The sequence below is a fragment of the Callospermophilus lateralis genome, chromosome 15, assembly GCF_048772815.1.
Source record: "Callospermophilus lateralis isolate mCalLat2 chromosome 15, mCalLat2.hap1, whole genome shotgun sequence".
NCBI lineage: Eukaryota > Metazoa > Chordata > Mammalia > Rodentia > Sciuridae > Callospermophilus > Callospermophilus lateralis.
Window position 1 is genome coordinate 64,801,729 of NC_135319.1, and position 206,841 is coordinate 65,008,569.

General features: G+C 46.2%; 6 protein-coding genes, 1 non-coding gene and 1 pseudogene across 13 annotated transcripts; 5 read left to right on the top strand and 3 right to left on the bottom strand.

Moving 5' to 3' along the window:
• The first annotated feature begins 5,267 nt into the window (after positions 1-5,267).
• On the top strand, positions 5,268-33,715 carry Pi4k2a (phosphatidylinositol 4-kinase type 2 alpha). Its single transcript, XM_076835291.1, has 9 exons — positions 5,268-5,805; positions 13,172-13,372; positions 18,366-18,497; positions 18,885-19,038; positions 24,990-25,051; positions 26,927-27,026; positions 27,880-28,013; positions 28,490-28,549; positions 31,320-33,715. The coding sequence occupies exons 1-9, from the start codon at positions 5,371-5,373 to the stop codon at positions 31,479-31,481; spliced, it is 1,440 nt and encodes a 479-aa protein (XP_076691406.1). The 5' UTR covers positions 5,268-5,370; the 3' UTR covers positions 31,482-33,715.
• A 1,015-nt stretch (positions 33,716-34,730) lies between these two features.
• On the bottom strand, positions 34,731-42,318 carry Avpi1 (arginine vasopressin induced 1). Of its 2 annotated transcripts, none has more exons than XM_076835293.1 (3): positions 42,163-42,318; positions 35,933-36,229; positions 34,731-35,364 (listed from the first exon to the last, which is right to left on the bottom strand). In XM_076835293.1, exons 2-3 carry the CDS (start codon positions 36,217-36,219, stop codon positions 35,205-35,207), a joined length of 447 nt encoding a protein of 148 aa, XP_076691408.1. In that variant the 5' UTR covers positions 36,220-36,229; positions 42,163-42,318; the 3' UTR covers positions 34,731-35,204. The 2 variants fall into 2 exon arrangements, with proteins under 2 accessions (XP_076691408.1, XP_076691407.1); XM_076835292.1 differs by having other exon boundaries at positions 34,731-35,367.
• A 15,274-nt stretch (positions 42,319-57,592) lies between these two features.
• Positions 57,593-58,113, bottom strand: LOC143381073 (SUMO-conjugating enzyme UBC9-B pseudogene; annotated as a pseudogene).
• A 5,844-nt stretch (positions 58,114-63,957) lies between these two features.
• Marveld1 (MARVEL domain containing 1) lies at positions 63,958-68,510 on the top strand. The gene is made up of 2 exons (XM_076834391.1): positions 63,958-66,126; positions 67,570-68,510. The coding sequence occupies exon 1, from the start codon at positions 64,104-64,106 to the stop codon at positions 64,623-64,625; it is 522 nt and encodes a 173-aa protein (XP_076690506.1). The 5' UTR covers positions 63,958-64,103; the 3' UTR covers positions 64,626-66,126; positions 67,570-68,510.
• Positions 68,511-88,412: 19,902 nt separating this feature from the next.
• Positions 88,413-111,923, top strand: Zfyve27 (zinc finger FYVE-type containing 27). 6 transcript variants are annotated; one of them, XM_076834371.1, is made up of 13 exons: positions 88,413-88,584; positions 89,911-89,941; positions 90,041-90,102; positions 94,849-94,919; positions 96,757-96,943; positions 99,961-100,056; positions 101,785-101,897; positions 102,606-102,745; positions 103,955-104,026; positions 105,547-105,691; positions 108,834-108,880; positions 109,396-109,477; positions 110,434-111,923. In XM_076834371.1, exons 2-13 carry the CDS (start codon positions 89,912-89,914, stop codon positions 110,496-110,498), a joined length of 1,110 nt encoding a protein of 369 aa, XP_076690486.1. In that variant the 5' UTR covers positions 88,413-88,584; position 89,911; the 3' UTR covers positions 110,499-111,923. The 6 variants fall into 6 exon arrangements, 5 of the variants coding, with proteins under 5 accessions (XP_076690486.1, XP_076690483.1, XP_076690485.1 ...); XR_013088778.1 differs by lacking the exon at positions 110,434-111,923 and adding an exon at positions 106,061-108,487 and having other exon boundaries at positions 89,911-90,102; positions 109,396-109,426; XM_076834368.1 differs by having other exon boundaries at positions 89,911-90,102.
• Positions 111,924-117,304: 5,381 nt separating this feature from the next.
• On the bottom strand, positions 117,305-122,690 carry Sfrp5 (secreted frizzled related protein 5). The gene is made up of 3 exons (XM_076834689.1): positions 122,168-122,690; positions 120,402-120,479; positions 117,305-118,371 (listed from the first exon to the last, which is right to left on the bottom strand). Exons 1-3 carry the CDS (start codon positions 122,688-122,690, stop codon positions 118,025-118,027), a joined length of 948 nt encoding a protein of 315 aa, XP_076690804.1. The 3' UTR covers positions 117,305-118,024.
• Positions 119,705-119,778, top strand: Trnaa-ugc (transfer RNA alanine (anticodon UGC)). The gene has a single exon. It is a non-coding gene; the product is annotated as a tRNA-Ala (tRNA).
• On the top strand, positions 122,689-197,404 carry Golga7b (golgin A7 family member B). The gene is made up of 5 exons (XM_076834345.1): positions 122,689-122,763; positions 192,350-192,475; positions 195,753-195,905; positions 195,991-196,092; positions 197,291-197,404. The coding sequence occupies exons 1-5, from the start codon at positions 122,689-122,691 to the stop codon at positions 197,402-197,404; spliced, it is 570 nt and encodes a 189-aa protein (XP_076690460.1).
• Positions 197,405-206,841: the final 9,437 nt, after the last annotated feature.

Consider the following 206,841-nt stretch of genomic DNA (forward strand, 5'->3'; position numbering starts at 1 on the left):
GGCTACCCACTGACCGCGTGATGGGAATGTTAAGCCCAGAGAAAACCAAACTTGCGTCCGAAGCAACCGTGACCACTAACTTAAAAGGCTCGAATCCTCCTCCAATTCTTCAGATGTTTTAAGTAGAGAACCTAAATTCGACTTTAAAGGTGCAGCTTTGTAATTTATAACGCTCTGCTAGGACAATTGCCCTTTAATAACTCTGTGTCAGACACTGTGATATAAAGACATTTTTGCATTAATGATAGGGACTTATGTTGTCATTACCCAAGTCCTTTGCCAAAATTGGAGCAAATCTTCCTAAATTCTATGTGCAGCGATCAGTGTATCCATGTTTATTTACTGAACTATGTGAATGTAGCATGACGCTAGGTTCTGTCAGGCTTGAAAAGCCAAGGTTGCTGTCACACGATTTACTGTTTTACTACAGGCATGAGAAAAATCTAAGGTTCAATTATTAGTGTTATTGAAAGCGCGGTTCTTGTCCCCTATGCCAATCCAATAACGAGGACACTGTTGTGAGAAAAAAGAAAAAGAAGTTTTATTGCTTTACTAGGAAAGGAGAAATACAGGGGACTCACGTCCTAGAGGCTGTGACTCTGCCCATCAGGGAAAGGAAGGCTTTAAAAGAAGCTATTCAAAGGTGCCCTGGCAGAGGGGTCCCAGGTGCATCCTGATGGTGTGTTGAAATTCACTTTGTTAATTTGGGAAATAATCACTTCCTAGATCTTCCAATAACATCTCCTTCCTTTGGAGGTCAGATAACTCAAGGTAATCTTATTCCTCACCTCCAGGTTAGAAAGTGGAAGGGAGAAGAAGAAAAGAAAAACACAGCCCTTTTAAAATAAGATGCAAGGGCTATAGTCAAAAGGTGAAATGGATCACTATTACATTAGGAGAAAGCAAGTCCATGAGAGTAAGCCCATTGTTTTTCTGGATTGGGATTTCTTCACCTGTAGACTAGAAAATGATAATAATAGTAGTAAAGGCTCTTCAGGATTTGTATGAGAATACTCTGTAAAATAAATGGTAGTTTAAAATTATTTTTTAAACTTGGATTCTTTGCTCAAATCCCATCTTTGCCACTTATTGTGTGTAATTTGGAATAAGTTATTAATGTCTGTAGCTTATAAAATGAAATTGGACCAGTAAACCTATAAGATTAAATTCTATGCTAATACTCAACGGTACATATTGACTATAGACATAATTGAAGTCATTAAGAGAATGGTGTTAAGGAAATAGATCTTACTAAAATGGAGAATGCATATTAGAAAATATGAAGAAATAAGACTAAATAGATTGGTGAGGCCAAATTTAGAGAGACCTGAAAATTAGGGAGGAGATAATGGTTTGCAAAATGTAGTTATTTGAACAGACAAATTGGCAAAAAGTGGAAGAGAGGTTGCTATGTGTTGCGGGGAGGAAAGGAGGAAGGAATATTGTATAATGGAAGCAGAATTTCTGTTGTTTTGTTAGGGTGTACGGGGAGGAGATATTTGTTGTTAATGGGTGCAGATAAAAAAGTTTTTGGGTATAGATTGTGGTCATGGCTACATAACATTATGTATATATTTAATGTCACTGAATTGAACATGGTGAATGCTTACGATGGTAAGTAGTATATGTATTTTACAATAAAAATGTAGTTTCTTGGGGCTGGGGTTATGGCTCAGGGGTAGAGCGCTTGCCTAGCACAGGCGAGGCCCTGGGTTCGATCCCTAACACCACATAAAAATAAATAAATAAAGATATTGTGTCTAGCTACAACTAAAAATGAAATTTTTTAAAAAATGTAGTTTCTTGGCTAGAGGAGTAACATAATGAAAGTAGTATTTTAAGAAAATGAATCTGGCAGTGATAGCCAGAGATAAGCAGTAAGAGTGATTGGACAGAGAGACAAACTTAGGAGCAATTGTAATGTAACTAAGACATCCTAAAAGTCTCAAAACTAATGTGGCATCAGTGGAGATGGAAAGAAAGTGGGTAAATATGAGATATATCTCATAGGGATATTTAACAAGAAGAAATATACTGTAGTTTTAAAAACATGGAGCTAGGCCAGGTTTGTTGGCCCACCCCTGTAATCCCACGGATTTGGGAGGCTTAGGCAGCAAGATTACAAATTCAACGCCAGTCTCAGCAATTTAGTGAGGCCCTAAGTAACTAAGTGAGACCCTGTCTCAAAATAAAAATTAAAAAGGGCTGAGGATGTTGCTCAGTGGTTAGCACCCCTGGTTTCAATCCCCAGTTTAAAGAAAAACAAAGACAAAAACAAAACAAAACAAAAAACCATAGAGCCCATCTGTCTGGATTTGAGTCCAGGCTCTGCCAGTTACCGATGAGTGACCACAGGCAAATTATTTTACTCCCCTGGACCTCAGTTTTCAACATTATAAGAGCTATAATGCTACTCACATGAGTTAATCCATGTAATGTACTATGTACTTAAAACAATGGCATACACTTGGCTTTTGGTAAGTACTAGCTATTCATGTGCTGACAATATGTTGCCATTCATTTCAGTAAAAGGTAAATTAAGTTTTAAGAAATAGATGCAGAAATAAATTCTAAGGCAGTTTTCGCAGAGGGGGAAAAATAAAAACCAAAACAATTCTATGGAGAAGTTCAATTCTGGAATCTTTCATTGACCATTATTTGAAGCTCATGGGCTGAAGGAGATAGGTTAATGCTAAGAGATTATCTCTGTGGCTGTGGCCTCTGGGACACAAGAGGCAGGCATTACTTTGCTTGATGTCTAGACAGGAAAAAAATACATGAGTTCTAATTGAAAGAGGAAATTGCACTTTAAATGGACCTTTGCCTGAAAGGGTTTATTTGGCCAAAAAGTTTGACATTCCTGTATATACAACTAAATAACTGTTCTTTCATTTCAGTACTTCTGTTTAACTGCAGTAATTTGATTTGAGAACAATTATGAAATATTGGTGATCATGGAGCTGGTCATCTTTAGTGAAAATCCATACCCCTAGTCTGCTGGTTACTTTAAATAGAACAACAACAATATTAACAATAACCTCAGCAATGATGCTGGGTATGGTGGCATACACCTGTAATCCCAGATACTTGGCAGGCAGAGGCAGGAGAATCACCAGGCTGTCTCAAAATTCAAATAAAAATTTTTAAAGGGTTGGGGATGTAGCTCAGAGGTAAAGCACTTCTGTGAGGCCCTGAATTCAATCCCCAGTACCTCAAGAAAAATAGTAAAATAAAAATGAAAATAACCCAACAATGACAAAAGTCTAATATTTGTTAGTGCTTTTTATGTATTAAGCACTAGGCTAACTGCTTTACATATATCATAGATTTTATTTAATCAAATGAGATTTGAATGATTCTTCCCATTTTATAGATGAGGAGATTGAGACTTAGGGTAAATAATTTATCTAAAATAATCATTGTAGTGCCAGGATTGAAACTCAAATGTCTCTTGATTCCTAAGTCCAGGCTTCTACTCATTACACACTATACTTTACAATGTAGTGTTAGTTGGGGCTTTAGCTAAGTGATAGGGTGCCTGTGTAGCATATGTGAGGTCCTGAGTTTTATACTCATTTGATACTCAGCTACACATACAGAGAGAGAGAGAGAGAGAGAGAGAGAGAGGGCGAGAGAGAGAGAGCAGTAGTATAAATTTTAACTGAGCTGGGTGCAGTGGTGTACAACTATAATCACAGCAATTTTGAAAGCGAAGGCAGGAGGATCACAAATTTGAGACCAGCCTCAGCAATTTAGCAAGAACTTGTCTCAAAATAAAAAATATAAAGGATTTGGGATGTAGCTCAGTGGTAAAGTGTACTGGGTTCAGTCCCAGTACCAAAAAAGAAAAAAGGGAAAAAAAAAAAAAACAGAAATGTTAACTAAAACAGTATCCTATGGATTTAAAAATGTAATTATTCCAATCCTCTTCAGATGCCACTCTTACTTACTCCAGAGTTACTTCAGGGTACCTGGTTCTGGAGTTGGTCTGCTTTACATCACTTTCTTGCTCAAGATCTGTTCCATAAAGCTCCCTGTGCCTCTCTGCTTGGCTCTCCAGGTCATTGATAACCCAATTTGATCCTGTTTCCCCTCAGTCAAGTAGATTGCTGTCTGTTCTTGCAAGCTCTAACTTTTTCTTTCTTCCAGCAACTCCCTGTGCTTGGGGTACTATTCCCCCCCACACACCCACACACACAGCTTTTACCCAGTGAATTAATTACACACTTCTTTAAAACTTAGCTTACAGTACAGGCCCCACATACAGTCTTTGCTGACTCTCCAGCTTACCCCGCGGTGAACTGCTATTATGGAGTTTGCCGCTAGCATTTTTTGACTCCCCCCCACCATACTTTCTCAGAGAGCTGATTGTCTTCAGCTTGAAGTCAGTAACTGTGTCTTCCTTACCTTTTCCACTAATAAAAGTGTACCGAGCACCTACTGTGTTTAAACACAGAGGTTTTACAGTGATGAATAAGTTATGGAATCTTCCTTCAGGAAACTTTTTAGTCCCGTGGGAGACTACATCTTTCCTCAACAAATAAGCATTGGGTAATTGGGCCAACCACTATGTAAAATGCACGAAGATGGGGATTTTTAATTTTTTATTTGTTCTAATTAGTTATACATGATAGCAGACTGCATTACGACTCATTGTACACAAGTGGAGCACAGCTTTTCATTTCGCTGGTCGTACACGATGCAGAGTCACACCATTCGTGCAATCATACATGAACATAGGGTGATAATGTCCGTCTTATTCCACCATCCTTCCCACCTCCATACCCCCTCCCCACCCTTTGTCCAATCCAAAGTTGGATGGGGATTTTTAAAAAGCTTTTCATTGAGGTTGTACGGCGGTGGAGGGTTCCTTTGATTCATTGCTATCTCTCCCGCACTTAGAACACAGTAGGTACTCAATCAATGATACAAAAATAAAATTTCTTCCATACTCACAGCCACTTTATAGTAGGCACGCAATTAAAAAGTGACCAATACGAAAAGCTAATGTTTTGAAAGCGCCAAAGACTAGATAGCCAATTGGAAGCTAAGGGCGGGGCTGGGATGACAGTGGGCAGAGGGCGTGTCTGACCCGGAGTTGGCTCCTAGAGCATGCGCAGTCTTCACCGAAGGTGACGGGGAAAAGTGCGGAGGCCCGGATTGCGTAGGAGCAGGTTCTGATTGGCTACTGTTCGTGCGCGAGGGGCCGTGCCTACTCGTCGCCAAGTAAACAGGGCAGTCTAGAGGCGGGGCCACGGAGGCACCGCGACCTGATTGGCCTGGCATGAGGTGGGGGGTGCCACGGATTGGTCCCGGCCGCGAGCTCAGCTGTGTGGAGCGCGCCGGGTCCCGGAGCCGGCGGCCAGAGGGATGGACGAGACGAGCCCACTAGTGTCCCCCAAGCGGGCCCAACCCCCGGAGTACACCTTCCCATCGGGCTCGGGAACTCACTTTCCGCAGGTTCCAGGGGGCGCGGTTCGCGTGGCGGCGGCAGCCGGCTCGGGCCCCTCTCCGCCAGGCTCGCCGGGCCACGACCGGGAGCGGCAGCCACTGCTGGACCGGGCCCGGGGCGCGGCGGCCCAGGGCCAGACTCATACAGTGGCGGCGCAGGCCCAAGCTCTGGCTGCCCAGGCCGCGGTTGCGGCGCACGCAGCGCAGGCCCACCGAGAGCGGAACGAGTTCCCGGACGACCCCGAGTTCGAGGCGGTGGTGCGGCAGGCCGAGGTGGCCATCGAGCGGGGCATCTGCCCTGAGCGCATCTACCAGGGCTCCAGCGGAAGCTACTTCGTCAAGGACCCTCAGGGGGTGAGAGCTGGGTTGGGGATCGCGGTCGCCGGGCGGGTGGAGCATTGAGGGAGTTCTGGGTTTCGCACCTTCTGGGAAAGAAAAAAAGAAAAGCTGCAGGAGAGAAACTTCACAGTGCCAGCCCTTAGCAGGATTTTGGGATGCCACTGAGGACAGGAGATAGGGAAGCTCTGCAGGATGAAGAAATAAATCAGAACCTATTTGGTGGAGGAGGCGTGAAAATGAAAAGAGGAAATTGACCAGATTTCAGGCCGAGGGCTCGATGGTGTGGGGCAATTTGCCTCTAGACAGAGAAGCTTAAGCAGATGCTGTTTTGCAGTAGGTTCCTTAGCTTTTACTCTTTTTGCACCGAAGCAATGTGTTTCTGTTCTGAAGAACAGGTGAACCATCAGGGGCTCTGAGGATTCAGTCCCGGTCTTCTGTGTTGTGATGATATATATCTCCTGCCACAGTCCCTGGATTTTATTGACAGAAGTTTGTGATAGCGTGGGGGGACGCATCAGTTTCACCTGGCTTCGTTATTGTTCACTTCCTCTGGGAAAAGGTTCAAATCATTTCTGACAGTTCCTCAGTGTAGAACGTGGAGTTTTAGAAACTCTCTGCCATCTTTTACTTTCATTCTCTCCCAGGCCTATCAGCAGTTTGCTTTTCAATTAAGGTGGAGTTTTGCTGACCTTTATTTTGTCCCCTGCATGCATTTACAGGGGGATGGGCATGGGATAGGGCATGGAGCAACCAGGGCAGCTGAGAAGTGACTTTTTATCCTTTTGAGAACTACAGAAGAATTTAAGACATTTGACTTAGGTCAAGCCAGGGGTATTGAAGTCTTCAGATGTTCCATAATGGTTCATTGGGAAAATGTGTTATTGTTATACTTCTTAAATTAGTGGGTGTCAAAATTTTCTCACATTTTCCCAGCATCTCTCCTGCGTGGACTCTTTAGATGCACAGTATGTATGTGTATATATATATATATATATATTTTTTTTTTTTTTAAATTTTTTTTGGTACCAGGGATTGAACCCAGGGGTGCTTTACAAATTGTAAAACAGTACTTAAGTGCTTTACAAATTGCCCCACACCACTGAGCCACATCCCTAGTCTGTTTTTTAAAAAATTTTTATTTAGATACAGGGTCTTGCTGAGTTACTTAGGGTCTTGTTAAGTTGCTAAGGGTGGCTTTGAACTCATGATCCTTCAACTGCTGGGATTACAGGCTTGTGCCACCATGCCTGGCCAGTACACTGTTTTGATAGAGGAGTCATGAGTGACCAGGATGAGCTATCACTTGTAGCTCTTGGTCAGGTCCATTGAATGATTCATTTATTCATGAAAGTCATCCCTGAATTATTAAGAACCAGAAGACAATTCTGCCATCAACTCTGTGTACATAACCTGGGTTACGAAAGGCTTTGAGAGTAATAGTTCCTTTCCAATACCCTTAAATAAGGGAACTTGAAAACTCAAATGGGAACCATAATTTCTAGAAACAAGAAAAGTTGAGTGTCCTTAGATCTAAAAGTCAGCAAAGTGCTTTGTCTTTTTGAAAACAGAATGAGATTTAATGTGTGAGTTGTTTTGGTTTTTTTGGGTGGGGCGACCGGTAGGTTAGCTTGTTGACTGAGAATGTGCTAAGATTATCTTTGATAGGTTCAGGATGAAAAAGATTTTTTTTTCATGACACTTTACAATTCCCATGGCAGTATGTCAGATCCCACTGGTAGGAGTAATAGGATCTCTCAGTTATGCCTGGAAGATAAAGTACTATCACTTCATACATACACAGAGAAAGGCACACCACAGGTAAGTTTCTTGGTGATGTTTAGGATATCGGTCGCTAAAATTTCCTGGCCACTATTCTTTATTAGAGGGGAACTCAAAACAAGATGCTCTGATCGAACTTTTAATGTAACCATCCTGCTCCCTCTGAGGAAAATGTGATTTAGAACAGAAGACTACTTCCTAAATGCTTTGGGGGGGGTTACACTGGCCCCTCACTGTAGTTAGTATTGTCAATTTGACCTTACTCCAAATGTATTTTATTTAACAAATACTTACATAGCACTTACTATATGCCAGGTTGTGTTTTAAGTGTTTTACAAATAGTAGCTCATTTAATCCTTATAACCACCCTTCAAGATGAGTACTATAATTATCCCCACAGGTGACAACACTGAAGCACATAGTATAACTAATTTACCCAAGGTCTCACAGCAACCAAATCGTGGAGTTGGGCATATTGGCTCTAGAGGTCATGCTTCTAACCACAATGCTCTGCTGCCCTGGAGTTACTCATCTGAATTTCTGGTTTCTCTTTTTAGCCAATGTATTGCTTAGTATTGAATTTGGCAGTGTGTGACAGACATTTTAAAATAATAATGATTTGAAAAAAAGGTTCATTTATCTCTTGTGTAAAGGACTTCTGTAGGCTGCATGGCATTTTACTTTATCACGGTTCAGGTCCTTCTTCTATCCAAGATTCAGCCATCCTTAGTGTGTGGCTTCCACTTCATGTTCCAAGTGGCTGCTTGTGCTTCAGAGATCTTATCTGTTTTTCAGCTATTTGGAAGAAGGAAAAGGAGAGAAAGAATGTCGACACCCCTCAGGACCTTTCCTAGAGTTGCATCAGAGCCTTCTGCCTAAAAACATTGTTCATAATTTAGGGGCAGTAGTGGCTGGAACTATAGTCTTTATCTTGCCCAGCTAAACATCAGGAGTCCCATGACTAGGGAAGAACCTGGGAGCAGCAGTTTCTATAATGGCTACTTTTGAAACTTAGTCTGAAAAGATTCTTGAAGAATCTGATTCTAGTCCTAATTCCATTTCCCAACGTAGAATGGTTTCTGTCACAGGGTAAGTGGGGACCTGGAACTGTTAGAGAGAAAGTGCTAGATTAGGAGTCATGGTGGAGTGTGCTCACATTACCCCTCCTCACTTACATCCTTGTGCTTCAGGTCTCATGTTCACTCAGGAACAAACATATTTTTTGAACATTCTCTAGTTTGTGTGGTCAGTCCTACCAGATGTTCATATTATCAGGAATCACAGAATAGCATGTGATTTACTAGTTTAAGAGGATTAAATGAGATATTACACATGAAAGGCCCTGGCGTAGTTCCTGGTTTTTAGATGAAGCTTAGAGTTTTTTGTTTTGTTCTGTTGTACTTATTGATCCCTGGATTAGCTTTCTTGGATACACAACATTAAAAAAGGCAAAAGTAGTATAATTTTGAGAAGATACTTTTATAACCATTGAGAATAGCAGTTCATTAGATCATAGTAAGTTTGGTATTTTCATCAATGCCAACTACAGTATCTATAAAGACACTGCCCACATGTTCTAGGAACTTGGCCTCCTATCATTGATTTTCAATATTTATTTATTTATTTATTTATTTATTTTTGTGGTACTGGGGCATGAACCCAGTCTCCTGTGTGCTAAGCAAGCACTCTGCTACTGAGCTACATCCCTAGCCCAATTTTCAACCTTTAATAGACTTTATCCACCAACTGTTTGCCATGAAAGTGGCATCTTTTCCATTTTTAGTTCTTTTTTTTTTTTTTTTTTTTTTTTGCCTTAGTACTGGGGATTCAACCCAGGGCACTTAGCCACTGAGCTACATCCCCAGCACTTTTTAAAAAATATATATTTTATTTAGAGATAGAGTCTCACTGAGTTGCTTAGGGCCTCGGTAAATTGCTGAGGTTGACTTTGAACTTGTGATCCTCCTGCCTTAGCCTCCTGAGCCGCTGGGATTACAGGTATGTGCCACTGTGCCTGCTTCCATTTTTCAAATATAAAACTTAAAATATTGAATATGCTTCTTCCAACCATATGTGTCCTCTAAGAAAGTCTTGTTTCATTTACTTCAAACACAGTAAAATTCTTTTACTAAAATGTTAAAAAGTTGGGTTGGGGTTGTGGCTCAGTGGTAGAGTGCTTGCCTAGCATGTGTGAGGCACTGAGTTCGATCCTCAGCACCACATAAAAATAAATAAAATAAAAGTATTGTGTCTATCTACAACTAAAAAATATATTTTTAAAAAAATGTAAAGAGATGGTCAAATTTGTGCATCCTATACAGATCTTGAGATTTTAAACATCATCTACTATCAATACAAGCAGTTCTCCCAAGCCACAAGTTGTAATGGGTAAAGCAGTTTGGATCAGCAGTGTGGTGTGAAAATACACACAAGCTAAATCATTTTCACTACATTCTGTCTGTTTAAACTCATCTTCTTTCAGGGTTTAATATGTTTGGAATAGCCCTTTCTTCCCTTAAAAGGGAAGAATGTGTATGTGTCAGGTGTGGTGGTGCACATCTGTAATTCCAGCGGCTCTGGAGGCTAAGGCAGAAGGATCACAGGTTCAATTTAGCCTCAGCAACTTAACAAGGCCCTAAGCAACTTAGTGAGATCCTTAAAATAAAAAAAATAAAAAAAAATTTAAAAAAGGGCTGGGGATGTAACTCAGTGATTAAGCACCTCTGGGTTCACTCCCTGGTACCAAAAATCAAACAAACAAACAAGAGTTAATGTGTGGGCTGGAGTTGTCGCTCAGTGGTAGAGCGCCTGCCTAGCCTTGTGAGGCACTGGGTTCGATCCTCAGCACAACATAAAAAGAAATAAATAAAATAAAGGTATTGTGTTCATCTACAACCAAAAATATTTTTTTAAAAAAGAGTTAATATGTATGTAAACAAGACTTCTCTACCTAAATAAGTCAAAGACAGCTTTTTCTCTCCAACCTCTAATGCAGAATGCAGTAGTACTTAAAGTGTGGCCCAGGGGCTCCTATGAATTCCTTTTTGGGGTCCAAGGCTAAAAATTATTTTCCTAATAATTGTAAGACTTTATTTGCCTGTTTCACTCTCATTTCCTTATGAGTATAAAGTGGAATTTTCCAGAGATCACATGATGTGTGATATCGAAACAGATTGAATACTAAGGAAGATGTGAGAACCCAGTTGTCTTCTATTAAGCCAGATGTTAAAGAGATTTGAAAAATGTAAAACAATGCCAGTCTTCTTTCACCAAAGTATTTTTGAAAATGAAGGCTAGGAAAATACACCTTCATTTGTCATTAAAATATATCATGATTAATGTATAGTAGGTTTATGTTTATTATTAAGTGAATTAAACAGTTTTCTCAGTTTTAATTTTTAATACAACAGATAGAGCTTGAACAATAGCTTTTTGGGGTCCTTTATAATTTTAAGAATTTAAGAGAATCTTGAGACCGAAATATTTAAGAATCATCCATTTCATGTTTACGAAACTTTTAAAGAAACTGTTTCATTAAAGGTCACTTTTTTTTTAAATTAAAGATCACTTCTGTTTATTTCACTATGTGATATGAATGATGCACTTGAACTATCTTAAATTTTAGGTTCCCGGAGAAAAGGGTGGTGGCGGGCGACTATGACAATGACTGTTGCTGCTTTTCCTCCTCTCCATCTATCTTTCTTCTTCTTGTTTTTCTTTCCTTTCTTTCTTTTCTTCTTCTTTTTTTTTTTCTTAAGGGAGATTGCCCAGGCTGGTCTAGAACTCCTGGGCTCAGGTGATTCTCCTATGTCAGCCTCTCTGGTGGCTGGGGCTGCAGGTGTGCAACACTAGACCCTGCTCAAGGGCCTTTCTTTCACAGCATAATACTCTCTTTCTGTTGAGCTATTCGGAACTCTCTGGGTCCCAGGTTCCAATAACTGATTGTAGAGCCTGACACCAGCCAGTGGGTGACCTCTTGCTTCCTTGTGCAGTTCTGTTGTTATCCTCATCTTCATGGACTACTATTACTTTAGCTATCTGTATATCAACCTCTTCATTAAACAGGGACATTACTAAGTGGGTATTAAGGAAAGGTATTTTTAAAATATTGGCACTAAACTGAAAATTTCTCCTAGATGTAATAAAGGAATTGATAGTCTGTTAAAGGAGAGAGAGGATGGTGAGGAAAACTAGGCATTCATTTTCTTAATTGTATACTGGTGGGTAAGGAGGGTATTCTTGATTATTCAGTAATAGTCAATTATATGAAGTGAACATTAGCTTGAGTTGGCTGTGGAGTGTGGGGAGGAGGAGGGTCATATGATATGAAGATGAGTCACTTGGTTAGCATATTTGCTTTTCTTTCTTTGAATTACCAGTTTGGGGACTGGAGGGAATTAGATAAATGTAAAACAACTTCAGAGAGCTGACTGACCTGTGGAAGAAAATCTTCAGGAGGGAGAGCCAGAGTTTCTAGGTATCCCATATTTCCAATGACATTTGAAGAAGATGGATTTAATCTTTGTGGTCTCTTCTGTCCTGGTCCCTTGCCTATCAGAATTTACTTAAGAGAATTCTATTCTAACCAGGTAGCAGATTCTTTTTCTCTTTGTCTCTTAGGCTCCTTTTTTGGGGATTGAACCCAGGTACACTCTATTGCCTAAGCTGACATTGAACTTGATCCTTTCATCTCAGTCTCCTGAGTCACTGGGATTACAGGCATGTGTCACCATGCCTGGCTCTTTGGTTGCTTTCTTTGTTTGTCATTTCTAACTTTTTATTTCAAGATTTTGTTAATACCCAAGAGATGAGATAATAAGATTGACAGAGGAAATTAACCATTGATGAAGGAATTTTTAAACCTCATTCCATAATACTTTATTTCCTGTTAGTTGATAACTTTTTGAGTCTTTACATAATTGATGAAGAGAAATTGTGTTTATGTATATACCTTGGAAGTTGGAGATTTATGGTGTTAAAGTTCTGGCATGCCATATAAAGGAAAGGTCCTATTGGATAAATGGGGCAGGAATACATGCAAAAAAAAAAAAAAAAAAAAAAGATGATATATCATCCCTGACAAGTTATTTCCTCACTTTTGGAGGAGAAGATTACTTCGGAGCTCTTATTATATGCAGTGTGATGTTATATCCTTCTGGTATTGGTATACGATTGCAGTCTATGGCTCAAGATGAGCCACTGAGTTGGCTTCTGAATCTTGCTTCTAGAAATGTACAAGTCCATTCACCTTATTTCTTTGAAGCACAAAGTTAGAGATAAGTATGAGAGAAGAGTGATGGAGAGGAGTGAAGTAGCAAGAAGAATGGGGAGACTTGACACCTTTGGCCACAGCAGTTTTGATCAGTGGGTCTCAGTTGCACATACAAACTGGTGTCTTACCAGCTAGGGAGTAGCCTCTGTCTGACTAAACAGGATTGTCTTCTGTGTGCACTCATTTCCTTCTGGATTTCTGCTGACTTGGTCTGACTTTTTTTTGGTGGTGTTAGGGATTGAACCTAGGACCTGGTGCATGCAAAGTGTACAATCTACTACTGAGTTATAACCCATCCCCCCAACTCACCTTTTTCTTTTGTCTGTGTAGAGGATCATTGCTGTCTTCAAACCCAAGAATGAAGAGCCATATGGGCATCTTAATCCTAAGTGGACCAAGTGGCTGCAGAAGTTGTGCTGTCCCTGCTGCTTTGGCCGTGACTGCCTTGTCCTCAACCAGGGATATCTCTCAGAGGCAGGGGCCAGCCTGGTGGACCAAAAACTGGAACTCAACATTGTACCCCGTACAAAGGTCAGTGACCTTAGTGCTGGGCTAAAGTTTTGCTGAGGGTTAAACCTTGTTAGTGGGACTTTGGGTCCAGTGGAGGCTGTTTCAATCTTGGAAAGTCCTTTTTTGGAAGAAAGTAACAGGATTAGGCTCACAAATTATTCATCTGATGAAAGTTGTTCTTGAAGGACATACATACAGATTTTTATACACAATTTCAGGAATTTCACAGATGCCTAATGCACATTTATGGGCTCTCTTGGTCTTTATATCCCAGGGAACCCCAAGCTGGTTAGAAACCTAGCTACTTTTAAAACTCACTCTCTTAGACCTTAGAGCTATTCCAGGATTTCAGTTTTTTTTATTTTTATTTTTTAAAGACAGGAGCTTGCTATGTTGCCCAGACTGGCTCTTCTGGGCTCCAGTAATCCTCCTGCCTCAGCTTCAAAAGAAGTTGAGACTGCAGGAGCATGCCACCATATCTGGCTTTAGATATAATCTAGAATGGATGAGCTGTTTAAGAACCCCCGTACTTCATGAAACTCTCCAAGAGTTATGAGGGAAGGAATATGTTGGTCAGCATACAAGCAATTAAGGAAACATCATCACCCACTGAGTATGTGGCACCTGAGGTTTAGTAACAAGTGGCACTCTGATCTTATGCCCTGAGATTGCAGAGGGGGCTTCGTAGTTCTGGGTCATAACCCTCTCTGAGAATCTGATGACAGCTGAAGGTCCTATTCTTAGGAAAAAACACACATATTTGCAATTAGTATTTTGCGTATATTTTCAGGTGACTAGTTGAAATCCATCCATTGACCCCCCTCTAGACCATGCCTTGAGATCAAAAACCTCTGCTTGAGGTTTTCTTCATAGGTTTAGATGGCAAAGAAATTGATCAGCAGATAGGAACTGCCCTGCAAACTTGGTTTTACATTTTTTGGGGTTTTTTTCCCTTCAGTTCGGGGGATTGAAAACAAAGGTGCTCTACTGAGATACATCCCCAGTCCTTATTATTTTGAGACAAAAGCCTCCTTAAGTTGCCCAGCCTGGTGTTGAACTTGTGATCTTCCCGCCTTAGTCCTCTGAGTAGCTGGGATTATAGGTGTGCACCATTGTTTTAGGATTTTTTAAGAAGACAATGGGATTATTGTGAATGTTTTAACTATTTCTGCTTCTTTTCCACTGAACTCTAAACAATAGGCCAACTAGTTTGTGAATTTCTAGAAGTTAGAGATCACTTCTTGAGATATTCATTTCCCATTCTAAGCACCTAGCAAAGTACTATATAGTAAGTAAGTGTTCATTAAATATCTGAATCAGTGAATAAATGTCTAATCAAGGAAACAATTCCAAAGATTCCCCCAACTTCAGGCTGGAGAGAATGAATGTTTGACCAGGCTTATGGTTCCCATTTGATATCTAATTCACTGCCTGGATTTGTGCTCATCACTCTCCCTTTTATACGTTGATTTTATTTCTCTGTGAAGATAGTTAAACAACACACTTTCAGCATCTTGTATGATAATTAACACTCCCAGATCTCTTGCCTAACCTGGAATCCTCCTACTAAGCCTCTCCTAGGCTCTAGAAACTTTTGAAATACTCCTTGCTCATCACTGTATGATTTCCTTCCTGTTCTTGGCTCTATGCTTGCCTGCTAACTGGTGTTTTTGGAGAGCAGTGCTTAAGAATCAGAAGGCTCGATTTGAAATCTGACTCAAAAGCTTTTTATTTGTGTGACCCTTGTGCAAGTCAATTAATTCCCTGAGGCTGTTTCCTTACTGTAAAAATAGGGATATAAATAGTTCCTTTTAGAGTGACTATTAGGATTTCACAAAAGGGATTTCACAAAAAAATTTAAAGGTAGACTGCTTGCCTCACATGCATGAGGCCCTGGGTTTGATCCCCAGCACCACACACAAAAAAAGATTACACAAGATAATCCACATAAAGCACATAGCCCAGTACATGACACAGGCTATACTCCGGTTAGCCTGTGTTATTTTTGTAAGCTATTCTAATCATTAATGTTGCCTGCACAACCCTTTTCTTTCCCATGTCTGTTCTTCCTCTTTCCCTATTAATGATGCCTGAGGATTTTTTGCATCAGAAAGTTAGCAACAGCTAAAACTCTTGTCTTCCATGAGACTAAGATAAGATGGAACTTTGCAACTAAAGTTCAGCTGCTGAGAATAGTGAAAGGAATCATTCACTTCCTTACCTCCCCTGTTTGTGACCAGATTCTGTCCATCTGTCACTATGAAACTGGAGCTTACAATTGTTATGGAGCTCCAAATAGTAAGGTTCTAATTCTCACTCACTGGCTGTTTCTGTTCTCTGTTCCTGTGAGATTTCAGGTTATGATAGTTTCATTAATCATAGGAGAAAAGCAGTTTGTTAGGAAGCATGTTCAAAAATAAATGTGATAGGAGGCAAACGATGCTTTATGGCTTGAGAGCATCAGGGTTTTCATAGTGGAAACTGGCAAATTAGAAAGCACTTTTCACTAATTAGAACAAATAAAAATAAATGAATACCAAAAAAAAAAAAAAAAAAAGAAAGCCCTTTCTTTCATTCATATGCCTGAGTTTCCTGATTTGTAAGGTAGGGAGTGCTTGCTATAGTACCTTGCACATTCATTTCAGGGAACCCTGATAAAACGGATGAATGGAAGGAAGGAGGCTTGTATGGGAATAAATTATTTTGCTTTTAAGGTTCATGGGCAAATAAGGCATTATTTGTAATGAATTTTACAAGAATTTTCTTATAAATTTGATTTAAGGTATTTATATGCTAACTATTATATTTTAACTATATGCTAACTATTTATATTTTAACTATTTCTGCTTATTTTCCACTGAACTATGCTAAAACTCACTAGTTGCCTTCTCTAAAAGAATCTGTAACTCATTCATTCTTTCATTTGTTAGTTAGTACTTAATGAACATGCCAGGTACTGTGTTAGGTGCTGGGAATGCTAATATGAATAAGATGTTCTCTGCCTCCCAAAATGTCTAGGTTCCCCCCCCCGCCCCCGGTAATAAGGGATTGAACCCAGGAACACTTTACTAATGTGCTGTATCCCTATCACTTTTTATTTTTTATTTTGAGACAGTGTTTTGCTGAGTTGCTAAGGATTTCACTAAGTTGCTGAGGCTGTCCTTCAACTTGCTAGCCTCCTGCCTCAGCCTCTCAAGTTGCTAGGGGTACAGGTGTAATCCTGTGCCTGACCCCAGCCCTTTAAAAAAATTATTTTGAGGGGCTGGAAATGTGGCTCAAGCGGTAGCGTGCTCACCTGGCATGTGTGCGGCCCGGGTTCGATCCTCAGCACCACATACAAACAAAGATGTTGTGTCTGCCAAATATTAAAAAATAAATAAATAAAGTCAATTGTTTAAAAAAAAATTATTTTGAGACAGTCTCACTAAGTTGCCAAGGCTAGGCTCAAACTTGGCAATCCTCCTGCTTCAGTCTCCCAAGTCACTGAAATTATAGGCATGTGCCAAACTCTCCTTGCTAAATCTCATTAATTTTAAGAGAGAAGTTAGATATGTGCTTGGATAATCATAAGACATGTGGTAATGGACATACATATGGATTACAATGGTGTCACTGCATTTTGACAGCCAAGTGTGATGATATTGATGTCCCATCATAATTTATGTGTGTGTGTGTGTGTTTTGGGGGGGAGGTGGGTACTGGGGATTAAACCTAGGAGGAATCTTCCCAGCTTTTTAAAAATTTTATTTGAAGATGGGGTCTTGCTAAGTTGCTGAGGCTGGTCTTTTATTTATTTAGTTTTATATGGTGCTGAGGATTAAACCCAGTGCCTCACATGTACTAGGCGAGTACTCTACTACTGAGTCACAACCCCAGCTGGTCTTGAACTTGTGATCCTCCTGCCTTAGTCTCCTGAGTCATTGGGGTTTCAGATGTTTGCCATAAAGTCTGGGCCCATTACAATTTTTTTTTTTTTGAATTGGCAATGCATGCATATAGTGCAAAAATCAGAAGGCACAGAAGAGTCAAAAGAGAGAAGTACTTCAGCCTCCTCCCACTGCTGTCTCCTGGTGCTCAGTTTCCTTCCTCATACTATTCCAGATAAAATGTGTGCATAAATATAGACGTACATTAAAAGTGAAAAACAATTTTTGTATTTTTAAATTTTTAAGAATTTTTAATGTTTATATAAGTACTGGGGATTGAACCTAGGGGCACTTTTACTAGCTATATCCCTAGTCCTTTTTTTTTTTTTTTTAATTAAAAAAATTTTTTTGAAACAGGATCTCACTAAGTTACCCAGGCTGGCTTTAAACTTGTAATCCTCCTTCTGAGCCTCTGGAATTGCTGGAATTATCAGCATGCACCACTGTATTCAGCTTTCATGTTTCTTTTTAAAATATGAATAATCGCACAAAGCACAACATTTAAAAGGATACAAAAAGATACAGAGTAGAAATTGTAGTATGTTTGTATTTGGAAAGAAAGTAGACTTTGGGCCTCTTGAGCTTCTAATGCAGGAGGTAACTATTAGTTAAGGGTAATTCACATTAGTTGCATAACAATCCCTGAATCTCAGTGGTTTAATATATATAATAGGAATTAATTCTTGCTTATGTCTGTTAGGCAGCTCTCTCATATCCCCCCATGTCACTCATGTAGTGACAAGAGATATATTATCCTTCCATTGTGTGGTTGTACCATCTCAGAACCCTTCATTTCCAGCTACAGAGATGGGGAAATGTGAATTAAGGAGTGTGAGAGATTTTAGAGGCCAAGCCTGGAAGTGGTATGCCTACATCACTTTGTCAACATCCAGTTGGTCCAAACTAGCCATATTCCCTGTCCTAGTTGCTGGGTGGGCTAAAAAATGCATTTTACTTATTCATTTATTTATTTTTTGTGTGTCCTGGAAGAGAACCAGTATTGGTGAGCATCTTGCTATTCTCTCCCATGATGGTCTGGTTCCTTAAACTTGACTCTAACCTGGGTATCTCTTCTCTTTCCATTGTAGGTAGTATACCTGGCCAGTGAAACCTTCAATTATAGTGCCATTGACCGAGTGAAGTCCAGGGGCAAGCGACTTGCGCTACAGAAAGTGCCAAAAGTTGGACAGCGGTTTAACCGAATTGGGCTACCACCAAAGGTATAGATTACACTTGTTTGGCATATCTAATGTAGTGGTTTATGGTAGCACTCATTCAAGTGGGGAAGCAACATGCCCACCAACTTGAATATGGGCTTGTGAGTAGCCTGCCCTGAGGTTTCTATCTTCTTTGTTTCTGTTGAGAAACCTAACTTCTCACTTTAATCTCTGGACCATTTATAAAAGGCTTCTTTTACAAAGTGAATGGATGATCTCTGTCACAAACCTTATCTCCTGTACTTTCAAGGAAATGAAGATATGAGGATCTTGGAAATTTCCCAGTCTCTGATGTGAACACCACAGGAGCTTAGTGGGTCCCTGCATACCCTTAGGGTCTTTGGGCTTGGGCTGCAGGGACATGATTTTGTTCCTTCCTCTTGGTTGCAGGTAGGTTCATTCCAGCTCTTTGTTGAAGGCTACAAAGATGCAGACTACTGGCTGCGGCGTTTTGAAGCAGAACCTCTCCCTGAGAACACTAACCGGCAACTACTGCTGCAGTTTGAGCGCTTAGTGGTGCTGGATTACATTATCCGCAACACTGGTGAGCCCCTGTGGGGAAGGCCTGGTGATGTACAGGACTTGGGAGTCACAGTGCCTTGTCAGGATGAACTTGACCCTATGTTAGAAGGGTCATATGCATTTAGAGAGGATCTAAGAGAATACTTTTCCAAATTAAGCTTTGTCCAGACAAAGCATGTAGTTTTTAGAAATGGTAAGGCCTGGAGCCATTTTATCCTTGCCTCTTTCCAGGTGCCATACAGAAATACCTGGCTCTTCCAAAACGCTGAAGAGCATGCTTATCCTTTATCCCAATTCATTCTTAGAGCATCAAGATATTACCACAGGACACTTTTTGTCTTTCCTTTTCTTTTTGGTCCTAGGGATAGAACCCAGGGGCACTTTACCACGGAGCCATATCCACAGTCCTTTTTATTTTTCATTTTGAGACAGGGTCTTGCTAAGTTGCTGAGGCTGGTCTCGGACTTGCAATCCTCCTGTCTCAGCCTTCTGAGTTGCTGGGTTACATGCATAGGCCACAATGCCTGGCTAATTTTGTCTTTTTCTGACTTTTTGAGATGGCTGCATAATCATCAGTGATTTAAAAAAAAATTCTGGCGCAATTTTAATTTTAGTTCATTTAACCTGACCAAATTTATGCTTTTTTGAACTATATTTTTTCCAGTATTTTGCATGGTGGTAAGAAACTATCTTAACCATTTTTACGTGTACAATTCAGCAACGTTAAGCACATTCATATTATTGTGCAGCTACCACCATCATCCATTTCTAAAACAAACTCTTTCAGGAGAATTCAAATTGTAAAATGAAACTCTGTACCTATGAAATAATAATTCTCCATTCTCCCTCCCCACAAGCCCCATTGATTTTGACTGTTCTAAATACTTCATAAAAGTGGAATCATATAATATTTGCCTTTTTTATGATTTACTTATTTCACTTGGTATAATGTCCCCAGGGTTCATCCATGTTGCAGCATGTGTTGGAATGCCCTTCCTTTGAACAATGATTGTCCTTCTAGTGATTGAACAATGTTCCAGTTAATGCGAATACCACATTTTGCTTATCCATTTATCTATTAATGAGCACTTGGGTTGCTTCCACATTTTAGTTCTTGTGAATAACACTACTAAGAACATGAATTAACATGTATCTCTTCAAATACCTGCTTGCATTCCTTTTGAGCCTATACCAAAAGTGGAATGGCTGAATCATATATGGTCATTCTATTAGTAATTTTTGATGAACTACCATACTATTTTATATGGTGGCTATACCATTTTTCATTCTGATCAACAATGCACAAGAATTCCAATTTCTCTACATCTTGCCAACACTATTTTCTGGGTTTTTTTTTTTTTTTTTGTGGGGAGGGATAGATGCTAAGAATTGAATCCATGACCTCACACATACTAAACATGAATTCTACCACCAAGCCACACTTCAGCCCTACTATTTTCTGTTTTTTTTGTTTTTTTTTTTTAATAGTAACCATTCATTGTACTTTCTTTGTTTGCTTTTGGTACTGGGAATTAAGCCCAGGGGCACTTTACCACTGAGCTACATTCCTAGCCCTTTTTTATTTTTTTTATTTTTTATTTTTTTAAAGAGAGAGTGAGAGAGGGAGGGAGAGAGAGAGAATTTTTTAATATTTATTATTTTTTAGTTATCGGCGGACACAACATCTCTGTTGTATGTGGTGCTGAGGATCGAACCTGGGCCGCACGCATGCCAGGCGAGCGCGCTACCACTTGAGCCACATCCCCAGCCCAACCCTTTTTTATTTTTGAGACAGGGTCTCATTAAGTGGCTTTGGGTGTCACTAAATTTCTGAGGCTTGTCTTGAACTTGTGATCCTCCTGTCTCAGTCTCCTGAGCTGCTAAGATCACAGGTGGGCCCTACCTTGCCAAGCTCATTATAGTTTTGATTTTGCATTTCTCTGATGATTAGTGATATTTAACTTATTTTCATATCTTATTGGCTGGCCAGTTGTATATCCTCCTTGGACAAATGTCTATTCAAGTCCTATGCTTATTTATTTATTCACTTATTTTGTGGTATTAGAGGTGGAACCCAGGGCAAGCATTCTACCAATGAGCTAAATCCCCATCCCACTTTGAATTGGTTTGTTTATTTTATTACTGTTCAGTTTTTGAAGTTCCCTGTATATTCTGGATGTTAATCCCTTATCAGATGTATGATTTGCTATTAACTTCTTCAACTCCATTGGTTTTTCACTCTGTTGATAGTATCTTTTGATACACAGATTTTTCTTTTTTTTTTTTCCTGTATCTTTCATATTTAAGAGTCATTGCCAAATCCAGTGTCATGAAGCTTTTGCTCTGATTTTTTTTTTCCCCTAAGAATTTTATATTTTTAGGCCGTAACATTTAGATCATGGATCCATTTTGAGTTAAGTATATAGTACATGGTATTAAGGGTCCAATTTTATTCTTTTGCATATGGATATTGAGTTTTCTCAGCACTGTTTGTTGAAAAGACTGCCTTTTCTTCCATTGAATGATCTTGACACCCTTGTCAGTATTATTTGGCTGTATATATATCAGGGTTCATTTCTGGGCTCTTTTTTTGGGGGTGGTGGTGCTAGGGCTTGAACCCAGGAGCACTAAACCACTGAGCCACATCCCCTGCCCTTTTAGTGTTTTATTTAGAGACAGGGTCTCACTGAGTTGCTTAACGCCTAAGTTTCTGAGATTAGCTTTTTAAAAAATGTTTTGTTGTAGATGGACACAATACCTTTATTTTATTTATTTATTTTTATGTAGTGCTGGAGATCAAACCCAGTGCCCCACACATGGTAGGCTAGTGCTCCACCACTGAGCCACAAGCCTCTGGGATTACAGGCATGCACCACTGTACCCAGCTGAGTTCTTAATTCTGTTCCATTGGTCTGTATGTCTCTCTTTATACCATTACCATACTATTTTGATTACTATATAGTAAGTTTTTAAGTTAGAAAGGGTGGGTCTTCTAGTTTTATCATTTTCTAGGATTGTTTTGGCTATTTGGGGCTCCCTTGAAATTTCATAAATTTTAAGATGGGTTTTTTGTTTGTTTCTGCAAAAAATGTTTGAATCTTTTAGTGTTTCCTTTCTGATTTGGTTGCCTTTTCATTTCTTTTTCTTGCCTAATTCCGTTGTCTAAGACTTCCAGTACTGTATTAAATAGAAGTGGTAAAAGCAATTGCATCCTTATCTTTTTCTTGATCTTCGAGGAAAACCTTTCAGTCTTTTACCATCGAATATGGTGTTTGCTGTAGGTTGATTTACACATATTGAGGTAGTTCCCTATTCCTGGCTTGGTGAGTGTTTTTGTTGTAAAGGGTGTTAGATTTTGTCAAATGCTTTTTCTATATTGAGTATGAGGATCATGTATTTTTTTTGTGACTGATTTTTATATATTCAACTCTCTTTGAATTACATGAATAAATTTTATTTGTGCATTGTCTGTAAACCTTTTAATATGCTGCTTAATTCAGCTTGCTAGTATTTTGTTGAAGGTTTTTACATCAGTGTTCATGAAAGATATTGGTCTATAGTTTTCTTGTAGTGTCTCTTTCTGGCTTCATTTTGAGGGTAATGCTGGCCTCATGGAATGATTCGAAGTTCAAGAAGGATTGGTGTTACTTCTTTACTTCTCTGGTAAATTTTACAAGTATCACACCTGGGAATTTTTTGTTTGTTTGCTTTTGAAGATAGTCTTGCTACATTGCCCAGGCTGCTTTCCAATCCTGGTCTCAAGCAACACACTCACCTCAACCTCCCAAGTGCTGGGATGCAAATATACACCACTATGCCCAGTAGGAAATTTTTGATTACTAAATCAGTCTCCTTACAGGTGTAAGTCTATTGAGATTTTCTCTCTCTCTCTCTCTTTCTTTTTCTTCTTTCTTTCTTTTAGATGGGGGTCTTGCTATGTTGCCCAGGCTGGCCTTGAATTTGAGATTCTCTAACAGGCTCCTGAGTAGCTGGGATTATGGACATGCACTACCCACACCCAGTTTGAGATTTTCTAGTTCTTTGTGGTTTAATCTTGGTAGATTTCGTGTTTCTAGGAATTTACTTATTTTATCTAGGTTATCCAATTTGTTGGCATATGGTTGTTTATAGTGTTCTCATGTTATTTAAAAAAATTCTGTAGAATTGGTAGTAATATCTGTGCTTTTATTTCTGATTTTAGTAATTTGAGCCTTTAAATTTTTTTTCTTGGTCCATTTAGCTACAGGTTTGTCAATTTTGTTGATATTTTCAGAAACCAGCTATTAGTTTCAATATGTATCTCTAAAAGATAAAGTGATTCACTGGTAGAGTGCTTGCTTGGCACTGTGAGGCCCTGAGTTTGATTTCCCAGTATCACAAAACAAACAAACAAAACTCAAAAAAAAAAAAAAAAAAAAAAAGTATGCAAGCTGGGTGCAGTTGTGCATGCCTATAATCCTAGCAGCTCGGGAGGCTAAGCAGGAGGATCACAAGTTCAAAGCCAGCCTCAGCAAAAGTGAGGCACTAAGGAACTCAGTGAGAGACCCTGTCTCTTAATAAAAATACAAAATAGGGCTGGGGATGTGGCTCAGTGGTCAAGTGCCTCTGAGTTCAATCCCCGGTACCAAAAAAAAAGCATGCAAACTATCCTACCTAAATAAAATTGGCAATATTTATCTAGATCTCCTAACTTATTTACCTATTTTATTGCTCTTATTTCTTCCTGCATGTCTAAACTTCTATTTAGGTTCATCTTGTCCTGGAGATTTTTTTTCCCCCTGTACCAAGGATTAAACCCAGGGCCTTAGACATGCTAGGCAAGTGCTCTCCCACTATCTTTCGTTTTCAAAAGTTTTACTAGGATAGCCTATGTGTAGTTTTCTTTGTATTTCTCCTACTAAGGATTCACAGGGCATCTTGAATCTGTAGTTTTATTTGTCAGTTTAGGAAAGTCTCAGATATTATCTCTTAAAATATTAACTTTTGCCCTAGTTTTCTCTTCTCTCCTAGGACTCAATTACATGCTGTTAGATAAAACTATGCATGCGTTGTTTAATTCCTGTGTGCTTTTTTCTGGTTATTTTCTTATTTACTGTCTCCAAGTCACCATCTCCCTCTTCAACATAAATTCATATACCATACTGAAATTTTATTTTTGGTAATTTTTAGTTTTTTACTTCTAGAATTTTTGATTCCTTTTTTACATATTCTTGTTTTCTACTGAAACTCTTAATTTTGTTTTTTACCTTAAAACGTATTAAATATTTTACTTGAACATTTAAAAATCTATGTAAGATGTTTACATGGTTTGGAGACACTATAGACAGCTTTAATTTTCTCATGTTTCTCTGTTTTTATTGATTTCATTTTGTCTGTTTGTCTATCTGGTTATTTTTGGCGATCAGATACTCTTTATCAGAAATTATAGAAATATTCGCTGGCATAAATCCTGTGTGGACGAAGAAGTTTGCTTTTGGCAAGCAGCAAGCACACTAGCCACCAAGAATCACTTTAATTTCAGGTACTGAGAGGGTGCTAGCTTGCTTACATGGTATAGATAATTCTTTAGGTCTCAACCCACAGTATGGATGATTTACCAGTATGTCCCCTTCCCCTATCAGTGACTAGATTATAACTTTTGACTCACTAGCCATATAAGACTATTAGAACACTGTTCTACTTCTCAACCTTCTAGTCACATCTCTTCCCAAATCAGTAGGTTTGTAAGGGAAAAGAAGCCACAAATCCTGGGACCCTTCTTCTGGATTTTCTTTATCTCCTAGAACTTGATTTTTAAGTTCTTATAGTCTGGTTAAAACCAATGCCTTCCAGAGATTTTGAAATATTTTATCCATTTTCTGTAGTTGCTCTCAATAGAAGGGTTGGTCCAGGTGTTCAAAATACCTAGTCCACCTTAGTTAAATTAAAAAGTCACCCTGATTATTTCTGCTAACTTTTTATTTCTGTTTTCAGATCGAGGCAATGACAACTGGCTGATTAAATATGACTATCCAATGGATAGTTCTGGCTCTCGGGTAAGAGGTTGGTCTATATCTCAAAGAAGAGCATGAAAAGGAATATCTTTATAATACATAAACACACAGAATTGTCATATAATTTTAGAAGAATTGGGGAAGAACAAGGCTTTTAAATAATAGGTTAATATTTGGTATAGTTTTTCTCAGTGTGTTTTTTTTTTAATATTTTTTTTTAGTTGTCAATGGACCTTTATTTTATTTATTGATTTGGGGTGCTGAGAATCGAACTCAGTGCCTCACACATGCTAGGCAACCGTTCTGCCACTGAGTCCCACTCCCAGCCCTCTCAATGTGTTTTAAGGATCATCCTACTAATTTTAATAGGAATAGCATGAGAAAAGGACCAAGTAAGTTTGGAACATAGTTGGAACACATTCTGTTCCTTTGAGTTTTACATTGCATAGTAGCATAGAAAAGGTCTGAGAAATATTGTGTGAAACAAACCTGTTTAATTTTGTTTGGTCCTGTGATTACACCCTTTTCAAACCATGGAACATTTTTTCACAATTGACCATCATTCTACAGAACTAAGTTTAGAAACAGCTGCTTCTATACCTTTCTTTCTCTCCTGTTCCTTTCATCCTCTGTTACTCTTCTCCATCACTATTTTGTCTACATGTCTTTTAAAAGTAGCAGGAAATTTGGTTCTCTCTCTCTCTCTCTCTTTCTCTCTCTTACTATTGTTGGGGACTGAATACATGAATTTCCACATGCCAGGCAAAGTGCTTTACTACTGAACTAACCTCCAGCCCTGGTTTTCCTTTTTTTTTCTTTCTTTCTTTTTTTTTTTTTTTCCTATTTGCAATACTGGGACTTGAGCCCAGGGGCTTGCTACCTGGGATGAGCTACATCCCCAGTCCTTTTAAAATAATTTTTTATTTATTTTTTTTTATTTTGAGGCAGGATCTCATCTCAATAAGTTGTTGAAGCTAGCCTGTAACTTGTGATCCTCCTTTCTCCTCCTCCCAAGTAGCAGATGTGTACAATCACACCTGGCCCCAGTTTTTATTTCTCCTGGTGGTTTTATTTCTTTCTCTCACAGGCTCCAAAAGTTTATGCCTGAATTATTAGAAGAGTTGTAGTTCAGTGGTAGAGCACCTTTCTAGCTTATATAAGGCTCTGAATTTGATCCCCAGCACTGCAAAATAAAATAAAACAAAACAAACTAAAATAGTACATTCCTCAGGTTGTTACCTCAGAAATTGATTCATCAGGTGTAGGGCAAAACTTGGGATTCCCACTTAAAAATTAAGGGATTTGATGCAGTGTCTAGGAACCACAGTCCCTATTCCTGTGATGGCAATGGTGAACCTAAAGTATAGAGCCACATAGTGAGTATCCCTATCATGGGCTGTTCAGGTGGCCTGCCACTTTTTCCATTTAACTGTGGTCCTTTTCTTTTTTATGTATCATTGAAGCAGGAGAATAGAGTTCTTTGTGTAAGAAAAGCCAACTGTCATCTTCTATGGATCTGATTTTTCACTGGAAAATTTGGTCATCACCAGTAAAATGGCATTTGAGTCAAAGTCCACTAAAAAGGATCTGGCCACCTGAAGTGGACTTTTCTTCTTTTCCATTTAGTGGATTCTCAGTGTCTATCTTTAGGAGAATTATCATATGATTATCTTTGTTTTGGTCATTATCCTTTCCTATAATAAGAAGGGAACACAGAGAACTTGATCAAGCAGAGTCTGAGGTGCCATAAATGTACCAGGTACAGGTAACAGTACAGAAACCAGCTCTGAGAATGGCTCCAAATAATTTGAAGAAGGATTGGTGTCTGAGTTGGGAAAGATGGGTTGCTTTGCTACTACCCTACAGGGTCTGAGGCAGATGGGCTTTCTCACTAACTAGTCTTTCCTTGCTCTGCAGGATACAGACTGGGTGGTGGTGAAGGAACCTGTTATCAAGGTGGCGGCCATAGACAATGGGCTGGCTTTCCCACTGAAGCATCCTGATTCTTGGAGGGCATGTAAGTCTTAAGAACACTGGTCTGGCTTTTCCCTTGCTCAGTCTCAGTTTGCTTACTGTACAGTATAGATAATAATACCTCTATTATAGCACCATTCTAAGAATTAGTGAAATAATGCATCTCAGCCTTTAATACAATGGCAGCTGTTCCATAATATAAATTATTATTAATTTTTACTTATATTATTCTCACTGGAGGCATATGGGTGATTAAAAATTAGAAACAGAGAGAGTTAGGGGTATAGTTACATGGTAGAGTACTAGCACAAGGCCCTGGGTTCAATCTCCCACACCCCAAAAAAAGAAAGAAAAGAGAGAGAGAAGAAGAATTAGAAGCACAAAGATGAGTTTTTTCATGTCCACTTTGCAAGCTTCTCATTCTTTCGTAGAAATGAGAACTATCTTTTTATGTTTTATTTTATTTGGGTCACTACAGCAGCTGCCAGTGTCCAGTCTTACTTATTGATATCTTCCTTATTGATTATAAGTAAGAAGCTTTTGGAAAGGGGGAGAAAAAACAAGTTGAGAATCACTGTCCCCTTTGCAGCACTTGTATTCATTTTCAGACCATCTTAATCTCTCAGGGTGGGTAGTTGTTTCTCTACTGACTTTTATCATGTAAGGGCACAAAATGTCTGGGAAAGAGCTCCAGGATTAGGCAGATCTGGGTTTGAATCCTGGTTCCTCTACTTAGTGCCCATACAACCTTTATGGTTAATAGCATTTGTAAGTATTCTTTTTTGTTATGTATCAGGGAAGAGGGGTTCTGTCTTTGAAAGTGCCCTGATAGAAGACAGAAGATGAGCAGGGACTTCCCAGTCACCAGCTTTGGTTTTGGCCTTTCCTCTTTTCAGATCCCTTTTACTGGGCCTGGTTGCCCCAGGCAAAAGTCCCATTCTCTCAGGAGATCAAAGATCTGATTCTTCCAAAGATATCAGACCCGAACTTTGTCAAAGACTTGGAGGAGGACCTATATGAACTCTTCAAGGTAAGTCCTGGGAACCTCAACCTGGTTACATAAAGAAGATATTCCTGATGGTTTATCTGATTGGTCCTGACAAAGCCAAGAGGGAATGGCTAACTACCCTCTGACTTGAGTTAGCCAGCGAAAGCAAGTTCCCACATATGGATAGCAGAACCTGGTTTGAATGGGTTTGAAAGAAATGTACAGTGGTGGCAGATCACATTAGTGTGTATTATGTACATCATGTGGCTCCAACATATCCACAGAGCTCTTGTTTCCAAATGGAACACTGGAGCCCAGAGTTTGAGATGGAAAACTAGATGTTTTCTTGTTCTCTGTTTCTTATCTGTAAAAGCAGGAGTTCACAGGGTGCTAGTTGACTTTACCAAGCCCAGTAACCCTTATGTGGACTCACTTTATTAGAAAGTTTCTAACTGGGAAAGAAAATAGGTTCCTATGAGGCATTCACACATTTCCTATCTCTTTCCCTTCTTTTACAGAAAGATCCTGGTTTTGATAGGGGCCAGTTCCATAAGCAGATTGCTGTCATGCGGGGACAGGTAAGCTGCACCATCCTCCAGATTCTTATGTGCTTATGTGTTCATCTGAGCAAATGTGTAAAACTTGTGTTTTATATACTTTTCAGTCTGTGCCATACATGTTTGTGACTGTGTCCAAACACATGAGAGAAGAAAGGTAGTACTGCCCAATCTCCAACTTCTTCCATGGGATCCAGTGCTTGCTGAAGCACTCATTACAGGCATATCTCTGTGCCAGTTGCTGGATAAATTATTGGTAAATAAGCCAGTGCTCCCTGTCTTCAAGTTGCTCAAGACAGGCCATATACCTTGGTGGTTAAGAGCTGGTATGTGCAGTCAGATCACCTCACCACTTACAAGCTCTCAGATCTTGGGCAAGAGCCTCTGTTTTCTTGTTTATAAAGTAGGTTAGCAAGAATACTTTGCACAATTGGACAGAGGATTGCCTGAGATAATGCATATCAAGCAATAAGTAAAAATAACACTTGGCACATGGTAAGCACTCTCATGTTGACTGTAGTTATAACATTTTTGAGTTCAAGTTGTATTATGCCTTGCCTTCTACTTTCACCTTCAAAGGGAGCCACAGAAACTCAGGGCATTATTAATCTTCCAGAAGCATAGTAAAAAATATGTTTGAACAATGATTTGAAAGCTCTGTAGGGCACTGGCATCATGCATATCACTTTGAAGTCCTTAAAAGGACTTCTGGGATGGCCTAGGAGTTAAGGGCACAAACCAGTTAGACTGCTTGGGTTTGATGCCTTGCTGTGCCATTTACTACCTATGAGGCCAACCTGGGCACATTCCTTAATGTCTCCTTCACTTCATTTCTCCATTTGTGTCATGGAATTAATGAATAATTATTTCATTATGGTTATTATGAGATAAATTATTTGATATAGGTTTAGTAGTACTTGGAGTACTCAATACATGATAGCTATTATAATTATGATTTTATATATAGAAAGTTAGCTTTTCACATCTTTAAAGGATAGTATGGTTCTCCCAGACATAATCATACATTTACTTCTTCCTACCATTTAGCTAAGGGCTTTTGCTGAGAGCACCTCTTGGGCTCATTGAGTCCATTTTCCCTGAAAATGAAATTGTTGAAGAACTGTTATTATTAAAGTTGTCCGAAAACTGTAATGTGGTCTTCCTAGCTTTCCTAAGTAAAGTTAAGACCTAATTAGGCGGGCAGAATCAAAGTCACCTCCCTCAAAGTCACCTTAAAAAATCAGAATTCAACGTAAAAGAATAAGCTTGCTTCCCAAGCTTATGTAGGATGTGCCTCCATCCATATTGCACCAACTTCTCCAGTCCCTTCCCAACTCAGTCCCTTGCCAACAGCATAGCAACCCTCCTCCCATTATACCCAACTGGGGCCATTATTCAAGGTAGCAAAAGGTAGGGGAGATTGTGGGGGAGTGCAGTTTTATCTTTTTCTGTATCTTATGCTTTTAATGTCTTCAGAGGGGCTTTTGTCATAACTGTCAGCTGAAAAAGCACCAGGCTATAATATAAGCAAAGGAAGTACTTATTCAGGAATAGGAATCACAATTTGTACACACAACCAAGGGCAGACCTAAAGTGTGTTCCAGCAAGGGACAGAGGAGGGGAAACTTTTAAGGAATCAAGCAGAAAGGTAGTCAGATCTTTCATTACGTACTTTGAAACCTTGGTTTTGTTGACAGGAGACTGAAGGTAGAAGATTATAGGACCAGACTGTGTCACAGCCCTCAGGAGACTCTTATAGTAGGCTGACTCTTGGAAAATCAGGAATCTTGCTTAGTCTTGCATACGCAGCTAATTCACCTTTCAAAATGATAGTCAAGGACTGGAAATGTAACCCAGTGGTAAATCGTATGATTAGCTTGCAAAAGGCCCAGGGTTTGATCCCTAGTACCACATTTAAAAAAATGAGAGACAAGTTGAGTCTGGTTTAAGCAAGTTTCACATAACTAAGTACCTACTCCTTAACACTGTAAGGTTCTATAAGCATCTAGTTTCTCCCAACATGCAAGAAGTCATTCACACCTGTACTTGTCTGCTGTTCACATACCAAAGCAAAATGAACCTCTACCCCATAGAAATCTGAAATAGAACAGGCAAAAGAGGTCACAAACCTGTCTATTTAACTGAGCTCTCCCCACCTCTGAGTCATCATCACTATTTTTACTAAATGGAAGGGCAAAAAAATAGAGGAGGTATTTGTTTTCATTTTTTTTTTTTTTTTTTTTTTTAATTGGGATGGATCTCACTATACTGCCCAGGCTTAAACTACTGGACTCAGTAATCCTTCTGCCTCAGCTTCCTGAGTGCTGGGACTTTAGGCACCGGCCAATGTGTCTGACTTTTCATTTGTATTTTTAAAATAACTAGAGAGGTTACCATTTTCTGTTTGTTGTCCCTTTGTATTTCTATTTTTATAGTCTATTTGTATGATTTTCCATTGGTGTGTTTATTTTTTATTTTTATTATTTGGTATTGGGGATTGAACCCAATGGGAACTTTACCACTGAGCTAGATCTCAAATCTTTTTATTTTTTAGTTTGAAATAGGGTCTTGCTAAGTTGCTTAGGGCCTTGCTAAGTTGCTGAGACTGCCCTCAAACTTTGAATCCTCTTATCAGCCTCCCAAGTTGCTGGGATTACAGGTGTGAGCCAAGGCACCTACTGGTGTGTTTATTTTTTATTGATTTATAGGAGTGCTCTGTCTGCTGGCCTGTCTGCAGAGGAAGATCTGGAATCCCAGGCATCTCTCATCTGTCTCCTTTTTCCCACTGCAGATCCTAAATCTGACCCAGGCCCTGAAAGACAACAAGAGTCCTCTGCACCTCGTCCAGATGCCACCTGTGATTGTTGAGACTGCCCGGTCCCACCAGCGGTCTGCTAGCGAGTCCTACACACAGAGCTTTCAGAGTCGGAAGCCCTTCTTCTCATGGTGGTAGCCCTAGAGGCAGGCAGAGGAAATGCTGTGTGAGACACGGGCTGGGAGGAGGCCTGGGAGCTGGGTACAAGGAAGCCAGAGAAGCCTGTGGAGAGCAGCCTTTACCAGTCCTCCCTCTCTGCTCAAAGTCACCTCCCTCAGGGCTTTCTCACCCACAGGGAGAAGCACAATCAAGGACCAGAGTGATTTTGGGCCCTTCTGAGGGGAGGCTGGTGTTCCAGGCCAGAAGTCCAGGTGGCTAGAAGGAGCACCTCCCTTCCAGCATCTCCTGTGGCAGGCTGGGAAAGTCCATACCTCCCTGACACCCTGCTCCTTTGTAATTCCCTATTATATTCTGCATCAGAAAACAACAACAAAAACAAATTTAAATGCTTGTAGCAGAACCCAGATCCTCTCATGTCAGAAGCCTTTAATCCAGACCTAAATTTGCATAGACCCAGACATTCAGGTGTCTGGCAGTTGCTTACTCCAATGAACCAAGGCTGTGTTACAGGGCCACTGGGTGGCTCCTAGTTCTGGGACAGACAGAAGCCACAGCTTCCTTTTGGGTTTTTGCCAAATCTTTTCCTTCTCTTCCTATTGGCAGTAGGCTGGCTTCTTGTGGTGCGCAGGATTTTGCTCTGCAGCTCTTAGTGATTCTGCACATGACCTACAGAACCTCTCTGCTCTCTGCCCTGATGCAGCTTGCCTGTCACTCAAGCAGAGGCATGAGGGGCTACTCTTAGAATTTCTGTTTTAATAGAAAGTTGATGCCCAGCACGTGATTGTGATCCATATGGCCTAGGTACACACTGGGAGCTGTAAGTGGCCTATGGGTGAATTTTCCCCAGCCTTGCTTCCTGAATCCTTAGTGCCAGTCCTCCTCTAATTTGTTGTTTTAAATATTTCCCCCTAGCTTTTTTGACTTAGGAGTTCTGTTCAGGTTGTAGAATGGATCGCTCTGGGGTGGTCTCAGCTCATAAGAGGACAGGATATCATCAGGTCCTTGGACTTCTTTATGTGCTGCCACTGCTGCTTGTATTGGCAACCAGACTTGCATTCTGCCTCCTAATTGGCAGTTTCCCTTTTCTCCCTGGCTTATTATCCTGGATTTGTTTGTCCCTGGCTTCTTGAGAAAGGCAAGGCCCAAAGCAGAAAGGTCTTCAAACTGTCCCCCAGTGCCTGCCCAGCTCAGTGTGCATCTTCTTGCTTTTATGTGTCTTTTCCCCAGCTGCCCTGCTTGCCAGGTGTTCAAGCCCTTTCTACACCAAAGCAAAGAATGGCCTCAGGAGGGAGTAAAAAGGTGTCACCTGTGGTGAGGGGCAGCTGTGTTCATGTGCTATGGACACTTTGTGGTTCTAGCACCCTGCGATTGGTCAATCAGCCTTGGAAAGAAAGTATTTTGAAGGTTTGAAAAACAACCAAAGAAAGGGAGTGAGGACTATGGCTGTGTGCACTCTGCTTGAATAGCTCCTACTATCCAGGATGCAAAGCAAAGACATGCAGCCCTCCTGTCAGTTGGGCTAGGCCACTTCCCATCCCTTCCAGCCCCACAGGAGCCAGCTTGTCCTGGGCTTCCACCAGCTGACAGGAAGCATCTCAGTGCTAGATATGCATGCCCTGAGGACAAAGGCACCACTCCCCTGCCTGCCCTGCCCTGACAATCCCATCTAGCCCACCTGGACTCTGGCCTTGGGAACCAGGTTTGAGAGAATACCTGCCTCCTGACCACAGGAGCCAGCAGGGACCCAGTGTGGGTAGCCCTCCACAGAAAAGACGTCTTCATGCAAACATGCTGGCAAGACTCCTTACCTGGGTGCCTGGGAGAGACAGAGGCACCTGAAGAGGAGCCTGGTACTTTACCAGCTACATCTGTACTGTCCTGCTTCAGACCAGCTCTGCAGTCAGGAGGAAATTGGGTCCAATGTAAAAGGGAGCCAGTCCCAGGTCTGGAAGGCAAGAGTGCAGGGCATCCTTTCCTGGCCCGTCTCCTCTCTCCCTTGAAGCCTGTACTCAGGCTGCCTTGAATGTGGACTTTGGGAGAGCTAGGGGCCCTGAGTGCCAGGGCAGGCTTCTGGTGGCACTGTCAGAACGGCCTGTCTCTCTGCCAGCCATAAGCCTGTCCCCCCAGTCAGGGAGTGGAGGCTGGGCTGTGAGATGCTGTTGCCCCCATTATCATTCTTCTAATGCACTGTAGAAATTGTATGTAATGTATTTAAATCAATGCAAATGTATGAATAACAAATCCAATTCTGACCTTTTTTGTCCAGTTCTCTTTGGGGGAAGGAAGACAAAGAAGGTAGAATGCAGTTTTAAGGACAAAGAAACCTATGTTTCCATGGAGTTGCAGAGTCATGGCTGCTGGGGCTCTTTTCCCCTAGAAGAGCTTTCTTACAGGTCTTTCACTTCCACAGTTCCAGTGCTTGGAAAACCAAAAGTATTTTCATGACTCATTTCAAAACCTTACTTGAGTCTATATTGATATGATGCTATTATTATTCATATGTATCTCTTAGTGTGAATATTTGTTGCAGAAATGTTATTCCCTTTTATGAGATTTTATGGTCCTTACTAGGGACCATATTTTCCCTATTTCTGAAAAAACAAAAACATTTTGTATGTCAAAATCATCTAGCTCCAGGGCTTTGGAATAAGAAGTGGATTATGCTTAAATGAGAGTGGCTTTTCTTCTTGGCCACCAGAGGGCAAGCCTGCCCTGTGTACATACCATTGCCCCATTCAGCCCTGACTTGGAGTGATGGATGATCTAGCTTGTGGGATAGGGAAAGGGAGGAAGAAACTAATGAACACATAGTATGATTGTTCTGAAATGGAACCAGAATAGTAGGGGAAACCCTCACAAGTTTTCTAAGCCATTGGGAACGAAGGATAATGCTAACACTTATGAATGATTGGTCCAGCCATTATGGCACCTTGGGATGGTGGGCCCATAAGGGTGAAAAAGCCATCTAAAGAGCTGGTTTCACTGCTTTGGCTGAAGATTGAATCATGGGCCTAGTGCCCATTGTATTAGGCTGATCATAGCAGCCTTCCTATTCTTCCCTATGGATCAGGACTGCCTGCCAAAACCATCCTGTCCCTCTCGGGTCCCATGGCCTTGGAAGAACAAGTCATAGGAGCTCTAGGGAATGGGGTAAGAAGGCAGTAGAGGCCAACCCTGATTCCTCCTTCCTGGGGAATTTCTGCACCTCCTCCTCTGGCTCCAGAGTCCCATTTCAGGATTCTCCCCTTCCATAACAGACCCACACAGTTCTTGATGCAAGTGTTTTTATTTGCCACTTAAACCATGGTTTCCTCATGCTGGCCTGACAGCACCAGGGATGTAGTCAGGCTGCTGGACTATGGGTGACAGTAGTAGCCAGCAGATTAGGGCAGACATGGTGAGGTGCTGCATCTGAGTGCCTGTTTGATTTCCAGGAGAATATCATGCAGGCCAGGTTATAGTGTTAGATCAAGAAGGGCTGAGGCAGGAACAGTCTGTCTTCTCACTGTGGTAAGGGCTGAGGCAGGAACAGTCTTGTCTTCTCACTGTGGGTATCACATGGTGTAGAGTCCAGGGGAAACCTCCAGTCCTGTTCTGAGTTGAGCAGGCCAGTGCCAGTGGCCTCTTCCTTTCATTTATCTGTGCAGGGCTGCCTACCTCAGATCTTCCGTCTTCACCTCCCAGGCCTTTGGTAAAGTTCCCACGATTCCTGGGGAAGGTCTTGCCATTTCCAGCCTGGGATCAGTGTCTGATCTGGTGAAGGTAGCCTGTGGGGCTTGGTTTCCTCCAGTTCCGGCGGATCCTGGCACTTGTCCTCCTGGAGTTCCAATGCTGCTCACTGGAGGCTGTCTCGGGGGCACTGCTCTGTGCATTGGCCAGTGGAGAGCAGGGCTCTGGGATTCTGCTGGGAGCAAAGGTATGATAAGCCAAGGAGGACAAGATGCGGGCTTCAGGAGATGTTCGTCACAATGGACTATAAAACACTGTTTAGAGCAAAATGAGACCGGAGTTCTTGTCACCTAGGCAATGAGGTGGATGCCTAGAGAAATTGGGGAGATGCTATCTCAAGGTGAAGTTTCTACAACTTGTAACCCATGATGTCCTGTAGTATATCCCCAGAACATTCTCTACTCCCACAGCTAAGGTCTTAACCAGTCTTACTTTTGAATGTTACCTATTTTACTATAGGTAAAAAGAATTATGAACTGTAATAATACACCCTCCCACCTGGCCAAGAATCAAGGCAAATCAAGGAGGTGCTGATTGGACCCAGGAACCCTCAGGAGTTGACAGTAACAGAAGTGGTTAGTGCCTGTCAGGTGGTGGCACTGTGTAGACATTAAAACCACTTAACAGGACTCATGGTACAGTGAAGCCAAGCAACTGGTTCTAGGTCATGCATCCAGAACATAGTGAGGCTGGCATCATTAGCACCCCCTTCCCTCAGCCCTCCAGTCCCAGGTACCCACCTGAGCCGGCTGCAGTGGTGCAGTGAGTGAGCCAGGGGTTTCTGCCTTGGGGGTCTCTTCCTGCGCAGCCTCCTTAGGGCCTCCACCACTCGGTGGTCCCCTGCACACTCCCAGATGATTTGGGCCCGCTCCTCGGCCAGCTGGTCCCCACTGCGCTGAAACAGGCCCTGGATCTGCAGCAGGTCAGCATCCTGGAAGATGTTGGCTGAGGCCTGCTTACGACCCCGGGCCTCAATGGGGGCTTGCCAAGGGAGCGGCTCACTCACCACAGAGGCTGGGGTGCCCATTGTGGGCACTCTGAGGATGGAAATCAGAAACATCAGTGCTGAAGAGGCTTTTTCCAAAGCTGGGGGCCTGATTAATGCCAGGGCTTCCAGTATTTCTGGTCTCCAGGATTCAAACAAGTAAGTCTTGCTGTAAAAATCAGGGCGCCTTGGAGAAATGGTATTAAGGCTGACAGCCAAACTTATTAAGTGCTATATGACAAATACGATTATCATCTCATTTACTAGTGAGATAAGAATTACTTTTCATCCCCTTTAATGAAGTGTGTCTCAGGTTAGATGACTTGCTGTTAAGGCCATGGATAAGCACAGAGCCAGGAGCACTTGAAGAGTACTCTCAATCCAGGGAAACACCAGGATGTCCAGTAACAGCTCAAATTTGTTGAGCACTTACCATTGTAACAGGCCCTGCTATAGAAGCTTTATTCCTATAACATTAATTAAGTATAATAAACACAGCAGCCCTCATTTCATCGAGGGGGAAATCTGAGGAACAGAGAAGTTATGGCACCCGTGGTTGTGCAACTGGAACTAGATTTAGACATCTCTGATATGAAGGCCCAGGTTATCACTCAGAGATAAAGAGAGGATGTGGAGCCTACCCTGACTGGAAACACACTTTACTACTTGCAGGCTGGCCCTCCAAGTTTCAGCTGCTAGTACCAGTACTAACTTCGTAGGGATGATACAGAGACACAGCATTTAGAACAGTGCTCATGTTCTTCCACAGGTTGACTATTCTTTATTTGAAATGCTTGAGATTTTGAGTTTTTCAAATTTTGAAATAATTACAGCTAAATAATGAAGTATCTTAGGAACAGAACCCAAGTCTAAACACACAATTCATTTGTTTCATATGTCTTACACATAAAGACTGAAGGTAATTTTATACAATATTTTAAATGATTTTGTGCATGTAATGGTTTCATGGTATGAAAGTTTTTACTGTGGTATCATGTCAACACTCAAAATCTTTTGGATTTGGGGGCATTCAGACTTTCACATTGGGGTGTTCAACCTGGATTCTGCTTTTCAAATTTTACAAATTGAAAATAAACATTCCACATCCTATTTTCAAGACCTGGGCATGAACCAAGTCCATATAATTTAGCAAAAAGTATGTAACAGACCAATCAGATCTAACCATAGTACAAAGCACTCAGGGTGGGGGAAGATGGGAACAGAAGAGAAGGCTGGAAAGGTCAGAATATACTGTTAAGGACAGAGATTGACTTAAGAGTTCAACACAAGTCAGACTTTGTGTCAATGTCTCCCATCCAGGAAATGAAAATATCTTCTTAGATTCTGGATATTTGACTTTGAATAATAATGAGGACATAAGAAGCTCCCCACCTTATCCTGTCTCCAGTACAGCCTAGAAAGGCTATGGGATTGGAAAACAGCTTGGAGACAGGAAAGACCAAGAACTTTGGCATGACATAGGACTGGGTTTGAATCCCAGCCCTGCCACCTTCCTAGGTCTGTGACCTTAGGCAAGTTATTCAGTCTCTGAGCCTGTCCCTTAAATGTAAATACCCACTTCTCAGGATTGTAATAAGAATTAAATGAGTCTAGTATGGTATCAGGCACTCAATAAGAGCTAAATAAGTGGAAATTTCCTCTTTTTTGGCCTCCCTAATCTTTGTACCTGGGAGAGAGTTGTGATATGGATCCTCCATTTCCTCCAAGCCATGTGCCCAGAGCCAGCTAAGGACAGGTCTAGGTTCCCCTCCCAGCCCAGGCTTAACAGGGTAGGGAAGACCTCTTCCCCAGGGCCTGAGTGGCCCTCCTTCACAGCTGCCCACAGAAGAGGCTGTCAACCAGCAGCCAGCTGCAAAGGGGGAAAGTAAAGTAAAAATATATTCAAGTAAAGTTATTTACATACTCACTGTAAAAGAGGCACACAGTACAGAATCACATAAATAAAAGCAATTCTAGTTTCCTACTCTCGACCCATTTGCAGAAGCAACCCTCATCCTAACCAGCCTTTTGTTCTCTTTCTCTGGAGAGTTTGAGTCATCTCTCCACCCCATTCAAACTCCCAGAATCATTACACCCTCCCTCCCCTGGCCTTCTCTCCACCTCACCTCAATAACCACCCTCATGACTCCAGTCATTTCCACACTCGCCCAGTCCCAGTTTCTGTCTTAAGAACCCCACTCTCGTTTTGAAAAGATTTAATAACTAAAATAAACCCACAAAAGACATCCAGATAAATTAATTTCATAGAAATTATGTTTTTCCTAGAAAATGGGAACTGTAAAATCCTTAGACACTATTATGGAAATCCAGTTAACGTGTGTGAGAATTAAGTCCCCATAGCTGATGGTATTGAACACACTATGACAAGAAGACCAGAGTGACCAAGGAATACTTTCAGGTGATAGGAAAGCTAACAATGGGTGTATGTTCTGTATCAAGCAATGTGTACGTATCATTTAATCATCAACACAATCCTAGGAATTAGGCTAGACACTTATTTTCATCCCACTGCGCAGAGGAGCAAAAGGAAACAGAATTGTGAAGCATTGGTTGAGCCAAGGCCTGAAGCTATTCTGCGACTGCAACTCCTGATGTTAACCACCAGCTGCCATATAGCCAAGCAGCTCAGAGCAATTTCTCCACGTTTCCATGTGAAGCACTTCACCATTCCTATAGAATTCACAAAGGGGAAGCCCTGCCAATAGGAAGGGAAGAACAATGAATTATCCCACAGGGTGGAGTCATAAAATTCAGCCTATTCACTAGTGTAAAGGCTGTTTACTGGATGAATCCCCCAAGTGCCCCCAACCTTCAACCACAGCAGATGGCACTTTAGAGGAAATCCCCTGCTTCCACCAAAGAAATGTAGAACTGCAACCCAGATCAGCACACAAAGCACTGGCTCAGGAGTAAGAAGCCTGGGCGTCAGCCCTGGGTCTGTCTCACACCAGCTGAGGGACCTCAGGGAAATTAAGTCAGCTCTGAGGGCCTGCCCTGGTATTGAGAATCAATGCTCCATGCAAGGCTAGGTCTATATGGAAGCAGGATGACCCTGCTTGTCTGCCAGGGCCTAGGAGCAGAGGGAGTGGACAGGTCTGGCTAGTTAGGTGCCAGGAAATCCCCAACTAGTAGCTCCCCCTCTCCCTCCTCAATCTCCTCTGGAGGCCAGATATTGTCTTGCTACAGCGGATTATGGGGTCAAGGTCTGGTGGAAGTCAGAACACACTGCTCTAGAACACCCTAATGACCAAGCCTAGTTTGGACTACTAGGCTGGTCTGGGTGGTAGAAGAGGTGATGTCCTTCCTCTGACCCAGTCACACCCCCACCCCCACGCCCACCCTGGGAAAGAAGGCAACAGGATCAAGTAGCTGCAGCTGTTTGGGGGAGGAAATGGCTGGAGCCTGACTTCCCAGATAGTTCCAGCCAGGGGACTCCACAATTCTGTCAGGGCTGCAAGGCCTTGACTGGATGGCCTCCAGCCAGCTGAGTTACAAACCTACCAAGGAGAAACCATCTGGAGCCCGGTGTGGTGGCACATGTCTGTGATCCCAGCGGCTCCAGAGGCTGAGACAGGAGGATCGAGTTCTAAGCCAGCCTCAGCAATGACAAGAAGCTAAGCAACTCAGTGAGACTCTATCTCTAAATAAAACTCAAAATAGGGCTGGGAATGTGGCTCAGTGGTCGGGTGCCCCCGAGTTCAATCCCTAGTACCAAAACAAAACAAAAAAAGAAAGAAGAAACCATCTGGGAGAGTCAGAGTTTCTATCTTCAATACTCTCCATGAAACTTGGGAAGGGCTTGGCACCTCCAGATTTTGAAGCACCCTACTTTTGGCTCTGCCTCCCACCCAGGGATTCATACAGCAGAATGAGGCTGAGAATAAAAATAGGGGTATTCCAGGTAGGACTAGATGGTAAACTTTGGGAAAACTGATGAAGTAGTGAATCAGAACACTTTTATTATCAGAAGAACGTTTCCTATCTCATTCAATGTGTTCAATAGTTACTTTCCCCCCAATTTCCTGGACAAGACCTTAATCTAGGAAGGTCAGTGTATACTTGAACAATGGTACTTTTTTAAAACTGGAAAATGAAACCACAGGGCTATTAAAAGACTACAAATAGATCTCTCATTTCAGAACAGACGTAAGTGTGGGGGTCTGTGCACAAATGAGTAAAGACTAATTGCAAAACACTTCAATTTGACACAAACTGGGTTAAAAATGAACCCCCAAAGTAAGTATCAAAATGTTGAAAATCACAAAGTACTACTTGTTCTGAATCAGGCAATAAGAACTATAGAGCTCTAATAAAAATATATTTCACAAGTGACTCACCCAGCAATGAATTTGCAATATATAAATATGGTGCACAATTGAGCATTATTTGTTAACATATGAAGTTAGTTCCAACAGTTTTCCAGGTGAATATTTCTCTGGAGTCTCGGGGAGCTCACATGACCAAGAGAGGCAGAACACACTTGGGTAAACTGGGCAACTCCTGGTTCCTACTCAGTTTGTCTCTTTTGAATAACCCTGGTGATAGCAATAATCCCTGTAATCAGAGGCCAAAGGCCTCTTAGAAAAATAACTGGAGGCTCTGGCCCAATGCCAGAATCAACCCTTATGGCCCTTGCCTGGTACCCTGCACAGACATGCCACTGGACAGCAGCCAAAATCTGCTCTGTGAAGCTGAGTCAAATGGCTGTGTGGGCTCCAGACCCCACTGGGTCTCCAAATCTATTCCCCAGGAGATAGATGAAGAAACTGGCTCTTTCCTCAGACCAATTCTCAGACATGACCTGGAAATAAACTACTAGGTCTAGGAATAACTTTAAGAGTTCAGGAACTCTGAATTCTTGCTGTGACATGGATAACTGGATAACCTTGTATAAATCTCACTTTTCTCCTGTTTCAGTTTGCTCATCATCAAAATAGTGAGAAATAGAATCCTTAATGGGAAAAGGGAGATGAAGTATTCGAGAGCTTTCATTCTAGTACCTGCCATACAACAGGCATTCCATTCTGCATGTTGGTTGAATGAATGATGTAAGGGGAAGATTACAAACTGACCGCATTATAGAATCATGGTTATCTTTATCATCACCAACAACAAACTCCTAGAGAGGCCTCCACTCTTAGAAGAGAATGAAGGGAGACAAATTCTTCTGTGTATTTTTAAGTCATACTTTTTGATTAAATTCATAGAGGCAGTTTCATTTCAAGTGTAGAACAGAGCACTTTCAGAGGGACTTTCTAACCCTCACTGAGGTGGCATTATCACTGTCCTCCACTGTGGAGACACTATTGTCAAACCCATCTTGCAGGCGAGAAAATCGAGCTCATAAAGATTAAGTAACTTGCCCAAATTCACTGAGCTGGTTGGGATATGAACCCAGGTGGTCTAACCCACACTCTCAACCGTTGTTATTCTTGTTACTGCCAGACGGCCGAGAAGGTCTTCAGGGAAAGAAGGACCCAGAAAATTCTGAAATCTCTCAGAGCCTACTGTCTGCTTCTGCGGATTTTGCAAGTCGCGGCAATCCAAAATCAGGACTACCCAAGTAAAGCTCTTCCGCCCCATGGGGAGTTCGAGAGGTTACTCAGTACGCTGAAGGGCAATTCCGACGGATCTCAAATCGAGGTGGGGCAAACTAAGCTGCACCCACCCCAACCATTCCACGGCCTTTCGAAAGAGCGGGTGCAGCTCTAGATTTCCTGCCGAGGAGGTGCTTGCAAGGACCAGGCGACGTTCACAGGCAGGACAGAGCGTGGGAGAGAGTATTCTGGTTGAGATCACTCGGCGATATCCCCAGCATGGGTCGGTCCTCGAGGCTAAAGAGTGACTACTCCGCAAAACGACAGGGCCCTAAGTGCGTTTGGGGTGCGTGTCCCAGCGGTTCCCAGTCTCCGTCCACCCGCCCGTTCCCACCGCGGAGCCAAGTCGTACCGCCAACCTACGTACCTGGTTGCCAGAAGCGGGCCGCACGCAGCCCGGAGCTGGCCCGGGCCACCTCGGTCACGGTCAGGTTCCCCAGAGAAAGCGCTCCAGAGCCCCGGAACAGCCAATCCACGGCCCCAGCCTTGCAGTGAGCTCCAGGGCTAGCCTTCCAAAATCGAACGCGGAGACTCCACCGGCCAATCAACGGTGGCAGGGTGCAAGGGGCGTGGCCGGCTCTGCCCCCTTTCCTTCTCCGGTCTGGAGAATCGAGTGCGGAGATTCCTTGAGTCCAATCAGCGGCCGAGCAGCAGCGAGGGGGTGTGTCCGCGCGGGCCCTTCGCTCCTCCCTGGCCGCCCGCGCGCCTTGCCTGGAGGCGCCCCCTTCATTGACGTCAGTCCCCTGGGCCAGCGCGGTTGTGCTGGCGCGAGAGCCGGGCGGGGCCGCATTCCTGCCCCCGGGTGCGGCAGCGGCTGGCCCAGCCGGGTACACGTGACGGATGCCCCTTTTCTTGGGCCGAGGCCAATGCGCGCCGCGCCCAGTTCCTGGATGCGTGTGCCCCCTGCAGAACCTTTATATTCGGCAGCTCCTAAAACCTCCCGCCTCCCAGCCCACCTTTTGGCTCCAGCTTTGAGGTAGAGGAGGTGCAGTCCCTGCAGCAGTCAGAATGTCTTCAAACCAAGAACGTCAAGTGGGGCGTGAATGTTGGGTCAACCCTGAGACTTTGGGCCAGTTACCCAATCGAGACAGTACTTAAAAGTTTGTATTCGTTCGACTTCGTTCATTAGCGACAGATCCTGTCAGGGTTCCCTGACAGGAAGTAACAACTATATAGCCTTGGGGTGTTTACAGCCTAGTAGGGGAGACAAACACCTAAAGCATTTAACTGTGATTACGATTGTGATAAACGTTTATGCTGTGAGGGGCATAAAGGAGGTACCTAAGTTTCCTCTGGGAAGTCCTGGAAGGCAGAAGATGTAACTTTCAAGGGAGATAGGAAGGAGTTGAAATTGTTAGAATGACAAGGAATGGGTCTGGGGAGAGCGTTTAAGGAAGAGGCAAGGGCACTTGCGTGCTAGGGCCAAGACATACCTTTGCTGGGGAGAAATGAAAAGAGGCCCGAAGTATGAAACAAGGCCTGGGGTAGTGCCAGCAAGGCGATTCCCTTCCCTGTGGGAAGCAGATGGCAGAGGCAGGCAGTGAAGAAGTTTGCATCTGATCCTCAGGTCAGGGAATAGCATGAAGCGTATGTACTATGTGCAAGTAATGCGCTTTACAAATAATAACTCATTTTATCCTGGTGACAAATTTGTGTTTTTAGAAGGCGCAGCTTGGAACTTGGAAAGGGCAGGAGTGGGTGCAGAGTATCCATTAGGCTATTGGTAAATTGTTGTTTTCTTCCTTGGATGATGAGGGGTTGTTTGTGTACTTGTCCAGAAATGGTCAGGAAGGATGGCTGTGTATAGGCAGCGAGGTCTCCCTGACTTCTTTTTCACAACAAAGCTGACCTCATAAATTTAATCTCTTCTGTAAAAGTTCCAATTGGGGAGATTACAAGGCACCACACTGAAATTAGTGGGTTCCATTTTGAAAGGTAAGGGAGTGTTTTGAAGCTGTTCTTCCTCATCCCATGGTCTACAGTTCTTCATTCCATCCCTCTGCATAAAAGCAGTAACACCAAATGTTATGCTCTAGCTAAAAAGATACTTTTCCTTAAGCCCTGGGGAAATGATGAAAATAACAAAGAAATCATTAATGTTATCTTCAATGGAAAGATTGCTGCAAAACCTGCCGCCAACTGCCTGCCTAAAGATGGACTGTGCATGCTCTTAAACCAAAAATCAAGCATCTGAGCCAGGGACTCATCTAGCCCACTCCAAGCAATAGGAGAGCCAAGCTCAGCATAGCAGTGCTTGGAAAATCTAGGAACTCTACGAGCTATGAGCCAGATGAGCATACCTAGGTAGGAATCAGGAACTTGTGGTTTCTGGGTCAGATGTGACTAAGGCTGGGTGGATAATATCTAGTGTCTCCAAACATTTTGCAGCCATGTGACTGTGCTTAACACACAATGGAACCATTTCCATTGTTATAGTTTTATGATTCAATATTTCTGTTCAGAACATGGGGCCACTTCCATGGTTGAGTGGGTCACAGGAGACCTGATCAGGAGTGGGGTCATCTGGCACCCTTAGGAGAGTGCTGAAGACAAAAACCACCAATAAATAGGACCCTATTTTTAGAAGGTTGACTCTGGGGAATATTACCTGGTGTCATTCAGGCCAAGATCTGGTTTTACCTAGGACCCAGATTAAGTCGAGTAAGGAATTCTCTGCCACAAAATCTAAGAGGGCACCAAAAAAATCATAATAAGATATATAACATCTCAATGCAGTATTTTTAAAACTCAAAATTAATGCAAAATATCCATGATGAACAAAATATTGATATTTAAAATAAAGACAGGCTATTGTTTGTTTTATATCTCTGCACTATTTTGTAATGGGAATAGTCATTTCCTATCAGCCCACAGGTCCCAGGCAGACTGCCATCGCAGTGACTTTATGAGGACTGACAATAGCACATGAACAGATTGGGCAACATGGGGCTTTAAATGAAGTCATGTTTTTTGATTGCAGTGTTTTTATCCACTTTTTTTCCATTTGGTTCAAAATATGGAAGGGTATTTGGATAAGCACATATTTTTCCTTTTGTCTCAAGCTCCAAAATGGTTCAACTCAGAACTGTTTTTAACCTCAAGGAAATTAAAATCCAAAACACGGGTTCTGTCTGTTCAAGTGACTTAAACTTTCTGCCTTTCAACTTCTCATCTTTAAAATGAGAATAATCATGCTTACAGACATAGCTCAGTGGTAGAGTATATGGTTGGCATGGACAAGGCCCTGGATTCAATACCCAGCACTGCAAAAAAATATATAAATAAAATGGGAATAGTCATATCTACCTCTCAGTGTTACTGTGAGGACAAAGTAAGATATTAAATAAAGGCTGAGTGCTTCAACCAACAATGGATAGAAAATATTAGAAAAAAATTGTGTCAGACAATTTAGGAAAAAAAATGTATGGACTTTTTTCTTGTCATTATTCCCTAAAAAGTATAGTATAACATAATTCACAGAGCATTAGCTATTTTAGGTAGTCTAGAGATGATTTAAAGTATACAGGAGGCTGGGTTTGGTGGTCCATGCCTGTAATCCCAGTGACTCAGGAAGTTAAGGCTGAAAGATACCAAGTTTGAGGTCAGCCTTAGCAACTAAGCAAGGACCTAAGCAACTTAGCAAGACTGTCTCAAAATATAAAATAATCTCTAATACCAAAAAATAAATAAATGAATGAATAAAAATGAAGGATGTATGCAGGTTCTATGCCAATACTATGTGTGTTATTCAGCTTTTTGTCACTGTGACTAAAACACATAACAAGAACAACATAGAGAAGAAAAAGTTCATTTTGGCTCATGGTTTCAGAAATTCAGTCTATGATTGGCCAATTCCATTGCTGTGGGCCCAAGGCGAGGCAGAATATCCTGGTAGAAGGGCATGGTGAAGAAAAGCTGCTCACCTCATGGTGGCCAGGAAGCAGAGATAGATAGAGGCACCAGGGACAAATTATAAACTCCAAAGGCATGCCCTAGTCACCCACCTCCTCCATTCATGCCTCACTTGGTTACAGTTACTACCCAGTAATCCATTCATATTATTAACCCATCAAATGGAATAATTCACTGATTAGGCTTTAGCTCATAATCTAACATTTCAGTTTTAGCTCCTTCATTAATACAGGAGCTTTGGGGGGGATAATACCTCATATCCCAATCATAATGCTATACCATTTTATACAAGGGACTTTACCATCCACAGATTTTGATATCTGAGGGTGGGGCTTCCTAGAACCCATCCCCCTGTGGATGCTGGGGGATGGCTATACCTTCTATACTAAGTCAGTACTGGATTCTTTCCCTTTCCCTATCCTCCAGGAGCTGTTCACACAGCTAAACAGGTCTGGTCCCCCAGTGACTGAGACTGATTCACATGGGTTTCTTCTCCCCTACCCACTCTCTCTTCACCCTCTCTCTTTTATTGGTACTGGGAATTGAACTCAGGGGCCCTTAACCACTGGGCCATACCCAGTTGTATTTTATTTAGACATAGGGTCTCAGTTGCTAATACCTCACTAAGTTGCTGAGGCTGGCTTTGAACTCGAGATTCTCCCACCTCTGGAGCCACTGGAATTATAGGTATGCATCACCGTGCCCAACTTTGCATGGGTTTTTTGCCATATGTCCTGTTCTAGAGAGAGCAGGGAGAACTTTCACACTCAAGCAAATGGTGAGTTGACTTTGATTTTCCTTGATAAATGATTCTAGACATTCTAAATTTATATATATATATATATATATATATATGTTTAGAATATACATATACATATATACATATATTTGTAGTGGGACATAATACTTTTATTCTATTTATTTATTTTTCTGTGGTGCTAAGGATCGAACTCAGTGCCTCACACATGCTAGGTGAGTGCTCTACCACTGAGCCACAACCCCAGCCCCTCTAAGCTCTTTTTAAAAACACCCTTCTGTTTATGATATTACACAAGGCAACTTTGATGACAGTCCTTTTGTCTGAAAGCACAATCTGGACAAGCCAAAAAATAACAAAGCCCTATAAGCAAATGGTACATTATATATATGTCATTTAGTTGAGTGTGGTTGCACACACCTATAATCCCAGCTACATGAGAGGCTTAGGAAGGAGAACCTCAAATTTGAGGCCAGCCTGGGGAACTTAGTGAGACCCAGTCTCAAAATAAAAAATAAAAGAGGTGGGCTGGGGTTATGGCTCAGTGGTAGAGCACTCACCTAGCAAATGCAAGGCCCTGAGTTCGATCCTCAGCACCACATAAAAATAAACAAAGGTATTGTGTCCAACTATAACTAAAAAAATAAAATATTAAAAAAGTAAATAAAAAAAAAAATAAAAGAGCTGGGGCTGTAGCTCAGGGGTAGATCACTCCTGGGTTCAATCCCCAGTACCCAAAACACCATTCATATAGATTAGAATGAAAGGTGATATTGTATTAATATGCTTGGGCTGCTATAACAAAATGTCAAAGACCAAGCAGCCCGGATGAGAGAAATTTATTTTCTCACAGTTCTGTAGGCTGGAAAATCCAAGATCAAGATGCCAGGGAAAGTGGGTCAGGTGGCACATGCATGCACCCCTAGAGGCTGAGGCAGGAGGATTGCAAGTTTAAGGCTGGTATCAGCAATTTAATGAGACCCGCCCCAGCAATTTAGAAAGACCCTGTCTCAAAAAAAAAAGAAAATTAAAAGGGCTGGGGATGTAGCTCAGTGTCAGAACACTTGCCTAATATGAACATGGTCTGAGTTCAATCCCCAGGACTGCCAAAAAGAAAAGGAAAGAAAAGGGCAGCCAATTCCATTTCTGGTAAGGGCTCTTACCAGAAGGCTTATAGACGGCCTTCTTCTACTTCTTTTTTTTTTTTTTTTTTCAGAGAGAGAGAAAGAGAGAATTTTTTTTTTAATATTTATTTTTTAGTTTTCAGCAAACACAACATCTTTGTATGTGGTACTGAGGATCGAACCCAGGCCGCACACAAACCAGGCCAGCGCATTACCGCTTGAGCCACATCCCCAGCCCCTAGACGGCCTTCTTCTCATGTGGAGGGGACAGGTGGCAAGAGGGGGCTGAATGCACCCTCCTGATAACTGGATAACCAATCCTCTCCAGTGACATGGACAGGATAGCATCTGTGAAGGCAGAGCCCTCATGGCCTAACCACCTCATTAGACTTCATCTCTTAACACTGTTGCCTTGGGGATGAAGTTCCCAGCATATGAAGTTTGGGGAGAACATGCAAACCATAACAATTTATGAAGTATCAAAACAACACCATGTTATAGACCTTAAATATTAACATAAGTTTTATTAGTTAGGCTTCAATAAATCTGGGGAAAATAAATTAATAATAAGCAAATTGCCACCTAGAAGTTAGAGAACATATATATATTGTTAGGATACCTTTGACTGTTGGACAGAAGTCCCAGAATCCTCAGTCAAGAGCCTGGCAGGAAACAGTTCCTAATTCATTTCTCTCCCTCCCATTTCTTGTGGGTGGTTTTTCTTGGTCAGATCCAGTTGAAAGCCAGAGAGGAGGGAAACCCCCTGATGTTGAAACCGATCACCCTCCAGGGCAAGAACAGAGTGGAAAACGTGGAGAATGGATCAGGAGGTAAGTAGAAGGTGTTATACCAACTGAATTGGCTTAGTCAAGCAAGAGCTTGTTTTCTCACAAGAGGTCCAGAGGCAGGGGGATTCTCAGCACACTGGCAATATTTCTCCTAATGGCCCCACCCTGGTTGTAGCAGTTTTATAAACAAAATTCAACCAGTGTATGTCTTTCCATACATCAGGGTTTTTACATTTTTTTTTATTTTTTAGTATTTGGCGGACACAACATCTTTGTTTGTATGTGGTGCTGAGGATCGAACCCGGGCCGCACGCATGGCAGGCGAGCGCGCTACCACTTGAGCCACATCCCCAGCCCGGTTTTTACATTTTACCTATTTATTTATAGACAGGGTCTCACTGTGTTGCTCAGGCTGACCTTGAACTCATGATCCTCCAGCCTTAGTTTCCCAAATTGCTGAGATTACAGATATGCTACCAAGCCTGGGTAACTTTTTCTTTTTAATAGAGTATTTTTTTAGAACACAATAAAATTAAGCAAAAAGTATAGTGAGTTCCCATAATATACCCATTGTTATGTTTTTTTTTTTTTTAATATTTATTTTTTTAGTTTTCGGCGGACACAACATCTTTGTTTGTATGTGGTGCTGAGGATCGAACCTGGGCCGCACGCATGCCAGGCGAGCGTGCTACCGCTTGAGCCACATCCCCAGCCCCATTGTTATGGTTTGAATGTGTGGTGTCTCATGTGTGAGACAATGCAAGAATGGTTAGATTATGAGAGCTGTAATCTAACCTATACAGTGGATTAATCCACTTGAGTGGATTTCCTGAGTAGTAACTGTAGGCCAGCCAGGTATGGCTGGAGGAAGTAGCTAGTGGAGATGTGCCTTTGGAATTTATATTTTGTCTCTGGTGAGCAGAGTGCTCTTTCTCTCTCTCTCTCTCTCTCTCACTCTCTCTCCTTCCTGGATGTCATGAACTGAGCAGCTTTCTTCCGCCATGCCCTTCTGCCATGATGGTCTGTCTCACTTTGGTCCCAGAGCTAGGGAATTGGCTGATCATGGACTGAACCTCTGAAACTGAGCCAAAATAAGCTCTTCCTCCTCTGAGTTGTTCTTGTTGGGTATATTGATCATGATGACAAAGGTGACTAAAACAGAAATTGAAACCAAGAAATGGGGTCATTGCTGTGACTAATTTGATCAAGTGGTTTGGAAATATTTGGAACTGGTTTGTGGGAGGAGTTTGGAAAAATTTGGAAATGCAGGCTGGAGAAGTCTTAGAATGTTGTAAGCTGAGCTTAGTGGGCGATTCTGGTAGGAGATCAGAAGACCAGAATGCTGATAGGAGAGCAGAGAGAGTATAATGGGCTCATGAGGTTTGAGAGGGGAAGGAGAACTCGACTGTAAATTGGACTAGAGGCCATTTGTGTTACATTCTGGCAAAGAAGTTGTCTTACTTTTTACTCATGTCCTGAGACTTTTGGAGGTTGAATTTAAAGTTGATGGACTAATTAATTTGATAAAATTTCAAGGCAGCACAGCATTCAGGCAGTAGTATGGATATTGCTGGTAGTTTTTAGTCAAGTTTACTGTGATCATTAGAAGCAGAAAGCAGAACAGAAAGATTTGAAAAACTTGCAATCTGTCTAGAAAAGTGCATGTAAATCCGGGTCAAGGAAACTGTGATTGTTGAAAAGATTACAGCAAATTCAGAAATGTAAGCACTTTATACAGAAACATTAAGAAAACTGGCTTAAGTGTATGTCAGAAATTAGCAAAAATTAAAATTCCTTTGAGAAGAGACCATGGGGGCACCTGCTTGCCCAGGGGGTCTGGGAAGTTTGTTTCAGCCACCCAAGCACTCAGAGGCCACTGCAGCCATGGTCCCAGGAAACCTGGCTACTAATTGCAATGGTAGCAGAGCTTGGTGTCATCCACATGATGCTAGTTCTGCAGGAATGCAGGATGCTGGAGTTAGGGAGTTATGGAGGCTTCAAGATTTCAAAGGAAGGTCTGGGAGACCAGGCAAAGTGTGGCAGGATCAGAATCCCTGCATGCAGTCCCTAAGAGGGAAATAGATGGAGATGTGAGAGGAAAGCCAAAGCTGCATGGAGAACCCTGAGATTAAGAGAGGTCATGTTGGCTGTAACTAGGAAGGTCATAGGGGCAGAGCTAAATGAGCCCTTTGGAGAGAACTTTTTGCCCTGCTGGATTTTAGTTTTGCTTTGGTCCAATCCCTTCTAGCCATGCTCCTGTTGCTCCCTTTTGGAATAGAAATGTTTACTTTGTGCCATCATATATCGCATATAAGTAAGTAGTTTTGTTTGTTTGTTTGTTTTGGTACCAGGAATTGAACCCAGGGGCACTCAACCACTGAGCCACATCCCCAACCCTTTTGGTATTTTATTTAGAGACAGGGTCTCACTGAGTTGCTTAGCGCCTCTATTTTGCTGAGGCTGGCTTTGAACTCATAAACTTCCTGTGTCAGCCTCCCAAGCTGCTGGGATTACCGGCACATACCACCGTGCCTGGCACTGTAACTTGTTTTCCTTTTTCTTTTCTTTTCTTTTTTTTTTTTTTTTTTTGTACCAGGGAACCCAGGGGCATTCAGCCACCGAGCCACCTCCCAAGCCTTGTTTTGTATTTTATTTAGAGAGACAGGGTCTCACTAAGTTGCTTAGTGCCTTGCCATTGCTGAGGCTGGCTTTGAACTCTGATCTTCCTGCTTCAGCCTCCGGAGCCGCTGGGATTACAGGTGTGTGCTACTATGCCTGGCTTGCTTTTGATCTTTATAGAGGTCATAGCTAAAAGTTTGCCTTGAGACTCAGATGAAATTTTGGACTTGGACTTTTGGGAATGCTGGAACTGTTAAGTTTGTGGGGACCTTGAAAATGGACTAAATGTATTTTGTACTGAGGCGGGCATGAGATTTTGGGGACCAGGGACAGAATGTTATGATCTGGATATGTAGTGTTCCCCTAAAACTTTATACATGAGACTGCAAAAATGTTCAATGATGAAATAATCAGATTATGAGAGCTGTAACCTAATCAGTGGATTAATCTGCTTGAATGGATTTACTGAATGGCAACTATAGGCCAGCCAGGTCTAGCTAGAGGAAGTAGGTACTGGCGCCATGCCTTTGGGATTTGTATTTTGTCTCTGGTGAGCAGAGCTCTCTTTTTCTCTCTGTCTCTGTCTCTCTTTGATTCCTGGGATGGTATTAACTGAGCAGCTTTCCTCACCATGCCCTTTTGCCATGATGTTCTGCCTCATCTCTGGCCCAGAACTTTGAGGTTGACCAATTTTGTACTGAACCTCTGAAATTGTAAGGGGGATAAAAAGGGGCTAGGATCTCAGTATCCCCATCAAAGGCATGCCCCCAGTGACCTAAATTTCTTTCATTAGGCCCTACCTCCTAAAGGTTCCACCACCTCCTTCGTAGCATCATAGGCTGGGGACCAAGCCATTAGCATATGGGCCTTTTGGAAGGCATTTCAAATCCAAACTATAGCATGTACATTTGTTGCCATCAATTAATCTACATTGGCACATCATTATTAACTAAATTCCTTAGTTTATAGAGTTTGCTCTTGGTGTTGTACAATGTGTGAGTTTTGACAAATGTCTAGTGATATGTATCTAGCATTATAGTTTTTAAATTTTAAATATTTAAAAAAATTTTTTTAGTTGTAGATGGACACATACCTTTATTTATTTATTTATTTTTACGTGGTACTGAGAATAGAACCCAGTGCCTCACACATGCTAGGCAAGCGCTCCATAACTGAGCCACAACCCCAGCCCTCTACCATTTTACTATATATATATATATATATATATATATATATATATATATATATATATATTATATTTATAAAGAATTATACATATATATTTATACAGAATTATTTCACTGCTCTAAAATCCTCTGATGTGCTTATTCATCTCCTTCCCTCCTAACCCCTGGCAACCCATGAATTATTTTACTTTTGCTATAGTTTTGCCTTATTATGGTTTGCATCTGAAACATCTCCCAAAAACTCATCTGTTGGAGGATGTGGATCCCAGTACAGAGAGATGTGGATCTCAGAGGGGTCCTTTGGGAGGTTGTTGGATTTTGAGGGTTCTGATTTCATCAACGCATCAATCTGTTGGTGGATTCATAACTTTGTGGATTATTGGGTGGGTAGTAGAAACTTTAGGAGGTACAGCATGTTTTGAGGAAGTTGGTCACTGGGGCTGTCATGAGATGAGCAGCTTTGCTCCACCACGCGCTGCACACCGTGATAATCTGCCTCACCACAGGCCCAGAGATAATGGATCCAAGTTATCATAGACTGAAACCATGAGCCAAAATAAGTATTTTCTCCTCTGAGTTGACTTTATTAGATATTTTGTCACACAATGAAAAGCTGGCTAATAGCATATGCTTTTTCCAGAGTGTCATTTGGAATCATACAAAACAGCCTTTTCAGTTGGCTATGTTTTCACTAAGTAATATGCATTTAGAATTCTTCCATGTCTTGTTGTGATTTGATAGCTAATTTCCTTTTAGCACTGAATAATATTGCATGGGTATACCAATTTATTTACCCATTTATCCAGCCAAGGTCAATCAAGGACAAGTTTTAGTATGAAAAAAGCAAAAAGTTGCTCTAAACATCATTTGTGAGGAGTTTTTGTGGTCATAAGTTTTCAACTCATTTGGGTAACTATATGATGGAGCACAGTTATTGAATCATTGTATAGTAACAGTATGTTTATTTTATAAGAAAAATGCAAAACTGTCTTCTGAAGTGACTGTACAACTTTGCTTCCCTACCAGCTATGAATTAGAGTTCCTGTTGCTCTGTATCCTTGCAATTTGGTGTTGTGAATGTTTTGGATTTTTCCCATCCTAGTGAGTGAACAGTGGTATCACATCATTGCTTTAATTTGTAATTCTCTGATGACATTAAATATTGAGCATCTTTTTATATCCTTTATTTGCTATATGTGTATCTTTGGTTTATTAATTGGGTTTCTTATTTACTTATTGTTGAGTTTCTTTTTCTTTTTTTCTGTACCAGGGATTGGACCTAGGGCACTTAACCACTGAGCAGCATCCCCATCCCTTTTTATTTTTTTATTTTGAGGGCCTTGTTAAGTTGCTGAGGCTAGCTTTGAACTTGTGATTCTCCTGCTTCAGCTTCTGGAGCTGCTGGGATTACAGGCACCACCATGCCTGGTAAGTGTTCTTTATATATTTTGGATAACAGTGTTTTATTTTTTGCAAATCTTATCTCCTAGTCTGTGATTTGTATTCTCATTCTATTAAAAGGGTCCATGAGTCAGTTTTAAGCAATAAGGACATTTTTTCCCAAGGCTGCCCATCAATTTTATCTTCACATTTCATTGGCTGAAATGAGATCAGGGGAGTCAAAGTGCCATGATTATCTGAACCAATCATGATTCTTCTTTTCTGAGCACATTGTATCTTATACCTGAACAAACTTGGTTCTAATTGAAGGAGGGTGTGGCTTGTAGGTAAGCAATCCCTACTTGCCATAAACACTAAGTATCTTTGGATCTGCTGGATCATTAGGCTTCAGTTGAACAATGGCTTATACTGCAGTCTGAACTTATTGCAGAGTCTTGTCTTAATTTGGAACTGATTAAAAACTGACAGTCTTGGCAGAGCATGAGATGTAGGTCTCTTTCACCATTGAAGGCCTATCTGAATATGGTTCAAGTTAATTGAATGCTCCAGAACTTCACTAAAGCATCCAGTCCCTCAACGTTTTTTGATGGTGCTGGAGATTGAACCCAGGGCCTTGTGCCTGTGAGGCAAGCACTCTATCAACTGAGCTGTATCCCCAACCCACAGTCTCTCAATTTCTGTAGGGCTTATCTCCTACTCTCCAGATTATGTAAGTTTTACTAAGGCATCTAAAGTACTTGCTATTTCCTGATTATCAGACCAACTTAGCCTAATACTGTCAACGTAATAGACCAGTATGATGTTTTATGGAATGTCAAGATGGTAAAGATCTATATATGAAAGAAGGCAGAAGAACTGATGGCATTAACAGTCAGCCTCTTTCTCTATCCTCCCAAGATCTTGTTCAATGAGCCTGTGAACAAAGTGACTTATCATGGCAGACATGGAGGCTACACATGGGTTTAACTATTTGGAATTTTCCTCACTAAAACTGACCACTACTCTTGCCCACGTCCTGTGCAGGTGATGGAATTTGGGTTTCCTCTCTGTGGAGTGAGCTGGCTACAAAATAAAGCTAAGAAAAGAAGGTGGTGAAAAAACCACACTAACACAGAAAGTAATTTCAGAAAGTGGGGGGTAGGACGGCTCTTTGACCTTAGGGGTTTCACTGAGTTGTTTAGCCCCTTGGCATTGCTGATCGTCCTGCCTCAGCCTCCCAAGCCACTGGGATTACGGGCGTGTGCCACTGTGTACCCGGTCCAATATTCTTAAATGAGTAAAAATAAATATTATGTAGAGAACCTGCTTGAAAATGTTAAGTAACTTCTCATTGCTTTCTTTTTTTTTTTCTTTTTTTCTTTTTTTCATTCACAATCCTTCCATACTGGGAAGAGAGAGTGAGAGCCCAAGTTGTGTTTATTTATATGGGGGAAATATCAAAGGTTTTCTACATAATGTTCTTTTGCCAAATAAGGTAGGAGGTGGGCTGTCCAGGCCCAATGGGTTACTCCCAATTCTGGAGCTACAAGAGCAATCTCCCTAGCCTAGCGAAGACTGAGGTCATGGGCATTGCATAATCCGTTAAGTGGGAGGAGCCACAAAATAACTTGGAATGCCAAGCCTTGTCTCAAGGTTGAGTGAAGATGCTAAATAGCTCAGGGTTGGCTTCCCACACACTACTGAGTGGCAGATTGAGTACACCTAATCTGCCAAAAGCAGAGATCCACACAAGATTCTATTTGGCATTATTCACCAAGGAGACCAGAAAGCCATCTGTGGTAAATTTATTTCATTGCACCTCTTTTCCATGAGGCACAGATCTATCCTTCTTGTGGTAGGCACATGATCTGAAATTGGACTTGCTTTCCTTTCTGGTAATACTTCTGCTAGGACCACCATTCATGGGCTCACACAGTGTTTAGCCAGCTTCACGGGGTTGCTAATAGCATTACTTCTGGTCAAAGAACTCATTTCACAGCAATGGGCTCACAGTCATGCAATTAATATCCATCACCTAAAAGTAGCTAAACTAACTGAAAGGTGGAATGGCTTACTGAAGACTCAGTTGCAGTGCTGTTTGAGAGACAAGACCCTGAAAGGATGAGGTCCTTTCTTATAGATGCAGTATATGCTGGACACAGTGGCACAGACCTGTCATCCCAGTGATTCCGGAGGCTGAAACAAGTGAATTGCAAGTTCAAGGCCAGCCTGTGCAACTTAATAAGATCATCTCAAAATAAATAAATGTGTGTGTGTGTGTGTAGTTCAGTGGTAGAACACCCCTGTACTGCAAAAAAAAAAAAAAAAAAAAAAAAAAAAAAAATGGGAGTATATACTTTGTGTCTTTATTTGGTACTATTCCCCCAGTAGATCTGAAAATCAAGGGTAGAAGTAGAAGTGACTCTACTTCTTTTGTTTGTTTGTTTGTTTTTATTTGCTTGCTACTGGGGATTGAACCCAGGGCCTCACCTACACTAGACAAGCATTGAGCTACACCCCTAGCCCCCCCTTTTTTCTATCTTGAGCAGGTTTTTTATTTTATCTTTTTCCACCACTTACCCTGGCCCTTAGATCAATATACCTATAATTCCATGCTTTGCTTTTCAGTTACATATTGAAATGAAAAAGTAAATCAAACTAATGGGACAGACTACTGCTTTGTTTCCAAAAGACACTCTTCCTAAAAGTTACTGGCCAAACGTACAATAGTACTACCTCTGTTTGTTTAGTAAGAACCCTGGCAGCATGCTACTATACTTGTAAGATATTCAAGTGCTTTTCTTGCCTTTCATTTCAGAATACTTTTCTAATGTGAAGTTCTGAATTTTTAATTTTATGGCATGTGTGTGTCATTAGTGAAACTGGGAAAGCAAAATACAAAGCCTAAGATGAGAGTTCAAGTTGGGTCCAGAAACATCGGGAGTCCCATTGACATTGCCAGTAAAATCATCAAATGTTCTAGTTCTGTGGCCATCTGTTTAGTAAAGCTTTTTGCATGAACCTTCTATAAATTTTATCTGTTCAAAGGGAACTGATAGTCTCTAAGCCTATAGTGCAAATTAAAAGTTCAGGAATGCAGCAACTGACATTTCTAAAATACAAAACAGAAAAAATTCATAGAAAGTTCATGCAAAAAGCTTTACTGAACAGATGGCCACCCCCAGCCCTTTTAAAATTTTTATTTTGCCAGGCACAGTGGTATATGCCTGTAATCCTAGAGGCTTGGGAGGCTGAGGGAAGAGGATTACAAGTTTAAAGCCAGCCTCAGCAACTTAGCGAATCCCTGAATAACTTAGCAAGAACTTGTCTCAAAATAAAAAATTTTAAAAATGTGCTGGGGATGTGTCTCAGCAGTTAAGCACTGCTGGGTTAAATTCCTGGTACTAAAATAAATTAATAATAATAAATAAATAAATAAATAAATAAATAAATAAAATTTTATTTTTAGACAGGGTCTTGCTAAGGTGCCCAAACTGACCACAATCTTATACTCGTCCTGCTTCCACCTCCAGAGTGGCTGGCATTATAGGTATATACCACCATAACCACTTCTGCTTTCTATTATACCCAATAACATACTAGCAAAACTTTTTATAACTGCCCAAATAATCTTGAGTCCTGAAGGTTTTGTTAGGTAGGAGTTTAGGATGTCAAGATGGTGGAAGGTACAGAAAAAGGTACCAGATGGGAGTTGAGTCATCATGTCCCTGTTTACTGGTAAGTCCCATTACCATAACAACTCCCACCACTGAGGGCTTATAGTTTAAGACAACTCCTGCCACAGGTTTGGTATTTTAAGGAGGTACCATAAAGTGGCCAATGGAATAAATGATGCAGAGTCTTCAATCTGGTCTGTACAAGGAGGGGAACACCTCACACATAGCTCAATGTATAAGACAAGAATCCCCCGACATTCTCTCCCTCCCCCATCCCCCACTCCCTCCCTCTTTCCCTTTCTGTCCCTGTCTTCTCTCCTCTGCTTTATAGAGTATTTTCTCCTCCAATAAATCTATGCTTTGTCACTTCTGTGTGCCACTTTTGCAGTGCCACAGGGTTGCTGTCTACAAAGGTGCAAACTTCTTGCTTGAACACTTTTCTCATATTCCACTCTGTTTTTACACAGTAAATCATGTAGGCCTCTGCTTGAGTGGGGTCTTGCATATTTGGTTCATTTAGAGGTTCCTGTATTCCTAATACGATCTGCTTGATCGTGCTGGCTGGCCTCCAGTCCTTGTCCTCTTCCAGGATGGACAGACACACCGTACCAGAAGGACACACATTCAGGTGAAATTGTGGTGGCTCAAATTTACATTTCTGTGGTGAGGATGGATGATCATCTTTGAAGAGCATCCACAGCTTGAACAAGCCTCCTTCCCATGAGTCCCCTTCTTTCCTGGATGGCGCATTCCCAATTCATCAGGTTCATCGTGTTGTCTAGGTTCTTACTTGGGACAACCACAAGCAAAAGGGATGGTCCCTCCTCCAAGCTTTTCTCTTCTGGGCGAGTCTGCTGAGGGTGATCCCCGACATGTTCAAAGTCCCTGGGCAGCCACATCCTGGTGCGTCCCATCAGTGGCTTCTTGGTGTGACCTGGACCATGGTGGCCTCAGGGTAGTGAGACTTCTTCCATGATGGTTCAGAGCTAACATGTTTTTGTTTTTTTATTTTGAGACAAGGTCTTGCTAAATTGCAAACAAGGCAACTGCCTTGCCTTTTTGACATAGGTTGGAAGTCCTCAGTGTTGCTCCTGCTGTCCCACTGGTTAAAACTGAGTCATAAGCCCGCCCAGATTCACTGGAAGGGTACAAAGACCTAACATCTTGATGTGAGGAAAGCCAAAGAGCTTTGAGATTCAGAGCTAGGATTCAGGCCTACTTGCTTACCCACAGGATCGTCGTAAGGTATAGTAATGTGTAAGTTTGCTCAAGTACAAAAGTAGCCAGAGAGGATAGGTAAAGCTACCCTGTGCTCACAGAAATGAAGTCCAGCTCAGTGACCTACAGTAAATCATGGGTAACTGTCTGTCGTCCAACTCTTTGTCTGTGAAAGTTAATGTATTTGTGTTTGTGCATGTGTGTATGTGTGTGTATAATACTGAGGATCAAACCCAGGGGTGCTATACCACTGAGTTACATTCCTAGCCCTTTATGTGTGTGTGTGTGTGTGTGTGTGTGTGTGTGTGTGGTGTGTGTGTATGTGTGTATATATATATATATATATATTTTTTTTTTTTTTTTCACGTTCTGGGGATTGAACACAGGGGCAGTCAACCACTGAGCCACATCCCCAGCCCTATTTTGCATTTTATTTAGAGACAGGGTCTCACTGAATTGCTTAGCGCCTCACCATTGCTGAGACTGGCTTTCAACTCACGATCCTCCTATCTTAGCCTCCCGATCCGCTGGGATTACAGGCATGTGCCACTCTGTATTTTTTTGAGACTAAGTCACAGAGGCTGACTTCAAACTTGCAATCCTCCTGTCTCAGAGTCCCTGGATTACAGGCAGGCATCACTACATCTGGTGTCAGTTTGACCAAGCCACAGGTGCCCAGGTATTTGGCCTAACATTATCCTTGGTGCTGTGATTTGAATATGATCATTCTCCTTCGAAGCTGATGTTGTAATCACCACTGGGCACCATGATGTGGTGTTGAGAGATGTCCTCTGCTTGGTGATCTGGTCGCTAAGTGGGTTTTCTGCCTGTCCCACGGAGTGAGCTCTCATCCAAAATACGAGATTAGTTCCTGGGAGAGCGGGTTGTTATAAAGCAAGGGTGTCCCCTTGTTGCACCTCTTTCACATGCATCTGCTCCACTTCTGTTTTTCTTCCATGAATTGAAGCAGGAAAAGGCCTTCACCAGATGTAGTCACTCAATCTTGGACGTCCCAGCCTCCAGAACTGTGAACCAAAATAAATCTCCTTCCTTTATAAATTACCCATTCTCAAGACTTCTGTTATAGCAACAAAAAAATGGACTAAGATGGCAGACGTTGTTGGATGAGATGAACATATGAATTGGTAGCCTGAATTAAGCAAATGGCCCTCCCCAGTGTGGGTGGGTCTCAGACAATCTGCTGAAGTCCTGATAGATCAAAAGGGATGCTCTGCCTATGAGCAGGGGGGACTTCTCCTGCCTGACTGCCTTCAGGCTGGGATGAGGGGTTTTTCCCATCTTCAGACTCAAAGGAACTTTGGTGGTTCCTGGGTCTAGAGACAGCCAACCTTTGGACAGTAACTATATACTATTGGCTCTCCTGGGGCTCCAGCTTGCCCACTGCAGATCTTGGGGCTTGTCAGTCTCCATAATTGTGTGAGCTGATTTCTTATGATCTCTATCTTTTCCTCCTTCTCCCCTTCCCTCTCCCTCCATCCTCTGGCTCGGTTTCTCTAGAGAATACTGATGAATACATCGTTCTTTTCACACTAGCTTCCTATGTTCAGAACTTCTACTCCCCACAGATTTGCCTTATGCACTGGCTTTGGCTGCTTTAGCAAAACTAGTTCCTCTAGGGAACTAAATTCCAGGAAAAAGTTTCCAGGAAAAGGTTTAGCTAAATTCCTGGAAAAGGTTTCCAAAGGCCCAGCTTTGGTGGGAAGTGGAGTGAGGGACATGGCAGCTGGGCCTTAGAGTATAAACCTGTCCATCTAGAACTGCTTCTCCAACAGGGGCCAAGCAGTGCAGGGAGGGAGAAAGCCACCATAGGGAGGTGAGCCTGGCAAAGCAGTGCAGTTCCACTGAAGATTTCTGCTGCTTCTTCTGGTCCCTGAATGCCATGCTCTTGGCTACTTGGGCCAAGGTTCTCTTGAATCTCTAGTGGCTTCTGTGACCCTTGATCTATTTGAATCATGGCAACAATGTTCCACTCTATCTGTCTAGATTCAAGGGAGATTTCTTGGCAGCAGAAAAAGAAAATCAATGTTGGGAAAAAGTTCCATATCACATGTTTTTTTTTTTTTTTCCTACTACTGGGCATGGAACCCAAGGGTGCTCTACCATTGAGCTACATCCCCAGCCATTTTAAATTTTTATTTGAGATAGGGTCTCACTAAATTGCCCAGATTGATCTCAAACTCGCAAATCTCCTGCTTCAGCTCTCAAATCACTGGGATTACAGGTGTGCCTCAACACCTGTCCAGGGAATGTTTATCTGGTAATTAAGTTTTAAGAGTCAAGGCAGGATTCTGCAGGTGCCGGTACCCATCTGCTTTATTGGTACATATTTTGCCTCTACTATTAGCTGATTTGTGGCAAGTACCAGCCTGGGGCCTGACACATAATAAGTATTAAGCAAATGTGTGTTGAATCTATAAATGCAATACTTTTTACAGCAACCCAGAGACTAAAGACAGAACAGAATGTCACTCTGATTAGCAACACGCTCCTCCTTACTGTCAATTGCTTGCCTTCCTTTTTGGCCATATTAGAATCATTGCACCAGGGCTTTAGAGAATAAACTAAGCAATACTACATCTTGTCCCTTGAGCAGTCTGGGCTCTGCTTTTGTTTGCAAGGTTTCCTCTGCCTAGGACACTTGTCATGGTCTGCAATTTCACCCCACTGACAAATAAGCTGGTCTGGTGCTATTTCAGAGACATGAGACTCCTGACTCAGAGGCAAAACAACAAGAGCATCATAATTATGTCTTTTCCCCTTGTCCTCAGCCTTCACAAGGCAACATAGAGAGGCCCAGATGGACATCACACATGCATTGGGACTTGACTGAGAAGTACTGAATTTGGGGAACCCCCATGACTTCCAACATCACCATTCCTGATGTAAGCAAGCCTGCTCTTTGGGGGGAAGACACTCCCTCATCTCTCAAGGTTGCAAACACAACCCTAAGGAATGATTGAGCAGAAATCATGGCCTTGCATTCTTGGCATTCCCAGAACTAACAGAGGGAACTCAAGACCCATGGGGATTGCCACTTTCAACAATGCTATCTCCCACAAGTACTTGCCCACAACCTGTCTTACCTCCAATGACCTTATACTTGAAGAGTCCCCAGGCCTCCCCTTATAGTTCCCTCTCATTCCATTTTGTATTTTCCTTATAATCCTCATCTATGTCATTTTTGTGTCCACAACAGTCCCTCTGCTTCCAGCAAAGTACCAACACTTGCAGGCAGACGTAGTCAGTCCTCTTTGTTCCTGCATTCCACATCCAGGGGTCTGCATCTAGCAGGTGCTTAGACCAGATTTGTTAAGCTGGATGGAATCAAGATCCTTCTGCATGGTTATGCTTTTCCAGAGAGTCTGCTCCACTGCCTCTTGGAATGTTTTCAGGATTAGAAAGGCTAAAAATATCACCCTAAAGCCACTGCAGGGTTCTTCCTTGTAAGGAGCCGGATTTGACTCCTGAGGCTGAAAGTTTATGCCCACCAGGTGGCGCCCTGACTCCAACAGCTCCAGATGCCTTTTTTAGAAAGGTATTCCCTCTTCCCTCCTTTTTGGCCCCCTGTTCCTTTAGGTCGTTCTGCTCAGAGAAATCCAGCACCCAGATTCAGTTGCTAGTTGCCCATCTGAGCCTCATACTAGGTCAGGATGGGTGTTCAGAGAGCACTGAGGATGTCCTTCTTGTGGATGTTAAGGCATGCTGAGGGAGAAACCCTAAAATTGAGTTGAAAGACCTAGGTTTGAATTCCAACCCTGCCACTTACAAGTCACGTTCCTTTGGGCAAATCACTAAACATTCTCTGGGTCTCTGTGAGAATAGCTGAGAAAACAGTGTGGGAAGTATGTAAAAGTACTTGGAATGTGGACATGGAATCAGCCAGGCCAGAGGGCATTGGATTCATCTCAGGACCAGGATATAAAGGACTAGTTCTGCAGTATAGGATCAGCTGGATGTCTGATGTAGGCATGGTTCCCAGGGTAAGAGGGGGCTTCTCAGTTTCACTCTGTTCCTGCAGTCATTCAGCCATCGACTCCACATGTATTTACTGGAGTCTCTCCTCTGTGCTAGGACCAGGCAGAGATGAATAAGACATGATAACCAATGCTTATGATGTAGCAGTCTCAATACTACGGTGGAGGGATGGTCCAAAACGAGGTAGAAGAGCAAGTAATCAATAGCCTAGGAGGTTAAACCCAAAGCTGGCAGCATTTAACACGGGCATTGAAAGATAAGTAGGAGTTTTCCAAGTGAGCTCTGGGAATAAAGAACATTCAAAGTTTGTTTGGGGAATAAGAGGACTGGTGGGGTCAACATTCCAGGTGGGAGCATGGGTATGGGAAGGAAGAGAAAAATCAGGAAGTTGGAAGTTGACTGGGGACAGATTGTGAAATGTGCATAGAAAAGAGATACAACTCTATGCTGTGGTTAGTGTGGAAAGCAGTGCAATGAACAAGGTCTGTTTTAGAAAGTTGCTTAATAGCCCCAAGGTTGGTCTGAAGGGGGAGAAGAGAGACCAGCAGTAATTACCAATGTCCTGGTGTGAACCCCTCCTGGTTTCGTTTTGCTATCAGTAAACTGAGAGAAATAGTTGTTTATATCTCTTGGAGTGTTTCCAGGTTTAAATGAAAACGCAGGTAAAACATTAGCACAGCAGTAACAATAATGCACAGCCTTCTAGGACCCCATTACAGGCAGTTTGGAGGAGTAGTTACACACAAGGGCTGTGTTGTCTCTTAGACCTGAGTATATGTCTGGGTAATGCTGGGTGGTATATTTTGATTCCAGGCAAGGTGAGAAGATGGCCAAGGAACAGTTGGATGAAAGGGAGCAGGGTTACATGCTTTGTGCTTTGAGGGTGGTGTGTAATGGGGCATCTGGAGGAAGATGGTTCCCTTCTGTGAGGAACTCTATGGAGAAACAGCAGGAGCCCAGCTTTGGACAGGACGAGTTTGCAGTGGGCAGGGATAGGATACGTTCAGGTAAGAACGACCTTCAGTTAAGGACCAGCACGGCTCTTTGGCGCCTATGCAGGGCCAGGAGGCCTCAGTGGGGTCTACGACAGGAGAAAGGTGAAAGTGGCCTAGCCAGAGGCTGGGAGAATGCTTGCTAAACAGCCTTCCCCTTGGAGGCTGGGCCGGAGCCCCGAGGCAGACCGGGTAGGGGCGGCCCCAGATGTGGCGAACTTGGCCCAGTAGCGCCGGCAGGCAGGGCGGAAGGGCCATGGCGAGCTAGCGGGTGCCGGGCGCTCCGCCCGGTCCTGGGAATGCAGGAATCTGAGCCGGGAGACTGGCGCGGAGGGGAAAGGGGGGCACCAGGGTGGAGAGCCAGACGGAAAGAGAGATGGCAGGAAGCCGGGAGGAGCGAGTGGGGGTGGAGACCATCGAGGGGAAGGGAAAAGGGCGGGTAGGAGGTGGAGAGAAGGAGAGAGAAAGGAGGGCTGGAGGGAGAAGACCGGGGAGGAAGGGTGGGGTAAAGAGGAGAAGCAGAGAGGACTGGGAGAGGAGCCAGGCGCGGAGGTCGCGGCGGGCGCAGCGGCCACCTCGGCTGGGCCACCCCCGCGAGCAAGGCGCCGCCATTCCGCTGCTCGGAGCGCCGCCGCAGCCGCCGCCGCGACCGGGGGCCATGCTCCCGCCTCCCCCGCGCCAGCCGCCGCCCCAGGCGCGCGCTGCCCGCGGAGCGGTGAGCTTGCAGCGGCCTTTTTTGCGCGGCCCGCTAGGCGTGCTGCGGCTGCTGCAGCTGCTGGCCGGCGCCGCCTTCTGGATCACCATCGCCACCAGCAAGTACCAGGGCCCGGTGCACTTCGCGCTCTTCGTGTCGGTGCTCTTCTGGCTGCTGACCCTGGCCCTCTACTTCCTCACGCTTCTAGGCAAGCACGAGGTGGTGCCGGTGCTGGGCTCGCGCTGGCTGGTGGTCAACGTGGCTCACGATCTGCTGGCGGCCGCACTCTACGGCGCCGCGACGGGCATCATGATCGACCAGACGCAGCGCCACAGCTACTGCAACCTCAAAGATTACCCACTGCCCTGCGCATACCACGCCTTCCTGGCGGCCGCCGTCTGCGGCGGCCTCTGCTTGGGCCTCTACCTGCTCTCGGCTCTCTACGGCTGCTGCCGTCGCTACCAGGGCAAGCAGGAGGTGGTGTGAGGCTGCCCGCGCTCTCCGCGGCCGGGATTGGCGCGGGGGACCCTGCGGGGTCTTTTCCTTCGTCACCGTCGCTGCCCAGCGCGAATGCACCCTGGCAACCTCCCTTGCCCTGCATTTCCACCGCCGCCCGCGCCCCGGACCCCAGACATGCAGTTCCAGTTCGACAGCAGCGCCGCAGCCCAGAGTCCGGAAAGCAGTGCCAGACGCACCCTCGGACTCCAGGGACCAGCGCTGCGACACCAGGAGCGGATGCACACCCTCAAATGGGCTGCCCCGAGGCGAAACTTAGATGTTCCTCGTCCCCTTCCCTGCGGAGAGCAAGACGTGGACAGGCGCCGCGTAGATCCGGGGGAGGCTCCTAAATTGGAACCAGTCTTTGGCTGCACCACTGCCCCCTCCCTCCCGCCCAGTGGTCAGAAGAGCAGCCCCTTCCCAGGCCCTTCTTTCAGCCTTGGGTGTTGTAAAAGGCTTGCTAGCAGTGCGGGTGGAGCTGGGGACAGGCCTCAGCTGGTCCTGAGACGAGTTTGGTTTTCGTTTGGGATTGTGCGGGAATCTGCCCCAGCCCCTCCTTGCCCATCCCTCGGTGCTTCTATGTCCTGGGGCCAGTCTGAAGAGGCAGGGATGGATAGGAAAGGCCAGTGGACTGTACCCTTACACCTCTGAAGCTTCTCTCGGCTCTGCCTTCTTCTCTTTTGTGCTCCGGACTCAAGCAGGCCAGGCCCCAAGCACACTAACCTCCTTGGCCTCGCAGGGACACAGTTCTCTTGAGGCTTCTGCTCAGCCCACCGCTCAGTGTTTGCATTATGGATCCCACCAGACCATCGGGAATGGTGGAGTGAGGCCCACCCCTGCTTTTTACAGGTTGGGACCCAGAGCCAGCTCTTAGGAACAGCCAATTTAATATTAGAATCTGGTCTCCCTACAGGCGGCCCAGCGCTGTTCACACTGAAGCAGTAGGTGACCCGGGAAGCCTGGTTCAGGAGCTACCTCTTAAAGAGGGTTGTGAGGTCAAATGGGTTTGTTAGAGGTGTCCTCTCCCCTTGTTGGAGTTTTACAGTGTTTATTAACTTGTAGCAACGACTCTGAGAAGTCCCCTAGCACAAGAAGCCCCAGTACAGAAATTTAGTTCACTGTGTTAACGATTTCTGGGCTTGGGCCAGCATTGTCACCTTAAGGTTCCAGGCAGTCCTGTGCTGACCCAATTCTCATCTATTCCCATGGAAGATTTAGGAAGCCCCCTCCAGAGAATTTTGTTGGCAGGAGGATGCCCAGGGCAGGGAGGCAGGAGTTAGCTGCCTCTGACCAGCCAGAAACATGGGCACTGGTAAACTTGAACATTCCTTTACACTGTTGGAAAAATGAAGCCAAAGCTATCCAGATGGTTTCCCAGTCAAAAGGACCGTCACCTGTAAGATCCTGGCCTTGACTCAGCAGCTGGCAGGGTGGGCCCTGCTCACTGAAGAGAAGAAGTATCTCTGGAGCAGGGCAAACAGCTGGACAGGTAAGGTAGTTCTTGGTTTTCTGGAAGGGGTCATAGGGCTTTAAATAAAAAGCATAGAACTTTCTCCTTTTCCAAATGTTAAACGGTTTTTATTCCGAGCAAGTTGGAGGAGTGACAGTGATAACCACAATGTCCATGGAGTTGGGTAAAATTCAAACTTTTTACTAAATTCTTCAAAGGTCTGCTCTTTGAAAAAGTTCAACCTCCCCTGGATCAGAAACCAGAATAGGGTAGGCCATGGACTGGGAATGGAACCCAGGGCCTCCGGCATGCCAGACAAGCACTCCACATCACCATCCCCAGTGAGCTGTTCTTAAAGCTTAGGCATAGAGGTTTCTTTGCTGTGGTTAGGAAGTTAGTGGTTCAGATGGGGGTGTAGAGCAAGTATGTAAGTTTTACATATCACCTAATGTAGCCCTACTGTGTGGCTGGCACTGCTTGGGGTATTTTACATGTATTCATGTATTCTCTCAGTAATTCTATTGAAGTGGGTGCTAATATTCTTCTCACTTTTTTTTTTTTTTTTTTTTTTTTTTTTTGCATTAGGGATTGAACCCCAGGATGCTTAACCACTGAGCCACATCCCTGGCCCTTTTTATTTTTTATTTTGGGTCAGGGTCTTGCTAAATTGCTTAGGGCTTTGCTAAGTTGCTGAGGCTGGCCTCGAGTTTATGATCCTTCTGCCTCAGCCTCCTGAGTGGCCAGGATTATAGGCTGTGCACCATGCCCAGCCCTTCTCATTTTTGTGTGAGGAACACGAGCCCCAGAGAGGTTAAATAAGGTGTCCAAGATCTCCTCCCTGATCAGTGATTGAGCATACATTGGAACCCTGGCACTCTGGCCTCTTCAGCCATGCTGTATACTATACTAAGTAGCACCACTACATACTAAGTCTGATACTGTCAGTGTGGTTGTTTATTTACTTACCAGTAGTGGGAGTTGAAACCAGGGCTTTGCGCATGCTTAGCATTTCTTTATTTTTTTCTGGGGTTGGGGATGTGGCTCAGTGGTAGACCATGGATGGGCTTAGCATGAATGAGGCCCCTAGGTTCAATCTCCAGCATCAAAAAACTCCTTTTTTTCCTAAGTTGTGTTAAAATATTCATTACACGAAATTTACCATTTGAACCAATTTTAAGTGTACAGTTTAGTGGGTGGCATTTAGTACATTCACATTATTGTACAGCCATCCCTACCATCCATCCCCAGGACTTTTTTCATCTTGCAAAACTGAAAATCTTCATACCCATTACAATTGTGGTTATTTTGTTGTTGTTTTTCTCTCTGGGAAATCCCAGAACACTGAGCCCTATGGATCTGGAGTATTTAATATTATAGTGGGTTGAGTCTTATGGAAGGGTAACTGTTCCAGAGCCTGGAGTGGGTGCTGCTAGGTTGTCTGGAATGCCTTGGAAGCCCAGTGACTTTCTTCTTTTGCTGCAGGTTTCCATGTTGCTGAGGCTGGTGGAGATTGCCAGAGCCCGTCAGGCTGACCTCTCCTAAACCTGCTGCCGTGGTTGGCAGGGCCATGCTGGCCCTGACTGGCAGATGGATTCAGAGTCTTCTCTACGGAAGGGCCAGGTGGGAAAGGGAATGGCCTCTGCCCAGCAATTGCTTTCCCACCATCCAGTGGAAGAGCCGGGATGGTGAAGATTTATTTGTGCCTTACCCCAAGATAATTCCTGATTCTCCTTGTGCCATGATTTGGGCACAAGATTCCAGGCACTTGGAACTGAGCTCTGTACCCTGTACCCTAAAGAGTGGGTTTTAGTTCCTCCTTCAATTCTTTTTGCTTTGGCATTTTTTTTAAGATCACCATCTAAGCTGAATGCTAAGCTCAGGTCCAGCTCCCTCAGGATCTCCTTCTCGGGGCCCCCAGCCCTGGTGCCCTGCCTGTCGCCAAGTGTCCTCACTCAGGAGCAGACATCTTGGCCTTCATGATGCCTTGTCCACCCAGATGTGCCTATAACATTCTAGATGTGGCATGTGCCTTTCCACTTGGCTTCTAGTGGCTCTGTAGTCCCTGTGAGATGTGAGAAGGATCTACAGGACTACTGCCATATCTACCCTCCCATCTCCACGGCCTTAGTTATGGCCACCTGATTTTGCCTAGAATTTTGGATACTGAAGGTAGTAGCATAGGCCTCCCTCTTTGATTCTAAGACTCCAGAACCAGCCCAAGACCTTCCTGGCAGCTCACAGCCCAAAAGTCTGGGGCACTTGTGGACTTGAGAGATGATTTCCACAGTGTTCTACAAAGGCTAAGAGAGACAGAGTGGGTTTGGGAAGAGTGAAGGTGGTAAGAGAGGGGACCTGTGTGCCTCATTCAGTAGTTTAGCGGTGGGTACCAATATGCTTTTCTTAATAAAGTTTGTTTTGTCTGATCTTGGCATCTGTGTCTTCTATCTTGGTAATCTTCAGTAACCCTTGGTGTCTGGTCCTCCAAGCCTCCCTCCAGGTCCTCATGCCACATTGCCCTTCGGCTGCCTCCTCTCTGCCTCCCTGCCTTCCCCTTTCCTCTGGGAAGGAAGGGAAACCTAGTTCACAGATTTTCCATGCAGTTCAGAACAGGGCACAGGGGTTGCCCGAGGGCAGGAACCAGAGGGAAGAAAACTGTGTTTGTTTCTGGCTGAGACTGGAGGGAATTCCAAAGGTTCCTGGCTCAGCTCTCAGTGTATCTGTTTGTAAGCTCCATTGCCTGTCATGCCAGGCGCAGAATAAACGTTCCAGTCTAACCCCATCATCTTGGTGGGGTGGGGGGGACAAAGTTCAGGGTGTGGTGGCAACTCCTCACAGCTGATCTGGAGTACAGCTGGAGCACAAGCTCTGTTTTTGTCCTGTAGACCACTGTGCCTAACATGTGCCTGATTCCCCAGAAAATTTTCTGCCCAGCCAGTTGTTGACTGCTAACCAATATGCCCTGGGAAGGGCGCAAAGGCAGAGGTAAGAGGCTTCCTGACCTGCTCCTCCTTATGCCCTGAGCATGTGGTCTGCAGCCAAGAAATAGGATGCTATTGGCAGACCTCAAAACTTGCTGGGAATAGCTCCAAGTTCACAATGGAGCAGCTGACAGATCCGCTGCTGTGTGTGCTGCACACCCACTCTTCCAAAGAACCCTCTCCAACATGAATGTGTGTGTGTGTGTGCCTCATTCAGTAGTTTAGTGGATGTTATCTGGATGCAGTGATGCATGTCTGTAATTGCAGGGACTTGGGAGGGTGAGGAAAGATAATCACAAGTTTGAGGTCAGCCTCAGTAACTCAGTGAGACCCTGCCTCAAAATAAAAAATAAAAAGGGCTGGGGATGTGACTCAGAGGTAGAGTGTCCCTGGTTCAGTCCCCAGTGCCACATATTTTTAAAAAAGTGGCACAGTTTTGTGCAAAACCTGATAAGTCCTCTGCTTGTCTTGACTTCGCTTGCCGGGGTATTTTGTAATTGAAAAGTGCTTTTACCTGCATTGCCTTGTTTGACATTCCCAATAGTCTTAAGAGGTTGGTGTTGTTACTCAGCCCTCAACAAAGGAAATGGAGCTCTAGTGAAGGAAAAGAGTTTCTATCCAGAGTCACATACCTGGCTAGAAACAGGACATGGCTGTAAGAGGTTCTCTTAAACCCCCGTAGTCCTTGGCAGGCTCTGAAATTTAGGTGAAATTTGGTTTTTCCTCCTGGACACCAAATGTTTAGGAATGGTATAATCTGATTTTTTTTTTTTTTGGTTTGTTTATTTAATATTTATGTGCGAGAGGCACTTTGAAATAAGACACTGCTTCTCAGGGACATCATGAGCTCCTCTAATTTCTAGAAATTCCAAAGATTTCCTCATTTTTGACTATTACTTTTCCTGTTTTATTTATTTTTTATTTGGAGAGATGGTTGGGTGGGGATAGGGTGGCTGATGGTAAGGCAAATTAATAAATTAACGTACTGGCTTAAAGGAAAGAACAGGTATATGAGAGGTCTGGTTAGCATGATTTATTTATATATTATTTTGTTACAATAGATATTTGTAAAATAAAGTAGTAATATACAGGATGTTCATTAAAATATAATAGCAATATATATCCATTAAATATGTAAACAGAAGTACACAAAGTAAAAAGAGAATTCATTCAACCATCCTAATGTAATGTCCTAGAGATAAAATCCTTAACCACTTCTCCGACTCTTTCTCCTCTTCTTCCTCTTTCTTTGAAGTGGGGATTGGACACACGGGCACTTTTATCTCTGAGCTATATCCCCAGCCCTTTTTGTTTTCTATTTTGAGATAGGGTCTTGCTAAGTTGCTGAGCTGGCCTCAAACTTGTGATCCTCCTACCTTAACCTGGGATTATAGGCTTGCACCATCTTACCTGGCCTCCTTCCTCATTTTTTTTTTTTTAATAAGTAACCAGGCATATAAGGATGCATACACACTTTCAAACTCTTCTACAATTTGTGGGGTTTTGTTTGTTTTTGTTTTGGTGGTACTAGGGATTGAACCCAGGAGCACTCCAACTGAGCCACATCCCCAGTCATTTTTTATTTTGAGACAAATTCCTGCTAAATTGCCCAGGCTGCAAGTTAAAATGTACCCAAACACTTCATTTAAAAGTAGTGTGAGTATTTGCAACATTGTATTTTGAGTCAAGGCAGGAAGGAAAGACTATAAAGAAAGTGATACCATTATAAATTTGAATTACAGCATCTCTTCTTTTCCCAGTTCACAACAAAATTAGATAGTCCCCCTCAGGTTTAATTAGTGCACTGTGCGGAGAGCAGCTTTCTAGTTCTCTGGAGATGGTTCTTCTGCCAGATGTGAGGAGGATCTGCAGACAGCCCCTGCACCCAGCCCCTCTTCCTCTCCAGGCCCTGTGCCATGTATATGACCACCTGAACTTTTGGATACTGAGCCCTTCACTTTTCGCAATCCTGACTATTTACTATGTGCTCTGTTCTCTCTCTCTCTCTCTCTCTCTCTCTCTCTCTCTGTTTCCCCCAGGCAGTTGGCAGACTGGCTCAGATTCTTCCATGAGCTCAGCCTGTGACGGCAGAGGTGAGCCTGATCTCTTGTTAGTTGTCTGGTCTGAGGCAAATGACAAAATCTCTTTGCATCTTGGCCTCGTCACTTAGCAAATGAGGGTACTATTCGTGACAGCCTCCTTCGGCTATGGAAAGGGCACAGTGAGATGATGTCCGCAGAGCAGCGTGCCTGGTCACTCAGTGAGCAGAGTTCAGCTCTCAGCCGTGTACCAACGGCCTTGGGAGGATTCCTGAGTAACTGATAAAAACTGCTGAGCCCAGTCTGCCCCGTAGCCATAGGTAATGATCAGAAATGTGAGTTCCCTTTGTCCCACTTCTCCAGGCTCTCTCCCCAACCTGGGGAACGACAGTCTCAACACCCATAAATGGAGGCCTGGTTCTCTTCGGTGTCTGCTCTGCCTTATTGTGTCCTACTTACTTCCCTGTTGTGTTGAAATGATTGTTGTGTACCTTTTACTCTCTAGAGTCTGTCGTCCCTCTCTACCCTGCTTTTCCTTCCCTTTGGTGTCCCCTACCTGTCTCTGGGCTCCAAGCACTGCCCTCTTCTGCCTTCCTTTCAGCCAGGAAAGAGGACTCTTTCCATTGAGTTTCTGGGGTTCCAGCTTATCTGGACAGGTGAACTGGCCTCAGGTCAGTAGTGGAAATCTCGCAAACCCCCCTCCTTATGTGTTTGCAAGGTCTCCCATGATTGCATTCAAACCAAATTTAATCTAGGTAAAGGAAGCGTTTCCCGGGAACCTAGCTTCCTTAGCTGGTGAGTTTCTGGACATCTCACAACAAGGCTTTCCTCACTTCTCTGGTATCCTTGGTTGTATTTACAGCTTGTCCCGGTCTCCTCCCAGCCATCTCTAGGAATTAATGAACTTGGCTGGGTTTGCTTATTTCTAGGCTAAATGAATGAACTACCTCAGAGATCTCAACATAGAGTGTACGGATTTGTCTTGACGTGACAGCAGCCATCTTGAGTCATAATTGCATGACTGCCCCTGGGTAACCGGAGCTGGGTTTCCTTACAAACCAGAGACAAAACCATTCCAGTCACATGTGGGGTTTTACAGTCAGACCTGATTGCAGAGATGCGCCTGACTCTTTGATATTATCTAAAGATACACCAGGTACATTCCAGCCAGGATGAAGTAACTTTTGTCCTAATGCATAAATATTCATCCTTTTCTGGTGCATATTGAGGGGATCAACTGGTCTGACTGCCACCAGGGCTGCACTTGTGTCAGTACATCCCCCAGTAAATTGCACTCTATGCAATCCTGGGTTTGTCTGCTTCTTGTTATTTTTCTTTTACTTTTTTATTTTTTCTTGATACTGGGGATTGAATCCAGGGTGCTTGACCACTGAGCCACATCCCCAGCACTTTTGATTTTTTTTGAGACAAGGTCTTGCTAAGATGCTTATGGCCTTACTAAGTTGTTGAGGCTGGCCTCGAAGTTGCGATCCTCCTGCCTTAACCTTCAGAGTTCCTGGGATTATAGGCATGCTCCACCATGCCTGATTGCTTCTCTTTCTTGGGTCTCATGTCACTTTGGGGCTGGCACCTATACACTAGGACTAAGATGTCCTGCAGTAGTGTGCCAGAAGACTAAGATGAAGAAGTATTTTTGCAGTGACAATGATAATATAGTGACATGACAATGATGATAATTACATTATTGTTAATAATGACATTAATAGTAATACAATTATACAACATCTCCATTCTTGTATTCAGAATTTGCGAATCTATTCATAAACGTAGTTTTTTTGGTGCTAGCTTTTGAATCCAGGGCCTTGTGCATGCTAGGCAAGCACTCCACCACTGAGCTACAGCCCCTTTCTATTTTTTTTATTTTGAGACAGGGTCTCAAAACAGGGTCTTGCTAAGTTGCCTAGACTGGCCTTGAACATGTGATCCCTCTGCCTCAGTCTCCTGGGTATTTGGGATCACAGGAATGCGCCGTGGTGCCTGTCTCTAAGTTTACAAAATTTTTTATATTCATTATTTCTTCTCATTCTCTACTCAACAGACCAGCAATGTAATAACAACTCCCTTTTATAGGTGAGGCTCAGAGAGGTGAAGTAGCTGCATGGATATTTCTTTTTTTAAAAATACAGATTTGTTACGTATACATATACATTAAACCATACATGTTTAAAATGTATAGACGGTGAGCTTTGATATAGGTAAACACTGGGGGAAACCACCACCACGCTCCAGTCGTGGACATAACCATAATGCCTAAAAGTTTCCCTGTGCCTTTTGTACTTCCCCTTCCCATCACCTCCCTCCCTGCCCCAGGCAGCTACTGACATGCCTTCTATGACTCTGCATCTTTAGGCTTTTATATAAATGGAATGTATGGCATATACTCTTTTTTTTTTGAGGGAGATGATATCTAGTTTCTTTTACTCAGCTTAATTACATTGAAATTCATTTATGATATTGTTGTAACAACAATTTTATCATTGAGTATATTCACTGTATAGATGTACTATAGTTTGTTTATTGATTGACATATATATTGTTTCAAATTTTTGGTTACTGTGAACATAGCTGCCATGAACATACATGTACAAGTGTTTGTGTAGATTTGCTTTAAATTGTCTTGGATGGAAACCTAGCATTGGAATGGTTCAGTCATGTGATAGGTTTATTATTTTAAAGTTGGCTATGTTTCAGGTGAAATTGGATGTGTGTGTGTGTGTGTGTGTGTGTGTGTGTGTGTGTGTGTTCGTTCTTGCTCATCCTTTGTATTAGGGAGAGTAATTCTGAACTCAGGAGAAATTAAGAAATTTCCCATCTTGTTCTATGCTCTGAAACAGTTTAACTCTACCATTTAAAAAATATTTTAGATGGTGATGGACCTTTGTTTTATTCATTTATTTATATGCAGTGCTGAGAATTGAACCCAGTGCCTCACACTCGATAGACAAGTGCTCTGCCACTGAGCCTCAGCCCCAGCCCCTTAACTCTATCATTTTATTTGTGGGTTTGATAAAATTTGTCTACAAAATAATCTTGGCTTGATGTGTTTTAGAAAATCTTTAATTTCTTTTTCTTTTTAATTCTTGCAATTTCTTTCATGGTAATTAGTTTATTCAGGTTTTTGGTGGGTCACCTACTGCTCTTCCATTGGTGCTAAATTTATTCAGGTAGTTCATCTCATCAGAATGCACAATTTTTGAGAAAAGAATTTGAAGCTTATTATATTCCCAAGAAAGGCACATAATATGTAGTCATTTGGTAAAATGAATGAATATTAATGTCTAGCGGCTACAACAAATACACCCTAAGTTTTCAGTAGCCTATTTATTATTCATATACAAATCTATCTGTTCCTCACATAATTGTTCACTGTGTGTGTTCCTGCTGGTCGGAGACTTTCCACTACAAGATGATTCAAAGACTCAGGCTTATTCCACCTTGTGGCTTTACTATTCCTTTTGCATTGAACTGGTAAGTGGAGAAAGAAGGGCAGAAGTATGTTTCTGACTTGAAATGTCTTGGTCTGCAAAGGACACTCAACATTCCCACTCACTTCTTTGGGAGTCGCATGGCCTGACCTACGAAAAGGGCTAGGGAATGTAATCCCTGGCTGGCCCAGCAACAACTCTGTACCATTGGTGTGTGTATGGGATGGGGAGGATAGGCTTTTTGGAGGACAGTTAACTGTTCCTTTCATGTGAGGGCCAAGGCTTTATTGCTGAGATTTTCATTGCCTCGCACTGTGAGACTTTTTTTCTTCTTCTTTTTTTTTTTGTGCCAGTGTTTGATGAATGGTTGTTTTCATGGCTGCCAAGAGCTGCCGAGTAAGAGTGTAACTGCAGACATTCATTTCCTTGCTGTGTTTGTCCAACAACTCCCTGTCTCGCAGCTGGAGAACTCGTTACTCATGAGTCCCTCTTTCCCAGGTACAAGAACATAAAGACGTATTTATTGAACACTGTTCTAGGGCGATGGCAGCAAACTATTGATCAAAAAATAAATGCTGGTCAGATATTAAGCTTAGATATTAGAGAAATCTAAATAGGAAAGAGAATCTGAAGACATACATCAAACTTTTTTCATTCATTTAAAATTTAATATATAATTCACACAACACAAATTGTCACATAACAATTCTCATTTTATTGTGTACGATCAAGTGGTTTTTAGTATATTCACAAGGTTGTGTGACCATCACCACTATCCAATTCCAGAACAGCTTCATCATTCCCCTAAGAAATCCTGTATCCATTGTCACTCTTTTTTTTTTTTTAAAAAAAAGAGAGAGAGAATTTTTTAATATTTATTTTTTAGTTTTCGGTGGACACAACATCTTTGTTTGTATGTGGTGCTGAGGATCGAACCCGGACTGCACGCATGCCAGGCAAGCGCACTACGGCTTGAGCCACATCCCCAGCCCATCCATTGTCACTCTTGTTTCCTTCCTTTTCCAAGCTCCAGCAGCCACTAATCTACTTGATCTCTGTGGACTGGCTTATTTTGGATGTTTCATATAAGAGTGATTGTAGAATAAACGGCCTTGAAGCCAGGCGCAGTGTCCCAGCAACCTGGGAGGCTGAGTTGGGAGGACTGAAAGTTCAACGCCAGCCTCAGCAACTTAGCAAGACCCTGTCTCAAAATAAAAAATTTTAAAAGGCTGGGCATGGGGCTGAGGCTGTAACTCAGTGGTAAAGTGCTTGCCTCGCATGTATGAGGCACTGGGTTCAATGCTCAACACTACATAAAAATAAATAAAGAGGGGCTGGGGTTATGGCTCAGTGGTTGAGTGCTCACGTAGCGCGTGTGAGGCCCTGGGTTCGATCCTCAGCACCACATAAAAATAAATAAATAAAAACAAAGGTATTGTGTCCAACTACAACTAAAAAGAAAAATAAATATTAAAAAAAGTTTAAAAAATAAATAAAGCTACTGTGTGTTCATCTACAACTAAATAAATATTAAAAAAAAAAAAAAAAGGCTGGGGATGTAGCTCAATGATAAAACACCCTGGGTTCAATCCCTCAATCCCTAGTACCAAAAAAAAAAGAAAATGAAAAAAGAATAGCTTTTTATATTTGATTACTAATTCTTTAGCATGAATTAGTACTATATTCCTTTGAATAGATAGACTACATTTTGTTTGTCCATTATTCATTAATTAAAAAGTTTTAAATAGTAGCAAAATATACAATATAGTCTACCATCTTAACTATTTTTCAAGTGTATAGTTCAGTGGTATTAAGTACTTTGATGTTGTTGAGAAACTATGATCATCATCCATCTCCAGAACTCTTCGCATCTTGCAAAACTGGAATTCTGAACCCATTAAATAATACTTCTTCATCCCCTCTCCATTTAGACCCTGGTAACCATCATGCATGCTACTTTCTGTTGTGGTGAATTTGACTACTCTTGGTACCTCAAATGAACAGAATCATACAGTATCTGTCTTTTTGTGACTGGTTTATTTCACTTGGCATAATGTTCTCTAAGTTCATTTATGTTGTAGCATGTGTCAGGATTTCTTTACAAGGCTGAAAAATGTTCCTTTGTATGCATATACTACAGTTTGTTATCTGTTCATCTGTCTATGGACACTTGAGTTGTTTCCACTTTCTTTTTCTTTTATTTTTTTCTTGTACTCAAGATCACCCAAAGGTGCTTTACCACTGACTATATCCTTAACCCTCTTTATTTTGAGAAAGGTTCTTACTAATTTTCCCAGACTGGCCTTGAACTTGCATCCTCCTGTCTCAGACTCCTGAGTCACCGGGATTGCAGGCGTGCCCCACCACACCCAGACCCATTTTTAACTAGTGTGAAAAATGCTGCTATAAATATGGGTGCATAAACATCTTTTTGAAATCCTGTTTTACACCTAAAATCCTTTTAGGTGTATATCCAGAGGTGGAATTACTAAGTCATATGGTAATATTATTTTTAATTTTTTAAGGAAAATGCTATACTATTTTTTTTTCCACAGCAGTTGTACCATTTTACATTCCCACCAACAGTGTACAAAGTTTCCAATTTCTCCATGTCCTCACCCATACTTATTCTTTTATATTTTATTCATTTATTTAATAAAATTTTTTTAGTCGTTGATGGACCTTTATTTTATTCACTTATTTATATGCAGTGCTGAGGATTAAACCCAATGCCTCACACATGCTAGGCAAGCACTCAACCACTAAGCCACAATCCCAGCCCCAGTATTTATTCATTTTATTAGAGGGGGTGCTGGGGATCGAACTCAGGGTTTTGTGCATGTGAGGCAAGCACTCTACCAACTGAGCTATATTCCCAGCCCTGCATTCATTTTTAAACAATTATTGAGTACCTACTGTGCCAGGACTCTATAGTTGGTAGAAGCTGGAGCTGCCAAGATGTTTGTTCTTGGTCTCCCTGCATGCAGGAACTCAGGGAACAGTGTGGGGAATGAAAGATGATAGGTGTCTACTGGAGAAGGAACAGACTTCTATGTAGATGCAGAGAAGGAAGTGAAGAATCACTTGGGGAGGACTTCACAAAGGAACAGACATTCAACATGGATGTGAAAGGTAAGTGGGAATTGATCAGGCAGAGGTGGAAAGGTACCCAAGCTGAGCCAGCAGCACCTGTAGCCAGCCGTCAGGATGGCCCCAGCTGGTCTCACCTCTGGCATTTATGCGCTGTATGATCCTTGTGCATATTTAATAGGACTGATCTGCAAAACCGATAGACTGTGAAAGTGATGCTGTGTGACTTGAGAATACATCATACAAGACTTTGGGCTTCTTGCCTTGCTCCCTGTGGATTTCTGGGGGAATCAAGCACATGTCATGAGGACACTCAAAAAGCCATCTAGAGAGACCCAAGTGAAGAGGATCTGGAAATTTCTGCCAGCTTGACAGTATGAGTCTGCCAGCATCAATTGTTAGTCATGTGACCAATACTCCCAAGGATCAATGCTCAGCCTCATCAAGCCTGCCAATGAGCGCTGCCCTAGCCAACATCTGACAGGAACCTCAGGAAAGTCCCTGAGCCCAAACTGCCCACCAACCTGCTCTCAATTTCTTAATCCAAACCACCCCAAACAGGAGGAGTCTGGGGGGTGTTAGCTCAGTGGTTGAGTGCTTGCCTAGCATGAAATAATGTATGTTTATTGTTGGACAGTTTAGAAATATCTTGTTACACAGTTATAACTAATAAAGCTAGAAGCGTGAAAATAGCTGGCATGTTGTGGAAATGGTGAGAAATTCATGGAGGCTGACTTGAAGGATCATAGGCAGAAATCTGAAGTTGGAGGAACTCTCTGAAATCTCAAGTTTCCCAGAAATAGGGGGCGAGGGAGCCATCTGGTGGCTGGAGGTATGCCTAGACAGTCCCCTCTCTGCTTGTTCTACTGGGCATTTCCACCTAGTATTCCTTCAAGGGACTTAGTTTACTGATGGTGGAATTTCAGGTAGTTAGGACGTCGAAGTAAACAATTTTCTTCTTTCAGTGGGGTATGGTGGCACCACGCGCCTATCATCCCAGTGACTCCAGAGGTTGAGTCAGGAAGATTGAAAGTTCAAGGTCAGCCTTGGCCATTTAGGGAGAACTTGTCCCTAAATTAGATTAAATTATTATTATTTTTTAAATAAAAAGGAGTAGGGATGTCGTTTGGTGATAGAACCCTTGCCTTGCATGTGTGAAGCCTTGGCTTCAATTCCCAGGACATTCTACATATGAGTGCTAGTGCGTGCGTGCACACATACATGCACATGCCAGCATGATATTTTTCCAAGAAGGGAGCTCACACACTGTCTGGAAAGCTTTCCCCATCCTTTTTCTTAGACTAAAGACTAAAGCTTATTTTTGCATAGACTTTTATTGTGCTCACTGCTTCATTCTGTGGCTAAGTCAAGTCAGTGTCTCTAAATGAACTAAGAGTCCACTGAGGGTGGAATTTGAGCCTTGTTTAGGTTTGTCAGTTTCATAGTAATCATTTTAAGAGATGGGCACTGTTCAGGGTTTTAGATCCAAGGAAATGTGGATTCTTCTCTCCAGGAGGTCAACCTCCAGAGTGGGCGGGAAGACATGCTGTCTAGCTAGACTACAGGGAAGAAGTGGACAGGCATGCACACTTTCAGGGAACATTCCTTGGGGACCTACCTACTTTGCCAGAAGCTGGACACATAAGAGTTCCTTCAGGACTCTCAGTCTAGTGAGACTGGCCAAGTAAACAAAGACCACTCATCTGCCAAGTGCTGGGCAGGGCCAGTACATGAAACCAAATCTGAAGGGCACCTAACTCAGTTGTGGCTGCTGATGGGGGAGGTGTCAGGTAAGTTTTCCTGAAGGGGAGAAACCTGAGCTGGGTTATGGAGGAGGAATAACAGTAGGCCAAATAAAGAATGTGGGGAAGGCCTCCTTGAACGTGCAGGAGGAACAGTCAGGAGGATTCCAAGTTTGAGCCCAGCCTCAGTTAGCATCTCAAAATAAAATATAAAAAAGGCTGGGGATGTGGCTCAGTGGTAGAACGCCCCTGGGTTCAATCCCCATACCAAAAAAAAAAAAAAAAAGGAAGGGGAGGGTGGTGAAGCTGGGTATGTAGTTCAATGGTAAAGCTCCTGGGTTTCATGCCCAATACCACAAGGGAAAAAAAAAAAAAAAAAAAAAAGAATGTCGGAAGAAAGTCTGTAGAAAGGCAGAGTAATAGAAGAAGATGTGACACATTTGGGGAACTTCCAGAAGAGTGTCCTCTGGAGATTACATGGTAGCACTGAAAACTTTCTAGTAAGAGAGTGGTGTGAACAGGATACAAAAGGGCGGGAGGGGGAAGAGTTGAGGGTGGGAGTGGAAACGTGTCCTTGGGGTTCAGAGCTAGGGCTAGGTCAGGAAAGGCGGAAGTGGAGCTTCCAGGGTTTTTTTGCTTGAGAGACCAAGGAGACTTCTGGGAGAAGACTCATTCTAAGGGAGGAGAGGCAGAGTCCAGGGTTTTTACTGGATGGGCCACAAACCTGAGACCATTCCTTTAAGGAGTAGTGGGGCCACTTCTGAGTATAGCTTAGTGGTGTGTGTAATCTGATTTGGATTTATGTGTAGTCTTTCTTGTCTGGTTTCTGGGCTGGGGTGATGAGGTTGGGTTTTGAGTAAAAATAAAAATAGTGATGATTGTTAACAATTCGTGAACACGCATGCCAGGATTTTCTATTCTTTATCTCATTTAATTCTCACCACAGCCCTTGGAAGTTGATACAATGATTATCCCCATTTTATAGTTGGAAAAACCAACCAAGTGACTCATTCAAGGAGAAACCCTCCTACTTAATTCATGTTGGGACTGGTACATGCCAGGTAATTAAAAAAGTTGACCAAAACAAAGAGCCATTTAAAAAAATTCCTACATATTGTAAACATTTAATTTTATTTTGAGATAATTATAAATTTATATATAGTAATAAGGTCTCAGAGAAATCCCATATACTATTCCCCAGTGGTAATATCTTGCAACCCTTTTTTACAGAATGCCTACTATGTAGCAAGTACCGCTCTAGTTGCTGAAGCAACAATATGGGCAACATCTGCTGACTGAAGATCTGAGATTAAATGAGAGCCTCAGGAAGAACACCTGGCATCAGAGGGAAGAGAGTGGAAGACAGATAGCATTTGAAGGGCAGGAAGAAAAATCCCAAAGAGACCTTGAAAGTAGCTGAAGGTGGTACTGCAGGATATGGAAAATGATAATCCACCAAAACTGTGTGACCTGGAGAAAGAGGGAGGAGGAAGGTAATCATTAATCCTCTCCCAGTTAATCCTTTCCTAGTAACATTGGGCCCCGTGGGAAAAAAGCAAACTTTTATCCCTTCCCAATCATAATGGGTCCTGAAGGGAGGAGGTAGATACTGAAATGCTGGGCCCTGGACTTTTACCCTTTCCTACTGCTGATGAGTCCTGGAAGGAGAAGAGCAAATAGTGAAGCTCTGGGAAACAGTGAATCCTGGAGAAGATAAGCAGTGAACACTGAGTTCTGAACTTTTCCCAGTGACAATGAGTTTTGGGCTTTTTACAACTTCTTTCCTTGTTGAGAGCCACAGCCAAAGGGGCCCCAGCAAACTTCCAGCTGCCAGCTGATGATTGGCTCACAGTGGTCCCAGAAAACTTCCAGCTGCCAGCTGACTGGCTCCTTTGTGGTAATGCTCATTGGGCTGTTTCCCCGCCCTTTCAGACCACGGAGCTGCTCATTGGGGGACTCTTTTGGCTCTGCCCACATGACCCAGCCAATCGGCCTCAAGAGCAGGAGGAGTGGGGGGGGGGTTGAGAGGCTTGAGGGAAGCTGGTGGTGGCAGCTGGGCTCTGAGGGAATTCCTGAAGAGCTTGTGTGACGCAGTGTGTGTGTGTGTTCTAAAAATAAAGTTTGTTCCTGCTTGATAAGTGGCTCGTGAATTGTGCCCAGCCAGACTGCAGCATTTGGCGGCCGTACTGGGAACGACTGAGGGTAAGTGATAAGGTAAACTGCTCGCCCCTGAGGGCAGGGTGAGAGGATGGGTAGCCATTTTAATTAAGATTCTTCTTTCATTTTGTTTCGCTTTTGTTTTAAGTTGCCTGTCCCTGGAGATGAGTGAGACGGAAGAAAAACCACTCACATCTGAGGAAAAACTATTTGCATCTGAGGAACAGATAGGGAGAAAGGATGGATGGACATTTCAGAAGGATAGAAAGGCTGTCATAATGATTTTTTGTTCCATTTTTGTTTCATTCTGTCTCGGTTTTATTTGGCGTCTTCTTGTTGGGTTGCATTATAGTAGAAATATGGGATCAGAAATTAGTAAAAAACAAACAGAAAGAGTGTTAAGTAAATTGTTAGAGGAAGGAGGCATCTCAGTAAAACCAAGAACAGTCAGGGCATACGTTGATACAATACAAAAATGTAGCCCATGGCTTTTTAAGGAGGAGTTATTAATATATCACAATGGAACCATCATGGTGAAGATTTAAGGGAAAAGTAAAAGAAAAACCCAGGAACTCTGCCAGGTGGCACATTGCCATTGTGGGCATTGGTATCTTCTTTGCTTAGTCCAAAGCCTTCAGTTCAGACAATGGTAGAGGAAGGAGAAGACATATTGATTCAAGTAAAAGAGAAGATCTCTCAAGTTAGTCAGACAGAGGAAAAAATTCAAGTAAAAGAGAAGGTCTCTCGAGCTAGTCAGACAGAGGAAGAAAGTTTAGAGCAGAAAAAGCCATCAGGGGAAAAGTTACAACAGGATTCTGCTACTAACACCTTTCTATGACCAGAGGGTGTAAGTGTCCAACCAACAGCGCCACCTCCATATGCTGGGAGGCCCCCCAATCCCCGTAGTTGATAGATGGGATCCTGAGACAGGACGTCAAAGATTAGCATGCCTTGTATTTGAACAGGCAGGAGGGCAGTGAATTCACCATGCTTTAGATTTCAAAACAGAAAAGCAGGTAAAAGAGGCTGTAATAACCTATGGTCCTCAAGCACCCTTCACTGTAAACATGGTCGAATCCATTTCCAATTTGAGCATGACACCAGCAGATTGGACTAGTATGTGTAAAGCTGTGCTAAATGGAGTACAATATCTATGGAAAGTTGCCAATGAGGAATTTTGCACGGAAACAGCTAGGCGAAATGCAGCAGCTGGTTATCCTCAGAGAAATCTAGATATGTTGTTAGGAAAGGGACCTTATGAGGATCAGCAGCAACAAATTGCATATGATCCTGCCATAAACTCACAAATTGCTGTAGATGTGGTTAGAGCATGGAAGACTTTACAAGGACATGGAGGTTTACAAGGTCAATTATCTAAGGTAATACAAGGAGCTAATGAACCTTATGCTAAATTTGAAGATAGGCTTATTCAAACAGCTACGAGAGTTTTGGGGAATATAGAACAAGCAATGCCATTAATAAAACAACTCGCTTATGAGCAAGCAAATCGTTGGTGCAGAGAGGTCATTAGACCTTGGAAACATGAAGATTTAAACACATATATTAAATTATGTAGAGACATTAATGAACAAGGGCAAGTCTTGGCAGCTGCAGTACAACAGGCTTTAGATGTCAGGCCAAAAACATGCTACAACTGTGAGCAAACAGGACATTTTAAAAGGAATTACCCCATAGAAGGAGGGTTTAACAAAACTAGGTATCAAAGGAGTAGAATACCGTGTGATCTTTTTACCACAAGTTAATCTTGGAGTCAATCCTAGAGAACTGATACCTAATCATGTTTGGCAGATGGACGACACACACTCACCAGAATTTGGAAAATTAAAATATTTGCATGTTACAGTTGATACTTCTTCCGGATTTTTGATGGGCTCCCTTCATGCCAGAGAAAAAACTAAAGATATTATAGCTCATTGCTTACAAAATTTTGCCACTGTGGGTATTTCAAAACAGTTAAAAACAGATAATGCCCCTGGTTATACTTCTACCTCTTTTAAACAATTTTGCTCATCATTTGGCATTATTCATATAACAGGAATCCCATACAATCCACAGGGACAAGTCATAGTTGAAAGAGCTCATCAAACTATTAAAATGTGATTATTAAAGCAAAAAGAGGGAATTGGGAAGGGGTATATATTCCCCAAAGATAAACTTAAAATAACCCTTTTTACTCTAAACTTTTAAAATTTGAATTCATCAGGGCTTAGTGCTGCGGAAAGTGTCCAAAAAATGTGTCCAAAAAATGTACATAAGCCCAAGGTACTTTGGAAGGATATTCTAACTGGACAATGGAAAGGTCCTGACCCAGTGATTGTCTGGAGTTGGGGGTCTGTTTGTGTCTTTCCACAGGGAGAACAGCAGCCAATTTGGATTCCAGAGAGATTAACTAAAGTGATTTCTACAGACCAAAAAGAAGATAATTTGTCTCAAATCCTTAACAGCTGATATCCAGAACTCCAGTTTGGCTATCCTTACATCTGCGACAGAACCAGGATGCTTTTTTCAATATCTATTTTATTATTGCCCTTTCCCACATCATGAAGTTCTATTTTGTTTTTTGAGCTCATACAGACCTAGGTTAATGTTTTGCTGATCAGTTCTATTTTTTGACTATAGAGTTTTTAAACATTGCAATGGAGATTTCACCTGTAAAAAGATATAAGGCCTTTACTATTATGTTATATGTTGTATGTATTATATTATGTGTGCACACTTGTGTTTTGTGTTGTATGTTTGTATGTACGTATGTCCATATATCATATGAAAAAAATGGATCCAATTTTTTTTTTTATTCACATGATTTAAATGGTTTAATTTAAATTGGGTAAACAGCTGTTGAGGATTGTTTTAATATGTGAACAAAAAAGGAGGTTAACAGATCTGTTTGTTTACTTTCACCTTTCCTTTTCAGTATATTTAATAATTTTGTTCAGGATAATGTAAATTGTTCAGAAAATTGTTTTCTTTTAGTGCCTGCTGGAATGTTACATAATTTTTTCTTTAGCCATTATTGCCAGGATTCCTATCTTCATCCCAGTGCCAGTGAAGACAAAGATAAAACCAATCTACAGCTTCTGCAATAGTTATTACTAAACTGCTTGCAGAACTTGCCTGGACTATGTATCCCTTGTATGCATTGTGAACTCACTTGTATGCATTGTGAACTATCTATTGGTGCAGCGACTTGTGGTAGTGTTGGGGTATTTTTGCTGATGGTGTCATCGGTGGTACAATTTTTCCAAAAGGAGCCATCAATTGGCTTGGTGTATTCTCCTCCCTTCTGCTTGTGGTGGTCGTTCAGCTAAAATTTGGGGGCCAACAGAGGTGAGGCAAAGAACCTCACCGCCCCCCCCCCCCCCGCTGGTACAAAGGCCTGTCCACAGGTGTGGCTGCATGCTGGACCGGTAGTCAATGATGGGTAAGATCCAATTGCAATGGTACCAACCTAAGATAGGAGGCTGATGCCTTTAGGTCAGCTCATCTGATGACAGGTAAGGACCATATGTAGTATTGGACAACCTAAGGCAGGCACAGTCCCTAAGCCATATGCTTGTTGTTTAAACAGAGAGAGGGGGAGATGTTGAAAGCCACAGCCGAAGGGGCCCCAGCAAACTTCCAGCTGCCAGCTGATGATTGGCTCACAGCGGCCCCAGCAAACTTCCAGCTGCCAGCTGATTGGCTCCTCTGTGGTGATGCTCATTGGGCTGTTTCCCCGCCCTTTCAGACCACAGAGCTGCTCATTAGGGGACTCTTTTGGCTCCGCCCACATGACCCAGCCAATCAGCCTCAAGAGCAGGAGGAGTGGGGGCAGGGTTGAGAGGCTTGTGGGAAGCTGGTGGTGGCAGTTGGGCTCTGAGGGAATTCCTGAAAAGCTCGTGTGGTGCAGTGTGTGTGTGTGTGTTCTAAAAATAAAGTTTGTTCCTGCTTGATAAATGGCTTGTGAATTGTGCCCAGCCAGACTGCGGCATTTCCTGACTGTCCAAAACCATCATGTCCTACTTCAGTCTCCAGTGATTAATTCACTCTCATTGTAACCTATAACACTCAGAGCCCTCTGTAACTAGAGGCCATTTTCTACCCAGAAAGTGAGCCCTTCCAGTGCCTGATTGATTGACTCCGCTGCAGAATAAAGAAAAGCTTGCTGATCTGTTGGAGGTCTGCTTCCATCCTGGGTATTTGTGCTTCCATAATGGCGCCCAATCCGTTTGGTTATTTTTGCTTACAGGTGTCATGAAGGCTAAGATGGACTGTGGTGCCAGGAAGGGAGAGTAGTGAAGAGTTTCTAGAGCTGCAGAGATGACCTGGGAGGAGGACTGGAAGTATACCTTGATTTAGCAGTCAGGACATCTGCAGGCAGGTACCCTAGTGGTGTGGAGGGAAGCAGGACATAGTGCAGTGAGGTGTGAGCTGGGTGAGGAAGAGGTGGGGTATACATAAGGCTCATCTCTAATACTCATGGGGATGGCGTTTCAGTCAGCTTTCCCGTTAATGTGACCAAAATATCCAACAAGAACAACTAAGAGGAGGAAAAGTTTACTTTTGGGGCTAATGGTATCAGAGGTCTCAGTCCATAGACGGGTGACCCCATTGCTCTGGGCCCAAGGTGAGGCAGCACATCATTGCAGAAAGGCCAGTGGTGGAAAGCTGCTGCCCTTGTGGCAGCAAGAAAACAGAGAGAGAATTGAGGGAGAAGGGGCTACAGGGAGGACGCACCCTCCTAGGGTATACTCCCAGCGACCTACCTTCTCTGGCCACGCCCCACCTGCCTATAGTTATCAGTCAGTCCATTCAAACTAGTTGGGACTGATTATGTTACAGCTTTCACAATCATTTTACCTCAGAATATTCTTGTACTAACAGAAGCTTTTGGGGGACACCTTATACCCAAACCATAACGATGGCAAGAGGGGGTAAATAAGAAATTTGTTATGGATGTCATCTTTAGGATGAGGGGTAAGAGTCAGTGACAGAGAAGGTTTCAGGGCCTGTTGGGTAGAGCAAGGCCTCAAGGAAGTGAGATGAGCTGGAATTTGGAGCATGGTTGAATTCTGGCTGGAGGAGCAAGTGCCTGTTTTTTTTTTCTTTTTAAAATATCTTTATTTTGTTTATTTATTTTTATGTGGTACTGAGGATGGAATCCAGTGCCTCACATGTGTGAGGCAAGTGCTCTGCCACTGACTGAGCCACAACCACAGCCCAAGAGCCTGTTTTTTTGAAAGGAGATACTTGCAGGAAGAGATGCTGATAAAGCTCCATGGCTGTTTGGAGAGGGAAGTCATTATTTCCCGCTGGGCAACCTGGGAAAGTGTGCAGACATTTGAATCCTGCTGAGATTTAGGTAGGCTAGAAAAGAAATAAAAGATGGATAGAGAGGAGACAAAAGGAAGGACAAGGAAATATAACTTTAGTCTATGAGTCTTGTGCCATAGAGTTCCTCCTACCTTTTTGGGAACTCCCTAAGCCAGTTCTCTTTCCCATTTTCAAATATCTAGGAAATCTGTAAATCTTAGAGTAAATCTGTAAATCTCTAAATAAAATACAAAATAGAGCTGGGGATGTGATTCAGTGGTCTAGTGCCCCTGAGTGCATCCTCAGTACCAAAAATATAAATAAATGAAAATAAATAAATAAATAAATAGATGAAACAAAGACATGATGTTATAAGAAACTTATAATCTATTCCAATATTATCTATTAATCAGATAATGGAGAAGACATCAACCTAAGGATCCTGAGAATTGACAAACCACCAGAAATATCACCTGATTGATCATCTTCATACACTTTCTATGCTCACCACTCACCAAGTTTCCTTTAAAATAAAAGCTTGAGAACCTCAAAAGCATCTTTCTTGAGGTGGCCTGCATTCTCCCTTGAATGTGTGTCTCTACTCCTTAAATAAATCTGTGTCTCTAACTGAAGTGTCCTTAAATTAATTTCTGTGACGTTCACCAAGAATTCTTTACACCTCCTCTGGTGATAAGATGGCGGTTGGATCTGGAAAGAAGCAAGGGTGGGGAAGGGTAGTCCAAGCAATGCAAAGAGACAGGAGTTCAAGGGGCATTTGAAGGTAACAATAGAGGCGTTGGGTTGACTGAGGTCGAGCAGCAGATGGGATCAGTAAATGCAGACCAGAGTAAGTGGTGGTACGGTTAGGAGTGCTGGTTTCAGATAATGCATGAGGTTCAAATCCCAGTTCCCATTTACTTATTTGCCATTGTGTTGAAGAAGTTCTTTGACATGTCTCAGATTCCACCTCTGTAAAATGGCGATAACTCTAAGAGGGTTAGGAGAGGACTAGATAACTCCTCCCCAGAGCTTAGTCCAGTGAGAGGTGGCTAATGAGCCCCCATAAATGAGTGCTGTCATTAATGAAAAACCATCGGAGATTAATTGGGCCACATGGTGCGAGGGGACTGAGCTGGGAAAGGCCCTCTGGGAAAGAACACAGTAGTAACTCAGGAAACATGGAACCGCCTTCTCTGGTAGTCATCAGGCATACAAGAGAAATATTCTGCCTTTCCTGGTTTCACAGTGCCCAGGCACTAGTCAGGTAAGTGCCAAAGTTGGGAGGAAAATGGATGAAGACATAGATTCTTCAGCTGAGCTTCTCCCAACTGTTCTTGCTTTAGTCCTTCAGAGCGAGGCGGGGCAGCAGAGTGCAGGGTGGGCTTCCAGGGTTCCACAAGATTTTGTGAATCCCCGTAGGTCCGGGAAAGGCGCGCAGGTGCACTACTAACTAGGGCGCTCACCGGTGCTCAAGTGGGTGGAGCTAAACAGGAGCGCGGGGCGGGACGGGCGTGCTGACGTCACGAGCCCGCCGCCTCAGATCCCCTTGCGTCCCGGAAGCGGCGGCGGCGGCGGCGGCGGCGGAGGTGTTTGGACCCGCGGCTTCAGAAAGGCCCTAGGAGGAGGCGCGACGTCGGGGCGGGGCGGGCCTGAGGAAACACTCCGGGGCCCAGCGGCCTTCCCGGTGCCCCCTGCCTGGTTCTGCCCCTTCCCTTACTACGCCAGCGTCCGGGTAGGTGAGGTGCCTTCACGCCCAGCCTCGGTGCGTCCGCTAATTGCGGACTTGGACGCCTGGACCCTGCGGGGTCTGCCACCTGCTGGCCCAGCGACCTTGGGCGTGGCCTCTTCCGCTAGGCCTAAGGAGCCCCCATCAGGCCTCTGGCACTGGAGAGTCTAGGCCTCTGCCCGCGCTGACCTGCCTCAGCCTTCCTAGGCTCCTATCTTATGACTCGGCCCACTGGGATTTCAGGCTCTTGGTGGCCCCTTTGTCACCTCCTCTCCTTAGGTCGCAGCGCGTTGCTTGGGACTGGTTTATGTCGCTGCTGGATTGGAGATTGTTCCCCATTTGCTGTTTAGTGCTCTGGATAGGACTTTGAAATTAGGAAAGAGCATGAAGGTTCTTTGTGACTCTTTCAGAAAGGGGATCTGGGAATGGGGCCTTGAAGGTGACCACTGCCCCTAGGGATGGTCCACGAGGTTGATGGGTAGAGGGAGAGGAATGAATGGTTAGAGGATGGGTGCAGGCAGGAGAGAACACAGTCGCGCCAGAGGAAAGTAGTTCATTTACTCGTTTGCAAGCAGTTATTAGGCTTGAATACAGAAACACTGATGAGTGTAGGACAGCCAAAGTTAAGAGGGGAGACTGGCAGGAAAGTAGGGAGTTTTACTTTGAAGTTAAGTGTTTTGTTAGTTATGACCCTATTTATTGCCTCAGATCTGGCTGGGGCTGTCTGCAAAAGCGTCCTGGAGCAAAGGAGTGGCTGTTTAAGCTTCCCCCTGAAGCAGAGTAGGAATTGACCAGGTAAAGAGTGGGCGAAAAATATTCCACGACACTTCTCCTGAGAGCACAGACTGCCTTTCCCCAGAAACCATGTGTGCGAGATCATTATGGGGATTATTTATTCTGAGTATTGAACCCAGGGGTGCTATACCATTGAGTACATTCCCATTCTTTTGAATTTTTATTTTGAGACACGGTTTCACTAAGTTGCTGAGGGTTTAGCTAAGTTGCCTAGGCTGGCCTCAAACTTGCAGTCTCCTGCTTCAGCCTCCTGAGTCACTGAGGTTAGAGGCATGTGCTGCCACTGTGCCCAGCATGGCTTATTTTGATGAATCTGTGGAGAAGAGCATTGAATGGGATTTTGAAGAAGAGGATTTTATATCTTTATAATTCACTTCACCTTGATAAACTTCAGTTTTCTTCTCTGTGAAATGGGTATTTCACCTGTAGCCCACTTAACTTGCCCACTTTTATTATCGGTGTCATGAAATAATGCAAGAAGTGTGTTGGGAACTGGGAGTGCATTACAAATGTTGGGAATAATTATTATGGTTACAGGATGCAGACATCAGAGGGGAGTGGGCCAGAGGTGAGCCCCAGCGTGATGCCCGAGGCCCTCCCAGACGCTCCACCTGCCCCTACCAAGTCCCCAACGTTTGATCTTTTCAACTTGGTTCTGTCCTACAAGAGGCTGGAGATCTACCTGGAACCCCTGAAGGATGCAGGTGATGGTGTTCGATACTTGCTCAGGTACAGACTTTATGGAGTTCTTCTGATCTGCTTAGCCTTCTGCCTCCTTGCCCTGTAGGAGGACTGTGGCTATTTAGGCAGTGGTTGGGCTCTCTTTTCTGCCCTGTTGACGACTGGTTCTGGGTGGACCATTTGGTCTTGAGATCTGTCCAGGCCTACCTTGTGGTAGGCTTCAGCCTAGGAGATAGGCACTGGGAACCATCTAGCTTTTATCCATCTAGCATCTATCAGGATTCTTTGGTACTGGGTAAGCTCCTGTCTCAGGATTGTTAAGACAACCTTGAATATTGGCCTTTTATAGCTTAGAACAGGCTTATTTTTTTTTCTCCTTCTCTTCCAATATTTGCATAATTAACTAGTATATAATTTTGAGCAGAACTTAATTACAAATACTTATGAATAAGCAGGTACCATTTTTGGTAGTTGTTTGAGATTATGGGTCTCAATTTTTTTCCTATTCTGATTTGATTTTCATCCTGTATAATTTTCTTTTTTCCATCCTTAAGCTTACTTTACTTAAGTGAAAGTTCCTTTTTTTTTTGTGTGTGTGTGTGGCATTGGGGATTTAACATAGGGATCCTCTACCACTGAGTTATATCCTTGGCCCTTTTTTGTTTTTGAGATAGGGTCTCAGTAAATTGCTGAGGCTGCCATTGATCTTTCCATCCTCTTGCTTCAGCCTTCCAGTTCACTGGGATTACAGGCATGCACCACTGCACCCAGCATGTGAAAGTGTTTTAAATTACAGGTATATGACATTCCACTCCCTAATTACTTTAGTTTGTATATCTAAATAATAAAGGACATATTCTTTCATTATCAAAATAAATTGTACCTAACACAACAACAAATAATTCCTTGATTTCTTCTTGTACTCAGTTTATATTCAGGTTTCCCTAGAATGACATGAAGAATTGTTTTGGCCAGATTCTCATAAAGACCTTCAACTCTCTAAAGACTGGAAGGAGGCAGGGTGAGTGGAGTTAGGCTGTCTCTAAGCATGCTGTTAAGCCTTCATCTTTGCCTCAGGCTGAAAGTTGTGGGCCATTCGTTATCATTTATGTATTTATTGGAGATAGGATCTTGTTCAGTTGCCCAGGCTGACTTTGAACTGGGTCCCAGCGATCCTCCTGGTGCATTTACTATTAACTCTCTGACCAAGACCCTAAATTTTTCTTATTCACCCCTTTAATTTATGGCAGTATCTCTAGAAATGAGCTAGTCAGTGTTCCAGAGCCTTGTTCTATACTGTAAAGTTATTGTGTTCTTGGTGTAAGAGGTAGCTGGGAGGGGGCATTTTATATGGTCCTGGCACCACCAACTAGCTGAAATGAACTTTGGGCTTCCTCAGTGGAGGAGGTGAAGCCTTCAGAGAGTAGGGCTGTGCTTTCTGCATTATTTATGTGGGTGTATGTGTGTATGTTTTTCCCTTTTGAGGCAAAGCAGAAATGTTAAGATATATCCTGCTCTTCTGTCTTTCCTCTGGTGGTCTGTAGGCTTCTTGGCACACTAACCTGTGAGTGTTTTTCCATTTCATGGAATTAGAAATCTAAGGAAGTAATGGAATTGGTTAGAGCTGGATGGAGGAGGAGCATCAGACTTAATCCCCTCTGTAACCCCCCACCACCCTGCACCCCACATTGTGGTCTTCTTGACCCTGGAAGAAGGAGTACCGGTCTGTGAAAGAGACTGTCAGATTAGTTTTGTGTTTTGATTGTTCTTTTCTTAGTAAAGAGGATTTAATTTTGAAGAGGGATCTAGTCTTGGGCTTTGGCTATTAGGTCTGAAGCCTGGAGCTGCAGTCACTTTTTTAAAAACTCTTTTGGGATCAACAACTTTACTGGGTTGGTCTCCCAGGACCCAAATATTGGTAAAGACATTAGGTGGAAGGGGAGAAGCTTTGAAATGAAATTGACTTTTTATACCTGAAATAGGATTGACTTTAGACTTTGCTTTTGTTTATTTGTTTTGTGATACTAGGGATTGAAACCAGGGGCACTCTACTACTAAGCTATGTACCTAGCTCTTTTTAATTTTTTATTTTGAGGCAGGGCTTCACTAAGTTGCCTAAGGCTAACTTCAAACTTGTGATCCTCCTGTTTTAGCTTCCTGAGTTGCTAGGATTATAGGTGTTTGCCACCTGTGCCTGGCTCCTTATTTTGTTTTTACCTTTGGTGACCACCAGAGGTTCTGAGGCCTGATTAGGGTGGTACAGGTGGACTGTGTTGAATTTCAGAAGAAAGGCAAAGAGCCTTCATTTCATTACCTTACTCATAATTTTTATTAAAATGCAAACCCCCTGTATAAACTCATTAACATCATTTTTTAAAATAATTTTTTAAGTTGTAGATGGTCACAATACCTTTATTTCATTTATTTATTTTTATGTGGTGTTGAGGATTGAACGCAGGGCCTCAAACATGCTAGGCAAGTGCTCTACTGTTGAACCACAACCCCACCCTCCTTAACATCATTTAATAACAGAAATTTTCCAATTAGAGTACAAGAAAATACATTTAGATTCTGAATGCACTTCTTATTGGCAGCTTACCTTTTGTTTTCAATATTTAGTTATAGGTGGACACAATATCTTTATTTTATTTTTTATGTGGTACTGGGGATTGAACCTGGTGCCTCACACATGGTATGCAAGCGATCTACATCTGAGCCACAATCCCAGACCTGGCAGCTTACCTTTTTATTTTTCTATTTGTCTCTACTCTATCAGCTGACCTTGGATAGACTGACACTGATTTTAGAATTTGGGTGTCAGTGGCTTTATTATTAGAGACTAAGGTGCAGCGATAGCTTGTCAGCTGTGTTCTATATCCCTAATCTTCTTTCTACCCTCTTTGACGACTTCCGTGTTGCCACGTGGTGGTGGTGGTGATCGTGATGACAGTGACTGCTGCTGCAATTGTTCCAGTGTGTATTTGTGAGGTGAATTCTGCATCCTAGTTTTTAATATATTAAAATAAAGTCTATATTGTTTTTTTCTCCCTTTGAATTAATATATGTTCAAGATAAACTCTCACTCTGAAACTTATGAATATAGCAGAGGAAAGTCACAAATGGAGTGAAAGAATTCCAGGATTTGTTCTTTCTTGATGTCTGTATTAGGTGAATTCTTTTTTTTTTTTTCTTTTTTTCTGGGTTTTAGGGATTGAACTCAGGGGCACTTGACCACTGAGCTACAACCTCAGCCTTATTTTGTATTTATTTAGAAACAGGGTCTCACTGAGTTGCTTAGTGCCTTGTTTTGCTGAGGCTGGTTTTGAACTTGTGATCCTCTTGCCTCAGCCCCTCAAGCTGCTGGGATTACAGATGTGCACTACTGTGATTGGCTCTAGGGTGAATTCCTATACCATGGTTGTATGAACATTATGAAATTGTAAAAAAATGAATAAAGGAAAGTATTAAAGAAGAATGTTTATCAGCTTTATTCACAGGAGAATATACCCTAACAAAACACAGGTGGAATGGTATTAACTCGGTTTCTTTTTTCTTTCTTTTAGTACTGGGGATTTTATCCGGGGGCCCTCTACCACTAAGCTATATCCTTCTAACGCTCCCCTCACTCTTTTTTTTTGGCATTTCTAGGGACTTGCACATTCTATACAAGTGCTCTACCACTGAACTACATCCTCAGCAATCCCTTCTTTTTTTTTTTTTTTAGTATTTTTTTTAGATGTTGATGAACCTTTATTTTATTTCATTTATTTATATGCGGTGCTGAGAATTGAACCCAATGCCTCACGCATGCTAGGCAAGTGCTCTACCACTGAGCCACAACCCCAGCCCCCCAATTCCTTCTTCTTTTTTTTTTTTTTAAAAAAAATTGAGACTTAGCAGGGTCTTGCCACATTGCTAAGACCAACCTCAAACTTTGGCAATCCTCCTGCCTCAGCCTACTGAGTAGCTGGGATTATAGGCATGTGCCACTATGCTTAGCTTAACTGGGTTTCCTTTTTCATTTTGGTATTGGGGATTGAACTCAGGGGCACTTGACCACTGAGCCACATCCTCAGCCCCATTTTGTATTTTATTTAGAGACAGGGTCTAATTGAGTTGCTTAGTGCCTTGCCATTGCGGAGGCCGGCTTTGAATTTGTGATCCTCCTTTCTCAGCCTCCCGAGCCTTTGGGATTATAGTCATGTGCCACTGTGCCCAGCCCCACCCCTTTTTATTTTAGTTTGAGACAGGGTCTTGCTAAGTTGTTGAGGATCTTACTAAATTGCTGAGGCTGGCTGCCAACTTGCTATCTTCTCCCTTAGTCTCCTGAGTCATTGGAATTACAGGGATATACCATCATGTCCAGTATTAACTGGATTTCTGTTATTATTATTATTTGTAATTGTAGATGGACAGAATGCTTTTATTTTATTTGTTTATTTTTATGTGATCCTAAGGATCAAACCCAGTGCCTCACACATGCTAGTCAAGTGCTCTACCACTGAGCTACAGCCCCAGTCCTAACTGGATTTCTTAACAGATATTTTATACATTCTTTCTTCTGGGAGAAAGTTCTACAGGTATTCTAGTTTTCTCACCCCAGAGCTACTATATGACCTCTTAACTCTTCTCCTAGCCACCTGTTGGAGAGACAGGCCCACTTTCCATTTCTCCTTGGTCTTCTGTGCCCCACGCTGCCACCTCTTCTGGTTTGGATGTCCCATCTGTGCTGCCCAGGCTTTTCTTCTGGCTGGAGGAGCGGCTGTCTGGTGATAAGGACTCTCTGTGTTGTAGGTGGCAGATGCCTTTGTGTTCCTTGCTGACCTGCCTGGGCCTCAACATCTTGTTCCTCACTTTGAATGAGGGTAAGAACTGCTTCCAGGGACCAGTGGTTTTTATGAATAAATGTGGGGGGAGAATACCAAGTTGGAGCTATATGTGAGGGAGTCCCTCTTCTTGCCCCAGGTTTGCTTTCCCTTGTGTCTGCTTGGTGTCAGAACAGAGGCTTCAGAGGGATAATGCAGGCTAAGCCATTGGTGTGACCTTGGGCAAAATTACTTAACCTGACTATTGAGGCCTAATTTTTCTTACCTCCAAAGGGAAGATATAGTAATGTTTTCCTTATACAATATTTGTGAGGGATGAGATAGTCTTTGTGTGATACTTATTAAATCAGTGCCTGAAATGGAATCTATAGCCAGTACATGATTGCTGTTGTCATTAAGGTTATTGTTTCTTTCTTGACTGCTGATGCATTGACCTTTTTCAAATTTTGCTTTCCTAGATGATTTCAGAGGCCATTGGGAGTGTGGCATGGGGTCAGGGTACTATAAAGATGAACTTTACTATACAGATGAAGAAATTTTTTTCCCCCCATATCTGTTATTTTTATCTAGTTCAGCAAGTGAGCTGGTTTGTGGGTGGGTGGTTGGGAATGCCTGCTGGGCAGTCAGTGGTGGTGAGGAGTGGTTGGAGCCTTTAAGAGATGTGTGGACAAGTGGGTAAATGCAGAGGTCTTGGGTGGTGATGTTTCCTGCAGATCTTTTGTTATGATGTTTGCTGTGACCCAGCCCTTTCCCTGGTTGGTTTTGGCAGGTGGTTGCAGTTTAAAGTCAGCTCCTTCAGGAAAATGAGTGAAGGGTCTGGGACAGAATGTTCTGAGGAGCTGGCCCTTTATTTGTGTACTCTTTCTTATATTGAACTGATGTTTCTCAAGTGCCTCTTTTGTTTCCTATGGATATATGAATTCGGTGGGTTGAAAATAAACCTAGTTCATATAAGATCTCCTGTTTCTTAGTGGAACTCTTCTTGGATCAAAAGTTCCCAGGATGTTCGATTTTTTCTGAGTTTATTTCCAAAGTGAATCAGCTTCTATGACATGTTTAACAAGTATTTGTTTATTAAAATTTAAACTTTTTTTTTTTTTTTGAAATGGGATCTTGCTGTATTGCTTAGGCTAGTTTCCAACTCTCTGTCCTCCTACCTCCGCCTCCTAAGTAGCTGGGATTACAGACATGTACCACCACATCTGGCTTAACAAGTATTTACTATGGGTCTGTTGGCTGTCTTAGCTTGTTATTGAGATGTTCTGTCAACATAAAAGAAATTTCTTCTTTGAATTTTATTTCAGCCTCCTTATTTCTCAGTTCACAATCTATAGTGATCTATAGTATCCTAAAAGCCAAAAGTAATGCTTTCAATCTGCACTAGTGGCTCAAAGTCTGGATGTTGGTCATCCGGAGCTCCTAGCAGCCAGACTGCAGGCATGAGATACCTATTGTATGCTAGAAGCATTTTTTGTTTTTGTTTTGTTTTGTGGTGCTGGAAACTGAACTCAGGCGTACTAGGCAAATGCTGTACCACTGAGCTAAGCCCATAACCCAGTAGCATTTTTTAATGTAATAAAAATGAGGCTGATGCTACATTAATGGGCAGATGGACAGCATTCCTTCAAGAGTTTATGTTAGTGGAGGAGACAGTGAATGTACTTGTAGCCTCTTGTGTGGTAATAGGATCCACACGGAAAAGCAAAGCTGGGTAAAGGGAGCTGGAGGGTGTGGGTGAGATAAGGTATCCTATAGGGTGCTCAAGGAAGGCCCCTCTGGCCCCAGGGGAGGTGAGGGATCTAGTCCGTAGGCACTGGGTGGGCAGCCTCCTGGGCCTTGCTTACCTGCATTACCTGCAGTGTTTTTGATTCCTTAGGTGCATGGTACTCGGTGGGTGCCCTGATGATTTCAGTACCTGCCCTGCTGGGCTACCTTCAGGAGGTTTGCCGGGCACGGCTTCCAGAGTCTGAGCTGATGCGGAGGAAGTATCATAGCATAAGGCAGGAAGACCTGCAGAGAGTTCGTCTTTCTCGCCCTGAAGCTGTGGCTGAAGTCAAGAGCTTGTGAGTATGGAAAACAGGCCAGGGAGGTGGGGGAACGAGCTCATTACAAGAATAACATTAGCCACCTAAAGGTGCTTGCTGATGCTTGCTGTTGACAGATGTCGTATTGGGCAAACCACAGGTGTTACTTCATTTAATCTTTCTAGCAGTTCAGGACTGTGGCTCTTATTGTTAGCCTCTATTTGTGGATGCAGAAAAAGATTTAGGTAGCTATGAAGTGTCTGAGGTAGGACAAGACTTCAGATCCAGCTAATTTCACAGCTGTGCACTTTCCTCTAGAGATATGGTCTAAGGCCTCAACTGTGCATGTGCCAGCAGGAGCTGCTGCTTGGGTTCAAATCCTGGCTCTTCCACTTACTGTGTAACTTCAGACAAGTCACTTAGCTTCCCATCTCTTCAAGCTCCTCATTTGTTAAATGGACTGAGGGCAATCTGGGTGCAACATCTGACATCCCACTGATTTCCAGGGTTGATAGGGCTTACTCCTAGGGTGGTTGTGAAACTTTCTCTAGTAGGGGGTCCCAGGAACTGTTCAGTTAGCATCACTGCACTGTGTAGAAATTTCCTAAACATGATAGAGCTGGTACTTTGAGGAAGCATCTTAATACTGTTGAAATATTACTTGTGCCAACTTTGGTTGCAGCTGACCTTTCCCGAGTCCTTTCCTGAGCTGGGTTCTGCAGGTTCTTATATACAGTAGGAGTGAAAAATGGATACCTGGGCCCTGCCCAGCAATATTGAGTTATCTGGAGTGGGGCCCAGGAATCTTTTTTTTTTTTTTTTCTCCTTTAAAAAGCTTTTTTTTTTTTTTTTTTAATTTGAAGTAATTTTAATTAACAAAAGAAGTATGAGAATAATACAGATAGTTCCGGTACACTCTTTATCCAGATAGAAGAGTTATTAACATTTTGACATTTTAGTTTCAACTATCTCTATTTTTTTCCTGAACTACTTGAAAGTAAATTGCAAACATCATGTCTGTTTACCCCAACTTCAGGAAGTATTTCCTAAGAACAAGAACGTTCTCTTATATATTTAATACTTGTAATTAGAATGAAGAAATTATGTGTACACACATACATATATACACATGTGTGTATGTATATGTGTATATGTATATAGGGTGCTGTACCACTGAGCTGCATCCCAGCTCTTATTTTTTGAGTTTGAGACAGGGCTCACTAAGTTGCTGGCCTTGAACTTGTGATCCTTCTGCCTCAGCCTCATGAGTTGCCAGGATTAGAGGGATGGGCCAGGAAATTTAGTTGATAATATTAACATTAGTACTATTATCTACTGTATATCATAATCATATTTTGCCAGTTCTATTAATAAAGGTCTTTATATCAATTTTCCCTGCTCCAGGAGCCATTATAGGTCATATAATACATTAATTTTTTTGTGTGTGGGGTGGGTCTGGGAATTGCAAACCAGGCAAGCACCCTACTGCTGAGCTGCATCCCCAGCCCATACCTTTAATTTTTATGTGTTTTTAGTTATATTTGATATATTTGAATAGTGTAAGCTTATTATTTTGTGGAGGCTCCCTCAGTTTGGGTGTTTGGTTCCTCATGATTAGACTCAGGTTATGCATTTTTGATGGGACTAAGACAGATGATGTTGTCAGAAGTGATGTTGAGTTCATTGTCACTGCTTCCATATAAGGGCCCATAATGTCAGGAAATACTAACTTTGCTCACTTACGGTTTTGCCACTGTAAATTATCATTTTACCTTCCATTGTTTGTACTTTGTGGGGAGATACTGTGAGACCACAAATATCTTGTTCCGTATCAAACAGTCATGCATTGCTTTGAAATGCACAATAGGTCTTTCCTCAATCACTTTATTACTGTGATGGTCACAGGTAGTTTTCTAATTACTTTATATCTACATTTATTAGTGGATATTCTCCTCTGAGAAAGTGCTCTTCTTTCTTATTAGTATGAATTCACAGATTTTCATTTTATTCTGTGGGTTTTAATCTTTTGCTGTTATTATTTACTTTGATCAAATTGTCCTAAATTTGGCAATTTAGGTCATTTTTTTTGAGAAAAGAGAGAGAGAATTATTTAATATTTATTTTTCAGTTTTCGGCAGACACAACATCTTTATTTTATTTTATGTGGTGCTGAGGATCGAACCCAGCACCCCGCACGTGCCAGGCAAGCACGATACCGCTTGAGCCACATCCCCAGCCCCAAGTAGGTCATTTTTGAGCTGGCATTTGTCCCATCGTTTTCTTTCCTTTTTTTTTTTTTTTGTGGTGCTGGGGATTGAACCCAGGGCCTTGTGCATACAAGGCAAGAACTCTACCAGCTGAGCTATAACCCTAGCCCTATTCCCATCATTCTCTAATACTTCCTTACTTTATGGTACAATAGAATTTTCAAATTTATCTTATATCTTTCCATGCCCAAGTCCTAGAAGCAGCTGTTTCTACAAGGGGCCCTTCAGAAATCCAGATCTGAATACAGGATGTGCTTATGGGTTCTGGGGTATATCTATGTCTTTTAAATTTTGAGGCAGAGTCTCGCTAAGTTGCTGAGACTGACCTTGAACTTGCAATCCTCCTACCTCAGCCTCCCAAGTCACTGGGATTAAGACGTGCACCACCATGCCTGACTCTGGGATGCATCCATGTTTAAAACAAAACTCCCTAAGTGAGTTAACGTTCCAGGTGAAGAGGCATGGATCTTCGTCCTGCCATTTATCCTCACAGTTGCAGAGCAGCATTTTTTAGATGAGGGAGCTGCAGCCTGGAAAAGTTAACTGGCTTCCCTGATATCTGCAGCTAACAAGAGCAGGAACCTTCAACTTTCTACCTTGGCAGGGAGTTCCGGAAAGGAGACGAAACATTTTTGAGTGAGTTGCCAGACCATTTTCTCCATGCTTTTAGGACCCATCTGGGTCTTTAAAGAGGTTGGCCACCTCTGGCTAGCTCCCCAGGACTTCTCTCCTGCCTGGTGGCTGGATAGGGCAGGGCTTGCTCACTTACAGAAGTCCCTGTGTCTGCAGCTTGATCCAGCTGGAGGCCTTCCTGACCCGCCTGTGCTGTACCTGCGAAGCTGTCTACCGTGTACTGCACTGGGAGAATCCTGTGGTGTCCTCACAGTGAGTGGCCCTCCTTTCTACCTTCACTACTTGGCATGGATTTGCAGCTGTGTCCAATTTCCTTAAGCAGAGCCAGTTGCCTTGAGTGTCGCTCCTGTGTCAGGGAAGAACTCCCTAGTACCCTGTGTGTCCATCTGTTTTTTGTTTAGATGCTTTTTTTTCTTTTTAAATGTGTGATAAAAATATTTTAATAGATAAACAAGTAGATGAATAATAGACAAATAAGTCACCATTTAATCTTCCATCCTGAAATTGCAATTGATATTGTGTTTGGCTTATCTTTTAGAGTTGGTCATGTGCCATATACATTATAGATGTAGAGCTTCATAGTATATGAGGTTTCTTTTTTTTTTTTTTAATACCTTTATTTTATTTATTTTTTTATGTGGTGCTGAGGATCGAACCCAGCGCCTCGCACATGCTAGGCGAGTGCACTACTGCTGAGCCACAACCCCAGCCCCTATGAGGTTTCTTTCTCACTCTTTTTTTTTAAAAAACTAATGACATCATAAGTGGTTTTCTTTGTTGCTGCAAAGCCTTTGGAATTATTTGTAATCCCAGATTAATATAGATTATGAACCTGTTATAATCTGCCAGACAATACTATTATGATTAGTCAGCTTCTGTTTTTCATTACTAACTCTTAACATGAGTATTTTTGTGGATTTAGCTTTAATCTTTTGAAATTTTTTTCTTAGAATAAATTTAAGGATGAAACTACTACTTGACTAGATATTTTTGAGGCTGTTTATATATGAATATGAATAATATTCTAACTAATATTTATCTAGTCTTCACCTTGTGCCAGGCACTGTGCTCAGTAGTTTCTGTGTATTATCTCATTCTCTGGTAATCCTATGAGGTAGTTTTTTTTTTTTTTTTTTTTTTTTTTTTGTGGTGCTGGGAATTGAACCCAGGGCCTGTGCATGTGAGGCAAGCACGCTACCAACTGAGCTATATCCTCAGCCCCAGAGGTACTGTTTTGATCCCCCTTTTATACATGAAGGAAGTAATGTTCAGAGAACCAAGGGATTTGTCACAATAAGAAGGAGCAGAACTAGATTGATTTGCCAGTTTGTCTCTAGACTTCAGAGTTGAGACCCTGAGAGTGATAACAGTTGAACCAGTTCATGTGCTGCCAGCCTCTGATGCTGCCACAGCCTTACCAATGTCAGTTGTTAGCAACCAGTGACTTGTTGGTACTTTTTAAAAAAATATATTATATTTTTATTTGTAGATGGACCCAATACCTTTATTTATTTTTATGTGGTGCTGAGGATTGAACCCAGTGCCTCACATGTGCTAGGCAAGCGCTCTACCACTGAGCCACAACCCCAGCCTATTTGTTGGTACTTCTTTCTGTTTTTCCTCCTCATTATTTTACATCTTTTCCCTTTTTTTGCGGGGGGTGGGCAGTACTAGGTATTAAGCCCAGGGTGCTTAACCACTGAGCTCCATTCCCAGCCCTTTTTATTTTTTGAGACAGGATCTTGCTAAGTTGCTGAGATTGGTATCAACCTTGTGATTCTCCTGCCTCAGACTCATGAGTTGCTGGGATTACAAGTGTGTGCTGCTGGGCCATCTCCACTTGTTTGATTAGCAGATCTTGCCACTTTATTAACCATGCCCAGAGCTATTTCTCACTTGAACCTATATATGATTGTGCTCCAAACCTGTTTTCTTCTGATCTTGTGAATTTTGATCTTATGGTTCCTGTCTGTCATCCAGGTTCTACGGGGCTCTTCTAGGCACAGTTTGCATGCTGTATCTGCTGCCACTCTGCTGGGTTCTCACCCTTTTAAACAGCACACTGTTTCTGGGAAATGTGGAATTCTTCCGAGGTAAGTCTTAAGGAGCCTGATAGCTGAGGTCCAGGCCAGGTCTGAAGGCCAGGGTAGGTGGGCTTCCTGGCTCATTTGTGTTTATAGCTAATCTTGTGTTTGCTCTGCCTTCCACAAGGGAGCAGCATCACACTAGGGTTCTCTCTTGGAGGGCCATTTCCTGAATCTTAGGTATTAGTGAGGCTGATGTCTCTCCAGGGGACACTACCACCAGAAGGTCCCCTCTCCTTTCCCCAGGCAGATTGAATCACTGCTTACTGATATAGTGGCTTCTGGGAGATAAGGGAGGGATACATTTCTAAAGATGCCACCGTCTCCCTGGCTGCAGTCATCTAGAGTTGCCACCACATCTCTTGTGTGATCCTAGAGTTTGTTGTCTGGCGTTTGAAGTGTGGAAGCAGTCTGGAGGGGCCCAGTGCTTGGGCATTTGCCATATTTGTTTTCCTCCCTGTCATCAGGTGATTAATTACAGAAGTCATAATTTATGGAGCACTTACTGCATTGAATCTCTAGCAGTCTTGGGTAGGTGATGGTATCTCTGTTTGTTCATGAGGCTTAGGTTAGGTAACTTGGCTCAGGTGACTCTTTCCTGTAGCAAGGGTGGGGTGCTGGAGAAAGAGGCCAGCCAGTTGCAGAAGTGGGACCCCCGGAGTGCCACTCATTCTGTCTTATGTCTGCCTCTCACCCTCTTCACCTTGCCTTGGGTAGTGGTATCTGAGTACAGGGCACTTCTGCAGCAGCGAATGAACCCGAAGCAGGAAGAACATGCCTTTGAGAATCTGCCACCACCAGATGCTGGCGGGAAGCCTGCTCTGCTAGACAGCACACCTGCCCCCACACCCACAGAGGTGAGTGTCCCCAACCATCAGCAAAATCCTGCTGTGTGTGGGTGATGGGTCTTCTTCCTACCAGCATGTTCATGTTGCACAGCTCTTGGACTGGCCTCTCTTGTAATTCCTGCTGCTTCCCAGGCCTGATCTCCAAAGTGCTTAATAACTTAATAAGTATAATAGAAATAGCTGCCCTGTGACACAGCCACATCAGTGTTTATAGCAGCACAATTCACAATAGCTAAATTGTGGAGCCAACCTAGATGCTCTTCAGTAAATGAGTGGATTAAAAAATATGACATATATACACAATGGAAGATTTCTCAGCAATAAAAGAGAGTAAAATCATGGCATTTGCAGGTAAATGGATGGCATTGGTGAAGATAATGCTAAGTGAAGTTAGCCAATCCCAAAAACACAAATGCTGAATGTTTTCTCTGATATGAGGAGGCTGACTCATAGTGGGATGGGGTGGGTAGCATGGGAGGAATAGACGAACTCTAGATAGGGCAGAGGGGTGGAGGGGAAGGGAGGGGGCAGGGGATTAGCAAGGATGTTGGAATGTGATGGACATCATTATCCAAAGTACATGTATGAAGACACAAATTGGTGTGAACTTACTTTATATACAACCAGAGATATGAAATATTGTGCTTTATATGTGTAATAAGAATTGTAATGCATTCTGCTGTCACTTATTTTTAAAAAATCAATTAAAAAATTAAAAAATAAAATAAATAAACCTTGAAATTAAAAAAAAAAAAAAAGAAGAAGAAGAAGAAGAAGAAATAGCTGCCCTGTGCTTTACTGAGTACTGACTTTGTGTCAGATACTGTTCTCAGGGCCTCATAGATGTTGATCCCATTGAGTTTAGGTTCTGTCTGAGAATGAGATTATTCTCAGTGGCACAAGAGAAGACTGAGGCACAGAATGGCTCCCAAGGCCCTGGGGCTAGTAAGGGGTGCACCAAATCTAATTAAGTGCTGGTTTTAGAGTCTTGCTGTCAGCCATTGTGGGGCCAGCCCTGGTCTTATTCCCTTTGCCCTGGCCCCGTGGGGTTGGAAGTTCCTGTCTTTTCTGCAACTTCTTTCTTTCTTGGAGTTGTGTCATTTCCTCTGGCACAGAGACAAGTGTTTTGAGAACCTGGTTGCTGGCTTGGGAGGGGCTGTCTTCTTTGGGGAACAGGGCTGTCATCCTTCTCCTCTGTCACGGAGTTTCTTTTCCTAGGATCTCACTCCCGGCAGTGTGGAGGAAGCTGAGGAGGCTGAGCCAGATGAGGAGTTCAAAGATGCCATTGAGGTGAGTGCCCTTTCCCAGCACCCTCTGCTGACCAGGCCAAATTTGGATGGCCCTCGTGCTGTGGGATTTAAAAAATTCTCTTAACATCCAAATGAGAAGCCAAAATTTGTTCAGAGCTAGATGGAACTGTGCAGTTGAAAGGTGTCAGCAACCCCTGTTGTCTGTCCTGTCATCTGTTCTGGGTGCTCAGGGCAGAAATGGCTCTGAAAGTCTGTAGGATACACCCTGCTGGGGAGTCGATAACTTCTTACCATTATTGAACACTATGAACTTGGTGCCCCTGATATAGGGAAGGCAGATTGGGAGGAGGCCAGTGCCCTGAGTCTTTGCTCTTTTGCAGAGAAACTTTCATAAGATATCCTTTTGGGAAGTTGGGAAAAGTGTTTGCATGGCCAAGTGCTAGGTTAGGGGAAGTTCAGCAGTCTTGATCTTAGAATAGTGCTTTAAAGTGGTAGTTTGAAGAAGTGTTTTATTTGGCTTGCAAACTTTAAAGTAGTTTCTTGAGCCATGTTTAAAAATGGGGATTGTTTTTTCCCCATAGTATTGGGGATTGAACCCAGGCCCTGCACATTGCTAGCATGTGCTCTGCCACTGCAGCAGTCAGCACAGCTAAGGTACCACTGTCTACTTTGGAGAAGTCACATGCTGCAGTTACACATAGTCCCCAACATTTCCTGTTGTCTCTGGTCACTGAAGCCTAGTAGTGGTTACTAATCATTGTCACATTTTCACTATTGTTTTTCTTAAGAGTAGAAAATCTTTCTTTTCATATTTCTTTGTAAAGTGAGAAATTGAGATGGAAGCAATGGGTGTCCTGTGAATTTTCACCTGGTCTGTGACTCACACCTGACTCGATTCACTGTTACATTAGCCCAGTCCCTGTGGGCATTTGCATTTTTGATGCTACAGAATTTCTCTAAGTCTTGATATACGACATGACTGTGGGGAGGATGGAGATATTATAGTGGGGACTTGAAAGCATTTTTGTTAATTGACCCGCAGTAAGAAACACATTTGCATCTTGATGCAGTTCAAGTTTATTATCTGTAAGATATGTAAAACTTGAGTGAAGCCAGAGTTTCCTGAAGACATCTTAAGGGATATTTTCCTTCCTACCCTGTTCTGTTCTATTCCAATAATGACCAACTTGACTTTCTCCAAGCTTCTTCTATGCTGGGCTTCTTTCAGGGTTGGGCATCCATTAATCTCATGCAGTGGGTGGTGCTCAGAATTTGAGTTTCCTTTTTTCTGGAGGACCCCTTCCCAGCACTTTCTTTCTACTACTCTCTCTCTGTCTTTCTGTTTTCTCTCCTTCTCCCCTGCACCTTGGGAGGCAGGAGACCCACTTGGTGGTGCTGGTAAGTAGGAGTGTTGGTGATGTGGGCAGGGGCTGGGTGGGGGAGGATGACTGAGCCAGCTCTGCCACACTTCGTGGGGTCTGCTGTGCCTGGTTGCTTCTGCATGCCGGTCTTGGTTCCTTGACAAGAGTTGAACAGGACTGAAACAAGCTGTTCCCACAGGAGGATGATGAGGGCACCCCATGCCCTGCAGAGGATGAGCTGGTCTTACAGGACAACGGGTTCCTGAGTAAGAATGAGGTGCTGCGCAGCAAGGTGTCACGGCTCACGGAGCGGCTCCGCAAGCGCTACCCCACCAACAACTTTGGTATGGTGTAGGAAGAGAATGGGAATGGGAGTGGGGAGGCTGGAGGAACTTATGGGACTGTGTGTGTGTGTGTTGGCGGCGGGGGCGGTGCATACCTTGGCCCCAGAGACAGAATCTTGAAATTGTGTGGGTTCTGATTTGTGAAAAGAGCAAGGAGTAAAGGTGTGTCTCTGTTAGGAAATTAGCAGATGTCCAGAGATATGAAAAATTGTGCTCTATATGTGTAATAAGAATTGTAATGCATTCCACTGTCATTTATTAAAAAAAATCAATTAAAAAATTAAAAAAAATATTAGCAGATGTCCATTGGGGCTATCGAAAGAGTGATAGTGAGTTTCTTCTTGTCCTTCCCTCCTTATTGAACATTAGCTTGCTGGAAGAGATCTCAGTTTGGGAACTGCCTTGCTAGTCTGCAGAGAGCTGTAATCCTGAGGCAGCAGATCCTCAGGATGCAGTCCAGCATTCTGGCCAAGCACAGAATGGAGCCTCAATGCCTGCTACAAATCATAGTTCAGCTGAGTGTTCTTTAGCAAATTATTTCCTGTCCCTGGGTCTCAGTTTTCCCTTCTATAATAGGGGATAAGAGTTCTCACCTGGTAGGGTTGTTTTGGTTCTCACATGTGAGAGTACGTATAAGTGCTTACACAGTATCTGTTCATGGGAAGTGCTTAGTAAGTGGGTACCATTAATATGGGAGGCCCTGACCTGTTCTGTAGGTTCCTGGGAGTCTGTCTTGGTCTGAAAAGGTCAAATTTGTAGTTTGGCCAGCCTTTATTTTACTGGGTGAGTCAGGGAAGGCAGCTTGGAGAGGGATGGACTGGACTGTTAGTACAAGTTGGAAGCCTGACTTGGGTTTAGAACTCTGGGAGCAGAGCCAGACAGAGCCATGGTGGAAGTCTGGAGTAGCTAGTGACCTGAGAGCTGTCATTGTGCCTGTACTGTTCTGGTGTTCAGTGAGTTCTAGTTCTGTGCCCTAGGAAAGTCCCTGGGGTTTTCTTGAGGAATTTGACTCAGGGCCTCCAGGGACCTGCCTTCTGCCTCTACAGCCAAGCATAGCTGTTGTTCTCTCAGGATCAGAGGTCCTGGACCTGCTTTTTCCTTCTGCTGTGTGAATGTCTCCCGGCATTCAAGATCCCTTCTTTTACTTGTGCTGAGACTTCTGTAGAGCACTCTGTGAGCTTGGTGCACTTGTACGTATGTGATCCCTGTGCTCATGGAAGATGTGATGTGCAGGCACTTCTTATGGACCCAGAAGCAGCCAGATTCCAGAGGTCATAAGTAATACTACTTAAGGGTTATTACTCCTGGTCCAGTAAATAATCTGTTTATATCTGTGCATTTCAAGTAAAGCACTTAGGTGTTCCCATTTTGCAGATGAATAACCTGAGGTAAAAAGAGTGATTTTTCCAGGGGCTGGGGTTGTGGCTCGGTGGTAGAGCTCTCGCCTGGCATGCACGAGACACTGGGTTCGATCCTCAGCACCACATAAATGTAAAATAAAGATATTGTGTCCACCTAAAACTTAAAAATAAATATTTAAAAAATGATTTTCCAAAGACTTTAGTTAATAAATGGTAGAGCTGGATCCCTAGTCCAGGTCAAATCATTCTGCTCCTGCAGTTTTTCTTATCATCCTTCCTCTATGATTTTTCTATGTCTTGGTATCTGAAGTCTCTTGTTTTATGTCCTGTTTTTGGTTTGAATATTCCCTCCAGGATGGGCAAAGGCTTTTTTTTAGGTTCCCTCAAGGATGGCACAAGCAGACATACTTCTTTTCCCAGGCCCCTCCTTGCTCCTCTTTCTCTGAGACATTTCCCTCCCCTGAAATGTCCTTGATCTCTTTGCTGTGAGGACAGGTGTAGTAGCTCTGCTTCTGAGATGTCTGCTCCTGGGTCTGGGTCCCTTGGTCCAGGTGAGGTGAGCTGCTCTGGGACTGTCTTTGTTTGTCTGGGCTGCTGTCACACAGTGCACTACACTGGGTGGAAGAAGTGGATTTCCCACTATTCTGAAGGCTGCCGTCAGATCAAGGTACCAGCATGATCAGGTTCTAGTGATGGCCTGTTTCCTGGTTTAGAAAAGGCACCTGCTTGCTGTTGTCTCCCATGATAGGATGGACAAGGCAGTTCCCTGGGGCCTCTGTGAAAGGCCTTACTTTGTAGTACTATCGTTTGGGGATTAGGATTCAATACGTGGACTTTGTGGGGACCATGGCAGGTGCTATTTCATCTGGCTGTTGGTACATGAGGCCAGTGCATGGGAGGAATGAGGACCAGTTGCCTAGCAATGTCTGCTCTGGCCTCCAAGTGGGAGGGTGCTTGTGGGGAGGTCTCTTCTGTCCTGGAAGCTGAATGACCCTGTCAGGCTGTGTAGCCTTAGGCTCACCTGCTCTCACTGTCTCCATGCTATCGTCACCTGGTGAGTCAGTGTGGGTGAGTCCAGGCCTTTGCTGAGAACAGGGGCAGAAAGAGTGGGCAGGCATTGGGAGGAACAAGGTTGCCCGCCTCCTGTTGCCTGGCTGAGCTGTTGTCAGTTTCCAGATCCCTCCCTGGCCCTAGGCCTGTGTGTTGTTAGAGGGCTGTTTCCCTGGACTCTGTGGCTGCTACTGGCACTGACTCTCCATCCAGTTCAGAGGAATTCTTGGACATGAGCCACAGTGTCAGTCTTTGAGGCTCTCCTTTTCCCCTTCCAAAGGTCTTGCCCTTGCCAAGGGGAGTAGAGGCAGACTGGCTGCCTTCCTCTGATTCTTAGTATAGGAGCCAGAGTCTTGGAGAAGTCAGTTTCCTACACCACCAGCAGGCATGGCTCTGTTCTTTTCTCTCCTTTCCCTGCCTAGGGCTGGGAGCAAACCAAGAGCACACGTGTGAGCCTCAAGCACCTTGGCCTAAGTCTTCCTGGCTTTACTTAGTCTTCCTTTCCTTGAACCCAGGGGGCATTTACTTCAAGCACCTGGGCCTTAGTCCTTCCTGGCTCTAGCTAGTCCTCTGTTCCTTGATTCTGGGAAATCTCCTTTAATAAGAGCTGTAGGTGATCCTGTCTGGGCAGAGTCAGGAACCACATGGGCGTCCCATTTAGAAGAGCCAGGGGCAGGTGAGTTGAGAGGTCTGAGCTGGGTCAAGGCTGAATTGCTGCCTCTGTTTCTCAGGGAACTGTACAGGCTGCTCTGCCACCTTCTCGGTGCTGAAGAAGAGGGTAAGTCTGTTTGTGGGTGTGTTTGCCTGGGCCAGTATGCTTGTGACTGTGGGTTGTAGGGGAGTTGAGGGAAGTCATTGAAGAAGTCTGACTGTAAGTCTTGTGGGTCCTGGTGCCATTGTTTGCCAAAGCGTGCATGTCTGGCCTGCCCCTCTGCCCAGGCCTTCACTACCCTGACTATGAGGTATTTGTCTACTGTCACTTGTTGTTCTGTCTGGGCACCTTCTTGGTCCCAGTTCTTTTTTTTTTTTATTTATTTACTTATTTATTTTTTTATTTTTATTTTTTTAGTTGTAGTTGAACACATTACCTTTATTTTACTTTTCTATGTTGCTGAGGATCAAACCCAGGGCCTCGCATGTGCTAGGTGGGCACTCCACCGCTGAGCCACAACCCCAGCCCCTCAGTCCCAGTTCTTTGGGTGTGATTGTCCAGTGGAAAGGAGGGAGTTGTTGGGGGCTCCAGGTACTGGGGCTGGAGCTCCATATGACATTGACTTTGTTTTTTGTCTGCAGCGGAGCTGCAGTAACTGTGGGAATAGCTTCTGCTCTCGGTGCTGCTCCTTCAAGGTACCCAAGTCCTTCATGGGGGCCACAGGTGAGCAGAACAGGCTATGGGTTAGGGTGGTGGTTGGGGGTGGGCTGCTTCCTGCCCCTCAGGGGGAGGCTGAATTGTGGGAAAGGAGTGAGGAATCCTAGTCCAAGGTCTATAGTCTTATCTCCTCCATCCTGCTTAATGAACAAAAACTGGAAACCATTTGTTACATGCAAAGAATAGGTAAAACAGACCTGGAGATTATGAAGCTCTAACAGAATGAGCTCCTGTGACTGCTGCCTGGGGTGAGCAGGCAGAGCGTTCGCCACATCCCCAGGCTCCCCACTGCCTTCCCAGAGGAAGCCCATGCTGGACTTTATTCTTATTACCTCAATAATGTTTTTAACAGAATTTTTAAAAATTAGTTTTTTCTTTTATAAAATCTATACATGCTTTTAAATAAAACAAATATACAGATAAGCCCTGCCTGTCACCAGCATGGGTATAGGATGAGTGTGTGCGTGTGTTCTTAAGAATGTGGTCATGTCTTCCTTCCCACCTTTGTGAGGTGTTAGTGTCAAACCAAATTTTTTTTTTTTTTGATCTGTGATCTCATAAGTAACACATGCTTATTAACTAGAAAATTTGGAAATTACTATCCAGAAGAAGGAAAAGAAAAATAATCCTGTAATCTTACCACTCAGAGATAACTGCTATTAAAATATTTTGGGAAGTTCTCTGGTATTTATTTTAAAAACATTTTAAAAGGTGTTCTGTTGCCAAAAGAATTGCTAATGGGTAGGACACCTGAAAGAGGCGTACTTTTGGCATTGTCACCCAGTGTCCCTGTTCTCCTGGAATGAGGCATATCAGAGGGCATTCTAGTGAGCTGGGTGAGGAAGGGCAGGTGCTGGGCGGTGGGTGGTCTGTGGGGGTTTGGGGAGGTTTGGTCCTAGTACCTGGGGCCATGAACCAAAGGGCTCAAAGGAGTGTCTCACCAAGTTCTTCTTTCTTTTTAGCTCCTGAAGCCCAGAGAGAGACTGTGTTTGTGTGTGCCTCGTGTAACCAGACATTGAGCAAGTGAGAAGAAGCCAGGCTTTGACCCGACTGGCAGTAGTCCTGGGCCAGCAGTAGACCCCTACTCTCCCCACCCCTGGCCCCCTGTGGTGTGTGCCAGGCAAATGTGGCCTGAATGCTAAGTAGGCTTCCCCTTCCTTCCCCGCTGTCTCCATTTGGGGCTGGTGATGCTGCACTAAAACCCCAAGGGGAGAGGAGCCCCTGGGGCCTGGCTGTTTGCTCTGCTCTGCCCTGGACTGAGTGGATTCAGGACTAGGCAGTGTCCACCAGAGGGTAGCAGTGAGCTAGGCTTGGTGTCAACTGGGCTCTAGTGGTCAGGGCCAGTCTGGTCAGGCCTGGGGATTCAAGGAGACCTGAGGTGGGGAAAAGAGGCTTTCCTTATGGGGTATTGGGCCAGTTCCTAGCCTCAGCCTGTAGAAGAGCATGGAAGTGCCACACCCCAGCTCTACTGTTTGAATGTCCCTCTTTCAGTTATCAGGATCTGATCATTTCCCCACCAGAAGTAGCCAGGGCTAATGAGACCAGGAAGATTCTAGAAAGAGTTAAAGTTCCTAGGTTCCCCCCAAGGGAATGTGTATGGGTGTTACTGCTGACTGAGTCTTTCAGCATCAAGTGGAACACAGCCTGGGGAACCCACCTTGTTAGGACCTTGACTTGTGAAATCTCAGTCCACACGCTCTGGTGCCTCTGCTCCGCTAGGCAGTTACAGGACACTCACAACCACCCTTGCTCCTCCTGCCCTGAGTCTAGGGTAACCCTCCTCCAACCTTCCTTCCTTCCTCTGCCCCTTGTTCCATGGAATGTGAGGCCAGGTGAGTGGGACAGAGGTCCTGAAACCCTTGACCTTTGGGGTCCTAGGAAGTGTAGGATCTTGCCAGGCTGGATCCTAGATTCCAAGGCTGTTTTCCTTCAGTTACGGCATAAGACCACTGGGGTCCTCATCCTCTTTCCAACAATTTCACGTTCCCTCCTGGACTCAGGGGCACCTTTGTCTCTCCCTTACCTGTGAGCTGGCTCAGGCCCTCTCCCTTTGCCCTAGAGCTGCCCTCCTTTTTGAAGTATTTATTTATTTATTTCATGGTTCCTGGGAACATTGAGTATAAGGAATGAGATGAAGAGCATGAGGGGCTTCTCCTGCCTTGTCTTCTTTCCTGGGGTCATGGATTGCCTGGGACCCAGAACCCCAGAGGTGGAGATGCTTCTGTTTTTTAAGCAAGTGAGGGGACAGGCAACCTGTCCTAGGCCAGTACCCTCTCCAGTGCCAAGCACTGGCAGCCAGTGAGGCACCAGGTTCTTGGGGACCAGGCAGGCCTTGGTGTCCCCTCTCTGTCCCATTAGGAGATGAGGGTTATGTTCTCTGTGCTTATTTACACTGGAAAAGAGTGGAAAGGATCTCTGTGTGGAGAATCACCAATAAAAGGCCTCAAGCTTCTTGTGTCTTCAGCCTGTCCTTGCGTTGCTGCTCTCCCTGGGGCTGGAGGACCTGATCTCCCTGCACTGCCTGTATTTGCAAACCTGCCCTGGGCCTGTGGATCAGCTTTGCGGGGTGCTCTGGAACACCCTTAGTGACAGAGATGTGGGAGCTGCACCCTCGTTGCCTGGTCTGAGTGTGAGCTGAGGCTGAGAGGAGGAAAGCTGTGCTCTAATGGGGAGGGCTCAGCACGTGTCAGTGGGATTGACTTGGGCTCCATCTTGTGACTAGACTGAGGGCCCAGGCCCAGGCCCAGGGTTAGGCTTGGGACCAGAACTTGTTGAATGTTAAACAATGATGCTTTAGAATGGAAAGATTTTAGTTAATCCCTCTGAGAAAGCCAAAAAGGGTCAGCAGGCTGGGAGGCTGGGAGTAGCAGGAAAGAGGATTCGTGTCAGGTGGGACTGCAGGCCAGCTCAAGAGTTGGGGCTGGCTGGGTACTCACTAGGTGCTAGGCCCTGGGCGAGCGCTTCACAAATGTTGTCTTACTTGGTGCTCATTACAAGCCTTTGACAAAGGCACTGTTCTCCCAGAGCAGGAGCAGAGTTCAGCAGCAGCAGCAGGTGGGTACCTACTGTGGCCTGCTCCACACTTGGCCCTCTTAACCATGTCCTTTACCATGGACTGGAGCAGTGTGAGAACGAGTTGCCCCCAGTCTGTGCTGCTTTCCTCAACTGTAACATGGTCACCATGGTGACACCGACCTTGTTGGACTGCTGTGTGGGTTAAATGAGAGTCCAGAGGAGGCGAGGAGGCGAGGAGCCCTGCCCCTGACATCCAGTACCCACTGCATAGGTGCTCACTTGGCGTTGCCATCGACAACCTCTGGGGAGAGAGCGAGCACTGCCCGCATGCTCTGCAACAGCGATTTTTTTTTTTAAGTTTCAAGCCAGAGAATAATTTTTAGATTATTTTTCAGAGAAAATATCAGGAGAACATGAGTGTAGTTTGAAAAAGTAGTGCCAATATCATTTTATTTTTGGAAAATGAAAACAGAACCTGTTGTTGGTGGCATGCTGCCTGCTGCAGGAGGAACTCGGAGGTTGTGCTCCCAGGCATGGGTTCCAGAGGTGGGAAAGGGAAAGCCGGGGCCACCTCCTGGGCTCCTCGAGGTGCATGCGACAGCAGGCCAGGGGTGTTCTCTTGCAGGAGAACAAAGCCACAGAGAGGTTTGCAGGATTATGTGGGTGCTATTGCTAGTCAGGGTCAGTGTGTGGAGAGGACCACACATGGATAACTTTAAAGAATTGGATGCCTGCTTCAAAAGACACCTCCCAGTTTGTTCTTAGGCACCTGGTGGGAGGGGACAGGCAGCAGGTTCTGCCGCAGCCCTGGCACCTGCTTGGGCAGACCTGGAACCCCAACCCACAGCCTGGCCTGGCTTCGGGGCTCCGCCAGGCCTTTTGTGGTTTGGTCATGGTGTTGAGCGGCTCTGGTGAGCCCTGGCAGACCTAGAACCGGGAGTGGTTTCTGGGATCATCAGGATCTGTGGCCTCCGGGGCTGAAGCCAAGGTGAAGCTCTGTCTCCATCTCTCCATGGGACCTTCAAGGTACCCTTTTAGAGATGCCTGACCTCTCCACACATCTGTCCTCAGCTGGTGGCCACAGGATGATAGTGGTACCTGCAGTCAGAGTGTTAATGCCAGAGTACCTGCTGAGTACAGTAGTTCACTTCAGCCCCTGACAGTCCCTGCAACCCCGGGTGTTCTTAACTGGGGAGAAAATGGGAGCATGGGGAGGTGAGTAACCTGCAGGAAGCGAACTGGGCTGCAGGTGCTGGTGGGGCCGATTAAGAGAACTGGATGAACACAGCACTCTGGGCACTCGCCCTCCCCTCTCTCCTGCTCCCTCCCGGCTAACTCCAGGGCTAGCCTCTGAGCCATCAGAAGGGGCCTGCCCGCTGAACACTAGCAGCAGGGAGGTGGGCTCAGCCTCCAGCAGAACAGAGGCAGCCTTGTGGCAGAGCCCCCTCCCCCAGCTCCTGCCACCCCACCTTCTGTCTTCACCCAGAGCAGCACATTCCATTCTCTGGCACAGCTGGGGGCTGGGGATTCCGGGCTCCCCTGGCTGCTTGCTTGCTTCAAGGACCCAGCAGAGCCTGCAGTCTGGGCTGGGATGCTGGGTCCCAGCCACATACATTCCAACACCAACTACCCCCACGTGAGATTTCCTAAGGAGTGAACTTTAGCCAGGATTACAGCCGACTAAACAGTTGTGGGATATAAGCTTCCTTTGTGGGGAGTTGAGTCTGGATGTTGGCAGGGGTTAGAAGAGAGGAGGTGGGGTAGGCTGACTGGGAATCTGGAGAAAAGCCACTGGCTCCTCTGCTTGTCAGGGCCCTTGGAGTGGGATTGGAACAGGGCTCCCAGAAATCTTCTTGTGAGGCAGATTGGTGGGAGCATGGCTGCCTGCACCCCTTGTCTTGTCCTTGGTTTTGCCTCTGCATACAGTAGTGTGTTAAGAATGTGGTAAAATTATAGCACCAACATGTATGCTGTGTGACTGCCAACAAGTTCTTAGCCTCTCTGAGCTACAGCCACTATCATTAAATTTCACTATCCTGAAGAGCTGTTGGGAGGCTTAAATTAGAATATTAAGTGATTTTTTGGGGGGAAGTACTGGGGATTGAACCCAGAGACATTTTATTACTGAGCTATGTCCCCAGCCTTTTAAAAATATTTTTATTCTTAAGACAGGTGTACATCACCATGCCTGGCTGTGAAAATGTTTTGAGTAGTGCCTGCTACCCATCATGGCTTTGATATTTATGAATTACTAGTATTAGATGTTTTCTTCTCCGTATTGGCTGATACACCACCTGGGGATGCAGTTCTGAAACAAACCTCAAATGTATGTTCTGTAATTCTGGCTTTAGTTAAGATGCATCTGCTTTTTCTCTTCCTTTCTGTCATTTGTCTCTTAGTTGGTTAAGGGATCAGGAATTTTACTGAGCACCTACTATGTATAGGCACTGCTTGGTCATGGTTTTTAGTTAATAAAAATACAAATTACCACTTAATGAACATTTTCTAAATGTTGTGTGTTATTTCCAGGTATTTTCCATGCATTTGACACTTAACACTGAGCAACACCATCTTACAGCTGGCAATGTTCCCAATGTCACACAGTCACTAAGTCACAGGGTCAGAAGCCAAAATCGGGCTGTCCTGCCTCCTCTCACACAGCCTGAGTGTGCAGGTGCCTCCCCCCAAACCTTCCTGCTTTACATCAGAACTCTACTGAATTGAAAAACTTCATCCCCTACTCTCTGGCCACGGGAGGGTGGCCATGTGACTTAGTTCTGGCCATTGAGCTACAAGTGGAAATCTACCCGGTAGGGCTGGCTGGGAAATTACTGTTTTCCAGATCAAGGGGGCTGGAGGCAGCTGGCATTTGGTTTTTGCTCTTAGCTCTTCCCACTTGCTGCCCAGAATGTGGTTGAGATCTCAGGAGGCAGATGCACCATCTTTTAACCACAGCCCTCCCCCCGTGAGCAGGAAGACAGAGGATTCTGGGGCAGACCTCCCACCTGTCCACCTGCAGACCTCCTCTGTGGACAAGCCCCCATGTTCCTGTGCCGTTCCACGTGGTCAGGGGCAGGCCTTCGATGACCCGCTGGGCCCAGGTGCTCTCTGGGCAGCACAGCTGTGGCTTTCCACACCGGCCAGGAGGGAGAACCCGCAGCAGACAGGGCCTGAGAGAATGAAGGCTGGGGGTTGAGGCCCTGAAGGACCTCTCTGGTACTTTGGGAGGATTCTTGTTTGCAGAAAAGAAAGTCCCTGGGCGTGTGCTGACAGCAGACTGGGACATGCCTGGGTACAGCAGGGCCTGGGTCCCTTTGTGAGGGTGGGTGAGAGCAGAGAGCCTCTCTGGGCTCCATGGGATGGCTGGAGGGAGCTGCCTCCCCGCTGCCGGCTGCCTCTCACTGCTGCCAATGCCTGACAGAGATCAGCATTGTATTTCAGCTGAGGTGGGCTCAAGTCCTGTGCTCAGCGGAAAAATAACCCGGTCCTGGTTGACCAGAGAAGTGTCCGTAAATATTTGGTCGGGGTGGGAGGCTGGGAGACAAGGGGCAGATTCAGGGAGCCAGGCAGGCCGGGCCAGGTTGGCAGGGTGGATGGCAGAGGTTCCCTCAGGGTGAGGAGGAATGGGGAGGCCTCTGTTGCTCCCGCCCTGTGCTGAGAGGCCACCTGGCTGCCCAGGATCATTCGCAGGCAGGTTGACCACCTGTTTGTGAGAGAGAGCTGACATCAGAAAGGCCAGGACACCGTGTGCTGGTCCCACTGCAAAGCTGGCCTGGGTCTTTCTGGAGATGCCACCTTCCCCCAGCACTGTGGACTCCAGGCTCTCTGTGCCAGGCTGGCCCTTGTCTTGGAGGAGCAGCAGACCTCCAGCACCCTGCAGGGGTGCCTCATCCCTCATTCTAGGGACAGCTGCCCTGTCCTTCAGCTTCTGCTGACCCTGCAGGGAGCTCTTTCCTGGGACCACCCTTTCCAGATGCTGGCAATTTGAGTGGCAGCCGCTTCTTGCCTCTGTTCAAAGCTTCACGGTGGCTGCCTCCATCTGCTCTGAGCCCCCTGAAAACTCGTTAGCCCCTCACCCTCTCCCTGCCTCAGATGTTACCTTGTCTAGATGGAGGTTCTCAGCCTGGTTACTCATCACCCAAATGGTGCCTAGAAATACTGATTTCTGGGTGAGATTTGACAGAGTTGCATTAGAGTGGGGCCTGGGTTTTTTTTTTTTTTTTGTAAAAGCTCCCTAGATGATCCAGTGGTGATGTGTTAAAATGCAGCTTGATACTGTAGGCCTGTAGTGGGGCCCGAGATTCTGCACTTCTAACCAGTTCCCAGGCAGTGCTGCTGCGGCTAGCCTGGGGACTATGTTTAGAGGAGCATTAGTCTACAGCATCTGGCACTTAAGGTGGGGACCGTGTCCAGAGATACCCAAAAGCCACAGGGGAGGAGTGGCACACCTGAGGCCTCTGGTTCTCTGGTTGCTCCCTGTAGCCAGGCCTCCTTGGACTCGCAAGAGGGGACGCTGCGTGACTGTGGGAGAGTTCCTACCATGGGAACAGCCTGGGGGACTTGGTACTTTGGTCCTTCCTCAGGGACCAAAAAGGGTGATCATCTCTATCACTCGCTTAGTGATTGGGATGCAGGGTGTCCCTTGCTATGTACTCTCGGGAACCTACAAAAAACGGCATTGCTTTTCTGCGGCTTCCCAGGGAGGTCTAGGTGTCCAGGCTGTGGGGTTAAGATAAGGGCCTTTTGCAAAAGTCCACTCTACATCTCCCTTGTCCCACCCTTCATAGCCAGCTGATAAACCACCTGGTCTGAAAGAACTCTTGTTTTTCTTTTTTATTATTTAATTAAAAACTTAAAAAAAGAGAAAAGCCAAACCCTACCTGCGTCTGTTGTCTAGAAGCTATGGCCTCACAGCAGTAGCAATAACTTACACCATCAGGGTGATGCGGAGGCTGAGGAGTGGGCCGGAAGGAGAGGGCCGGGGGAGGGGGCCTTGCTGTCCGGTCCAGCAGGGCTCTAGGCCTGGGGTAGAGAGCTGGGTAAGAAGGGAAGCAGGGTGGGAGGGCATCGAGGCAACTCCCTTTCTTTGGAGGGCTGTGACGGGATACATAAAAGGGGAGTGGGGCAGGGAGACCTGATCCCCTGGGAGCTCAGCCTAACAGACCCCTCTTGAAGTGAGGCCCCACCAGCAGCAAAGGGGAGCTGTCGCCACTGTTCACTCTGGAAGCCCCCTCCTCAAGCTGCCTGAGCCCTTTATCCTTCCCTTGCTTTCTCCTCCTTATGCCCACTTTCGGAGACCCTGGAGCTTCCCCCAGTAGAGAAAGCCCTTCTCCTAAAAGAGATGCCCAAGACCCCAGGACCCCTTGGTCAAGGAGGATGAGTCCCAGGCCCCAGGCCCCTCCCTTGGGGTCTGCACAGCTAACAACTTTGCTTGAAGCCACCCTCTGCCAGAGACTGGGTCAACCTGGGAGTGGGGGCAAGGCCAGTGGCAGGGACACAAGGCAAAGCACAGCTGGCTGGGTGGGACAGGGAGCACCTTCAGTGGGGCTCTGCAGCGCCATAGAAGAAGGGGTAGTAGAGGGAACAGGGGTAGGAGAACATGAATTTGACTGCAAACTTCATCTCCTTGTTCTTCTTGTCCCAGCGATAAACGGCCATGAGCAGCAGCTGTCCATCCACTTTGCGGCCCATGACCAGGAAGCTGCCTGCCAGGCTGTCCAGCTGTGGGCAGGGGCAGCCCGCACCGTTCTTCATGTGCAGCACCAGCCTCTTGGTGTCCTTGCGCTTCAGGGGACCTGGTTTGAGCAGCTTCTTTTTTTTCTGGGCTCCAATCAACTTCCGGTCCCCATTCTCTATCTTGATCTCCTTGATGCGCATTTTGACCACTGTGGGAAAGGAGGGCAGAGGGACAGCCTGAGAAGGTTAGTTCCACTCAGGATAGTGGTGGCCAGTGTGCTCTGGGTGTTCAGAGTCAGGGAGTTGGGGGCTTGGAGGTGTGTGACTTTACAGGGGCACATTTTAGTACTTCGGAAGCTCCTATCAGATACTGGACTTTGTTTCATCCTCAAAGTCCTGGAACTGGGGAATAAGGGAATGTCCTTCCAAATTGTGGAGCTTAGAATGATCAAGTCTGGCTGACTGCAGGGCCTGACACTTTCCAGGGCACCAAATGCCAGGGGGCAGCTCTGGATGGGCAGGAAATGGGTGTTGGGCTCCCCAGGAAGGGAAGGTTCGGGGTTGGGCTGACCACTTGGAGAGGGTCCTCGTGATGGACTTCATGATCTCTGGAAATGGCTCCAATGGATTTCTTTCTTTTTTCTGTGATAGTGGGTATTTTATTCAGGGGTGCTCTACCACTGAACTATCCCCCCAGCCTTTTTATATTTTTATTTTGAGACAGGGATTCAAAGTTGCCTGGGTTGACCAGGAACTTGTGATCTTCCTGCCTTGGTCTCCTGAGTCATTGGGATTACAGGCATGCGCCACTGTGCCTGGCTCCGGTGGTATTTCTAGTTGTGTGTGATCAACCAGGCTGGGTGTGCCCGTGCATGCGTGCATGTGTGTGTGTGTGTGTGTGTGTGTGTCTGTGGTGAGAGTGGTAGGGCAGTGGTGGACTGGTAATGTTTAACAAGCAGCTTTGGGGAGGACAAGCCCTGCTTGGTGGCATTTCCTGAAACCCACTAAGGCCGACCACACCACTGGGCATGGAACTGGGAAGAAGAGATGCCCACAGAAGAGCTCAGATGTGGACACACCACTGTCATCTGTGTGCGAGGGAGATGGTGCAGTGGGGTGGGACTGTGCATGTGCTAGATATCTCTGTGTCTGAGAGTATGTCTGTGGTCAGTATAGGACTGTGAGTGTGGGGTTGGGGACACATGGATGAAGGCAGGACCCTTGGCCAGGAAGTCATGGTCCAGGTCACTTGAGGCAGCTACAGAGAGCTTAATAGTTGGGGATAAGCAGTCCTGGGCTGAGGGTTGGGGTGAGGAGTCCCTCAGGCTGCTGTCTCCCTTCTTTAGATCTCTGGCCCTCTTCTCTGAGAAGCCAGAGAATAACTTGCCCACTCAGGGAAGGCACCTGTTCTCAAATTTCTTTTCTGTCTTCCCTCTGCCTTCCCTCGTCCCTGCCCCCTTCTCTCTCTCACACACACACCTCTTGCACTATAGCACTATTCTTTTTCCAAACAGGCTACTAATGTAAAAGACTCATCTGGGCTGGGGATGTAGCTCAATTGGTAGAGTGCTTGCCTTGCATGCACAAGGCCCTGGGTTCAATCCCCAGCACCACAAAAAACAAACAAACAAAAAGACTCATCTGAGGTAAGGATATTATTATTATTTGCCTTTTATAGACAGGGAAGCTTAAACACAAAACAGGGAACTAACTTGGCAGATCACAGGCAGAACTGTGTGGTCCCTGAGTTTGCTAGATCTTAACTAGACTTGGCCTGGACTATCCCAGGGAGGTTCTGGGATGGCGCTGTGGGGACAGATGACCACAGTACTCCTGGCCAGAAGAGCACTGAGGCCCAGAAATGAGGGGCTCCCCTTCCATGTTGGAGCTTTCTCCCGACTGTGGCCCCATCGTTTCTGGGATAAGCCTGCCTCCCCCAGTGAGACTTTTCAGCAATGGGGGCCCCACTCCAGATGGGGCCAAGGTGGGGATGGTATACAGGAGCCCTGGCCAGGGATGGTTGCTGAGGCCCATGGACCATGACCTTGAGGGGTTTCTGAAGCCCCTGGTATGATGTGCATAAAGAGGTTCATTTCTCTGAGGAGAGGGCTCATGATTATCATCAGATTCTAAAAGGAGTTGGTGATGCAAAAGCTCTTTGGGTTCACAGACGTAGGCACATGTGTGCATGTGGCAAGGAGGCTGCTGGGGGCAGTGGCCAGGTGGGCGCCATACTCACCAAAGTCGCTGGAGCACATCTGCTCCATGAGGCCATCTGCACTGTGCTCTATCTCACACTGGGCGCAGGTCTTGGTCACTGAAGAGAGAAGGTGGGGTGGAGTGGGCAGTGGTTTGTCAGGGGTTTGGAGTCCAGAGAACCACTTTGGGTGCATGCTTCTCCACTGACCATCCATCCCTCAGCCCCTCAAATCTCCACTTCCTCGTCAAGAAATGGGGTGATGACAATAATACATCATCTGGTACTGACTGATTGTGACAATCACTAAGAGACAAGATTATGTAGGTGGGCACAGACCCTGGCAGCTGCACTGTGATGCTCATTGTTTTCTAAGTTTTATTCCATTTAATCTTCAGCTTATGAAGCAGGTATTATTTCTATTTCAGAGAAAAGGAAACTGAGGCCCAGAGTGGTTACCCAGGTCTGCAAAGCTTGTGAGAAGCTGGCTTAGGATTCAGGATGGGTGGGGGGTTTTAGGGGCCATGCTTGGGGGTAACCAGTGAAGCTGGCAGAGCTGGGCTGAGCAGTGCCCCCTCCAAGGTGCTCAGCTCAGCATTGCTAAAACTTCTGAGTTTTCAAGGAACCCCAAACTCCTCATTTTTTATATGAAGTATTCTTGAATTTCATATTTTGGCCACACAAACACTTATTCAGGCCAGTAGTCTCCTGTTTCCCTGTCGATTGTCAACATCCAGGATAGGGACTTTGCCTTGTCTCCACACCCCAAGGCACATCAATCTTGTAGGACTGGGCAGAAGAGGGTAAGATTAGCCCAGGGGTGGGTCCAGTTGTTTTTTTGGGAGTAAGTACAGGAAAAGAGGCAGTACTGCCTCTTTGGGGAATTTCAGCATTAGGAGTTTCTTGGTGTCCTTTATTAACTGTCCAGGCCAGTTGGATGGGGCACTGGGTACCTAGCTCCCCTGGAAGGAGGAAGTGGGAGGGGGTGCAGACTCCATCTGGGAAGAGCTGCATGTGGCCTAACAGAATGGAGCGGAGGTTGAGACCAAGCAGATATTAGGAGTTACTGGAGAGCAGGTGGAAGGGATGGCTTAGAGTCATAAAGGTTTCATGAACCTGGGATCCTTTATGGAAAGGATAGCAACGCTCAGAGAAGTCAAGCAATTAATCTATGGCCTCCTTCCTAGGGGCAGAATCTGTTGCACTAAGTTTCCCTAGAAGACTTCAGCCCAGGAATTGGGGAAGCAGGAGAAATAAGGGTTCCAGGCATAGAAAACTAGAGGGGGATAGCCAGGGAGACCCTTATATAGCCACCCCCCCACACACACATACACATCCCCTTCTCCCCTCCCTCTTCCTCCTTCCCAAGGTCCCAATACCAGGTAGGGATGATGCTTGTCTTGGTGCCCTGGGGCTCAGGTGAGAGGCACTGTCCAGGTGAAAGGCATTGCTTAGCGACCTGGGCATTTGGGGACTCTGGGAGGTGATAAGGCATTTGTCCCTAGGGCACCCAGAGATTTAGCAGTTTGGGAAGGCGAGCTCTGCAAGGGGCGCGGGGCAGGAGTTGGAATAGAGAAGTGGGAATGTCCAGAGTGCGGCCTCCCTGCAGCCGTGCTCTGACAGTCCACGGGAAGGCGGGAAGGCAGCAGGAGACCTTCCCCGGGGCTTAGGGATGAGTGGAAATGGCGTGTGTGCGTGTGCAGGGTGTGGCACCTGTCGGGGTTCGAAGATCTGTGCTAAGGGGTTGGGGAGCCCAGCTTGCGCTCCAGGGCTGTCGGAGCGCGCGGGGGCGGCCGTGGTGGCGCTACCTGGAGGCGCGGTGGCAGGCAGGTGCCCGAACTGCACAGCAATGCAGAGGTCGTTGTCCAGGGGGAACTTGTGGCAGTGCAGCATCTCGGGCCAGGGGAAGCCGTAGGCCTCCATGAGCGGCGCGCAGCCGGCGCGCACAGCCTCGCACAGCGAGCGGCATGGGTAGATGGGCCGGTCGAGGCAGACGGGCGCGAAGAGCGAGCAGAGGAAGACCTGCGTGTCCGAGTGGCAGCGCTTGGCCAGCAGCGGCAGCCAGCTGCTCGCCTGCTGCTTCACCTCGGCCAGGCTCTCGTGCTCCAGCAGGTTGGGCAGCCGCATGCGCTTGTAGCCCACCGTGTGGCAAAGTGGCAGGTCGGCGGGGATGTCGAGGCACTGCGGCGGCTTGGAGTAGGAGCGGCCGTGCAGAGGCTCGGCTTGCCAGCCGTAGTAGTCGTACTCCTCGCCGCGCGCCGGTGCCCCGTGCAGCGCCCCCAGCAGCAGCGCCAGAGCGGCCGCCCGCGCGCCCCCCGCCGCCGCCCGCATGGCCGCGTTGTCCCCAGACGCGCGCCGCAAGGCCCCCCGACGCTCCCCGGCAGCAGTAGCGGAGGTCGTCCAAGTAGGTGGCAGCCTCCGCTCAGCTCTAGGCGCCCGGAGTGATCCTGGCGCCTCCCACCGTGGGGCTCCAGCCCCGGCCTTGCCGAGCACCCCAGCCAATCTCCAGCCGCCTGGCCCCCGCCCCAAGGCACGGAGGCAGGGTGGGGCCCCTCGATCCCTCCCTCCCAGGTCCCGCTGGTCCCGCCTAGCGCCGTTCCACGCCCCTTTCGGGTCACAGTTCCCTGGTCACTGCCTGGCCAGGCCGTGCCTCTCCCCAGGGTTCCCTCACCTCCCTCAGCGTTGTGCGCCCCTGGCCTTCTCCATCCTTCCTCCTTATCTCTCTTCGCCAAAGTCTCTCCTGTTCCTTTTCTCACTCACTTCCCTTCTTATCTCTCTGCTTCTGCCTTCCCGTCGTCTCTGCTGCTCTTGGTCTCCCGGTCCAAGCCAGTACTGCTTGGCCCTTGTCTTAGGGCATTCATTGAGCTCCTGACTGGTGCTGGACCTTTGTGGCTGCGGGGGAACCAGACAGATAAGACCCAGACGTCACAGCTTAGTGGGGGTGAAGCTCATTATGGTATCTCCGAGCTCCTACTGAGTGCCGGGACAGTTCTCTGCATAGATCAACCATATAGACTTCTATTTCTAATGATATAGCTAGTACCTACTGGCTTCTGTGTGCCAAGACTATTCTAAGCACATTGCATAAATTACCTTATTTAATTATCAAAGAAATGCTTTAAATTGGGTAGGCTCTATTATTATCCCCACTTTACAGATAAAGATACTGAGACCAAGAGAGAATAAGTATGGATTAGAGCCAACAACTGAACCCAGATATCTGGTGCAGGAGTCAGAGCTCAGAAAACATCAGGAGGTTTGGATTCTGAATCTGTGGGTCAGATGGCTACAGAGGGGCTCAGAGAGGAGAAATGACTGGCCCTTGGTCAGAGTCAACTGTGAAGGAACCAGGACTTGAATCCATGTACTGGGCTCCCAAGGTCAGGGCTTAACCATGCTGCCTTAAGATCCCTTCCAACCTGGGGTAGGAAATGCTGTGGGAGGAGGAAGGACATGACAGTGTCTCTGGGAGGGCATCCAGGGAGACACCAGAGGATTTCAGGAGTGCCATGCTTGGTGTCTGGGCCTTGCCTTCCTTGACTTTCCTATGAGAGGAACTTGGAGGAAAAACTTGGTGGGAGCAGGGACTCTTTCTTGAAAGCCCTGCCTAACTCCTGACACCCCAGCCTTTGGTGGGGAGGTGCCCTGGGAGGAGCCTCACAGGAGGCCTTGGGAATCTGAGGCTGGCTCTGCTGAGTGGCAGGAGTGCTGTGGCCCTTGCCTCCTGTCCTCCTCCCCTCCTCCCTGCTCTCTAAATATTTCCAGGGCTCCATCACATCTTGCAGTGGGGGTGGAAAAAGGGGAGGGACAAGTCCTTAATATTCAACCAATATGTATGGAGCACTTGCTGTATACAAGGTATGGGGATACAGATGTGAGAAGACACAGCCCTGCTCTATCTGATCTAGTGAGAAGCGCCAAGGCAGGGCAATGGAGGCAGAAGAAGTGAACAGACAGCCCAGCATGGGGCAGGGCATCTTTTGATGTCCAGGATGACCTAATTGGGTCCAGGTAGAGCAAGCTGGGTGCCTTTCCTTCCCCTTCTCCCTCTCTCTATTCTGAACATTAAGAGGTTCTGCAGATGACCAGTCAGAAAGAAGGTGAAGGATGGGTCTCCACGGGGCCAGGCAGCATGGTACAGTAAGGGTACAAGAGCCCCAACTCGGCAGACAAAGCCAGTTTCAATTCCTGGCCCCTTACTAGCTATGTGACCTTGGGCAAGTACTTAACTATTCTGATTCTTTAATCTTTGTTTGTAAAGTGGAACTTCCTTGGCAGTTATTGTGATGGGCAAATAAAATGAACAAATCAATGAATAGAAAGAAAGTCCCCTGCATAGAGCCAGCATGTGAAGGGCACCTGGGAATGTTAGATCCCCAGAGGATTGTGAAGTTGGGATAAAAATGTGGAGTATGCTCTGAAAGCCTCCTTGGACACCTTGGCCCTGGCTTTGGCTTGGGACTCTGAGCAGTGATTCTGCTCCCTGTACACTGGCTCCCATACTCTGGCTCCCTCACCTTTCTTTGGGCTTGGCAGGCTTCTGCCCTCTAGGGAGGTGTGGCCCTGGGCACTGGTGGGGGCGTTAGGACCCCCCAGGTGGTTGTGCAAGGTGCTGGCTCTTTAGGTAGCTGGTTGACTGGGCTGTTCTTGGCATCCCACTGCCTGACCTGGACAGAGCCAGGCATTGTTCCCACTCTGGTTGTGTAAGAAGAGCACATGGGAGCCAAGGGAGTACCTGGCAGCTCTGGGGGTTCCAAAGGGCAGCGGGGCCAATCTGGATGCCTCCTAGAAGAAGAGAAGGGGCAACTTTGACTTTGAGACTCCTGCATCTCCCTGATGGGGACCCATGATGGGAGCGAAGAGGAGGGAAGCCCTTCGCCACCCGCTGAGCCAGTCATGGCTGTGCCAGGGGCAGTCCTGAGGGGAGCTCTCTGTCCGTGGCCGGCTGTTTCCCTGGCTCTGTGGCTGAGAAGAAGGCCGCTCTCTGATGTGGTGCCCTTTTCCAACTACATTTCTGGCTGAAACAGGGCGGAGGCAGTGGGTGGAACACCTGGTGTCCTGGGCTTGTGTCCATTCTGGAGTGTCTGTGGTCTGTCCTGGCACGTGTTTCCCCAGCTGATGGAGGGGACACTTGTTCAAAAGAACCTGTACTTGTGGTTTGTTATGAGCAAAGTTTTATACAGATGTCCACTGACATCTCTTAGGTTATATGACCTCTTTGATCAAACTTGTTAATTTTATTATCAAATCCTATATTTTCCTACGTTGTTATTGTCTATTTCAAATGGTTTCCAAAATGTAGTCAGGATACCCCAGGGGGTTCCCAAAACCTTTTCAGGGCTTTGCCTACAAGGTCAAAAGTATACATAATTCAAAGTTCTATTCAAAGTACAAAATAGAACAATGGATTTAAAAATATATATTTTGTTTTTAGTTGTAGTTGGCCATAATACCTTTATTTTACTTATTTATTTTTATGTGGTGCTGAGGATCCAACCTTGCACATGCTAGGTGAGCACTCTACTGCTGAGCCACAACCCCAGCCCAGTGGATTTTTTTTTTTTTTTAATACCAGAGATTGAACTCAGGGAATGCTTACGTGCTGAGCCACATGGCCAGCCCCTTTTTTTGTATTTTGTTAGACATTGTCTCACTGAGTTGCCTAGGGCCTTCCTAGTTGCTGAGGCTGGCTTTGAACTTGAGATCCTCCTGCCTCAGCCTCCCAAGCAGCTGGGATTACAGGCATGCACCACTGTGCCCAGTGAGACCAATAGATTTTTAAGATAATAGAGTAAGAAAAGATTGTTAATGTGGCTTTGGATTCTATATTACAATAAGCATTTAAGAAACTACTATATGTCATTTTTTTTAGTAGTATCAAAGAGGAATATCCATGTTTATTCAAAAAAGCTATTAAAATACTCCTCCTGGGGCTGGGGATGTGGCTCAGGCGGTAGCGCGCTCGCCTGGCATGCGTGCGGCCCGGGTTCGATCCTCAGCACTACATACAAACAAAGATGTTGTGTCCGCCGATAACTAAAAAAAAAAAATAAATAAATATTTAAAAATTCTATCTCTCTCTCTCCCTCTCTCACTCTCTCTTTAAAAAAAAAAATACTCCTCCTTTTTTCAACTGCATTTCTGGGTGAGGCCAGATTTTCTTTATATACTTCAACCAAACCATATGTGGCAGCAAATTGAATGCAAAAGCACCTATGAGAATGCAGCTATCTTTTATTAAGTAAGACATTAGGCTTGCAAAAATATGAAACAATTGCCACTCTTTTCAATATATATTTTTGCTTTGGAAAATATAATTATTTTTCATGAAAATTTATTTATGTTAACATATAATGATTTATTAGTAGATTAACAAATTTATTTCTTCTCATTTAAAATTTTAAATTTGGTAAATGATAAACCCACATACACAAAAGCTCTTTGAGGTTTTCAACTGGGATCCTCAAAGAAGTTCCAAGGTTAAAATATTTGAGGACTGCTGATTTACTTAATCTATTTCTGAGCGAGATGTATAAAGTCTACTTTGCTTGTGGATTTGTTGGGCTTTTCTTTCTTTCTTTTTTTTTTAAAGTCATTTTGGTTTTATGTCTTTGGAAGCTATGTTGTTAGGAGTATGAAGCTTCATGACTACTGTATCTTCTGATTGGGTTGTCCTTCTTGCTGTATGAAATATCCTTCTTTGATCCTTTTACTGCATAGAACGTGGTAACAATCATTCCATGAACCAATACTTAACTAGAACCTGGTGCCTAGTGCTCTGTGATCAGTGGTGTAACAGAGCCAGGAAGGCTGTCCTCTCATGCCAACCTACAAGGCCCCCAGGAGGGGCAGTCTGGGGGCAGTGGGAGTGCACCAAGCTTCTATTCAAAAGATCTGAGTTACATTTTCCAATTGACTAGCAAGTCCCCCTGATACCCCGAGTCTCAGTCGCTTCATCTGTGAAGTAGGGGTGATGGCTTTGCCCTGTGTTTTCCAGAGGTGATCTTGAATATCAAATGAGATACTCAAAAGAAAGTGGCTTGGTATGATGACAGAGGTGAGGCTGGCCTTGTCTTTGGCCTGAGGTGGGCTGAGGAATGGAAGAGGCCGGTCACCCATCCCACCCCCTGGCTGTGAGAAGGTCCTGCTGCACAGGCTTGCAGCCTTGGGGGCGGGGGAGATAAGGCAGTTTTGTCAGTTCTTTCAGAGCCTGTGGGAGTCAACTGCCTTTTACAGCCTGAGCCCTCCCCTGCTGGGGCACTGTCCTCATAGCGGCTGCTGGTGAATGCCCAGGGTGAGTGGTCTGTGTGATTAGTAGAACTACTGTTGCTTCAGGGTCCTGTTATCCCCAGTATCCCCCCACACACCATTTTCTCTAAGAGGAAACTGAATACAGCTGCCCTGACCCCTGGGTAGCTTCCTCTGACCCCACCCTTCAGCACTGTTTTACTTTCTAGCCTTTAAGCTTTGTCAGTTGCAAAATCAACTTCTGCCCCAAGGTCTCAGCTCTGCAGGTTTCTGTGCTGGGGGCCTGTGCTCTGGATCATGGGCACCCATAGGGGTGACAAGCCCCACAGAGGGGCTTGAGCCAGGCTCACTGATCACTGAATCAAATGGCAGGGAGGTGAGCCTGAGTTGTCCCTTCTGTGAGCTGGTTACTGACAGAGTGTCCTGGAGCTCACATTGTTCAGGAACAAAAGGAGAGGACAGGCTTGTCTTGGGCCCAGGGCTTGGCCCAGCTCTGAGTGTGCCCATTCGAAGGGGAAAAAGCAAGTGGGATGGGGGAGGGCATGGTGGCATGCGCTGAACAGGGCTGCGGGTGAAGAGGAGGCTGAACAATGGTCTTCTCTCTAGCCTGAGTTCCCAACACTGCTGAGTCCCTGGGCTATGGCCAGGAGGCAACCTCAGCTACATCTGATGCAGTCAAAGTTTCAGCTAAGAGCATGAACTCTGGGACCAGACCAAGTTCGAATTTCAGCAATGCCACTGGACCTGGGGCTGGTTATTTGACCTCTCTGTGTTTCAGTTTCCTCATCTGTAAAATGGGGATATTAATAACAATAAGTCCTCATTGGATTATTGAGAAGTTAGAGTTAATCTTTTAAAAATTGCTGAAAACAGTGTGTACACAGTAAGAGCTATCTATGTGACTGCTGGTTAAAGGTCTTTAGAAACCATCATCTCATTCTGCAGCTCCTTGTTCCTGAATTTCTTACATCCATCCATGCTCTTCCTTCCTCACCCTCCCTCTCCTCATTGCCCTCCACTTGTCCTCTTGGGCTGTCCTTGGTCTCTTCCACTCTGCAGAAGCTGAAGTGATCACTCACACCGCAAAACTGCTGTCTCCACCCTTTGGCTCAAGGTAACTCAGTGGCTCCCATTGTTCTTGGGATACAGTTCTTACCCAAACTCTGGGTAGGCCAGGGCTCCTTACTGGGCACTCTCTAGAACCCTGAAGCTTCATTTGCAGCCCTCATCACACTGATGATTATGTAATCATGTTTATTTGATCAGTTTCTGGTTTCCTGCTGGACCAAGAACTCCACAAAGCCATCTCTGACACCATCCATCACATGTAGGTACTCAATAAATGGCGCACAATTGAATTGACTGAATGGCTGGATGAAGACTTGGTGGAAGGAAGTGGTAAACAAAAGGGTCTTTGGAGTCATTTGGTTTCAGGCTGGGGACCAGAACATTTTTTGGGCTCTGCCAGAATTCTTGAGAAGCACAGGAGAATAATACGCTAACTTCAGGGGGAGTGAGTGGTGTCTGAGTGGAGTAAGTTGAGTGCTGTGTCAGCTGCTTGTTTTGGGGGCGGGGTGGGGAGTGATGGACAAGCCCCCTAAGCTTAGGTCAGCTTCCCTCTACCCTTTCTCTCTTGGATACTTGTTTGACCTCCTAAGTACCTGGTGTTAGCGCTCTGCTAACATTTCATTATCCCAATAGCACCGTGACAGAAGCATTTTCGTTCTTTTTATCACATGCAAAAACCAAGGCTCACAGACAGTAGGTCACTTGCCTGGAATCACACAGCCAAGAAGCAGAACCAGGGCTCAAACCCAAGATTTCCTCCTATGGTTTGCAGATTCTTGGCTGCATGTAAGAAGTGCCAACCTGAAAAAGGCTGACCCAAACTGCCTTGCAGGGAAGAGGGCCTGAGGGAGCAGACCCTTCAATGAGACTCAAGGCACTAAGGCTGCAGCAGGCCACAGGGCCTGTGACCTCAGGGAGCTCACTGTTCAGACTGGAGGCCAGCCGAGGAACAAACATGAGAGGTGCTCCAGAGTCACTCTGTGGAAGGTAGAAAAAGCACTCTGCCTGCCTTGACCTCTGTGGCTTGCAGGCTAAGGGAATTCAGAAAAAAACAAGACTCCCTGGGCCTCAGTTTCCCATCTGCAAAACAGGGACTGGAAGAATTTCTTTGTAGATTTGTTGGGAAATTAAATGAAGGTGGGAGAACCTGCTGTGTAAGTGTTGAGGGGGTCTGTGCAATACCAGGAAGTGGATGTGCAGGGCCCCTCTTTCCTAGCCTTGGCTATGGGGATGTGGGCCCATGGGGCCCCAGATTTATAAAATGTGGTGGCTGAAAGCTGTCCTCTACTCTGTGGGGCCCGACCACCCAGGGACTGTGAAGGCAATGCTAACAGGTCATAAACTATTCTCCGTGTTTCCCCAAATCAACACAGAATGGTTCATTAGGCTGTAAATAAAAGAGCATATTTCTTTGCTTTGGGCTGGAATGACATGCTCTCAGGACTGAGCTCCAGCTCTCAAGCTGAACAGAAGTCAATTGGCAGCCCATGAAGCTCTGATTAATATAAAAAACAGAGGCTTAGAGGGGGCGGTGACTGGCTCAGCAAGGGACAGCAGGTCAGAGGGGCCTCTGGGACTTTGTGCTCTGGGTGCAGGAGAGGAAGTCAGGAACCCCTGGGAGGACCCCGGGGGGCAGGACTGCCAAGGGGAAACTCAGGGCAGGAGCATTAGGAGTGGGGGCCAGCTATTGGGGGAATCTTGGGCAAACAATCTCCTCATTAAGGAGAGGGTGCGGGGCAGGCGGAGCTGAAGGCCACAGCCAGTGGGGCGAGGACATGGTGGACTGACCCTCCTCTCCTCGACCCTAGCCAATGGAGCAATTGTCCTCGGCAAGGAGGAAGCTGGGGCCGTGGCCTGGGAACAGCTGGATGGGTCCTGGCCTTCTTGACTGGCCCCAGAATGGCCCCTCTGTGCTGGCTGCTGAGAGTTCAGGCCCCAGGGGGCTACCTGGTCCTTCAGCGGGCAGTTCCGAGCTCGCGCTCACACAGCCTCTCTGGAAAGGGCTCCTTCTGCCCACCGTGGGAAACCCTGTTTGTCTCTGAGACCTGGCTCAGCCCACTTCCGGTCAGCGCTCCTGTTTGCAACTCCACCTTTAGCGGGGGCTGGTTGCTTCTCATCTGGGCTGTGGCCTGGGCTGGGTCATCAGGACGACTGGGCTGCTACTGGCGTTTAGTGGACAGCGTTGGCACAGCCTTCCCCCACCCAGAAACGACCCCCCCAAATGCCCACAGAGGCCCTGTGGAGGGACGCCTGGGCGCATGGGCTTTCATCACTGTTGTTTTTAAACTAGAGCTTGCAGGTGACAGAGGCGGTGCCTGGGAACCCGGCAGATAAGACAGAGGCAAAGGGGCAAGTGTGGCTAGGGCTGGCGCGGGCCCAGAGCCCTGCCCACCGTGGACCCTGCCCAGTGTGAACTCCCTCCGGGCCTGACGTCCGGGGCCTCTGCAGTTCGGCTGTTCTTGGTGTTCTGATGGGTCAGGGTCTATTCTGATTGATGGCTATCAGCTGGAGTCGGTCAGTATCAGTGTTGTCCTGGTCGCTACTTCTTACCCCTTCATGGTTTTGGGTGTTTAATTCTAAGAGGGACGATGGATAGATGAAGATGGGGGATTAACTTCTTTTCATTGTGAATGGTCCCTGTCCTCTTGGGCCTTCCTGGGCTAGGTTGGCTGATTTGGGCATATCCCATAGTAGTTCTCAAAGTACTTTTTTTTCTTCTTTTTTTTAATACGTGGACACAATATCTTTATTTTATTTTTATGTGGTGCTGAGGATTGAACCCAGTGCCTCCCTCACCCATGCCAGGTGAGTGGTCTACCTCTGAGCCACAACCCCAGCGCCCCCCCCCCCCCCCCCGAAACTACTTTTATATTGCAAAGCAATATAACTCTGGAAGCTGATTAAGATACGCGTTGTTTAGGTTGCTTGCCCACCTACAGGGATTCCAGTTCAATGCCTGTCTCTCCCAGGGGCTTTGGATGCAGTGAGCTTGGGACTTGGATAAGAAATGATGATCTGGGTGGGAGTGTGGGGGTGTGTGTGCACCTGGTCCCCTGTTCTGCACCCCTGCTGGTCACAGTGTCTCTCCAGTGCCCTGCTTCTGGGCCTCTTCTGACTGAAATGATGACTCTTCCCTTCTGGGAGTTCCATACAACTGGAATTCCCTCCTGTGCCCTAGTCCCTGTCCCTTGTCCCTTCTGCTTGGGGTGGTTAGTTGAGTTCACGCCCTTCTTATCTGCTCAGACCCAGAACAGGGCCCTGATGGATGATGGTGTCAGCAGACAGTTAAGTGTCAGGCCTGTGCTGAGTGCGCTGTGGTCTCATTTCAACCTCCATTTAATGCCGTGAGGTAGGTGTTACCGTCCTCATCCTCCTCCTTGTGCTCATGAGAAGGCAGAGGTGACAAGGTCACACAGTGGGGAGGCTCCCAGCTGGATGTGACTCCACCACACACACCCTGAGTGCAGTGAGGCCCCAGCCTTTGCCCCTGCCTGGTTGTCATCCTTGCCCCCAGGGAGCCTGGCCTGCTGCTGTCATTGGACTATTATTAAGGAGGATTTACCAGGAGTTCCTGGGTCAGGAGAGATTCCAATGCGAACAGTAGCTGGGAACTCTTGGGATCCTGGTGAAGACAACTCAATCTTTTTGGTACCAAGATTGAACCCAGGGGTGTTTAGCCACTGATCTATGTCCTCAGCCCTTTGTATTTTATATTTTGAGACAGGGTCTTGCTAAGTTGTTTAGGCCTCACTGAGTTGCTGAGGCTGGCCTAGAACTTGTGATCCTCCTGCCTCAGCCTCCTGAGCCATTGGGATTGCAGATGTGTGCCGCTGCACCTGGCAAATAACCCCCATCTGTTATCTTGTTCTGTCCTTGCAGCTGAAGGAGGCAGGCATAAGTAGTCTTTATTTTACAGATGAGAAAACTGAGGCTCAGAGAGGTTGACTTATTTCACGTCACCCAGGCAGTAAATGACTGAGCTGGAACTGAACAAAGGTCTGATGCTCCTAACATTCTGTGCTTTTCCCACAGCCCCATGGGTCCAGATTGTTCCCAAGTTAGGAAAGCTAAAAAGGCCAATTTGCCCCTCCCGGACCCACCCTGAGGTCACAGAAGATGGCTCAGGGTCCACTGCAGACAGAGGTCGGTGCCCTGCTGACCTGGTCATGTGCAAGGCAGCCGGGGTCAGGGAGAGGTGCATTCTTTCCCCTCAAATCACAATACCCAGGCTCTGGCTTCCTGGAATTTTTGTTAGAATTCCAAATCACTTGGCAATAAGTTCTCTCCCTCACAGTTTTTGCAGACAGGCCTGGAGCGCCCTTCCACTCCCGACCACACACCTTCACAACTGGTGTTTTCTGTTCTAAACGGGTGCCAGGGCCCTGTTAGGAGAAAGCAGCTCTGATGGTGAATCGAGAGGCAAGGTGTGGGCAGGAGAGCCAGAGGCCAGGGGGCAGCTCAGGAGCGATCATCCCTAAGAGGCAGGAAGGCCCTTGAGCCTGATGCCTCAAGACCCAGAATAACTCCCTGGCCTGCTTCGTTCTGTGCCCCCCTGGGGCTGCACTTCTCTCGGGGTCCCAGTTTGCCCTTCTCTTAAAGGAAAATGTAATGCCACCCTGGAGAGAGGCTCAGGTGAGCTCATGTCTGTGAAGAGCTAATGTCTGTGAAGAGGTGTTATCACTATAATTATTTGATCTCCAGGAGGTCAGGTCTGCCTGGCAGCTTTGATTGGTAGAATCTCGGCAGTGACGGCCAAGCTCCCTCTTTGTGCTCTCCTGTTCAGTGGCCACTAGGCACATTCGGCCAGTGCTACTGAGGAGCTAATTTTTACTTGGTGTTTGAGTGAGACGAAACTCACACGACACAAACAGCCATCTCAAGTGGGTCTTTAAGTGGCATTCAGTACATTTATAACATGATGCAAGCATCGCTTTCTCTCTAGTTCCAAAATTTGTTTTCTCGGAAAGAAACCCCCATACACGTTAAGCAGTTGCTCCCTACCCCCTCTTTCCCCAGTCCCCCGTGACACCACAACCCTTTCTGTCTCTATGGATTTGCCACTTCATAGAAATGTACATCTTCACATACTCGAGTGTCAGTTTGTGGCTGGCTTCTTCCTCTTAGCGTTGCTTTTGAGGTCATCCCTATTATAGCATGTATCAGTACCACATTCCTTTTTCATGAATGGATACTATTCATTTTGTTGAATTTTAACTAATTGAAATTTAAATGACGTCATGTGGCCGGTGGGAACCTCCGGGGTCCTTCTGGGCAGGGGAGGAGCAGGGCTTCCACAAGTGTGCCAGTCCCTGAGAGGGCCCCATGGAGATGAGAAGGAGCCAGAAAATGAAAATTCTGAGAAAATGTCCCAGGTGCTTAAAGGAGACCAAAGCTTGTTTTGTGATCTTATCGAAGTTGGGTGCTGGGCTGTGTGGTGGGCTTGCTGACGCAGTCCTGGCAGCAGCCCTGTGACATAGGTCTGTCCTATCTTCATCCCTGTTTTACCCAGCAGGAGACTGGGGCTGGGTGCTGAAATAGCTTGCTCAAGGTCACACCCTCATAGGTAACAAGAGACCACTCTATGAAGCTTGGCCTGGCCCTTGCAGACACCCATGATCTTCACCTTGGGATCACACAGTCTTTTGGCTTTATCCCAGAGAAGGCAGATCAGGGCCCAGCCCGCCGCTCCCTAGCAACCCCACACCAGAGGCTAACTGCCCAGGACCTGGGTGCTTCTTCAGAGGCAGGAGGGGTGCTGATGGATTAGGGAGTAGCCTGTCTCTGTTCCCTGCTGCTTATCAACCAGTAACCTGGCCTGTGGTGCCCCTGCCCTGCACAGGCCCCCCGCTGTCAATTGATCGGGAAGGAGGCTCTGTTAATTGCCCATCCAGAGTAAACAGGGCTGGGATGAACTGCCTGATAGCAGCTGGCTTTCCTTGGTGGTGCTGCCCTTTGCCCTTTGGGAAGGGGCAAAAGAGAGTAGAGGGAAGGGGTGGTCCTGGAAGTGTCTTTACAGTGGGGGAGGGAAGGCTGACTTCTCCCAGCCCTAAAGAGTCAATCTATAAGGACCTGCAGGGCTGTTTGCGGTGCCCTTTCAAAAGGGTTGGAATGGGCGTCAGTAAGACTCTGACACGCAGCCTTTCTCATGTCTCCCTTGGTCCGTGCATCCACCCATCCAGCCAGCCAGCCATCACCCATCCATCCATCACCTATCTTCCACCCATTCTCCCCTTTTATCCATTCATCCACTTTCTTCTTCCTTCTCTCATTCATTCGTCTATTATTCTCTTACTCAATTTGCACATTGGAGGTCCATGCCTCTCTCCTTCCCTTCCTCCTGCCCACCTCTTTCATCTTCATCTCCCTTTCCTCTCTAGAGGGACTACATGTTTCTGGGGAGGAGGTTGATGGAGGAGTCCTCTGGGCCCTTCCACTGGTAACCCGTCCAGCTGTGGGGTTCTGAGTCTGGGCCCCTACACAGCCCCGACCGAGTTAACTGCTTGGCTGCAGATATGCTGGCCACTCGCTTAGGTTAGATGCAGTCTCACTGTCCCTGGGGGAGGGATAACACCCTGTTCCTTCAACCTTGGGACCATATAACTTGTTGTCCAAACGAGGACCCTTTGGAAAGTGAAGGGCTTATTGACGTCATACCAGGACTGTGGAGTAGCCTGGGACTGGGTAAAATGGAACTTTTAGCCCTCCTTCCACAGCCTCAGCCTTAGAGGCCTAAAGGCGCAGGCACCTTCTCTCCCAGAGCTGAACCTGGATTTGGAGTTGGTCCTGGGAATAGAAGCACAACATCAACCCCTCGGTCAGGTGGGTGTCTGGCTCCCTCTGGGACCCCAGAGCCCATGTTCCAGTAGGACATGGAATAGTCTCTAAAGTACTTTTCAGAAGTTAGTTCATCCTAATAGCCCTGTGTGGAGGACAATATAGAGATTACTAAACCCCTTTATCAGATGGGGAGAATGAGGCCCAGAGTATGAAAGGATTTGCAAAAGCCTCACAGACAGAGAGACCCCCAAGTCCACACTTAGGTCACTCATTAAAATGACATAGAAACCAAATCTACCATTTCTAAGCCCCAAACCTGTGTCTTCTTTACAAACAGGCCACCTGAGGGAGATGTGACTTCCTGGTTACCCTTTGGCTGGCCAGGTGGGGCTGCTTGATCCCATGCAGGGCCTAGCTCAAGGACCCCAAGAGCTACCGTTTAGCAAGTCCCTGTTAAATACCAAGCACTGTCCTGGGCTCTCAGTCCAGGTTGGGGGGCAAGGAGGCAGCCAGAGAACAGGCCCCCGGGAGCCTCCCTCCTGCTCTCCCCCCTCCGTGGAGCCCTTAGGTTGACCAGGTTGAATGTGTTCTCCCAGGCTGCTGCCACCATCAGTCCTGAACTGCTGCGGCTGGGAGATAAGATTGCAGCAGCCCATTAATCAAGGCGCCTGGCAGGGAGGGCTGGGCAGGGTGAGACACCCCCACGGCACAGGTGCAGATAAGCCCCCTCCTCTGGCTCCCTGCGGGGCTGGGCCAGTGGAGGTTGCTGGGAAGTTTGGCCTCTGGGTTCCAATCTCAGGTATCTGGAGAGGTGGGGGACCTGCTGGGGCGCGGGGACCCTTGAGGTGCTGGGAAAGCAGTGTGTGGGCTGGATTGAGAGGAGCCAGGAGGGGTGGGGAAGCAGCTCAGTGGTAGAGCACTTGCCTAGCCTGAGCAAGGCCGTGGGCACTGGGGGAGAAGGGTGGGTTGGGGGAGGACCTCGGGGCTCTCTCTCAGTTGCCTCTGTGGCCTAAGATAAATCACTGCACCTCTCTGGGCCTCTGAAAATAATACGGTGGGAAGATTGGATTAGATGTTATGAAGGGCCCTTACAGTTTGGAGGTGACTGGCATGTAGGTGGGCGAGGGGTGGACTCAACCCATTTATAGGGAGAGGGACAGAGGTCCACTTTAGCTAAGGGACAGTGGGATGGATGGGAGTTGTCCTACTACCTGTACCTGTCACCCCCCGCAGGAGAGCAAGACGTGGTGGTAGGGGCAGGTAGGGGTAGGGAGACTGGGTCCTTCGGTCACTGCACTTTGGCAGGGCCTAGGTATCTGGAATAGTGGAGTTGGGTTCCGATTCCAGCTCTGCTGCTCCTCTGTGTCACCTTGGGTGGGTTCCTCATCTGTACAATGGGGATGATACAAGTATCTACCCCTTGTAATCCGGTGAGGTTTTTCTAGGAGGATCAGTGGAAGGTGCTTAGCTTGCTGCCCCGCAGGTGGCAGGCATTCAGGAATTATCACTTCCCCTCCTTCCTTCCCAGCCAGGTCCACAAGCCTGACCTTCTTTTTGCAGATTCAGCAGCAGAAGAGGTGGGGAAACTCAACCCAAAGCAGTCGCAGCCCACGCATGCTGATTCTAAAGTGGGCCAGTTTTATTTTTAGAGCTAATAAACAACAACTTCAAAATAACCAACATTTATCATCTCATACCACTTTGGTAATGGCTTTGATGGGTGGTTATGACTCAGGGTCTCATGACACCAAGATGTTGGCCAGGGCTGCTGCTCACGGAAGGTTTGGTTGATTCTAAGCCCACTTTGGCTGTTGGGTGGCTTGAGTGTCCTCCCAACATGGCAGCTGGCTTCCCGGAGCAGGTGATCTAAGACGGCCAGGATGCAGGAGGTGTGGTGCCCCCCTTACCTGGTCCCTGGAGTTGCCGATCATCCATCTACTTTCTTCTATTCAGTGGAAACAAGTCACCAAGTCCAGCCCACACTCAAGGGCAGGCAGGGCATCTGTGGATTCGTGAACGAATTTTACAACCACTACAAAGAATAACAGTTATTCTATGCTCAGGTGTTCTGTGCTGGGAAACTGAAACACACTGTCTCCAATCCCCACAACCACCTCCTAAGTCAGGAATTACATTTCTTCTTTTTCTTTTTTTGGTTGTAGATGGACACACCCTTTTTTCATTTATTTATTTTTCTGTGGTGCTGAGGATCAAACTCAGTGCCTGACAAGTGCTAGGCAAGTGCTCTCCCCTGAGCTACAGCCCCAACCCAGGAATTCTATTTGTTTTAAGGATGAAACTACAGTAGTTCAGAGAGGCTGAGAGATTTGCCCAAGGCCACCCAGCCAGGATGCTCATAGTGCTGTTTGGTCTTGGGGCTGAACTTTCCTACCCATTAGGTCATTCCCCACCCCAGCTAGACCCAACTGAGCTGCCCCAAGCCAGCCTTGGGTCTGAAGTCATATGGGGCTGCTGGGGGAAGGCCTCTGGCTCTAGGATTAGAGGTAATGCATGAGATACCAGGTGCAGGAAGGTGAGCCATGTGGGTCTGGATTGGAGGTCTACTGTGCCATTCATTCATTTCTTTTGTCCCTGCAAAGACAAGCATCCAAGGCATGTCACTGTCTTGCCAGCCCTGTGGGTAAAACTGAGGCCAAGCCTGCAAGCCTCAGATTAGGAAGTTCCTCACTTGGGAAGGATTCAGACCATGCTCCCGACTCCCTGCAGCCTGCTCATCCCCCTTCTTCCTTAGGTTCCAGGGGTCCCAGCTCACCTTCCTCCCCAGTGGTTCCAACCTGGAGGGATGGCTGAGCATTTGCCCACTTCTACCAGCAGAGGGAGCAGGTGCTGTGTCTGCAAATCTGGGAGGTTCTAGGTGAGGTGGCCGCCTGGCCGGAAGTGCTCTTGTCCCTTCAGCCCAGAGGCTGACTGGAGTGGCGTGATATGGAGCAGAGCTGGCAAGGGTGGGGGCTGCGTCCTAGAGCTCCCACCAAAAGACCAGCCTCAACTTCCTGGAGATGGGCCATGGGAAAGGAAGAAGGGATGGAGTTTTCTGGGCCTGCCTGCCACCTCAGATCCAGCCCCACCTGCTGTGGGATCCAGAAAAGGGACAGAGTCATCTGTTTTCTCTGTATGATCCGTTCAGCCAATGTCATTGCACACCTACTATGTGCAGGCGTGGGGGGCGCGGGGGAAGCACAGCCTCTCAAGGGCTGACATTTCTGTGGGAGGTTGGGCAGACCAGGTGTGCGGGCCAGGTGTGCGGACCAGGTGTGCAGGTGGATTAATTGCACATGGGACATAGAGGAAATAAACAGGGGTGGGAGAGGCAGCAGCAGTGCCCTGCATCTCCACCTGCTCACCTAGATGACCAGGTGGGACTGAGGTGGAACAAGTCCATGAGTCTGGAATGGACACAGATCCGTCTACAGTGCCCTCCTCAGTTGTGGGCTCCTATTGTCACCAGAAGTCACTGTAAGTCACCATAAGAACTGGCAATGACAGCAGGGAGGCCATTTAGCCTACCAAACACCTGCAGGGCATTCATGGAGCAAACCCACTGGAGGCCCTGGAGTGGACAGGCCTGGCTTTGTCACCTGCCAACTGTGGGATGTTGGCTGAGACACTTGACTCCTCTCTTTGGGCATCTGTGAGGACCTCCCACTGGTCTCAGCAGGATTCCTACGCGGTGTGAGGACTGTGAGGTGGGAGTCCCAGCTCTGCCTCTTGGCAGCTGTGAGACCTGAGCACGTGTGGGCCAGTTTTCTGTCGTTGCTGTTAGGAAGTACGGCACACTTGGCAGTTTACAAACACACGTTGTTATCTCAAAGTTTCTGTGGGTCAGGAGTCCAGGCAAGGACTCACTGTGTCCTCTGTTCAGGCCTCACAAAGCTGCAGCCAGGGTGTCATCTGGCGACAGGGTCAGCTATCTGCCTCCAGAGGGCTTGGGGGTCCCCTCCCAAACTCCATGTGGCTGTGGAACTCACGGAAGCTGTGTCTTCAAGGCCAGCCTGAGAGACCTCTCCGGTACGTTACTTTAAGGGGGCTCCCCTGATTAGGCCAGGATAATCCCCCTTTTGAGTTAGTCAGAGTCAACTGAAGATAACACTCTATTATATTCCTGGTCCTGCCCGTAATCAAGAAGGGGGTTAAACAGGTGGTGTCCATGATGGGGGCGGGGGGATCCTGGAAGTCATCTTAGAGTGATCAATAGGCCAGAATTGTTTTCACTAATAATCACATAATGATGAGTACCAATTATTTTCATAATTTAATCTTTAGTTTTAAAACAAATAAACACAAGTGAAAGGTCAAGTCTAAGCACATTTTTCAAATTCATCATTTTGTGAATATACAAAGGCTGTGCTTAACTGACAAGCATACTCTTCTTAGCTCATGCTCTGCATCACAGTTACCCATTTTAAACACCAAATGAACCTCCTACTGGACCTCGAGAATGACAGCATTGAAGGAACTCAGTTCTATGTTTTGTTTGTGTATTTTCGCACTCCATAGGCTATCATTTTTTATTTTTGAGTGTACTTTTTAAACACAGGAATATATAGTATGATAGGTATTGGAGACACAAATTGCACCTGAAGTTACCTTGAATGGTTCTGAGTCTACTCTATAGACACACAGGGGAAGCAAGCAAGATGCCCTTCAGTAATCGAATGGAGCTGGGCATGGTGGTGCACACCTGTAATCCCAGCAGTTTAGGAGGCTGAGGCAGGAGGATCACAAGTTCAAGGCCTGCCTCAGCAACTTCTCCAGACTGTCTTCCCAGGTAGCTCAGTGATACAGTGCTCCTGGGTTAAATTCCCCAGTACCCCTGCCCTCAAAATGAATGGATAAACTATGGTATATCCATATAGAAGAATATTCTTCAGGAAAGAAAAAAAAAGAAATGGAATGAGTTATCAAGCCATGAAAAGATACAGAGGAAACTTAAATGCATATTACTAAGTGACAGAAGCCAAAGTGAAAAGGCTGTTATATCCTGTTTGTTTCCAATTATGTGGCATAATGAAAGGCAGAACTACAGGGACAGTAAAAAGATCAGTGGTTGCCAGGCTGGTGGGGGAGGAGGGGTGAGCAGGTAGAGCACAGATTATTTTGGGGGCAATAAAACCTTTCTGTATGATACTATTAGGGTGGCTGCGTGTCATTATACATTTGTCAAAACTTACAGAAAGTACAGTTTAGAGTAGACTCTTATGTTAGCTATGGATGGATATATATATGTGTTGTATATGGATCTTTAAATTTATTTATTTATGTGTTGTGCTGAGGATCGAACCCAGTGCATCACACGTGTTAGGCAAGTGCTCTACCACTGAGCTACAACCCAGCTCCTAGCTATGGCTTTTTGTTAATAACAGTGTATAAATATTGGTCCATCAATTGTTAACAAATACACTACACTAAGGCAAGATGTTAATAATAGGGGAAATTGTGCACTCAGTTTTTCTATAAATCTAAAACGGATCTAAAAATAGTCTATTAATTTAAAGAATGCCACATGTAGCCAAGTCTGGATATGTCAAAGTCTGCCCCCCTAAAACTAGGAGACTTCCAAATTAACTGTCATGTAGATTACAGTGCTTATTAAAGAGTAAGGCAGGAAAATGTGCTAATTGGAAGTTAGCAAGTCCTGCAGCAACTGTAGTGCATACTTAGAACTTGGACCAATGATGGATATTTTCAGGTCAGGGTATTTTTTTTTTTTAATCACTGATAGAGTTTAAAATTGCTGTTTGGTGATAAGAAAACATAGTCAGACTTTGGGTTTTTTTTTTTTTTTTTTGGTGGTGGTGCTGGGGATTGAACCTAGGGCTTTCTGCATGCACAGCAAGCACTCTACCAACTGAGCTATATCCCCAGCCTCCCCATTTTTTTTACTATATTTTAAAATTCCCTGCCAGCACTCCCCCAGGTGCCTGTGTTAGGGATGGTCCACTCACAATGCCCTGCTCCTGCCCACCCCTGCCAACCCTGCATCATGGAACACCACAGCCCATCTCCCAACACCTGTGAGCATTCAGGACAGAATTATATCTTTTAAAAACCTTTCAATTGTAATAGATTTTATTTTTTAAAGCAGTTTTAGATTCACAACAAAATTGAGGAGGAACTACAGCGATGTCCCCACGTGGCCCCTGCCCCTCCATGCACACAGCCTCTCCTGTCACTGCACCAGAGTGGTGGATGGGTTACAGCTGATGAACCCACATTGACTCACCCTGTTGCTCCAGATTCATGTTAGGGTCTGCTCCTGGGGCTGTGTATCCTCTGGGTTTGGAGATCTGTCTAGACCCATCCCTGAAGGATCACACTAAATGCTGGAGTTTCAGCCCACAAATCCCCTGTGCTTCACATATTCACCCTCCCCCGCCCCCACCCCTGGCAACCACTCGTCTTCTTATTGTCCCCATAGTTTTGCCTTTTCCAGAATGTCATGTATTTGGGATTACACAATACGTAGGCTTTTTGTTTTGACTTCTTTCCCTTAGGTTTTGAGTTGAGGTTTCCTCCATGTCTTTTTCATGACTTGACAGATCATTTATTTTTTGTACTGAATAATAAATACTCCATTGTATGAATGTGTTACTGTTTATTTACATCTCATCTTTTTTTTTTTTTTTAATTAAAGCAAAGAAGCATTTCCTAGAGTCTTCTCAGTCTGGTCTCATTGGACAGAATAAGGTCTAGGTTCCTTCTATAGCCAGTGCCTGGCAGCAGGGATGATATCACCATAAGTGACCAGGGTCAGTCTTTGGTCAGAGAGAGTTCAGTCTCCTCTGAAGCTCTAGCCTCCTAATACATGAACAAATTCTTGCAAGGGGTATTTAGTGAGGGTGAAGAAAATGGCTGTTGGGTGGATAAACAAGAATGCTCGCTCCAGCAATCACATTTTTTAAAAAAATGATTACACTTTTGCTTATAAAATAATGCATTTTACAAAATCTGAAAACTACAAAAAGTAAACAATACCAACCTACCATCTCAATTTCTGGGTCTGGGGGTGCAGCTCAGTGGTAGGGTGCTTCCTTAGCACATGCATAGTCCTGGGTTCAATCCCCAGCATAAAAAAATAGAAATAAATAAATAAACTTCTGGTGATTACTATTGCTAGCATGTGCAGTATCTCCTTCCAGATTTTTTTCTCTATTCAGATGTAGCATGACACATATAATGAGATATTAAGTCAGGTCCCTTCTAGTATTGGCTAAGGCACGAAGGCAAAGATAACCCTGGTGGAGGGAGTTGTAGCTCGGAAGATGGGTTGATAATCCTTGAGATGAGATGGCTGTCTTGCACTGAGGGTAAATGAGGGTCAGGAACTGAAGATCTAGGGGGCATTTTGAGAAGATTTCTTTGTAGAAAGCTGTGCTGTGAATCCCAGCCCCTTGGGTAGTTAGGTGCCAACCCCAATGGAAAGGAAGGTTTCCCCCATCTCAAACCTGCTAAGATGGGCTGCAAGAACATCTCTTGGGGGGGGGTCTGATATGTGTCTTGGAGTTGGGGAGGCCCAGAAATCCATGAATAACACAAACCCAAGGAGTCTGAAGGTGAGGGACTCTTGCTTTCAACTTGTGAGGTTGTAGCAAAGCCAGAAAGTAAATAAAACCACATGGAGAGCAAAGAATGTGAGCATATGCCCTGTGAACCTGGTGAGGGCCACGTGAGAGGGAGGGGTGGCTAGAACTGCTTTAGATTCCATGTGACAGGACCTTCTGGAAGAGTGACTGAGGATCAGCCTGAATGGGTTCCTGGGGCAGAGGAAGTTAAATGCAGCTTAAACCTGTTTCTGGGGACCTCTTCTGGTCTGAGTTCTATTCTTCCAGTCTTCCCCTATCTGATGTCCTACCCTGTCCTGTGGATACTCTTCCCCATCTGTTACCATCTCTCAGGGTAACAGAACCACCACCCTCCCCTTCTGATGTCTTAGCAAAGCTCTGCCGTCTCAGGCTGTCAATAGTCTTCTACTCAGGAGAGAGCTTTGACAACGAAGGAAAAGATAGGGCTGGGGACGTAATTCAGTAGCACAGCACTTACCTGGCATGTGCAAGACCCTAGGTTCAATGTCAGTTACTCCCCTACCCTCAAAAAAGGAAGGAAAGTTAGCTGTTTTGAACTAGGGTGTGGCCCACTGTTCTACTTACTTATAGGCAAAATCACCTCATTATCATCAAAGAACCTGCAGGATAGACTCAGGTAAGAAATGTCCTGCCATGTGCCCTCTCCTTCTGGGACTTCAATTAAAAGTATAATAGGTCTTTTTTACTCTGTTTCCTATGACTCTTATTCTCACTTCTGTATTTTTCCATTTTGAATTTCTGTGCTGCATTCTGGATAGTGTCTTTAGACTTAACTTCCAGTTCACCAATTCTCTTCTTAGCTGTATCTAATCTGCTGTTAATGCCATACCTTGGATCCCAATTTCTTTCTTCCTTTTTTCATTCTTCTTCTTCCTTTTTTTTCTTCTCTAAGATAGACTTTCTATTTGGTTCTTTTTCAAATCTGCGATGTCACTTTTTATAGTTTCCAGTTTCCTGCCTAATTTTTCAAGCTTGAACTTACATTTCTTTGAATATAGCAAGCATGGTTGGTTTTGCTTTGTATTTGATATTACCAACATTGCATATGCCTTTGGATCTGTCTCTGTCATCTATTGTTTCTTTTTTGTTCTTGCTTGAATTTTGGAGTGGTATTTTGAATTCTAGAATTTAAAATCCAGAGAGTATTTTTATGGGCTTCAGCCAAATACTTGGGGACATTATCAGTTTAGGATTGCCACAAATACCATTTCAAGGCTTGATATTTCTTGGTAAGAAACCAGAGTGCAAGTCTGCATGGGCTGGTTTATGTCAGGTTCCTTCCCTGCCGGCCTGGCACCCCACCCAGGGTGCAGACTCAGATCTGTGAAGACATGGATTTGTAGCATTCTCACCCCTGATAAGCTCTGGCTTTTCACTTCTTTTCCTCCCGCCCTGGGAGAGATCCAAAGCACAGACTTGTTTCTCTCAGGGCAGCAAATATCCTTCAGAAAAAAGCAACCTTGTAGGCTGAGCTCATCTCTCTGGATTCTTGTCTTCTTCCAGTTTGTGATTGTTTGTGTTTTCAGGATGATGCTTTTCTAATTTTTTTTGGCTCACCTTCTTTTTGTTGTCCTCAGCAGAGAACTGGCTTGAATCACCTTGTCTACAGTGACCAGGAGTTTACAGGAAGAATGAGCATCTGTGACCTTAAACCTCCAGAAATAGCCACCCTGGCCTCCTCTGCTGAAGAAGGCTTCGCTGCCTCCTGGGCTTATTTCATCACAAAGGGCCCCATGCTGGCCAAGGACACCTCTGACTTAAGTTACTCTCTTGACCCCAAGTCATCTCTTGCCACAAGCAGAAGTAGCAACAGTCAAGGAATAGGAGGAGGTTTGGTCTCAGTGCTGGGCTGGCCACATGTTCATTCCTTGCCCTGGATGAGAACGTTACTTACTTTTTTTTGACTTTTTTTTTTTTTTTTTTTGGTATCCGGGATTGAACCCAGGGTGCTTAGCCACTGAGACACATACCACCTCTTTTTATTTTATATTTTGAGACAGGGTCTTGCGAAGTTGCAGAGGACATCACTAAGTGGCTGAGTCTGGCCTCAAACATGTCATCCTCCAGCCTCAGCCTCCCAAATTGCTGGGATTCCAGGTGTGAGCAACCACACCTGGTGACCTTTGTGTTTTTGAATAGTTTATCTGCAACATGGGATGGAGAATCAAATCTCCTCAGGTTATCTCCTAAGATGATGCCTGTGAAAATCCCCTTCACACAGCATGACACATTTACATGCTCATATATGTTTGATGGATTCTAATCTTAACCAATCACAGGACTTTATCAGTTTAGTTGCAAATGCTAGAAAAATCCCCCAAGTAGCAATAGCTGTGAACAGAGAGTTTTTTCTCTCTCTCTCATATAGTGGACATCTGAAGGCAGGAGGTTCAGGGCTGGGACCTTTGTCAGGCTCTCCAGCACCTACTATCTTGCTGCTTCTTCACCCTTGGTGTGTTGCCTTATGGTCCAGGCTGCTGCCTAGGCTGCTCCTACCTGCATGTCAAGTAAGGGGAAGAGGAAGTACGGGAAACCCTGCAGCCCTCCCATTCAAGGAGATTTCTTGGCAGTCCTGAGTGACACACCTGCTTGATTTCATGGATCAGAACTTGCATACAGCTCACATGGACCTACCAGGGAGGAGGGGCAATGGAAACCGAGCTGGATGGCACGGAGTAGTTACTGGATTCTTTGAAGAAAGAAAAGGGAAAGATAAATTGTTAGGCATATTCTGACCTAGTGACCTTGACCAAATCACTTTTCCTCATTGGACTTTAGCTCCTCATCTACAGGAATTGGGGGCATTGTTGGCATCTTGGGTGACACAAGTCTTCACTGTGTAAAACTGTTCTATGCCATGACACACATTTAGCATCCCTGGGACTTGCCTATTAAAGGCCAGTAGCATCCTTAGGCATGGTGACAGTTCCCAGGCTAAGAATCCCACTCTTTCAGGGGGACAATACTACCTGCTGTTGGGAATCTGTGGACAAGATGGTTCTAAAGTCTGACAGTGGCGTTCTGTGCTCATCTTGATCCTGTGATGCTCAGGTCTAACTTCATCTGTCAGACGGGCAAGGGGAGGAAAGAGAACCGAATGCACATGTTGACTTCAGTTCTACCCGACTTTGGCAGGCAGGGGAAAGGTCATTGGTTTCTAGGTGGTCAGAGAAAGGGAAAGGGCAGAGGGAAGGAAGAGGCCAGGGCAGAACTTGGCAAGGCATGGGAGGAGTGAGACATGAACCCAGAACACCTGGCCCCAAGAGCACCCCCCGTCCCTCCACAGGCCCTTCTCTCTGTCCCTAGTATGAGGGATGGAGAGAGAAGCTGGCACACTGGCCTTTGTCTGTCATGATGCCCTCATTACTGGCTCCCACATCCATTGGCAGGACCTCATAAGTGGGGCCGCCTGACCTTTGGGTGGCAGATGCTTTGTCTGGCATTGCTGATTAAAGAACCAGCACCAGAAGGCCTTGGCACCTGGGCCAGTGCCTAGGCTCTCTGCCTCTTCTGCAGGACTCAACCCTAGCCTGCCCCTGTTCTTGGTGGGTGGGTAGGGGGGAAGCAATTGATGAACCATGCTGTGCTCACCCCAGTGGGTTCTGATGGAGCCAGGGGGAGGACATGTGAATCACAAGAGTCACATTGCTTGCGTCCAAAACTGGTTCTAACAATTATTTATTTGTGGGACTTTGGACAAGTGGCTTGACCTTTCTATTTTGTTGTTCTCTCACTTGCAAAATGGAGATAATAGGGACATAATAATAGTCCATATTTTTCGGGGTTGCTGTGAAGCATAAATGAGACCACAGAGGCAGAGAATGGAGAGTAATGTGTTGAGAGCCACAGCCGAAGGGGCCCCAGCAAACTTCCAGCTGATTGGCTCACAGCGGCCCCAGCAAACTTCCAGCTGCCAACTGATTGGCTCCTCTGCGGTGATGCTCATTGGGCTGTTTCCCCGCCCTTTCAGACCACGGAGCTGCTCATTGGGGGACTCTTTTGGCTCCGCCCATGCGACCCAGGCAATGGGCCTCAAGAGCGGGAGGAGTGGGGGAGTTGAGAGACTCGCAGGAAGCGGTGGTGGCAGTTGGGCTCTGAGGGAATTCCTGAAGGTGCTGCGTGTGTGTTCTAAAAATAAAGTTCGTTTCTGCTTGACAAGTGGCTCATGAATTGTGCCCAGCCAGACTGCGACAGTAATGCCTGGCATATAGTGGACGTTCAGCAAGCTCTGGTCATTGCTGTTCTGGGTGGAGCCACTCCTCTCTTTTTTTGGAGGGGGGTACCGGGGACTGAATTCAGGGGCACTAGACCACTGAGCCACATCCCCAGCCCTATTTTGTATTTTATTTAGAGACAGGGTCTCACTGAGTTGCTCAGTACCTTGCTTTTGCTGAGGCTGGCTTTGAACTTGTCATCCTCCTGCCTTAGCTTCCCAAACTGCTGGGATTATCCCCTCTCTCTTTGTTCTTGACCCTGGAGAGTCTGGTGCATACATGTGGCTTAGAGGGCTTAAGTGGCTTGCTTGAGGTGCCACAGTCGGCCAGTGTGGGCAGGTCCTTGCCTCTTGTCAAGCTCTATTCTCTGCTGCCCCATGGTGAAGAGGAAGGCTCCCTAGGAGAGAGGTAGCCTGGGGTGGGATGTGGGTGGGGAAGGGGTGCAGATGGTGGAGGGGGGATGTGGGCACACAGCCATTTGTGCTTGAAGCTTCAGACTGTTACCAAGGCTGGTGAACAGGGAGGTAGGACTGTGGGTGTCCTTGTAGGATCAAGTGGGATGGAGTTGGGAGTGGTCCTATGGAGGCCACATGGCAAGCTGAGCCAAATGGATCTCCACTCAGAGAGGATGCCTGGGCCCCCAGCTGCCTTAGCAGGTCCAGAAGCTTGAGAGAGCCACCTCCTGCCACCTGCCCCAGTGAGATCATGGTCTCTCCTCCTGCATGCCTGTGCTCACAGTGCACTGGGCATGGATGGAGAGGGAGGGCCATGGCTGGGGACAGTAGGAGCTTTTGGCAAGGGTGCTGGATCTGGAGTCAGGAGACCACAGAGGCAGGGTTGGTTCTATCATTCATTATCGCTGAGTAGAATATTTAAGCAACATAATAATTATAATGGTATCATTATAGATGCCAATGAATAATGAGTATGAATTAATAATGATAATAACTACTTTCTTTAGAGCTTACTCTGCGCCAGGCACTGTGCCAAGCGCTATCTTGAATGATCTCCTTTACTCCTGCCATCATCTTATGAAGAGTGTACACAGAGTTCGGTTTTCACAGGGGAAGTTGCACCGGGAAGGGTTGTGGCTTGCTCAAGGTCACGCAGCAGGTAAAGGGGGAGGTCTGGACTGCTTGTCTGTGTCCCCTCCACAACTACCTGCTGCACAACAATGGCTGGACAAGCCATTATTGTCTGTGGGACTCTCTGGACTTCTCTCTGTTCATCTGCATTGGGATGGTTTTCAATACCCTGAGGGATGTGACAAGTATCTGTAAGTTCATTTGTTAATCAATGATGTTTTATGGGCCCATATCTCCTTTTGTCACTCTTCTAGGTGCCAGAGACACAGCAGTGAGCTGCAGGGGCAAGGTTCCTGCTCCTGGCTGGGGGTGACATGCCATCACCAGATCAGTGGATAAAGCAGTACTGGGTCCTCCGGGCTCAGTGCTCTGAATCAAATCAAAATCAAATCAAGCAACTTCCTATGGGTTGGTGGAGAGGAGACATCTGCACTAGTGGCACTGGGAGGGGAAGCCCAATGACTTCAAGGCCCTGTAAAGAACTTTCCTGGTGAGGGTGGTGGGGAGGTTGTAGCTGGGTGCAGGAGGAAGAGGGAAGAGCATATGAGAAAGAGACAGAGAGTCAGGCAGGGCCCAAGCTGAGTGGGTCTTGTGGGTCCTGGAAGGGAGTTTGAATTTTATTTTGGGGGCAATGGGAACCTGGTTGTTGCAGAGAACTAGATCAACCGTGGAATAAACAAATAGAAGTTTATTTTTTTTTTTCTCACATGAAAAGAAAAACTGAAGCTGACAGCTGTTGATACTGGCTTGGTGGCTTGAGGACATTCCTGCCACTCTCTGGGCTTTCCACTCGGGGTTGTGTGCTGAGGCAGCTCCAGGCATCGCATCTACATGCAAGGCCAGTTCTGCTTGCTTCTCCTCTAGCAGAGCCCTGCGAAGAGTGTGGGAAGGAGCTTTCCTGGCTCCACGGTGGAGGCAGGAAGGAGAGCCGGGGCTGGAGGGTGGGGCGGTTGGCAGTGGTGGCTGTGCACCAGGCTTCTCAAACCTGCAGGGCATGGGAGGTGGCCATCTGGGCCTGGCCCAGGTTCTGCATGGCAGACACACTCTCAGGAGATGAGGATGGGGGTAGTCGGCTGCTCAGACTGTGAAGCACACAAGCAACACCACTGGAGAATTTTAAGAAAGTGAAAATGGATTTCTGTGGCTCTGTGAAGAATGCAGCGTAGGGGACGAGGTGGGGGTGAGGGAGACACCAGGAGATGAGTTAGGAGACCAGAAGGTTAGGGTGGCGGCAGGGACATGAGCAGGAGGTTGGATTTAAAAAAATAATTAAAAACAAAAATTTTAAACTGTGAAACGTATATAACATATAAAGAGTCACTCATAAGGGTACATAAGTTAGTTTAGTGGCATTAAAAACACATTCACAGCGTCGTCCAACCATCACCCTCAATCATTTGCAAGAATGGAAACCCAGTATTTATTAAACCCTGTGCCCATTTCCTTTACCCACAGAGCCCCGGCAACTGCATTCAGCTCTCAGTCTATGAATTTGGCTTCTCCGGGTACCTCCTAAGTGGAATCCTACAATATTTGTCCATTGGTAACTGGTTTATCTCCTGTATCCCTATGTCCTCAGGGTTCATCCATGTTGTAATGTGTGTCGAAACCTCCTCTTTTTTTTGTACTGGGAATTGAACACAGGGGTGATTAATCTCTGAACCCCAGCCCCAGCCCTTTTTATTTATTTATTAATTTTTTTTTTTTTTTAGTTGTAGATGGACACAATACCTTTATCTTATTTATTTATTTAATGTGATACTGAGGATCCAACCCAGAGCCTCACACGTGCCAGGCAAGTGCTCTATCACTGAGCCATAACCCCTGAACCTTTTTTATTTTTTGTTTTGAGACAGGGTCTTGCTGAATTGCTTAGGGCCTCGCTAAGTTGCTGAGGCTGGCTTTGAACTTGCAATTTTTCTGCCTCAGCCTCCTGAGACACTGGGATTACAAGCTTGTGCCACTGTGCCTGGGAGAATTCCCTCTTTTTTTGAATAACATCGCATTATATAAACAGGTCATGTTTTGCTCATCCACTCATCCGTTGATGGACACCTGGGTTGTTTCCACCTTTTTGTTCTAAAGGATGACGCTGCCATGAACATTGGTGTGCAAGTGTCTCTTTGAGTCCTGTGGTTGATTCCAAAATGTGCTGGAGGAGGACCATCAGAATTTGCTGATGAGGGGCTGGGGTTGTGGTTGTTTCACGACTGGTGAAACAGTGCCTCGCTCACGTGGCACTGCGTTCCATCTGGGTTTGATCCTCAGCACCACATAAAAATAAATAAATAAATAAGATAAAGATATTGTATCTATCTACTACTAAAAAAAAAAAAAAGAATTTGCTGGTGGTAGGAGGCAAGGACACAAGGACAGGGAAAGAATTAAGAAGGACTCCTTGGTAGCAGTTAGGTAATTGATTAAGATGTGGAAGAAATTCTAAGATGCTTTGCAAACATAAGGTAGTTTTTTTTTTCTTTTGTAGCTCTGGGGATTGAATTCAGGGACTCCAGATAGTATTATTTTATTCAGAATTGCTATTAGCCATGAAGGAACCAAAACCTCACTTTAATAAGTGATACACCTGGGGCCTGGGCACTCAGGTTTCTAGACTCTTTTAATAGCTGCCTGATTGAATCTGCAGTTGGCAAGCCGTGCAGTCCACACCTGGTCTTGTATGGGCTGAGAGCTATGAATAGTTTTCACATTTTTAAATGCAAAATGTAAAAAAAGAAAAAGACGATGTAGTCCTTCAGCTCAGACAGTTGCTCCATTTTGCCTCTTGGCCCACAAAGCCTAAAATATTTACTATCTGGCCCTTTGTAGAAAAAGTTTGATGACCCATGGCCTATATTAATTGGTTTGGCTCAAACTGAAGAAGACAGTGTGCTCAAGTGGAAATAAAAAACCAAACCAAACTGTTCTTGCTACTGCTGACCTACTTCTGTGGATTTTTTTTTTTTTTTTTTTTAAGTACTTGCTGGTCCCAGGACACAGTAAGCCATACCGCCCACCCTGAGCCCACCCTCTGCAGGTCACCTCAGTTAACAGCTCAGTCAGCTGAGCTGGTGAAACAGATTAATGCCATCCCAGTGCTTTTTACCAGAGCAAGTGATTTATTTAGCATCTAAATTTTAAATAGTGCCTAGGCTTCCTAGGATGCTGTCTGGTTTAGAAAATTACCTATAATAAATGCATGTAATAAATTCTTTCTTTTGAACCTAAAGAAAGGTATTCAAGTTTTATATGAGAAAAACCAGTTTCTCACCCTCGCTAAATACATGTTGTGTAAATAATTAAAAACAATGGTTTGAATGGGTGCTAAATTATCAACTTGCCAAAATGCAATCACAGCTCTTATTTTTTTTCAATTAATCATGCAAAATATCCATTGGCTGGCTTCTACCTAGAGAGGCTTCTTCTCTTCTCCCACTGACTCCAGAATCCACGCCTCATACTCTGTCCAGTGCTTGTTCTGGTTTTGGACGTCTGCTCGCCCTACCTGTGCATAGCAAGAGGGGCTCTCAGAAGTCTCTTCCTTAGCTGAGAATATTGGCTCCAGGATGACTTGCCAGTTCACCTGGTTGGCAGCCTCTGTCCCATAAAGTTCTAGCATTTAACAAGCATTTATGCAGCATTCCTATGAGCTGGACACTGTCCTGGGCACTTGGACAGGGAGCAGAACAAGCAAGGTCCCTGCCCCCATGAGGTTACATGGAAGGGACTTACGTTCTGCTCTGGAATACAGTGCAGTGCTGGGATCTCACTTGCTGGGTGCAGTTGTGTCCAGGCCTCTGGGAAAGGCTTCCCATGAAAGGAGACCTCTAAAGGGGTCTTGAATGTCGAGTGAGGTTCACCCAGGCATATGGGCAGGGTAGGGGACGGGCACCATCTGTAAGGTCTTGGAAGTGAAAAGGAGCTGGGCAAGGTCACCCTGCCTAGAGTCAGGTGGCCAAAGTCAGGGAGGCTTTGGGAGTGCAAGGACCACTCAGGAAGACGCACCTCTAGGTGGACTGGGGCCCGATTCCAAGGGGCTTTGGGTACTTTGTAAGAGGGTCTGGGCATGTATTTGTGGTCTCCTTCTCAGGCAAGCCGGCAGTGAGCAACTGTAGGGGGTGCCATTCACAAAGACTTCAAGATGGTGGTGCCCCTGGAGCTGAGTCCTGCCCCTGGTTCATGGTATCCCCCAAGTCTCCCTCGGAGGCTGGCTCTGTGGAGCTGGCAGGAGCAGAGCGTCCTGACACACCCTCTCACCTTTGGAGTTCACGTTGAATAACTTCTCTCCTTCCTCCTGCCTGCACGCCACACTTTCTGATTTAGGAGCAGAATTCATTAGCACCTGCTCTGCACTCTGTCTGGGCATCTTCAAGGTGAGGATGACGTCTCTGAGCCTTCTCCTTGGCTCAGAGGGTCCCTTTCTAACATGGGCTCAGCCTCACACCCTGGTCTCTGAAACAGCAGCAGGAGGGCGTGTAGGAAGGCCTTCAGGTTTGGTCGTTGGCTGTGTGAACCTGCATCTTCTATTGGGAATTCAGACCCCTGCCTCAGGACCCCCAGGCTTGACTCTCCAGGAGTCCCAAGTGGTTCTTACGTACACACAGTTCGAGGACTACTATATATGGGAGAGGTGCATTTTGGGGAGCTGGCCTAGGTGCCCTTGACTGAATTCTATGCATGTAGCACCCACGGGTACGGGGTCTTGGTTCTGCTGGCCCCTGCCCAGCACTATCCAGCTCTCCAGAGCTGCTGTCCACGGGGCTGTTGCTCCCAACGGGGAGGGCGAATCTTTCTTCCTTAATCTAGACCTCCTTCCCTGGGATTCCTCCCCGATAGCTCTGGTTCTTCTACCCTCTGGAGCCAGGCCACGAGAAGTGCAGTGCTTCTTCCAGGGGGCGGTCCCTCAGACACTTGAAAGGCTGCTGTCATACCAAGATCCTGGGAGCTTGGACCAGTCTTTTTTTACCTCCAAACACTTTGCCTTCCTGGGTGCTCTCTTGAGTGATGACTCTGTTCTATAAACAGTGTATTCTTATTTTGGGGGGGCTACCAGGGATTGAATTCAGGGTCACTTGACCACTGAGCCACATCCCCAGCCCTATTTTGTATTTTATTTAGAGACAGGGTCTCACTGAGTTGCTTAGCACCTTGCTTTTGCTGAGGCTGGCTTTGAACTTGAGATCCCCTTGCCTCAGCCTCCTGAGCCACTGGGATTACAAGTGTGTGCCACCATGCCTGGCTGTGTGTTCTTATTTAATCCTTCCAGTATTCTGATATGGTTAGTTTTATTATACCCATTTTACAGATGAGGAAACGTAGGCCCAAAGGCAAAGAGACTTTCCTAAGTTTACACGGCTAGATGGTGCCAGAGCTGGGATTCGAACCTAAGGTCAGCTAGACCACCATCATGGCTGCTATTTTACAGACAGGGAAAAAAAAACAAGGCTTAGAGAGAAGTTAAGGATCTACATAAGTCACCCCAGAGCAAAGTGGTAGAGCTGGATATGATCCCAGTGCCTGTTCTTGGTCATAATTCCAAATACTGCCTTTCCACATAGTGACCATGCTTACATCAAAAGCCCCACTGCCTTACACAGGGGCTGGAAGGTTCCCGTAAGCAGCCAAAAGAAATATCAGTTAATAGGATTATTGATTTTTATTCATAGAGCTTGACACTGCCCCTATCTAATATGACTTATGTGTGTATTTATGGGCGAGTATGCCCATCATAGCAGAGGGAATGCATTTTTAACTTGACGTACTGGAAGATAACGGGAGTCAGTGTTGCTTGGGGGCAGGGAAGAGACTTCAAACCATTCTCAGAAGTGACTGGTGGCCATTCAATACAACCAGGGGTGTTTTTTTTTTTTTTCAATCTTTCTTTCTGTGGATTAAACCCAGGGGCACTTAACCATGGAGTCACATTTATTTTGGGACAGGCCTTGAACTTGCAATCTCCTGTTTCAGCCTCCAGGGTCACTGGGATTACAGGGGTGTGCCATCACACCCAGAACCAGTAGTGTTTATTGAGCACCTGGCTTATGCCCAGATGTAGAGGGCCCATACTGTCCATTCACAGTCCCACACCCTTCCTTTGGGCTGACTCTGGTTTTGTTTTGGTATTGGGGGACCATGTGTTTCATGACCTCCTCTCCAGCTCCAAAGGCCAAATATGAATTGGCCTAAATCACCCATTCCTAATCGCTGCTTAACCACAGTGCCAGTCCTCTTGCTTATGGTTGCTTTAGGTCTGGGCATGTGATAGGTGCTCAATGGCCAATCAATTGACCAACGAGGCATTAGGAGGCTTGTACATGGAGGAGGAAGCACCTGAGAACATTTGAATCACTTTTAAAGGATGCAAGAGGCCCTTCCTATCTTTGGATATTGTTGTGTGAGCATGGGATATTTGTCACAGGCCCTTTGTGACCATACTGGATAAAGCGAAGAGAATATGGAGAAAATGACCCAAAGCCCTGATGTTGTTGAGCCACTGAATTAATGTCATCTAAAGTCCCCTGCCTCCCAGCTTCTTCTGTAAGATAATAAGAGTCTTTATTGAACAACTTCTAGTTGGTCATTCTGTTACTGAAGCCCAAAGCACAACATAAATGCTTATGGTCCCTAAAGAGCTTACAGGGCTCCTGGGAAGACAAGGAGCACCCCAGTTACCCTTAGGTCACCACATGGCAGCAAGAGCATTGCTATGGGGGGTCCTAGTCTAGGAGGATTCTCAGAGGAGGAGGCAGGAAGGTAAGTGAGGGTGGGCTTGGATCGAAGCAGGGATTCAGGGCTTGCACTCTGGAACCTGCTGTCATTTACTAGCAGCGAGACCTTGGGACTGACTTAACCTTTCTTGGCCTCAGTTTCCTCATCTGTTAAGTGAGGATAGTAATAAGGCTTAGTGAGGATTTGAAAAGACATTTAGCATGATGATTGGCACATGGCAAGCTGACAGATGAAGGCATTGTGATGATTATTCCTGAGGCACGAGCCACTGTCAGGACTCTGCCTGCAGCCACACTCTGGCCAGCTGACGCCCTCTCCTCTCTCTGTGCATCCAGGCTCATGGGGGTATGAAGGAATCATTTAGCAAATGTCTGTCTTCAGGACCCCTGTGTTTCTTTTTCGCTTGTGTTATGATCTTAGCCTTCATGCTTCTCGGTTTCAGGGCTCAGCTCTACCCTGGAACCAGACTTCTGCCTTCCCATTGGTCCTGATCGGGTCTCAGATTGTGTCTTTTTTTCCTGGTCCTGCGTTTGGAACCCAGGTCTTGCAGCTCTTGAGATCCCCTTCTGACCTGCCTACTTGGGTGCTTTGAATATAAAACCTCCCTGCTAAGTTGCCCCCTGGGTGCTTCTCCACCTTCTGCCCCAGATCTCCGCTGGAAAGAGGGTGGGCAGGCTCCAGTGGGGAAGGCTGCGGAAGCCTCTGCCTGATCTTTAATTCATGGGGATTTTGCACTTCCTGACTTGAGCAGGTCATTACAGTGTGAAAAGTTGAAATGGCTCACCATCAGGAAAGAACACAAAGCACCACTCAGCTGCCTGCTGATTGACTGACAGGTGGACTGGGTTGCAGATGGCGGCAAGGCTGCCACACCTCACTGGCTTTCGAGCCTCTGAGAACTTTCCCTATGAGCAGGCAAGCAGGCCTCCAGCTTCTCAGGCTGTGGGTATCTGTGGGAAGCTTTTCCCCACTCTTCTTCTGTTGCTATTTTATTTTTCTAATATTCAGGTAGACTGGACATAAAGTGTGGCAAGGGAGGCTGAGGCAGGAGGATCACAAGTTCAAAGCCAGCCTCAGCAACTTAGTGAGGCCCTAAGCAACTTAGCAAGACCCTGTCTCTAAATAAAAAGTAAAAAAGGTCTGGGGATGTGGCTCAGTGGGTAAGTGTCTCTGGGTTCAATCCCTAGTGCCACAAAACAAAACCAAAACCAAAACCAAAATTAATATAAAGCCCACAAGTTCTTAAATGTCCTGTATACTTCGTGTACTTTTCTCTATGTAGACACTTGGGTGAGCACCGTCCAGAGCAGGATATGGGGCGCTTCTCTCACCCTGGAGGGCTTCCTCATCCCCTGCCCACCAGCAGCCCCTCGGTCCAGCATGTGCTCACAGAACTCACTAACTCCTCTTGAACTTCACATGATGCAGCCTCGTACAACACGTGCCTGGTCCCATCAGTAACTTCACTTTTTTTAGATCAATTTCACACAGCTGTCCGTCACTCTGAGGGTGGGCAGGGCCCTTCCCTGCTGCATACCACAAGTGACCGTCTGCCCTTTTCTCCCAAGATGGGAAGAACCCTCAGGTATGTCTCCTCTGTCCAGGGTCAGCAGACTGGGCCTTTCCTCCAGGGAAAGTGACATTTCTTGGCTGTGTGACATTCTTGCCTCTTGCCATTGCAGGGCTCAGAGGAGCTAGATACAGGCAAGGGGGCTGGGTATCCGGTACAAAGAAGTGGCCTGAAGTGGGGACAGGCATAGGGCCGCAGGGAGGGAGCGGTCAAGCTGGAGACCCTGGAGAGCTCTACGCCGTAGCTGGAGCTCCTGGAGCGTCCAGGGGTGCCTGGAGTGCTGATGACCAGGTGTGGGCTAGTCAGGCAATAGCCTGGGTCTCCCCAACGATGAGGTGGACAGGACCCTCAGATGGGGCCCCGCCCCTGCTGACTGACAAGGCTCATCTCAGCAGAAGTCTTTCTTGCTGGCCCGCCCACGCCGTGTTCTCCTTTATTGGGAACTTTTATTAGGAATCCCTGGGTGAGCAGGTGGCATGCCTGCTCCACAGGTTGGTGGGAGACCCAGGGTCTCCTGTCCCAGGTGCTCACTCTCTAGACCAGGATGCAGACAGATGGCCTGCAGGCCAGATCTGGCCCTCACATATACTTGCTTTGGCTCCCATAGTTTAAAAATTTGGCAAATTGCTCATACAAATCAGATTTCTGGCTTCGCTGGACAAATCTGGAGGTCTGGCAACACAGTCTGCATTCCCACCTGGCGGCATCTGGTGGCGTGAGGTGGCCACTCCCCTCCCCAGCAGGCCGGCCCTCTCCGGCCCTGGTCCTCACACTCAGCACTCCCCTGCCTGGCCACTGACCACACTCCTGCTGATTTAGATGGGTGGAAGTTTGGCGAAGGCTCCACAGGGCAGGGTGAAGTCTGGAGCCCATGTTGTCATGTTTCCCCTCCACGTCTCCTGGGTCTCCTACTGCACGGGAGGAGTGTGTTCATCAGATCCTCACAGAGGGAGAGCGACAGTGTGTGCTGAGTGAGTGGCAGAGGGAGAGGCTGATGGCACCAAGGCCCGTGGACATGGTTCTCAGACTGTGGACCACCTGGATCAGAATCACCTGGCATTCTGGTTCAAAAAAAACTGCTACAGAATCTGAGAGAACATTCCCCTGTGAGGTCAAGGTCATTCAAGTATAAGAACCACAGAGAAGAGGAGGCTGGGGTTTAGAGGGCAGTGGGCCAGACGTAAGTCCTGTTTCCTAGGGCGAGGCTGGGGATCTGACGGACCCTTGTTCTCAGCTGCGCAGCTGCGGCCCCCACGAGGCGAACGGCACAAAAACATCTTCTCCAATCTTCCTGCCCCCGCACCTGGAGGAAAGGTCATGCTGGCCTTTGCCAAGCCTTGTCATTTCCTGGAATCTCTGCACTGTCACCGAGGCAGGGGACCCACTCCAGGAGTGGGACAGAAGCTCACTGGCAGGTAAGAGCCATCTTTCCTCTTTCTTAGCCAGGTGGCCTGACAGTTGCTGGGTTCTGGCCAGGGACTGGAATCAAGGTCCTGTGGGTTACTTGGCTTTTTGTTGCTGTGATCAAAATACAGGACAAAAGCAACTTAGAGGGGGAAAGGTTTATTTTGGCTCATGGTTTCAGAGGTTTAGTCTGTGGTTGGCAGAGTCCATAGCTCTGGGCCCAAGGTGAGGCAGAACCTCATGGTGGAAGGGAGTGGTGGTGCTTTCCTCAGGGTGGCTGGAAAGCAGGGAGAGCCAGGTGCAGGGGCCCCAGGAAAGACATCCCCTTCCAGGGGATGCTCCCAGTGACCCACCTACGGTCACCACCCAGTCATCCAACTCAAATGGACTGACTAGGTCACAGCTCTCACGATCCCATCACTCCACCTCTGAACACTCCTGCGTTAACACAGGAGCTTTTGGGGGACACCTCAGATCCAAACCATAACACCCTGTGCTGAGAAAGAGGGGATTTAGGGATTTGTTCAAAGAGAAGATGCGTTCCTGCTGTGAGAGAACAGGACAGGAGCTTTGGACTAACTTTCCCTTTGGAAATGTCACCTACAAGTGTGGAGAGGCACAGGGTGTCAGGGCAAGACTCGGGAGTGGGTGATCCACAGGAGGTGCTCATTCTCAGGGTCTTACGAGAAAACTCAGGAGCCGGCACGGCACATACCTGTAATCCCAATGACTTGGAAGGCTGACGGGAGGATCGTAAGTTCGAGGCCACCCACAGCAACTTAGCAAGACCCTGTCTCAAAAAGAAAAATAGAAATTGCTGGAGATGTGGCTCAGTGGCAGAGTAAAGTACTGAGGGAACAAAATAGAGGAGGGTCCTGAAATGACCCCTGTGCCTGCGAGAACCTGAATGTGAGGCCCTCTGGGTTGGGCTCACTCGTTCTCAGGCAGAGGAGAGGATGGGGCACGGTGAGCATTCAGTGACCTCTTGGGTGAGACCTCTGGTTCTCAATGTGGCTCCACATGGGAAGCCCCTGGGAGCTTCAGAATTTCCTGTTGTGAGATTTGGATTTAATGATTTGGGGTGCAGCCAGCTATTAGGGCTTTTATAGTCTCTCCAAGGATTCTAACACACAGCAGTGTTTGAGCCTCTGGTCTAGATGGAGCAGGTGGATGCTCTTCTCTGGTTTCCTTTCCTAGGTTTTAACTGTGAGCCACAGACTAGCAAGCCAGACACAGATTCCATGGTGACGCCAGGGCACAGACCGCAGAGAGGATGGGGTGCTCAGCGCTCCGCCAGATGCCCCTTGTCTAGTACTTAAATCAACCCGGAGGTCCTTGTTCTCAGACTCAGGTTAGAAGCAGAAGCCTGAGCTGGGCCAGGTTGAGGGTGATGCCAGTGGAATGACGGAGCCTTAAATGAAAGTCACTTGAGACAAGGAGCTGGTGGGAGAGAAGGTCGCCCTGTTGCCAGCAGATTTATTTCCCAAAGTATTTCTGAGGTCAGCCTCGCTCGCTCGTGTGATAGAAGGGACTCCTTGCCTCCAAACACACACACACACACACACACACACACACACACACAGGTGCATGCACAGAAACACATAGGTACACCTGCCACAATTCCACCAAGTAGGTCATTACATGCAACCAGAAAGTCTTCATGGAAGGGAAAACGGGGGGGGGGGGGGGGGGGGGCTGTTCAGTCAGTCACAACATGTTGTGGATTAGTGAGGGACTTTATCCCGCATTCGCATTCATGGCAGGTCCTGGCTTCCGAGTAGACAGCAAACAGCCCAGGGACATTTCGGAGGGGCTTCTGAAGATGCAGAAGGAGCATCTAAGGTGAGGCTTGGAGGAAGCTAGAAGGTGCTATTTCATGGGTAACTTATGCAAAATAATTGTCACACTGGCTTCCAAGGCAGGTGACAGTGCTGTGAGCAGCATTTTGCTGTGGTGGCAAAACATCTGCTCTATACTGCTGAGGGCACTTTCTGCTCTCTCAGGCAGGCTCCTGCAGGGGCTGAGGGCGGAAGGAGAGCGTCAGGCCCCGCAGGGACACCTGATGGTCCTCCAGGATGCCTGGTCCTTGGAGTCAGGAGACCCAGTCCCACTGAGCCTTGGCTTTCTCATCTGAAGTCTGACCTTTAGGGACGTCCCGTGGCTCTGGGGGAGTGCTGACACATGGCAGGGAGTCCCTGCCATCCCCCTCTGCCCCGCCCCACACCTGTGCCTGCTCCCTCCTCTCACTCAGTGAGAGTTGTCCCCTCAGACTCGTCCCTCCCTCTCCACGGTCAGCTTGGAGCTGGGCAGCTCTGTCCTGCCAGGGTAGGAAGAAGGATTCTCCTTCACAACCTTGAAAGGCCACGCTGAAAATTAGTGATAGGTTCAGGGCCAGCGGAGGCATGAAGTCTTAGACTGAAGTTTTGGTAGTATTTCATTTTTTTAAAGGTAAAATTTGCATAATATACAATTAACCATTTTAAAGTGTGTAATTCAGCGGAATTTATTATATTTGCAATGTTGTACAACCACTAGTCTCAAAACCACTAGTTTAAAAGCTCTTTGTTTTTCTTTTTTATTATCCCAGAAGAACATCCCATACCCATCCTGTACTTACTCCTGATAGGCCCTCTCCCCTCAGTTCCTGGCAGCATAGTCTGCTTTCTTTCTTTGTGGATTTGCCTGGTCTGTTCATTCGAATGAAATGAAACATTCAGTATTTGGTCTTTTGTGTCTGGTCTCTTTCACTTGGCAAAATATTTTCAAGGTTTATTCATGTTGCGACATGTGTCAGTGCTTCATCCCTTTTATGGCTAAATAATATTCCACTGTATGGATATACCACAGTTTTCTTAGCCATTGATGGACATTGGATTGCTTCCACCTTTTGACTATTATAGATACTGTGGCTTTTTGTGTGTGTGTGTGTGAGCAAATGTCTACTTGAGTATCTGCTTTCAATTCTTTTGAGCATAAACCAAGGAAGGAAGTTGCTGGGTGGTATAGTAACTCTATGCTTAACTTTCTTTTTTTTTTTTTTTTTAATTTATTTTTAGTTGTAGTTGGACACAATACCTTTATTTATTTATTTGTTTTTATGTGGTGCTGAGGATCAAACCCAGGGCCTTGTGCATGCCAGGTGAGTGCTCTACCACTGAGCCACAACCCCAGCCCCCTAGGCTTACCTTTATGAGGAGCCACTGAACTGTTTTGCACAAAGGTTGAAAATCTTTTAGTTTTAAGATTTTATTATTCTAAGTGCAAAGAAAATACAGCACTATAGAAAATATGGAAATCATTGATTGATCAATTTAAAGGTATTTCAAAGCAGTTTTTAAAAATTAAAATGCATTGGGGCTGGGGATGTGGCTCAAGCGGTGGCGCGCTCGCCTGGCATGCGTGCAGCCCGGGTTCGATCCTCAGCACCACATACAAACAAAGATGTTGTGTCCGCCAAAAACTAAAAAATAAATATTAAAATATTCTCTCTCTCTCTCTCTCTCTCTCTCTCTCTCTCTTAAAAAAATTAAAATGCACATGGTTATTGTAATAATCCAAATAAAGAAAAATCTAGAAAAAGTTCTCTTATCTGCTTCCTGCTTCCCTGAGGCTGATTAGTGTTAATTCTTTATTGTGTATCCTTCCAAACATTTTCTAGATATTGTTAGCTTGTGTTTTTTTTTTTTTCACACAAATATATTACACTATCCATATTTCTTTGAATCTTCCTACCCATTTCACAGTTGTTCTAGAGATTGTCCCAGAGCTGGGTTGAGGGCTCCTCAGATCTGAGACCTGTCCTTATCTTAGAGCCTGGAAGTCTGGGCCTCAGACTGGGCAAAGCTGTCTTTGGGAGGTTGGGTGATGAATGTATTATAATTTCCTTTTGCTATCTGCATATATGAATTCTTTATAAAATGAATATGAATAAGAAAAGAAAAAAGCTGGGAAGAATTGTGGGCCTGCAGGCTCAGCGCCCAGCTTGTATCTTAATTTAGTACTTACTTCATTCTTCCTTGTTGCATAATGAGTTGTTTATCTGTTTGCCTCCCTTGAGGGCGGACAGGCTTATTCATCTCCCTGCCCTCTCCACTCCTCCCCTGGGCAGAGCTGAGCCCCAGGCCTGGCACACTGGGGTGGTTAGCGGAACAAGCAAGTGGCCCCTCCCAGGCTCCCGTGGAGGCTGCAGAGGAGAGGGTGGGTCCCAAAGTCCCTCACAAGACCTCGGCTTAGGCTGGCCAAGGGAGCAGGAGTGTGGCAGTCTAGACCCCCAGGAACTGGCCTCAGGGTGGTCACACTCTCTGCAGGCACAATGGGGCCCAGCTTCCCTGCGAAGCTGGGTGTGATCACAGGTGCATTTATTCCTGGGGTGGCAGGCGGCACCCAACTGAGGATGTAATTAGTGCTACCAGGAGCAGGAAGTAGGAGAGGCTTGGAGGCTCAGGCTGCCTTTCCAGAGAGATATAAATAGCTGGTCTCTGGGCGGAGGTGGGAGCTGTACACTCAGGACTGGAGGTGCGAACAGTCAGCGCCAAGGGCGCGGGTGTGGTGTCTTCTTGGGTTTGTCTGTCTGTCTGGGCTGGGAAGATGCAGGGGGAGTGGCCCTGTGGGGAGGGGCATGTGATCTGTGGCTGAGCGGGTGCCTGGCAGAGGCCCTGCCTCCCCTGACCGGAGCTCCCCACCTGCCTCCACTAGGCTGGCCCGCCAGCGCTCATGTACCTTCCTGCCAGTGGCCCAGAGGATTAGTGAGGGGCATCACCACAGCCCCCCAGTTCCCTGCCAGCCCAGCCTCCTGCCTCCGGCTTGCCCCGAGGAGCAGGTTGTTCGAGGTCGGGTGGGATCCCTGACCAGGATCATTTATAGCATTTCTGCAGAATGGGTCCTGATGGTGCCGGGCAGCTCTGAGCCTGACTCATCCGAAAATGCTTTATAAATAGCCTGGTGGAGGGACATGGGCTGTGGGCCCGGTGCCCCGCACTCAGAGCAGGTGGCAGCGCTGCGGTCCTGAGGGTTCCCAGAACAGAGGCGGAGACCCAGGGCCAGGGGTGCGGGGAGAGAGCACTGCTGACCCCTGAGCAGGCCCAGGGACACCCAGAAGTCTTCCTCTCAGATATGATGTCGGCATCCCAGCCTCGGCGGGGAGTGTGGGCACTTCTGGTTAGTCACAATTAGCCAATATGAGCTATGTTTGCTGGGCAACCCAGGATGAGTCACCTCTCCTCTCTGGTCTCAGAACCCTCCTTGGTAAAATGAGAGGGTTGAGCTAGGTGAGTACTAAGGTCTGGTTGATTGTTTATGCTTCTTGGTGGGTGCAGTTTGGCATTGCTGAGTGAGACACCACCCATATTTACTGAGCCCTCAGGTACCTGGACTATGCTAGGAACCCCCACAGAACACATTTTAGTAAGACTCACCTGCTGCTGGCGGGTCCATGGGTTGAGACCTTTGCTGACGAGTCACTGCCAAGATCCTGAGCCAGGCCTCAGCTGTGTGGGTCCCGCTTGTTCAAAGGACCAGCAGGGGAGTGTGGCAGAGGGCCAGGCCGCGCGGTGGGCAGCCCCTGACACTGGCAGGGAGGGGCCCTCTGGGCTCTGATGCCTGCTTGACTTTGCCCTGCAGCCCAGTTCACCAGATGGGCCCAGGGACTTGTTCAAGGTCAGATCCAGGAGTTCCGATTTCAAGGCCAGTGTTCTTGAGAGGAGGCATCATTATTTTTCTCTACTCTCTTTGGAAAAATCTAACGTTGATGAGATGGTGCCAGCTTCCAGGTGCCATTGGGCAGAGAAGACAGGCCCTGCTTGTTCCTGATCCGGGCTTGCTCAGGCTGGAGAGGACACTGCGACACCTGACAGAGGGTCTGGCCCATTTTAACTGTGAACAAGTGGCTGGATGTTCCTGCCCCACAGTGTGTGTGTGTGTGTGTGTGTGTGTGCGCGTGTGCGCATGTGTGCAGGAGGAGAATAGTCACCCACACATGGAACCATGAGCTGGATAGGCAGGGTCTGTCACTTTCAGGGCCAGGGGGACACTAGGCATTTCTAGGACAGTAGCTGGGAGGCCAGGGATCTAAAGGGCATGGGCTTGGGAAGGGCCGGTTATTGTCTCTGGGAAAAAAGGGACATCTGACTGCTTCTCCGCAGAAGGCAGGTGAGGGCCTGGGACGCTGTTTTCGGGTTGGCAGGGCCTGAGTGCTCATAACTCAGGAGGTGTCAGGACCTGTGGCTGGTGCTCGGTCTCTGGAAAGGGCATGGTAGTTCCAGTGTGGCAGTGCATCCGGACCTGGAGGAGTGGGTTTATAACACGTCCTGAGTCCCGCAGCCTCCAGGATGGGACTCCCGGGGTGGAGGCTAGGAGTCTCTGAACCACTCAGCCTTCACAGCAGCTGGATGTTTGTGATACTGTGGTGCTGACCTTGGATGCTGGGGGGCGATGTATCCCGGCTTCCCTTTTCCTTACCCCAGGGTTATGCTGTTTAGATTTTGAGCACTTTGCAGCCATTGAGGTAAGGATCCATAGATGAGGAACACCCAGCCTCAGGAATCACGAATATGAACCTTAAGAAATTGACCTAACAGCTGCCATAAAACCCGGACAATGGTTTCCTTGTAGGTCACTGAAGAAACTAGTACAGTATCATGCTTTTGGGGACTGAGGTGCGGAAGGGCTTTGGTCATCTTTTGAGGTCAATAGAATCACAAGGTCTCTAACAAGGAGCTGGGCTCCTGTAGATCAGTCCAGCTCAAATGGCCCCCAGCCATGCGAATCCAAAACTTTGATCAGACTCCTTCTTCCTCTCTACTTGCCCTGTGGCCTTGAGCTAGTCTCTAACCCTCTCTGGGCCTCTCATTCATAAAGTAAGGGAGCTGGACTTCTAAATCCTCCCTGACCTGATAGGTTACAAAAGACCAGAAGCTGGGGCATTTGCCTAATATCTGGCATCAAACCTCATTCTGTTTTGTTGCTTTGGAGTCCGCCTTTTTATTTACTCCTCCCCCAGAGCCCTTCCCTCTCTTCTCCTCTTCCCCAGAGTCTGCTGGAGGGGTGTTTGGCTTGGCTGCTGAGAGGGCCTCCTAGCCACAGTTAATGGGGGCAGGAGTGAGCGTGTGGACAGGCTCAGGCAGTGGTGACTGGCGGGGGGCCACTGCAAGGTAGGGGAGGTTGCCAGGAACCCAGCCTCAGGGCTAGGGCTGGGGTTGGAAGCATCTTTCAGGTTAATTATTACAAAAGTCCCCGCAGAGTGGGTGGCTTCTCAGGGCACCGTAGCCAAGTGTTAACATAGGACTCTTCTGAAGACAGACCTGGGGTTAGGATTCCGTGGGCAAGGAGTCATTCACGCCATGTCCCAAGGGCGTGCTTGGGCCAGGCATTGCATTTGAACTATTTCCAACTCTCACAAAACCCACAGAGAGGGTAGCATTTGCCCACTTTTACAGATCAGGATAGTCAGGCCCAGGTCGCTAACTTGCCCACTGCCCCACAGCTGCAGAGAGGCAGAGTGGAACTTGAACTTGAGTCTGGTGATTCTAAACACACAGGGCTGGCTCCCTCAGCACCAGGCACCTGCTCTCCCATTCTGAGTACCCCTCTCCCAAGGCATGGTGGCACCCGTCTGCCCAAGGCTCTGCATATATCTGCCCAAGTTCAGAGGCATGTTCACATAAATGAACATGCATGAAGGAAATGTGATTTAGAATAAAATTGCACTGGAAAATTTGAAATATACTAGGATAATCCAACAGAGCGTCAGCAGGATTTGAAGCTGAGGCCCACTTGGTTGGTTGCTGGGGAAATTGAGGTGAACAAGCTCCAGTACTTGGCCTTGAGCTCACTGGTTGGTTATGTGGGAGGCTGGCTGCAGGATCTGTGAAGTGCCTCCTATTTTTGGGGTGGAGGATTGGCATGCTGGAGGCAATCAGGGAGGGATCCCCAAAGAGGCAGAGCTTGAGTTGTTTCTGAAAAGACAGGAAATGTAAGTGACAGTTGTGGGGGGAGAATAGAGTTCTAAGAGCTGGAACAGCATATGTTAAAAGCTCAGCAGGATGCACAGAGTGGGGGAAACTGGGAAGAGCTCCCTGAGGGAAGGGGGGGGGGGTACCGGAGACAAGAGGCAGGTAGGACAAACATGGGAGGGTGAACTTGGGGAGGGTGTGCGTCTGACACATTCTGACTTTGGTTGAGCTTCAGTTTTCTCAGATATCAAATGGGAAAAGTAAGGCCTTCTGTTTGGGGTTATTGAGGGATTAAACTAGTCATAACCTAAAGCAGGTGGTACCAAGCCTGACACAGGTTCAGTAACTGGTTGTTGCTCTTGTAGCTATTGGTGGTGATGATGGTGGTCATCATAACTGAGCTCCTTAGTTTCCTTTAGTCTGTTTTTAGCATAGCAGCAAGGAGGATTCTGTTAAGACATGTGGCAGATCATGCCCCTCCTCTGCTCTCAGTCTCCGGGGGCTCCATCTCATGGTGAAACCGGGGTCCTTGTCGCAGTCTTCAAGCCCCTGCGTCACATCACGGTCCCTGACCTCTCTCCCCGTGTGTCTGAGGCTGCTCCACTCCCTCACCCTAGCCTCGCTGGCCTCTATACTGTGCCTTGAACTTGCCAGGTTATTTGCGTCTTGGGGCCTTTGCATTTGCTGTTCCTTTTGCCCGGGGTGTTCCAGTTTAGTCAGCTTTTCATTACTGTGACCAAAAGACTGGACAAGAAAAACAGAGAGGAGGAAGAGTTTACTTGGGGCTCTCGGTTTCAGAGGTTCAGTCAACAGACAGCTGACTCCATGGCTCCTGGCCCCAGGGGAGGCAGAGCATCGTGGTGGGAGGGTGTGGAGGAGGAAAGCAGCTCAGGACATGGCAGTCAGAAAGAAGAGAGAGCTCTGCTCACTAGAGACAAAATATAACCCCAAAGACATATCCCCCAGTGACCTGCTTCCTCCCGCCACAAGCTACCTGCCTATAGTTACCTCCCAGTTAATCTGATAGATCAGTGGGTCCATCCATTGATTAGGTCCTACCTCTCATAATCTGATCACATCACCTCTGAATATTCTGACCTTTCCTCACACAGGAGCTTTTGGGGGACACCTCGTATCTAAACTATAACATGGTCCTACTCAGGTCTCCATACAGCTCCCTCCCTAGCCCCTTTCTGGCTTTACCCAAATGTCCTTAATTAGGACTATGGCTGTGCTGTCTAAGATTGCAAACTGGCCTCTGTGCCACACCAGCTCCCCCCATCCGCCTCCTGGCCTGATACCCCTTCTCAGCATTTATCAGCATTTATTTATTAGCATTCATCACATTTATTTGCATTCCTTCTTGCTTGTTCCTCCCACTAGAATCTAAGGCCCACCAGAGCAGGGCCTCTTATCTATTATGTCCCCACTGTATCACTAGCTCATAGCTTAGAATTGGTGCTTCAAAATAGTGCTGCTGTCTGTATATTATTCCAGCCATGGGGGATAGGGTGGATGTGGGAATGGAGCCCATGACCAGGGTCTCCAGGGTGGCTTGGCTGCTTTGGGAAGCCATTCCTCTAGTCCCTCCGTCTCCACCAGGAGCCCAGGGGCTGCAGGCAGCTCACAGACAGCCTTGGCCTCCCTGTAGGCATTTCTGCTTCTTTCAAAACACAGCCCCTCTGCTCCCTCTGGGGCTCCCTCCCACCAGGAAACTCAGTGAGCACTGGGGGCGGGTGGCTGGCACCCCACGTGCTATCTCATTCTGGAGGAATATCCCCATATTGCAAAGCAGCGGGGTGTCTGGGAGCTCTGGAGCCTGGGTGGCCTGATTTAGATCCTGGGAGTGGGGCACATCTGCAGGCTCCTCCTCCAGCTGGGAACTCTGGGCTGAGGTCCTCTCTCCAAAGCCTCCCTGGCCCTGTGCATCTGGCCCAGGGAGCTGCTCTCGCCAGAGCTCTGGGCTGCGTCCAAGGATGCAGCAAGGTACTGTGGTCCCTGGTCACTGCTGGCTTGGCTCCTCTTTCTTTAGGAATAACTCCTAAACTACCCTTGGCCTCTAAGATCCCTCCCTTCCAAGAGCCCCAGTCTCAGCCCCTATTAAAACTTCCAGGCCCATCTACTACATGCTTATTGCCTGGCCTAGTGGAGTGGCTGACACTTCAACATATGTCCCCCGTGTGAACTTCAGGAGATACTGCATTTCAATTCTGAGGCGTAGCTGATGGCACTGCAGGCTGGCAGAGGTGGGATTTTGGAATAGGCTGCCCTTTGATCCCCAACTCCTGCTAGGAGAGTGGAGACTTGCTGGGAGCCATTAGCCAAGTAGGTATGACAATTTCCTTGCCAGCGTACCCCATGTTGCTTAGTGGAAGGACTCATGGAAATAGGACATTTTGCAGTGACCTTGCTCAAGGACCAGGGTGGATCTGGGTTTAGGGCGTTCCCGGTTTAGGAAGGTTATTCCTGCTGGGAATAGGGCGTATCCTGCTGCCTGAGTTCCTCTTGAGTTCTCACGGGATTCAGACAGTATTTTTGGGAGACAGAAGCCCAGTGGAGGTGTGGATTTGGGCAGAGAATGTGGATTTCCCCAGAACGTGTTTGTAGAAGGCCGGTGTGAGATCGGGAATAAAGAATTGCTGTTTGAATCTACAAAGCTGTGAGTGGCTCGTGATTTGTGCCCAGCCAGACTGTGGCAGAGACTCACGGAGAGAGGGCAAATTCTGGTGTCAGGCAGATCAGACTGGAAATCCGGCTTTATCACCGAGCTGTGCCACCCTGGGCAACTCACTTGCCCATCTGTAAAATAGGTCTGCAAAGAGGCCACCTTCCAAGGTGGCTGTAGGATTCAGTGTCATGAAGTATATGAAGCCCTTGGCTGGGGCCTGGCAGGAGTTGGGCTCAGTAGAGGAGGGGACCACCGCAGCAGAGTGCTGGGCCTGGCTCCCCCTGCTCAGGGCTGAGCTATCGTTGGTTGACACCTTCCAGCAGTTCCAGGCCCTGCACAAAGCACTGCAGGGCCAGCTGGCCCCCTGAAACCTGCCCTGGGCATGAGGCAAGGGCTCTTTGCCCTGAGACCCAGCTTCTCTCTGGCTGTGGCTCTCCATGCAGAACTTGGTCCTCTCAGCCTGTTTTTTCTGACTGACCAGCCAGGCCTTGAAGAAGTGGCCTGACCCAGAGCACAGAACTTGCCCATTGTGTTTGGCAGATCCTCTGACACTCAGTGACTTTAATTTTCCAGACTTTGAGGATCTTGATTTCCTTTGTCTCTGGTGAAAATCACTCTAAGGAGGGAGAGAGATCCAGATATGCATGTGCAGTTGTAAGCAGGAGAATTTGCAAATCTCAGGGTATCAGGCCTGTGGGAACCTTTAGGGTGAAGAGGCCCACACTCTCTGTTAATGATGGTCCAGAGATCCAGAGAGGGTTGTGACTGTCACACGTCACACATCTCTTAAGGAATAGAGCTGGGAGTCAAATCCAGGTCTCCTAGCTCTCTCCACTGCACCTGACCAACCAGGGCAACCAATGTGCTGGTGATGCCGAAGTGAGCCTGACCCCCATTTCCTGCCTCTGGGTCCTGCTCTGCATCCCCAGACCAGACCACACCAATTAAGTCCCAAGGAGCCCGTGACACTGAGGTGGGGTGGTGGTGATGATCAAGGTGGTCTCTGATTTCAAACAGGCCAATTATAATGAGGCATGGGCTGCCTTCTGCCCACACTCTGCCCCTGCTCTTTCTGTGGCCTGGAATGTTCTCCCCTCAGCCCTATTGGTCAAAATACCTTCCCTCTGCTGGAAGCTTTCTCCACTCCCCATCAGCAGGAGGAGGACCAGGAACCATTCTTTTGGGCCCCATTTAGCACTTTGTTGTCACTGCTGTCACGAGCATGGCTTCTCATGTTGAAGTTGTTGGCTGCAGGCCGTGCCCTCCTGACTCTCCTTCTAAGAGGTTTGGGAGCCAAGTCAGTTTCGGAGGCCACAGACAGGGAGCCAGGGATCCCCTGTGTCTGCAGCAGAGCTCACAGGTCAAACCTGTCTGCTGCTGAGCCTCTGCCACTGTGTCCTCCCCAGACCCGGCCCTCCTCCCTTGCCATCTTACCCCACCACATCCTGATCTTCCCCAGCTGGCTGCGAGCTTGCCTTCTTTGAAAATCTTAACAGATACATTTTCCCCCCAGTGCTGGGGATCAACCCAGGGCTTTGAGTGTGCTAGGCAAGCGCTGGGACACGGAGCTACACCCCAGGCCAACAGATACTTTGAAACTAGAGCCTGGGTCTTCCCACTGACAGGTTTTGCACAGATGCTCACAAACAAACCCTCATTTCCTCAGGAGGCCTGTGGAGGAGAAGGGTGCAGGTCCTGTGCCCTGGCCTGTTGCCTGCTCAGCCAGCCAAAGTCTACCGTTTGGTTGATTTATTCTGCCTTGAAAATAAAAGGTAGGAACATGTGGCACCCGTGTGACTAGGCTTTTTGACTCCAGGAATCTCACCTGGCTGTGGACTATGATATATGCCCTGGAGCCTGCAACTCTAACCTTTCACACACTTCCCAAGCGGTTCCTGTGGGAAGTTACGCCTCAGAGCCCACTTCAGAGTTGGATTCCAGGGATTCTAGCTGGATTCTCCTCCTAGCACAGACCAGAGATCGCACCAAAACCCAAAGAGCGTTTCCACATAGGACTTGCAGCTGACACCTGGTGTGTTTTCTGTTTACCCAGCACTGTGACCAGAGCCTGCAGAATTTATCACTTGAACCATGTGCCTAAAGTCATCCAGCTACAAAGCTGCCAGCTGGGACTGGAATCAGGCTCTCTCTGACCAGAGACCCTGGGAAATGACCACTCTGCTGTCCAATGACCTCTGCCCCTAACAACTGACTCTGGCCTTCTAGAATAAGGCCACTGTATTTGTAGAGGCTCCAGCCCAGATTATGAAGGGCTTAAATGCCATCAGGGTGGCATGCTCCCACTTCCATTAGCAGATGGCTGCCCAACCTCAGAGATTTTGCTGGGAGGAAATGGTTCCTGCCACTAAGCCTAAAATTCCCAGGGATTCGTCTTATTCCATTGCATTTCACATAATCACCCCTCTCATGTCATCCCCCAAACTTCCCCTCTTCAGAGGGCTTCCCACCCTTAGAGACTGGCATGCAATTATCCTTTTCCATTTAACTTGGCAGAGCCCAGAGTGTGGTTCTTTTCATCTGTTATAATTATTCCATTTCCCCTGTTTCTGCATTGTTTTAGATATTTCATCTCTGAACATCCTCCAATTTCAGGGTATCTTTCTGGAACAGTGGTTGCCAAGAACCCAAATGCTACAGCCAGGAAAGATCTCATTAGGAGTAGAGAGAGGGAGGGAATTCCTTACTTGAACAGAGTTGTGACCTGCCAATCACAGGGCCTGCTGGAAGGTTCTACTACTTCCTTTCCTTGATACCCAGCACTGACCACCCAGATACCAGTGTTAAGGCAGAGGGGTCTTACCACATGCCCTCCTGGGCACAGAGTGGGTGGACAGAGTCCTCTGAGCAGGGGTGTGGGTTGGAATCTGTCCACCTGTCTCTCATCTCAACCTTCTTTCACTTCCCTTGTTCAGTTATTTATTTATTTATTTCATGGTGATTTATTGAGTAGCCGCCATGTGCCTGGCCTGGAACGAGGCAGCAGAGACACTCTGGTAGGTAACAAAAGCAGGTGGCCCCTGTCCTCAAGGAGCTTATATTCTAGTGCATGGGAAAGACAACAGACAGCAGAGCAACAGGTTAACGTGGACAGCTGAAGCACAAGGAGGGCAAGGGCAGAGTCAGGTGAAGGAGGGAAACACAGGGGCTCAAGTCAAGTAGACCCCAAAAGGGGTCTCCAAGCAGATGACATTGAAGCTTGTCACACTGAAGCAGTGACATCAGGGTGGGAAAGATGTGAGGAGGTGGGTTTCTGGGAGGGGGGACAGGATGTACAAAGCCCTGGGCAGGAAAGAGTGACTGAGTAGAAGGGTGGGTGGAAGATTCATGTGCTTGGGCTGAGGTTGGGGGGAGGCGGCCCAGGCCAGGAGGGGCTTCCTGTGCTCTAGGTACCTGGGTTTCCTACTGACTCTCTGTGTTACCTTACAAAGTGACTTAGTTAAGTTCCTGTTTTCCTTTTATTGAAATGAAAATAGTAATCCCCCTGCCTCAGCTTGGTAGGAGGTTTCAGTGGGGTCTGCTGGGAATGGCTGGGCCTGGCACAGGGGGAGCTCTTTGGAAAGGGGGACCCTGCTATTTCTGTTTTCACCTCAAATTCCTCAAGAAAAGACACCGGATATCTTAGCTCTCTTTCCACCCCACTCCTGCCCTCACTCCACCCCACCCCTGCCCTCACTCCCTCTCCTTCCCAACATGGGGCTCTCCCAGGGCCGCTGGTACGCAGACAGAGCAGCTCAGACTCTAGTCCATTTGCACACCATGTTGTCTGAGCTCTGTGGGTTCCAGATGGTGACGCAACTGGCAGGGACTGTGCCCCTATAGAGGGCTGGCACCTGGCCTTCATCTCATTTGGATTCTCATTCCTTTTTAAATTGTTAAATAACAATACAGTGAATACCCTGGATACCCCCAGCCCCATTCAGTTTAAAAATAAGAATGTTTCCTTCCCATCCAGAGTCCCCTGTATGCTGGTCCCTCAAGCTTTCTTAGAGCTAACCACTTCCTTGAATTTTGTGTGTGTCTTTTGTTGCTTTCTTTATATTTTCTCACTTAGGTTAATTTGCTTAAGTAACATATTGTTTTGGCTTTTACATGTTTTGAAACTTTGCATAAATGCTACCACATTGTATATATTCTGTTACCATTTGCCTTTTTCTTCAACATTATTTTCCTGAGATTCATGCAGGTTGTTATTGCTACATAGTATTCCATAGTGGGAATAGATCATGATTGATTTATTCTCTGGTCTCAGAATATTTGGGGTATTTTCAGTAATTTTTTTATTTAAAAATACTGTTACTATGAACTTTCCCATTCATAACTGGATACACGTATGCAATGGTGTAAATCTGCAACTAGAATTGCTGGGTTGTGACCTAAGTTGTTTTCTAAAGAGCCTGTGCCCACTGACATTCCCACCAGCAGAGCAGATGTGTCCATGTTGCTATCCAATGCCCGATTCCTGTGTCTTTTTAAGTTCTCTTGATCTAGAGGGTGGTACCCCACTGTATTATCCTTGATTTCCTAGAGTGCTCCACATCTTTTGGCTTTGTTGAGATTCAGGCTTCTCTCTCCTTCAGAATCTGTTTCCATCCCACTTTCTCCCCTTCTGGCCTATGGCAAAGAAGTTTCACCTTCCTGGTGTATCTATCCCAGGCCTTTCTATGAGGAAGTAAAGAGGGTGAGAAGCCAATGTGCTCAGGACATTGTAGGGAGAGGATGGAAAAAGCCTGGGTTCTTGGGGACACTGGGCTACTCCTGGAGCTGCTGCTCTTAAGATTTCTTGTTATGTTAATCAAGTGTCTTTATTGCTCAAATGATGTTAATGGGATAATCTATTTGCAGCCTAAATATCCTGACCTATGGGGGTGGGGCTTTGTATTGATGTCTTTTTTTTTTTTTTCTGTTCTTCTTTTCATTGGTTGCTCCTGTACTCCTCCAAATTAGAGAATAAAGACTCAATGATGTAATTCCTGCCAATCTGATTCCTCTTGAGCCTTCTATAACACCTGACAGTATTCATCCACCCTTCTGGGGACCTCTTCTTGGCTTCAGTGACAGTTCAGGAATCGGGGTCCCCAGCTGCCATCCTCCTGTTCTCCTTACACCAACCCCTCATCATCATTGCCACCTTTGCTGAACATCTCCCTCCGACCAGGAGCTGAAGTTGGCTCTTCCCAGAGATGGTTTTTCTTACTCCCTTGGCAACTCCTGTGCCTTAAGTATTACTCTACAGGGTGGAGCCTAGGCGCATAAAGGCCAGTTAGCTTGCTCAAGGCTGTCCAGCTAGCAGGTGACACAGCTGGGATTCAGACTAAGGTACCTCCAACCTCAATTGTGCCATCGTGTCCAAGGCCGGCCCGGCAGCTGGCCCTTTCCTCAGAGCTCTTACTTCCCCTCTTCACAACTATTCTCACGGCATCAGCTAGTGCTTTTATAGAGAGACCTCCCAAGTTATTACCTATGGTCTTGTACTGTGCCCTTCATCTTGAAGAATCCCTAAGCTCCTCCTCCCCTTGCATCTGCCTGTGTAGGACTCGTAAGTCACGAGACTTAACCTGCCTTGTGATTCTGGCCCTGGCATTTCCCAGCTGCGTGTCCTCTCTTTCTTCACCTCCTGTCCTTAGGCAGAAGCAGCAGCCCTTGGAGGCTCTGGGTAAGATATTTCTTGCATCTGTCCCTTGGCTTTATTCCCAGGCAGTGGTCCTTGCCTCCTGCACCCCCCGCCCACAACCGCCCCCTGGACTAGCACAACAGCTTCCTTTGTGCTGTGAATTCCCCCTTCTAATCTGTCCTTGAGACTGCTCCCCCATAATACATGGCTTCCCTTATGCCCCTCCCCGTTGCCTGTGTGACCAGGTCCTGGCTATTATGGCTCTTCTGTTACCCATCTCCAGTCTTGTTTCTTGACAGAGTGGTTCAAATCAGCCGCATGGTCTGCTGTTTCCAGTTGTCCCTCCCCCTTCCTTATCCCTAGGCTGCCTGCCACCCTCTGTCACCCTCTATGCATTCATCTTTCAGTGCTTACCTCTAGCCCCTTGGGTCTGGAAGAGGCTCCAGGCTCTAGGATCACTAGAATCGCTCCCTTCTTAGCTATCTTATAACTCTTATTGTCTCTGTGAGTCATTGAGGAAGCTGTCAGCTGCTTACTGTGTCCTGGTATCTCTACGTGTTTCCAAAACAAGATGGTAAAGGCCTTCTTGATTGCAAACACATCTCTTCCCAGTCTGAGGGTCCTCACTGGTGAACTGTATGGGGCGGGATGAACTGTATGGGGGTGTTCCCTCTCCTGTAAGTCAATCTCCCTCCATAAACAAGCATTGACTGAGCATCTACTATGTTCCCTAGTTCCATATGTGCCATTCCAGGCCCTGAGAATGCAGCTGAGGAGACAAGTTTCCTGGCCTCAAAGGGCTTAAGGTCTAACAGGGAAGACAGGAAATACATTGCAGGGCAGATACAGGGAGCTCCTAACAGGGGCACCTAAACATGGCTAAGGTGTTGTGGAGGGTTTCCCCAAGTCCTATTTGAATGTGTATATCAGTCAGCTTTCCACTGCTGTGACAAACAACTGAGGCAAAAACGTAAAAGGAGGAAAGGTTTATTTGGGTTCATGGTTTCAGAGGTATCAGTTCATGGTTGCTTTTTGGGCCTGTGGTGAGGCAGGATACCATGGGATGGCATGTGGCAGAGAAGAGCTGTACACCTCCTGGAAATCAGAAAAGCAGAGGGGTAGGGAGCAGGGAGACAGGGAGAGAGAGAGAGAGCACTTAGGGTTCCAATATCTCCTTCCAGGGTACATCCACCATGACCCAATTCCTCTACCTTGGCCCCACCTCCTAAAATTTCCACCACCTTCCAATAGTGCCATCAGCTGGAGACAAAGCCTTTAACCCATGAGCCTTTGGGACAACATTTAATATTCAAGCCATAACAGTGTGTGCCTTCTAAAGTTCAGGTGTAGGATCTTAATGGCCAATGTGATGGTATTAAGAGGTAGTCTTTAAGGGGCGACTAGGCCACGAGGATTCCTCCTTTGTGGATGGGGATTAAGGTCTTTATAAAAGAAGAGTCACAGTATTTGACTCTCTTGCCCTTCTGCCATGTGAGGACAGAGAATCCCCCCGCCCCAGGATGAAGCACCAAGGTGCCATCTTGGGAGCAAACCAGCACCTTGAACTGGCCATGCCCACACCTTGGTTGTGGACTTCCCAGCCTCCAGAACTGTGAGAAATACATTTACGTTCTTTATAGATTTTCCAAACACAGGTATTTTATTATCAGAGCACAAAATGTATCAAGACATCAAGGAAGTAAATTTTAAATTAAGATCTGAAGAAATTTAGCCAAGTGAAGAGGCAGGTGAGGAGGAGGGGGAAGAGTAGAAGAATGAGGCCCAGAAATGAGAAGGAACCTGAGGAAGTACTGGGGACAAAATCCACCAAATCATGCTTTGTCCATGTATGAATATACCATGATGAATCTCTATGTATACACACATATACATATAGACACACATATACCTATAATGCACTAATTGAAATAAGAATAACAGGAGATCAGCAGAGTAGAGGAAGCAGTTTGGGGGAGGGAGGAGAAGAGGGTAAGGGAAGGTACTGGGGAGTGAGATTGATCAGATGATGTTATGTGCATGTACAAATATGGCATAATGTCCCATTATTAGGTCTGATTGTAATGCACCAATACAAACTTTAAAAAGAAGTTAGAAGAGGATACAATTGAGGAACTGAAAAATAAAAGTCCCCTCTGGCTGTGGCGGGTGTGGAGAGTGTAAGGTGAAGGGTGAGAGGGGCTGGGAAGGACAGGCAGGGCCAGAGGGGCTGGACCCAGGATAAACGGGAGTCCTGGGCATTGTGGCCTGTGTGTGTGGGGGGGTGACTCTCATTATCCAAGTGGTACTACGTCCAGGGAAATATCAGGGGCCCAAAAGCAGAAAGAGTTGACAAGAGGCAAGGCGTGGAGAGGTGGCCTGTAGAACTCTGAAGGCTGTGGAAGCATTCTAACCTCTGGAACCAGCCCTGTGACCTGGCCAATGGTCAAGAATTCCAAAAGCTCTATGGAGCTTACCAGGCAGAGCACGGTAAGATCAGAGCCATACGACTAGTGTCTAGAAAGCTCTGTGGGTAGGATGGTTCAAGAAAGGCTTCCCGGGACTGATGGGCTTCCAGATGTACCTGCAGGATGGGAGTCCTGGTCCTGGGGTGGGCAGCTGGGGTGAGGATGGTCAGTGCCAAAAGCAGCACCCCGAATACAATCATAGCTGTGATTAAGGCCTCTACTCTGGCACCCATGGTGGCCCAGTTACTTCTGGAGGAAGTCCCTCTGTGTCTCCTTTTCACAGCAGGACCTGTCCTTGGGAGGGTGGGGTTGGCAAAGGCCAACCTCACATTTACCTCTTTGCCAGCCTCGACTAACCTAAGAAAATATTTACTTTCTTTCCAAGATGACTGAACCAACTTGTCCAGTCATGCAAAGCCAATAAGGGAAATCTGAATGGAGCTCTTTGTTAGGTCTCCTCTCTCTTTGTCCTGAAGAATTTTGTATCATCTACAAAATGAAATTTTCATTTATACTCTTTCCCTTTTAGCAAGTGTGCTGCAAAATGACTCGTTCTACCAGTATCTCAAAGAAACCACTTCTTTCTTTCTCCTTTCCAGAGAGTTTGGCTTGAATTAATTCAGCAAAAATCAAAAAATGAGGCAGACATTATTCTAGGCATTTGGGATGCAACAATGAGGAACATAACAAAGATCTTTGCCCGAGGCAAGACAAACAGAAGAGATAATAAGTAAATTGTAGAGTTTGCTAGAAAAGGTGATCAGTGCTATAGAAAAAGTACAAGAAAGGGATCTACATAGAGTTATCTTTTCCATCAGCCAACCCACCTAAGTGGAAAGGAGGACCGGAAGAAGGTAGGGGAAGGAAGAGAAAGGACCCAGCTTCTGTCCGTCCCTATAAACCTTTTGTCCTTGGTTGAATTTTTGTTTTTTTATTTGTGCTACTTAGTAGTACATGACAGCAGAATGCATTTCAATTCATTGAACACAAATGGAGCACAACATTTCAATTCTCTGGTTGTACACGGTATAGAGACGTACCATTCATGCAATCATACATGTATCTAGGGTAATGATGTCCATCTCCTTCCACCATCTTTCCTATCCTCATCACCCCCACCCCCTTTGCCCAATCCAGAGTTCCCTGGTTGAAATCTTAAACTAGTTGCATGTGTTACTTTGACAACAATGACAGTTAAGTGCAACTAGCGGTGCGACTCTATTGGGAGATGAAGGTGGCCGTGTGAACCAAGTTCTGTTCTGCCGCTGCAGAAAGCAGGGCGGGTTTTCTCAAGTCAAGAAGCAGAAGTGCAGGCGCATCATTTAACAACGTAAAGATAATATCAGGAGAGTTTAAAACAGAAGCCATTAAAAGAATAAAAAAGTCATTTCTTCTGGGGGATAAATGACAGGGTGGGAAGGTGTAAGAGAGTAGGTGGGGCCTCTTGCCTTTTCTTATAAACCGTTCTGTTTGTCAGGGTTTTTTAGATAGTAGACAAGTGTTACTTTGAGAATTAAAAGAAACATCCTGCAAAGCCAGAGGGGTCCATGGTGGGGAGAGGTTCCTCAGGGGCTTCTTGGGCAATCAGGGGGTAAGGAGGTGGTATTGCCAGCAAGTTCCCTCTCCATTTCCTCCAAACCCACTTTCTCTCATTTGTTTTATCTGTCCGTCTTTCATCTGAGATTTTGTTTGAACAAAGGGTTCTGCAGCTAAAATTGGTTTGAACTCTGTGATCCCTCTTGGCGCTTGTAATTGATGATGCCTTTTAAGCACCTGTTACCCTTTATGCTCATGCCTATTTATTTCCTGAAATAATTTCCCTAGTTTAGTCAGAAGCCTTGCAGTGTTTCCCCAGTTGGCTATGGTTTGAGGTGATTGGCGAGCTTGCTGGCTGGCTGGCTTGATATAGACGCCGAAACTCCGCAGTCAATCATTCCTGATTGCCACTCCATTGTGCCTCTGGCGCCTCTATTAGGATGGGGGTCCCTTGAACGTTCTGTCTGGCCTCCAGCACAGGGGCTGTTTTAAGACAGGTAAACATTTTGCCAATAGTTCCCTGATGTATCTGCAGTCTCTCCTGGGGGAGCTGTGAATTCTACTTATAGAACTTTTCCTCCCACTCTTTTTCCTGGGGGAGGGGATGACTATGAATGAAGTTAAGAAAGGCAGGCAACCCCCCTTTAGCTTAGTCACCTCCCAGTGACTCCACTTGCAGACAGGTGTCATGGTCTGCCTGCTCTGGTATGATTTTTAGAGCAGATCCCTCCATTCATGTTCCTGGAGTCTTTGCAGAGGTTTCTGTTTCTGCCTGGCAGCTGCATCCCTAAGTTGGAAGTTCCGGGTGCTCTGGGTTTTCAGGCACTGGTCAAGCCTTCTTGCTTTGCACACTATTCCTTCATCAGTTGCCTGGGGGTCTGACACTAGTCCTTGAAGGTCATGCTGAAGTGCCACGTAGCTTTGTAAAAACCTTTGCTGGACCCCAGCTCAGAGGAGTCTGTCTTCACCTCAGCACTTGTCATGAACCCTAATTGTCTTCAACCATCTTATGTTGCTAGTGACACAATTCCACAGTCTAGAAAAGTTATAAAGAAAAAAACGTTTATTTTGGCTCATGGTCCTGGTCCAGTTTCAATAGACTATATCTGATGATGGCCTTCTTTCTGGCAGAGTCCTGAAGGGTGTAGGACATCACATGGCAAGAGACAGGGATGCATGAGAGACCTGGCCCAACTGCCTTTAAGAGCAGACCGACTCTCAAGATGACCCATTAACCCATTAATCCATTAATTGCATGAGTCCTAATCACCTAACCACCTGGTCTCACTTCTCAGTCTCCTCATAATGGGGGATTAAATTTTAACTTGAGTTTCAGAGGGGACAGACCATATCCAAACACTAGTGCAGGTCATCACTAGATTCCATTCTGGTGTCCTTGTGGGGATTGGGAACAGCCCATGTCAACCTTCCTTCTGGCATACAGTGGGTGTTCAATAACTGCTCACTGAGTGAAATGAAGCATGTTGGCCGATACCTTTTCTGTGCTTTAGGAAATGCCACTGGACCTGGAAGAATTGTCACCGTGGGAAGATCTCCGGCAAACCATTCCATGAATCCTCTCCAATTTTTCTCTTGAAAGACCCTGTTTGGAAGAGTCAGGTAATGTCTGGAGATAGCCTCCTGTACTCGAGGGGTCCTTTCCTGGGGAGAGAGAATTAATGCCACCGTTTTACTGATCAGAGAACTGAGCCTCCGAGTGGATAAGACTCGCTTATAACCACATAGTAAATAACAGAGCCAGAGGGTGAAACTCATGTCATCTGGCTCCAGAGACAGCAGTTCCTACCACATACTTCCTTGTAGTCTCCGCAATGTGCTGTGAGATGACACCATTTAAGACTTTTCCAGACCACAATTTCCCCTTCAAATATTCATAAATTTGTTTTCCTTCCAGACCCAACTGCTGAGTGTCTCCCTCTCTCTCCTGCCTTTTCTCCATTTCTCTGAGGTTTGCTAGCTCTTTCCCTGGTTCCTCTGCTGTCTGCAGCAGTTCATTTTTTTCTCTCATCTCTGTCCAGATAGCCGGATTTCCAAATCTTTCAGTTGGTTTCTTTTTCTGGCTGTGGTCCTTTTTTGGAGACTTTCCAATGCAGCCACAGATTGGAAGCTGATAACAGTGAATTCGTTAGTAGATCTTCTTTGATGTTATTTTGTGGGCGAACTCATTAATTTATGACAAAAAAAAAAAAAAAAAACATCAAAGAGCTGGGCTTCTGCACAGGACTGGGTTGTCCCAAGGCATCTGGATAATAATGATTAGTCAGATTAAATCACAAAGACCTCTCTGCCTCAACTGTTAGAGTCCAGATGACTGGAGTGTGGGAACATCCCATCTTATCGTATCTCATCGCAGTCTGAGTCAGCATAATATGGAGCTCTCCCCACTCTCCCTCGCTTTCCCTTTGACGCCTCCAAGACTTGAGGTCCATCAGCATTGATAACCCCCCTGGAGGCAACGTAGGAAAAAATGCTGAGGCTGTTGAAATCTCTTCCAGTTGTAGAGCTGGATGTTGAAGAGGATCATTTGTCCTTGCATGGAAAATCTCAAGGCCTTCTATAGCGTTCTAGTCCTGTAATATCAGTGGGAAGAACTCTTGGGCTGCACAGGAAAGTCCAGCACTAGGCTTGGCATTTGTCAAACTTCCTATACATACCAGTACGTGTGGAGAAAGGTCGGGATGCATGAATAGTCTCTGGCTAGTTGAAGTGGAGCCAAGGAGTAGAGCTCAGGTTTTTGTTTACACTCACAATCTCCTAACCAGCTGATGTCTGTTGCCATTTACCAAACTGCTTCTTTCACAATCCACGGTGGAAAATTGGCCAAGCTCCTCTTTAGACCCATCTCCTCCACGTTTGCCTGGATCTCATTCTCTGTTGATCTATTGAGGGTTTGCTCCTGCAATGAACCATCTTGGAATCATCAGTTTCCCTCTGCACTAGACCATTCCTGCAAATATACGAATAAGCTCCAATGTCTCCAATCTTAGAAGGCTCTCCTGCTCTCCTTTCTTCTTCAGACCATCATGCTGCTCTTGACTCCCTTTACAGCAAAATGTCTTTCAAAAGTCTGCATGCTCAGCCTCTCTACTTCCTCTCCTCCATTCTAACTCTCAAAGACAGTCTAATCAGGATCTTATGACATCACTAAAACAGCTCACCTCAAGGTCACCAGTGACCTTCCTGCTGGCAAGTCCAATAGTCATGTCTCAGGCCAGTGGTCATGCCCAGATGCAGCCAGCAAGGCTCTTCCCAGCTTCTTTGCTGGGTTCCAGGGTTCTGTTCTCTTGGGTTTCCTACTTCACTGATATTTTTAGTCTTCTTTTATCTCCTAGCTTATAAGGGACAAAGGGTCCAGGATCAGTTATTGAACAACTTTTGTAGCTTTTCCATTCCTTAGATGCTCTCATGGTTTAAAAAACCACTCACATACAAGTGATAGCTAAGGTTTTACCTCCAACTTCTTCTTTCTCCACTACTTTGTAGTAACATACACATTGAACTTTAACCCTGAGTCAACTAAATACAACCACAACACTGCATTCCCCATCCCTTCAGGCCCCTCTGCCCTTAGTCTCCCCTGTCAGTTAACAGAAGCTCCTTTCTTCTACTGGCTCAGACCTCAAATGACTTTCATATCTCACATCCAATCTGTCTGCAGATCCTGTCAGACTACCTTCAGATTGTATCTAGAACTTGGTCACTGCTTTCCACCTCCAGGACTCTGCCTATTTTAAGCCACCACCACATCTTGCCCAGACTAATCCAACTGCCTCCTAATTGATCTCACAACTTCTAACCTTGTCTCCTCTCCAATTCTAGCATCCAGAATAACCTTAAAAAAAAGAAGAAGAAGAAGAAGAAGAAAAAAAAAAAAAACACTTCAATTAGATAATGTCATGCCTGTATTCTTCAAAGGTTGGCCATCTCATTTCCTGAATAGGATCTAGAATCCTTTAACAGGACTTACAAGGCCCTATAAGACCTGAACTGTCTCTTTGATTTCAATCCCCATCCCTCTTTCCCTTGTCTAGTCCAGTCTAGGTTTTGTATTTTATTTAGAGACAGGATCTCACTGAGTTGTTTAGCACCTCGCAGTTGCTGAGGCTGGCTTTGAACTTTGGATCCTCCAGTCTCACCCTCCCTTTCTGGGATTACAGGCGTCCTCCACTATGCCTGGCAAGACACTAGTTTTGAGCTTTGAACATACACACTGCTTCCCAGGGCCCTTTACTCCTATATACCTAAATGTCTATTTCTCTTTCTTCCTTCAGGCCTCTGTCCAAATTTCACTTTTTCAAAGGAGTTTCCCCTGACTCTTCCTTCTAAAGTAACCTCCCTCTGTCACCATCTCTTTAGCATGCCTTGCTTTTCTTCCTAGCAATGATCACATTCAATATATATTTTTACTTTTTTTGCTTCTATGGTTTAGATTGTTACTTCCATTATTATATGGAAGTTCAATAACAGTCTTTGTATATTTAGTTGGGATTGTATCCCAGCTTCCCGGAAGAGCCTGGTACACAGTAGGTATTCAACAAATATATGTTAAATGAGTAGATTTCTTGAATGGCCTCAACCTGGCCTCCATTCACTGGGTGAAGAGAATAGTTTTCAAATGGTTGTCAAATTAATGTGGTAAAAATCAAGTGTGAGGAACTTCTAGGTGTACATGTAAATCAATAGATAATGTGTTCATAATCTGTTACCTGAGACCATCATGGGATTCACAGATGGTCTTGGTTTGCTCTGTGATGCCAAATCATTTACCAAACTATAAGGTATAATGAAACATCTGCCTTTAACTTCTATGGTATGTCACTTATCTTCTGGGACTCATTGTGCTCATCTGAAAAATAGGCAGTTGGGGATGTGGTTCCTGCTCTGTCAAATTATGATCTACAAGATACTGGAGTGAGGCAGTACAATTAGGAGGGCCAACTACACAAGTTCTGGAACTTGACTGCCTATTTGAATCCTGCCTCCAGTTCTCACAAGTCATGTGACCTTGTGCAATTTACTCAGTTTCCTTATTTTTTTTTTTTGTACCAAGGATTAAACTCAGGGGCACTAGACCACTGAGCCACATCCCCAGTCCTATTTTGTATTTTATTTAGAGACAGGTTTCACTGAGTTGCCTAGCATCTTGCTTTTGCTGAGGCTGGCTTTGAACTTGTGATCCTCCTGTCTCAGCCTCCTGAGCTGCTGAGATTACAGGTGTGTACCATCATGCCTGGCAGTAATGAAAAGATAACAAGAGGGCTGGAGTTGTCGCTCAGTGGTAGAGCGCTTTCCTAGCAAGTGTAAGGCACTGGGTTTGATTCTCAGCGCCATAAATAAATAAATAAATAAATAAATAAAATAAAGGTCTATTAACAACTAAAAAAATATTTTTAAAAAAGATAACAAGAGCATGTAACTCAAGGAGTAAATCTGAGAATTATATAAGGTAAAACATAAAAAGCATCTAAGATATGGTTTGGCACAAGTAAGTGCTCAATAAATGTTAGCTATTAAAAAATGAAAAGTTCTGGGGGAAATTTCCATTAATGTGTTTTAGGGGTACCGAACTACCCTAGATTCTGAGAGAATGTGGAATTTTAAAAGATGTGATGATGATATTATGACTAGGCTGGGAAATGCTCTTATTATTAGGATACACATGGTGAAGTAATTAAGGATAAAACCTCACAATATCTGTCACTTTCTAATAATCTAGTCAAATATATATCTATGATCCTACAACTATCAAATGTGGCTAAATGTTGCCTATTGTTTAAGCAGAGGATAGTATATTCTGTGTTTTTCTTTCAACTTTTCTGTGTGTTTGGAAATTTCAAAATAAAAGGTTGAAAGAAAAAAGAAAGGGCACTCGAAACGGGGCAGTCCAACACATATTTTAGAGAAGGAGGATCATGAGCTCAAGAGGTAAGCCCAAGGTTGGACAACCAGAGAAGTCTGGACCAGAACCAGGTCACCTGGCTGCTGTCTCCCCCTTTGTGTGAGCTCCTGCTGTTGACACCCAGGCAGCAGTGGGAAGCAGAGGAACACACTGAGCCCCCTCAAGAAACCAGGGGTGTTATGGGTGTGTGAGAGGGCATCTGTGCTGGGGTTTTCTTTTTGTTTATTAAGCAAATAGACCATTTAGTTGGAAGGTGTGTTGTGGAAAATGTGAAGGCTGCACAGGACCAGACTGTCACCCTTAGAGAGTGGGCATACCAGTTTGGCACTTGCCGCCTGTGGTTTTTGTGTGTAAACTCTGGGACTGCAGAGGAGCCAGGGCCAGAAGGAGAGACCTGCTTCCATTCTGGCGCTCCGTGAGAGAAGGGACCCCATGGTATAGCTGAGGACCAAGCGCGGGCACATTTTAAAGAAAGGAAACGATTCTTGGCGGTCTGCAGCATCTTCCTCTAGCTAATGGGGTTCAAAGCGGTGGGAAGGAGAGAGGAGAGGAGGGAACATCCATGCAAACTCTGGTGATGGTAGGGAGCACACAGATGAATTGGGAGAGAAAGAAGACAGGAAGAAAAGAAGAAGAGGAGGAGGAGGAGGAAGCCCAAAGTAGGGTGGGGGAGGGGTTAGAAGCAGGGCGCTAGGGGTGGTTGGAAAGGTGGAGACCGCACCTTGCGGAGGGGTGGGACGCGGGTGGGGGGGACGAGCTGCAAAAAGGTTGGGTCGGTCAGCCCTCGCAGGCTGGAGTGCCGTGCCCCAGAACATTCCTGCCTCCCTCCTCTGGGTCTGGAAGTCCCTGGAGACCGCGGTAGCGAGCGCGGAGCTCCCGGCACTCTTACTGGGGGGAGGGCAGGCGGGAGGGGCGGGGCCTCTGGGCGGGGCGGGAGCTGAGCCGGTGGCCGCGGGCGGGGCTCCTCTCCGGCGGGCGCCGGAGTCTGGGGGCCGCGGCTTCCCCCTCCCGGCCCGCGGAGGCGCTAGCCCCTCCTCCCCACGCCGCCCCCATCCCGCCGCCGCCGCTGTCAAAGATAAACCGGGCCATTGCCTGCAGGAGCCGTGGCAGCAGGCGATCGAGCGGCGAGGAGCCTCCGCCGCGGCCTCGCCTCCCCGGCGCAGCACCGCATCAGCACCTCGGACAGCACAGCGCCCCCGCTAGGGACACCACCGCCCACCTACCCACCTGCGCCCGGGCCCGCGGCGTCCTGATCAGCACCACGGACAGAGCCCGGGCCCCCGCTTGCCACCCGCAGCCCACCCGCTCCTCGAGTCAGCACCGCGGACAGCCCCGTTCGACCTGCTCCGCGGCAGCCTGGGAGCCTCCAGCGACCCCGAAACATGGCTACCGAGGTAGGGGCGAGCACCTGGCCCGCAGGCAGTGCCCTACTGCCGCCACCTCCGCTAGGGGCGGACCGGCAGGAGGCGGGTGAAGTGGGGGTAGCGGTGGCTCCCCGGGTAGAGTCCGGAGGGAAGAGGTGGGGTGGAGTGGCAGGGTGGAAGACTGGGTCTCTAGTTAGGGCTCATCTCACCCCAGGCGTGTTAATCTTCCCACGCACCCCTGGGCCCTGAAGTGTCCACTTGTTGGCATTAGTCCCAGGGTTCCTCCAGGACCCTTGGCTGGGGTTTCCCCTTCCCCTAGACTAAGGTTCCCGCTTCCCTAGAGGGTTGGAAACGCGTGTATGCGTAAGGGGAGGGAAGGCAGCCGGATGCTGTTGCTATGCGGTGCTGCCTTTCAGATCCTGAACCCAAAGCTTGGCTAAGGGAAGACAGACTACCCCTACATCTGCATTTTCTTTAGAAGAGGGAGGGGACAAAGACATCCTCAGACCCCAAACCCAAATGATTGTTTTAAGTGAGCTTCCTGCACCAAACTCCACTTTGGTGAACCACCTTTTCTTGCTTTTCCACCCCATTTGAGTTGTGTGTCCTAGGGTGTCCACCTTTGTCCTGTTTGATGGGAGATGCTACCTTCTTCAGGGTGTGCCTATAGGTTGAAACAAGGGACCTGTTACTAAAGGGAAGAATCTTGGTGCAATGCTTAAGAGATCAGGAATTACCCTGTCTACACCTAAGATTACTCCTCTTCCCCTTTATTTGGTGAGGCAGATAGGAGCTCTTTATGTTCCCACTTTCTAAGTGATAAAGCTGACATATGGAGAGGGGGAGGACCCATTTGATACTCACACAGCATGTCAATAGCAGAGCTGAAAGTTTCTTCTTTTGAATTTTTGGAGTGGACTTAGGACACCAGGGTCTCCCTGGTTCTGATGTTGACTTCTTTTGTGGTGTCTCCCCATTTCCAGCCCTGCTGGAGCACAGCCAGGAAGAGAGCAGAGGCCTTTGAATGATTCTGTGCAGTGCCTCTGGGCATTCTGGCTAGCAGCGTGACATCAATACCAAGTGCTATTGTTGTTATTCCACTGAAGTCTGCTCCACAGAGCAAGGTGCTGTTGCTTGGTATTGTTCGGCTTTCTGACCAGGCACAGGGTTAGCTGGCAGGGGCTCTTGTGCACCTAGGACCCAGTGTGGGGGTAAGCCCTGGGCAGATCTTGGAGCTTGGCTTCTAGAGTGGAGGAATGCAGTGCTCAGAATCTACCACAGACACTGAGAAGAGCAGGAAGAACAACAGGAGAGATGGCCAGATTGCTGATCTCCTTCCAGATAGGGCTGCCAGACTGCAGCAGAGGCTGCTGGTGTTGGGCAGATAGCGGGAAGTTCAGCCCCCTGAGCATGGCTGGGTCAGTAGTGTGGGCAGAGAAGCAGACTGCCTGTGTGATGTGATCTGACAGCTTCAAACAGGCCCATCTGTCCTAGCATCTCTCCCTCTCAGGACTGTTGTGGCCCACAGATTCCAGCCAGCAGGTTCACATCGCTAGGTTGAGACCAGGTTTCCAGGAGGCTGCTGTTAGGCATGCCTGACTCTCCCTTGGGAGAGGCTCTGCTCATAACGCCTCTGCGAATATAGCACTTTCATGGGTACGAAGCACTATCATACCCATGAATGCCTTTGAGCCTTAGAACAACCCTGTGAAGTGGGTAAGGATGGTGTTATTATCTGCAATTAACAGATGAGACAACCAAGGCTCAGAAGCTTACCTGATCCCATGAAGGAGTCAAAGGAAGCATCATTATCCCATTTTACAGATGATGCAACTGGAATGCAGAGACTTAAGAAAATATGGCTAAAAACTGACGGAGCCAGGACAGGCCTTGAATGGTTTCCTCGATGGCCATTGATTTCATTGTTGCTTCCGGGGTGGGAGCAGTTGTGGTGCCCAATAAAAAGGAGGGTCTGGATATGATGTTTTGATGGGGGGAGGGTTGCAGGGGCCTGGAAGGGCTGGAACCTGGAGACTCAGAGTCCCTGACTGGCCTTGGTCCCTGACTGGGTAAGATTAAGGACGGGGGGACAGAGGAATATCCAGAAGGGACAGGGAGCTGAGGACAAACACTTCCCACTCCATGGTTTGGCCTCGGTGGAGTCTGGAGGCAGTGCTGAGGGAGGAAGCCGAGGCTCTGCCAAGGCACAGGACGTGCACAGCGTCTGGACCAGGGGTGAGTCATTCTCCCCAGGCTGCTTTTACTATTAGGACTGAGTTGAAATTACCAGGAAAAACCTGTTGGGAGAAGGAAAATACACTCCAATTTCCCAGGGCCATTCCCTTAGGTTTCTGAAGAGGCAGCCCTCAGTTCCAGCAGCCTGCATATTGAGAGAAGGGGGTGAGAGAGGATGTCTCTGAATGGAAACTGGATCTTCTCTGCTCCACGATTTCTGTTTAGAAGTTGGTGCTAGGAGAGGGGTTCATGTGAGGAACACCGGAGGGATGAAACCTCTTGAGCCATACCCTGACCTCATTTGGAAAGCCCTAATGAGTCCATTTCCTGAGCAACAAACCTCTGTGAATGTGTGTCACTGGGAGCAGGGTCTGTCTTGTGAAACAGTCCAGATGGCCAGGGACAACTGGGAAGCGCCTGGTTGGGAGGGGCTCCTCCAACCAGTGGAGTTTGGGCCCTCAGAGATTTTTAAATGCACTCAAGGAGTGTTATCCACGCAGGGAAGTTGAAGGTTTGATCTCTGAGGCAGGAATTAACAACCAGCATACAATGGGTTAGGCTTGGGCCCTGGTGTAGAGTGAGAAGAAGGGTGGCCCTGTGCCCATGTTTCTTCCTCAGGCCTGACCTGGCTGCCTATGAGTCATGATCCGTATTCCTCTGCCACACCCCTGCCTGGAGTGAACAGTGCTGGCGCATCAGCTGAATCCCCCGATTCTTGAGCCTCACCTGCTTCCTGTGGAATGAGATGGCTTTTAATGAGGATGGTGATGTGGGCCAGGTGGGGCCTCCTGTTTGTTTTGGCCACACCAGGCCTTGAGCTCATTTGCCCTCTAGTGCTGGCTCCTCCCCCTGGTGCACAGCTCCTGACGCTGTGACCTGTGGTCCCCACTCTTCGGCAGCCTTCCCTTTGTTGTCATGTTGCAGTTTGATGAAAGTGGTGCCTACCTGTGAGTCTCACCACTGGTAAAATGCCTCCAGGTCTTATGCTTTCCTGTGTACGAAGCACTATCATACCATGAACGCCATGGGAGATGGACAGGGTTGTGGAGGGCAGTTCATGTCTCTGGGTCAGTTATGCAACCCCTGGGGAAAAGCTGCAGCCTCACAGAGAGGTGTGCACCTGTTTGGGGATCCTCTTGAAGGATTTGGAAGCATCATGGATCTCTATTGAAAACCCCCTCCTGCTTCCTGGAAGCTGGGTAGCTGGCAAATGGCCTGTGGCCTGGTTCAAGGTGTTATTCAAGGTTCCTGCCATGGAATTCTTTGTTTCTAATTTGGCAGCTCTAGGAATCAGTCTGGTCCACTGATGAGCTTTACTTGGCCTGCTAGTACTTATACATTTAAAAAAATATATTAGAAATATTTAAATATCAGGATATTGATGCTAAGAAAGTAAAGATGTGTGGTTTCCTTTAGAAAACCAGTGTGGGTGCAAAGTCTCACATGACAGTCATTAGCAGTCTCCCTGAGATAGAGTGTGAGTTCTCTACTTAGCCACAGGCCCCACCTGGTCCACTTACTGCTTTGCCTTTAAAAGCACTTGTGTTCACCATCCCTGACGAGGCCTCTAGAATGTCAGGGATGGGAGAGGTCTTAGTGATTATGGAGTTCCAATGTCTGCTTGAAATGGAGACCCAAGGAGGGGCAGACTTTCCCAGGGTTGTGTGGTCTAGGGTCAGGGCTGCTATTCCCTTAGTGGACCATCTCCCACCAGGGCCTCTTGGCACTTCACAACTGAGCCACCCATGAATGAAGAGAGCCAGGAGATCCTGTCTTGCCTTAAGCACCATTTTTACTAACTGAATATGAGTCTTTAGTATGTGCTCTCTGTGGGTCTGGGACACCAATGTTATGTCACATAAAATGTGTGTCTGATTCCATCCTTTAGCAACTACTAAGAAATGCTCCTCCCTCCCCACCATACACACTTTCCAGAGACAGATCTTAAGTCACCCAGAGCCATGACAGTATTCTAAGTCTCTGGATATTGTTGGGGTTGGAAAGGGTATTGACCTTCTACTCCGCTACTTGAGAATCCATGGATCAAAGCCAAGAGGAAATGGGACTGTATCATATAAAGTAGCATCCTAACATCTTTTTTTTTTTAATATTTTTTTTTATTTTTTAGTTTTCAGCGGACACAACATCTTTGTTTGTATGTGGTGCTGAGGATCGAACCCGGGCCGCACGCATGCCAGGCGAGCGCGCTACCGCTTGAGCCACATCCCCAGCCCCATCCTAACATCTTAATGGCTTTATTCAATAGAAGATTATTTCCTGCTCAGTAAGTCCCAGACAGGGGCTCCTAATCATCAGGTGGATCTCTTTCAGGCAGTGATCCAAGGACCCGGGCTTGTTCCAACTTATGGTTCCACCATCTTCAACACACAGATACAGTGATTTCCGTGAAGGGGGAAGAGCAGGGAAGAGTGGCAGGTCTTTAGGAGTCAAGCCTACACTTACCATTCATCACTTCTATTCGCGTCCACTCAGGCATATGGCCACTCGTAACTGCATGGGAGCCTGGGAATTAATTTAGCTGTGTTCCTAGGGGAAAGAAGAAATGGCTGGTCAATCAGTCACTAAAGACTCCTGGTAGCATACACATCCATTCAATGGCCAAAGCAATGTTCTTTCCATTCTCACCACCCCTTTGCCTGGTTAGGTCTACTTGAGTTTTCCCCTGCACCACTACAAAGGGAATCATCCCCTGACTGGCTCCTTACAGCACTCTTACTCACTTTTCAAAAAACTGCCAGAATGATCCTCCTAGAACTACCGGAATCCATGATTTGCTCTCGTAAATTGGTTTTAGAAGGGCAAAGGAAGGCCACGATCTTTTACTTTTCTCTAAAAATTGCAACATTATGTAGAAATCTGAACTAGACCAAGCAGGGACATTAATGATTAAATTACTTATATTACCAAAACATTTTTATTTTCAAAGTTATCACAGGATCCTAATAGATGTCAAGGATACTTGCTTAACAGGAACCTGGATTATAAGATCATGGTATATTAAGACTTGAAGGGATGCTTATGTATTATTTAATCCAATCCCAATACTTTGGGATCACATCTCTTACCCAGAGCAAGGTTCACCTGGATTTAGGACAGTCTTATGTTCTCTAATTCTTATCTTTTCAGGACCTTAATGCCACAATTATCTACTTCTACCTTATAGACAAGCTTTCTTTTTTTATTTTTCCCCCAAACTTTTCAGCATCTCCCATCCTAAACCCTTCCCGTCAGCAGAAACCTGTATGGCTTTGTGACCTAACCCTGTCTCCTCTACACTCCATCTCCTCTGCTCTCTTCTACTCTGCAAACCAACTCTGTTCTTGCTGAGATCTGCCTCTAGATACTGGAGTAGATTGTGTCTGCTATCTTCGTTATTCTGCCGAAGTGTCTCCATTTGTCCAGTTGAATTTTCTCCCCACCCCCCGGCAACCCCTGGCTTTCCTTTAGGTCTCAACACAGGCTTTAGGAGGCCTTTTCTGGGTAAGTGTTTCTGGATAAATGTGAGTTCTTTGTACCATTTATCACAGTCTAATTCATTATATATTTACTTGTCGTCCTCCCTGGAGCTCACAGACTGTCTTCTGCACAGCAACCCCAGAGCCTGGCACTTTTAGGGACTCAATAAAGGAGAGTTGAGTGACTGAACGGATTCAGCTTAATTACACAGGATAAACTGGCTGTCTGTTCACTGTGCCTTCAGGGCTTGGTCTCCATGTGGTTCAGCGTTGGGCATATTTCACCCAGTGGGATGTCGGTCTCCAGTGTGAGGCTGGAGGTGGAAGAAGAGACCTTGTTCTTACCTGGAGTCAAGCCCACTCCCCTCAAGTGCTAGGCTCTGTGTCAATGTCAAGTCTGCAGATGAGAACAAGAGGCAGAAGTCACCCTACTCCTTCCCACCAGGGAAGGCTATTGCTTCAACTTCTGGCCTCAATCCACTGGGTCCACAGTTTTCTCTGGGAAAGTTTAGACATTCTTGGGCCTTTCTTTCTTGTGGTGAGAGTGCTAAACATGAAAACCATTTGTGATGCTTGCTGTCCCCAGCCATAACTTGGTTGGAACTTCAATCTCCCTGAGTCCAGAGGCACAGAAGGGTCTCCTTTTGTCCCATGGGTCCTCATCTCCCAACCCATCACAAGCTCCTTTCTCAGGGCCTGAAGCTACAGTTATGTTCTGAGCAGGGCTACTCAAGCACAGGGGTGGCTACCAGAGTGTCTGGTTCATCTTGTTTCATGTGCTGTTGATAATTCCAGAACCTGTCATTTTGGCTTACCTTAGCCTTATTTTTTTATTTTTAGGTATTTCTGGGATAAGTCCTGCGCTCCTTGAATAACTCCATAATGCTGCTTCCCCAGGGCCCTCCTGGAGCATTTGCGTGTGGCTGGCTCCCCGCTGTTTGCCAGGAACTTTCTTGGTTCTAGCATAGAAAGACTTACACTCTGGGGAACTGCTTGGGATAAACTGGGAAGGATGATCACCCTCAGCATGTGCTTCCCATCTATCTCCTCAGGTCCACAATCTGCAGGAGCTCCGGCGCAGTGCCTCGCTGGCCACCAAGGTCTTTATCCAGAGAGACTATAGCGATGGGACCATTTGTCAGTTCCAGACCAAATTCCCCCCGGAGCTGGACAGCCGGGTAAGGATGCCTTTTTCTAAACTTGAGACCCAGGGCTGTGATGAGACTGAGGATCTTATTGGAATGCATATTTTTTCCAGGATCATGTGACACATAATATAAGATACATAACTTGTTCAACCACTTCAAATGGAAGAATAAAAAAGAGCTGTTAACATTGTCTTGCTGTCTCTTCATAGGAAAAAAAAAACCCTCAGAGATTTTCCAGTCTAGCAGCTCTCAAATTTCAGTTGCATGAGAAGCATCTAGAGAACTTGTTAAACAAATGTGAATTCCCAAGTCCTACAGGGTGATATTATGTGTCATCCAGAGATGCTGATTCAGTTGGATGGTGGTTGTGGATTCATTTATCAACAGCCATTCTTTTTTTCTTAAATATTTTTTTTGGTTATAGGTGAATGTAATACTTTTATTTTATTTATTTTTATATGGTGCTGAGAATTGAACCCAGTGCCTCACACGTGCCAGGTGAGCATTCTACCACTGAGCCACAACCCCAGCCCTTGACAGCCATTCTTCACCTTGGCTGAACATTGGAATTTCTTGGGGAGTTAAGAAAAAATCCTGATGTCCTGGCTGTACCCCAAATCAATTAAATCAGATTCTTTGGGAGAGGGGCCCAGGCATCAGCATTGTTCTAAATTTTAATTTTATTTTAGTCACAATTGTTTGAATTAAAAAAATTTTGTTTTGGTACCAGGGGATTGAACCAGGGGCACTTAATCACTAAGCCACATTAGCAGCTCTTTTTATTTTGATTCAGGGTCTCGGTAAGATGCTTAGGGCCTCACTAAGTTGCTGAGGCTAACTTTAAACTTGCAATCCTCCTGCCTCAGCCTCCCAAGCAGCTGGGATATGGGTGTGTACCACCATGCTGGCTCTATTTTTCTTTTTGAGGAGGAATTCCCAGGTAAATTGGAATCAAGTGGTTCAAAGGTCATGCTCTGAGGGTTGCTGGTGTGGTGTTTCTTCACACATTAGGGTCACCTGGGAGCTTTGGGGCCTACCTTGCAGGGTATCTACTTGGGTAGGGTAGGGCAGTTACAGTCTTTGCTGCTCTGAACCATCCTCCTCCTTCCCAGATTATTTGAATCAAAATCTCTTGGGGGTGAGACTTGTGCACCTTAGGCCTTACAACCTGCTCAGATGATTTTATTATGCTGCCAGAAATGAGCACTACTAAGCCCTTGTCTGTGGGCTCATTAGCAGTGCAAGATCTCAAAGTCTACCTGGGATCTCCTGCATCTGAATCTGCATTTTAATGAGATCCTTAGGTTATGTATATATGCATTAAAACTTGGGAGGCAACACATCAGTCCATTTTCTCAAGAAAACTAAGGGCTGGAAAAAGGAAGTGACATACCTAAGTTAGACAGCAACAGAAGGGCCTGGGGCCTTGCCATTCTGCTTTTTCACACAACTCTGATTTTCTTACGCATGCGATGGCATCTTCAGTGGGTATAGATAAACTAGATGCTGTGTGATCAGAGCTGTGGCAGGGAAGGCTGGGAACCCAGAGGGAGAGTGGAGGGCTTCTTTTCCCTCCTCCCTGCCTTGCACAAAGGGAAGAGCCAGTTGTTCCACCTTTGTCTGCTAAGTGTCACCAAAGGAAGGCAGCCAAAGGCTCTGGTCTCAGTCATTACCTTCAGGCCAGGCACAGGGGGGTCTCAAGGACCATAGGTGCTTGTGAAGCATTACTGTGGAGTTTTGTTCCTCTTTGGGGGGTGATGCAGCCCCTGTCCCAAGGCTGCCTTAGAACTGGCCTGGGATTAGGAAGGGAGGGGGAAGGTCCTGATCCTTCCATTCAGCAACCCAGGCAGGTCTGAAGTATTTCACCAAGTATTTATTAGGCTCCTGCCATGTATTAAGCACTGGGGATAGAGGAATGGAATTGTGGTCTCTATTTTTTAGTAGATGATACAGAAAATAGAAAAGGAAGTAGATAAACACATAGTAGCTCAGGTGGTACGAATATTAGAAGAAGGGGATGGTTCCCAGGTTCCCAGGGGTAAGATGTCCTGGGAGAGGGGAGTGTGCAGGAGAGGCTGGAGGGAAGTAAGGGACGAGCCCTGGGGTGTGCAGGGAGAGTGCTGCAACTGCGCACAGGCACAAAGGGCCCAAGATGTTTTCAATAAGCAGGGGATGGGTGCAGAGGATAGCAGGAGTGGGCTCCATGGTGTGGCAGGGTCAGGCTATGAGACCCTGGCAGGCACTGTTAGGACTTCTTGGATTTTATTTGGAGTGATGTGGGAAGACTGGAAGGTGTGGCATGACTCAATTTTAATAGGAAATTATGGTAGGGGTAGGGCAGGGAGGGACAGTGGTATGGCCAGAGATGGAGATGGCTAAGGCCAAGGAGCACTAGGTCCTTGTAGTCTCAGGACCATAGAGCAGTCCTCATTTATAAAATGAGGATGGCAGTAGTACTTTTCTGATAGAATTATTAGGAAGGGTAACTTAGAGTACATAAAACATGCCCAGCTGAACTTGCCTACAATCCCAGGGGCTTAGGAGGCTGAGGAAGATTCAAAGCCAGCCTCAGCAACTTAGTGAAGCCATAAGCAACTTAGTAAGACTTTCTCAAAATAAAAAAAATTAAAAAGGGGGGCTGATAATGTGGCCCAGTGGTTAAGCACCTTTGGGTTCAATCCCCAGTATCCAAAAAAAAAAAAAAAAAAGCTTAGTACACAGAAAGTGCTTAATAAAGTTTAGCTATCATTATTCCAGGTGATGTGGCTGTGCTGTGCAGGGTGACTTCTTAGCTAGGAGGGAATGTCCTCTCCTGGAGAGACTTTCTGGAGGTCTCACCTGATCAGTCTCATGCAGGTGGGCCCCAGAAGAGACATGGAGGACCCCTAGAAATTCGGTCCTGAACTCTGACATGACCATCAAAATGGGAAGTGACAAAGTCCCTACAACACTTGTCTGAGCTTCTGCGGAAAGCATCTGCAATATCACAGGAGCCTCCTAATCCTAAGAGAGGCAAACAGCTATTCTTATTCCTATTTTATAGATGAGGAAACTGAAGACTAGTGTAAATAAGTGGTCAGTCAAGGTTGCAAAACTAGTCCATGACCAGGTCTGAACTGGTTGTGGCCTCCTGCCTCCCAGTCCAGGGTTCTTTCTGCTCTACCTGTAGCCTCTCTGTCTTACTGTGTGACTATATGTCATCTCTCCCCCATTTGTGACCCCACCACTGTTATCTGAGCCCCACCTGTTTCTGTCCACACTCCAGGGAGGCTAACCTTGGCTTGGCTTTGTCCTTCTCTCCCTCCAGATTGAGCGACAGCTCTTTGAGGAGACTGTGAAGACTCTCAATGGCTTCTACGCAGAGGCAGAGAAGATTGGGGGAAGCTCCTACCTCGAGGGCTGCCTGGCTTGTGCCACAGCCTACTTCATCTTCCTCTGCATGGAGACCCACTATGAGAAGGTGGTGCCTCCTCAGCCTCCCTGCGTCTCCCACCCCACTGGCTTCACGGCTGCACGGTCACCCTCACTGGCTACTGTTTTTGCAGGTTCTCAAGAAGATCTCCCGCTACATCCAGGAGCAGAATGAGAAGATCTTTGCGCCTCGAGGCCTCCTGCTCACGGACCCCGTGGAGCGTGGGATGAGGGTTGTATCCTTGCTGGCTCTTCTGTGCCAGGGCATGGAGCTGCCAACTGGGGGTTCCCTGGGGAGGCTGCCAGGAAATGGGAGCTACCCTAGGAGTCTCGCTGGAATCTACACATCACTGGTCTTTGGCCTACTCCACCATAGGTTATTGGGGTGAGTTTCAGGGTCTACACTTATTGAGCCCATGTAATCAGTGCTTAATATACACCAGGTGCCACAGTAAGGGCTTTGAAACTATGAATTCATGTAATTCTCTTCACAACACCCTCAGGTAGGCAGTTCTTATTCTCCTTTATGTATCTGGACGCTGAAGTTAAAGAACTGGCTCAAGGTCGCCCAGCAGGTCAGTATCAGACCCAGGATTTGAGCTCAGGCCCACTCTTAACCATAAGGCTGTTTCAGCTTTCAAGAAATATGTAAATCATCTCATGAATATGCAAATATTCCTCATTTAATTTCCCATAATGGGTCCCATTGTTCCTTATTCACAGGTGAGAAGAACTGGGTCTTGGTGGGAGACTGGGCAAGGGGTGGGCCATAGTTCTGCTGGTTCTATTTAGAATAGCAGGGGGACAGGTGTGCCCACATTCCTCCCTCCCCGCCCCCCCAGCAACAACCAGAGCAGAATAGTTAATTTTACTTTCAAATGGAGAAGAAAAAGAGGAAAGAAAACAAAACATCCAGAAACCACACATACTGAGCTTCTCGAGCAATGCTTCTTTCCCCTGAGTCTGTCCCATGCGGCAGGTAGAGTGCTTAGAGGGTACCTACATAGTTAATCTTCACAGTAACCCAGAGGTTCTATTATTCCCATTCGACAGACCAATAATTGATCATTAACGAGTGACTGGCCTAGCTTGTGAGTGGGCGAGGCGGGATTTGAATGCAACGCACTGAAGTCCTCATTTCTGGCGCAGTTACACCACCTCGGTGGCACAGGGGTGGCCTGCGACAGATACTGCGCTCTGAGGGCGGGGGCCCTGCCTGGTGTGATCGGGGCTGCGGACCCGGCTCAGCGCCCAGCGACTCATTTAGCCGAGTGCGTGGACGCCCGCAGCTCCCGGCCTGCCCAGCCCCGCTGTCCAGGAAGCGGCGCGAGCTCGGCTTCCGGGGCTGCCCATGGCCTCTGCGCTTAGCTGGGTTCACACCGGCTTCTGCTCAGCGGCGGACGGCTCTCAGCGCTCCTTAACCCAGGACCGCAGATCGAGATCTCCATCTATGAGGACCGGTGCAGCAGTGGCAGCTCCAGCAGCGGCAGCAGCAGCGGCAGCGGTGGCAGCAGCAGCGCTGGGGGGGGCGGGGCGGGGGCCCGGTGACTGGCCGAGAGTCCCTGCAGGGAGGTGTATGGCCGGAGTGAGGGCCTCGCAGACCTGCGGCGGCTGCGCTACCAGAGCACCCGCTTCTAGGTCTTCTCTGGGTCTACCAAGCTGACCGGGTGGGAAGTGAGAGCGACTGTCCCTGTGTTTCCTGTGAGCGCTCAGCTCAAGCTCCCAGCCCCTTCCCCGCTGGCAGGATTGGTCCACTTCCTGACCTGGGGAAAGCTGGGGTGGGGAGAAAACACTGATTGGACAATCCCTCTCTTCCTCGGCTTCTTTCCCAACACCCCCGAGGGAGGCTCAGAGAATTCCCACCCTGCATGATCCTTCACCCCAAAGCCAACATCCACCAGGACTCTCTTCCTTTGCCCCTGCTCCCAGTGCTGTCTTTCAGTGTCAGCTTTTTTTTTTTTTTTTTTTTTGAGGCCACTTTAGGGTCCCTGCCTGTCTATGATGCCACTTCTGCCAAATTGGAGATCTGGGGAGATGGGCTTCTTGGTGGGGATCTATTCAGCTGCTCCTGACCTTGTCCAGATCTGTGGCTTCCCTGTCTTCCACCCAGAGTTGGAAGCCCATCTGAGCCTTGCCAAAAAGTATCCAGCTTTGAGACTTTCAGGACACCTGTCACTGGTTGAGGGGAATACACTCTGGGCTCTGGAAGGTTCTATGGGGGGTCTGGACAAACTTTGTGGAAAGATGTGGCCAGGGAAGTTAGAATTTCCTGAACCAGAGCCAATTTCCAGATTTTAGGACCCGTGTGCGCTTGCGCACGTGTGTGTAAGCATGCACATTTGTGAATATGCACATGCGTAAGCATGCACGTGTGCACCAGTGTATAAATGTAAGTGCACCTGTGTGAGTGAGTGCATACACAGGAGTGTATGTGTGTGTGTGAGTGTGTGCACATATATGTGTATAAATGTGTTTGAGTGCATATGTGTACCTGAGTACACATGCATAAAAGTGTGAATGTGAGTGCATGTGAACACATGTGTAGGCATGGTGTTTTTGTGTGAGTGTACCTGTGTGCATGAGTGTGCATAGATGAGTGTGACTGTCTTAAGTGTGAGCATGTGAGTACTTGTATGAGTGCATGTGTCTGTGTGTGAGAGTGCACTTGTGTTCCCCTTGGCTGCCAGGCTGACTGCCCAGCTCTGCATCCTGCCATGTTGTGTTACACAATGGTAGATGGTGTGGCTTCTTTCCCATGTCGGTCCTCACCCCTTGTTGGGGGCTGTCAGCCTGGATCTTTCTCTTGGCCTCTCCCCCACCTTTGGACTCTACTGTGCACATTCTAGCAGAAGAGAAGTCAGGGTCCTGGAGAGCAGAGCCAACCTTCCAGTGGCCTTCAGTGTACCTCTCCCAGCCCCCGTGATGAGACTGTGGGGCCACAGATGCTGCATATTCAGCCCACCCAGGTGCCAGGGCTCTTTAAAACCGTGCAGGTGAAACGTTGTTGGACATTCAAAGGAGGTGGCAACCAGCAGGGGCAAAGGTAAATTCTCACTGCAAAGACAGCAGGAATGTCCAGCTATTGGTGCTCTGGCTCCTGAAGTCCAGGGGAGCCAGTGGGAAGGGGGCAGCCTGGCGTCTGGGGCCCAGAAGATGGACAGAAAGGGGCTGCCTACCTCACCTGGCAGGAGGTGCTAGAAGTGGACATGAAACACCAGCCGCTGCAGGTAGCTTTCTGGAACCAAAGAGGGGCCTGGTTTTCTCCTGGACGTGGGAGCAGCAGAGGGAGCAAACACCTACCCAGAGAGCTGGAGAGGGTGGCCCAGCCCTTGAGGGCTCAAGGGTCTGGGTCACAGGGAGTCCTGGTGCAAGGAGCTCCCTGGAGAGCTGTAGTGTATTGGGCTCTGTTGCAGCCCCTGACTCCTGGCCATGGCCGGTGCAGCCCTGGCCCACTGTTGGCTGAGCATTGAGTCTGATCATACACCTCTGGTGGGAGGGTGGGTGGGGCACAGGCCAAACAGTAGCCTTTTGTTTTATTATTTCTTTTTCCAATAAAGGGACTTGCCCAGTTTGAGTCTCGTGCTGTCTTATCTGCCCCATGATGATGGGGTCCAGTTCCATATTCTAGGATCATATGGGGAGGGGCTTGGCTATCTGAGTCAGCTGGCCTAGCATGTACTCGAGGTAGCAGAACTGACACAGGACTCGGATGGACCTGTCTTCTTGAGTTTAGGGTTTAGTGGGATGGTCAGCCTGTCAGGCTTTCTAATCTGATCTTTGGGTGAGTCTGCAGTCTTGGGTTGCCAGAACAGGTTCAAACTGAAAGTCAGGCCAAAAGTAATTAGTGAATTAGATACTACCCAATTTTTGAGTTCTTACCCTGGGTTGGGCCCTGTTAAGAGTTGGATCACCTGAATTACTCAGTATTAAAGAATGGAAAGTAGGTAGGTGTGGGAGCCCAGTAGCTATGTCTTGGAGTTTATAAAACAAAACGCTAATTGAGTACCTACTGTGTGCCAGGTACTTTGTTAAAACCATATGCTAGGAACTGGAGGGGATTTTTTAGGTTACCTGCTTCTTCTCCTAGAAGCATAATGAGAGGCTGAAAGACTTGCCTCCTCACAAAGCTGGTTGATGATCTTAGAATGGAAGTTTCCTGACCCAGTGGGTAGCAACCAGGTAGGAAGCTGGGTAATAACCAGGTAGGAAGCTGCTTGAAGCTTCAGGAGGCTGGGGTCACACAGATCTGTAGGCCAGAGAGGGCCTCATCAGACGATGGGGAGAGTAGCTCCGGTCTCTGGGGTGGGCCTAGGGGGTCCCCTCCAGATGGTGATGTGAACTCCAAGTGATTTTCAGGCTTCTACTCACTGCCCATAAGGAATAGTTTGGTATTTACCTGAGGCCTGGGCTGGCTGGACTCCTGCCTGTGCTCAAGCCTGGGCTGTGAGGGGTGCTACGAGTTGTGGGAGGTGGGGGCTGTTCTCCTAACCAGTGTGGAGGTTCATTCTGTAGTGCTTTTTGGGGTAGGATGTTTATTCTATCCCAAGGACAGACTTGAACCCCAGCCAAGCTGTTTTAGGGAGGAAGTGCTGTTGATGGGTGAGGATTTCCAAAGTGGAAAACCCATTCTGAGTGCTAATCTGGCAGAGAGTTCTTTGACCTTCCCACTTTCAAATATTGGCAATAATGATGATGATAACAAACAAAAGTATCTAACATTTAACAGCCTCATATGGGCCAAGGTACGAGGCTAGGACTCCATATAATTCATCATTGAATCATCACAACAGCCCTCTATGGTGTGAGTTGTTAATCCCAGATGAGGAGACAGGTCATAGAAGTTAAATTGCCCAGAGCCACATAACTAGGAAGTGGCAGAGCTTGACTTTGAACCTAGACAGTCTGATTTCAAACTGTGGGGAAGTGGATCAATACATCTAGCTTCAAAGGCTTCTGCAGGCATCATCAGGTTGGGATCTGGTAGATTCCCAGGAAAAGACCTGAAGCTTTGGGCTCCAAGTTGGGGCTGGTCCCTCCTTGCACAGGGCATTGCAGGAGTGTGGGTGGGGTGTGCTCATGGATTTCTGGGACCCATAGGGACAGCCTGGTAAAGGTCAATGGAAAGATCCAATTCTGCATACCTGTGGGATGTGGCTTCTCTTGGCTGGATCAGTTATGGGGACAGAAACTTGGGTCTGATTGTAGCCTTGTGTTTCCTGCATCCCCCTTGCTGGCCAGGGACAGGCCCTAAAAGGATCAATGAAGCCGAAGAACTGTGATCTTGCCTCAGCCAGATTGTGTTCCCCATCCCCGTCCCCTGCTGTCCCTTCCCAAGGGCACATCCCACCTGGCGTGCCCCACGGCAGTTCTTGCTGCACCTTTCTCTCTTCACTGGGCCAGCTTCCTCCCTTGGCCAAAGGCAGGTGTGTGTGAAGACAGGGCTTGCAGAAGCTCCAGTGCCGCCTAGTGGCGGAATCATGTGCTGCACCTGGGAGTCAAAAGCAGTGGCCCGCAGACCCACTTGGCTGCTGTGAAACTTCACTAACAGCCCCCAAACCAGCAGCTGCTGCCACCTGCAAGAAGTTTTCTGTAGTTTCTGGAGGTGCAGGGTGAGGATGGAGTCCACCAGTGGCCACTCTTCCAACATGGGGCCAGTGCTGGGCTGACTTCTGGGCACCCACTGGTCTGGGTACTCCTCTCCCTGTCCATATCTTTGAAAGGACTCCAAGTGAGAAGGGTCTGGGCAGGAGGCACCCTCACTGGGGTTTGGCCTTGCTATTTATCTAAGGATTAGACAAAACAAACACCACTCCAAGTCACTCCAGAGTGTGTGCTCTGGCTTCGTGGCAGACGGTGGAGACTCCTAGAATCCGTTTCCTTGATTGTAAGGTGGGGAATTGACACTTTACAGGATTGTCTAGATCTGCATTTTCAACCTTGAATGAAATGGGTGTCACCCGAAGCATGACCAACAGCCAAAGCTTGGTCCTACCTCTTGAGACTCTGTTTTAATTGTTTTGGGCACACAGAGCCTGTCATCAGGATTTTAAAACCTCCCCAGGGATTCTAATGTGAAGGCAAGGTCAAGAACCCCTCATTTCAACAGCATCAAGAACCTATAGGCCTTCCAAGGGTCTCCAAAAATGTCTGAAACCTGAATAAAAAAATTACCAGTTCCCCAAAAGCAACCAGATGTAGGATGAGCACAAACTGTTTGATCCCACATAAGGCAAACTGCATCAAACTTTTCTGTTCGTGGCTTCCCTGGCAGAAGTGGTGAATGGAAGGGACCTGGGGACTCCTGATGTTCTGCTTCTTGGCCAGAATACTCATAACCCAGGGGCACTCACTTCACAAAAATCCATGGTACTATACACTTAAGATCTGTGTATTTTTCTGTATGTGTGATAAGTTTCAATAAAATTTACCAAAAAGTGTTGGCTCCAAAATAGGAAAAGAAAGCACAAAATTGAAATTACCATTTTATTAAAGATCTACAAATATAATGCATTATGTCAAATGAGACAGCTGCGATTCAACTTGATGTGTGTACATACATATATGTGTATGTACATCTCTGTGTATTTGATATTTACTCTGGGTTGTGGATGTATACAAAAGTGTTTGATATGGTGAGGGTTGGGAGAGTGGGCTCCAAAAGAGAAGGTCCATGGTGCCTAAGAATCTTAAAAACATCTGAGTTTATACCAGGAGTTCCTAACCTTGATGCCCCCCCCCTCCCTGCCCCCGCATTTGTGTGCATAATCTGTACTTTAACTTGGGGAAAGAATCCATGGCTCTCAGCAGATTCCCCAGAGGGTATATGACCAGCTCCTAAAAGGTTAAGAACAACTGGTTTTGCAAAGTCAGTGAGAAACTGGCTGCAAACGTGCCTGGCATAACACAGGTGCTTGGTAATGTCAGTTGCTTTCCTTGCTTTCAAGGCCCAGCCTTCAGGAGTTTCCACCTGACCCTTCTCAGGTGACTTCTAGGAGGATTTATTCTCCTGGCAGTACCAAGGGCAGACTGTGCCAAGCTCACAGCTCTAATTCCAAGAGGCCATTCAGAAGGCCTGTCATTTTGGTATCCACAGGATGCAGAACTTAGTGCATAACATCCAGGGGCTGTGCTGGGGCTTTTGGTTTTGGATCAAGGAGGATGGAGGAGATGTAAACGTGTGAAGGGAATCAGAGGGCTGCACCAGCTGGGGGACCCCCACAGATTCTCTTAACTTCCCTGAGTCTCAGCTTTGTCATTTATAAAACAAGAGCCTTATGAACATGCATCTTTGTAAATGATAATCTGCTGCTCCAATGTAAGATATTATTGTTATTGCAGAAGTGACACCAGGACCTCATTATATAATGGCCTAATGATACAGATTTTATAGCAGGTTTCTGATTCTTGCATAGAATAAACAGATAATTTATGCAAGCGTTCACTGATTCCCTAATATAAGCCAGGAACACTCATGTACATTATTATTCCATTTGGTTTCTCTAGCACTCTGGTGGGTGGTTATACTTGAAATCTGATTTTATAGATGAGGAAACATGTTCCAGGTTGTTAGGTAGCTTGACAAGGGCCCACAGCTGGCAAGTGTCAGAGCAAAGACTTGAACCTAAGTCCCTGACTCCAAATCCAGCTCTGCTCTGCCACTCCATGTCACAGTCAGATGCAAGGTGCCGTTCTACCTGGATTGACTCAAAGACAGATTCCAGACCCACAGTGAAACACGTGGGCAAACGCAGACACAGAAAAATTAGTTTTGCAGGGGTATGGATGTGCTCGTTATTTTGGAGTAATTCAAGTTATCGATTTCTGTAATGGAAAAGTGATTGGAGACCGGCTACCACCTGAGAGCAGTGCTGAGCGAGGCCCCAGGCAGGAGGAAACGTTGTGCTTAGCTTACAAGGCTTCCAATATGGTGAGGGTCCTTCTCCCTGCTGCCCCCAATTAATTGGTAATTAATTGAGGGCAACTGAGGGTGGGGATCTTCTCCTACTCATTTCTACATCCTCCTTCCCCTGCCCTACGTGCGTGCCTGTCACGGGGCCTCACCTTGGCAGGTGAATGGGGGATGCAGCCATCCCAGGCTGCCTGGAAGAGGGAGAATATGCAGTGGTGTAATCCGCAGGCCCCGGAGGCAACCTGCCTCAGCAACAGCACAGGCTAATGCAGACATGCAGCAGTCACTGAGTGATGCAATTGAACTGCAAGTAGTCCTGGCGTAAGTCAAACAAAGGGTGCAGGCAGGGACCCCAGGCCATCCCCTGCACTGGGAAGCAGCTCTCGGGAACACTGCTCTGGCTGCGTTCTTGTGGCTCTGCTCATGACCTCCAGGGAGGGGAAGGAAGTGCACAATCCCGACCCCCCTCAGCCTCTGCCCGTACATCCTGCACACCATGGTTTGAGGAGGGTAAAATCTTTTTTGAGGGTTACTTTTCCAGGAAGTCTGGACTGGGGGCCCTAGAGGGTGAAGTGCCTTGAATGGGAGAGTGGACGGATGGACGGATGGACGGATGGATGGATGGATGGATAAATGCGTGCAGGGAGATGACTGACGGACCAGAGATGAGTGAGAGGGCTGCCTGGCTTGAGATGGATGCTTGAGGACCCTGGAGAGGCAGGTGAATGGATGGGTTCCGATCAGCCCTGTGCTCCCCTGTGCAGATCTAAATGCAGGGCTGGACTCTTCAAAGGGAAGATGCTGTGCTCACCCGGTCCTCAAATGAACTCTGCATTTTTAACTCTGAGTGATGGATGTGTCTTGTTGGGAAGGATTCTTATAGGTCTAATATCACCCCAGTTAATGACTTATAGATTGTTGTAAAATCAGGTGCGGCTAGAAGCGAAACCAGGAGGTTGAAGGGCCGGGAACAGATTTGATAATAATCCGTGCATTTCATCAGTCCAGGCTTCTTACATGTTTTATGTTTTTCGCTCCGTCCATCAGTCCTGAGTGCCTTACATGTTTTATGTAGAGGGAGCTTTGCCACCATTCCTCCACGTTGGTATTACTGCTTCCATCTTGCAGATGAAGAAACTGAGGCGTAGAGAGGAAATAACTAGCTCCCTGCCACTTTGGGGTGCAAGGTGGAGTGTCTGGGATTCAAAAATTGGAGTCTTTGATCCCCAAGTCTCAGGGTGAAGAGAACATTTTAAGATGGAAGGAGGGGAGGAGGGAGAGCCGGGAGAGTTTTGCACCCAGTCTCCAAAGACAGTGTGGCTTCTCAGCATGTGAGACTCTGCAGTGGGCTGAGGCAATGAGGGTGCCCTGGACACAGCCCCAAGGCCTCTTCTACCTCCTCTGTGCCTCTGCCTTCCAGGGCTGTAAATCTTGAGCCTGAGCCTGCAGCTGCAGAGAGGGTGTACATTTGATTTATCTTCCCCCATTTGGCCTAAATGTGTCCCTCTTCCACCGTCCCACGAGGAACTGGGGAGCTAAGGTGTGTGTTTCTCACTTGGAGGAGCTCCTCAGAGGGAGGAAATTAGCCCTTTGATTGGGAGGTTGCATTACATGATTCTGAGGGTGAAATCCTGCATGGCCGCTCCAGGCCTGGCTGTGCAGAAGGAGCTACCTTTATGGGAATTGCTCTGGCCCCCATCTGCTTTCCTCCTGGCAGCCTGGCTGGGGGCATGGGGTTCCAGGTGGGATTCATTGGGAAGGGGTGACACAGTCTCCTTCAGTCCCACCCTCATCCCCATCTACTGCCCCTGACTCTCCTTGTCAGCTGTCCATCATTAAGAGCTTTGGTCCCAGCTGTGCCAGGGCCCAAGCATGGCCCTTCTGGTCACTTGGTAGTCATGGATCTGGGCTCAGTTTCCATGTCAACAAGACAGGAAGAACCAGCACTGTGCCTCTTATTCCAGAAATTGTGTATGCACTTGAGCTTCTGAAATACTTGGGGCTTTTTGGAGAAGGCGACTGTGAATGGCCTGTGGCTTAGCTCCTGGGAGAGCAGAAGGCAGCATGAACCAGGAGGAGGCCTGGAGAAGGAGGCAGAGTCTGTGGTCTTAGGGAAAGTCATGGAACCTTTCTGCACCTCAATTTCCCCACATGAAAAGACGGGGCTCTATTAGATGACTTCCCAGGTGCCTCTATACTTAATGCTTAAGGGTTCTAGGGTGAGGGCTGAATCCCAAGCCAGTTCATTTGTTTCTGGTGACCTTTGCTCTTGTGGTTGGTCAATTCCATGCCCACCTGCTCCATTGACCTTGTTTTATGACTATTCTCTGGAGATGACATACATGACCACTAAGCTGAACATGGCACAGCCCAGGCCCAGGAAGGTTGGCTCTGCCCCTTTATGACGGTTTGCAGTTTTCTGCGTTCTTGTTCCTGCTAATCTGTCAGCATCCTGGGAGTGGTCAGGCTCCTTCACATCTTTCCATCACCCCAGGGTACCCAGCAGCATATACTGTGAAGCACAGGGCCTATGGCACTGCATAGGTCTGGGAGCTCTATCCGGAACTTTGCTACTTAACTATGTCAAGTTCATATAGTAACTATGAGGCATCCGAGTTAAGGTTGACAGTCAAATGTAATAAATAACTCTGTGAGGCTTTGTCCCTTCTTTACAGATGAGCAACTGAGGTTCAAGGACCCCTCGCCTACAGTAAGTCTTTACCCAAATGCTACTTTCCCAGGTAGGCCCTCCCTGGCCCACCCTATTTAAAATGACAGTGTGCCCCCATCACGCCACTCCCAAATTACCTTATTACTGTTTCTCTCCCCTGCTGCCCACAGCCCTTAGAATCTTCTAACATGCTATCCAATTTACTCCTTATGTTTATTACTTAGTCCCTGGTATATGCTACCAGTGCAGGAATCTTTGTTAGCATTGCTCACAGGTGTATATCCCAAGCCACTAGAACAACAGTCAGCACATAGTAAGTGCCTAATCAATGCATGTTGCATGAACATCTGGTTAAGTAACTTCCCCAGGTGTCAATTATCAGGAGATTGTGCAGTAGAAGGCTTA

What these genes read in the sequence shown, in the direction of transcription:
- Sfrp5 (XM_076834689.1), bottom strand. Translation starts at nt 122,690, where the DNA reads ATGCGGGCGGCGGCGGGGGGCGCGCGGGCGGCCGCTCTGGCGCTGCTG. An exon ending in GCCTGCCACCGCGCCTCCAG is followed by an intron (nt 120,480 to 122,167) that starts GTAGCGCCACCA and finishes TTCTCTCTTCAG; the next exon opens with TGACCAAGACCTGCGCCCAG. An exon ending in GATGTGCTCCAGCGACTTTG is followed by an intron (nt 118,372 to 120,401) that starts GTGAGTATGGCG and finishes CCTTTCCCACAG; the next exon opens with TGGTCAAAATGCGCATCAAG.
- Pi4k2a (XM_076835291.1), top strand. Translation starts at nt 5,371, where the DNA reads ATGGACGAGACGAGCCCACTAGTGTCCCCCAAGCGGGCCCAACCCCCG. An exon ending in ACATTGTACCCCGTACAAAG is followed by an intron (nt 13,373 to 18,365) that starts GTCAGTGACCTT and finishes TTTCCATTGTAG; the next exon opens with GTAGTATACCTGGCCAGTGA. An exon ending in ACCTATATGAACTCTTCAAG is followed by an intron (nt 28,014 to 28,489) that starts GTAAGTCCTGGG and finishes CTTCTTTTACAG; the next exon opens with AAAGATCCTGGTTTTGATAG.
- Marveld1 (XM_076834391.1), top strand. Translation starts at nt 64,104, where the DNA reads ATGCTCCCGCCTCCCCCGCGCCAGCCGCCGCCCCAGGCGCGCGCTGCC.
- Avpi1 (XM_076835292.1), bottom strand. Translation starts at nt 36,219, where the DNA reads ATGGGCACCCCAGCCTCTGTGGTGAGTGAGCCGCTCCCTTGGCAAGCC. An exon ending in CACCACTGCAGCCGGCTCAG is followed by an intron (nt 35,368 to 35,932) that starts GTGGGTACCTGG and finishes CTTTGCTCCCAG; the next exon opens with CAGAATCCCAGAGCCCTGCT.
- Zfyve27 (XM_076834368.1), top strand. Translation starts at nt 89,912, where the DNA reads ATGCAGACATCAGAGGGGAGTGGGCCAGAGGTGAGCCCCAGCGTGATG. An exon ending in AAATGTGGAATTCTTCCGAG is followed by an intron (nt 101,898 to 102,605) that starts GTAAGTCTTAAG and finishes TGCCTTGGGTAG; the next exon opens with TGGTATCTGAGTACAGGGCA. An exon ending in TCTCGGTGCTGAAGAAGAGG is followed by an intron (nt 108,881 to 109,395) that starts GTAAGTCTGTTT and finishes TTTTGTCTGCAG; the next exon opens with CGGAGCTGCAGTAACTGTGG.
- Golga7b (XM_076834345.1), top strand. Translation starts at nt 122,689, where the DNA reads ATGGCCGCGTTGTCCCCAGACGCGCGCCGCAAGGCCCCCCGACGCTCC. An exon ending in CAGTAGCGGAGGTCGTCCAA is followed by an intron (nt 122,764 to 192,349) that starts GTAGGTGGCAGC and finishes CTATCTCCTCAG; the next exon opens with GTCCACAATCTGCAGGAGCT. An exon ending in CCCCGGAGCTGGACAGCCGG is followed by an intron (nt 192,476 to 195,752) that starts GTAAGGATGCCT and finishes CTCTCCCTCCAG; the next exon opens with ATTGAGCGACAGCTCTTTGA.